This window comes from Eublepharis macularius, chromosome 8, assembly GCF_028583425.1.
Source record: "Eublepharis macularius isolate TG4126 chromosome 8, MPM_Emac_v1.0, whole genome shotgun sequence".
Taxonomy (NCBI): domain Eukaryota; kingdom Metazoa; phylum Chordata; class Lepidosauria; order Squamata; family Eublepharidae; genus Eublepharis; species Eublepharis macularius.
In genome coordinates this window covers 100,593,732-100,882,089 of record NC_072797.1, presented here as the reverse complement: position 1 = coordinate 100,882,089, position 288,358 = coordinate 100,593,732, and the positions used below count along the sequence as shown (strand labels likewise).

The following is a 288,358-nucleotide window of genomic DNA, read 5'->3' as shown; positions in this document are numbered from 1 at the left end:
GCAGGAGCCCGTGTGGTGTGGTGGCTAGTGTCAGACTAGGATGTGGGTGACTCAGGTTCAAATCCCTACTATGCCCTGGAAGTTTGCTGGGTGCCTCTGGGCCAGTCACAAAAGCTCAGCCTAACCTACCTGACAGGGCTGTTATGAGGATAAAATGGAGGAGGGGAGAACAATGTAAGCTACTTTGGTATTACACAAGTAAGTTATAAACCCAGGATCTATAAGGTGGGGTACTCAGAAATGCTGCAAGTGGACATGAGGGGTTTCTAGGAATATTTACTTATTTAAAACAATGATTTGTTTAAAACTTCCTAGTCTGCAAGACTGCACTCCCTAACATCATTGGTTCAGACATGTACCACATCTGCAGTTGGCTCCACCATTGGACCTACCAGCCTATCTACCTACCCACCAGCCTGTGTATCTGACGAAGAGAACTGATTATCGAAAGCTTATGCTACAGTAAAGTTGGTTAGTTTTAAAGGTGCTATTGGACTCTTTTCTATCCAGCCTATCTAGACAGCAAATAATGCCTGCAGCCTTCATCCTGGGCAGGCACATCACTGTGTGGTCAAATGGCTCTTGAGAGACTTTCTGTATATATTTCTCAGGAGAAGCTCTCCCAGTACCAACAGCCCCCTCACCAGAGCCCAAGTGGCTCATGAGAGGATATATCGATTCACCATCTGAGGAACGGGGCCTTTAATTTCCCCACTCATTGTCCTGATGCCTGCCATATAGGGTTGCCAACCTCCAGGTAGTGTCTGGCAATCTCCCAGAATTACAACTGACTCCCAGACTCCTGCGATCAGTTCCCCTAAAGAAAAAAGCTAGTTTGGAGAGTGGACTTTAAGGCATCATATCTCACTGAGATCTCTCGCCCACACTCTCCAGTCCCAGACTCTGCTTCCAAATCTCCAGGAATTTGCCAACCTGAAGTTGGTAACCTTACTCCCATCTCCACCCCCAAGTCCTTCATTCTATCTGATAGTAGATAAGAGCTCATCATGGGAACACAACATCCCTAGCAAGTTCCTGGAAGTCTCATCTATATACTCCCCTACATCTCTCAGTCAGCAACTTTAGCTTCAAGGCTAAAGTTGGCAGGCACAACCTGGCAACCAGTGGGGGCAGGGGGCAGGGTTACCATGTTGCCCCTGGCAATTGGCAGGGGTGGAGTGGGAGGTGACAGCGGGCAGTGAGAGAGACTTACCCCACATAAGCATCAGTGCAAGTGCACTCGCTGGCAACGTAATGAAGTCACTTTCAGTAGTGATGTGATAACCATCACCATGCCATATCTGCTCTGGTATTTGCCCAAACACCAGGGCTTCACCTGGTGACCTGAGGGTGTCACTTATGGGCGCAATCTGGGGATGAGGGAATATCTTGCCCCAGCAGGGGGCTGGTGACTCTAGTGGGAGGACTTACCAGTTTGGGAGGGCTCACTGGCAACATAATGATGTTGCCAGAGACACACTTATGTCACTCCCCAGGTGCCCTGAAGTGATATCAGTGTATTGGATTGCATGTCAGACACCCAGAGTTTCCCATCCACCCCTAGCCCACCCCCAGCTGGCTATCTGAGCAGCAGTAGGAAGCACTGCTGGAGGTGGGGGGTCCCCTGCCCCCCCTTAAGGATGGCACAATACACACCAGGACAAGCGTAAACAAAAGGAGATCTGGGCATTTGTCCTTGGCCTCAGTGTCAACGGGGGCCTCAATTTTAGTCAGTTTCTTATTTTTTGGAATTTGATAAGTTTCATAGATCCAGAGGAGTTAGCCATGTTAGTCTGTAGTCGCAAAATAGTAAAGAGTCCAGTAGCACCTTTAAGACTAACCAACTTTGTTGTAGCATAAGCTTTCGAGAACTACAGTTCTCGTTGTCAGATGCATGGAGGGTATGAAGAAACTGGCCAGAGATACATAGGTGGTGAGGGGAGGGGGGAGTAGATGCAAATCAGTTGCAAAAGTCATGAAAGAGGTGGAGTGCACAATTCAGGTTGGGTGTGACCCCTCCCCTCCATAGCTGAATCTGAATGGAATGCCTGAAAGGCAGCTACTTATTATAATGAGATAACCATCCAGAGTATCTATTCAATCTAAGTCTGATTGAGTCAAATTTACATATGAATTCCTATTCAGCAGCTTCCCCTTGGACTCTGCTTTTGAAAGGTTTCTGTTGAACTACAGTGACCTTTAAGTTCTTGATGGAATGTCCTGATAGATCGACGTGTTCTCCCACTGGTTTCTGGATGTTGCCATTCTTAATGTCAGATTTGTGTCCATTTATTCTTTTATGCAGAGGTTGGCTGGTTTGTCCAATGTACAGAGCAGATGGACATTGTTGGCACATGAGGGCATATATCACATTGGAAGATGAGCAGTTGTAAGAGCCGGAGACAGTGTAGTAGACACCATTGGGTCCCATAACTGTATTTCCTGGGTAGATATAAGGGCAGAGCTGGCATCTGGGTCTGTTGCAGGGACAGGTACCTGTGCTGGTGACTCTGCTAGCCGATTCATAGTTATTAGTGAGAAGTCGTTTGAGGCTGGGGGGCTGTCTGTAGGCAAGGAGAGGTCTTTCACCCAGGGCTTCTGAGAGAGAAGCATCATTTTCCAGGATGGGCTGTAGATCACTGATGATATATTGGATAGGTTTGAGCTGGGAACTATAGGTGACAACCAGTGGTGTTCTGTTGTTGGTTCTTTTTGGTTTGTCCTGGAGCAGGCTGTTTCTGGGTACTGGTCTGGCCCTGTTGATTTGTTTCCTCACCTCATTTGGTGGGTACTATAACCCCCAAAATGCTTGTTGTAAATCTCTTAAGTGAGAGTCCTGATCAAGAGCATGGGAGCAGATATCATTGTTATGTAAGGCTTGGCTATAGACAATCGACTGAGTGATATGTTTTGGGTGGTAGCTGGAGGCATGAAGATACGAATATCAGTCGGTGCATTTCTGGTATAAGGTGGTCTTTATCTGTCCATTATGTAGTTGTACAGTGGTATCCCTGTTGTGTAGAGTGGTCCAGGCTCAGGTTGATGGTGTGATGAAAGTTATTGAAGTCCTGGTGAAATCTCTCAAGGGCTTCCTTCCCATGGGTCCAAATGATGAAGATGTCATCTAAGAGCCTTAAGTACAGGAATGGTCTTACTGGACGGGAGCCAAGTTTCTTGGCTTCTTCAGCATATACATCCTTTTATTTTAGAGGGTCTCAAAAGATGAAAGTAGCCTGGGTCTCTCTGGACCTCTGAGCAAGCCTGCCTCAAGGGTATGAACTCATTCCCTGAAACCTGGAGCTCATCGCATCAAGCACACCTCCCACTTGAACCTGGCAGGAAGGCAGCCATACGCACAACCCGGGATAATGCCAACCTGCCATGCTGCATTTCTGCCTTCATGACTGGTGTTATCTTTTGTATGCTTTTTTACTTCATACTAAGTAATTTATTTGGAATTAAAATATATCCAAAAACTATTCCATTGCATTAATTTACACAAAGAAATGTTGGGAGATTATTTAAACACAATTCTGCGCAGTTTGACATATGCATCAGAAACTCAGAGAGGCAACAAATGCTTATTTTACATGAGAAACCTGCAATGTGACTCTAAGGAGAAGATTTAGTCATTATGCTCAATTACTATCTGAGCACCACAAATGAAACCAAACTAGCAATTAAGTTTTGGCTAAGGTTATGAAACCAAAAGGAAATTAGAAAGCTCCTCAGAACCTGCAAGTATCTTTAACCTGTGCTACTAAAAATATTACTTTGAATCTTATGTTTTTAATAAGAATTGCAGCATGAACAACCTTTATACTAATCCCTTTTCCTTGGAAATTGGTTTAGCCTAATTAGAAAAAGGAGGTATTAAGTTTGCTATGGTAAAAGATAATCACTGGTCTGTACTTTGGTGTTTTTAATCAGCATGAAACTGGAATCCTGGAAGAAGAATACGGTTATACAAGAATCCGGTTATACAAAAGAATAGTACAACACATAAGTGAAATGAGGAGGGAAAAATACATAACACCAGAAAATATTAGTGATGATGATACTGTATGATTAGAAATCATATTCATTTCCTCTTGGACAGGATGGGCCCACAGCCATGTAGCCTAAAGAGGGAACGCAGTACCTCCACTTTCTTCCTTCTACTGTAAAGTTCATTGCAATTACTTCAGTGGAAAGCATCGTGTGTGGCTGCTTAGGTTACTAAGCAACTGTTTCTACATGGATTTCCCAGGTTCCTTCCTTAGAAACAAGTGAAATACTAGTTTAGCCCAAAACATCAGCTAAAATTTGCATGTTTTTTCACCACCACAGGCAGCCATCTTTGTAAGGTACAAAGATTTAATACTGGTGTGGACAGATGGGCCATTCCCTCTTGCATGGGAGAATAATCCTTTATATCCCATTAAAACTTCAAAGGCACTGAGACCCAGACATAGTCCAGTTGCCTGAACCATTCCTAAAATATAAGGCCACCTCAGCTGAGGAAGCTGAGGGTTGAGGGTATTTCTATCCCACATAGATATGCATAACATCTAAGGTAATTACTTTGAGGGTATGTATATGTGAGCAGCCAGGAAAGGTCACAACGAATCTGAGTAAGGGAAACCTAGTGGGAAATGTTATTCTGGTCAAAAATTGTTTGATAATTACCATGAAAGAATGTATGAAGTGGAGTCAAGCCACTGGCTTAGCATAGTTCCTTTAGGTTCTCAAGTAGACATCTTTCAGATCACCTGCTACTTAAACCTTTCAGTTGCAGTTGCTGGGAACTGAACCTGGGCCATAGGCATGCAAAGCCAATGCTCCGCCACTGAGCTAGAGCCCCTCCAAGAATTCTCCCAGCTGCACTTTTTCTTACTGAGGGCATTTATACCCATAAAACCATAGTGAGTTGTGATGGTTCAACACAAACATTTTTTTCAGTGGCAAAAAAAGAAGGCAATACCATTCTCTTCAGGACAATGCATCCACCTGGATTGAATCGAGACCTAGGCCTCTTGTCTCATTACCAATGCTGATTTCTCCACACCCACCACCCCTCTACAAACCCCACCTCATGTAATTACACTGCTTTTGTCATTCGCCACTTTTGTCATTTATCATCTGAAATTGCTCCACTCTCCAAGATATAAGGACAGATAGATTCACATTCTAGCTGTGTTTGAAGAAGTGAGCTGTGTCGCATGAAAGCTCACAATCACAAACGATTCCTATGAGAAAGATGGGAGGAGCCTAAAGAAGCCATCCATAAACAGCTTTCTGAAGAGTTGAAAAACAAAAAAGACTTCTTTCAGAAATGGAAGGAGGGCCTTATAATCAAGGATAAATATAAATAAATAATCAGTACTTGTACAAGAGTGTCTAAAAAGCTAAAGCTCAGTATGGGTTTAGGCTATCAAGAGATGCTAAAAAACAGAGGTGTAGCTTAGGGGGGCCAGGAGGGCAGCACAAAATGTTGAGGGGGCACCACGTCCATGTCCCCTCCCTAGGAGCACTCCCGGCCCGCCTCCCCACTCCTTCACCGGAGCTGCCCACGCCGCCGCTGCCAGCCCAGCACTCAGTGAACCGGGTGCCCTGGCAGCATGGCAGGTGGCACGGCAGGAAGCCTGCCTCCCCGCCCCCCCCAAGAGCGCGCCCATAGTTTGGGCTATTTGCCTCCTCTGCCCCTTACCTCTTCGCTGAAGCCCCCCGTGCCACCGACATCAGCTCAGTGCCCAGCAGTGGCACGGGCAGCTGTAGTAAAGTGGTAACGGGTGGCTTGGCAGGCAGCCTGCCTCCCTGCTCATCTCTCCATCCCTTCCCGCTCCCATGGTTCGGGCCTCTGGCCTCCCCTGCCCCTTACGTCTTTGCCGCAGCCACCCACACCACCGCCATCAGCTCAGCGCCCAGCAGTGGCGCAGGCAGCTGTGGCAAAGAGATAAGGGGCGGTTAGGCCAGTGGCCTGAACCGTGGGAGTGCTCTGGGAGGGCAGGGGCATGCCCCTGCATGATGACATCATCGTGCAGGGAAGTGACATCATTGTGCAGGGCCTGGAGCGCACACACACGCTTTGTGCGCCCGCACACAGGACAGGGGCACCACCTCCTGTCCCAGGTGCCCCTAACCCATGCTACGCCACTGCTAAAAAAAAGGGGGGGCCTTTTGCTTACGTTCAAAGTAAAAAAAAGAGCAAGGACATAGGCCCATTGCAGGGACAGGAAAGTGAAATTGTAACAAGCAATGAAAAGAGGGCAGAACTGCTCAATTCTTACTTTTCCTCAGTCTTCTCCTGCGAGGGAAATGGTGCTCAACATGGCAGTAACAGAACACATGATGAGGGAAGGAAGTTACCGCCTAGGACTGGCATATGGGGAGTACATAAACACCTAGTTTCTTTAAATGGAACAAATTCCTCAGGCCCAGATGAATTGCATCCAAGGGTACTAAAAGGACTCGGGGATGTAATTTCTGAGTCTCTGTCCATTAATATTGAGAATTCTTGGAGAACAGGTGAGGTGCCAGAAGACTGTAGGTTGGCAATTGTTGTCCCCATCTTCAAGAAGGGGAAAAAGGAAGATATCCTGATAACTACTGACCCATCAGCTACTGGCCCTGTTTTGTTCAACATTTTTATAAATGATTTAGATGAAGAAATAGAGGGAATGCTTATTAACTTTGCAGATGATACTAAATTGGGAGGGGTAGTAAATATGGTAGAAGACAGAGTCAGAATACAGAATAATGTTGACAGGCTGGAAAACTACGCTAAAACAAATAAAATGAATTTGAATAGAGATAAATGTAAAGTTTCGCATTTAGGTAGGAAGAATTAAATGCATAATTATTAGGGTTGCCAGGCCCCCTCAACCTCCGAGCGGAGGATAGGGGCCTAGTACTCACCTTGGGGGAGAGGGGGTGTGCACACGCGAAGCGCACATGTGCCCCCTCTCCAGGCGCAATGACATCACTTCAGAAGTGACGTCATTGTGCAGCCCCTGGGAGCATGTCCAAGCTCCGCAGGGGCTCAAAATGGGCCCGATCCACACTGAAACGGGCCCATATTTTAGGAGCGGCAGAGTGCAGGAGTGTTCTTGTACTCCGCAATGCCTGAAAACGGGCCTGTTCTGCCGTGTATAGGGCCCGTTTTGAGGCGCTGCAGAGTGCAGAAGCGTTCCTGCACTCTGCAGCACCTGAAAACGGGCCCAATCTGTGGCAGAATGGGCCTGTTTTCGGGCGCTGCAGAGTGCAGAAGCATTCCTGCGCTCTGCAGCAACTCAAAACGGGCCTGATTTGCACATAACGGGCCCGTTTGAGGGCTCTGCGGCATGCAGGAGCTCTCCTGCACTACACAGCACCCCAAAACAAGCCTGTTTTGCCACGGATCGGAGCCATTTTCAGGCACTGCGGAGCACAGGAGCACTCTTGTGCTCCGCAGCAGCCCCAATCCGGACCAAAACAGGCCCGATCCCAGTGGCTGCTGCGCACAGTAGCATGCAGCGCCACGGGGGAGCCCGCAGGGAAGGTGCGCACTTCCCCTCCGGTTAGGTAAGTGGGGGCAGGGTGGGGGGAGGTTTTTGCTCCCTTGTTGTAACAAATTTGGAGCTCCACACTTGAAAGGAAGACCTGCCTATCAAGCTAAATTGGGATTAGATTGGGGTTTCCAGGGCAACAGCAGGAGTTCAGACAGAGTTCAGACAATCTCTGCCTAAGTTGCTGAGGGAATTGATTGCAGGTGCCAGACTGTCTGGCTTGACGAACAGCAATGAACGAGGCTTGCAATGACCACCTGTACGTTTAGAATGGGGCCTCACAAACAGCTTGTTCGCAAACAGCAGATTGGGCTGTTCGTGGCTTTTTTTGGTTCATATTGCTGTTCGTGCCCATCTCTAGTTCCTGCAGCTCTTTTTCTACGAAATGACACCTGCATTGGAGAGTAAGGATTTGAACCAGGGTCTCCAAGATCCTAACCTAGGAGTCTCCAACTTTTTTGATTCTACTTTTTTGATCCTCCAACTTTTTTTTTTATCCTCCAACTTTTTTGAACCTTTGAAATTCCACCAGAGATGGTGGCTACAACTACAAAATGGCTGCTGCAGGAGGTGGAGCCAACCACAACATGTCATGGAGTGAAGTTATGCATAACTCTAATAGAAACTCTTCAACATTTCATGCAGAAACTTTGCTTCATGTGATGCTTTTTTAGATTAACATACGTTCTTGCATACACACAGTTTGCAAGTACTGTCACGCAGTAAAAAGCCTTGTGCTGTTGTGGCAGTTGCTCCCAAAGCGACATTTTTTAAAATGAGCATAACCAATCAGTTCTTCAGTGGCCAGTCAAAAGTTCTGCTGGGCAAAAGCTCCATCTGGTCCCACCTGCTTTCTAAAAACACTTAGCATGATCCAGAAAAAGTGTTGGGGCCCATTGGAGCCCCCTGTCCCAGCGTAAACTCTAACCATAACGCCACACTAGCTTTAGTCAGGATGTGAAGAAACGATCCATGAAGATAAGCCAGAACGGTTTCAAGAAAGATACATGGGTCTTGTACTCCTCTCTCTCATAAGAAATACCTCCTATACAAAAAAGTTTTCTATATATAATTCTGGAACCATCTCACCTCTGGGCAGGGGCGAAAAGGGGCTCAAGAAATGCTACAATTAGAGGCAAGAATGTGCATGTTGAGAGCTTCTGTTTAAGAGATTTTTTCTTCTTAGAGACTGTTGAATTGAGGGGCTTCCCTTATGCTTAAATACTGCCTACCTGCAATATTTGAAATCGGAAATTATTTGCCCCTTAGCCAGTGGAGCGGAGGCATTTTTGTCCTCCTTTGCAGTGTGTAGCATGGTGTAAATGTCTGGGTTACCAGACACTCCTGGTAGACTGGAGGATTGCCCCCTAGGAAACTGGGTCCTCATTTTACTGACCTCAGAAGGATGGAAGGCTGAGTCAACCTTGAGCCTGCTACCTGAACCTGGCTTCCGCCGGGATCAAACTCAGGTCACGAGCAGAGCTTGGGCTGCAGTACTGCCACTTACCACTCTGCACCACACTAAATATTTTATTCTGTTGGCTGAATGTAAGCATTCAGTTCAATGCTTACATTCTGGCTATCTGCAATATTTGAAATCAGAAATGATTTGCTCCTTAGGCCTGTGGAGCTGGGATATTTTTGTCCTCTCTAGCAGCGTGTAGCTGGTGTCTGAGTTAAGTCGAAACAATTGTTATAAGCAGCACTCACAATGAATTGTAGATATATACATTTTTCTTTTTTATATATTTCTTACATTGTCATTCTAAGGACAGCTGTTTTTGAGTTTCCCGTTTTAAAGCTGGGCCCCCAGACTTTTTCTCCTTTGTTGAAACTTGCAGGCTAGGAACAGACTTGGCTCTTCTAACATTAGTTTGTGAATTTGGTGCAACGGCTATCTGCCCATTTTCCGCAGCCTCCTTTATTCCCATGTTTTCCACAGGTTCACCATTTTCATGTATGTATGTATGTATGTATGTATGTATGTATGTATGTATGTATGTATGTATGTATGTATGTATGTATGTGGACAGCTCTGTCTAAGGTTCATCTCATTTAATAAATGCTATTGTCAACTTATCTTACTATATAATTGAGTAAGTGTATTTCAGATAACTCGCTTTATACCCTGGTTCACCACCAGAGGGCGCTGCCATGGAGGGAAGCCTAGGCAGGGCACCATGTCCCTCCAGAAAACATGCCATGGTGGGAAGCCCAGACCGGGAGCAGGATGGGAGCAGGTGGCAATGCCCGCCTCCTACTTTCACCCAGTTGGTATTAGGAGCGGATCAGGTGGCAATGCCCTCTCCCCACCTTAACCCAGCTGGTATTAGGAGCGGATCAGGTGGCAATGCCCTCTCCCCACCTTAACCCAGCTGGTATTAGGAGCGGAACAGGGAGCAATGCCCACCCTCCGCCTTAACCCAGTTGGTATTAGGAGCGGAGAAGGTGGCAATGCCCTCTCCCTGCCCTAACCTAGCTCGTATTAGGAGTGGAAAAGGTGGCAATGCCTAACCCCCACCAGAACCCAGTTGGTATCAGCAGCGGAGCAGGTGGCAATGAACCACTTGGGATCAGGCGTGGAGCAGTTGGCAATGTCTGCCCCCTGCCTTAACCCAGCTGGTACTAGGAGCGGTATGTACAAAGCAAGAAAGCACCGTAGCCAACTTATTAACTTCAGAAGTGGAAAGAAGCCAGAAGTCAATAAGCAAAATACATCTTTATGTATACTAAATTAGGAGGCAAAAATGTCTACAATAGCCAGTACATAGCGACCACACATCTAAATTCCCAAAGTGCAAAAGTGCTTGTAAATGTCTCTTTAAATAAGTGCAACTGGCTTCAAAAGGACAAAGCCTCCAAGTTACAAATAACAACACAGTATAAAGTACAATGCATAGACATTTATTTAAAGTGCAAAGCAAAGAAGGGATATGTAAAGTGCAATGCAAAGAAGGGATACCAGAAACAGGCATCTAGGTGATGCCTGTTCCTCTCTTCACCCAGTGAGGAGCAGGTGGCAATGCCCACCCCCTTTCACCCAGTTGGGATCAGGCTAGGAGCAGGCAGCAATACCTACCCCCCCTTCTCAGGCACAGAACAGGAGGCAATCCCCCCTTACCCAGCATGTATCAGGCATGGAGCAGGTAGCAAAGCCCACCACCCCTTCACAGGTTCTGGCAGATCAGGCGTGGTGCAGATGACAATGCCCACCCTCCTTCCTTCACCAGCTGGAATCAGTGATGAAGGATAAGGGAATTCCTGCCTGCCTGTCCTCCCCTTTCTAGAGCCTGTTGTATTTTTTCCCTACAACGGGCTTTGTTGCTAGTTGTCAATAAGCACGGCAAGTTCAGTAATGGATCTCAGACAGACACGTGCTGAAGTCTCCTATAAATAATATAGAGTTATGGGTTTTGCAACATATAATCTGGCATGTTTTTTTTATTTATTTATGCCCCGTCCTTCCTACAAGGAACTCAGTGCAGCATAAATTTATCCTCACAACAACCCTGTCAACTTGTCAAGTAAGTTGGTCTGATATTCAGGTTCAAAAGCAGTTTTAAAGGTGCAAGGAATCAGTGCCACAAGATTAGCAGTGGCTCTCCAGGTCTCAGACACACCTTTCACACCACCTACTATCTTATCCTTTTAACTGGAGATGCTGGGGCCAGAACCTGGAACCTACAACATGCTAAGCAGATACTCTACCACTGAACAACAACCCCTCTTCAAGATTTTTGTTAAAGGTATGAAGATATATAACAACAACAACATTCAGTTTATATACCGCACTTCAGGATAACTTAACGCCCACTCAGTGCAGTTTACAAATTATGTTATTATTATCCTCATTACAAAATACCCTTTGAATTGGGTGGGGCTGAGAGAGGTCTGAGAAGCTGTGACTGACCCAAGGTCACCCAGCTGGATTCAAGTGGAGGAGTGGGGAATCAAACCCAGTTCTCCAGGTTTGTACTTATGTGTGCATAAGTACAAGAAAAAAGATCCCTATGTTGAGGCACTTAAAATCTAAAACCTGATACAACAGAGACAACACATGGAGGGGTAGGAGGTGAACAGATAAACAGAAGAAGAATACACATTCATTTCACTGAGGGTTAGATTCACTAGGGCATGGGGACTAAGAGTTTGTTCCAAAGTCTTCACAGTAAATGTGGGTTTTGGAAAAGTGTGATGACGTTGAGCTCATTAACAATTTGTCACAATAAAAATTCTCAGTTGGTGCACTGTGATCTACCAGAAGGAAAGACACAGGTTTAGAACAATGTTTTAATTGTTTAAAATATTCACAACTTTTATTGTTATAAAATTTAGCAAATTTGCATACAAGTTTAGAACCTACTTTGCAAAGGTTCATAATATAACTGGTCACTACACTCCCACCTGTTACACAAAGAGAAGGTACTCTTCACCTCTTGGGAACTTAGAAATTATAACTTCCCAGTAAATATCCCTCAAGGAAAGGACTCTCTTTGGTGCTCTTTCCCCCCGCTGGAATAAACAAGAATGTTAAAAGCAGTATTTGGCAGCAGCCCATAAACCACTCACTCTACAGAAGTCCCACTACAATAAGTGGCATTGCTCCAGAGAAAGCAGTTTATTGATTGAAACTATAGGTCTACTGGCTGCATTTTTCAAATGTCCTTTGTAGTCAACGAACTATAGACACAAATATTTTCAAACCCTAGGGCATTTGTTTCAGCTTTTAAAAGAAGGCTGTTGTTTTCTGAGGACTGATTTTGTTTCTAATGTAACAAAAGACTTGTGTTGATTAGAAAACAGTGTAGAGAACTGGGGCGAGGGGGTGGGGGAGTTATCCTCTACAGTAGCATGCGTTTGTTTAGTTTTGTATTTGCTCCTTATAAAATGGCACAGAAGGGAAGTGGGCCATTGATTTTTACTAAGCAGGGGTCACACTGGGTAAAACAAGGACAAAACTTAAGCCAAAAGGAACAATTTGTATTCCATCTTGAACCTCCAGTGACATTTATCTTTAATTGTTTTGCAGAGGCTCGGTGACAGCAAGTACAAAGTCCAATTATGATAAGAAGCACAGCCCTATTGAGTAAAGCTTATTATGCCTACTAGAGTATGATCACTATTAGTAATTACTGAACAACAAATACTCCTGTGAAACCAGTTTTAGTGCAAGTTTCATGAGCTGTCTCAAAGAGTATATAAAGTATTTAAATCCAAACATGAATACTTATTTAGTATGAGTCTGCTGTTTTTCGCTTGTATTCTCCCAGAAAAGAGGGGATAGCAGGCTTTGTGAATACAATGCGATTTATTTGTGCCAAAACAAATTTGTCCTATCTGTTTCTGTCTTAACTTTTCACTTTAGAGCAAGAGATGATTAAGACCACAACGCACTGGACAGTTTTTCTGGGCAAGCCACACTGAAAATAACACGTGAACACATAAAGTAATGCAGGGGAACACATAAGCACTATGGGGCAAGAGCAAGAAAACATGACAGTACACTTTCCCAGAAAATGGAAATGCATGGTATTTTGAAGAAATCAAATTATTAAATTTTCCATTGGCATCCACAATCAAAGTATTATATGCCAATAAAGTGCTGCAGATTTGGTTCTTTCCTTCATAACTTACAAATCTGTTAAAGGATAAAATAGTACAGACAAAAAAGCTTCAAGCTCTGGCTTGGTCTAAAGCTCAAATTTCCTTTCCTTTATCTTCTAGATCCCGTATCATGGTTAACATTATACATAAGTCTATGGCTGCAATCTTACAAATACTTTCCTGGAAGTAAACCCTACATAATAAAATGGGACTTACTTCTGAGCAATTCTGCTCAGGATTGCTCCCCCGAGTTATAAAGTAACCATCAGAGCAAAGTTACGCCCTTCCAAGCACATTCACTTTAGTATATTTAGAAGGGTGACTGTAAATGTGTTTAGGATTGCACTGTACATCATCTAAACACTGGTTTCTTCAAAAGATTCCTTCTTCCTCTTGAATATGATGTTTACAAGATAGGAAGTTTATAATATAACAAAGCAAGATTCTTGAAATAGTGTAATCTTATGCAGTTATACCCTTCTGTGTTCATTGAAGTAAAATGTACTGTTAAAAATTATACTGTAAATGAACTGCAAGTGTACATTTCAAATCTGTAATAAACAGTTTAGTGCGGTGCAGTACCAGCTTCAGGCTTCTTGATTACCCTGAAGTGCTTGACTATTCATGAATTATCAATAATTTTTAATTACTTTCAGAAAAAAATCATCCTAAACAACTATTTGTGTCCCTGTTCAGATGCTATAAAACAGAACCGCTATTACTTCGCTTTAAAATCACTTTGCCTCGTATTCCGCCCCCCCACCCATCAAGTTTGGAGTTAAATTTATTTACTGTCAGAAACTGTTGAAGTGTACTGATCACAGATTGCTTAAATCAAGATGAGTTCCATATTGGATTGAACTCTGTACTGTACCAACTAGTGTACGTAAGAAAAAGCCATCAGCTCTGTCCTGCCATGAAGCCTAAATGCTGATCAGGGTGAGGGAACAAGCTCAAGTTTTCAATTCCCCCAGTCTTGGCTTCCCTTAGTCTCCGTATCTGTTCCCCTACACATTGATGTCCTACCATCTGCCTTGGTAGATGGTAGGAACTTGCTGCTGTTCTCCATACCTTGTTTCCATTCCTTCTACCACTTATTCCTCAGCTATACTTTCCCCATCCCCTGAAACTGCCCATTACTGATGGTCTTCTTCTTGCTCCTTGCCCTTTCTCTGAAGAGAAATACTTATGGGGAAATGAGTTTTTGCCGCCCCAAAGAGCTACATGCAAGAATGACCACTAATGAGATTTCTCCTGTAAGAACCACTAAAATCCTGTATTCTAATGCAATGTTTTCCTGCCTAGGTTCTTCTTTGAAGGAAGAACACACCAGAAATTATCTTTAAACAACAAATTGAAACTGCATCAGGGAAAAGGGTTATGTTCTGCAGAGTAACATGGTCTATGATTTCCTGAAATAAGAGACATCTGTTATGGTCTATGGAGCGGCCATGCTTTGAAATAAGGTGTGTCCCAACCAGCACTCATCACTCATGTTATTTCCCTACTGATCCTCATTACCTGGGTACCAATCACTATTGTACATGTGCTTCGCATGGTTTGGGGTTTGTCCCCAAAATATCCTTCCTTGTTTATATATACTGGATTTTTATTCCTTACTAGTGCTGTGGGGATTGAACAAAAATTCTGTGGCAAGAAAAACTTTTTTCCCATCTCCATAGCATGTCTTTGCCAAGCTGCTTTCCAGCTGGTTACATGAAACTGCTTTATACTGAGTCAGACCATTGGTCCGCCAGGATCTCTACTGTTTACCCTGACAGGCAACATCTCTCCTGCGTCCCATACAGACGTCTTTCGCACCACCTACTTGATTGATCCCTTTAGGTGGAGATGTTGAAGAGTGAATGTGCGCAAGCAGATGCTCCACCCGAGCCAGGACCACCTCATGATTAAGTCCACCACGTTGCACAATTCTACATCCTAATAATTTGGGTGCAGTTTGCTGAGAAGTCATTCCCCACCCACAGGAGAAGTAGCCATGTTCCAGCCCTGTGAATTTTAACACAGCAAGGCGGCTGTTGGAAATGCATTTGCGGCTTTGGGATGGCATAGTCAGAATTATTTAATATTCCTGTTATGAAAATGGAAAAGTTAAGACAACGGCTGGGGGAATGGTCAGCAGGCAATTTCTGTCCTGATCATCCTCCTGATTCATACAAAAGAAAAAGGGGAAGCAGAAAACATGGTGCACAGGGCATCACCTCCTTCCATAATAAATGCCAGCAGGAGCAGCACAGAGGAACAAAAGTGGACTGAACATTTCCCTCTCTACAAACGCGGGACCAAGAGAAGAACCGAGGGTCCCTAAAAGCGCAGCCTCTCCCTCCACTGCAACTGCACGTGCCATTCATTTTAGTATCTTTGGCAAAAACCGGGTCGCTGTATTCTGGAATGAGAACTACGTGGCACCTTGGAAGAGGCAAGAGGAAAATTTCCCTTTCGAAATGAAGGAAGGAGGCAGCAGAAGTCTAGAGCCCTTTCCTAAAAATCGGGGACCGAGAAGTTGTGGGTGGTGTCAGGCGAATCTCCGGACAACGGGCCCTTTCCCCCAAGGCGGAGCACCATCCCGCCCACAGAGGCCTTGCGAGTCTCGGCGGGGGCTCTCGGGGACCCCGCTGTGCTTTCGCACGCCTGCCTCGCGAGCGGGAGGCGGGAGGCACCGCCGAGGGAGGCGGGTAAGCGAGGCTCCCGGAGAGAACCGAAGCCTGGCTGCACCCTGAGGGAGAGGCGGGCGGGAGCGAAGGAAGGAAGGAAGGAAGGGGCAGAGCCTTGGTACCGCCGGGCGGCGGGAGGGGCCTGAGCCAGCGGCGCAGCGGTGGGGCTCTCCTCCTTCCCCCTCCCCGCGCCGGAGCCGGAGGGAGGGCGCAGGGAGGCCGGCTGACCGGTTTTCGCGCTGAGCTCAGGCTGGCGTAGCCTGCCAGGAAGGGGCTCTTCGCTCTCCAAACAGCGGCAGGGCTGGCCGGGGAAAGCAGCCAGGGAGCCCAGCGCCGGAGTTAGCAGGCAGAGGCGGCGGCGACCCGGCGGGAGCTCCTGCGGCGCGTAGGTGCGAGCGGGCTGGAGCGCGGGCGCCGGCGAGCTGAGCGGGAGCGAGACAAGCGGCCGCCGCAATTCCCTCCTGCTGCGCCTGCCTGCCTGCCTGCCTGCCTGGAGCGGCGTTTGCCTCCTGGAACCGCGGCGCCTGCGGCAAGCTCTGAGTTGCTTGAGGTAGGTAGGGGTGAGGAGGAGCAGGGTCTGCTGGCCCGTTTGGCCGGGCGGGCGGGCGGGCGGGGGGGGGGAGGTTGTTTTGCGACATGAGACCCCCCCTCCCCTTATGCCTTCCACCAGAGCAGCCTGGGAAGGAAATGGGGTGGGGGGGAGAGATTGGCGCCAAGGTGAGTGGGGAGCCTCGCTGGCAGAGGTGGGAGCCGTGTGTGTGGCCGTCGGATCCGGAGTCCAAAGGGCTCGCTTGAGGGGCGCTCCGAAAGGCCCTTTCGCCCCCACCGCCGCCTTGTTTCTTTCCCTTGCTCTGTATCCGGATTGAACAGGTGGAGCGATGTCGCTGCTGGCAGTGCTGGTCTTCTGCACTCCTTTAGTTTTTCTCTCCCCCCCCCCCCGCCCGGTTGGCAGTGACACCAAAGCTTCCCAAAACGAGAGGGCAGTAATGGGGCTGCGAATGATTCAAACCGATGCGGGTTTCTCTTTCTTCTCCCCCGCCCCCCTTCCTGTTCCAAATTGGACAGCCTTGCAGGTGCCCAAACCTGCCATTGCTGCTGTCTGATGGCAAAGGCAGTTGCTGATTACAGAGTTCAGGGAAGTTGTTGAAATGGGTGGTTTCATGTCAGACAAATAGACAGTAAAATCAGTGCTCTGCAACAGTCATTACCACACTTAACACACGCCACAATTTGGACCATAGCAGCAAAATCTCCTTAACAGACCCCAAAGAAACCTCATGCTGAGTCTGTGGGTGTCCTTGCAGTTCTTCCTAGCTGCCCTGTACCCCTCTCAGCATTTAACATGTTCACATCTACTCCCTGTTTAGTTTGGCCTTGTGGTAACTGAAGGATCCTGTTATGGAGAATAGCAACAGTTAGACCTATATTAACATTTTCAAAGCGCTAGGCCATTTACCACCACCCCGCACCCCCATTATTGCTCTCTTCTTTGGAGTTTCTTTGGCTGATTTAAAGGACAGAGATTTTTTTCTCTGAAATAATACAGCAAAATATTGGATTGCTGTGTGCTTTCTGTGTCCTAGTATGATCAGACTAAGGTAACTGAATCTCTCTTGAACTCCAATCATAAACATGTTAACGTGGGAGATGATTTGTAGGTTAGTATGTTGCCAAATGATTTTAATAGATGTACGAAGATACTTTTGGTAAGCAAAAGAGCACCTGCTGTGTATAATTGCTTTGCATATATAGAAAAGAGAGATGGTCCAGTAAAGCCTCTGATACAAAAGAAGGTGTTGAATTTATTCAATTATGTGGGGGAAGATGAGAAGATACTTCCCTGTGGCACTTCATTGAACTTGTTCCTCTAAAACAGAAAATGTTAAGGATGTGAAGGGAGGAAACTAAGACTAATAGGAAAAATAGGCCCAAATGGTGGAAGTCTGCTATAGTATGGGGAGTATGTTCCAGGCTTCCCTGGACAAGAGGACAGGCCACCAGTAAGATACTGCTTAGTTGCGTGACAAAATAATTATATAGTCAAGCTTTTAAAACATTTAATTTTGTTGCGTGATGTTCTTAAAGGAAGCATTCTGCTCAGTATATGTGGTTTGCCTAACATTATCACAAGGTTGTTAGCTCAAAATAGCATTGCTTCCTGGAACCAATAGGTATTGCAGTGCTTTACATAGTCAGTGCAGGAGAGTTTTCTCTTTCACTATATGCAAAACACGCCTTTGTATATTTGCTGTGCTTATCTTTTAAAAGAATTTTTCCATAGAAGTGCTGTTGCAGTAGGTCACCTGAAGAAAATGTCAGGTGGCTCATTTTACCTTTTGAAAAAAAATGGGAATGGGGGCTTGGGAAGTATGAGAAACGTTTTTCTACTGGTGATTCTGAAGAGTGACTTCTTCGTTATAAGTTTATATAGTAGCTAAGCAACATGAAGTCCTCCATGATTTCTATCAGTGGTCTGCAGTTCATCTCTTTCTGTTTCCATTTATGCCAAATGCAGGAAAGTATGTTATTTATTCCTAAGTTTATCCCCAATGCTGAGGATCTGATGAAATCATACAATTTTCAGATATTTTGCTTACTTGTATCAGGGAAGAATGTTTTCTCCCCCCCGCCCCCCCCCGCCCCCGCCAGTTGATTAGGTCAATCTGCCATTTTTCTTATTTGACGAGAGGGCCATTAAAAATCTGTCTGGTAGACAAGGAGAACTTGCCTTCTTGTGCTTTCCATGAGTTCATTGTGTGGCCTTAGTAATTGTCTCTCAGTCTCAATTTCCCATCCCTAAATAGGACTGCCAGTTGGCTGGAAAAAAACAAAAAGCAGTCTGGCATGTCCCTTGCCAGACTTGATCTGAAGGAATCAGCAGCTAAACTTTCATAGCGTGATCCCCATGGCTGGCGAAACTGCTGTTATAGTAAAAACCGTATCCATAAAGTACAAATACATAGCAGTGGCCTAACAGGGATATTATAAAAAATGAATGTGCAAATTACTAAAGCATTTTGCAAATCAAGGTAACTTTTTATAAACAGGCTTAGGGTAAAGTAGTATCTGCTTATTTCTTGAAGAATGTGGGCAAAAAGCAATTTTTCCCTTACATGTAAGAACTACAATGCCTATACTTGTCTAGTAAGCCTAAACTGGGAAACTGCTTCTGTATAGCAAAACTATTTTATCAAATCCATTGGACATATAAGTATTGTCAGAAGTAATTGATTTGCTTCCCATTATGTAACTAAATAGAAACAATCAGTATTGTCTGTTGTAAACCTGTTGTATTTCTATGGGATACACTCATTTTCAGTTACTGGCTTTGCATCTTCCAAAATTAAAAAATTGCCACTTCAGCTACTTGAAGATGCAGTTACTTGCTAAGCAGTAACCTCAACCTTAAAAACAGCCACTGACACTAAGAAAGAACCCTTGAACATGAGACTCTTGTCACTGTGAAGATGTGTCTCTGAGATCCAGCCAATGCCTTCTGGCCAGCGTTTAATACTAGGAGAGAGTTTAAAAACACAGAGTAACTCATTTTTAAAAGATATGATAATATTATTCAGTCACCTAAGACATTTTCATTGAGGTGTTGTTCTTTGTAAATTAAGCTTAATTTAAAAATCACTTTAAAGTAAGAAATCAATTCAAATACCTGCAATCAGCCTTACAGTGCATCCTGTGCAGAGCTGAAAGTCAGTATATTCGGTCCTGAGGAGTTCTGCATAGGATTACACAGCTAGTTAGCTATTGCCCTGATATATCTAATTTATACCTTGGTGTTTAAAGATTTCTTTTAGACATCTTTTTAAGTCTTCCGCAACCAGTCCTTCATATAATTTTTTGCCACTCATTAATTTTAGCCATTAATGTTGTAAATTGGGTATAGCTATGTGAGAAGCTCTGAAATGGTTTAACTATAAATCTTGTTTTATTTTCTTGAAAGGTAGCTGAGTAAAATGAGGAATGTATATACTTGGGTATTGTCTACTGCTGAGTAGATCAAAGAACTGAGCTTGACTTAATGTAGTGGATGGTTTTCTATGACATCCCACAATGCAATTTCTAAGCAATTACAGAGAAAGAAGCCCCGTGGCGCAGAGTGGTAAGCTGCAGTACTGCAGTCCAAGCTCTGCTCGGGACCTGAGTTTGATCCTGGTGGAAGCCGGGTTCAAATAGCCAGCTCAAGGTTGACTCAGCCTTCCATCCTTCCGAGGTCGGTAAAATGAGTACCCAGTTTCCTGGGGGTAAAGTGTAGATGACTGGGGAATGCAATGGTATAATGCTCATCTGAACAGGGTCTCCTGCAGGTGCCAGGCTGCACACAGGTGAAGTCAGCAGCAGCCCTTACATGGGCTTTCTCCATGGTGGCCCCTGTCTTGTGGAATGACCTGCCTGAGGAAGTCAGAAGAGCCCCCACTCTCCTGGCTTTCTGTAAACGATGCAAAACCGAACTATTCAAAAAGGCTTTTTATTCAAATAGGAGGGCTGTATTGTAGGGATGGGGTCTCAGATGCTTCACTAACAAGTTGGGGATCATAGACTTCATCACTATTTTTGCCTTATATATTATCTGATGCTTTAAATATGTACTCGTATGTACAACCAGCGCTCCATGTTGTCTGATGTTAGTCCTAGAATTGATTGTGTTTTGCTCCAGTATTTTTTCTCCTCTGTCTTGGATACTTGCTAATGCTATGTCTTTTAAATTTGAATCTGTTTACCTTATGGTATTGTATTGAAATGTACTTGATACTGACTTATTAACCTCATACTGTGTAATCTGCCTTGAGTCTCAGTGAGAAAGGTGGACTATAAATGATGTATAAATAAATAAATAAAATGGCAAGCCACCCCATAAAAAGTCTGCTAAGAAAACGTCGTGATGCGACATCCCCCCATGGGTCAGTAATGACTCGGTGCTTGCACAGGGGACTACCTTTACCTTTACCTACACAGAAAATAACTAACACTGCAATATGCAGAGTTACTCTAGTCTAAGACCATTGAAATCAGTAGGCACAAATGGGAGTAACTGCCTAGAGTTGCAGCACCAGTTGCCTAGACATGAATAACTAGCAGTAGAACTCCTCATCACAGTTTAACAAATACAGATTAGAATGTTGCTAAGTGAGTAAAGAAAATTCTTTGGTGACTGTGGGAAGTCAATATGTTTCCCGAGAACTGTAGCTAAATATGCAAAAGAAATACTCTTCTTGCATTTGTTGGCTGTGTTCCACACAATTCCCGGCCGTATAGTTTATGTTTTTTAGTTATACATTTACTTCAAAATAATTTTTCCTTTCCTTGACTCATTTTAAAATTTACTTACATGATCAAAGGATAAAACTTGGACAGAATCCATAAGTGAATGGAGCCCCTGGACTATATCAGGAACTTTTTTGAGTCACTCTGTTACCACCTTGCATAGCTAATCATAAAAACATGAAGGCAGAACTTGGTAACCTTCATAGTTCTTAGGGGGAAAAATGGTGACTATAATCCAAGATAGAACTTTTCATTGACAGTTTGAGTTTTGTGCTTTGGAACCCTTGATGTTTTAAACAAGCCCTGAAACTAATTTTGTATAACATAATTTGAGTGAAAATGCTCTATCAGGTTGTTTCAACATGCACTTTCTGTAGCTGCACACGGCATAGTTTTTAACTTTCTCATGGGTCCATTTTGATATAGGTACTAGCATGTGCCAGTGTGCAGCCACATACACAGCTTACCTCATGCCATATGCATAAACATATCCTACACTTTCTATACTCATTATAATTAGATAAGAAAAATGTTGTAGCTTTTGCTTAGCTACAAAATTAGATGCATGATTTGCTTGTCAGTTGAAAATACCCATTAAAAGTTATTTTAGCAGAAGTAGTATGATCTATATGTACAGATTTTAAATGGTCTGAATTTTAAATTTCTACTATTACATCTTTTTATGGTTTTATTATTAATTTATTAAATTTATTATTATATTATTTATTATCATATTTACTATTTGTTATTATATTTTTATTTATTATATTTCAATTCTATCATTCTTTTTCAAACAAAGAACTCAGAAATGAATAGATCCAGAGGAGTTAGCCATGTTAGTCTGTAGCAGCAAAATAGAACCATGGAGGTGCTTCTGGACTCTTTACAGAAATGAATAGCTAACACAAATTGGTTAAGTGATCTGGGAGAGCCAGAGCCTTTCCTGTCATTGTGGCAGAGGGACAGCTTAGAACTAGGAATGGACCAAACATACCAGCTTGGACAGGTGGTGATGTTACCTTTCCTGTTAATGACTTGATGAGGTTACTGGCTGGGTCTTTATTGTAATGGATGCTTTTGAGTGGAATGGAATTTAAGGTTATTGTCCTGCAAACAGCAGTCCTTCATTTTGTCCTGGGTGCAAGGGAATCCCAGAGATACAAGGAATAAAGACTGATTGGGGCATGTGATAGCTTTTTCATGGGAAGCAGATTATCTTATCAGAAGATATGTAGGCCTGCTCATAATTCAGTGGTATAGATGGATGCAAGATGGAGTCTTTCAGTACCTCTGGCTGCTTAGGACACTGGGATCTTAGGGAGCTCCCGGGAGCATGGGTCTCAGGATTGTCGGGTTGTGGATAGCAAGTAATAGGATTAGATCCAGAGCCATGTTAGTCTGTAGTTGCAAAATAGTAAAAAGTCCAGTAGCGCCTTTAAGATTAACCAACTTTATTGAGGCATAAGCTTTCGAGAACGACAGCTCTCTTTAAAATTAATAGGATTGTTCTTATGTAATTGATGCAAAGAGGAGTTTTGCATTTATTTTTAAATGGAAGCAGAATTAGATGGTCCAGCACTCTAGTCTTTAACAAACTTCTTCAGAAGTCGGTCCAATTTAATTTCAGGAATTCACTTTAAGTGAGGATGTCTAGGGCTGCATTCCTATGTATATGTCTAGAAGTAATCCCTTCTGTACACAGTGAGTTTTGTGACTAAGCACAGACAACTACAGTATGCATTGCATCATGTTTAGTGGAATTTACACGTATGGTATCAGACTGTAATTTTGTAACTTTCTGTTATTGCTTCTGAAACGTGATGCGTGCACTACAGGCACCAGTGCCTTTCTGTTGACTTCAGTGGATATTTTTATTGCTTTGCCAGGTTGTGATGCATAATGGCTCAATACTGATACCTAGGAGACATTTTAGCTTTAACTTGTTTTTCAGGTTGGAGTTCGGTGTGTGTCTGTGCACGTGCATACATACAGATTTTCCATGCCAAAGTTATATAGGAAAGATGGTTGTGCAGATCATTGGGCTATCAAAAATGCTAATAGTTTAAGATTTGCAGACCCTCTTTCTATTTGTGGCAATGTTCACAGTCCTTTATATTGTTATTGTCAAATGTCTGATATATGTACTTCGTTTACTGTAGAAGTTTATCGTCTGAAAGAGAATATGGCTAGCAGGAGGAGATGGTAGGCTTTATCTTAGGTGCCGAGTGTCACTTGGCTAAAATAAATTAAAAATAGAACATCTGCAACACTTGCAGATATCCAGAACTGAGATAGTACCTTGCCGTGACATAGATGACAAGGATGCACACAGCTAATTACACATAGGAAATAAACTACATATAGAGGGCTCAGATAGCAGATATGCATCACAAGGTGCTTGTAGGTACTAATTAAGCTTTGTGTTTGTGGATAGGATAGTGATCTGTTTGGTTTTAATGATTAGGTTTTGTACACAGACAGTGGTTTTGGGAAGTTGGTTTCACCTATAGAATGACTGTGCAAAGGTTAAACGAGATGAAGTGAATATTGCGGATGTCCCAACCACTTTAAAAGTGTAATTTTCAGGGGCACATATACCCAATTCAAATAAGAGCTGTACCTGGGGACGAGACGGTGTCATCCTTCTACTGTCACTTATGGAACTACTGTCTCTTTCCTGCTATTAGCTGTAGAAAGGGGAAAACACATCTGCCTGTTACCTCTCTTTACTTTTAAGACTAAAAACAGGTGCATAGATGGAAAGGTCAGTTCTTGAAACTGCACTGGGAGGAAGGGAGTTAAAAATCCGTCTTTGGCCTGTGTGGCCCCACTCTAAATCAGTCCCCTTGTGTCTTCTGTTTGCATTTTGAAAACATTGGGAGAATCCAGTCACTTATCTCCCAGTGTCTTGTTTGTTTTGATTACAACTTCACATCCGTCTCCCATTGCAGGCAATTTTTAAAATAGTAAAAAAGATTATTTCACTTCTTTCCCTACATGTAGAGATTCTTGCAGTGTTGGAAACAGTAACCCTCAGAGTATATGCAGGGTTTTCTATGTATGGATTTGTTTTTACACTCTCAAAAATAACCCAAACAGATCTTGAATGATTGATAATTGTTTCTTTAAAAATAGTCCTGGGAGAGAAAATAAGTCATTGCAACTCTCATTTAATGCTGTTATTAAAAATAGCAATGAAGACATTATTATGAAGGGCTTTTTAACAATTAATCAGGAATTCTTTTTGTGATATGGTAGTTTCTAGCATATTGCCCTTTAAAAATGCAATGCAACATAGTTTTAATAACAGCAATTATGCAATGCATTTGAATGCCATCTTATATCAGAAACATTCTGATCTTTATGCAAACCAACATTCTTCCAACTATGTGACATGCTCCGTTGTGCGCAACCAAATCCTAATGTTGCATTAATTCCAAATCTTCAACCACACACCTTAGGGATTAGAAGAGGAGCTTAAGATGTGTACCTAAATAAAGTAAAAATTATATGCCAAGAATTCAAGATCAGTAGCCAAGAGTGACCTATGCCAGCATCCATTCCGACAAAGATTATAGTATACCTCTTCCTGTTGCATACAATTCTCAGTTAAATCTTTCCTTTGGATTTACAGCCAATCCCAGCAATTCATGCATGTCTTGCTAAACAGGTAGATCTGTTTGTGCTTCCAGATAATCACCAGCTTCAAATAGCTATTTATCAATAGCAGTAATCCCATCAAATAAAGAACAAGTCATAGGAACCTAGGCTTGCAACAAATTCTGGTGCCGACTGTGCTTTTATATCTAGTGGGATCATACTACTACTGCCCTGACCTGGATAGCCCAGGTGAGCCTGATCTCGTCACATCTCAGAAGCTAAGCAGGGTCAGTCTTGGTTAGTAATTAGATGGGAGACCTCCAACGAAGACCAGGATTGCAGAGGCAGGCAATAGCCAACCACCTCTGATAGTCTCTTGCTGTAAAAACCCCATGGGGTGGGGGGTGGGTTGCCCCCACAAGGGGGGGGGGTTGCCATAAGTCAGCTATGACTTGAGGGTTCTCTCCGCTGCCAATACTACTTTTCGACTGAATAATATTAGCCTTTCCAAGACTCATTTACATATCATTTACAACATGATACGTTTTGATGCTAAAAATGATCACATTCAGATATGTCAATATTTAAGCATATAAAGAATTCAAAGCCCCCGTGCAATGTTCCAAGCATATATTTGGGCATTTCTAACCTTTCTTCTCACCCTTTGTGTCTCCTTCAAGGTACTCCTGAATATCAAGTGATCCTCTGAAAAACACTTGATGTAGGACAGGGATGTACTTATTTTGCAAACTTAACACTTACATATCTTGGTTTAAACAGGAACTAAGGATAGCTAGGCAGTCAAATGCGGTGGTTTCAGCCTTTTCTCCAACTTAAGTGGTTGGTTGGATCCCACTGACATTTATCCAGGCAACAGTTGATAGTAGTATTTTTTTCTCTTTTTTTTCTTCACATTCTTGTGGCCTCTTCTGTTCTAATTATTGGTCTACTATTTATGACTCAAGTTGTAAAAACAGTAAAAGTAAAGTAAAGTTTTTAATTATTCCTATGTTTACATATTATATAAGAGCAAATGGTATTTCTAGACATAATAAAGTTTAGAGTGGTCTCCGAGTTAAATCTTAGTTGATTAATTTTGATCTGTTGGTTAAAACTACATAATAATATAACATTCAGTTGATATACTGCCCTTCAGGACAACTTAACGCTCACTCAGAGTGGTTTACAAAGTGTGTTGTTATTATCCTCAAGACAGTCACCCAATGAAGTGGGTGGGGTTTAGAGAGCTCCGAGAAGCTGTGACTGACTCAAGGTCACCCAGCTGGCTTCAAGTGGAGAAGTGGGGAATCAAACCCAGTTCTCCAGATTAGAGTCCAGCTGCTTTTAACTACAACACCAGACTGGCTTGCATATGAATAAAACAGCAATTCAGAAGGAAAAAAACCATTTGTTTTTTATATGTTGGAGCAAACACCATCTTAGAAGAGGCATTTCCTCCTGTGTATGATGGGAGAAATGTGTCTTCTGTGGAGTCACCTATAACCCATGTCTTTTCTAAGTAATTACAGCCAACTTGTATCCTACAACTCTAGTCAGCCAAGTTTGAAGTCATCCTCTGACAGAAGAAGCTCTTCTGCCAGGGGAAGATCCACTTTGGAGTAAATCCTCCTGTTTGGCTGAGAAGAATGGTAAACATAGAGGGGTGTGTGTGTGTGTTTATCACACTGCTACCTTTAAATTGCCCAGCAGCTATTAATAATTATATCTTGATTACAAAAAACTTGTCTGAAACAAAAGGTTTTTAGTTGATCAATTGACTAAACATTGCACCCCTGTTAATGACATTAATAAATACTAAACATCACAGTGGCCTATGGAAAACTTGACTTCAGCTATTTTGTAAACTTCTGTCCTTATAATCAAAGCAGAAAGGATTGTCTCTGATCTGAACAAGTATTTGAAACATTCTTTTTACTATGAAGGCATGTAGGTTACTTTCCTTCCTTCAGGAACTGAAGAATAATAACCAATATAGAAATGGCAAAATTCTGTAACAGCTAAACGATGACCAAGTGTTGTTTAATTCTATGTATGTGTTTTGACACAGATTAGTCCAAAGCACAGTATATTGAATGGAAAATGGCCCATGTATTGATCTCTCTGTGTTATGTTGCTAACTTTAAATTGCCTAGCAACTACACAAATATACACTTGGGTAGAAAGATGCACAAAGATTCCCTGTTCCCTTGTTCAAGTGATCTCACAATATAAAATCTGTTTATGGCAGCTAAAATGCTACTCTTTACTTGTGCTGTACACATTTGGTTAAATATTGATCATTGGTAAGTGTTTTTTTTTCTTTACATAAATGCTATGGATAATAAAGAGAAGACTCTCAGGTATGTTACATATTTAAAATAAGTATGTATAGAACACTTTGCGACGAAAGCAGAATAGAGTAGCACGCTTTAGTTCTCAGACAAGGATGGACTTGACCCTTGACACACAAGGTGCGTTGGGAAAGGAGTGTGATTTGCAGCAGGGGAGGAACAAAGAGCCAGAGCAATCTAATGCTGCCTCTCTGTGATGGAGTTGGGGGTGGGAAGGGAAGGGAAGGCTAGAACGTGCCCACCCTTTGGTGAGGGAGACAGAGGACTGCAACAAGTAGCAGAGCCAGGTGCATGTGGAGGAATAAGTATGGAGGAAGGAATTTTTAATTCATTCAATGGGAAGCCCAATCCATTTATTCCATCCCTAGTCTGGTCTGTGCATTTTTGCACATTCTCTCCAGCTCCAACTGCAGGAGAAGGTGTAGGGGGGCTTGCACCTCACTCAGTGTAGTGGGCGCCAGCCAGGTGCATGTGGAATTTCAGTGGGGACCTACACAATCCATCTGGCCGCCTCCCCAGTCTTTTTCATTTTGAACGGATAATTACAAATTATAATTACAAAAATAGAAAATATCAAAGTGAAAAAACAAACAGCTTAGCTAAACATAGCACACATGCATGCACACACACACGCACACACACGCACACACAGTGTTTCCATGCTAAATACTTCTGGTTTCACCTTACTGCAGAAACAATAAAAGGCCATATGACCTGCATGAATCTGCCTTTACCCATAATTGCTTTTGCACTGCAAGTTTGTCTTTGCATGTTACAGGACACCTATGTAAAACAGCAAAAGAAATACAAGAGACTTCAGACATTGTGAAACTAAATGTGTTGTTTCATACTTATTACTGGTATTTGGAGATAAATTTATCACATGGGTATTGAAAGAAGTTTTGTACCTCTTTAGTAAAATACTGTCTGCAGATAAAATTCAAAGGTTATATTGGGAGATGCCACCCAAGCGCCGATAAAAACCAGCTGGTTTCGCGCTTCCTGTATGGAGGTGTTCTTGGTTTAAAAATGTTTGGGGTCTTCTCCAGGAAAATTCATAGATAGTTGAAATCGTAATTTTTCCTGCAGCTCGTTGCTGTCTTTAGTTTGCTACTTGAAATGGTGCAAGTAAATTTATTTGTGTAAAGACACATAAGCAACAAGTTGGCAGGGAAGTCAATCCCAGGTGATATAGGACCATAAATTACTAGATTGTACTTCACTGTAATTTCTGCCACATGTAACAGATGCTGTTTCTGCTATCTGTATTGCTTGATAGGATTTTTGATAAAGTAGTCCTTATAGTCCATTATGACATATTGTTTATTATAATAATTCCTGTAATTATTTAAAGTTTAAACATTTAATTTTTGAAATTTGGCCCATTCACATAGTATCTTGGATTGACTTCTGTGTATTTTTGTGCTGGTTTGAATACAATGTAAAATTAACAAAATCTTAATGTTGTTATGTCATATAAATACCAATCGCTATTAGCTCAGTCCTAATTAGAATTAAACCCTTCTAAGCCCTTGTTTAGGGTGGCACTGCAAGGCTCTTTATTGAGTCCCAATTCTGCATATTGGTATTGATCTATTATGTTTACTCATGAAATACATACTGTAACTGCTAGAAATTGTTTATGTACTGTACAATACATGATGAAAAAAAATGTTTGGAGTAGATACTACCAAGCATCTGACGAAGAGAACTTGATTCTCGAAAGCTTATGCTACAATAAAATTGGTTAGTCTTAAAGGTGCTACTGGACTCTTTTTGATTTTGCTACCACAGACTAACACGGCTAAGTCCTCTGCATCTAAAGGGGACATAAACAGTGGTTCAGGGTTGAGATGTTTGTTCCAAAGATTCCCTTGCTGCAATTTGTCAGAAGCTTTCTCTGCTGTTTCTTGACTTTGGAAGAGTGTTTATCATGATGAAGATGGCGATGGTGGTGAAGTGTGAGTTCTTTCACTTTGTATGAAGTGCTAGCTACTTCTGCATTGCTCTTTCGAAGTGTGCCTTCTTATGCGTGATTCTTCCAAAGTGTCTCAAAACACTAAAATGAAGATGACATTTTCAATTTTTACAGAAACATTGGAGAGAAGTTTGAATCCACTGGAATTTGTTTGTATGTCTAAGGACAGCCTACTCTGTCACTGGGATAAACAACAAAATAAGTTGTAAATGGTTCTTCATTTCTGTTACTTTTAGAAATGTTTAGTTCTGCATTTCATGTACTGTGTTCTTAAAGTGCAGTCATAGGTTATTTCAAATTTATCTTCTGAGTAAAATTGCTGTTTGCTGGTTTGTTGGAAGTGTATAGCTACTCTGAAGAAAATCTTGATCCCTTATTGTGGTGTTGTATCCTTTTGCCAGTGATTAGAAATTAGATACGTTAGGAATGAAACACTTGAAACAATATTAAGTTGACATTATATTACTTGTTTGGTTCTCTGTATTCTTTACTTCTGATAGGCCAAGGCCTCCTCAGAGGAACAGAAAATAGGATTTACTAAATATACTACAGAGAGGAAAATATATTAAAAATGAACAGGGGAATGTTTAGTTTCAGAATCTTTGACAATACACGTGGCTAAAATTGTTGGTATAATGTACAGCTTAAATTTCAAGATTTTCTTTCTGTCATGATAGTGGAGGCACTCTCTGTCTTGAATATGTACAGCGATAATTTAAAGTAACGAATATCGCACATTTATATATTGGTTGGATCTCCTCTAAATTTATTGTATGTGGCAAAATATTTGTCCATAGAGCACAAATTTCTCACCTTCCACCCACTGCAGCCCCAGATGACCCAGAAATGATGTTTCTGGGGAAATTAGGAGGCTACTGCCGGAGTGAAAAATCAGCAAAAATCGCCTTACTTTGTTAGTGTAGATTTGTTCAATGAGATCTGACCTGTTATCTGTATTTTTTGTTATGCCAATCAACTGTAAAGTAATATATCTTTCATTAGATTGCATTGTTCCTTACATGAACAGTTGCATGCAAGGGTGAGAGGGGGAAAAAACTCAAAACATATTTGCTAGAACATTTACTTCCTCTTTTGTCTGCTGGAAGACAGATTTTAGTCAGGGCAGGTACATTTTGACAGCTTCTAACTCTCACAGCTGTAAGACAGAAACTGGATGATCTCTCAATATTCCCACCATATAGTGAAGAAATTAGTAGTGATTCTCTGACAGTTATGCAAGTGGTGATCCACCCTTCCACCACACCCACCCACGGTTTTGTTTTCAGATGTTATATTTGTAACTGTAAATTCTGTGCACGTTAAATATGTGTTAAGTAAGGATTGTTTTAACTAAGTGTGCCTAGAATTGCAGCCCAAACCTAATTAATGCAGTATTGGGCTGCTTAGGATGATAGGTCAGCCTTATGTGCAGTAAGGAATAGACCTATTCTAGCACACACCAGTTTGAATTAAATGACAGGCAGGGAGCTGATTTTTCAAGCTGTTTGGATATGTCAGAGCAAATTCAGACACATCTAATTTGTACAGTTATGTTGTTTTCTCATATGATGAAACCTTTTCATTGTTGCTGTACTTACCCATACCACCACCCATCTGCTGTCACCTCTGATTTTTTAAAAGAAAAGGCACATAGTAAAATGAGAGAAATTCAATTTGAGATTTTTGAGTTGAGACTTACTACTTAGAGTCTCTCTGTACCTTTAGCGCTTGCCCATGAACCTAATTTTGTGATCATGTTGCAGATAGATACCGCAGGCAAAAACCTGGCAGTACAGTCTTTCCATTTGGCCTTTAACCAACTGTACAGGCACAAAGAAGGAAAACCCTTCCAGAGATTCCCTGATTTACAGAGGTTGGTCAGTGTATCAAATAATCATGATTTGGAGGAACGCTACTTCTTCTTGGTTGGGAAATGAGATAGTTTAGTTTTGAACTGGAAAAAAGCAAGCTCAACAACAATAACAACAACATTTGATTTATATACCGCCTTTCAAGATGACTTATCACCCACTCAGAGCGGTTTACAAGGTATGTCATTATTATCCCCACAACAACAACACCCTGTGAGGTGGGTGGGGCTGAGAGAGCTAGAAGCTGAGACTGACCCAGCTGGTTTCAAGTGGAGGACTGAGGAATCAAACCGGGTTCTCCAGATTAGAGTCCCGTACTCTTAACCACTACACCAAACTGGCTCTCTCAGGCTGTAGTGACCAAATGCTCAGCACAGTATGATGCTTACAGTGAGTTTCACCAGGAACACTGAGGTGACCAGGTCAGGAGCTCATGTATATTCAATGAGTTCAAATTAGTCAAGTAATATTGATGTTCATGTCAAAGATCTCAGCATGTCTAGTAAGGTATGGAGGGTTAGAAGAGCACTTTACATCTCTGGCTACCTGGCGTTCCACTTCCATCCTAATGCCGAAAATGGTATAATGTAGATAGGCTCTGTATATGCAGTTGAAATCCTACATTTGATCTAGGATTTCAACCATGCCTACATATATTGGATTTCTCTAAGCTGAATATTATACTACTGAGTGGACATCCACGAGCATGGGGAACCAGTCTGCCATGCTGGCCAGATGAAAAGTAGGCATATCGCCGTAGACAAGGCTGACCTCTTGTCTGAACAAGCCCTTTTGATAAGTTTGGAGGAGATGAATGATTCTAGAGATTGCATTTACATGACAGCTCCTTTAAATTTTATGAGGTGTAGAAATAAAAATGCTATTCCTGTGTCATTTAATCATGTTTGCTAGAGAATAATAAAACTAGCTAAGGATGATGACAGTTCATCAGCAAAATAGGCATACGGTTAAATGTATGTGCATGCCATTGGGTGTTGATTATTTTATCTGAGTACCTATGCTTTAAAGGAGTGTTTTCTAGAAATGCAAAAACGTTTCTCAATTGATAACAACTTATTTATAAATAGCTCTTGAATGTACCATTGCTCTGTCAAAGATTACTTTAGCAGTAGCTGTTAGATATTTTAGCATCTGCTTCTCAAAGAAGCTTGTCAGTGACCTAATATTAAGAGCCGCTAGTCCCTGCCCATTGGATTCTTTATTATACTTGTTTTCACTTGTAAAGTCTATGGATTTATTAGATTCAAAGTTCTGTGAGAGGAGAGGGTCTCAAGGAAGAGATCTTTGCTGCCTCACCTACCCCTCAGTTCTGAACATCAGTCAACACCTGGGAAGAGGACAGGATGCTGTGGGGAGGGACTACATTCAGGAGGGGAAATAAATGGAAATCTCCCCTACTTTTGCATGAGGTCCCGTTCGTTCGTACAAGAATATGTGTGGGTGCGAATTTACATTGATTCACCCTACATGGCATACCACATTCTCAAAGAACTCTGATGATGAGGAGGGACTTTTAGGGCCTTGGAACAAAAAGGGAAGGCAGCTAAGATCCCTTCCATGAAGTCCAGTCTGCTCGTGGAGGTTTGGATTCAACCCAGTTGGTCTTAAGTTATTAAACATGAGGCTTTTGTTGACTGTTGATGGTTTTTAAATTATTACTTTGTTAAAAGCTATTACCTGGCAAATTTCCTCTTTTAAGGCTATGGGAATAAACTGCCGATGTGATAGAAGTGTCCAAGAAAGCTCAAGATGCTTGTTGCTTTTCTTCCTGTGTTGATCTGTCAGGCGAGAACCTTTTGGATCATGGCCCATGTCTGCATTAGCTGCTTGGCATTGTTTAGCCTGTAGGGTCCATATTGTTAATAAACATTGACTCGCTCTATAATCAGTTCTCAAAGAGGAATTAATACCTGCATAATGTTCTTATGCTTGATTTAAATAGAGGTTTATCTTTTCTATTATGCTTGTTTGATCTAAGCACCGTTAGAAATACATGTTGGGCAAAATTGTACAAATGCAGGAAAACGGTCATGCTTACAATGAAGACATACAGTTTGCAGTTCAGTTTTAAAATAAGCAACAGAAAGTGACGGAAAGACCGTTTATTGTTTAATTGTACCAGCAGCATGAGGTTCTCTCGTCCATATGAAATCTTCCCTCTTTTGAACTTGACAGTTTATACGCAGCATACTAGATCACCTGCAGTGAAGAAACTGCTTAAAAGTTCCTGCTCTGCTTATGTTTTCTAGTGTGCACTGGTATATTCTTTCTGATACTACTTTTACTATCAATCCTGAAACCAGTGTTAATCATGTTACTTGGAAGTATGTCTCAGTGTAACAATTACTTTCATGGAAATTACACAAAAGTTGCAGCTTTATTCTCCTACAATATTTAATTGGTCACCATAAGATATACAAAATACCAGTATGTGTAAAACTGGTAGAATTGGTCAATCCAGCAATATTGGTTTTTCAGAGAAAACTTATAAGAGCTGTTGTAAATTTCATGATTGGATGCACATCAGTCTGTTTAATGATGTGCTCATATATTGCCCTTCTGGACCGATTAGTGTCACACTCAGAACAGTGAACAAAATCAGTGTTTATCCCCACAATACAGCTGGGGAGTTGAGGCTGAGAGGAGTGGCTTACACAAGGCCACCTGCTGAGTTCATGGCAGTAGTGGGATTCGAACTGAGTGCTGGTTTGCAACCCAGACACTTAACCACTATGCTGCAGCAGCTCTCTATTCCAGCTGTTTTCCAGAGCATTTAACAGGAATTTTGCTGTGGGCCTAGAAAAGAATGAACTTTCGTACTAGCTGTTAAAAATCAGAACTGGATTTTCATATTGCTTTGTGCCAGTTTTCTACAGTTAACTAAAAATACTATCACAACTCAAAATGCTATTTAATATGTAGTAATAGGGGTGATGAAGGTACTGCATGTTACTTGTGTTTGCATGAAAATATATATAATCTGGATGAATCTAAATATTGCTTCTGTGAGGATGGCAATTAGTTTTTAAAGCACTGAATAGATATTTCACAGTATTGTGAAAACCAAATAGGTTCAAGCCTCTTGGTTCTGGACAATTTATTTTATTAAATTTATATTCCGCTCTCCTTGCAAGTGGGCTACAGCAGATCACAAAAAACATGGTAGCATTAATTAAAACATCAGTCAGTAAAATAATCCATTAAAACAGGCTCACACTTATTGCACAATCCATCAGGCATTAACAAATCTGTGGGGCAGGGTGGCCAGCTACCATATGAATACAGTCTGGGGGACAATGCACTCCCCCCCCCGCCCCAGCAGAAGACCAGCCTCAACCACCAAATGCCTTGTGGAACATCTTGGAACAGTGGAAAGATAACAAATCTTTCTGTCAACAGGCAGAGAGTTCCACCAGGCTGGTGCCAGGGCCAAAAATGTTTCCTGGCCCTGGTTGAGGCAAGATGAACTTCCTTGGGGCCAGGGACCACCAGTGGATGTTTGTCTGCCAAACTGAGCAGCCTCTGGGGAACATCTGATGAGAGGCAGTCCCACAGGTATGCTGATTTGTAATATATTGCTGCATATAATGGCTTGTTCAATATTACTCATATATTTGTCTTGATAGTCACACTCAGAATAGTTGTGGTGCACTGGCCTGTGTGAACATAGACTGTCTAGGCATCTGTTCCTAAACAGAAAAATATTAGTCTTAAAGACAGGCCCAGGCCATTCAAGCCAGAAGGCCATGGGTCGTGCAGATGGGCTAAGCTATTTTTGTGTAGTTTATTGTGTTGAATTGAGAAGTGCTAGGGTTTGGGGTTTTTCTGGTGTCCAGTAGTAGATTTCTTCTGTATTTAACTCTGGTCAGTATCTTCATTATTGACTTAGAATGTACCAAATTCACTGAATATACAAAGGTATACTGCAAATAATTTACAGAACAGACTACAAAGTGAAAATTCCTCCACCTCCAACCCAACATACATTCCTAATCAAGGAAGATTGACATATAGTAGTAATACATTCAAACTTGACAAAATATTTGGAGGCTTTGACAGACAGCACAAAACTCTAAATATGTGTTACTTACATAAAAGTTAAATAAGACCATCAGCTTGAAATATTGTTTCTAAGATTTTGGCTATAGCACTTCCCCCTTTCCCTCTAAACTTACATGTTTTTGTAAATTTTCCCAATTTAAACAACTATTGATATATATTGAAGATACTGTTAGTCCTCCGTGTTGTTACTGCAGTTTAAGAGTAAACGTTATTCAGTTGAAAATGATTTTTTAAAAAAATTTATTTTTGAATTTTTAAACAATATGCAATAGTAAAAAAACCCAAATAAATAACCATATAACTATATAAACAGTATGAATATAAACATGTGCTCGAGACAGCGTATCAATTGCCTTGGCAGTATTTACAATATATGTGGTAAAGACAACGAAAGAACATAAAATTTAATAAATTGCTATAACTTTGAGATTGTCGGGTATTGACTGCAAGTATTTGTTTTGCTTTTCCATATAGCCCAGAAAAGGCCACCATTTCTCATAGAAATTGGATTGGAAGTTCTGGTTCTCAGTGGTTGAGATGCGGTCTGTGATTTTCTCCATTGTGAGAAATTCCCATAATTTATTAATCCAAGGCTGTATTGTGAGTGGGACTTTGGATTTCCATGATTTTGTGATTATGGCTTTGGCCGCACTGATCATAATTGAAATCAGATCTTTTCGGATTATGAGGATGTCCTCCTTTCCCCACAAATTAAGAAAAACAAGTTCAGGACATGGTTGAATGACATACCCAGTTATTTTCCCAATCATGTTGAAGATCAAGTGAAAATAATTTTAAAGTGATTTAAAAATGATTTACAATAATTATGAGAGATCTGGAAAATAAATCACATAAGGGACAGGCTGAGGGAATTCTGCATGTGTATGTTTTGCCTACAGGAAAGATGTTGTTGGTTGCTTATACGTAGGTATTGGAGTATATTTTGTGCAGGTATATTGTTTGCAAACCTTGTTTGCAAACCTACTTGAGGTTATAATTCTAAGTTATGGTTAGCTCAGATTTAAACATTATGGTTATAACAAATCAAAATTTACACATTATGGTAATAACAAATCAAGGTTTACACATTATGGTTATAACAAATCATGAAGGAATGGTTTGTGATGTCTGATTGTATAATTGTCAGCTATAGAACACAGGGATGATAAAACAGTCTTTTATTACTTTTATTACGTATCTACGTTTAAAAGTTATAAAGCTTCTGTGACAAGTTGCACTTATCAGGTTTCCGCAGAGCAGCAAAATCAGAGAGCTGGAAGGGGAAGAGTTAACTATTCCCTAGAATGGAGAACTTGAGTGACAGGCTACTTCCTCTTCTCTGATTGGTCAGTTAGAACCAGTCTGAAGGCAGTCAGTTGGTTTCTGACAGAATTTGGAGTTGGAAAGTCTGAGAAGAAAAGTCAGGTTCCCCTTTAGAGTGAAGAGAGAAGACTCCTTTGCCTTAACTGTAGTATTACTGTCCTGAGGAAGAATTTCTATCTAAGAATTCAAAGACTAAGTGTTAGTATAAGCTAAAGTATACTTTACACAAACACTAGAGAACTGGGAGTGTGTTTTGATGAGAGAGATTGGGTAGTAGGTTGAGACTCTCCTTCAAGCCAAAAAGAAGAGGGGTTATATCTTCTGAGGAGAAGATTAATTCTAGCCCAGTTTCAAAGGAGATTCGGCTTTGAGGAGGACCCTGGGTCTGTTGTGAAGGGAAAATGGTTTTAGACTGCTCAAGAGATAGAAATACCCTCTAGTTTCAAGAAAAGAGCAAGTTAGGTCCACAAAGAAAGTGACTAACTCCAGAAAACTTGAATTTTCATAGAAGAATTGTCAATGAAGAAACATTTTTACTGTACCTAAATTACAAAGTAAAACACTTCTCACTGTTAAGAACCAAGAATATATGAAAAAGATTCAAGGATACTACTTTGCCTATTACACAAATTGTATTCTTTAATACTAACAAAATTTCATCTCTGCACTTCCATCCCCTGACTGCACTTACTCAATACCTGTCTGTTAAATAAAGTTGTTGCTTCTTTTTGAACGTTAAACAGTCTCTAGTGCTATTTCTGAGAGAGAAAAAAGAAGGCTCCTGCTTTTCCCCATCAAGTTCCTGAGCTGGGCTAAAAGCCAAAATTTTATCTGTGTGTCCGCGTCGGACAAACAGACTTCCTAAACCACAACTATTAACATGCTATTGGGGGCTGCTCAGTCATACCAGAAAGACTGAATTTTGGCAGGAAGATCTGCCTCACAGTGGGGAGAGTGAAGGGGAGATTGTCAGAGCTTCCCATCCAAAAGCTCCTTGGATTTAGGATGCCTTTGCGCTTGGGTGGAGAGGAGAAGTTCCACTCAGTGACAAAATTTAGTTAGGGTGCACCATTTCCCCTTCTATTGTCTTTTAGTTGCTGATACTTTCTTCTGAGTAACCTTAATGTTCTTTGTTTATAACTAAGAGAGATACTAATGAATATTTTCATGGTTTTTAATTCTGTAGCTGGAAGGGTTGTCTAAGTAAACCTTCCTCCCACACCCTTTTATAATAACAAATCTTATTATGCTTAGCTCTTTGTATTAAAACACCATTCAAAAGTTGACTGTATCTTTAAAAAATCTTTGCAAGGCACCATCCCCACCATCCCCATTGTAAAGTATACATATAAAGACAAACATATTTTATTGTTTTAGTCATTGGAATTTGGCTGGAAGTGGATGAGACTTGTAGGTGATATGATAGAAACATTAACGGTCGTTGTTTTGTGTATATGGTTCTTTAATCTCACTGTCGTCTCTGTTCAAACAGTTTTTACAGGTTTTTGAAGTACTACAAAAACCTGAAATGCTTATTTGAGCAGTTGATGGTGCTCAATGCATGTATTTTATTTGTTTGTTTAGTTGGTTTTATTTGTTTAGTTGGTATTTTGTTTGTTTGTTTAGTAGGTTTAGGCTGTTTATCAACTGCCTTTTCACCTGAAGATGCTCCAGGCAATGTATAATCTGATGTAAAAATTTCACTGTTTCAACAGACCCTGGACTAAGAACAAGTAGCCAATAAGCAATGCCATCCCTCCTAATCCAAATGCCGTCCAGGAGAGGCATGTTTTTAATTCAACTAGGAATGCCTGTAGGGACAGCATTAGCCTTGGCTCCTGAAGGAGTTTTCCCAGTGGGTCCCAGCTATCGTAACCTCAACTAATGATAGTTCCCATAGAGATCTATAGATCTCAGAACCTGGGCAGAATGATATGGCTAGAGTATTCTTTAGATACTCTGGATCTAACCCATTTAGTGCTTCAAAGGGTAAAAAGCTTCCATTATACCTGGAAGATAGGGAGCCATTGCAGCTGGAGTAGCATTGTCTTTTATTTTTTTCAAATTGTATTTGATTATTTAATTCATAATCATAATCCAACATACAGAAACATTCATGTAAAGAATTTCATACCTCTACGTTGCTTACATTCCGTATGATGAATCAGACTTCTAACATTCATCTAACATACAAGTTTAAATTTCGTTAAAACCTTACATCTGATTAACTCGTATAGTTCATGTTATCAGTTCATTTTCTCTTATGAAGGATTGACTGTTCTTTCCGATGTCTGGCAAAGATCAGATAAACTACTGTAATGATGTTCAAGGCAAACATTCATAAATGAACTGGAACTACTGACACATAATTGAAGATAAATATTTTTGGAACACAAGGTAAATCTTGACCTAGACTTGGAGACTTTACTTACACCATTATTTTCCAAAGATTTGGGCAGATGAACACTTCTGCCATAAGTAAAAAGGCACTTTTGGGGTGTCACAAAATGAAGAGTTTCCTGCAAATGTTTTTTATATTTTATCACTGAACTAGCCTTATAGGGGACTGAAGCTACTGATTCATCATATCAGACATTCTCATGAAGCAGTAAACTAATCAAGAAACCCGAAGCTTGAGGAAAAAGAAACTTCCAAACATCTAAATTAACTCCGTAGCCAAGATATTTTTTTGCCATGTTGTCCTATAATTCTTAATAGTTTTTACTTTCTGATTCTATTAACATTTAATAATTTGGGGGGAAATACCTTTGTAGTCATGTTTGGCATCAACTGAAATTTCCGAATTGTCTTCAAGAGTTGTCTTACATAAAAAGTGTAATCTGATATACATAGTTCCAGGATATATGTGACTGGATTAACATCAACTTTTCCCAGTGTCTGGGGCTGAGACCTCCATCCCTGCACTCACCTGAGTGGAGGACATGGAGACCAGGCAAGTCAGTTAGAGGCAGGTGGCAAGAGTGCAGCCCCATCCCAGCTGCAATTGGGAGAGGCTGAACTGTGCTCACAAGCAGCAACTCCACTGCTGCTGTGCTAGACAGGAGGACTCAGGCAGCGGCCAATGAATGAGACAGAGCCAGTTTCCCTGCAGCTGGAGGAAGCAGGCTTAGGGAGTTGAGGCCAAGGGTAGGGGAAGCAGTGGTGAAGTGGGATGTGCCACAGCCCTGCCCAGGAGCCTATTGTGTCTGTAAGGAGAGTGGAATGGTGGCCTGGGAATATGAACAAGATGGCCTAATGGCATCCAGACCTGTCTCAGCCCCAAGGGCAAGCCCCGGGAGGAAGTGGTTGGTGGGTCCTGGGAAGGGACCTCTCCCAGGCATCTCTTTAGAAGCAGAGCGTGGAATGGCCAAGGAGGAAGGGCCAGGCTGATTCTTTGGGGACAGAGGGAGGGACAAGGACTGGTGAGGCAGAGGGGGCTGGGTGCAGCAGGAGGCCCCTCCTCTCCCCATTCTGAGGCCCATTTCTCGTGACAAAGCTGGAGTAGGTGACCCAGAAGAGCGCCGCAGTGCCGGACTGTATTCGCAGCTTGGAGGGGTTCAACACCCAGCCATGTTGAACTAAACTTAATTGAGAGAAAACATTCCAGGCAACTTCAGATATCAGTTAGTGAAGAAGAATGTGGAGCTTAGAAGTATCTACAAACTGTGAACTTGTGTATATGCAATAACTAACTTGTAGATCTTTGGGGGTAAAAATATGCTTTCTATCTCAAGCATTTGAATGACAAGTACAATAAAAATGTAATTTTTAATAAAGCTTAGTTCTCTGTTCTGCTTATGTGAGGCTGCTAAGTGACTTATCAGAACCATAAATTTCACTCTTTGCGCCTAAAATACTAGGAACGTCCTGTTCTTAGCAAAGGAGCAGCTCTTATTCAGTTAATCATTTCTTTATTTAGATTTATGGAAAATACACAAGTCAGTTCTTAGCTCATGACTATACTTCTGTATGTTTTTTCTTTTAATTTCATGATGAACAAAAAATTATTAAACAATTTGTAGTTTAATATTTACACATCGCATGGTTTTAATTCAACTGTATACATACAGATTGATTCAATATATGTTATTCATAAATATGCTGACGGATAGTGCAGGTTTCTCAAAGGCTTCCACAGACTGAAGACAGTTCTTATTTAGACATAAGAAACCTCGTTCATTTAGCCAGAATTAATCAGCCCACAGTATCCTTTGGAAGCTAACTCCTTTCTGAGCGCTGCAGTGATCAGCGATGTATCCAGCAAACAGGCCAATTTTGACTTTACAAATTACAGTTGCAATGTTTATACAACTAATTTGTTAGGTTCACAAATTAAGTCTTTTGGTAAGTTTACATGTGTTCTCATGTCAGTCAATCAAGTAGCAGATTTTTTTAATGGTTAAGTATTTACAAAATTTTGGATAGCAGGTTTGATCTTGGAAGAAGCATTTCTTTCTGTGTGAGATAAAGGGGAGGATCTCCTCTAAGATGGTACCTGGCATGACATTATCTAAATACGATGTGTTCTATTTTCCATTGCTGTTATTTGTACATAAATGTAATTAATTAATTGACTGAAAATCTGTAACATTAGAAGACTAACTGTACAATCCTAAGAAATGTTACTCCAATCTAAGCCCACTGAAATCAGTGAGCTTAGACTGGAGTAACTTTCCTTAAGATTGCAGTGTAAGGCTGCATACACACAGAAACTTGTTTCTACCTTGGCTTCCAAACTGCGCAGGATTGGGGGAGCATCCTCTCATTGTCCACTCTGCAGGTTTTTTCTATCCATGGTATGTTTTTTCTTAGAGTTTGATACGATCTTTTTTGAAATAATGCAGTCCGAGCCCATTAGCAACTGATCTCTATGGAAAAGTGTTTTCAGTTGCAGAAATTTGAAAACAAACAGAAAATCTGAAACAGAGCTGAAATAATGCTGAAACAAAGCATAAGCAATTAAACATGGCATCTTAAACAACCCAGAAACTATCCAGTAGGATTGTACTTACAGTAACTGTATATAGTAGTATAGTCTACAGTCCCTATTCCTTTACCAAAGCATCTCTCTGAACCATTTCCTTACAGTACAGTACCTGTAAAAAAGCCCTTCTGAATAATTCAGTTTTCCATAGTTTGCAGAAAGCCAGGAAAGTGCTTTTAACCTCATCAGGCAGGCCATTCTATAAGGTGGGGGCCACTATAAAGCATGCAAATGTATGCAGTTGATTTTGCCCATTTGAAGGGTGGCACCTGTAGAAAGCCCTGTTCAGATGAGCAAAGCTGCTGTGTGGAGCATAGGGAGAGAGGTGGTCCTGCAGATATGGGGGGCCAAAGTCTCAAAGGAATCAGTATAGGATAGCCAAAATCTTGAACTGAGACCGGTAACTAGTGGAATGACCACAGAATATGCCTAATAATAATTGAGTTGTGGTGTTCTGTACCAACTGGAGTTGCTGAGTTGACTTTGAGGGAAGACCTATGTAGAGTGCATTACAGTAGTCTAATTTTAATGTTAACATGGCATGGATCCTGGTGGCCAGATTGGCCATGTCAAGATAGGGGCCATCTTCTGGGCTAGACCGAATTGGAAGAAGGCATTATTTGCAGCTGTATTGATTTGCTTCTTTAAATAGGAATCTCTAAATCCCATGGGTTTTTTCTTTCAAAATTGTTCATTTACACAGTAGCCATGATCTCTTATTTACATATAAGACACTCCGCTTTGGTGGAGTGTACTCAGAAATAAAAATTCTCCTTTAGTCCTCTCATTTGAAGACCTGGATTTGTGAAGATAGCACATAGCTGGCTGGACTGGCTTTGGAAGGTATGCGTCTCATACTAGTAAGTGGTTGTCACTACAGTGTTATCTTATATGCTAAAAGCCAAGTGGCTCTAATCTGTGGATACTTAAATCTAGAGATTGGAGCCATGAACAGAGAAAACAAATCTTGCAACACACCCGAAAAATGCCCCAGGCTTGTAGAAAAATCTGAAATCTAAAAAAAAAAAAAATGCATTGAGGGGTTAAAAAAATGAAAGCACCCTGATCCTACTCTGAAACTCTAACCACTACATTTCACTGGCTTTTGAGATTGGGGTCTTCTGTTGGTCAGAAGCAAGTAGCCAGGCCTTGGTATGTTATGCAAATCATGTGGTATCAAGTCCTCCACCTTCTGGGCCTGGCCTCAATGAGCCTTCCCCCCAAGGCCAAAACAACCCTGAAAAGGGACTTGCCTCTTCCCCCTGCCTTTTACTTACAGAAACCAAGCCTGAAATACTGGCTAAACTTATGTGGTTGACTGGCAACAGCCACTGTAGACATCTGGTTAAAGCTATAGGTGCTCCGTTTATCATTTGGGTTTTTTAAAACCTCCTCCCATTGTATTTTTTAGTTTTAGCTTTCAGCTTTTTTTCAAACCTGGGGTATTTTTGAATAGGTGTGAATAGGGTTACCATTCCTCCGCCTCCTGCCACTGCTTATCTGGCCAGCGGGGCGGTGGGGGGGAGGTGGGGGAGGCAGGGGAACACAGCTCCTGGAGGATCCTCCCAGGCAGCCTGCCACACTCTTGTGCTCTGTAGTGGGCCAATTTGGGCCCTAAATGAGCTGAAATTGGCCTGCTGCAGAGCACAGGAGTGCTCCCAGGGGTGGCACAATGCCCTGCACAGTAACATCACTTCTGGGAAGTGACGTCAGTATGTAGTTCAGGAGTGTGCATGCGCAAACAATAAATGCCAGGTCTCCCACCTCCCACCAGGAGGATTAAGGGACCTGGCAACCCTAGGTGTGTATGAAGATCTGTCTTGTCTGTTTATGGCTCCAGTCTCCCGAATGCTTGCCGAGATGCTTCTGGTTCAGTTTACATGAAAACATTGTAATAAGTTATGCTTGGTGATCTATACACGTCTGTAGGATGCTAGCCTAAAATGAAAAAGGTGTAAGTCTTTAACACTGCCAAACAGCATACTGATCCAAAGGGATGCTAGTGGTAAAAACAGGAGAAAAAGATTATCATCTCCATTTCAACTTCATCCTGTTAAGGGTAGCTTAGCTTAGTCAATGGTGTTTTAAAAGCATATAGTTTACCAGACCCACCTTTTAAAAATGATCATGTCCAATGGGAAGCAATCATAAGAGTTGGACAACTCTTATGGAAGCCTCTGGAAATCTCTAAATCTTTTTAGAAATCGTCAGGAGATAGAAAGATTAGTACAATTATCTGCAAAATAACAGATATTGTATAGCAAAGGAATGAGGGCCATGATGAATGAGGAAACAGTGAGCTTTAGGACCTCAGTGATAAATGGTGTTTGGCAGGACGTGAAAAAGGTGTCACTCTATCTCTCCCCCACCTCGCTAGCTGATAGTTGGGACAGAAATCTGCTTATACTGATGTATGAGCTCACAGTTGTGGCTGAGAACTTGTACAAAATGTTACTTTCCAATACTTGTTATTAAAAACTATTAATTACATGACTTTTCATTCATTGTATAACCAACACAGCTACCTGTAATCTGTGTCCTATTTTAAGCTGTTTAGGGCTGTGGAACTGAAAATGAATGAATTTACTCGTGCGTGAAGTCACAGTAATGTCCAACATAGAGTCATGTCTTGCATGTGTGAAAACAGTAATCACAGACACATCTTTCATAGCCACTGGCAGCACCACAAGCATTTTAACTGAGACAGTTCACATGTTCTTCTGTAAAGTATATGTGAATTATCCCCATATCATGCTGATAGACAATCAAAGATCTAAAAGTTGAAATCTGTTGGGTTTTTTTAGAGGTTGCCTAGCTACATTTCTGTTTGCCTTAGGCTGCAGTTACGATATTTACAGAATGTCTCCATCTGTAATGCCAAGAAGATTGGCAGTGTCTTACAGAACTGTGTTCTCTGGTTTGTATGCATCTAAGTGAGTTCTTTGAAAACAGTAGAGTGTGAAGTTTCCTTGGCCCTCACCATTTAAGAAGGATCTTGTGTAGGATGGCTGACAAGAAATTAATTCTACTTGAGACCTTGAAGAACTGCTGCCAGTTGGCGTTAGACGGTAGGGAAATACAGATGAGCCAATGGTATCTGTTACTACAAGGCAGCTTCATAAATTCAGACTAAGCTGTTTTGCAGCATCAGAGTTGATGTATGTCAGTTCTATGAGCTGAACAGCTACTGCTGATAATTCTTTGCAGAAATTGGAGGATACTCAGCAATACGCTCCCATGAACACAGTAAGCTTGTTTATAGAGATGTAGTCAATATTTGCAAGCAAGCCTATTCTGAATGATGGGGGATAATGGCATTTAAGGGCCCCAAAATGCCTTTCAGAATTTCCCTGTTTATTTTCATATGGGTTTGCTGAAGTTCACTACCTCATAGTGGCTGCTTCAGTGTCTTTAAAAAGCCTGTATTTTCTTCCCCAGTATATTAAAAATGTTCTTCCCGCCAGTCAGAAGTCACATGATGACAACAACTCATTTCAGAGGGGGGTCAGTGGTTCCTACTCTGAACTGGCTATTTAGCTTTGTAAGAAATCCAGTAAGATTTGGCTGTGTAATTAAGCTCTTTTCCGTTGTTCTGTTTGACTATGCGTATGGGACAAGCATGCTACATGCAAAGCTTCCAAGATATACAATTGCTGTTTCTTCTGAAAGGGGCAACGTGCATATATTCAAGTTTAGGTACATGCTACCAGATCTCATATAAATCAGGTAGATGTGTACTGAGATGGAGAAATCCATACATTGCTTGCCCCTTTCAGAAGAAATGGGAATTATGCATATTGAGAGAGTTGTATGGAGTGTTCATTCCATATGCACAGTCAGAGTACCAGAAATGCAATGACTGAAAGGGGCTTTAATGTTATTGGCAAGTCCAAAGTAAAGGCAGATGGAATTGGCCTCACTCTAAGTTGATGAGTGGGAATGTGGTGAGTGCTTAAGCCATGTGGCTAGAAAATGCAGGTACTTATCCATGTTGTTGTAGCCTTCTTTCCACTTTCTGTGCCTTTTCATGATATGGCTTTCAATGCATGATTAACAGGTAAGAGCAAACACTTTTTCCATTCCCCCCAAAATCAAAATGAAAGGTAGTTTTTGCAATTCGCTCCCCAGTTGCTGCTTAGTCCTGCATATTTCCAAAGGGGGAGGGTATGTGTATATGCATGGATATCAAGATCAAAAGGAGGAAAAGAATGCCCCCTCCCATTTGTCTTCAGATGACCTGAACCACTTCATACATTGGTATGCTCTTTATCTGAGGAATTTAGCAACTTGATACTGGAACAGACTTGTTCCTGGTGATTCTCTGTTTCCTATCTTTGACAATGCAACCCTGTTCTTGTAAATCAGATGTGTGTCTTTTTGATGGCAGCCTCCTTTCTCATCACCCTTTTATGCCATGCTCAGAGATATACAATTAGAAAGTTAAAATGGACACTAAGCAAATATGGCCAAAACAAATGCCATTTTATAATTTATACAGGAGCACCTAGTTACGTAGCAGCCAAACGACAAGATTTGGCTCCTTTGTAGCAGCCAAAGTTACTCTTGAATTTGGTCTTGCTTCGTGCTGTTCTGAGATAAAATGGTGTTAATATGTATCTTCCAGGTAAAACATGAAGTTTTAAAGAACCTTGAAAGACAAGTAGACAAAATTTCTCAAAATGTATCATTGTTTTCCTTTTTCTAGTTTTTTTCAGAAGAAAAACTGCCATCTTCGGTTAATGAGTAATTTAGACTCAAGAATCAAACCCTTTGCATTGATTAGAAAGGTACCTCTGATTAGGAACCAGATTTTTGGCAACTCTATTGCCAAGTAATGTCAGCAAGAGAGATTCTGCACCTGCTTAAAAGCTGCTTCATATTTGTAGTATATTTGATGAATGTAGGATTTGAGACCAATATACCATTTCCTGACAAAATAATATTGCTGTGTGCATTCCTTTTGGATTATAAAACTGCAGTTTCCTTGACTTCTGTGTAATTATGATTTACTTGAAAAAAATTTATAATGGGAATTTTTACTAGACAATCACTGCTATTAAATAGGGCAGGTAACATTAAGAAGAAAGATGGGTCTTCCTATTCAACATTCCTGTGATAGCAGTAGCAAGTTCTTTTTTTAAATTCTTTATTTTTGTAACTTTTCCCAAACACTACAGATTAACAAACAATTTACAGTACAAAGAAAATAAACTTGTCATGAAAGAAGTAACTTATTACATAGCTTGGAGGCTAACATTATCTTTACATAATGTGACTTTTTGAATTAAGCCAACAAAACTGTAAACAAAGTGGTCAGAGTTGTGTGGTTGTTTTGTATTGCTTGTATAATTTATGAAGGGTAACCATTGTTCAAAAAAATTGACTGGTACTGTGGGTTTTCTATTGAGTGGAGACAATCAGAGAAATTTTATCCATGATAAAGATATCCCATAATTTCTTCTTCCAATTTGATACGGATAGTGGGTCCTCTTGTCTCCTAGAGGATGCTAACAACATTTTTGCAGCAAAAAGCATAGTAAAGATCAATTTTTTTTTCTAATGGCCTGCATGTGTGAAACAGATGAGGTATGGTGCTCTTGCTTTCTATGCATATATACTAGAAGCAGGTCCAAACAACAACAAAAATATATAGTAGATTTCTAGAAGGAAGCACATGACCCTGAAGATCACGACTAGGGTTGCCAGGCCCCCCTGTCCTCCTGGCGGAAGGTGGGGGACCTGGCGCCTACCTTCTCTGTTGTCTGTCATGAGCATGTAAAGTGCACACGCACACTCCTGGGGCCACGCGATGACATCACTTCCAGGAAGTGGCGTCATTATGTGGGCCACAGCTGCCCCCAGGAGTGCTCCCATGCTCTGCGAGGGGGGGGGGAATCGCGCCACTACAGAGCATGGGAGCACTTCTGCACACCACAGTGGACCATTCCAGGCTGAACTGGGCTAATTCGGGCCTGATCCAGGCTGATTCAGGCCAGGTCAGGCTGCTCGAGAGCACACTGTGCCACCTGGGAGCTTGCCACGCAGCCTGGGAGCGCAACCCTGGGAGGCCTGTGTTTCCCCCGCTGGCTAGGTGAGGATGGGAGGGTGGATGGTGGGAATGGGGGATCCCCCGCCCCTAGCAAAGGACTGACAGCCCTAGTCACAACCCACTGCTTGAAAACCACTGTTCTTTGGAATACACCTAACTGGGAAAAGGTCTCTACTGGAATCTTCGTTAGCAGCCAACCTTTTAGACTGAGCGCAGGACACTGATTCTGGGGTTTGTGTTTACAGGAACACCCTTTTCTAGTGTTTTTTTAATAGTGATCACATTCTGACTACCATAGTTAGTGTCGTGCAGAGATCAAATAGTGTGGCACTCCAGGAGTTTCCCTTTGCTATAATCAAAAGAGGGCGTCATAAAAGTTACAAGAATTAGAGGATGTACTTTCCAGCTAAATAATGGATTTTGTAAATATGCAAGAATGTGACACGTTGTTCAGCAGAAATATATTACAAAACTGGAAATGCAATCTTAAACAGTTACACTCTTAAAAATCCATCAACGTTAATGTTCGGTTCAGGATTGTACTCTTGGAATTCCCACTAAATATAGATGACTGTGACATTGTTTGAGAAACACAACTTGCAAATTCTGTACATTGACGGCGTTTCTAACATGAATAATTAGTATTAATAGTATTCCTTTTGAAGGACTGGGTGGTCTGTGAAGGACTGGGAGTGGTAAAGCTAAGACATAAGAATATTCTGTCAACGTAAGTGTATAATAATACTTTTAAACATATTCTCTTAGAAGCCCATCTTTTAAGTGCTCTCCTTAATTTTCTGGGCGATGGTTGTCCACAACATCATCTCTTGGGGCAGTTTGTTAGATATGGGGAATGTGCAGGAATGCAAAGTCAGTTCAGGAATGGAAGAAACTTTCATAAATAGGCAAGTTCAGTATAACTTGTGTGGCAAATGATTCCTTTAGTCAGGAGATCATTGTCTGTCTCCCTAACCTTGGCAATGTTACAGCACCATGGTTTTTCACATGGACAAAAACATTGCTGAATAATTTATCCAAATATATTACACACAAACAAACCTTTTTTTCTGCATCAAGCATGAATGGTTTCTTGTTGGAAAAAAACGACATGGTTACATTCACACCTGTTCTGATTGTATCTTAGGATAGTGGTGTATTATATTCTGTGCTTTCATCATGCCTTCAGTCAGGTACCCTGACTCCAGATCAGTTTCTTGGCAGTAGATGTGCTGGGAACCACAGTTTTAAGGGCTGGTTCACACAGTCAGCTGCCTGAAATAGCCAAGTGGTTTGGCTCCCTTTCTATGCTGAGTCAGCTAGATGCAGGTACTCCCCTGCTGAGGTTTACACCAATGCTAGTCCACGTTTATACAGGAGTGTGAAAAAGCTGGTAAATGATGACAAATGCACACAGTGGCTCAGTGTAGGTATGGTGCCTGTATTAACTGAAAGTTGGTTCTAACTTACAAATTGTACTAAAAGCCTGATTCTGTGACTTGCTGTGCAGTGCCAACAGAAAACAGGATTTTCTCCTGTTAAAACCCTGACCCTGCACAAGAGTAAAAAATACACATAGTTTGCAAATTCTGTGCAAGAAGCTCTGCAGAAAGTAGAAATTTCATGAAGAGAGATTGCTCATGCACCCTGTTTGTCATTTTGATGGATATCGGAACACCCTTTCTGTGCAGGAAAAAAATACCTCAGCATTGACTTGCAAGTCTTTTGCATGTGCTGTAATACTTAACTGCTTGAATTGCTCTTTCTTGATATTTATATTTGTGTGACAGCTTCCCTTGAGATAGGTTTCTTGAACAATTTTGCTGCGAGGATTCAAAACTGTCTGAGGACATGCATTTTAAATTTAGTGTATGCATTTTTAGTGAGTGTGCAAAATGTAGCAATCAATTTTCTAGCCCCCACTCCATTTTTTGAAATTTCCTATCAAAGACAGCATTAAGTAACACGGTGTTAGATGGAATGATTAGAATGAATACTAAATTACAAGCTTGAAAAGGTTTTTGATATACTGAAATATGCTTTTCTGGCATTGGAAGGGTTTATCATTTTTCATGATTTATTGAAACTCTTAAAACTTGAACGCAGACTTGAATTATTACTATTTTAATGCAGAAGTCATGTATATAATGCTTGTTTGTAACACTGCTTTTTGTAACACTGCTATTAGTTAATATTGACAGAGAGAAAAACACAATCACTTTCCAACTTTCAGAAACAAAACTATAAATGCCAATTTCCAAATATTGATGTAGTAAAAAATATGTTTAGAGGTGAGAATTCTGTTAAATAGCATTAGCAGTGGGTGTGGGGGGTATCTGTCTAGAAAAACTTCATACATACATTTTATTTAGGGCTTTTTTTCTGGGAAAAGAGGTGGTGGAACTCAGTGGGTTGCCCTCGGATAAAAAGGTCACATGGCTGGTGGCCCCGCCCCCTGATCTCCAGACAGAGCGGAGTTTAGATTGCCCTTCGTGCCGCTCGGCAGTGTGTAGGGCAATCTCAACTCCCCTCTGTCTGGCGATCAGGGGGTGGGGCCACCAGCCATGTGACCGTTTTCGAGAGGTTCTGGAACTCCGTTCCCCCGCGTTCCAGCTGAAAAGCCCCTATTTTATGGGGGGGGGAATCCCTACAGTTCCAATTTTGCAAGTCTCAGATTCTAAAGTCAGAAACAAACTATTTGCAAGGTTTAGCATATGCTAGGTAGGTCTTTTATTATGAGTGGGAAAGTGGCATATAAATGTTTTAAATAAATAAATATTTAAGTTGCAATGGGAAGATTTTTCAAAGCAGAATTTACTTTAGTGCAACCTTATTATGTCCCCTTATTATAAAGCTTTCAAGACAGGTGTTAGGTTTTAACTGCTATTTGTACAATGCTGCGTTCATTTACTACATTATATAAATGTTTTATAATAAGGAGGTCATTAACTGTATCTAGGACAAAAGCTATATTAGAACACGCAAAGGAGGACTCTATTGATTGACACAATATATAACTAGAATTATATGTATTCACTGCTTATTAGATTCTAGTCTCAGTTAGAAGAGTGTTTAATTTTGACGTTTTTGGTTTTTTTAACAAGGAACTTGGAAGAACAGACAGCATCAATGAATAGGTTGACTGTCCCTCTCAGCTCCAGATTACTTGCAACATAGCTAAGCAAGGTGAGTTAATTTTAACACTATCATAAAAATCTACCAGTGTTTAAAATGGGCAATTATTTTCATATAGTGGTCGGAAAGGGAAGAAAGAATGTTTGAGAAATGGCAAAGGATAGGTGCAGTATTTAGTCAATACCTTGCTGCTCTGTTTGTGGTGGTTCATTTTAACATAGCTTTTTTAGAGGTCCAAAATGTTGAAGTACATGGTTCTTGGTTAGCAGTAGCACAGAAGTCAAGTTTTTTGTTACAGAATCTATTGAAAAGCCAAATTTTAGCTTTTCTTGAAATTGTTAAAAACAGTGTTTAGGCATGGTCTGAAAGTGTACATTCTTCAAATGATATCAAATCAGAGTTTGTCTTTAAGACAGAAGCAGTGTTTCCATGCATGGATTTGCCTTGCCTCATGCACAAGGTGCTTGTTGTGCATGGAGGGATAAGAGGCTGCCTTACATCTAGCAGTGACAGTTGAGCATGTGGGCTTCTTTCTTGCTGCCCTGCTGATGGAGGCTCTTGCCCATCCTTGCCAAGCAATTGACTGAATGTATTATTTACAAAGCCTGCTACTTTATGTATTCTGTCTTTTCAGATGCAGACTGTAACTGAAAATGGAGATCCCTCTTCTGGAAAACAAAATGAGGAGAAAACGTATAAAAAGGTTAAAAGTTATACATGTATTTTTTGCCAGTACTACTTTCATTTTAAGCCAGTCTGTACAGAATTCTATCTCCGTTCTTTTATTTTTGTGAGGTGCATCAAACTACAAATATTTTCTGTGTTCAGTATAGGAAAATTGATAATCCTGTTGTTTTCACAAATTCTAACAGTTTGCATGTTGTCATCTTAATGAGGTTCTTAATGTTCAGAAGTCTCCCTGTGCCAATCATGGGTGTCAGTTTAAGTCACTGCAGGAAAGAGCAGGCATGGGAGAAAAGCAGCTAGGGATGGAGCTTTCATGACCCTCACTTACAGAAAAAAACTTAAAAGGTATTCACTTTGAGTTGTGTGTTGAATCCAGTCCGTGACATTGGACAGTGAAGCATTTTTTGTTTGTTTCTTGTCCCGACTTCCTTGTGGCTTCACCATGACCCACCTGGGCCGTTTCCAGATGGCTTACCTGAAGCCGCTCCATGCCACAATGTTGTGGATCGTGCCGGGGAAAACGTGAAATAGCACGTTTTCCCCGGCACGATCCACAACATTGCGGCATGGAGCGGCTTCAGGTAAGCCATCTGGAAACGGCCCTGGCTTGATTTAAAGTTTAATTAGATGTTGTTGAGACTTCTTTGTTTAAGATGTCAGTGTTATTTGATATCTTTTTAAAAAACTGTTCATGTTTGGACAAAATGCAAAAGCAAATTTCTGTTGTGGTGTCATTTTTGCCTCAATATGGTAAACATTTAGAGTTCACATGTTGCCAAATTACAACAGAGCAGTTAAGTTGGCTTTGCTCACTTGTATCAGAGGTTCAAAAGCACTGGTACAGTTCTAGTAGTGAATGCTGCTAGCTTACAGAGCAATCCTAAGTAGGTCTATTTGGAATCCTACTGAATTCTACTCGATGGTGCTTACTCCCAGGAGAGTGTACTTAGGATTTCACTATTAGTGTTGAATTAATGACTTAATGAATTAATGGCCATTTCTAACAGGTTGCCCATAATCCCTCAGAATTAATTTTCAGCATTAATCTTGAAAAACTGAAGCGTATTTAGTCCAGTTCCCTTACGTTCAGCATATGTCATGTGCTCGATCTACTCACAGTACTGTGCAAATGTACAGTGTTTGTTGTACAGTCTAATATTTACTGTGTAGCAATTTAATATGGCTACAGTATGCAAAGGCTAAGGTAGTTGCTGAGTAATTTAAAGGGGAACATTAAAACTGGCATATGACTATGTAGACTTTTGGGCTTAGCAGGGTTTTGATTTAAGCAGAATGTGAAACATGTGAACTTGCACTTCAAAGGGGGGGACCTGTTAAATTCTTTTAAAGATTAATTAGTGCTTCAACAAATATCAGCTACGGTGTAGCTTTTCCTGCCTGTTGTTTCCTTGTGTATGGGAAATGGACAAAGTGTGAGCTTCAGGGTTGTCAAGGATGTGGTGTGATGGCAACTGGTAATTTTAACCGAGACATATGCAAATTATGTATTGATGAAGTTTATACTATTCAGATCATTTACAGAGAATCAAGCAGATGAAACTATTGAGTTCCTCTAGACTCCAGCACTTCTAAGCGGAGATGTGCACTAGATGGACTGGATCTTTGTTTTCTTGAGCCCTCTTTTTCTGTTCCAGCAGTTGCTGTTAACTAATAATAATGGAGCTTCATTGCCTTTTTTACGTTTTAAGGGAGGTTTACAGGTTCTGGAAGTCTCAGGCAATAGTTCCCTTTGAGGTCATAATCTTTGTCCTTATCAGCTAATTTAGCCCAATCTGGTATTACAGATAGCAACTCACAATTTTAGTTGCAAAACTCCGAAAAAGCTGTCCCATCATAAGAACAACAACAACAACATTCGATTTATATACCGCCCTCCAGGATGACTTAATACCCACTCAGAGCGGTTTACAAAGTATGTCATTATTATCCCCACAACAACAACACCCTGTGAGGTGGGTGGGGCTGAGAGAGCTAGAAGCTGTGACTGACCCAAGGTCACCCAGCTGGCTTCAAGTGGAGGAGTGGGGAATCAACCCCGGTTCTCCAGATTAGAGTCCTGCGCTCTTAACCACTACACCAAACTGGCTCTTTCTTTAATGAGATGGCTCCGGCATGGACTACATTTCTGTAAGCAGACTGAAAATAGGGTAGTGCCAATGTGTCTTGTACTACAAATGGAAGGAGATCTACTTCCAAACTGTATTTTGTGGAGTACAGCATTAGGGATGTGCACCTGACACACACACAAAAAAACCCAGTATTTTTCAGATTTGGATTTCAGGAAGGACATAGATAATGGTATTTGATGTCATTCAGATCCCTGGTACTGTTTCAGAATTTGGATTTTTCTGGGATTCTGGAATAATTTGCATTCTTTTATTCCTTATAGGGGACCTGGGGGGGAGGGGCGTGTGGCTGTTTTTCAACCAAATAACACTAAAATTGCAGGGGACCTAGCATTGCCTATCCACTAAAGACACCTGTCCCCCTAAGTTTCAGGCAAATTGGACAGAAGGACCCAGTTCTATGGGCCCCTGAGCAAGATCTCCAGCCATCCTACTCGCAAAAGTGTGGACTTGGAGGAAAAAATGGTCTTGGGAAAGGGCCCCACCCCCACAAAGAAGGGAGGGAGGGGCCACCCAGATCCGCAGCTTTGCATGGGCCCTTTGTGTTGCTCACACCAGCTAGGAGTTGCTTTCCCTTGACCAGGCAAGACTTGCACCGTTTGGGAGCTGTCTTCCTCATGCCAGGAAAGATGCATCCCTCCCCCCACCTCCTGTTTCCTGGAAAACCTGTTGAAGGGAAAAACAGGTCTGGGATCCTTAAAACACCAGCCCCTCATATTCCGAAATATTTCCTGAAATATATGGGACCTGGACACCAGGATGGCCAAGAATCCCAAATACTACTCTGGATACCTAAATATACAAAAGCCTCATCCTAATAATATATATTTTTCAGGTATATATTGAGACTAGATGTATCCAAGCGCGCACATCCCTATAAACCATGCTACAGAATGATAACCATTGACAGCAGTGACATGTCTTCTAACTGCATGATGACGCACTCTGTTGATGTAGAGAGTTGGCTGACTATTGTTGCACCTGGTAGGGATATATTTTACCCCAAATACCATTTGCTGAAGCATGAACATCCTTGAGTACTTTACAGGAGAAAATTTTCTTTCACATGGCTTTCTTGGGGATATTTTATTTAGTTTAACTTTCTCAATTCCTTCTTTCTCTAAGTCCAGGGCTCTTATTTAGTGGTTACTCCCGTTATACTCAGTATTTGAACTGTGTAGGGTTCTATTGCTCATGTTTAAAAATTCTTATGCATTAATAATCAGGGTTTTTTTTGTTTATATTCATTTCACAGTAACACATCTAAGCAGCCACACCATTTATAGAGGTTTAGTTCTGTTTCTCCCTGACCCGGATAGCCAAGGCTATCCTGATCTTGGAAGCTAAATAGGATCAATCCTGCTTAGTACTTGGATGAGAGACCACCAAGGTAATATAGGGTTGCCTGCAGAGGCAGGCAATGGCAATTCACCTCTGTTGGTGTCTTGCATTGAAAATCCTACGATATCGCCATGTTGGCTGCAACTTGATGGGGGGGGGGAGTTAAATTTTGAGAGTGTACATAAAAAGGAAAAAAACAATACAACGAAAGTTTTCATTTGTGATTAGACACCTCCTCATCCACTCAGTCATATAATACAATCATACAAGTATTCCTGAGACATACTGCTATTTTCCACGTGCTTGCTGCAAGAGCTAATTCTAATAACCGTAATTCTCTTTTCATTGGGTCATGCCGTTTATCTTCAGGCTAATAATAAAATTGGCCACTGTACACGAGTCACATAAGAAACAGAAATGGATATACCTAAAAACGCATCACAAGATAGTAAAATGTTTTTATGCTATTAGATGTTTTTATTTACCTTTGTTAAAAGTGACTACCTGGTTTCGATGCATTTGGGGGCGTAAACCTACTAAGGTACAACAGCAGTAGTTAAAAGGATTACAAGGATAATTCTTAGACAGGAGTATTTAATAGGTCCTAAAACCTTCTTCTGTGAATTAAAAAAGTGTACTGTACTATTAGCATTCAAATAATTTCTAAGATGAACACATAGATGAGAAATTCTTACTATCTTAGTATGAAGTGGTTACTGATTAAATACCAGATGACACCCATAAAGTTACTGCACATATCATCTTTATTTCCAGTTCTTCTAGTCAGTGGTTTGAATGGTGAGCATTCAGTTGTTGCTATGTATAAAGTACATATAGATTAAACACAATATTCAAAGTAAATATTGCTCAAAGGAGGAAAAACCTCATTGAGGTTTTGTTTTGCAACGTTGGAAACAGGCCCTGTAGTTTGGAATGGGAAATGAAGTTGTTAGTAAAATGTTGTTTGCAATCAAATATGACCGGGAGAACAGAGTGTTTCTCTTTAATCAGAAGAATGTGATTGAAACCTGCCTTGTTCTGTGTTATTGGAATTGCAAAGTTTAAAGCAATTCGGTTGATCTGGGAATTCAGTATCACTGTATGGCTCGTGATATTCAATATCTAAATCAGATTATGTGATTCTTTTAACTCAGGTATTTAATTCCTTTGATCCTTTTCACAAGATATAGGAATAATGTGCAAGCAGAAAATAAAACCATTAGATTGCAAAAAAGAAGATACCTTCAGTTTGAAACTGCAATAGGGAAGTAATCTTACAGTGCGTGAGACCTGGGGAGGGACGGCAAGATGATCACCCTGAAATATTGTCCTTTACTAGTCCTGGACAGATGGTTAGACATTAGCTGTGAGGCTTTGGGAAGCTTTTTTGCAGATAAAATCTTGTACCTCTGTCATGACCTGCCAGCCGCAGTTGATAGAGTAAGGACCACACTGACCTGTCCAGTTACTTCCCAGTTTCAAACCTCCTGTTTCTGGGTAAGATGATCGAGCAGGTGGTGGTGGAGCGGCTGTAGGTTTTCCGGGAGGATTCTTTTGTCCAGGACCCATTCCAGTACAGCTTCTGTCCGGGCCATGGGACAGAGACAGTGCTGGTTTCCATCACAGATGATCTTTGTAGATACCTGCATTGAGGCAGATCGGCGTTGCTTGTTTTGTTAGATCTCTCAGCAGCGTTTAACATGGTTGATTATGAACTGTTGACCCACCGGCTCACCGATGTGGGGATCCAAGGGACTGCCTTACAATGGCTTGTCTCCTTTCTTCATGGTTGGGGACAGAGGGTGGCGCTTAGGGAGAGGTTATCAGGACGCCAGCGGTTGGTGAGCGGCATCCTGCAGGAGGCGATGCTCTCCCCTTTGTTGTTCAGTCTTTATATGCGCCCCCTCACCCAGCTGGTGTGAAGTTTCGGACTGGGTTGTCACCAGTATCCAGATGACACCCAGTTGTATCTGTTGATGGATGGATAGCCTGACTCTGCCCCAGATGTCCTAGTTACAGCTTTATGGATGGGTGAAGCAGAGTCGACTGAAGCTGAATCTGGTGAAGATGGATGTCCTGTATTTGAGCCATGGGTCGTTGGATTTGGGGATCCAGCTCCCAACCTGTTCCGGTTACAGACTCACACAGGCAGCAGGCAGGGGAAAGTTCCCAAGTTGTTAGAGCATGACAAATCACGGTTCCAAGGTTCAGGCACAGGTTAGACAACACACAGCTTTGAGTCCAAATGGGGTATTCCAGAATCAAGCCCACAATAACAGGCCAAGGTCAGAGATGAGGGAATCAGTTCCAAACACAAGCAGCAAAGCCAGTAGTAAGCAGACACGTTCCTTCCACACAGCCACTCCTTTCTCTGCTGCTTTTAAGCCTCACGCTGCTCAGCCACTTGTGCTGCCTCATGCACCTGCCAGCTGTCTCAGTCCTGCTCCTGCAAGCACTCATCATCACTGTTGATGCAGGGCCGGTGCTGTGCTGCTAGCTGGGCACTGCACCTTCTGGCTTGGAGGGCTCCCTTTGCCCTCCTCTGACAGCGCTCCCGAGGCTCTGGTGATGAAGGGGGAGAGCTGGCCTGCACCTGGCTTTCTGTTGCCAGCCCAGGGCTGGGAAGCTGACGGGGAGAGCTGGCTGGTGCCTGGCTCTCTGCTGCTGGCCCAGGGCTGGGAAGCTGAGGAACTAATGTGCTGGGACCTGGCTATGGATCCATGTCTGGTCCTTCAGAGACTGCCTCCTCCTGCAATGCCTCTGCCACTGGCTGTGGATCTGGGTCAGGTTCGCTGGCTGCCTCTTCCTCAGAAGAGTCCTCTGTATCTCTCTGCTCTGCTGGGCTGGTCTGGTCCATGACACGACCTTTGATGGGGTACCACTTGTGCCCGTTCCATCGCTCAAGAATCTTGGAGTGACGCTGGACTCCTCTTTATCAATGGAGGCTCAGGTCATGGCAGTTGCCCAGTCTTCTTTCTTTCATCTTTGGCAAGCCAGGCAACTTGCCCCTTACCATTCAACCCATGATCTAATGACAGTGATCCATGCAACAGTCACCTCCAGATTGGACTGTAACTCACTTGTGTTCCACAATGGAAGAAATATGGGATATAAATATAATATATGAATCATGGAATGTTGCTGAAGGAATCATTCATGAATAGGGCCCTCTTATATGATACAGAATCTTTTAATTGCATTTTACCTTTAACTGCTTAACCTGAAAGTGCAGATAAAATGGATACCCAATATTGTTATACAAAAGTAATAGGTTTATTATTCTATCATATTCTAGCAGTCATAGTAATGCTTATATTCCCAGTGAAAAGACCTATTCTGTGTTTCAAACTATCATCATTCTTCAAATATTACTGAGAAAGAAAGACATGGTTGCTATTTCCCCATACATTTAACCACCTTTAAAGAAAGCAATCAAAGGAATATTTTTGTTGATATTGTGAGTCTGCAGATTATATTTAAATGGTATAGTAGTTATTTGGGGAAGGGAGAAGGAAATTGTATACATTTAGATAATGAGGGAGGGAAATAAGAAGACTGAAGTCCATTTGTTAGCAGTCATTGTGCATGAAGGTAGACAGGAGCATTAAGAAGTACCTCTGATATTAAGCATATTTTAAAGGTCTTGTTATGCAGCCACTATGTCATGATCATATGCAGGACTGAAAGCATATTACATTGAGATATGTCCATAGTTTTTGTGCAAACAACTTAAAACATATGATTAAATAGATGATCAATGACTTATGTACAAATGCAAATTACTTAAAATTCTCTAGTTTATATTGTCAACAGTATCCTGTTTCAAGAATAGCAGACCTCTTTCTTTTGTGCTAGCTTAACTTAGTCTGTGTGATAGCACTTATTTGTATAGCATGTAGGTGTAGCATCCATGAAGCATGCATCTTTTTGTGCATAATAGTAAACTTTATGATGATTATAAAGCTGTGTTTTTTTCACAGCTAAGGCTTTATGATCATCATCTTAACTAGTCAAATTAATAATAATAACAGTATGCTTATATGCTGCCCTTCTGGGCAGTTTAGTGCCCACTCAGAGCAGTGAACAAAGACAGTTTTATTATTATCCCCACAATACAGCTGGGGAACTGGGCTGAGAGAAGTGGCTTACCCAAGGCCATCTGCAGAGTTCATGGTAGTAGCGGGAGTCAAACCAACAGAGTGCTGATTTGCAACTGAACCTTCAACCACTACGCTACATCAGCTGTCCACCCACATTGGAATACTATTTACCTAGAGACAGACTGGAACCTACATTTCATATATTTGTTCAGTGAAACTGAACTAGACAATGTACCTTTTGGAGGGCGGGGGGAATGAAAGGAAAATACCACTATACTGCTTCAAAAGAGTTCACCAAGGAGAAGCTCTGGTGGTGGGAACTAATGGTTTTCTACTGTTCTGCAAGCCCTGTTTGAATGAGCATCTGGTTGCACAGAAGTAGTCATGTCATGTGTAGACTGTGCCCTGTGCATTCTTCTTGGTGCAAGAGCTCAGTGAAATGCAGGTAGTAGAGAAACTTCCTAGTCATTATATTTTGTCTTTTAATGTGTTTCTAGGGCTTCCAACCATGTGTCTGGCAAGGACCTAGCAGTGTGTAATCTAATTAGTTAAATGGTCTGTTCTCAGTTCCTTGGTTCTAAGAGCAGCATGCCTAGCCAGCTCCTACAAAATCATGGTTAAATAGCAGTCAGTTTCACTTCATTTTGTTCTGCATAGTAACAGTTGATAAAGAATATGCAACTTCGAAAGTTTGTACTGGTTTTATAAACAAGTTTGCTCAGTAAAATTATTGTTTTAGTTCTCTCTGTGTTAGTTATCTAAGATGCAATTGGCAGAAAGAAAAATTCCTAAGGAGATTTGTAGGAATGTTTAACTTCCACTTTCTTTAAAAAAAATGAATAATCTGTACTTAATGTAATAGCATAGGAATTTAAAAAAAATTGACTGGAGACCTATGAAAAGGTCTCAGCATTTCAAGCAGAATTCAGTAAGTGTGAAGGTGAATCTTTTAAAAGTAACCTTGCTTCCCAGTCTTCATACACAACAGCACACTAATTCTGGCTGTTGCTAGCTTTTCCTTGACCTTCGGTGTCTCATTCAACTCATTAATGTATTATTCAGTAAGATGCCAACATGGCATCATCTGGAGCTCCTCTTGGTCCAGACCGCAGCTGCTTTCCCTGCAAGGAATATGTCCACCATCTCTGCTGTAACCATCAGGCTCAGAGTTGTTGTTAACCACATCCTCTTTTCCAATCAGAGGTGTCTACTGACTGTCACTCATCAGCTGCCTTCTCCACTCTCCTGGGGTCCATATAGCCTAATTGGCAATGGGTAACTCCATAGTGTAGAGGATCCAAGACTCCTTATATTACAAGTGAACAAATGGATGCCGCTCTAAGAGAAAAGGAGTGAACCTTGGAGGGGTGTTTGCAAACAAAAGGAGGAAAGGCAAGCTGCACATTTCTCTCCTCTCCTGCGAGGACAATATAATACTGACCAGAAGCTATTATGGTTCCTCCATAGCTTGAAGAGTGGCAGAGTCCTCTTCCTTTCTCTTACAGATTCCTTCCTGTAGGTCAACCCCATTCCAGATTCAGAAATGTGGTAAATGTTATCAGCTGTCTGGCAAACCCAGGTTCATTATGCAAGTATTTTGCCTGGGTTTTGGATTAATTATTTGGGGGTGAGGTTAGAACCATGCACCCATCTTCTCCCAACTATTTTTCTACGTATCTGTTGGATGCCAGCTTTCAAGTAGTGATTCACATAGCTGAATACTATCTATGTAAGTGTCCTAACAACTCTTTTGAATGATGGACTTTCCATTCACAATTGTGATGTGGGATTTTTGAGGCCTAATAGTTTCTGAAGCGAATCCAGCTAATGTTTGATTTTTCAAAACAGACTCTTCCGGACTGCAGCTAGAGGGAAGCCAAGGCTTCCAGTTTGTCAGGAATTTTATAAGGAGTTCATGTGCCCTTGAAAACCCATTTACAGCAAGCTAATACTTGAAAATGTTTTGTTGTTTCTTTGCAGACTGCATCGTCAGCTATTAAAGGTGCCATACAACTGGGAATAGGATACACAGTAGGTAACCTCACCTCTAAACCAGACAGAGATGTACTTATGCAAGACTTCTATGTAGTAGAAAGTGTATTTCTTCCCAGGTAAGAACATCAGATTCCTCCTCCTCCCCAGTAAAGTACCCATGCCTTATTTATTAATGTATTACAGTTTTCTTCCACTGCTCCTTCAAATTGTTAACTCTCCCATTTCATTATATTACATTTTCTAGTACATTTGTCCATGTTGAAGAACAATAATATATTTCCCTGCTGCAAGCAAAGAGGCATTGTTTTGTGAGTAGAGCTGGGCACGAACCAAAATACAACCCAAAATTCAGCACGAACCAGGCCAGTTTGTCAGAGGCCATTTCTGATTAACCGCCATGAACTTTAGGCCGGTTCATTTTTTGGTTTGTCACTGCAGACAGCCTGGCGCCGATCAATCAGTTTCCTAGGCAATGGGGGATGGGCTTTCTGCAGACCTGCTGCTGACACAGAAGTGACCTTCTACTGACCCAAAAGAGATGATTTGCAGATCCGGAAGTGACCTTTTCACGAACCAAACGAACAGGTTCACGAACCGGGGCAGGTTCGTGAAAGTTCATGGTTCTTGGTTCCTGAAATGCGATGAACCGTGAACCGCATGGTTTGTTTTTTTCCTGGTTTGTGCCTATCTCTGTTTGTGAGCATTATATCAGAAATAAATGAAAGGACATAATTTCATGTACAATGAAGATTTAATGGGAGAGTCAAATAATAAGCTTGTTTTGTGGAATGTTGCAATAACAAATGCAAATTTAAAATACAGGTTCAGTTTATGGTTAGAGTTGAATCCTGCCAGTTTTTTCAGTTACTCACTGAATTCCGCTTCTTGCCCCCATCCCACTTGGCTGTTGTTCATGCAGAGCCCATGCGTCCCAGGATAGTTCTTTTTGGGGGTCAAATGGCACCCCCTCTTCTTTCACGATTTGCAAACCTGGCTTTATATATCTTTTGAGGAAGAAAGTTGTGTGGGTGGGTTTGAAAATTGTGATGAGAGGTGTTAAAGTGGAGAGTCAACTGGATTACTCCATTTTCCTAACTGAATTTAATAATAGCATTATCTTTAACAGTTCTATCATTTAGCATATACAGCACCTAGAAACTTCTTTCTATATTCCTTTCATATCCGCAATTTTGAAAATTCATCTAGTTATTTATATTTATTTATATGCTGTCTTAACATAAAAAGTGTTCTGCTTAGCAATATATTATCCAATATAGCAAGTTTCATGACTTATAGAATTTTGCTTTCATAATCTAAAGGATCAGTTTAAAACACCACAAGATATGCAAGATGATTGAAATAACATGTGCTAGGATTGTGTTACTACTCCTGTCAAAAGGCCACCACCTGCTGGCTGCAAATAGGTGTACCAAACACATATGGCAGCATTTTAAAAGGGAAAACAGGATGGAAATTGATAGTGGGGAAGGTGCTTGATCTTTGCCCCATATTTTTTTTTCTGATCCAGATTGCCCTTTTGGAAGCTGCCTTTCCTTGTTGATAAAGGGGGGGGGGCGCAAGCTTTTGGTGTTATTACATGCTTTTTGTGTGCATCATGTGTCAGGTCTACACGTACAGCCGAATGAAGGTTACAGGTGAGCGCCACGATTTTTAATGCAGACTTTTGTAAAAAGTAACCTGCAGGAAGCAACCTAAAATACAGCATGGAACAGGCAAAACAAGAACTTTTCTCCTTGTTGTGATAATTTTTTACTTACTGTAGGCTGAAGAGTTCTCATTCTTCTGTATATGTAGACCAGGACATTTATCGCGGCAGTTAAAAGGCTGGGAATCATTGGCTGTGATCTTGCTGTGTATCACGAATGCAATCTGGTAATATTTGTCAGAGTTGTGAGAGCTTGCTGAAGGCAATGCAAAGTTACTTAGACTCGGGATTTTATACTCTCCTCAGCACTCTATTATGACAATGAAGAAGCATTGTTATAATAGATTCTGCGTACTTGAAATTCAGTAAAGGAGTCCTGTTTTCATTGCAGTACAATGACACTGATTCACCAATGTAATAGAGCTGCTTGACAAGATAGCCAACAGATGCATTTCTTGATTAAGTAATTGCACTAAAGCAAAACTTGTACATGGTTCACTGCCTATAAAATTGCCCCATTTCTGTGTATCTAGGTTTAATAGTCAGACCCCACAGCACTAGAATGTCTGTAAGTAATTGGTGCACTTTTGAGATAAGATAAAAAGACTAGTCATTCTGTTTGTGCTGCTTAGTTATTCAGGAATTTCCAGTCAGGTGCTGATTTCTGGAATATTCATGTTTGGAAGAATGGAGTTCTGGAGACAATTGTTAGGAAACAGTATTATCCTAACGGAGTTAAAGCAGAGTAAAATCCTTTGAAGTCAATTTAGGTCAATGGATGTAGAAGGGTGTAACTGATTCATGTCGGCCTCCCACCTTTGGGGTGGGGTGGGGGTTCTCCCCACCATTGCACTTGCTTAATTTATTTCATTATTTTTTGTATGTTGATTTTAGTATTGTTGTTTTCTTGTTTTTATTGATTTTAACTTGTTCACAGCCCAGAGCCCCTGAGGATGGGCAGCATATAAATTGAAATATAAATAAATAAATAAATAAATAAATAAATAAATAAATAAATAAATAAAAGATAGTGTGGTGATCCAGCTGTGCTCTGCAACAGTGGTATTGAAAAATACTGTACCTCTGTGGACTTCTGCATCTTTGCACTAGATTATTAGTGTAACAAAGCAGAATCTACAGGTTTGTAAATTCTAGCAGATAATTACTTTGGTTCAGTTGGTTACTATGAGGACAGACAATATAAACAATTTTAAGGGTAAGGGACATTTCTTAAAATACTACTTTCCCCTTCCTTTGGCAAGCTCTTTATTCCTAACAAGTTGCCCATGAAGAAGGTTGTAGCTTATTAGATTTAAAGGCTACTTTAAATGTAGCTGTAGAAACCCACAGTATAGATTTGAATTAAATAAATTTGAAGGTAAAATTTAAATTATATAAACAACCTTGGATATAAACTATGTGTGCTGGCTGAAAGTTGACATTGCCTAAATGTATACTTTGCATTTAGGTAATACCATGAAGTTGCATTGGCATGGCATGCAAATGAATACTCATATTTCTTGCAGAAATTTCCTAGACAAATTCAATGTTTTTACTTTCATAATTCCACAGCACTAGAATGGCTGTAGCTAATTGCTGCACTTTGGAGATAAGAGATGAAGAGAAGACATTCTGTTTCTGGTGCTTACCTGTTCAGGAATTTCCAAACAGATGCTGATTTCTGGAATAGTTTTCATGGATTTTCATGGTATACCTCTGAACACTGGAGCACTTATTGGAGTTAAAGGAAAGAGGAGACCTCTCCCCTTTCCCTTGAACTCTAAATCAGACACCTAGGTGCTGCAATAGCAGATATTGACTATTATTTACATATTCATTTTTATTGTAACAGTAAAAATTGCAATTTTGTTGAGCTTTCCTGTTAGTTAATAAATGAATGCACTCCTCTATTTGATAATTTTTTAGACTTGTGATCTTATGATTCATAGTGCAAGTGTCTGACTTGCTATGTATCAGAGAGGATTTGAAAACCAGAGAGAGAACTTAAATTTTCCTATAGATCTTACTGTATTTTACTCAAATGCAAGATTAGGGTTGGGGGCGGGGCAGGCATGCAGGCATGCTATCAAGAGGGTGTTGTCATAAATTCACATATAATTTACAGTTATGTCCAATAATTAAAATCTTTTTCTGCTTAACATTGTGGGGAGAGTCGTCTTAGAGTAGTCCTTTTTTTGAGGAAATATATTGGATATTGCAGTGACATACTATAAGCTGTGTGGAGGAAGTAATAAACTTTCATAGCTATTCTGTTTATAGGCTGGTGCTGCCGTCAATATTGTATAAGTGTGCTGGAAAGTTGTGGCTACATACAGGTGTTTTGTAGCTTTCTACAAGCCTACAACTCTTTAGAGATCAGCTGGGCAGTTTTTCGCTAAGAATTAAGAAATATGTTACGGGTGTAGTTAGGCATTTAAAAAAAAACAAATCCGGTGACCAACTCAGAGCATTAATCCCTCCTTCTGAATGTTAAACAAGAATATTTCAGAGAAAAATAGCAAAAAAGGGAGCTGGTATCTGCACACTGTTCATCTATAGCTTCTTTTGATGCTGTAAACAGAGACAAGACAGAATGTCACACTCTGGTAATCCTTCCTGTTGCTCCAGTTTTCCTTTGTTAGCATGAGTAAAGATTAAACAGGGAGTAGGAAGAACAATCAGGAAAATGAACTATTTGCGGGGCAGAAAAACACTATGAGAATGTTGGCAAACTCAGTTTCAGAGCACAGATATTGTTCTGTTGTTTGCTTTCTTCAACTTTTCTCTTTTTCTTTTCACTTTCTCTTGAAGAGTGTGTCATTCCCAGAATATTATCAGTAGCTGCAAGGGCTTTGGAAGGACTTTCTTTATCAAGTGCTGTTGGCAGTGTGTATAAGATAGTTATAGCTCATTTCACTCTATATTGCAGGTTTTGGCAAAGAAAATCTCAAATTCATGTCCTGCTTAGCTCTCCTGCATTGCAGAAGGTTCTTTCTGCTCTCTGAGGTGCAGTGTCTTAAGCAGCAAAGCAGATCAATGAAGTTGGCAAACAGTTTTTGAATATGCAAACATGCTTTAAAATTAAGTTAGGATTATTTAACTGCTTGTTATGTGCAATTTTCATTCTCTTCCATGGGATTTGCCCTGGATCTGCTTTCAGAAAATTGCACTGTTTTAGAGAAAAGGTTTACCTATTATCTGTGACATATTCTAGGTGTGTGTGCGTGCATGTGTATGTGTGTGCACATGCACGCGCGCAGAGGCTGTACCTATTATGCACAGAATCCCAATGGATTTTTTTCTTTGGAAAGTTTGAAACCATGAGGTTTGAATAATGAGCTGACTTTGAGTTGCTCTTTGTAGAGATTCTCTGACAGTACATTGATTTTTTTTCAGAGTTTTTATCGATTTCTGTATATGGATACTGTAAAAGGGATGATTGGTCCCTTTAAGTAATTTGAAGTGAATTGACGGGGTGCTCATGGCCAGAGATTTTCTTGCGCCACATCTCGGGATGATGGCTTGGCTGCACTGCCGATGCAACCAGGCCAACCATGCACTCATGCATTTGGCCAGCTGAAGATGCAGTTCCAGTGCCTGTGCTGTACGGAGTGCTGAGGGGCTGGCCCGGGGGAAGAGGGGAACTACTTTCAGTCGCAGGAGAACGAACAGGTGGGGAGGATGTGGTTGCTTCACGTAGACTTTATTGAACTGCCAAGAGTGAAGAGGATGTCTGGCTGCATGTTGAGAACTCCTCTTGGCCAGGACAGGAGCTGCACCCGTTTGCACAGAGGCCAGAGCTGTGGGTGCTCAGTGCTCACTTGCAATCTCCCCTCTCCTGCCACCACTGCTACCACTCTGAGAAATTTGCACCCCCTCAATGAAAAGTGAGACCAGAAAGGCAGTGGGACATGGCAAGGGTTGCTCCTGCAGTTCCTGGCATTTCGGGTCAGCCACCCAAGCCTCAGAAAGGCATCTCCTTAGAGTTGAGTGGGGGTGGGTTCTGGAACAAATGAAACCCATTAGAAACCCCACTGGAGGTGATGGGAGCCACAGGTGCCCATTGACTTGGAGCAGCTCCATTGAAACATATCACTACATCAAAAAGATGCAAGGGAAATGTGGTCCTCGAAAGCTGTGTGGCCAGGGACCTGGCCTCGCACAGGCCACAGTTGGGTCTGCCATATCCTGGGAGGGCATCCACAGCCTGGGGGAGCGGCAGCAGCTCTGTCATCACAGGTGCTGCCTGCAAACAGATGAGGGATGTCCCTCTGACGGGTAAGTGCTCCTCATCTGCACCTGGCTGTTCCGTTCCCATGGCAGTTTGGAGTTCTTATCCTGTGAGGGAGACAATCATAGGGTTGTGTGACCAGCGCTACAGGGGAGTTACAAGAGCAAGCGCCCAGTCAGCCCAACCAGCAGCCATGCCCTTTTCTCTTGCCAAGGGTGGAGCTCAGCTGAGGGAGTCTGAACAGAGCCCTGACATGGGCTGCTGGAAGCCCTTCACCCACAGCTATGTTGAGCATGGCTCCCTGATGTACTGCCTCTGTGGCAGGCATTGGCTGCACCAGCTCATGTTCGTGGGTTGCACCCCTCCCCCAGTGAGCCTCAGCCTCAGAGGCCAGCTTTGGGTGTGTGTGCAGGTGAGTGTGGAGGCCGGTGTGAACGAGCAAGCCAGCTAGCCGCCTCCTTAGCTCCTTCTTATCTTTTGGTGTGCCCTTTCCTCCCTTTGAGCCAGGATTCAGGAGATGGGAAACCTGCAAGGGAACTTGAGTGGTGGTAGTTAGTCAGACATTCTCCTCCTGTATGTGAGTGCAAAGCACTCCCTGAATTTCACAAAGTTTCCCCTCTGTACTCTTGCTCTGCCATCCTGAGCATCCTCTCTCATCCCACACTCCCTGACAGAGCCTCCGTCCTCCTCCCTACTTACCTGGGTCATGGGCACCCTGGCCAGAAGTTATGTAGGGTGCCTGAGAAGATGATTGGGCATGGGGAGGTAGGCTCATCCACCAGGGGGGCATGAGCTGATTGGTCCCCACAATAGTCAGCATCCTGTGGTCTGCTGGGCCACTTGGGGAGGGCTGGCATGGTGGGGAGGAATGACTTTCCCCATACAATGGGCACATATTTTTTGCAGCGTAATTTTCTGCTGCAGTGAGTGTGTTCCTGCACCCATAGCAGCTTAGGGAGCTGACTAACTCATGCCCAGCCCTCAGGCCCACCCCGCACCACCCTGGGCCAACAGCGCAGGGTTTTATGTCGCTGTTATGCTGGCACCCAGCTACCATGACCGGGCACTGGCGAGAGGCTGTGGTGGAGCAGTTCTGGGCCTCTGCGCCAGCATTGGGGGGTGGGGTTATGCTGGCATAACTCCTAGTTGGCTCCCTGTGCACTTTTGCCCCCCCCCCTCAGAATTGCACTGCCCAGGTATCTTGTATCCCTTATTCACCACCAGAGATAAAATGCTAATTGTTTAGGTTTTAAATTTGCACTTTAAGACATTAATGTTTCGTTCCTACTATAGCATGTTACTGAGAAAGGACTGCTCTGTTGTGGGGATTTTCTGTCAGTTCAGCTAATGGTCCAAATTTAATAGACCATATATTTTGTTCCACTTTGGAGCTGCAATGTAGCTCAATAAATAGTGTTCTTCAGTGGTTCATACTGCTGACAAGGGACTAATTCATGCATTTTGTATGGCTGGCTTCCTGCCTTGATTACAGTGGGGTGTCTTAAAGGAAGAGATACTTGCCTTTCTGTTGGACATTTCCTATGTTCTGTATTGTGAATTATAAGAAGGAAAAAATGAAGACTGTCAAAAAAGGATCAATGTGGGAGTTAGGAAAAGATATTGGATATTCAGTCTATAGTCAAAGAAAATTAGTTGGTGAATGAATTGCATTTCATAATACATGCTTTAACATAAATGATAAATAAGTGATAAATTGCACATTCAGTGGATACTATAAAGGAAAGCAAAAATGCTGTGGGAAAACCAAATGAGGTGAAAAAGAGTGGACAGGTTAAGATGTGTCACTGCCTTTTTAACCATTTATGCACAATGCCTTTTCTCTTTCTCCTTTAGTGAAGGGAGTAATCTGACCCCTGCTCACCATTATCCAGACTTCAGATTTAAGACATATGCTCCTCTAGCCTTCCGCTACTTCAGAGAACTTTTTGGTATTAAGCCTGATGACTACTTGGTAAGGATTCTCATTTTTTTCTCCTAGAAAAAGATATAAAAATTTGTGTTTGAACGAAGAGGTGCAAGTGCTTTGCTCTAGAATAGGAAAAGCGGTATTTTTCTGAGGTGCCATTTCTCAGTGCTTGTACCTGACATCCATCAGATAAAGAATTCTGTTTACTAAGTGTGTATGAATCATATCCAGGGAGTTAGTACAATCTGTTCTCTAGTGGAGGCTTAGAAGATTTCCCTGGTAAGTGTGGCAGTTGAAAATACAGCATTCTTGAGTGCTAGCTTGAGGTATGGAGATACTGGATTCTTGCTAATACTATGTCTTTTAAACTTGTATCTATTTACCCTATGGTATTGTTTATGAAATGTCCTTGATACTGTATTGAAATGTACTTGATACTGATTGTACTAATCTCATACTGTGTAATCCGCCTTGAGTCTTAGTGAGAAAGGCAGACTATAAATGACATCATCATCATCATTATTGATAATAATGATGATGATTCTATGTGCTGCCTGCAAGCCCTTCTAAAGACTCTGAAAGGCTCGAGGGCTGAACAGTCATCTGAGCCTCTCCCCTCCCCCCTCTCCCTGCAGCCCATGTCAGTGGGCTTCTTTCTTCAGCTAAAAGAAAATATATATGCATGTAATCTTTTCAAAAACCATATGTGTTTGACATCAGAATTTAATAACGCGGTATTGTCTCAAACTAAAAGACCAAAAAAAAATCACACTAGCAAAGTGCTCCACAGCTTCTGCAGACAAGATCCTCCCATCATTCTCCTAAAGTTAGTGGGTCTCTGAAACAAATGTTGACAACAGTGTCCATCAGGAGCTTGAACTTTACCAGTAACTATTCATTCCTGCTCTTGGCTCCATTGCCCTAGCCAAGCTATTGGTCTGACTGGGGCTGTGGTGAAGAAGAGGACAAAAAAGAATACTAATTAGCTGTATGTTGATTACATCTGCAGGTCAAACAGGATAATAAATTACATCCCTCTATTGAAGTCAGTGGTCAAGTAAATGGAGGATGGGGTGGGGGCATCCAACGTACCAACACTACTTCTGCTCCTGAGATAACATTTAACTGAAAAGTATTGCTGCTTACAAAGAAAAGAATCTAATCATTGCAACCCCAGCCGGAAGGAAGAGACAGACACAGGCTTGGAATTAAAGGGCTGTTTATTAAATGACCATAAAGATAAAGCACGGCAGGAGCTAACTAAGTGGTACAGGTCAAGCCCTGGGGTCAACTCCGGACCTACCGCCTTGACCTGTCTGGGCGAGCCCCACGCCCCGGATGTAGGCCATCCTTTGAATGGCTGCAACCCGGCCAGCCAGGCAATGGATCCCCCCATCAAGCACCTAACGCCCCAGCCGTATGGCATGAGGGAAGGCCTTGTGCTTGGGGATCCCCGCAGGCTTCTGCCAGTGTGCAGTAGCCGTAAGCAGACATACCACCCTTAATGGCAGACCCTGTCCCCATCCATGGGGAAGCGCCACAGGGTGCTCACCAACCCGCACCCTGGCTAAGACCCGGGTGCCTGAGAAGGGAGCCTGTCTCCTTTCCTCCAGGGCGGGCCGGCAAACGACGGCTCCCAGCTTGAGCGGCTTTATGCCGCTGCTGGGAGAGCCGGATTAGAAACATTAAAACGTAGTCTTATTTGTCAAAAGCGATGAGGTCCCCTCCATTTGTGAAGCATAGGGCAGTTGTTTTCTTTCTGTTCTTGTCTGGTACAATATGTATTTAGAAAGTCTGGCTCAGCTATACTTCTAGTTCTTGGCTAAGTATTTAATCTTCAGCTTTTTGTTTGCCCTAAAAACTAACGTGCTAATTGAAAACTCGGAAACCAATGGGTAGTTTCTGGTTCATGTCATTATTTCTACTAAAAAAAATTATAATTGAAGTTAAATACTCCTGTGGATTTTGATGATTGAATTCTAGTTGAGAGACCTCCATCTGTGAATTGCCTTATAATTGTCTAATTTAGTACATAAATATTTGCTTCAATATATTGTAACCTTGACCTGTAAAAATATTATCTCTAGAATATCACCACTGTACTATAAAAACTTCATTTTGCAGACATGCATATTGATATTCATTGAAATGTAAAAAGCAGGTTTCTGCATGCAAATAGACTCTAATGGGTGCAATAGCTTGGACCCAACAGAGTTTGAACAGAATTCCACTTGAGGAACAGGGCCTCCTTATTTCTACACCTCCTTCCACTTGGAAAACAGCTGATCCTACCATTCAAAGGGATGGGATGTCACTGTGGGGGCTGCATCGGGAAGGGGGAAATTTAGGGTCTATCTCTTGTGCAGACAGACATGCCTTTTGCTAATGTAAGGCCATCTTGGGCTCAAATCCATATCAATATGTTGTGCAGAGAATGGATACCTGCTAGTACAACTCTGCATTGCCATGTTTAGATCCTGTTCTTCAATAGCTGTAAGTACAATAGCACGCAGACAGTGTTGCATTGTGCTTGTGATTCGCTATAGTGGGTCAACCTTTTCTTCATGTCTCAAATATGACATGTTCATCAAACATGAGGTCAGTATTTTTAAAATTGCAAATTGTCAAAAGAGGGGAGGAAAGATGAGGAAATAGTACATTCATCCTGTTTAGCTACTGCTGGCAGAGTCTGGCTTTTTGTTTTCCCTAATGTTAATTTTTTGTTTAATGATGGTGGTAGTGGAGAGTGCCCTCAAGTCATAACTGACTTATGGCAGGCAACCCATGGCAGGGTTTTCAAGGCAAGAGACTAACAGAGGTGATTTGCCATTGTCTGCTTCTGCAACCCTAGTCTTCATTGGAGGTCTCCCATCCAATTACTAACCAAGGCTGACCCTGCTTAGTTTCTGAGATCTGACAAGATCAGGCATTTAATGATGATTTAGGTGCTTTGAACATATAGGATAGGCAAGCTGGCAATTAAATGAGACAATATCTCGTTGTGAAATAAAAGCACAAAAAACGAAAGTATAAAGTCTAGTTAAAATCAAAGCCAGAGATTTCCTCTTCAAATGCCTATTTTAAGAAGTATGTTTTGTGCACTCTTCTACAACTGTACACTCTGATGGGCCTCCCTGGTCAGAGCATTCCAAAACAAAGTTTGTTTGCGTGGAGTCCCCACAGGAAAAGGCCTTACAGCTGATATTCTCATGTAAAGGGACCATTAGCAGAGTTATTCAAGTCGGTCTGCCTCCTCATATGCAGAGAGGTGCTCTCTGATTTATTATGTGACAGGAAAAACGGGCAAAGCATCAAGTTGCCTTAAAAAATCCACATTTTTAAAAAACAATTGGCATAATTCCTCTTTGCCCTAAAATTGGGTAGTATTACATTTTTCTGTAACAAATAAGAGTTTTGTTTTTTCAGGTTAAATTTTTTAAATCATGAACTTTATGTGAAATATACTCAAATCAAATCATAGTACAGTTTTGCCCTTTTGGTTGTATTTGGTGAGTAATAATGGAATAGCAAAGAATTCCTCCACCATATTCTGTCTATATATTAATAAAACAATTTAATTTCAATTTAATTAATAAAACAATTTAATTTGATGTTAAGCACAGCCAAAAGCATTTTAATTTGAAAGCAGGTATTCTGTTACAGTGTTGGTAATATTTACCTACAGGCAGCTTCTGCATACAGTCTCTCTTCATTCATCATGTAAGATATGAAACCTATCATATATTTAAATTGAGAGTTTCACAGCAGCAGGCCAACTAGAGGCACTGGAATTGTTCTTTTATACATGAGGAGCATTGGAGGATGAAAGATGGGGAATGTTAGGTTTACATTGGTAGGGTACAACTTTGCTTCTGCTTCCATCCTTCAGTTGTCTATCAAAAGAATACAGCAGGAGGCACAGTGGGGCTTGGGAAACAAGAAATACACACACTGGAACAGTTTGCACAAATCAGTTGTGGCTGGAAAGTATATATATTGTTGGCGTTCAATAATTAAATTCATTGAATGAATATAAATATATATGTTCTATACAAAAATTAGGCATGGCCTTTTGGTTCAGGGTTATTGGAGGCAAACCTTCTTAAAAAGGCATAACTGAGGGGGTTCAAGTGCCTTTGTATAGTTAACCATTGTTGCACCCAAAGCAATGATAATGTTGGTACTTATTCACAAGAGCCAGTTCACAATCATGTTTCATGCTGTACTGTGCTGACATTCTAGAATCTTACTGCTCTAGAATTGCTATTTATACCTGAGGCATTAAGCCTTCGTGAGTCTCTCCCTTCTTTTAACACAGTTATAGCTGGAAGAAAGGGATTGTAAACTGTCTTTGCACTTAAATATCAGTTGCATTTTAATTTTAGTTTTAATTTACTTCATGTTTTATTATGCTTCTATTATGGTTATGGGCAGGGGAGAATACTATAATTTCAATTACAGATTTTCTTTCCAATGAATAACAACAACATTCGATTTATATACTACACTTCAGGGCAAGTTAACACCCACTCAGAGCGGTTTACAAAGTATGTCATTATTATCCCCACAACAATAATCACCCTGTAAGGTGGATGGGGCTGAGAGAGCTCCTAGAAGCTGTGGCTGACCCAAGGTCACTCAGCTGGCTTCAAGTGGAGGAGTGGGGAATCAAACCCGATTCTCCAGCTTAGAGTCCCGCGCTCTTCACCACTACACCAAACCACTACACCAAAATGACATAGTCTGTTTTCATTGAGCTCTCTCCTTGTTATCTTCTGTTTCAAGAGCACCTGCACTCTTAATTTTAATTTAATTTATTAGATTTATACTCCGCCCTCCTCACATCAGCGGGCTCAGGGAGGATAACAACACAATTTAAAACATATTCAGCTATCATTAAAAATTAAAAATTACTACATATTATCATTAAAATTACATCTATACACACACACACAGAGAGAGAGAGAGCATAATATTGATAAATTAGTGTATGTTAAGAATGTATACAATTTCCTACCAGAAAATAATAGCCATGTTGCAAACTTGCATGAAAAATCCTTTAAATACAGTTCTGTCATGAAAAAAAAATCTAGGTTAAAATTATTGTAATATCAATTCTAAAATTACCACAGTACTTAAGAACTACTTCAGAAATGATATAGTATGTTACAAATTAGGAATGTTGTCATTTAATGTCAAATAATAGTAGTTTTCTAATGTTTTAGGGAACTTAGCAAGATTATTTCTTACTGTTAATGAAGAAAAAAAGTCCCTTACAAGGGAATCTAAGCTAGCATTTTTTAACCTAGTTAAACACGCTCAGTAGCCTGGGTTGTCAAAAAGCTATCATTTCCTCTAGTAGAGCTAGGTACACAAACAATACTATATTAAATATTTACTCTTGAGTTGCCATACCTCAAAAGTTTCCATTGGATAAATTTCTTCTGCATTATGTCTTGTTTTCCTTCATAAAGCTTGTAATAAGAAAAATTAAGTAGTTTTCTAAGGTGTTTATGGTTCCTATTTTTGTCACCTTTCACAGCATGGAGCGTGTTGTACATGAGGAATCAATCTCTGTTCTTACCAAGCATAAATAAAAATTCACATAAATATTTTGGAGGCAGTTAATAAGATCCAGTTATATGAATTATGTATTACAAAAGCCAGTATGGTGAGAACGTTGGACTAGAACGTGGGAGACCCAGGTTCAAATTCCCAGTATAGTATGGAAGCTCGCTGAATGACCTTGGGCCAGACACACACTCAGCCTAATCTACCTCACAGGTCTGTTGGAAGGATAAAATGGAGCAGAGGAGAATGATGAAAGCTGCTTTGGGTCTCCATTGGGTAGAAAGGTGGGGTATAAATGATTACTTAAATTCCAATCCTTTAGATTCATGAAGGCAAAACGACTAAACCCAACCCTGTATGGCGAATGAGGCTCCTCCCAATGGATTCTATCTGCCTGGAATGTCTCCTTTCACATGTCCTATAGCAAAAACTAAGAATTATGCAAGAAAGAAAGAAAAGTTGTGCCTTTGCAGGCTCTGTAGGTTTTAATTAGTCTTGCACAAGAGGCATTGCCGAAGAAATACACTTAATAAGGAAAGGTTTTAAGTAGTACCTGAAAAGTCTTCTGGGGTTCTCGTATGCCAGTTCTCTCCAAACACAGTGGAAAAGAAAGTTTGTCAGATCTGGGTGAGCCTGTTTGTGCTTCATCAGTTCTAAATGGGCTTGCCATTCTAAAGTAACTGAGTATTGTAGAATGTTTAAACACCGGGGCCTTTCATGCTTAACCTACTTTTTAAAAAAATAACTTTTATATTGCTGTCACCCATAGCGTCATTAACATTTTCCCCTCTATGTTCAGTATTCAATTTGCAGTGAACCTCTAATAGAACTATCCAATCCTGGAGCCAGCGGATCCTTGTTCTTTGTCACTAGTGATGATGAGTTCATAATCAAAACAGTCCAACACAAAGAAGCCGAGTTCCTTCAGAAGCTGTTGCCTGGCTACTATATGGTAAATATGTTCAAGTGCCAGGCTTTTTCCTATTTGGTTTTTCTTTCTTTCTTTTAGTTAATTTTTACTGATCCGTTTAACAAAGTGCTCAACCACTGCCCATTTTTCTTGTGGATTTTAATACTGATTTTGTGCTTCATAACATGTGAAATGAATTATGTTTTAAAATTTAAGCTTAATAAACTGACATCCTGATCTTAAAAGCTGGTATATGTATTCATGGCATTACCTGTGTGAGCTACCATTACAATTTGTAAGATCGTTCTTGCATTTCTGTCTTATGTATATGAGTGCTAGCAGCATAAATCATAGGTTTGACCTGTTACTTACTCACTCAGTGGCTCAGGGGCCACATATGCAGGGCTTTTTTTTTTGGAAAAGAGGTGGTGGAACTCAGTGGGTTACCAGCACAGGACCACACAATCTCTTTGGGTCGGCTGGAACAAGCGGGGAGTTTTTTAAAGTTTAAATCGCCCTCGGTGAAAATGGTCACATGTCTGGTGGTCCCGCCCCCTTATCTCCAGACAGAGGGGAGTTTAGATTGCCCTCCGCGCTGCTCCAGTGGCGCAGAGAGCAATCTAAACTCCCCTCTGTCTGGAGATCAGGGGGCGGGACCACCAGACATGTGACCATTTTCAAGAGGTGCTGGAACTCCGTTCCACCACATTCCAGCTGAAAAAAAGTCCTGCACATATGGCTCTTTGACATGCCAGCTGTGGCTCTTCTGAGGACTCTTCTCCATTGTGACATCCAACCCATGTTTTAGGAAAGTAGGAACGGCCATAGCCCTGTGCAGCTTATGGTTGGCAGGGAGTTTGCACCTTGAAACAGCCACTAGTGGAGGTACTGGAGGACAGGTAAGCTGCAGACTTTTCTCAACTGCAGGTTTTGTGTCGTGGATGAAAATAAAGGGTCCATCCTCTCCAGCGATCTCCCGCCCTTCTCCCATTGTCATCTCAGCATTTGGGCACCTGCCAGTAAGAGAGCAAGCTGGCATAGGGAAGCGAGAGTAAAACCACCACCATAAAAGCCACCCAGAAAAAGAACAAGTTGCCCACGGGGGGGGGGGTAGTGGTTTTACTCCCCTTTCTCCATGGCCAGCTTGCTCTGTTCTAGGAATCTTGGTAGTCTCACCGTCTCACCGGAGCGGCTGTTCCTCATGCTAAGGAAACAGCAAGAAGATGAAGAGGAAAGCCTTCCTCTCATTCTGAATACACAAGGGTATCAGAAATGGTGGGGAGAGACAGCTGTACATGTTCAGAGATACTCAGGGATTTTTTTAAAAAACCTCTTGGTTATAGTTACATGCTTAATATTTGTATCTTGCATTATTGTATGGATTTGTTTGGTTGGGTGGCATATGGCTCTTTTGATGGATGATAATTGTGAATATAATGCTCCATGAGCCATGGACTGAGTACCACTAACCCATTATGTCTAATTTGGAATGACCCCATTGCAGTAGTTGTCTGTTCTAGCCTTTTTCGACCATCCAGTATTTAACTATGTAGGGTCTTGTTTTTGTAAAAATATACTGCTCTGAATTGGATAGATAAGCTACTCCTGATCTTTCATTATGGTTGAGAGGTTTGGAGCTGACATAGGATTAAATATACTCACCTCAGCGAGAATTCCTCCCTGGTTGTAATCTTGAACCATTAAGGGTTACATTAATACCAACATTAACCTCCATTATCACTTAACCTGGTTTTTCTTTTAACCGGGATCTGAGAGATGATCATGGAAACTGGTTGAGGGGGGGAACTCTGGTTAGTTTTTGCACTGCTTAATGTCAGTGCCAATAAAATATTTAACTATGATTAAGGCGAGTGCAATTCAAGCTGTGTGGGGAGGAGTTTGCAATCTGGTAACTGTCTTCCATTCTCTGTATTTTGGAGTATGATGCGTTCACCGACCCAAACTATCAGGCAAACCATTCACTAAAGTTTAAAATGTTTTTAACTTTAGTAACAAAGTAACTGGTAGTCCTGAAAATTACTACTAAATTTCTGACAATTGTGTGTGTGTTAATCAGTTTGATGTAGCTGATGTTAGTATGGTTCACTTGTAATGCTGCCATCTTTGGTGTTTTTTTTTTTTAAAGAATCTCAACCAGAATCCAAGGACACTCTTACCAAAATTTTATGGACTCTATTGTGTTCAGTCAGGAGGTATTAATATCAGGATAGTTGTGATGAACAATATTCTGCCTCGGGCACTGAAAATGCATTTCAACTATGACTTGAAAGGCTCCACGTACAAAAGGAGAGCATCCAGGAAAGAGAGAGAGAAGTCTAATCCCACCTTTAAAGACTTGGACTTCTTGCAAGACATGCATGAAGGATTATATTTTGACTCAGAAACCTATACTGCACTGATGAAAACATTACAGAGGGATTGTCGAGTAAGTGAACTCTTTCTATAGTTGTTTAGACCATGATCCTGCTTTTGTATATCTAGGTAAACACTGCAGAAAGATAATTGCTGCTTTTAAACAGTATAAAGGGGAAAGTCACAACATAAAAGAAAGGACAACAGACATGTAGCAGAAGTGGTAGTCTTTGGCCGTGCTGTGTTTTCATAGTTTTGTCTTGGTTTTCTCTTACCTGTCAAAGTATACATGTCGTGTTTATTTTTCATCATCTTTTCCCCACTCTGTCTAATTAATTACGCCTTACTTTGTCTTGTTCTGAACAGATTATAATAAATCTTCCATTAACCACTTTTAAACCTCTTGTTCTGTTCATCGTTCTACCACCCATCTTATTTTTTCTGCATGCAAATATTGTTCCACTTTTGATTTCTGTACACTGGTTATCTTTTATTTCAGCGTTCAGTATACAGTCTCGTTACTTACTTTCAAAGACACTTATCCTCTAGTTTCTAGTTATCTTTGGTGGTGAAGAGTGCCCTCAAGTCTTAGATGACTTTCGGCGGCCCCTGGCAGGGTTTTCATGGCAAGTGACTAACAGCGGTGGTTTGCCATTGCCTGCCTCTGCAACCCTGGTCTTTGTTGGAGGACTCTCATCCAATTGCTAACCAAGACCAACCATACTTAGCTTTTGAGATCTGACAAGATCAAGTTCACCTGGGCTATCTATTTACTTATGTTATCTATAGTCCACCTTTGTCTATAAGACTCAAGGTGGATTTGCCGGGCCATTCAAATAGGGAAGGGATTATAGAAATTTGAAAAAAGAAGAAATCCAATACAGAGCTGAAGGGAAAATAACGCTGAAACAAAACATAAAACAGCACAGAACTATTCAGTAAGAGCATACTTACGGAAACAGACAGTACACAGTAGTAGTACAGTAGTCTGCAGTCACCAGCACCTCTCTCTGAATTGTTACCTTACAGTACAGCTCTATCACATGTATAAGAAAACTTTCCTGAATAATTTGGTTTTGCATAATTTGTGGAAAGCCAGGACAGTGGAAGTTTTTCTGACCAATTCAGGCAGGCCGTTCTATAAGGCCATCACAGAGAATGCACATGTGTACAGACAGCTGTTGATTTTGCCCATTTGCAGGGTGGCATCTGCAGAAGGCCATGTTTAGATGAGTGAATCTGCCATGGTGGAGCATAGGAAGAGAGGTGGCCCTACAGGTATGAGGGACCAAGGTCATGAAGGGCTTTGCCTGTGATAATCCAAACCTTGAACTGAGCCTAGTAACTGATGGGTAGCCAATGAAGGGCCTGCAGAATGGGAGTGATATGCATGCTCCACTTAGCTCCTGATAATAATCAAGCTGTGGTGTTCTGCACCCACTAAAGTTGCACCCACTACTTTGAGGAGAGAAATATGTCTCCCTTAATGTTATTGTGGCATGGATCCAGGTGGCCAGATTGGCCATGTCAAGGTAGGGGACCATCTTCCAGGCTAATCTCTGCATTCTCTGTATTCTCATGTGTGGAGCATCATGGTGTCCTTATCTGTCTGTTTTTTTTTGGGGGGGGGAGGGATACTATGCATACATATACTGAGTTTGAGGCCAGTTGCCACTGTAGGAGCATGCTACTGCTTTTTAAAAAGTGCTCTTTGTAACAATTGGGATGATTTTACAAAGATGTGTAGGAACATAAAGCGCTGTTGCTGAACTTGAAGGTTACCTTCTGTTTCCATTTTGAGTAAGAAGTTGGAGATCTAATGATCAGCTGTATGTTCATCCAGATGTTTTCCTAACAAAGGATGATGTGTTCCTCCCAGACTCTTAACGCTGAATATTATGTGAGCTCAAGCAGTTAGTGATTATACAGAATGCATCAGAATATCTGCTCTGGAAACGCATCTGCTCCTTCAACTCTTATTATGTCCTAAGTTTAATTGTTAAGTAATCTGTATATAGAAAAATGAAAATAAATGTATTTTGTTATATTTATCATCCCCTCTCCCTGCAAGCGGGCTCAGAGCAGAGTCACAAGATATGAATACATATAATAAAAATGTAATAAAACATTGGTAGTGATCATATAATACTGTATTTAAAAACTGCACTAAAAACATCCCAGGCGGCTTACATGGCACCCCACATCTCAAAAACATCCCCAAAGTTATGTAAGTGAGAAGATCAGATTTTAAAAGCATAAGAGAAAGTAATTTTTGACATAATGTGTGAAGAGCTTCTTGTATATCTCTTCTAGGTTTGTCCACTAAGCATCTAAAATAGGTTACAGGATTAAATGTTTAAAGAGCCTTCTAATCTGTATTTGGATGCGCACACACACACACGCACAGAGTGCTTTTTTTCTTTTAAAAAAAAAGTGTGGGTTCTCATAATAACATTCTTCCCCTCTTCTTCCCTCTCATGACAAGTCCCAAATGCCCAGGAAGTGTCGGAACTCCATTCTGGTGCATTCCCCCTGAAAAAAAGGCCTCTGTGTTTCTGTGTGTGTGTTGTATGTATGTGAATTTCTTGGAAGCTGCTTGGGGTATGCATTTGTATGATGCAAACAGAACTGTTTTGGTCCCCCCCCCTTGTGCACAGCACATGCAGAGCTTTACATATGTCGAAGACATGAATTCTATATAGTTAGTAGCTAGAGAGACAGAAAAGGATAAAATCCCCTCTCTTCCATGGAAGCTTGTGGAGTGCCCTTGGGCTAGTCTCTCTCACTGCAGGGTGGTGGTTGTAAGGCTAAAATGGAGGAGGGGAGAATGATGATATAAGTTGATTTGGGCCCCCATTGTGGAAAAAAGTGGGGTATAAATATCTGGAAAAATAGAGTATCCCTGCTATACTTGGAAAAAAAACCTCAAGAAATTCTTAACTTTATAAAACTTGGGGATAAAGTATTGCTACCGTCAGTATAGTTGACCTGATATGCTAATAGGAAACTATGTGGGACTGTGCAACCAAAGACTTGTCCGCCCAAAATATTGCCTGCTCACCCACATCCTCAGTCCCAAAAGAACAGAGGAGCCACCTTTTGTAAAATCTTTCCTGCCTAGTCTCCTGAATGCACTCTTATAGGCCACAGGAGTCCTGGTGACTGGTTGCATTGAAGTTCTGTGTTGTTCTTCCATGAACTGCAGACAGTAAAGATTACAAGGTCTTTGCAGCTCTTCAGAACTATGAGCTGTCATTAGTCCAGGTTTCTTTTCCAACAGAATACTCAATTTAATGACAATCATAATATAGAAATGGAGTAGTTCAAACATGGCGCCATCTCTTTCTATATTAATCTTCTCTCAAACGAATAAATCGAATACTCGTGTGTTATTTTTGTCCCTCACCGCACACCTCTCTGGTTGCTACCGTTGCTTCTGTTGAAAGCCCAAAACACATAGCTTAAGATGGTAGAGGCAGTGCCAGATCTGAGACACCCAAACGTGAAGGGCTTAGGAAGCAACAATAAGGATGGGAAAGAAGGACATTTTAGCATTCACTGCACTAATGTGCTAGAGACAAACATGAAGTGAGAGCTGGCAGCACATGAGCTGTGAGCTCCTTTTCTGTTGCTTGTCTGGCTTCAGCCTCTGTTCCCTTGAACCGGGAGCAGCAACTCCTTTTCTTTGTGCAAACTCCACACTTACTATGTATCCGCATAACATTTAGGAAATGTTTTTTATCACAATAGGATATCAAATGTCACTGCATTTTCTCTCTCTTATTCCACATATAAGTCTTTTTAATCCCTGGCTTTGGAAGAATGTTTTGCTTGGTGTGTTTAAATATTTGGGCAAAAAGTTCTGATTAGTGTAAGCCCTAAAGCAGTATATGTACCAGCAGGATACAGTCTCAGTTTGTACAGATGTTAGTTTTGTATCAGAGATAGTAGATGACTTCTTTCCCAAACAAAACACATTGCTGCAAAGAATTAGGACCTTTTCCCCCCAGAGAACCTCAGCTAACATCTGAAACCAAATATTACCGTACCTTGTTAAACCAAATTCCTCAAACTTTTCAACTCGAGACTCTCCTTTTAAATAGACACACTTTTTATACTCTCTCCCTCTGAGTGTCTCTCTCTCTTTCTGTCCCTCTCCTTCATTTACTTCATCCCACTAGTGCGATTTGCTAGTTGTGCACTGCATTGTTCTGGAAAGCAGTATTGAAAGCTTCATATCCTTTCCCCTTATTGCCTGTGCAGTAATGAAGTACGATAAGAAAGGAGTCTGAATATTTATGTGGTAATATAGTTTGATTTTTAAGTACATTTAATAAATAGGCAATTTACCCTAATAAATATATATTTGTTTCCTCCATATGAAATATTCCAGCTGGTTCAAGTGCAAAATCTAAACAAAAATTGATAAAATAACTAAAAATAAAATAACCAGAAGAGTTACCGTTCATGTTCCTAATTAGGAAGTGCTTCCTCCATTGGAAGTCTAGATGTAGGAGAACCTCCCAGAAGCACCTCTTCAGACCAAACAAATTATGAGATTGCTTGGGATCCCAAAGTTAACTTTAGATATTGGTATTGGGATCTGCTGTAGCATAGTGGTTAAGTGGCTGGGCTTTGAATCGGCACTCTGATGATTTGATTTCCTCAACTGCCATGAGCTCAGTAGGTGGCCTTGGGTAAGCCATTCCTCTCAGCCCAGCTCCCCAGCTGAATTATGGGGATAAGAGTAACACTGTCTTTGCTCACCACTCTTTAAGTGGGGCACTAATCTGTCTAGAAAAGTGGTATATGAGCACACTGTTATTAATTCTTCGTGTAGTATTGAGGAACATGTCTTAATGATGCTGATAACCTTGGCTGTTTTAGGACAGCTTTTGACTTTTGTCAGGAGCTGTTCCAAACTCTGAGTTCCTGATTTAGTTTAAAAACTAAGGGGGGAAATATTCTGTTGGTTTACTTTATGTATTTCACTCAAAAGCTGAACCCATCATTCTTGGGATTATGGCATCGTATAATTAGATATATTTTCATTCAAAATTGAGAAGCTAATATAGTAAAAGCTTTTAATAATCAATTTTGATTATCTTTTATTGGGAGTTAAGGATGTTACAGTGGAATAGAGAACCATGTACACCACTGAGCTCTTTGGAAGAAGCTGAGATAAAAATACAGTAGGCCAAACTAAACTACATAGTGTTCAAGGGTCCTTTAACTACTAAGCTCATGATAGGTGTTTCAGCAGCATAATATAGACTGGAGTTCTAGTGCTGGGGAAGGTTACCTTAAACTCTTTTTCAGTTTTCCTAATTGAAGTTTCCTTAGCTGCTTTAAGCCCAGGCAGGGCAAAAGGTAATAATAATAATAATAACATTTGATTTATATACCACCCTTCAGGACAACGTAATGCCCACTCAGAACAGTTTACAAAGTATGTTATCATTATTATCCTCACAACAAACACCCTGTGAGGTGGGTGGGGCTGAGAGAGCTCCAGTAAGCTGCGACGAGCCCAAGGTCACCCAGCTGGCTTCAAGTGAAGGAGTAGAGAATCAAACGTGGCTCTTCAGATTAGAGTCCCACGCTCTTAACCCCTACACCAAACTGGCTCTCAAGACATATTATGCTTAATCCTACTTCCACAGCCCCAGCACATATCAGGTCTCATGTGGCTCTTTTTATCAGCTGAAATCCACAGTGGAATCCTAGTCATGGATCCCCAGTGTCAAGTGTAATTTGGTCCTTAGAATACTGTGACTGCTAAAATTAGACTGATGCTGCCTCAGAGGCACAATGGATTATCTTCAGCAAAGATCTGTGTAAAAATGGTTCTTAAAACCTTCTCAGTTTAATCATAAAACCCTGAAATGTTTGCATTCCTTTCAGCGGTATTTTTTCTTGGTAGTATTTGTGTGTTATATTGTGGTCATCCCCTCTAATAGCAAGTGCCTGTCAGTAGGCAGTAGAACAAACCAGGGAATTCCCCAGGTATGTAGGAAAATATTACTGTGTAAAAATTTTTAAAAGACACCCCCCTCCCCAAAAAAGAAAATGACCTGAAGAGCAAGAAATGCTCTTATTGCCCACCGGGAAGTATAAAATATTTCCTTTCCTATCCAGCTCCTTTGATCCAATTATCTTTATTTCTTTAAGGAAAATATGGAGGAAAGATACTTGGCCAAAGCCAGTGTGATCCTTGGGTCTCTGTCCTCCAGCAAATAAGGGATTATATTGTCTTTTTGTACAATAGGAGGTAGTTTATTTAAAATAGGAGTAATCCATAGTTCACAATAAGAATTATAGACCTTTTCCATGTTGCATTTGCAAAGTCTATCCAAAGAGGTTATATTACAGGATCTCCCATGTAAAACCGATGAAGGGGCAGCATTCACACATGTGAGCATAAATGCTCTGCAATAGTGAGGAGCTGTTAAGAGTTTAATGTAGGCTGGGATTGTTGGAGGTAGAAGAATGCCAAAGAACTGGGTTGAGCATACTCTCTGAGCACATGTAACTGAGCCAGATCTTTTACTCATTTCTTGATGGCTGATAAAGATTCACTCTTCCCAAGTTTCAATATATCATCCTTTACTAAACCAAGGCTAGATAGTTTCTTATCTATTTCTTGCATCCAGTGCGAGTAGTATTGGTCTTGATTTAGCTCGCAAAGCAGACCATCCTTCTTTGTGGAGAAGAAACCCTTTAGCCTGTGTTTGAATGCATGCAGCCATGCCTTGGCTTCAATAGAGCCCTGACCCAGTTCTAATCTTAAGGCTATCCCAGCTATATATTTTGGGGCTCCTGTGATGTGTCGCAGAAAATAGCAAAGTGGATAATCTAAATTCTCGGAGAATCCATACTAAAACTCCATAAAGGAGTTGTGGAATTATTTTCATATTAAATACATGGAGATCTTCTGGGATGTATTTGCCTCCCTTGGAAAAAATAATTGTTCAGTCATAGATATCAAAGGTTTAATTTTGTTGGTTACAAATTTAAAATGAGATTTCCAGTTAAGGTGGGAGTCAACGACCATCCCCAGGTATAGAAATTTGGGGACTTGTTCTAATTGGACACTATCAATTCTCCAGACTGAGGGAGCAATTTTCTTGGCTTTGGAGAAGGCCATAACCTTTCTTTTTGAATAGCTGATCTTGAGTTCTTCATCTTTACAGTATTTTGAGCTTTAAAAATCTTCTCAGTCTAACCTGAGTGTGGGACATAAGAATTGCATCATCTGCATAGAGAAGTAAATGTAATGCCTTTGAAGATAGATACATAGGATTCTTCTGAGGAAAGGACTGTTGCAAGGTCATTCAAAGGACTGTTGCAAGGTCATTCAAATACAAATTAAAAAATAAAGAAGCTAAAAGACAACCTTGCTTCACTCCTCTGTCAAGGCACATACATTCCGTAAGTTCTTCCTTTTCTCCACAGTGGACTTGAGCCACACATGAGAAGTAGAGATTTTTTATTAGCCGGAGCAATCTTTTATCAATTGAAGTGCGTTCCAGTTTTCCCCATATTCTGCTCCCAGATATGGTGTCAAAAGCTCTCTTAAGATCTGTGAATGCAACAAACAGTTTACTAGACATGGGCATGAACCGAAAAACGAGTCAAATTTCATGATGAACTGGGCCGATTCGTGTTTCGTGAAACATATTATGTGGGGCCACAGTTTTCACAAACTCTATGTGAGCATTTGTTATATAAGGCAGAGCTCTCTGCCTCGTGTTTTTCAGTCCCAGTAGACGGAGGGAGATGGTGGACCTGTTACTGGGATTGGAGTGAGAGAGTGGAATTGAGCTTTTGGCTGCTGCTGCTTTAAAAGAGACTGAAAAGCCTCTTGTTTTCAGCTCTTGGCCTTGCTGGGAAGGTCTTTAGGTGAGGGTGCCTTTTTTCCTCCACTGCACCCCACCCTAGTCTCAGGCCTTTGCCTGGCTCTAGGGCCTAGCTTGACTGAGGCCTTCCTTATTTTTTCTTTGCTTTTCTTTGTTACTTTTAATTCTTAATAAGGGACTATAAATTAAATTTTAAATTCACAATGTTTTCGATGAATTCTCTAAGAATTTGCATTCACTGTCAAACCACTAGATTGAAATGATCTGCTGTGATAACAAAATAGTCAATCAAACTGGGCCCTTATGACCAAAGAAAGTGAAATCACCTCCATCAATTTCTCTTTGTCCATTTAAGATAACCAACTGTTTGCATGGAAAAATCAAACAATTTGAGGCCTGCAGCATTAACTACCTTATCTTTGGAGAACCTATTATACAGATAAGGGGAGATGGTTTCTTCTAGCCCACAACATAGCCGTTTTTTTGAACCAGACACATTGCTTGACTGATTCTAGCGTTGAGGTTCCCAGCAATAAGAATTGGGTAATTCTTAAACTGATGGGACAGATTATCATACATTTCCAAAAAGGAGGTCCAGTAATTGGTAAGAATATGTTGATTTTGAGTTGGAGGAATATAGGGTTGACATTATTATAAAAGAAAAATCAACCAATCGTTATCAAGATAGCCAAAGTTGGGTCAAAAGAGGCCACCACTTCCAATTCGGAAATATTAAGGGTAGATGAAATGAGGCAGGCCAACCCACCTCTCAGCCTCCCTCCATTCTCCTCCCTTTGGGCCTCCTTAGAGAAGGTAATATGTCCTGTTACTTAGTCAAGTCTCTTGTATTGAAATAATGTCAAAAGTAGATAGGAAAAAGTTAACTTTGGAAAAAAGACATTTGGTATTCCAGCTGGCCACATACCAACTTAGTATTTTAATATTACTACAAGCGTATTGTTTTTGACTATCAGGAGTAGCATTTTCAATTTGATTGACTCAAAAAGGGACATTCAGATTCACAGAGCGGATTTGAATTTTTGGTTCAAGAGGGCTTGGAACTGAAGAGTCAGATGTCGAAGGGTCATAAGAAAGTTTCTTTACAAGGAAGGGAATAATCCCTCCCATGGCTTTATGAAGCTTTATGGTTTCTTCATAAGTTGCTTGCTTGTCTCTCTAGAATGGGATTTATTGTATGATTGTGATGTTCTCACATCCCTATGGAACACCGCAGCTGCATTTGTGGATTATCTACAGCGGAGAACCTTTCCCACTACCTACTTTATCGTCCATTATATAGTGTACCCAGAGCTAAATTCTTGGCCAGAATCCTATCAGTCACAAACACATATTCTGAAATTGAGAAGATTGTGTTTTTGTTATCTGGCACTGATAACCATGTGTTCTACAGAGTCTCTCAGTTTGCACTTGCAGCCAAACAGATAAGGTCTAAGGTGGTATTGAATGAGGCTGTTTCGTGATTCCTTGGATAGTGTGATATACTGTACTGTTTTAATTAATTTTAATTAACCTTTTCAAACTGTGATACTGGATTTAACTGTTTATTAGTTGATGTTTGGAAAATTTGTGATGGCCTATAGCTATAGACAGTAAACTCTTTGGTATGATTGTGATGCAAGTTCTATACTCTTATAATTATTGTTGTTGCTGTTGTTATTGTTGTTGTCATTGTTAGCTGGTTTAGTTGTGTTCCTCTGTCCAGGGTGGAACTCAGTAGCATAGCATGGGTTGCCAGCACCTGGGGTAACTCCTGGCAGGAGGTAGCACCCCTGGTAACTGGACTGGACAATGATGTCACTTCCAGGAAGCGACGTCATCATGCAGGATGTGACAGCCCCCCAGGAGCACTCCTGCAGTTCAGACTCACTTGCCTCCCCACCCCTTATCTGGCAGCAATGTTTCTTCTAAGCGGTGTAGTGAGCCAGAAATCTACTTTGTGAGCAACAACTTGCAAGTTTTGAGCATGCCTTTTTCAAAACTAGAATCTATTTGATTAAAATACTTTTGAATTAGATTGTCTGAGGCATTGGTATTGGGTGCCATCAATATGTTGATGACACCCACTTAGGCATGTGGTTCTCAAAAGCTTATGCCTCAATAAAGTTGGTTAGTCTTAAAGGTGCTATTGGACTTTTTACTATTTTGCAACTACAGACTAACATGGTTAACTCCTCTGGATCTAAAATATATCTAGCACTGGTTTCAACCTTTGGGTCAGTGTTGTGGCATGGTTATCTTGGGGGCTCATGTAGTCCAAGAAGTAATGGGACTAGAGTTGCGAAGGTTATTAGACAAATTGTCATATTTTAGACTGATTGAAGTAGGATGTAAATTCAGAAGAAACACTAAATGCTCCTTTATGAGCTGTTTATCACTCCGATTAATAACTTCCCCTCTAAAACTATGGATATCCAACAGAATTCTACAGAGATCAGGAGTGGGGCGGGGTGGTCTTTTGTAAGACTATGTGCTTTCTCCCAATTTTTCTCTGAATTGCTGTTTAGAATTTGAGTGGAGAGATGATCTATTTTTCCATAGATTTTATTTAAAGTATCTGCAGTAAGTTTGAGATGCTAGCACATTCAAGATTGAGTACCCATACTTGGGTGTCTCAGATTGATGAAACCTGTTTTGCAGATCATCTGAATTTGTGTCTGCCTCTTTAGTTGTGAAATCATTCAGAAGACTGTGGGCATTATCAACATCTTTGTTATCTAATGAGGGAAGGTGATCCATGGTCAGTTGCAAGGCCTCAAAACTATTTTCAAAATTATAGTGGGATCTTAGTGGATCTTCTGCCCTACTTTGTTTAGGAGAGGGAGGCATAAGGTCCTCAAAGGGGCAGTTACGCTTATGGTTCATAATAAACTCTTCTGTAATTATTCTGTATTCCAATCTATATTAAGGTTAGTGCTTTTAATATTACTACCTCCCGACTCAGGAAAAAATAAATAAATAAATAGATAAATATCCATTCCTGTCCCAACCTTGAAACAAATTGAAGCAAATTTAGAACAAATTTAAAAACAAATTTAAAATCAAGTTAAAATGAGTAAAAACCAAATTGTGAATAGATTAAGAACAGAGCAGGGTGTGAGTAAAATAGAGTAGGGTGTAACAAAACGAGAGTAAGGGAGAGCGGCAACAACCTCAATGTAGCAGATGACCTTACTTATCGCAAAACAGACAATTTACTTTTTTTCTTCCTTTTGTTGATGATGAAAAGGGAACGAAACTCAAAATAAAAGAAGAGAAGAGATGGAAGACCTGAAAAGTGATAAACTGCTACCAATAATGAACTAAGCTCAACCCCCCCCCCCAAAAAAGCTCTCTAAATTGCACTTCACCTAATTGGGAGGGGGGTGGAGAGGATGAAGGGAGACTTCAGCAATAAGTCTCAGGAGTGGAGGGAAAGGGAAAAAAAGAAGGGAATCAAGGGGAGAGGTTTTTAAAAGAGAGTGTACTCAGAATAAATTCATATAAGGCTAATATCAAAGACAGAAATTAGTGTATGATATATAATGTGTAGAGCATATGGAAGCTTGAAAAAAAGGGTAAAAAGTTAAGAGACTAATAGAGGTAGAGAAAACTAACCAGGGTCTATATATACAGCCCTCCCCTCCTGATTAACAGGAGAGGGGAGCAAAGAAGAAAAGTTGTTGCTGCTGGCTGACTGCGAAGTCCAACCAGATGTAGACCTCAGTATATAAAACTAATTAAAACTATATAAAACAACAACAACACTCGATTTATATACCGCCCTTCAGAACAACTTAATGCCCTTTCAGGGCAGTTTACAAAGTATGTCGTTATTATCCCCAAAACAAAGCACCCTGTGAGGTGGGTGAGGCTGACAGAGCTCCTAGAAGCTGTGACTGACCCAAGGTCACTGAACTGGCTTCAAGCGGAGGAGTAGGGACTGGGGAATGAAACCCGGCTCTCCAGATTAGAGTCCCACGCTCTTAACCACTACTCCAAACTGACTCCCAGCTAAGCTAAGCTACGACTAGGAAAAGAAATTAAAACAAAGCAGGGCTTTTTTTCAGCAGGAATGCCATGGAACGGAGTTCCTGCACCTCTTGAAAATGGTCACATGGCTGGTGGCCCCACCCCTTGATCTCCAGACAGAGGGGAGTTTAGATTGCGCTTCGCGCCATGTGGTGCAGAGGGCAATCTAAACTTCCCTCTGTCTGGAGATCAGGGGGCGGGGCCACCGGCCATGTGACCATTTTTGCTAAGGGCGATTTAAACTTTTAAAAACTCCCCCCTTGTTCCAGCTGACCCAAAGTGATGTCATTGGGCGGTCCTGAGTTGCACCACTGAGTTCCACCACCTCTTTTCCCAGAAAAAAAAGCCCTGAAACAAAGTAAAACCAAGCTCCTACGGATGGAGCACTGCCTTTGGTGTCTGTAATCTCACTTCGGAAACCGGAAGTCTCATCAGTATGAAATATTGAAAGCACCCGAGTGTCAGTTAAAGGGAGAAGGGAGCACAATGTGAGGGTTGGAGGATTAGGCTGCACAAGCTTCTAAGAACATCCTGGAAGGAGACAGGTGGGGATATCCGAATTCCACCTTCTCCTTGTGGTACCACAACTTGCATATTGAATATCCTGCATTGGTGCATTTTGGGTACATTTATATTATATTTTAGAGTTTGTGCCATTTTATACTTATTGCCCTGGCCTTTGGCTAGTTATACGCAACAACTGAGGACCACAGACTAGCATCACATTGTACAACTTCCTAGATAAATGTTTCTTTTATGAAAATGTAAGACAAGTTTATCTTCTGATTTGGCTGAAGTTAGATTTTTTTTTTCAATTGCTTGTATTTTCAAATGTTTATCCTGGAGCTGTGTAAATATATATATATATACACAGTAGCTTAGTTTTATATACAGCATGTGTCCTTTACCCACTTGGGTGATTTGTAATTATGCATTGTTTAATTCATTGGAGCTACAGTGTTGAAATAAGCTATTCATTCTCTAATGTTAAAATAATGTTTTGTTTCTACAGAGGAAGAAAAAACAAACCATCTGTCAGTAACAAAGTGTAACTGTCACTGAGAATATAACGTGTTAATGGAACTAGAGAGAAGCATAATGCTTGGGTTTCATATTCATGTTTTGCAGATGAAACTTTATCTCTCTTTTTTAAAAAAAGTTTCATTTATCTGAACATGGGGTCAAACATTTTGCATCAATGTGGTCAGTGCCCACAGTGTTTATCTCATTTATCGCTACTGCAAATCATTAGCAAATATTACAGCATTGTAGCATTGTCTGAAATGGAAAATCAGCAGCTCTACAGGTCAGTTGATGAATGTTTGTTTCTCTGGAGTGAAGCTGACACAACCGGGAAAAAAGTCAAGTAATGGCTTTTTAAGATACAAGCGGCACAATCTTATGCAGGATTACTCCAGTCTAAACCCATTCAAATAATGGAATTAGACTGAAGGAACTATGCATAGGATTGCACTGGAAGTTGACTACTGCCCAAATTATATATAGAAGAATGTAATTTAACATTAGGTAAATTAGTTTAATCATTGATACATGATTTGATCTAAGTAAAGGCACATGTAAATAATAGCATCCTTACCTTAATATTTGTACCATTGAGAGTCAATGTGGTTGGCACCGCATTTATTGCCTTTTATTTAATTAGAAAAGGATACTATGAGCTTTCTTCCAGAAATTAAATTTTAAGAACTGCTCTAGCTCTTCACATTCTGACTTACTAGCAACTCTGACCATTCAGGCTATATTTACAGGGCTTGGTGAAGCATGCTTTGTATGCAGAGGATCCCAGGTTCACTCCATGGCGTCTCCAGTTAAACCAGAGAACTTGCATAGTAAAACTGGGAAAGACATTTTCCTGTTAGCTTGGAGTCAAAGTTTCTCCCAGTTACACAGTACTGGGCTGGCTTTTCAGGTCTACGTTTTGGTAACCTCCTCCAGAGTCCTCCATTGGGAACCAGAGGGCTGTATTGTAGGGAAGATGCTTCACTAATGAGTTAGGGACCATAGACTTCATCACTATATTGCCTTACATATTATCTGCTGCTTTAAATATGTACTCCTATGTACCACCAGTGCTCCATGTTATCTAATGTTAGTCTTAGAACTGGTTATGTTCTGCTTCAGTATTTTTTCTACTCTGTATTGGATTCTTGCTAATACTATGTCTTTTAAACTTCTATCTATTTACCCAATGGTATTGTTTATGAAATGTCCTTGATACTGTATTGAAATGTACTTGATACCGATGGTACTAATCTCATACTGTGTAATCTGCCTTGAGTCTCAGTGACAAAGGTAGAACTATAAATGACATAAATAAAATAAATAAAAGGAAATGCATTCTGTTTATCAGCACATGAAGTAGAAGAATTCACACTGGTGATGGAAAGTTGCTGCCTGGTGATTCCGCTGTTATGCTTAACAAATGACGTTAGGACATATCTCATCATAACTACACATGCCAATTGCTTATGTTAATTTGACTTTATTGAGGTTTTATGGAATACATAGTCAAGGTGCAGCCATCTTTGCATTCCATAGTGCAAATATTACCTTTATTTCAAATTTTTGGTCTCATTTATTTTGCCTATCATCTGTCTCTTCTAAGTTTTCACTCAGTTCTGTAGATGGAGGAATTACTGTACTTTTTACTTGGATTTTATGTCAGATATTTTAACATAGGACTTCCTATGATGCAGATCATTAATTGCTTATCTGTTGAGTGTGTGCAAGTATGTTTTACTTGCTTTTTAAAATACATCTGTATCTATGAACTTTGCCTGTTGCAGCATGACTAGTTTCAATCTAAAAATGTTTATTAATAGGTGCTGGAAAGCTTTAAAATAATGGATTATAGCTTGCTGCTTGGAATCCACATATTAGACAGTGCTGCAAAAGAGAGAGAAGGCGAGAATTCTCAGAATGCATCTGATTCTAAACGTCCGGGAGGTCAGAGAGTTCTTTATTCTACAGCAATGGAATCCATACAGGGTCCAGGGAAAACTGGAGACTGTGTCATCACAGAAAACACAAACACGTAAGTTTCCAAAGATCTATTTTAAAATGGCTAAGTATTTCTAAACAGTTTTTCCACCTGACTGTTGCATCCAAAATAGGCCCAGCTGTCTTTCAATTTATGAACAATGCAAGGATATATGAAATCACAATGCCTTTTGAGAGAACATTTAGAGTATTTCTCTGTAGACTAGAAAATTTTAAAGAAGATTGATAATGCAGGTACACCCTTAAATTCTTAGTATTAGCAATAATACTAGGCAACTATGATGAGTAACAAATAAGATTAATTGTGTTAGGGGGTGTGTGTGGATACATTGAATCTGTTTCAGCTATGAAAACACAGTGAAATATCTAAACTGGAAAAAGGAATATGCTTAGTCTCTTTTGTTGTCCGGTTGTGTTGTTCTTGGCATGTGGTGGTGTACTGTTAAATCTAGGCTGCGTAGGTTTTTCTTTTTAATTGAGTTTAGTATGGTTCAGTGGTGATTTTTAACATACGTCTCAAAATTATTTTGTTACTGCCATCAGAATGGGAGGCATACCTGCTAAAAGCCACAAAGGAGAAAAACTGCTGCTATTTATGGGCATTATTGATATCCTGCAGTCTTACAGGTAATGTAGAACAGTGATGTTTTAATACCTGTTCAGACACCAAATTAAAATACAATGTTTGTAAGCTGGAACATACTTCACCAAGCTAATTTTTGTTGTCATATCATCAGGTTAATAAAGAAATTGGAACATTCCTGGAAGGCGCTTGTTTATGATGGGGTAAGCATGTTTTAGGTTATATGCATTTTTGATTTTTGTTAGTCCTTGCTTGCTTCCTGTGAAAACCTAATTGTATATTTATAATGTGTGTATTATTATAGCACTTGTGCTGTTGGAGGTCGTTCTCATTATGCATTTAATTATTTATACAGCACTGCTCTGAATAATACAATGTTTTTTAAACCCTAGGTCTCTACCCCTATGGAATTTACAGTATATATTTTGGAAAGTGGAAGGGACAACTTGGGAGGGAGGGAAAGAAAAAGGCAAGGGAAGGAAAGAGAAAATGTAAGCAAAAGCTGTTTGAGTTGGGCATGAGTGACTATAAATGCATCTTAAATTAACTAGCAAAATGCAGCTGTAATACATGCCAGGTAAAATCCTGTTTCCTGTCAAATTGGGGAGAGTTGGTAATTCAGCCCAATAGAGACACATTTTGCCTCCTTCGTTACCCTTAGACCTCAGCAGAATAGCATACGCAGAAGAGCTGGCCAGTCATTCAGGCAAATTATCTTTGGAATTTTCTGTATGTTATGGCTCTGTCAGAGAAAACAGGAGGAAACATCTCAGTAAACATTAAGACAATATCTTGGTGTTTAAACAGAGGGAGGAATCCAGCTTTTCTTGATATTTAGATTATAAATATTAGGAAGCTTAATGGTTTTCAGACAAGTAGTGCATTTTGCCAATGAAAATTCAACCATAGATGGATGTGGACAGTGAGGTGCAATAATTCAAGTTTATGTCCATGATTTATTGAAGATTCACAACTTAATTTAAAATTGCATTTGTCATAAATAGTGTATGTAGTCTGTTGTTGTTGAGTTCTTTCCCTTTTCTTTCTGTCTTAATATTAAGTTCTTGTTTTGTCTTGTAGGACACAGTTTCAGTCCACAGACCAAGCTTTTATGCTGACAGGTTTTTAAAGTTTATGAGTTCAAGAGTATTCAAAAAAAATCAGGGTAGGTACCACCTCATCCTTACTTAACTTAGGGCTGGGCAGGGCTTTTTTTCAGGTGGAACGTGGTGGAACGGAGTTCCGGAACCTCCTGAAAATGGTCACATGGCTGGTGGCCCTGCCCCCTGATCTCCAGACAGAGGGGAGTTTAGATTGCCCTCAGCACAGAGGGCAATCTAAACTCCCCTCTGTCTGGAGATCAGGGGGCGGGGCCACCAGCCATGTGACCATCTTCTCTGAGGGCAACCCACTGAGTTCCACTACCTCTTTTCCCAGAAAAAAAGCCCTAGGGCTGGGCAACATATTGCCACTTTCCCAGGAAGACCACTTGAAAATATTTTCAGTGTAATGACTGAATTTGTGAGCATTGTCAGTGGATGGTCATTGTGATGAGGAGTTAGGAGGAATATACTGATGTCAGGAAAGAGCCCCCAAACAGCCGCTTCTTGTTCAGGCACCATTTTGCGGCGATCAGACAATTAAGTGGTAGCTGTGCCCATAGCTGAAGTAACTGTCATCACATTAATGGCAGAAGGTATGAAAGCTAAAGGGGACAGCGAATCTCTCGGAGTAAACAGTGCCAGAGTGTACCTTTCTTCCTGCACAGAGGCCAACAAGAGCCAAAGGAGGAATGTGAAGAAGAACGGAGAGGCATCACTCTACTCTGTTTGAAATCTAGTTGAGGGACTGAAGCCAGCTTTTGGCAGGAAAAGACCCCAGTGTGGGCGTAATATCCACCTCTCAATCAGCCGAGCATAGTCAGCATCCCAAGCTGAAGTGAACATCACAGAGACACTGATGACCAATTACAACATAGAATTCAGGTAGCCTCTAATGAATTTAGCTTCTTTATAGTCCCCTCATGGGATGAAGGAGGTTTATATTAAGGGCTGGGGCTGTATCCTTTGAGGCCATGTCCTAACAAATCAGGATTAAATGAGGTAGGTCATCTTGTAAAAGCAATTTTGAAGCAGTCTCTGTGTGTGTGTGCATGTGTGTGTGCATGCATATGTGCATGCGCACACACGCACATCCATGCATGTTCAAAGCAATGTGAAGACAAGCACATCTAGACTCTAATGTTTGAACTGATATTTCTAGCTGTGTAGTATCCATACCACCACCACCATCCTGGAGGAATTCTTCTGTAACATGCTGTTTCTGAGATTCTGCCAGTGCAGCAGTTAGTAATTTCCTATCCTAAGTGATGAATTGAAAGCATAGCATATCTTAGTATCTGGCTGCTTTTAACCTATTAAATGTTACAGATGTCACAAGGATTGTGAATACACCTGTGCAGATTGGTACACTACATACTGTAGACATGATCTTTCCAAAGTGGGCAGAGCACCCACATGCAAACTGTTCCCTTTAAGACATCTCCAATCTTCTCTCCTGGTACAAATGCTAGTCAGCATGCATGGATGTTACAGGAAGTAGAAAATCTGTGCACGCTTCCCGCATCCTTATTTGAAATTCCCCCTCTGCTTGGAAAAACACACAAGTTCAGAACTTGCACTGCTTAACCCAATTGTGGAACTCACAGAGGCTTCACATTTTCCATAGTGCCCAGATATGATTGCAGGGGTATGTACAATAAGGGTGGAGGAGGTGAGGGGCAGTGTTCTGCTATGCTCATTGTGGTTTACTCCTGTGCACAGGAGTTACACCCAAAGTCCGTGCATGTATTTGCATAGCAGCATGCAGTCTTGTTCTGCTCCGGGAGTAGTTCATATCAGGGTGAGGGTTTTTTTTAAAATTTATACAGGCACAGATATTAATTTCTCTCTTTAATATAAATTATGCAGATTCTGTGTTGTTTCATTAAAACAAAATGCTGTGGAAGCTTTTAACAATAACCTTAAGGAAAGGCATCAAAAATAACCATCCATACTTTATGTTTTTTTGAGATTATGTTTTGAATCCAATAGTTTTCCTTTGTAATTTTATTATGTAACAGGATTTATTCTTATATAACCCTAAAATAGGTGGTTGTAAAATGTTCCAGAGTTAAAAAAAAAAAAAGTGGGCAAAGATCATATACTGAAGTTGAGATATTTAGGTTCTTAATAGTTCCTTGCCATTAAAAAGTTGGGTTCAAATTTTATTATACTATTGATAAAAGTCAATAGTCCTCAAATTTATATTGACCTATACTCTAAAGACTTCAGAAATCAATAACATTCTTGCATAATATTGGGGAGAAACAGCACTATTAGTTTGCTCTAAAATTGAAAGGTTTTAATTGAAAGAGAGCCAAAAGAATTGTGAAAGTGAATAAAAACGGATTGTAAATGAGTTTGTAGAAAAATATATAGGTCTACAGACCGGGCTTATGAAGAGTCCATATTTAAACCATATTTTTTTAACTTTCTGTTTTCAAAACAGTGTTAAAATCCTCTCCCTCCAAGAAACGATGCAATTCCATTGCTGCTCTGAAAGCAACATCGCAAGAATTTGTGTCTGCAGTGAGCCAGGATTGGAAAGATGAAAAGCATGACTTGCTTACAGAAGGACAGAGCTATTCTAGTCTTGACGAAGAAGGTAATGCTTCAGCAGTAGCTCAGCAGCTGTGAATAAATCCAAAGGTTCCCCAAAACTAGCTGTAATCCTCCTAAATGCAAAGTAGTAGAGTTTAAAAAGAAAAGAAAAGAACAGGCAGCTTAAAGCTGTTCTTTGAGAACAACGGCAAGTGATTCTAGGTTGCCTGGCCAAATACAGGAATTCTTCATATGAATTGGTTATGCCTTGATGAGTCTCTTTTTGTTTCTGGAATCATTTATGATACATACTTACCCAGTAATATTTTCCTAATAAATGTCAGGATAGTACCCAGTTTCCTGGGGGTAAAGTGTAGATGACTGGGGAAGGCAATGGCAAACCACCCTGTAAAAAGTCTGCCAAGAAAACGTCGTGATGCGATGTCTCCCATGGGTCAGTAATGACTTGGTGCTTGCACAGGGGACTGACTACCTACTACTATATGCCCTGGTAAATAGATGAACAGTCACTGGGCTATGAGACCAGGCGCTTGCCTGCCTCTCTGGTCACTGCTTTTGGTTGCAACTGACCTGAAATAGTGAACTGGCCTTTCCCACTGTTCAGTTGTCTCTCCTCATTATTGGTTTTTGCGCTCACAATCTTTACTTTCCTGAGCAATCTAGATTACTGTTTGATTTATCTTTTACTAGCCCACCCAAAGGCTCTTGCCCTGTTCTTGGCTCTTACATTGTTTTCTGCAATGTAGCTCATGCTTTTCTCTGAGTGTTTACCTGGAAAAACACCTTGGAAAAGGTAATTTTGGATAGTGTTACAGCATTTTGGTACAAGGAGAGCACCGTGGTTGGTTGATTGGCACAGCACAACATTGATCTGTATGTGCTTTTTGGGCAAGAGAACGTTGCTAGGCTGGGCCCAGGTATAGAATGGGAAACCAGTAAGGACTTGTGTGTGTGTGGGGCAGGTGCTCAATTTCCCCTGTATCACCTGCCCACACTATTTCCTATTTCTGTCCTCTTGTCCTCCTATCCTCAACATCTAGACTGACCCTCTAAGAAGGTGCCCTTCTCACTCAGTACGAGACCAGTAAAGAAGTAAAAAAGTAGAAACCCTGGACACTATCTTACAGCAAGCTATGTATCATTCATGTAGTCTAGCCTGCAGGGAAGAGAATAGAAATATCTCAGAGAAATATACTGTATGTCTGAAGCCAAAAATGTCTCTATAAGAAGATTTATTATAGAAAAATGGGGAGGTCGGATTCAAAAGGGTAGGAAAGAGGCAAAACCACAATTATGAGGAAGAGCACATAACACAGACTTTCAGATAAAAGCAATAAAGTTGATGTAACTCCCCTAAGTACACTTAACCTAGGCTTTAGTAGGTTTTGTGGAGCATGTACAGAGTTCCTTGTAGTAACAAGATACTGGAGGAGTCCTTAACTGCTGCTCACTGGTCTTGGGGTCTCCGTATGTCACACTGTTCCAAAGTTAGGAACAAGAAAAGCCCAGAGCCCCCAGTATTTATGGGCAATGGAGTCTGACCTAAGTCAGCCTCCTTTGTAAGATTGACCAGCAGATTTAACCAATCCAGTGCAATGCTCCATCTCTGCCAATTATTGGTTTGTTTGTTTATGTCATTTATAGTCCACCTTTCTCACTGAGACTCAGGGTAGATTACATAGTGTGAGATTAGTACAATCAGTATCAAGGATATTTCCATAAACAATACCATAGGGTAAATAAATATAAGTTTACAAATAGATAGCATTAGCAAGAATCCAATACAGAGTTGAAGAAATGCTGAAACACAGAATAAGCAATTCTAGGACTGACATTAGACAACATATAACTACCCAGTGGGATCATACTTGATGCGAATAGTTCTCCTAAAGGCTTTACATAGAGGTTGAATAACATGGGAGATAAAATTGCTCCCTGCAGAACCCTGCAAGATAATTCCCATTCTGGAAATAGCTGATTTCTGACAGTGACCCTTTGCGTCTGTTCCATGAGAAACAATTTAAACCAGTCCAAGGAACATCCTTCGATGTCCACTTCTGTCTCTAAATGCCTCAACAGGATAGCATAGTCTACTGTGTCAAATGCTGCAAATAGATCCAGGAGGAGCAATAAGGAGACATTGCTTTTTCTATATTCAGACAGAGTTCATCCACTAGAGCTATTAAGGCCGTCTCTGTCCCATGAACTGGTCTGAATGCAGACAGGAAAGGATCCAGAGTGCTAGAGTTATCAAGATCTGGAGTTGGTCTGCTACTGTTCTCTCAATCACTTTACTCAGAAAGGCTTTCATAGATGTCACGATATTAAAGGTTACTGTTACCAATCAGCAAGTTCCCATAATGATAGTTCCATCCTATTACTGTCTCTGTACTTCCATGACGAATTGGGGATCAGGCTCAAACCAATTGCCCTTTGTAAAAAGAAAAAAAAGATTAAGTTTGGCAAAAGTGGCCCAATATGAACTGGGTAAGACTTGTGGGGAGCATCTTATTTCCCTTCCCCCACCATTCCCTCTTTCTCTTCTCCGAAAGCCCCTATAGCCTCTCCTTCTTTCCTATCCCTTCCCATCCACCAGCCAACCCACTTTTCTATGTCCCCATCTTCAGCTTCTCCTTCCCATCTCCTGGCATTCTCTACCCAGGAAAACGATGGCTGTGCTGCACAGTGCTGGCCACCAGGTCCAGTTGCATGGTGGGGAACCCACAAGGACTATCCCCTCTATCCCCTTCCCCACACTATTTCCTCTTTCCCTCCTCCTTGCAGCCCCCATATCCTCACTTGCTTCGTTCTCACACACCCACCTGTCTTATCTGCCCCCCCATCTTCAGCTGTATTTGTATTTACTTAATTTATACTCCATCTTTCTCCACAATCAGACCCATAGCAGCTTATATCATTCTCCTCTCTTCCATTTATCCTCAAAACAGCCCTGTGAGAAAGATTAAGTTGAAAGTGTGTGATTGGCTCAAGGTCACCCAGTGAGCTTCCATGGCAGAGGGGGGGGGATTCAGACCTGGGCCTCCCCGATCCTAGTATGAAATTCTTAACTACTGTACCACAGTGGCTTTCATGGTGTGGTTGCTGTTCAACAGTAGCAAAACAGCCAGTCCTGGGTGAGTCATGTGAGGAATTTCACACAGATAAAGTATTCCTGGAAATAGCAGTTATTGGTACTTGCCTTTGTTGAATGATTTTCATGTGTTTTCACATGAATTGCTATACAACTTTTCTCATGAATATGGGTTATATTTGAGTCATTCATTTCACATTTTTAAAATGAAACATGCAAAAATGATCTAAAGAGGTCTTTTTCTTTTCTTTTTTTTCTGTACAGTATTAGCCTCACGACATCGGCCAGACTTAGTGCCAAGTACCCCATCTCTGTTTGAAGCGGCTTCTTTAGCAACCACAATTTCTTCTTCTTCCCTGTTTGTAGATGACAGTTATCAACATGATGGAACTAGGCTTTATTCTAACAGGTATTCAAAATACTTCATTTGTATACACTAGAGATGAGAGGACACCCTCCTCTTGCCTGTTCTGTTCTTCTTCTTCTTCTTCTTCTTCTTCTTCTTCTTCTTCTTCTTCTTCTTCTTCTTATTATTATTATTATTATTATTATTATTATTATTATTATTATTTAAAAAGTTACAGATCAGATCCCCAGTGCTCCATGGCTCAGGAGATTTGCAATATCCCATCTGGAATTGATAAGGACCTTCCATTTGCCCCTTCCAGTTGGCCCGTTGGACTTAGGAGATAGAATAGGAACAGCATAAAGGGGCCTCACTGGATCTTTGAGACCTCAGGATCCAGAGAGGACCTGGCCTATTGCTCTGTGTATATTTTGCATTCAGAGTTTTTTGTCATGTGGTCCATTTTATAATGTACATTTAATTATACAATATTTCTTTTTAGGACAAAATACTAAATTGATGTGTACTGGAGTAACAAGTACAGTTTCTAGATTAGAATTCTCTCTCCCATTGCTCAACAATGCTGCATTATCTAATAGAGCTGTATTTATAGAGTAGAAAAAAAATGAGGTGGAAGGAGGAGGGATATTCTTGTATACTGTACTTCATAAGGAGAAGTGCAGCCTGCTCAAGATTTTCTGTTTTTGAAAACTGCTTTGGTCAAGTATTTTGTTTGAACAACCTCAGTAATTTCTCCTGAAGTAATTGGTTTTCCAAGCCATTCTTTGTCTGTTCCAGCTAGGGGGAAGTAATTGAAATGTGTTTAAGTTATATGTCAGCCTCCTCTTGAGTAACTTAGAAGCCATTCATAAGCACTAGGCTGAATTAAGTGGTAACTTCTAGTAGTATACATGAAAACTTTTGCTCATAAATGCAACCTGATATTCTGGAAAGATGTTTTTAAAAGATATGATCCTGTAATTTTTTTTTTCATGAAGATGAAGTAGAAAATAGTTTCTGCATGTCTTATGTCAAAAAACATAAGTACTGACAGGCTTACATTTGTGTGGTGAATTATTTATTTTTCCTTTTATACAATGTGAAATCTGATAATTTAAGCAAAATCTCACTGCCCAAAAATAAACATGCTATATTGTTATTTTAGTAGTAAATATTCATGCCTTTTCCTATCTTACTATATAATTGAGTAAGTGTATTTCAGATAACTCGCTTTATACCCTGGTTCACCACCAGAGGGCGCTGCCATAGAGGGAAACCTAGGCAAGGCACCATGTCCCTCCAGAAAACATGCCATGGTGGGAAGCCCAGGCCGGGAGCAGGATGGGAGCAGGTGGCAATGCCCGCCTCCCACCTTCACCCAGCTGGTATTAGGAGCGGATCAGGTGGCAATGCCCTCTCCCCACCTTAACCCAGCTGGTATTAGGAACGGAGCAGGGGGCAATACCCACTCCCTACCTTAACCCAGTTGGTATTAGGAGCAAAGCAGGTGGCAATGCCCTCTCCCCCCCATAACCAAGCTGGTATCAGCAGCAGAGCAGGTGGCAATGCCTGCCCCCCTTTGAACCAGTTGGGATCAGGAGCGGAGCAGTTGACAATGCCCGCCCCTTGCCTTAATGCAGCTGGTATTAGGAGCGGAGCAGGTGGCAATGCCCACCCACCCCCTTCAACCAGCTGGGATCAGCAGCGGAGCAAGTGGCAATGCCTGCCCCCTGCCTTAACACAGCTGGTATTAGGAGCGGAGCAGGTGGCAATGCCCACCCCCCCTTCAGCCAGCTGGTATTAGGAGTGGAGCAGGGGGCAATGCCTGCCCCCTGCCTTATCCCAGCTGGTATTAGGAGCAGAGCAGGTGGAATTTCCCCTTCCACCTTAACACAGCTGGGATCAGAAGCAGAGCAGGTGGCAATGCCTGCCCGCCCTTTGAACCAGTTGGGATCAGGAGCGGAGCAGTTGACAATGCCTGCCTCTTGCCTTAACGCAGCTGGTATTAGGAGCGGAGCAGGTGGCAATGCCCACCCCCCCTTCAGCCAGCTGGGATCAGCAGTGGAGCAAGTGGCAATGCCTGCCCCCTGCCTTAACCCAGCTGATGTTAGGAGTGGAGCAGGTGGCAATGCCCACCCCCCCTTCAGCCAGCTAGTATTAGGAGCAGAGCAGTTGACAGTGCCCGCCCCTTGCCTTAATGCAGCTGGTATTAGGAGCGGAGCAGGTGGCAATGCCCACCCCCACCCCCTTCAGCCAGCTGGGATCAGCAGTGGAGCAAGTGGCAATGCCTGCCCCCTGCCTTAACCCAGCTGGTGTTAGGAGTGGAGCAGATGTCAATGCCCATCCCCCACCTTAACCCAGCTAATATTAGGAGTGGAGAAGGTGGCAATGCCTGCCCCCTGCCTTAACCCAGCTGGTATTAGGAGTGGAGCAGATGTCAATGCCCATCCCCCACCTTAACCCAGCTAGTATTAGGAGTGGAGCAGGTGGCAATGCCCTCCCGTGCCTTAACCCAGCTGGTGTTAGTGGCAGAACAGGTGGCAATGTCCACCTCCACCTTAACCCAACTGGTATTAGGAGCGGAGAAGCCTGACTACGGCTGGGTGAAGGGGGGCAGGCATTGCCACCTGCTCCAAGCCTGATCCCAACTGGGTGAAAGGGGCTGGGCACTGCCACCTTCTCCCCGCTGAGTGAAGAGAGAAACATGCATTGCCTCCTGTTCCGTGCCTGATCCTGACAGGTGAAGGTGGGCAGCGGGCTTTACTACCTGCTCTGCTCCTGATCACAGCTGGGTGAAGAGGGTGCGGGCATTGCCCCCTGTTCTGCTCCTGATTCCAGCAGGTTGAAAGGGGGGGCAGGCATTGCTACATGCTTGGCTCCTGACTCCGGCAGGGTGAAGACAGGGTGGGCGTTGCTGCCTGCTCAGTGGCTTATTCCGGTAGGCATTGCCACCTGCTCTGCTCCTTATCCCCGCTAAGTGAAAAGAAGAAGGGCATTGCCTCCTGCTCTGCGCCTGATCCCAGCCAGGTGAAGGTGCGAGGTGGGCATTGCCATTTGCTCCACTTCTGATCCCAAATGGGTGATGGCGGGCGGTTGGCATTGTCACCTGCTCCCCCACTAATATAAGACAGGTTACGGTAGGGGAGGGCATTGCCACCTGCTCCACTTCTAATACCAGCTGGTTAAGGTGGAGGATTGGCAATTGCCACCTGCTCCGCTCCTAATACCAGCGGGGTTAAGGCGAGGGGGGCATTATCACCTGCTCCAGTCCTGATCCCAGTTGGGTGAAGGAGGATGGGCACTGCCATCTGATCTGCTCCTGATCCCAGCTGGTTGAAGGGGGGGTAGGTATTGTCACCTGCTCTGCTCCTAATACCAGCTGGGTTAAGGCAGGGGGTGGGCGGGCACTGCCACCTGCTCCGCTCCTAATACCGGCTGGGTTAAGGCAATGGGTGGGCAAAGCCACCTGCTCTGCTTCTGATCCCAGCTGTGTTAAGGTGGAAGGGGAAATTCCACCTGCTCTGCTCCTAATACCAGCTGGGTTAAGGTGGGGGGTGGGCATTGCCATCTGTTCTGCTCCTAATACCAGCTGGGTTAAGGCACAGGGAGGGTATTGCCGGAGGCAATGCCCCCCCCCTTTACCCAGCATGTATCAAGCATGGAGCAGGTAGCAAAGCCCACCACCCCTTCACGTGGCCGAGATCTGGCAGATCAGGCGTGGAGCAGATGACAATGCCCACCCTCTCTCAAAGCCTCCTTTCCCCTCCAACTCTGATTGGCCCAGCACTCCCCCTGCTCCCATTGCCTGTCTCTCAGGAGAGGCGAAGCTGGAACCAGTCCTGTCTGTAACACCATGGTAAACTGTGTTGGGATAGTCTTTTGTCTTCTATGCTTTACTTTCACCTGAGCTTCTAGAATTAAATAAATTTTCATATTTATGGAGACAGTTTTGAGTACATGTTGCAACTGCAAAATTCTCCTTGAATTTCTCCAACTTCTAAGACAGTAATGCCATCCCCAGATTGCCTCTTGCGTCTCCTACTGACTCTGGAAGCTTTATTACTTTGGTGAAGAAGTCTGTGAAATAGGATCTAATGACTCCTTTTCACAAAATGAGGACCCTTCCTCTAGTGTAGGAAGACTTCTCACTTAATAGATTGACGTTGGATCGATTTGACAAATGCTGTGATCAAACTTACACCCTCCTACTTTTTCCGTCCTACCTTCTCTTTTTGGACATACGCTACACATAACCTCAGGCTTGCATTTATTTCCAACTATTTATTATATCTTGTCTAAAACACTCTGTAATTCCCCCCCCCCCCTTTAAGCACTGCTTTCTAAGCCAGAGGCCTAGCTGCGAAAATGATGAAATACAGTGAACATTAAACAAGCCATTCTGGTGTTCTTCTGACAATCAGACAGTGTTTGTTTGTTTGCTCGCTTGCTTGCATTTAGGTCAGCACTGGAGAAAGTACCAGCAGGAGTAAAATGCTGCTGTGTGGGATATGAATACCAGCCCATACTGCTGTGTGTGTGTGAAACCATGGCGACTATACATGCAGACGGCCAGTCTCCTGGATATGTAGCTGCAGTCCTCGTATTTTCTCTCTCTCATTCAGACTTGTATATGCATACTTTTCGTTAGGGAAGCACTTAACATCCATAGAATCTCTTACAGAGAAGCCAGTCTTCAATTTTAGCATCAACATTCAATTTTAGCATCAATATCCTGCTCTATTTAATTTCTTTATGTTACATATTGGCATGTAATGTAAGTCACATGAAAAAATCCACAGCATTAATAATATCTTTGTTTATAGCTTAGGATGAGTGAAACAGGAAGAGCCATGATGACACATCATCTCTGTGAAACCTGACCTATTCTGTGGGTGTGTCCAGTTTAGCTTTTCCTGTTTCACTCAATAACTGTAATCACAAATTGTCTTTTAAAATAATGTGTGTATGTAAACAAACTGAAAAACTGCAGAACTAGCATGCTGCCTCAAGCTTTTGATGAGGTAAATATTAAATATTCTTTGAAAATGACACACAAGTTACACCCGTTTCGTTTATTTTCCTGTAACCTTTGTTCTGATTCTATTGGAATCTCGGCAGATTTATAAAAATACAATTTATAGTGGATCAGATGAGTAGTGCATAAACATGACACTCCCCCTCCCTCTATTTTTACAAGAGGGTGGCCTGTGAGAACTTGTAGGAAAAGGGAAATTCCATCTCCCACCACCACCACTGGTCACTGCTTCCTCCCCTCTTGTTCTGCCTAATTGCCTTTTTCTTTCCCTTCCTCCCACTTCCTGTTTACGTGGTTTCCTCCACAATCCACCAGTTGCATGTTCCCCAGCTCCCTTTTATTGATCACTATTACATAGACTGGGTTTGGGGGGGGGGGGTTGTCTGTATTTATTTTTCAACTTTTAATATTTTTCTGTAAGCCTTGCAGTTACTCCAGGTTTGCAGAAACATATACTCTAGTCCTGGGTGTCCCCTTCTTGCAGTTGTTTTTTTCAACCATATGTAAGGGTCAAACGTTGCTGTTAGATACATTATGCAAAATGGAATTTTACATTGAAAGTAGAATCCTGCAGTCATACAGTTTAGAGCACACAGTAACTCCCATAAGGCTCTACTATAACCCTCCCCAAATAGTTAATGTGTATGACAGCTCATCCAAACTCACTGAGATCCACTTGAACCATTCAGTACCACCTAAACGTCTTGCCCGTAACACCTTGCATTGAACACTTTGTACCCAGCTGTTCTCCAGACCTTTGGGCACTCTGCTTTTTCTGCTGAAAGTAGCCAGTATTTTGGGGTATTGGGCAGGGTCCCTGATGGATGTTCTTAGTAAAAAGGAGGACTTCAGCTGCAAAAGAATGGATCCAACTAGTCATAATTATATTGTATGGTATGCCATGGCACAGAGTAGTAAGCTGCAAAAGTGCAGTCCAAGCTCTGTTCAGAACCTGAGAGCGGGACCACAAGTGACGCCTGACACAGGTTGGACACTAGTCAGCTTCCCTCAAGTTTTGATGGGAAATGTAGGCATCCTGGTCTTGCAGCTTGACTCTCTGACTGCTGTCCAATGGACTTTTCAACTGTCACTTGTCCAACATTCCGCCAAGCTGCCTACATTTCCCATCAAAACTTGAGGGAAGCTGGCAAGTGTCCAACCTGTGTCAGGCGTCACTTGTGGTCCCGCTCTCAGAGTTTGATCCTGGCAAAAGCTGGGTTCAGGTAGCCGACTCAAGGTTGACTCAGCCTTCCATTCTTCCGAGGTCAGTAAAATGAGTACTCAGTTTCCTGGGGGTAAAGTGTAGATGACTGGGGAAGGCAATGGCAAACCATCCCGTAACAAAAGTCTGCTAAGAAAACATCATGATGTGACATCCTCCCATGGGTCAGTAATAACTCGGTGATTGTACAGGGGACTTTACCTTTTTAGCTACATAGTTAATGAATACTTCTGCATAAAATTAGATGAGAATTATTTACTACTTGGGAAAAACCCTATATATATATGTATCTTAACACAGTACGTGATTTTCTTTTCATGCTCATTGTGTGTTCCTTTTATATCCAGTAAAGGATTGCCTTCAAGTTCAACATTCACCTTAGAAGACAGTGCTATCTACTTGACTTCGGAACAGAGCACAGTAGAGACAGAGAATGATAATGCTTCTGTGCTGGATGTATACTTAGTAAGTTGCCTAACAGCATTGCTTTTTTAAATATAAATGTTTACATAAATATAATTTTTTAAAAAAGTTAAAGGGCCATTCATTGTGGGTTGTATTCTGTATATATGAGCACTTATTCCTAATCATTCCTCCTGCCCATCTTGTTGCAAATATAAAATATTTTCCCTGGAGTTTCTTTTAAAGCTGAAGGACAAGGCTATCTAGTGGAGAGCTGTTGCTTGGGAGAAGACAGACATGACGCAACTGCTCTTAAACTATAATCCATTCATGGTTTTGTAGCTGAACAAGTACATCAGTGTTGAAGATTCTTATTGTTGCTTTGGTTACCAAAGGGCCATCCATTTCATTGGAATAGGAAATTCTTTGCCTCCAGCAACATCATGCTGCCATGAATTTGGTATGTGCTGACTGGAAATTTCCAAGAGGATTAACTATATAGATTCTTAAGGTTTGAGCAGCAGATTTTACAGTCTTTTGAAGAGGACTATGTAAATATACCATTGTTGAAAAAAAAACCTCTGCTCTTAATAGATACATCTGTTTTAAAATATTGTTTGTCTCATTTAGTTTGTGTATTAGATGTAAAGGCAAAGAAAGTGCCTGTGACCTTCTTAAGATGCCCTTGGGAAATCCCAAAGATGTGGTAATTTTCCATAACTTTGAATGGGCTAGCATTCACATAGTTCTTTTATTCTAGGTTCCCAGTACTGTCCAGATTACTCATCTAGGAAATCTAGTAGCTGTGATGTCTCTGATTTGTACTGAGATCAGGATGCCATTATTGCACTTTTGTACAACTCCTGCAATTTCCATCTCCTTTGGTAGTACAAATATATTTAATAGAATTATATATATAAAATATCCCCTATTCTATTGTTTTACATAAGTAATGGTGGCAGTCATATCCAGAATTAAGAGAATTTCTCAATAATTAGTGAAGTTTGAAAAATAATGCCCTCCACAGCAGCTGTAAATGGCTTCATCATAATACTAGTTCAGCCAGTTTTTGTTTACTGAAGGCACTGAAGGGAACAAAAGTCACAGCATGTTGTTGATCCAGGCTGAATGCTTCAATAGGGTTTGTGCGGGTATAGCTAGTCTGTCTTTGTGATATATGAAAAATATTCAGAGAAATTGATTAGGAACAAAATGAAAGCAAAAACCATATATCATCTTTTATTAAGACTAACCAAAAATAACAGAACACATCGTGAGAACTTTCAAGATCTCTTTTGCAAGCCGCTGAACTTTTTTTTGCACAGCTAATAGTAATCTGCTGATTAACACCTATTAGAAGCTTCTAAATATCAACATCAGAACATCCTGAAAAGCTTTTAAGCAAGGGGCCAATTGTATTTGCTGGTGGAAGACATCAGAGGCAGACAGGCAAATCTCCCTGGAGAGGGAGTTCCAAAGTTTTGGTCTTGAGAAGTTCCTTTCCTGAGTTACCACTGCCTCAGATGGCAGGGGCACCTGAACCAAGGCCTCAGGTGGATGGGTAACTTCATATTGGAGAAGGCAGTCCTTAAGGTATACTGGTCCCAAGCCATATAGGGATTTAAAGATCAATGCCAGCACCTTGAATTGTGCCTGGAAGCAAACTGGGAGCCAGGGTAGATGGAACAAAAGTGGAGTGATATGGTCTGTATGACCTCCTTCAGTCATCACTCTGGCCACGGCATTCTGTACCAATGGCAGATTCTGGACAGATTTCAGATGAAAATATAACATTCAGCTGATGAGCTTAACTCTTAAAACATATTTATAGGTCCCTTGAGGATTATGGATGGCTTCGTTAAGCCACAGTTTGTTTGGAAAGCTTGTGATGACCAGTTATGTGAATACTTTATCACATCTGAGGAAGTGGTGCTCAGCGCATCCAAAAATATTTCAAACTGTGAATTCAGATAGAAGGTGTCTACGATCTTGGCATGTGTCTGAGAATAAAAGTGTTCACACAATTGGTCATTGCCCACCCACCAGCAATAAGGACTTTATTTTATGGGATTCCATCCTTTTGCCATTGTCCTAAAACAAAAGCTATAATAGATTGGATATACCTGTGTATAACTGTGCCAAACACAAGGAACAATGGGTTCAGTAGAGATTGTGTCGTCTTAGAACAGTGTGCAATACCTGCAGGTCCGTGCTGCAAATAACTCTTTGTACTAAATGTGTATGGCTTAAGAAGCAATATGTCTGATGTTGCTTTGTGCAGCTGAATGTTTATCTAGCTACTAAACTGCACCACTGTTTCAGCAGGCATCATAATATCCTGTTCCTCCTCCTGGTTTTTCAAACGATGCCAATGTGCCATCATTAGAAACTATTAAGGTGTATCAATATGGCATATTGCATGGTCCACTGGGTTTCAGAGGATGGACTAATGCAGCTGATGTAAGAAAATACACATAGACCCATACACTGGATCAGGTTGATATAATGGTAAGATGAATAGTATCCCCTTATATGGTAAAAACATTTAGTTCACAGGAAAATCATGTAGGCACATTATGCAATAACTATAGAACCAGTGTTTAAATAGTACTTTTAAAAACATCTTTCATCAAATATAACATTCAGTCCTTCCGCTCAGTGCCATTTTCATATTTTGGGTTGATTTATTTACAGACTTAGATTGAGTGACTACAGTTTTATTTGTCATCTTTTAGCCCTGAGATCAGCTTAGGATAAAAGCTGCTGAAATTAGTTCTGGGCCTTTGTGGGGGGGCGGGTCTTACTTAATGTTTGCATTGAAGTAATATAAACTGCAAAAATGAAAAAAAGCTTTTGGGCATTCCTATGCTTTCATCATGTGGGTACTTTTTCATTTTCACAGCAGGTACACTGATATTTGGAACTTTATCATTGTACTTCAGTGGCTAATTACCCCAAATTTGTGTAGGTGGTAGCAGCAGCAGTATGTCTGCAAGTCATTTATTCTCAAAATAAACATAGCAGCACCAAGCTTTTAAATGTTTGCAGCAGAGCAACTAAAAGTGAAAATCAACTGTTTGGTGTTTTGTTGTAACATTAGTATTCATTTACATACCACCTAGTTACCTAGAGTGGAATGTTTATATAAGAAACAAAGATTCTATTTCAATAATGAGTTTAGTTAGTTTAGTTTAGGCTCAGGGCGGCTCACAACATTTAGATATAAATTTAAAATATACACTTAAAACCATAAACATATAACTGTCAATGCATAAGGCATCAGTGCTCAAAATAAGAGGCTGTACTAACTATAAGGTGCAAATAATCAGGGAGGGACATCGTCAGGCCTCAGTCATAGGCCCAGCGGAACATCTCCATTTTATAGGCCCTGCGGAACTGGGTCCGGTTCTCCATTGGAGGAGATTTCCACCAGGCTGGTGCCAGGGCTGAAACAGCCCTGGACCTGGTTGAGACCAGACAAATGAGAAATATCTGTTTTGGATAGAAAATGCTATTCAAACAGTCATCATTTAAATTCTGAATTCTGTAGGGAAGGGAATTATTTTGTCGACTTGGGCAGTGTTGTATGCAGGTCTCTACACCTAATGCCCCTTGCTCAGAAATGACTGACAGTTTCCTTGTCACTAGATAGAGAAACGGTGACCATACATATTGTGATGGGCATTCTTAACTTGGGCAAAATATTCCCCCTCTTACCCTCACTACAATCCTGTGAGATAGATCAGGTTGAGAGATCTTAACTAGCTCGTGGTTACTCAACAAGGTTCATTGCTGAACTGGAATTTGAACTTGTGTCTCTTGGCTTAAGTCCAGCTGCTATACTATACTTGGCTGATCAAACACACATACGCATACTTTGTGCCCACTATTATACATGTATAGTAGGAGATGAGAATGTATGGTGTTACTAGCTGTGGAGCCCTAAAATGTGTTCCTTACAAAAAATTTGTGCCATTTAATTAGGTCCTGTGGTCAATGCTTCTCAGAGGCTGTGCTAAGTACTGAGATAAGTTTTTTTTCATGAAACCATTGAAGAGGAATTACACTTTGAACTGAGGCCTAGTTGTAGGGATTCTTACTAAGGGCATGGGCTTTTCAAGATTGCAACTTAATGGGACTGTCCTGTTTTCATCTCTGTTCTTCTGTGACACACAGAATGAGCCAGCTAGTAATGTTAGCTCCAATAGCAGTAAGTTATTTAGCAAGCCAGAATTAAAATCGGTCAACATGAGTATTTTGTTTTATAAATGTATTGCATAAAACATTTTGTTTACAGCTTTAAATGGCTCTTGGAACTGTCTTGATTTTATTTATCCAAACTCAACACTGCCACCTACTGCTGATTTAAAATAGAGCAAACAAGACTGTGTCTTTTTTCAGAGGAGTTAGCCGTGTTAGTCTGTAGTAGCAACATCAAAAAGTGTCCAGTAGCACCTTTAAGACTAACCAATTTTATTGTAGCATAAGCTTTCGAGAATCAAGTTCTCTTCTTCAGATGCATGATCCGAACTGGTCAAATACAGAAGAGGAGGGGAGAGGGGGGAGAAAGAAGGGGACATATATCACAAGGAGACAGAATGCAATTAGCGCGGAGGCAGTCAAAACATTCCTTTGCTTGGAAATGTAAACATCTCCTCCTGGTGTGCAGTCAGCCCGCCCTATTAGTTTGTAGCAGTGAAGGTATCCAATTCCTATGTAGTACAAGCCTTCGATGACCACAGCTCTCCCTGCCAGCTGCATCTGACAAAGAGAACTGTGGTCACTGAAAGCCCACACCAGGCGTCACTGGGCTCCCCCAGACCACGCCTCTGTAAAGGGAATCTGTTACCTGTGATAATGTGATAATCATTCATAGTCTCTATTCAGTCCCAGCTTGACAGAGTCAAATTTGCATATGAATTCCAATTCAGCAGCCTCCCGTTGGATTTTGTTTTTGAAAGGTTTCTGTTGAACCACAGTGACCTTTAAGTCTTTGGTGGAATGTCCTGGTAGATTGAAGTGTTGCTCCCACTGAATCGGTAGATTGAAGTGTTGCTCCCACTGAATCGGCCAGCAGAGTCACCAGCACAGGTACCAGGCCCTGCAACAGACCCAGATGCCAGCTCTGCCCCTATATCTACCCAGGGAATACAATTACAGGACCCAATGGCATCAACTACACTGTCTCTGGCTCTTACAGCTGCTCATCCTCCAATCTGATATATGCCCTCATGTGCCAACAATGTCCTTCTGCTCTGTACATTGGACAAACCAGCCAAACTCTACGCAAAAGAATAAATGGACACAAATCTGACATTAGAAATGGAAACGTCCAAAAACCAGTGGGAGAACACTTCAATCTACCAGGACATTCCACCAAAGACTTAAAGGTCGCTGTGGTTCAACAGAAACCTTTCAAAAACAAAATCCAACGGGAGGCTGCTGAATTGGAATTCATATGCAAATTTGACTCTGTCAAGCTGGGACTGAATAGAGACTATGAATGGTTATCACATTATCACAGGTAACAGATTCCCTTTACAGAGGCGTGGTCTGGGGGAGCCCAGTGACACCTGGTGTGGGCTTTCAGTGACCACAGTTCTCTTTGTCAGATGCAGCTGGCAGGGAGAGCTGTGGTCATCGAAGGCTTGTACTACATAGGAATTGGATACCTTCACTGCTACAAACTAATAGGGCGGGCTGACTGCACACCAGGAGGAGATGTTTACATTTCCAAGCAAAGGAATGTTTTGACTGCCTCCGCGCTAATTGCATTCTGTCTCCTTGTGATATATGTCCCCTTCTTTCTCCCCCCTCTCCCCTCCTCTTCTGTATTTGACCAGTTCGGATCATGCATCTGAAGAAGAGAACTTGATTCTCGAAAGCTTATGCTACAATAAAATTGGTTAGTCTTAAAGGTGCTACTGGACTCTTTTTGATTTTGTGTCTTTTTTATTACCCTGGCTGCTCATTAAAATATTGTTTGAAGGCTTTGATGTGTACCTTTGACCTAGGCCAGAACAATACAGTAGGGGTTGTCAGATACTGTTTCTTACCCAATGTTTGTTTACTTTTCAAAGTTACCAGCTCCATAGTTTGGTGCTGAGAAACCTTTTTGTTTTGTCACCATACTACAAATCCCTTGTGCCCTAAATGTTTGTAATGCACCATGCTAAGAAATGTAATTAACCTGGAAAAGAAGTGTATCAAAAATAATCATTGCAGCCACGAAGTATGATGTCTAACGTATGGCATTATAATGGATACAAATTAGATTATTATTTTAAGTTACCAGTTTGGATTGTGTTACCTTGACACTCGACAGATACCAATAAAATGTGTATTGGATTTTTTACATGTCGTTTACAATTCCAGTGGCCTTACCTATGGCCAAGTAGGTATTTCAAACTGTTACAGAGGTTGTTTATACCACCTGACAGCGGCTGCATTTAGATACCTCAATAAGGCATGTTTTATAAAACTTAGTTTCGCTATCTGAATGCAGACGATCCAGCAAAACTGGACTTGTTGATTAGCACCAAACCAGGATTTCAGACTAGCTCATTTTTTTAACCACTTATTGTTGTACTAATTGTTGTGATGTCTGAATTTACACATCATAATTGATTGAGTAGCATTGACTCCCTGAGCTTCCTTGTCGCAGACATTAGAGTACCGGGAGCATGTACTCCCCAATGAGGTAAGAAGCAGAGGAAACGATTTATGGTGCACAACCCAGGATAGAATCTGGTAGACTAAGCAGACTTTGTTAGAGAAATCACAGTTTATCATGCCATCTGAATGCAGCTATTGTTAATTCGCTGGTCTGAGGACTTAACTGAAGGGAAAGGTTTTCCTTCGGCAAAGTCTGAAGGATTGCCCAGTAGTGAGACTTGCCTGCTGCTGGCTCCTGATATAGCTCAGAATACCATAATCTTCTCCCACCCCCGTTTCTTCTCACATACATGTTTTCTCAGTTGCACCCTGCAGAAGTCATAGCTGTTATCTCTAAATGTATAGGAATAGTTTGCCTGTACAGACAAGAGGATACTATTAAAAAGGGAGGAAATGTCACTGTTAAATCCAACAAAAGGCTATCTCAAGCTACTTTCAGTTTAGGTCAATCCAGGACTTTTGCTGCATCTGCATAAATTGCATGAACTGAAGATGTGCCTCAGAGGATGCTGGGATGAAAGCCTCAGGTCACGTGCACATGATTTTAGATTTTCACTATGGCATCTTCTGTTACATTGAGAGGCTCCTCAGATTGCACTTGGTCCCTAAAATTGTTGCTGTCCAGAGTGACCTTTGCTAAATTTTTATCCTGTCCTTTGTCCAGTGAACTGAGGGTGAAGTACATGGTCATTCCCACCTCCATTTTATCCTCTCAAGGAGCAGTTATGCATACACCTGATAGTAACTCTTTCACATTTCAGACACGAAGTCTGGTTAAAATGATGCCTTTCAAAATGAACATATTGTTTACAAATAATTTCTTGCATATACACAGCTTAGCTTCAATAATGTTGTGCTGTGGTAGCATGTTACAACCCCCTTTCTGTCGTGTAGTTAGATCTTGCCTTAAACCCTCTTTTTACACCCTCTGAGTAGATTGCTGCCACCAGGAATTATATTCCAAAATAGTTAACTTAAATGTCCCTTTTAATAATGTGCCCAAGCGTTAGGCTCCTTCATGGGTCTGTGTGATTCTGAGGATAGGAATGGGACATAGGAAAAATATATATTCTGGGATAAAAAAGTAATAAACTTTTTATTTTTATAAGAAGTGTATTGGTTTCACACTACTACTTAAGCTTGATGGTTTCAAAATTAGTTCTCAGTTCTTAAACTTTCTTTACATAGGCTCAGTCACACAGATCTTCATAAACTTTCTCTCTCAGGCACACACAGTTTGCCTGCTTCAGATAGATCAATCACTCACTCAAATACACATAGACTTTCTCTCAGGCGCACACACAGTTTGCCTGTCAAAACCAGAAAGTAGGATGAATGTGCTCTAACAGATTCTTCCACACAGGTTGCCTTAGTGAACTAGAATGCGAATCCCCTCAGGCTTCCACACAGGTTGCCTGCTTTGCCCAGACTGACACTCTCTCAGAAATATATAGACACTCTCAGGTTGCACACAGCTTGCCTGTCTAAACCAGAATGCCACTTTCTCTCTCTGCTCAGTAACTAAAAACAGCAGTTCGCTCCGCCCACTCTCAGTCATCAACCAGTCATCTCACTTACTTATCCCTCTCTTTCACCCCCATTCTTCATCTGTATCACACCAAGCATTTAAATACACACACACACACACACTTAAAATCATTGCATGGCCGTTCTTGCCAAAGCAATTTTTTAAAATGTGCACAGCCTATCAGATCTTAAATGGCAAATGAGAAGCTCTGCTGGGCAAAAGCCCCACTGGCCCCGCCTACTTTCTAAAAATACTTGACGGATGCCAGAAAGTTGTTAGCAGGAGCTGTGGCTCCCATAGGGGCTATGTTGGGGACCCCTGATTTACATTATTTAAATCAGTAGCATTCCTATTTTAGTCCATTAAGCATCAACTACCAATGAGTTTGACAGAATTTGATGTTAACAGTAAAGAATGCTGTATTTTAATGGTATTTATTAATGTTATGTGAGATCCTTCCAGACAGTGACCTAATGCTGCTATTCATATGTAATCTGTAAATAACATCTGTTTTGCAATATCACTTACAGCTCTCATAAGTGTATAATTATACAGCACAGTATATCTCTTTGCCTCGTACCACTATGTTAGATGGCTATCAGCATTTTCAGTATAGTTTGAGTGGGCTTATCCATAAGCAAGATAAGCTTATTAGTATGCCCCTCAATATTTGCTTTCTTTTTAAGGATGACAGATTTGTTTACCTTTTTTAAAAAATTAAAAAACATAGAAACCTTACATTCGAGCTGCATTGTTAAAAAAACTTTTCTGTTTTATAGGATGTTGTAGTTTCAAGAAGCCCTCAGATACTTGAAGGATATTAGAAGCTTAGTCTGCAGACTAATCCAATTAAAATATTTGGCTTGAAACAATTGAGTGTTCTTTCAGTTTAATGCAACAAAACTGATGTGTCAATACAGTAAAATAGTTTAGAACTTGATGAGTTTTTAACTTTGGTATAATTTATCAGAGGTGTTGTTAGATTGTTCTTGCAAATATATTAATTTATTGTGAGGCTTCAATAAGATAAATGTTTTGCACTATAACTATTCTGAATATCTATAACAAAACCCTTTCGAAGCCCCAGTTCATAAAGCATTGTGTTGAAAGAAACCTCGTAGTGTTTACTGGTCTTCAAAGCTGGTGGAGAAATTTATGCTTCAAAATCTCTCTCCAGCCCCTCTCTATTTGGGAGAAGAAAATGGGCAAAAAATATCTCTGACCTGACTTGCAGTGGAATTCCTAAGGAGAGTTACTCCAGTCTAAGCCAATTGTTTCCAGTGGGCCTGGACTGGAGTAACTCTGCTTAGGATTTCACTGTTGGTGATTTTTGTTCATTCTAAGCAGAAAACTGCAAGTGGTACATTACCATAAAGTGGTGGCAGTTCTCCTTGCCCTCAGAGATGGAAAAGATAGTTACTTTAATCTGTTTTTGAAGAAATGAGGAGGCTGAACTGTTTCTTTCCTCTCTTGCTAGTAACATACATTTCAGGGAAAAGTTTCAGTGATGATTCCAGTAACAGAATGGTACTGAACTTTTCTCTCTCCTTGAAATGCGTTTTTGGAGGGACAGAGAACCATGGCGTGGGCAGGGTGGGGGTGTCATTGGGTTGCCGGGAGGCAGAAAAGTTACTTTCTGCTGATGGAAGTGGCTTCTGTAGAAAATGAACTTTGATTCCAACACTGTCTCTTACAGTGTGTTCTTTTAAAATCAGTGGCTTGGCTTTACAAGTAATTTCTGCAGACAGAAAGGGTTTCTCTCCATGGAGTGCATCTTTCTCTCCTCCCCTTCCTGTTGCAGCTCAAAATGCCCCCTGAAATGCTGCTCCTGGGGGAGTTGGAAGTCTGCAGGATGAGGGAATCAGCAAAAATCACACCTACTCTTTCCATCCACGGAAGTCCTGTGTTGGACCCATGCATCATTCAAAATATGATCACTGTGTGGAAAGTCTGTCTCCTGCTCAAAAGATGCAGCAGGAGTATAAAGACCATGTCTATGCATAATAGTGGTGATCTTCGTGGTAACGGATACCAGGATCAGAGCCAGGACCACTCACTGAGAGACTCCTCTTTTCAGCTTCCCACGAGTGCACTGGTCATAAAGGACTGGCCTCAATTGGCTGTTAACATCTTTATGGAGGCAAAATAAAATAGCTTCCAATGCCTTGGGACATTTTAATTTTTACATTCTTTATTTAAATATTTATACTCCACTTTTCTTGATGGGGATCCATAGCACTTTCAAACAACATTTTCCCCTCCTCCATTTTATCCTCACAACACAACTGTGAGGTAGCTTAGGCTGAGTGTGTGTGTGTGCACACACTCATGCGCATCTGGCCCAATATCTCTGCTTTCATGGCAGAGTGGGGATTGGAACATCCCAGACCAGAGTTTGCACTCTAACCACTAGGCTATAATTACTCTGTTAGTTACACTGTAATTTAAAGGTTAAACTTTTTAAAGGTTGTGTAAACAAAGCAAATGTTTAACTTCTACGCTGAGAACCAAACATTTTCGAAGTGGGAAGAAAGGGAGATGTTAAAAAGGGAGTATACATAGCTGAATGTGAAAGATGCCTAAAAAGCTAATATTACCAAGAGTTCTAGGTTACGTTGAACCGACTTCTGTTGACTTCAGTAGAGCCTAGTTCCATGTACAGATGCTCAAAAAATGATAAATATTAGTACTGTATCAGATACCATTGTAAACACTTCTGAAAAGCACCAGCGCTTTCATCAGTGACTGTTGTATGATAATACAGTATTAGACTTGGCTGCAATGTCTTCTTTTATAGGCTGAGATGTTGTTATGCATATAAAATTCTGCATGTGAAGGAATGAACAGTGATTGCTTTTCAGCCATACTGCTAATTTGGATGAGGGTGGGTAACAGAGCTGCCTTGATACGCTTGTAAAACATATTCATAAACTTTTTTCCCCACTTTCAGTAACAGTGCATTAATAAATGAGCATCTTTGAAGAAAACGCACTTTCTGCACTCCTGATTTACGTGGAAAAATGGCTGAGCCTAGTAAACAAAGAGTTCGTAATCAACAGAACCTCTGTGGAAAGTCTCAAAGGGTTCTTGGACCGTAGAAAAGAACACCTTAGACTCGGCAGATGAGACGTGAAACATTCCACATTTTACGACGATGTGCTGTTGCCTGCTGAACTGTGAAGAACTGCTATGCCATAGTTAAGCTGCTTTCTCTATTATTGCCAATCATCTTTTCAGGACTTGAAAGTGATATTTTCCTATTGACTCTCAAGTAATTTTTCATTTGCATGTATCCATTGATTATGCACAAACAAATTATATAATCTGCTTTGCCTATTTAAAGAGCCATCATCACAGTGGTGAATATAATGTAAATCAATTCTGCTTTCCTCAGAATTATAATTGCTCACATTAATTTCATACAAGGGTTAGTGTAATACGTCTGCACATACTTTATGGAAACTCTTCTGTAAAGAAATTTTCACTGTTTATTAGTGAAATGAAGAAATGCTATTTATAACAAGGCCTTATGTTGTGTACATATATTGTCTTTGAAATATTTGTGATTAGATATATTGCTTGTAAAGGAGAAAAATTACATAATTTATTTAGTATATTCTACCGTAAACTATAGTTTTATTGACAGAAATAAAGTATTTTGTTCTCAAAAGAAGTGTTGCAAGCTATTCTGAAGGTTAAGCTGCTGCACAGTTCCTGAACAATCTTGTAACTTTCCAAAAACGTCTTCTTAATGTAGTACTGTTGATTTATATATAATGGGAAAAGGTGTCCTGTACGCATGGAGAAGATTGTGAGAAAGACAGAGAATGGTAAACCTTGATAACAGAAAATATAGCAGATGCCATATACAAGGCATGATGATATTGCAGCTCTCTTGCCATGGATCATCCATAAGAAGCAAAGAAGATGTGCAAGTAATCTTGTTTTTGCCATGGGGATCTGGTTGCAGAAGGAATGCTAAACTTAGTCTAAAGCTGTTTTCCCAAGAGAGACAAATGCGCCTTTGTGCCAAATGTGAACACTGTTAATCCTACAGAATGCAAAAGTTAAATTTACATTGAGCTAATGTAGGTTTTATATCAGCATTAAAGACCAAGTTAAGCACATGCCTCTCAGGTGAAAATGCCTTTAGAATCATGCTTTATGTTGACAGGTAAACATGGGAGCTAGAGAAATGCCTCTTCACAGTATGTGCCAAATTCTACAGGTGACATATTCTGTTAGGCAATCAGACTCTATGTTGTGTACAAATATTACCAGGAAGAACAACATCCTCGCTGAGGCATCTGTTGAGCAAAATTATGGACACCTAATAGGAGTGACTATCTTGTATGGGAAACTGGCTGAGACTCAACTGTCTACATGTCACTGCTGAACTTGATTTGCTAGTCTTTATATGCTCAAAAGTTGGTGCCTTATTAATCATGATTGAATGAAACAACCTGAGATTATTGCTACAGTTCTGCTTGTGCTCAGGTATATTGCTGATGCTTTTATCCTTTTGATATCTTGACAGTACCCTAAAAAATGCTACTAAGGTTTAAACAACTTCTACCCTGTTAGAACCTATGCATTACCCATTTGTCTTGTGTATCATCAGTCTTGGTAACAGAATTGTATTATACAGAACCCTTGACAACCACCTTGTATGGGAAGACTAGTGACCCACTATACTTTCCTCCATGCTACCATAAACCAACCATAGTATACAACAGTGCTGCAACAATTTATTTGAAAGTTGGCTAGGCAATGTCTCGCCGAAATCTCAGAAGCTGAAGGAGAGCGTGAATAGGGTGTTCCAGTCTGCAGAATGGGAAGAACAGCGCCCTGCATAGCACTTTGCTTTTCCTATTACTTGGCAAAAATGTAGTCACATTTCATAATACAGCTTTCCATGGGAATATGCCTATGAAAGTACATGGTAACATGGATCCAGCTGTGGGTTGTTGTTGACCTGGCCTGGTTCTCATGGAGATAGTAAACAATTTCAAATTCCAGGTGACTTAATGCTCCTCTTTATCACCCTCCAAAAAAGACCCTGAAAAGCCCCTCTACCATTCTGCTGCTGAAACAGCTGCTTTTCATTTATTTAAAAAAAAATCCCCAGGAAACCACAAAATACTAATCTAGCCCTGAGAACTAGATCTTGTTGTGTGGGACTGGGAATAGGAAACTACATAGCAGTGTATTACTTTGTTCACAAGGTTAGAGCAAAGGATTGCCAACCTCCAGGTGCAGCCTGGAGATCTAAAATTACAACTGATTTCCAAACTGCAGTGGTCAGTTTCCCTGGAGAAAATGGCTGCTTTGGAGGGTGTGTTCAATGGCTATGGTCCCTCCCCGCTCAGGTCTCTCCCCTTCCCAAATCCTGCTTTCCCCAGGATCCACCTCCAAATCTCCAGGAATTTCCCAGTCAAGAGTTGGCAATCTTACCTGCCTTATAAGTCAAGGCTAAAGCATCGTGGGATTTTAATTTAAAACAAAGGTGATTGAGGGGTGACATGATGGAGGACTACAAAATGATCCATTGTGTAGAGAAAGCAGGTAAAAACTTTTTTCCCTCCCTCTTCCATAAAAACAGAACTTCGGATCAACGACTGAAACTAACTGGCAGTGGAGTCAGGGCCGGCAAAAGGAAATATTGCTTAACAAAAAGGGATAATTGACTTGGAAAACTCACTGCCATGATCATTGCTTTAGATGTATTGAAAAGGAGGTTGGACAGATTTATGGAGACTAAGCCTAACGCTGGCTATTATTAGCTGTAATAGTTAAACGGCACTTTCAGGTTAAAAGAAAATGCCTCTGATTTCTGGGTGAGGAGGACTGCTACCTGCAACTCCTGTTTATGGACTTTCCTGTGGTATTTGCCCGGCTATAAGTTGCTGCACCAGATGGATCATTGATCTAGTCCAGAATAGCTACTCTTACCTACTTTCTCTGTATTGCTTTACTTCATCCTTGCTCATTGAATTAAAAAACCAAACAAATGTGGGTTGTCTTGTATTTAACAGGTTCTTGTGGCTTTTTCCTCTGATTCAAAAGTTGCCTCCAATGAAGAGCCCTTGGCTTGATTTAATAAAGGAAGCCATGTCACATCTCCAGTTTTCAAGATCTGAGCGTTTCTGTTAATTATAGGACATTTTGGAGGTCTTTCATTCCTAGGGACACCATAAGTTGGAAGCAACTTGACAATACATAATATGCACATAACACTCAATATTAGGGAAAACATTTTTTTACCTTTTTCAGTCAGCACTGGCTATCACTACTTGCCGTAACTGAAGTTTAGAAAGTATGATAGGGCAGCTGGCCACTCCTTTTCTAGTTGCTGAGTCACTTTTGTGCATTTTCTTAAATGTACAGGAGGGGAGTTGACAGCAACTGAACCAGCAAGTTATAGAATATAACTGAATCCCTGAACGTAGCAAGCTGCGTTTCCAGTCAAGAGCATAGCCAGCACCAAGAACCTTCTGGATGCTTCTTCGTCCTACCATTGCTACAAAGACAATGGATGATGCTAGGGAAGCAGACATTCTGTGCTCTCGTTTAAATAAGAGATAAAACGTGGCAGGTTTCTTTAGCGAGCTTTTTAAAATGTTCATCTTTGAAAAATGCTACAAAGTACATCTTCATTTTGTCATTTAATGTTACCTGGCAAATATTAATATAAGAGTGGTTAATGGCAAAATATTTGTATGGAGGATTTTATGTACATTTCGTAATTGTAATACATGCCACACTGTTAGCAGATGCAATTCCAAGTCTGTTTTCTAAGTGATATTTAAATTAACTTTTGCATTTCCCGTGACTGCAATTGAATGTCACTCTATTCTGACTACTATGTTCAGTTTATAATCTTCTAAATAGCATGCTGAGGTGTTTTCTACACTGTCTAGCCAGTGCAAATAAGTTTGCAGATACTGTTTTATATGTATGTATATATCACTACCGCAAAATGTGTATGTAAGAGAAAGAGAACTTATTTAAATCTAGAAAATATTACCCAAGCATCAGTCCTGAGATGGCTACTTTAATTCCTCATGGCATGAAAGGGCACAAGCAAGACAAGGCATAAGAAGAAAGAGAAGTAGCTTCAGATGTAACTTGTGCTATAAAATGTAGCTGCAGAACCCTTTTGTTAATGTTAGTGGCTGAGTTATAGGATGTGCCAAGTACAAAAAAATACTACTGTGAATACTGTAGGTAGAACTGCTGCTTTCCCCGTAGGATTCCTGTGCCTTGAAGAGATGCACGACAGGCAGAAGTTGAACTACTTTCCCTGTTATTGAAGTCCATGTGGAAGGAAGCTTCACCTGTTGAACTTGTTTCATAGCTGCTAAAGATTCTTTTAAAAGTGGAATTCCTTTGTAGGGGGCTTCTTTGTAACTGCCTAGAATCAGAGGGCAGGTGGGCTTGAGCTCAGATAGGCTACGGCTTCTCATTTTGCAATTAAGCACAAGCGCGTATCTGGCGTCGCTGCATGTGCTCGGTGGCACCATGAGAGGGCAGCCGCTTGCCGCCGCCGGGCCTTCTCCCTTTCTTGGCTGTTACCAAGGAGGCGTTGCCACAGGAGGCTGGGCCTTCCTGCGGGCCTTGGTGTGTAGCATGTGGAGGCCCGGCACGGCCTGCGTTTTCTCCGCTGCTGCGCAAGCTGTAGCCCGCAGGGTGAACCAGGGCCCCGAGTGGCGGAAGGAGGCAGTGCGGCCCCTGAGGAGGGCGGCGGCGGCGGCTTCCTCGTTCCTTCACAGGCAGCCGGTGAGAGATCAGGTTGAGCATGGAAGAGAGTGGCCGGCTGAAGGGCGTTCATTGGGAGGGGGAGGGGGAGGGGGAGGGGGGCCCGCGCTGCCTAGGAACGTGCCTCGGGACGCGGCAGGGAGTTGCATCTCTGGAAGGGCAGAGTAAGCGGAGCGGTGAAGAGTTTTTTCGGCCTCTCTGCGCCAGGCTAGAGGGGTCTGAAGCGCGCTCCCGCCCCTCTGTCGGCGAGGTTATCTCTGGGGCTGCCTGTGGAAAGGGGACTCTTCTCGTCGTTGGCGGTGGGGGGGGGGGGGCTCCTTCTCTCTTTGCAAAGGCTTGCGCTTCCCTTAGGCGAGGGCGGCGCGGGAGTCGCCCGCCTTCTATCGCGTTCGCTCTGCGCCGCGGCGGCCTTCCTTGTGCGCTTATGGCCTCCCCCTGCTGGGACGTTGCCGGCTGGCCAACAGAATCCCTACAGTGTTAAGTATGTGCCATAGCTCGGGAGAGTTGTGCGGTTCTGTGGAATGAAGAGCGCATGGAAGTGTTAGTTAACGCACCTGCATCCATCCGTGCAGTGTCTGAACTGGGAAAGGGGAGGGCAGAGAGAATGGTCCGCCAAATACTAGGTCCCCGGGCGGGAGGGCGGGCTGGAGTTCGCCGCGCTCCCCGCGGCTTCTATGAGCGTTCCTGCTTGGGTGCGAGGCGGGCTGTGAGAGAACTGCACGTTATTCTTAGGTGTGTGCTACTTGCATAATGACATTTCGTGCAGCACTCATTCATCCCTAGGTTGGGGGGAGAATGACATACCTGGTGGCTTAAACAGAATAAACAGAATCGCAGCCTTCTAGGAACATTTCTGGAATGTAACGATAGTAATTATCTCTGTAGTTAATTAAAATCCAATCAAATACATTTCAGTAAAAATTATGCACTAAGATACTTATGTAAGCACATAATTTAGTCTTCTTCCAATATGCAAGCCAGCCAGTTCCCTTTCTCTGCACTGTGGTCCTGAACCAAATGGGAGAAGGGGTGAGTGCACCTGTTATTTAAAAGGTAAAAACACTTGGGAGCTCTAGAATTCCCAGTTTTATGACTTATTTTATAACTTATCCCCCCTTGCGGGCACGCGCGCGCACACATCTCCATGGACCTTTCCCTACATATCAAGTTATACTGAGAGTGTGATTGGCTGGGTCAAGATTTTTCAGTAAGCTTCACAGTTCAATGCATATTTGAACCCAGGTCACTTTACCACATCTCCATATGGATGAGTGCTTCAAATCAATGTAACAGTTTATGTAACTAGAAAGGGTGGGCTTAGAAGGATACTGAAGTAGCTCAGGAAGGTAGTTTTTACATTAACAAAGCTAGAGGTAGATTTGGAAACACTTTCAATGAGAAGTCAGTTCCAAGTCAAATTTAGGGTTTTTTCTGGGAGTAGAGAAGAGAGAGTTTTTTAAAATAATAATTTTTAAAATATTAAAATAATAATAATAGCAACCAAAGGGCTTACTGCAATTTGTGAAGGACTTAGGTATTTATTCAGTGTAGCTATTTATACGCTGTTTGGCTGCTTCCACACACGTTGGATAATCCACTTTCAATGCACTTTCACAATCCTTTAGAAGTGGATTTTTTGTTCCACACATGGAAAATCAGTTTCAAATGTTCACTAAAGAGTATTGAAAGTGGATTATCCAACGTGTGTGGAAGCAGCCATCGTTTCCCCAATGTAGTCCAAAGCAGCTTATACCACCCTTCCCCTCCTCTGTTTTCTTCTCACAGGAACTAACATCCCAGGGCCCCGTGATGGGCCCCAGAACACCAGCACTCGTCCACTGCAGAGTGGGGGTTCAAAGCTAGGCCTTTCGGATCCTGATCTGGCACCAGCAGACCAGTCTGGCTTTCTCGATAGCCCTTTAATCTGGCCTTCTGTTGGACATAACCTTTCCTTTAAGCCAAATGTTGTGTGACCAGCAAATGTATTGTGCCATAAGCTTTCACAAGCCAGAAGCTGTTTCATCATTTCATTTTTTTACCTGTTTGTAGGATTCTCATCATCATTCTGTAGACCATGTTTTGATGATCAAAACCAAGAGCCTTCAGCTGATATGTTTAAGAAATGTAGGGACACTCAATGACAAGAGGTAAGTTGTATATAAAATCAGCCATTTATATATCCGTTAACTTGGAGGAAACATAAATCTTTATAGAAGACAAAAAGTTAGCGCCTGGCGTTTTCATTGAGCACTGCATTTTGCCATCCAAAACCTGATAGTGGCTGTTGGATAGGATCCTAGTTATTAGGATCAAAACCAAGAGTCTTCAGCTGATATGTTTAAGAAATGTAGGGACACTGAATGACAAGAGGTAAGTTGTATATAAAATCAGCCATTTATATATCCGTTAACTTGGAGGAAACATAAATCTTTATAGAAGACAAAAAGTTAGCGCCTGGCGTTTTCATTGAGCACTGCATTTTGCCATCCAAAACCTGATAGTGGCTGTTGGATAGGATCCTAGTTATTAAATTGCTAAGTGATTTAAATGAATAATAGAACAATTGAGTGTTTTAATGTGCCTGACATTTATATTAAAATTATACAGCATGCAGTGAGCTTACCCAAAATTATTGTAAAAGCTCTTTCTATTGCCTCTTGGAATGTGGTGAGATTTTCTTCAATGCTAAGTCTCAGACAATGGGGATTTCACATCCTCTTAGCTCCCCATGTAGGTAAGGTAGCAAGCTTGCCTAGGAAAATTGTTTCTGGAAATAACATAATTTGTTGCTTGGGGGCATTTTATCCTTGTGTTTAAATCTGTTTCATTTCATTTTTGTAAATTGATTGGTTACATTGATCAATTAGAAAAATGATTTGATTGGTTAAAACATACCCTTGATTCACTGGGAAATAGATGACTTTAAAAAAAACCTGTTAATTACTTTTAATTCAAGTACTTATGACAGCATGACATTGTAGAAAAAGAATGCTCTTACACAGCATAAGATGTGTCTTATATGACATGTTCATACATTATTTTTAAAAAGTGTTTTTCTTCTAAAGTATTTTATTCATATGCAGATTAAATCTACATAAATAATAAATTTAAGCTATTAATAACCAAAATTTACCAGATTAAGATTTTTGTAATCAGGTAACCAGCTAACATTGATGAATTAAAGTTGCTTAACTGAGTGTGGTGGGATGACTGAGCTGTGTGGCTTAGTTACTGAAACATCTGAAATATTTCCCACATTTGACTGCAACAAACATCTTTTGTTTGGCTGGTTTATCTCTGCACTTACAATTTATAATTACTGTCTTGCGCTGGTCTTACAGCTTTGTTATAGAAGGACACTCTCTGAATGGATCTTAATTTATTACCTTTGCATGTTACTTATAGTTCATTAGATGAAACTACCTATGAAAAACTTGCTGAAGAAACACTGGAGTCATTAATGGATTTCTTTGATGATCTGGCTGACAAGCATTTTATTCCTGAAGATTATGATGTCTCCTTTGGGGTAAATTTTGCTTAATCTTTACAGATGCTGCTACTTGTTATTGTTAAGTCACAGGCACTGTTCAGTACATGCCATAGTGTATAGATTTTTATCTTCCCTTTCGTCAGAGTGAAATTAGGATGATCAAATTGACTCCTAAGTGTCTTCAACACAAATTCCTTTTTGCGTCAGGATTTTTTAGTCTTAGAGGGTCTGCCCCCTTCACAGATTAAACCTGTTCATTAAGATCAGAGGGAGTGCTTTTCATCCTTGCAAAGGAAAGTTTAGGGGCAGATCCCCATACTGTGTGAAGAAGAATCCTAGAGAGGGGTCACACTTGGGGTTGAGGAATGCACTCTTGGTAGTACATATTTGCTTTCTCTAACTCCTCTCCCCCACTTCAAATTGTTTAAAGGCTCACAAGAAATAAGCAATTTCCCTTCGGCCTAATGATTGCTGGGCAAAGTGAGGGCTTCTGTCTTATGCTTTGCCCTTGTATTGCCGAATGGAGCGAAGTGGAAACAATTGCCTTTCTGCATACCTGAGGGTTCCCTTAGCCTTGAAAACCCTAGCAGTGGTTGGCATAAGTTGGCTATGACTTGATGCTACTTTCCACCACCTTCACAGTCATGCAGGAAGTTCCCTTTTGTCTGTACGTGGCCTGGTGTTTAGCATTAGTAAATAACTATAACAAAATATCTTCTTCTAGGATCCTGTAGGCTCCCATTCCCCCCCTTAGCTACTCTCAACATTTGTTAAAGCAAGAGGTCTTAAAAATTAGCTGTACTTAGATTTCTAATACTAAAACGTCATAGATAATATAGTAGACATAGATACCCAAGCTAATTGAGATGGTCATAAGAAATTCCTGTTGATTAGAGAAGCACTGATTTTTCCATTAATGTTTTGAAGCTTCATCTAGCTCTAGACCTGCTTTCAGCCTTCATTCCTTAATCCTGCCATGAATAACACATACTACTCTCAGTGTGATAATACTGCTCTGAGCAAAAGGTTAGTTGCATAGCAAGGCCACAAGGTGGTAAAAATCAAAGAAGAGCAGAGAGTGTGACTGCTACAAAAACACAAGTGTGGTGCAGCTGATGAGAGGCACACGCTGCTGTGTTGCCTTTCCTGTGATATAATGCAGAAGCAGCGAAAGTAGTTTACTGTTTTGTAGTTTAACCACATAATATTCTATAAGGATAATATGCGTGTTCCTCAATTGCATTTAGATGCCCTCCTAAGTTCAAATATGAGGGGCATGAGCACGGCTTGTTTGTCAACACCCCACCCCCTTTCTTCTTGCATCAAAACAAATTCTAGTTAAGCCATTTGGAGCAGTTTCTGTGGAGAGGGCACATAGGAATCTCTAAACAAATACGTTTCAGTTGCTTATGATGATACCCAGTTGCATGTAACTGGGCAAATTGGAGTTTGCCTCACCACAATCCAGGATTCTAAAACAGGGTTGAGAAACACCTGTATTCAAATGTCTTGGGCAACTAGAATTCGTTTTTGTGTGATAAGGAACAGAGGATGAGCAAAGAAATGTATTAACTTGCTGAAAAAGCCGCGTTTGTGTGATGTTTAATTCCCACCTAGCATGCAGCCCGTGTCTGGAGTATCTCTGATTGTTACAAGCTGCGTTTCCCCCCATCAGAGCTGCACTCAGTCAAAATATTTCTAAGAGAAGGGCCAGCTGTCTATAGGGCACATAGTATATTTTGGGGACATATTAATCGGGCGGGGGGGGGGCCAGAGGCTCCACCCACTAGCCTCAAGCTATGTCACACACTCTCTTTGCCAAGATTTCAGTTCAGGGTATGTAGCATTCTTCATAAATTGGAACTGAGACATATCTGCATCAATATTGATGGGTACAGTCTGACTGGAGCACAGCAGAAAAGAGAGAGACCTGGAAGGCCCAGACCAGCTACAAACTGTCCTGTGACACATATTTTACAAGAAATAAACTTACATAAGCAAATTCAGACAGCTCTTAACTAAAGATAAAATTTAATAACTGGGCACTTCATCAGAGAACTAAAGAACTAAATTTAAGACACATCTTTGGAAATCATCTGCATTTTTCTTTGAAGTATAGATTGCACAAGTAAGGGTCATTAAAATATACCTCTTATCTGACAAAGAGAGCTGTGGTTCTCAAAAGCTATGCTTCAATAAAGTTGGTTAGTCTTAAAGGTGCTACTGGACTTTTTACTATTTTGCAACTACTAACACGGTTAACTCCTCTGGATCTAAAATATATCTAGCACTGGTTTCCACCTTTGGATCAGTGTTGTGGCATGGTTATCTTGGGGGCTCATGTAGTCCAAGAAGTAATGGGACTAGGGTTGCCAAGTCCAGGTTGGGAAATTTCTGGAGATTTGGGGGGTGGAGCCTGGAAATAGTGGAGTTTGGGGAGGGGAGGAGCCTCAATAGAGTATAATACCATAGAGTCCACCCTCCAAGGCAGCCATTTTCTCCAGGGGAATGAATCTCTGTGGCCTGGAGATCAGTTGTAATTCCAGAAGATCTCCAGCCACCACCTGGAAGCTGGCAACCCTAAATGGGACTTAGTTTCATATGATGTTTGAGTTGGGTCTGGGTGGTGTGAGGAGGTTCTCTGAAGCCCTTCTGTGGATTACCTGTAAAGTATAGTAATCAACTATTGAGCTCTTCGTGACATAATGGAATTAGACAGCCCTCCTAGATGATTCCTGACTCTGAGTCATGGCTGGAAGCAAATAGTACACATCAAATTTATGTTCAAATAATCTACTTTATTTATTTATTATATTTTTAACCCGCCATCCCCACAAGTGGGCTCAGGGCAAGGTACAACATTAACATGGGAAATTATGAATATGCTGCCATTCAGATGTGCACATGGTTTCTTTACTGTAATTGTGACTCTTCAGCATTGTTTTCTAATTTTTGTAATCCAGATTTTGCATTGTTTATGGCATGGCATGTCTTACTTAAATTAAAATTACTTAAATTAAAATTATGTAATCCTCCTTGAGTCTCAGTGAGAAAAGCAGACGGTTGAGTTAAATAAATAGGCTGTGTATAAATAGTCAGAATTCAGTATGAAAACAAAAGGTTAATCTATTTTTATTTTATGATATTTTTTTACAATAAGCAGTGTCATGTGCATAAAAGAAAATGTACAAGTTGTGCCTACAGTCCTATTCTTGAAACCTCATTTTGGCTGCAGATATACTTTAATACACTGGGCTCCAGCAGTATGACTTCAAAGGAACTTTTTACTTGATAATTTGCTTATACCACTAGAAAACCCAGCTTTATATTTAAGTTCTTTCCTACATAATAGAATTGTGCTTCAAACTAGGAAAGTTGTGTTTGTTTTTTGTTTCTAGACTGGAGTGCTAACAGTTAAATTGGGTGGAAACATGGGAACTTATGTGATCAACAAACAGACCCCGAACAAACAGATATGGCTGTCCTCTCCAACCAGGTACGTAGAGATTTGTTGGCGAGGGCAGTCTGCAAATTCAGACTTGAATTGAATGGCATTCTAGCTCCATTTTACATATTTTTTTCCCTTATGATGACCATTGGGGAAGCTTAGGGTGGGGCTTGCAGGTCGTCTCCCATCCACACAGTGGCCAAGCTGACATTTACTTAGCTTTAACTGTGTAACAACATCATGAAATGAATTATGCTGGTAAAATCTTTTAAGCCCTCCTATCACTCTGTGTGCTCCTCTGAACTATCGGTATGACTTTCCTGTTATGATAATATTCCTAGATCAGCTTTGAGTTTGTTGAAAATAGAAGCATTTTAATCTCAAAGGTTACAGGAACAGACAGCCCAGTGCTCAGAATATTCTATTCCCATTCAATAGTACGAGAGAACATTAGAGGCTAATTCAGGCTGAGTACCTTGAAGGACAAAGCAAAGGCAAGGGTCAAATTTCTCCTGCCACAGTGCTATCCTGCCTGCAGAGTGCAAAGATTTTATAATTGATTTTAAGATGTATTTTAATCCATGTTGTACCCCGCCCTGAGCCCGCTTGCGGGGAGGGCAGGTTAAAAGTAAAATTAATTAATCAATTAAATAAATAAATAAGTGAATATAGTCTTGTATAACTTGGTGGTTGAACACCAAACACAGATGGGACCTTCCTGTTGATGAAAATGAGATGGATGATTAAATGCTATTTTAAAAAAATAAACCTATGCTCACATGATTCTTGTTTTAGAATCTTAAGGTATGAGAGAGAACTCACTTCAATTTATTTCTTTGTATGCTAGTAAGAATTATAATTGCTGATAAAATGTGCATCCTTTGTCTGCCTGATATTTGACAGAGGAAAGTCTTGGTTGAGAGGTACAAACTCTTTTCTTTAATAAGAGCTGCTTCTGAGTATTGAAAAACACCCTGCCATTCCTTCTTGGCATATTGTCAAGTTTTACACTGTCCTAGAAACAGAACATAGACTAGGAAGGGCACTAGAAAGGAAGCTATTGGTGTGGCAGAACAGAGAAAATCCTATGAAATAAAAGCTTTTTTCAAAAAGGAAAGGGCTAGAGCAGATTTCTTCACGGTCTTTCCCTGGGCCTTCTAGGGGCTGCATGAGCTACTTTGCAGCAGCCAGTAAGCTCCCTGTTGGAGACCTCTGGTTTAAAACATTTTTAGCCTTAATTTCTCTGGTAAATGTAATCAAGGCATGTTAAAACAGTAGTGAAAACTATACAATCATTAAATCACCTAGAATTGCAGAAAATGCCAGTCATCTACTGTAAACGACCTCCAGAACAATTCCACTGTACATGATTTCTGAATGTCAACAAAGTGAGTGCCTTCCTGATACTCTTGGATGGCTGTTCCAGAAGATCTAGCATTGCTAGTACATATGTTCAAGTGGGCATGCTGACAAGAGGCATTAGTCTGAGGAACAAATTTGTCACATACAAATATTTGGGGAGTGGCAAGTGAGTTGAAGCAAAAAAAAAAATTAGAAATGTGCTTCCCATAAAAAGCAATAGAAATGAACAAATAGAAATGAACAAAAAATCCAGATGGGTATAATAAAGGAACATGTAACACTACTGAAGAATAAAACAAAATGAAAGCAACCCAATTAACATTTCTGTGCTCACCCCTATTTTCTAACTAGTTTTAAAACAGTCTCAGCCAGCGGGTCTGCTCAGGCTTTCCAGAACTGAAAAATGAAAAGGAAATGGTAAAGAAATTTAATGTTACATCTCATATTCCCACTGAAATCACTGGATTTATTTTTATGGTTAGCAGTACATATATTCCAAGTGTTCTGCAACAATCCCGAACAAGAAGAATCTCTGTGCCCATAAACAATAATTCAGAGAAACATTTGGGGGGGGATATCTTTGTTTTTTCCCTTTGTGGAGATAGGATTTAAATTAGCTTTTTATAATAGAGTGATTAAAATTGTTCACTGAAAGTGATTCACAGAACAGTTTTTACTTCTGAGGAACGGTCAAACATGGGGTGTTCTGTAAACTAGGTACATGTTAGGTAAATTATACAAGCTAACTGTAAATGGCTCTTGCCCTAGAATGGCTGAAAGAAAATTGCATTGTTCAGACATAATGAAAAGCCATGGTTCATTGGCACGTGAATGAGCAGCAAGCTTCTTGGGTTCACACAATCCCCTGAAAGTCTTGTCAGACTTTCACAGTCCAGATTTGCTACCTTTCTTACAAACTTGGATTCTGGTAATTCTGGTTTTGAATACCAGTTTATAGATAAGGGAGTAAACTGTGCTTTGTGGTTTAGTTGTAATAAAAACTACATGTGTGGAGCAGACAAAGAGGCAGCATGTGAACTAAAAATCCCCTCAGCCCGCTGACCATGGTTGGTTAAATCTGAACCATACTATGTAGGGGCAAAACCTACATGTGAAATAAGTTTAAATCTTGATTTATTCAGGCTAAGGCACCATCCTCCAATCTCTTTTCATGTTTTCCTGAGATCAATGCTTCCCAACTTTTTTTTGTAGGCACCCAATTTAGAGTTACTGTAGATATTACAAAAAGCAAAACGAAGTGTGAGTGAGTCACATGTCCACGTTGGGTACTTCTGCTGTAACATGCAGTGAGGGAGGGGTGCGTGTGTCATGCCTCTCTTACATGAGGAGACTCGTGTTGTCATCTCTGCAAGTGGAGCTTGTCATCTCCCCGTAGGAAAGATGCAAAAGTCAGTCCTTTTCATAAATTACTGCAGAAACATTCACTTACCTTCTCTTTCTGCTAAATAATGTACAAATAATGAGCCTGCGAAAGCGGGGAGGGCGGAATATAAATACAATAAATTAAATTAAAGAATACAGTCATGATGATGTGAGGGATCTGTTTTGTTCATGAGGGTTAAGGAATTAAGAAGTCTGACCACAGAATTGAGATTTTTCCAGGCTTCTTGTCTTCTACTCTATGCTCTGGTTGCCTAGCATAACTGCCTTTCAGCAGTTTCAGGAGGTCCAGTATCAGTTTTCAGCTTAGACATTTTGTCATCACATTTTGAATTTTAATCTTATTCTCATTCTCTTCTTGTTTGTGATTTCACAGTGGCCCCAAGCGTTACGACTGGACTGGGGAAAACTGGGTATATTCCCATGATGGAGTGTCCCTTCATGAACTACTGGCAAAGGAACTTTCAGCTGCATTAAAAACTAAATTGGACTTATCAACTTTAGCATTTGCTGGAAGAAAACATACTTGATGACTCAAAGACTTTGATCCATGGGATCTTTCCCTTTCTTCCTCTTTTTTCCCTCAACTTTCGACATGTTCATTTGAGTTGGAATTCCAAATACTATTTGCTTTTAAAAGTCACTTTTGTTGTACAAGAACTGAAAATAATATTTCTTCTGTAGCTTAACATTGGTGTGGTTATTTATTCATCCCTTTTGTCTTGTTCCCTCCAAATCCCTTAAGATAGATATTGGAGGTTGCTATCTTATTATGCTATATTTTTTATTGCATGGCTAGAGAGCTTTTCTCTAATAGAACCCAACAGAATTCCCATTTATGGTTGACTGTAGAAACTTAACCAAGAATGCTTTAAGTCAAGGATATTCAGATGCCACTTAGCCCAGTTGGAGCTCATTAAAAAGCATTTCCACAAGATGGCAGCCTTTGCTGCATCTGATGTTTCCGTTGGGTTTGTCATGAGAGTCAGCCCAGTGAGCCTGATGTCAGCTCTGCAACCGCCTGGTGGCAGTAGCAGCAGCTATGTGAATAGAAGAATTTCATATTATTGGTAAGCCCAGGTGGTAAGACTACTATATCACGTTCCCACCCCTGTGGGGCACTACTATGTGCAACCCACCTCCGTGGGTTGTACTCCACCCACTCCTGTAGAGCACTACCCCAACCAAGATTTTTTCAGTGTCTGTCACAGTCATTTGGGGTCCTTGGCTTTTGAACTGAGTTTGGCCAGTATATGTATTAATGAGTCCTCATTATGTTAAGAAGAACATAGACTTGCTGGATAAACGCTGAACTGCTTATAAGATTGGTTCGATTAGCAACCAATTAATAATTAAAATGTTACTTTCTCAAGTGCAGGTAATCTTTTAGGATGTTGAAAGAGCTCTTGATAGCAAAACAATTATTGCTGGAAATGGAAGATGTGGTTTCACTTACCGTGAAGCTTCCTTTCTTTGTAGGGCAGCCCTTACTTCTGGGATATATCTCCTCCTCTCCAAAGGCAGGGTCAGTCACCTAATTTTGGTCTTGGAGAGAAGGGGCTTGTCCCAGGGATCGCCAGTCTGTTCCCAAGCCTTGACTCCTCATAATGATACCGAGAGAGAAAACAACTCCCCTCGACTTTTTTTTAATAGTAAGATCCCTCCCCTGACACCAGTAGGAGGAAAGCTACTGTCCTAACACTCCAGCCAATCCTAGAAGCCACCCCCAAGAAACTCGGGGCGACTTCTAGGATTATCTGCCTTACTCCTGGACCACCAAGAAAGGAAGCTTTCACAGTAAGTGAAAACATCTTCCATTCTCTGGTGGTCCTAGGAGTGGGGCAGTCCTTCCAGGACATAAAAAAGCAGTGTGCCCTGGGTGGGTCATCCAGGTTCTAGGCCTAGAGGGTGTGTTGTAGTACCCTCATGCCGAAAACTGCCTCTGTAGAGGCCAATTTATGTAATGCCTGGTGAGCGAATGCACTTTCATGTAGCTATCTTGCAGATCGTCTCCAATGACTGAAAGGATCTATGGTCTGCCGATGTCGCTGCCCCCCCCCCTTAGGGCACCCTGATACCTTGAGGTGTTTCCAGACCTTTGGCTTTGTATGCCAGAATTACGTACCCCCTGATTCACCTACTTAGCATGGAAATGGGCACTCTCTGTTCCAAGGAGGATCTTTTGAAAGACATAGTGTCTCAGACTTGCAGAACTGTTTAGTCCTGTCCAAGCGGAAGCTCATGGCTCTACGCACATTAAGGCAGTGTCACTCCCTTCTCATGCTTCGGATTAGGACAGAAGGAGGGGAGCACTATCTCTTCCATCCTATGAAAGGTTGAGTTCCCCTTTGTAATGAAGGCTGGTTCAGTTCATAATAATACTCTTGTCATTTTGAAAAAATGCATAGATCCCTATCTACTGATAATGTCTGCAGCTCTGACGTTCATCCAGCTGATGTAATTCCCATCAGAAAAGATGGTCTTAAAGGTCAATTCCTTTAGAGGATATGAGGATATAGGCTCAAAGGGGTCTTTGGATAATGCTCTCCCCACCCAATTAAGATTCCATGTGGGAAACCGGTGAACCCGTGGAGGAGTCGAGATCCCCCTTAAGAATCTATTGTTATGAGGGTGATGTACTAGGGAATTTCCCTTCCTAGAATCCCTAATTGTCAGAGTGGCCACCACCTGCCATCTAAGAGTGCTGGTGTTAAGACTTTTATCCAACTCTTCTTGAAGGAAGGATAGTACCTTGCTAACTGGCACCAATAAGGATTTCATGCCTCTTATCTATGCACCACATCTGGAAAACTTGCCAGTTATTGTTAGAGATTCTGTGGAACTCTTCCCGGGGGCTGATATGGTACTAATTACACCCTCTACATAACCTAACTCTTAGTTGTTCACTCTCATCTTCCAGAGTGTGAGTTACAGCAATGCTGGTTGAGGGTAAGGTGGTGTTCCCTGCATTAACAGGTCCTCCTTCAGTGGGAGGCACCAGGGATTCATGCTCGATACCCTTTCAGGTCATGAAACCATGTCCTTCCTGGCCAGAAGGATGCTATGAGAACCACTTCTGTATGTTGCTGTATGATCTTCTGAATGACTCTATGCAGTACAGAAAGAGTACAGGAGTTGTGGAGACTACTCACAGCTCAAGGTGTCTATCCCTATCGTTTGAGGGTTTCTAATTAAAATGAATCTTGGGACCCGAGAGTTTTGATCATTTGTGAATAGGATCACCTCCGCCTTGCCGAGTCTCTGGCAGACTGGTTGGAAAATCTCTCTGGATAGCATCCATTCCGATAGGTCCATCGCTCCAGCTTAGTCCATTGAGTTGTCCTGGCTTGCTTCATATACTGCTTTTAGAGATTCAGGGTGATTTTCTGCCCACTTCAGCATGATGCATGCTTCTTTGTGTAGTGACTTGAATCTGGTGCCTCCTTGCCTGTTCACATATTTTTGGGGTATAATATGATCCATTTGTACTACCATGCGGTGATCTGGAAGAAGATCCTGGAATTCCACCAGACTCAGTCTGATGGCTCTGAGCTCCAAAAGATTTATACTGTTGATCCTGTCTCCTTCAACCAGGTGCTCTATGTCATTCTTGCCTGGATGTGGGTTCCCCAACCCCATAGACTTGCATCCATGGTCATCACCATTCTCTTTCGTTCCCTGAGTGGGATGCCATCATGGAACCAGACAAGGTCCAGCCACCCGTTGATCTGTTTGAGGATTTCTGGCAACTTAAACTATCTTGGACCTCTTGTGTGCTATCACTACTTGGTATGGTAACAGGAATCTCTGTAGTGCATGGGCCTAGAACCTTGTCCACTGGATGACATCCTGACAGGATACCCTCATCCCCAGCAGCTGAGCCAGAAGCATCACTTCTACCTCCTGGTTGCTTAAGACCTCTATTGCCATCATCCAAATCTTTATTGCCTCTCTGGTGACAGAAAGACTGTCTCGAGCTGTGTCTATCACTACCTCAAGGTGCAATATTTACTGCTCTTTTCCTCACTGACCACGAATCCATGATCCTGCAGGCAGGCTACAGCAGGGATGGAGCCATGATCAAGATGTCTTTCAGTTATGAAAAAAAGAGCCACTCTTTACAGTCTCAGATGTGCTATCAGGGCTACTAGGATTCTGGAGAACACTCTGGGTGGCGCTTTCAGGTCAAAAGGCAAAGCCCAATATTGGAAGTGCCTCTGAGAGCCAGAAATTTCCCTTCTGAATGGAAGTCATGACAGATTTGAGCATTTCCATTCTGAACTTTCTTATTCTGATGAGTATTTTATTTGATCAAATCTTTTGGATCTGGAGGAAAAGCCAAGGTGGCACAGAGTTGAATTCCAATCACTGTATCCAGCTCCCACCTCTCGTTTACTGTCTGTTGCCAAAAGTTTGTATCCCAGTCCCAGTCATAGTCATGCTGAGGTTCCCTTCTTTGGCCCCTTGGTATTTTGACCGGATTTGTTGAGGGAGAAGGGACTACCCTCCTCTCGATGTCTGATCTGTTATCTTCCCTTGAAAGATCTGGTGTATCCCATGTGGAAAGGATTCTTGGACTCTCAAAAAGACTGAAACCTTTTTCTCGAATTATCTTTTTTTTTTGAGGGAAGGACTTTCTTCTTTTCTTTGTCCTCCATCAGGCATTTGTCCTGAGCTTCTCCAAATAGGTTGATGCCTTTGAAGGGGACCATAGTTACTTTGGCTTGGGCCGAAGGGTCCACATCCCAGTTCCTATGCCCAGTATGGCACCTGGCTGCCATGCTGAAAACCATGGGTCTTGCTGACAATAGCAGAGCATTTAAGAGCGCATTTGTTGCAAAGGCTGTTGCGAGGGCTATTTTCTTGGTTCCGTCTTTCAGCTCTTTTTGGACATTGCTGCTCACTGCGGTCAGGTCTGAAAACCCAAAAGCATGCATCTCTAGCAAAGAGCAAAGTGCTTAAGGAGCAGTCTAGTATACAGTACTTAAGGGGGAAAGCCTTGTTTGCATCGGGGTGACTATGTTGTACCAGGAAATTTCTCCTCTTCTAATATTTCCCTTCCTCCTTCGCTAAGGAAGAATAAGATAGCTAAAAGTCCTCAGGTTGGAGGTGTAACAGAGGGCTGCACTCTCTATGGCACTTGCTTCTTCTTTGATCTAGATGGGGAAGATCCCACCCCTTTTTTTCTTTTCTTGGAGTCAGACCCCCTACTAGGTTGCCCTCCCCCTCCTCTCTGGGATCAAAGTCAGCTGACTGACCCTGCTTTTGGAGAGGAGGAGCTATATCCCAGAGTTAAGGACTGCCCTGCTCCCAGGACCACCAGAGAAAATCATTTTAAATGCATTGCCTAATACACAGATTCTGTGTTAGGGAATTAAACTGAACCGAGGACTAACTGAAATCATTATGGTTGACATGCTCAATAACCTCCTTTGTATGGTGATTTGTGCCCTTGACAACATCTGGCTTTTCCTAATTAGTCTCTCAGCCTTGGGATGCTTCTGTATCAATCTCTTTCCTGAGGCTATCCCAAGCTGTGGCAGAAGCATCTGTGACCGCTCTGAAATTCCAGTGGGGCAATTCTTGTTCTCTTTCTTTGTAATCAAAATGCTAAAGTACCTGGGGCTATAGCAACAGCAGGGCATAGCAGCTGAGTGGGTTGCTCAAAAAGCGTTTTGCTGTGTATTTCTATAAGCCAAGTTAATTCTCATTTAAAATTTTATTTAAAATTATTGTTACTTTCAAAATACAATTTAAAGTGTTTACTGTCAAATAATATCCTCCTTCTCATAACCTACCTTCTTCCCTTGCCCTAAACAAGAAATAGAAAAGGATGAAGAAAGGATGTTATAAAAAAGAAAGAGGGGAAAAAGAAAGATGAAAGAGGAGCAGGGAAAGGAAAACCAAAATGAAAAAAGGTTGGGGGGGGGGTGAAGGTGAATATTGAGAGAGTTATTGCCAAACAGAAAACTACAAATCTACTGCATGTAGAAACCTGGACAGAATAATATCTAGGTTAGCAATATCTAGGAATAGCATTCTATAGATGAGATGCAGAAATGAAATTTAATGGCACTTGGGCTACATTTTTAGAGTTTCATGAAAATACAGAGTTTCTGGCCTGATGATGTTTCCCCTCTAGAGGGCACATGACCTAATAGAAAAAAGTTTTGATTGCACCCCAAATGATAGTGTGTAAGGCTTGGTCATAGCAGCAGCTTCTCAGGTTTAGAACTTTTCACCCATTATGAGGGAGTTGGATGGGGACGAAAATGAGAAGTATGTTCATATAAGTTGACTACCTGGATTGGTCGAGCTAGCACAGGGCTGGTGTCTTTGATGTCTTCCTGAGCCATAATATCTGCAATATATTTTAACAAGATACAAGCATATAAATCACTGATCTCACACAGGCAGAGTATATGCTCCACCACTGAACAATGGGCCTTTCCCCTTCTACCACATCCCAATCCATCCTAAATGCAGGGGAGCAGGGAGATAATTATTAAATATACACTGCAAAACTCCCAGTTGTGTGATACAAAATGAGATAAGGAGTAATATTAGCACGAATAACTGCAAGGGAGATGGAAGGATTGTTATTAGATCTGTGCTACAATACAAAATCCTCTCGTGAGTTATCATGGGTCAAATCTTACCCATAATGAAGAAAATCATGAACACAGGCTCTTTCTATTTTGATAAATTAGTATTTTAATTAAATTTATGTTTTGAATTGCTCTTTCCAACTGCTGTTTACATTCCAAAGTCCAGAAGATCATTTAAAATGTTTCTTCTTTTGCAAAACACTGGATCTGGTATCTGCAAGGACTAACAGTGCACGTCCCTGCTTGTTTGACATTCACACCTTTCTTCCCGCAGGGCGAAGTTCAGCAATACTTGGGTGAGGATCTCTTCCCCCCACGCCCACTGTTACTGTAAAGTACTTAAGGAGATGTGGATTGTAAATATTATACACTGGTTGTTGTTTCTTCGTTATTATGCCAGTTTAGTGTAGCGGTTAAGAGTAGCAGCACTGTAATCTGGAGAACTGAGTTTGATTCCCCACTCCTCCACTTGAAGCCGGCTGGGTGACGTTGGGTCAACCACAGCTTCTTGGAGCTCTCTCAGCCCCACTCACCTTGCAAGGCTGATTGTCGTGAGGATAATAATAACACACTTTATAAACTGCTCTGAGTGGGCGTTAAGTTGTCCCAAAGGGTGGTATATATTATGTTGTTGTTATTTTTATGTGGAATTCTATCTCAGTAGAAGCATCAGATTTTGACTTCCCCCATGAACGTTTTACAATATTTAAAATTTAGAAAAGCCAAAATAGTAGCTTTAATAATTACCTACTTTAGGGCTGCTTGAAGGTCAGGATGACCTTTGGCAGCTCCTGGGTGCTGAAACAGCTTTCAGTATAAATTGAGCTGTGCATTTATTTAATAAAATTGTTCAATCTTTATTATCAAAAGGAGAATTTGAAGCAGTTTGTGCAGCTAGTAAACCATTATAAAATCAATAACCATTGTAATAACAAGCACTAAAACAAAATGAAGTCAGCAGTTAAACAATAACACTAGACAAAAACCTCTTGGTAATAATGTTACTAAAACAGCTTTTAAAAGCCATGGGAAAACCTGGAATTTTCCCCACCCCAACAAGTACCATAACTACACAGTGCATAAACAATAACAAAAGATGTCACCAGGTAAACATCTCTGAGGAGAGATGGCAGACAACCCTAGAAAAGGCTGCTCCTGTCTTAATTTGCAAAGACCTTCAATGAAGACCTGAACTGATGAGTGGGATTGTCAAGGTCCTTTAGCTTTACAAATAAAAACAATATATGTATGTTAGTTTATTTACAAAATGTAGACGCCACTTCAAACTGAAGTGCCATGAAAATGTTAATAAAATAGCAGTAAAACCATTTAGCCATCATACATTTTGTAAAAAAGTTTTCAGTGGGTAGCCATATTGATCTGCAGTAGAACAGCAGGATTTGAGTCTTCAGACAACCGGGAGAAGGGAGCTCTGATTCTCAAAAGCATACTCTCCGAAAATCTTTTTGGTCTGTAAGGTGCCACTGGACTCAGATATAAAAGCAGCATTGGAAATAGCTGAGCATAAAAAACAGCTGAGCAAGAACAAAAGTGGGGGTTGCTTCTGGAAAATCTGCAATTATAGAGTCTGGAGAAAAAAATGTCAAAACTCTAGGGCAACCATAAAAAAGAATCTGCTGTACACAGAAGCTAGTTTGCTCCCCTGTAAGACAGAATTTGAAACAGGTCCTCGTTTGATTTTTTTTTTAAATCTGAGGGAGATTCATATAAAAAGTATGTATTCCTTACGTTACTAGGACTCAGATTGTTCAGCGCTTTAAAGGCCAAAGCTAAGTGCTGGAATGTCTAGGAGAATCTAGGTTAACAAAAGCCATTTCTGTCACAAAACAGCCTTCAACCAGCCTGAAAGTAATTGTGAATGCTGTGATTTGTAAGTCCCTTTCTTGAACAGCATGTTAACCATCACTAAGAGTCCAGTAGCACCTTTAAGACTAACCAATTTTATTTTAGCATAAGCTTTCGAGAATCAAGTTCTCTTCGTCAGATGCCTGATACAGAGACTGGTCAAACACAGAAGAGCAGAGGGAAGAGGCAATTAGGGGGGGGGGGAGGGAGCAATCAAAACATTCCTTTGCTAGTATATGTAAACATCTCCTTTTGGTGTGTGTATCAGTTGGCTTCAAAGGAGTTTGCCCTGTTAGTTTGTAGAAGCCAAACAGCTAGACCATCCAATTCCAATGCAGTATGGGCCTTCGATAACCACAGCTCTCCCTGCCAGATGCATCTGACAAAGAGATCTGTGGTTCCCGAAAGCCACAGACTAACACGGCTAACTTCTCTGCATCCTTAACCATCACTGTAATTCCTCATTGTAGCAAGGTCAAAAGGATTCACAAATATCATTAAAGGCTGCACTTTGACTAGAAGTAGAATTATAGCTGCTTGAAAGAATGGGGGGAGACTTGCATTGAAACGAGTGTTTGTGCTGTTAACCTGCTTTATCCCATTAAACATAACACCCTGCTCTCAGATCAGAAGACTTTTAAAAGATTATTGACACATACTTGTGTTATAAGCATCCTTTGTACTTACTGTTGTGCGAAACTCTGAGCAAAGACAATATGAGGAAGTCTCTCTCTCTGGTGGAGATTGCAACCATTTCAGAACAGACGGGCAGCAGAAAGGAATCATAAGGCACAAAGATTAAACGATTTCACCCAGCTCACCAAGAAGTATGTGGCAAAGGCAGAACCTCCTTTTTTTACTACCACCAAGCAGTTTCTCATGAATAACAAACCTCTAAATGAAGTGATAAAAAGGAACATCAAAGGCTGCCATTCTAACCCATCTCAAAAAGGGGCATGAAAGTTGCTAAAGTTAAAAAGAGAAGCAAAGTTGGTGTCACAACAACAGATGTCCCAGTTCACTCCACTGAGGCAGCCAATATGGAGCAAATCAGGGTTTGTTCTTTGTCGCATCTCTGTAGTGGCTGGTTAGTTCAAACCCCATTTGTGAAAGGTGTGTCCCTTAAACATTCTCTGTGGGCCCTCTGTTCCCTTCAAGGTAGTATGAAGGAGGGCAGAATGATGTAAGTTGCTTTTCCACATTGCGGAGAAAGTGTTTAAATATCTACATTTAAAAAAAAACATTACTAGTGGTATTTGATTAGGCTTAATTAAACAGCCCAAATTTCTATTCTCCAAATTTAAAGTGTCTGTGGACCAGTAACCAGGTCCAATTGGCAGTCTCAGGGCCTGTTTTTGCAACATATATTTGAACTTGCTTATATTCCTCACATGGATTGCTTATGCACAGGGCAAACTTACAGTCCACTGCCAGGAACTATCAGCATACAGAACAAAGTATATTTTTCTCTGACACCTCTTGACCCACAAGCTGGTGATTGACGCTTACAATAGCAGATCTCAGCCCATAAAATCAACATCAGTTATTTAAACTTCAGTAAGGGAGGGAGCTGTCCTTTTTGCACTTACATCTAAAGTGTATTTAACTTTAAAACTGATTTGGAAGTGAGTATCTGTTTACACACTTTAAAATAAAGGCACTTTCTTTCTGAGACTTGGCTAAAGCCCTTCCCAGCATAAGGAATTTCAGCTCACAACAGTGACTTGCTGAAAAGCTCCACAATAGATACTGTGCAGTGACGAAGCAATGAGTGTAGCGCCTGGTCTGCCTCTTCGCACCTATTGTACCAAAGCTTTGAACCGGTATTTCCTGTTGCACTCGCCAATCACTCATGAGGGAGCACAAACAGGGAAAAGGGCGGAAAAGTGCCTGCCTGCTGCTTGCTGGTGGCTAATCTAGAAGCTGCGCCTTGGGGGTAAAAGGCCAGGTTGTGTTTGAACACGATTCAAAGCGGCGAATTAAAATCTCTGCAGTGAGATAAGAACCTGACAGACTGGCGCCCCCTGCCCCAACCTCTCCCTCCCCAGCAGATCGGACTGCTACCCCCCCCCCCCCCCCGCAATCCTCCTTTCGCAGGTTCCTCGATCCAGTTCTTGAAAGTCCTTTGGAAAAAGATTCGCTACTGCGAATCTGCGCGCCCGGAGCTGTTTCTTTAAGCAGGTGCCGACTGTTTTTCCGTGCCTATGTCTCCGGCTAAAGCACTTGATCCTTAAAGCACTTGATCCTTGCGCTTTCTGCTGGGGCCTCCAAAGGGGCGCAACTGACCGCGCTCACCTGCCTGCTGCAACTTGAGAGCCTTGCCCTGAATAGAAATTCCAACTTTTTTTCCTTTTCCCCTTCTGAGACAGGAAACAGCCTGAGTCAGAAAAAAAGTACACAACAGCAACAACACACCCTTCCCCAAGATAGCCTAGGCTACTTCCTGATCTGGCTGCCAGGGGAGCGCACAGAGGTAGGAACAGAAAAGAGGCGCGGCTGCCGCCAAAGAGCCCTCCAGGTCCGATCTGTAGGAGCAACTGCGCGTCTGGAGCTTCACCCTCAGGCCACCAGGCGAGTTTCCAATCCGATTTTCAACTCCGGATAAGTATACCTGTGGGGAGTGTGGGTGTGTGCTCGTTTTGAGTTGCTGCCCTTTCCCTGGGGTTCTGTCAGGCATGACACCCTTTATGGAAAACGGGTGAATGGGACGCGTACGAGACAGGCCCCTGGGAGATTCTGCTCTCCGTTCTTGTATTCTGGTAATCTGTATTCTATTCACTCGCTCCAAGAGGAAGGGCGTGATCTAAATAGTTACGCTTTATAAATGCGGGAATGAGTGAGGTGGTGGTGTTACAACTCTGTTTCAAGAAAAGATCGAGTTCAGTTCCCATCTCTCGAGTTCCAGCTCAGGCCCCCAAACTTCGGAAGATGGAAGTGTTTCTGGAAAAATCCTCATCTGGACCCAAACTTCTGGTCCCCTAACTCCATAATGAGCCTGCCCAGAGCTAATCTGAGAAGGGAGTTAAAATCTGGATACAATTTGTGCGGGGTTACACCCATCTGGGACTTCCTGCCACCTCACCCCACCCCTGTGCTTGATTTGTATTAGCCATCGTTTGGCTAATACTTTGCTTTCTTGCAGGTGACAAGCTTGAGTGTGTTGGCTGGTGCTGATAGAGGGAAAGGAGGCAGTGTTACCTTCTTCCAGTAATGCTTCTTACCTGAGTAGGGAGAGAGCAGTTTGATTGACAGAGGAGGGTTTCTTTAACAGGATTAAGAGTGTATGTGTTGCTGCTTCCGCTCTAAGTACTTTCAGAAAGGATGATGATACTCTCTAGGGGGGTACGTGATGATGGGTTGATCTGTTTGGGGCGAATGGAAAAGGTAAGGCTGAAGCAAAAAAAAAAAAAAAAGGCCCTGGGAGCTTAGCATATGATTTGTCAGAAAACCTTGTACACACCCCATGCTTTAGATAATTAATAAGGAGAGAGACCACTACAGATTATAGTTTTAAAAGATGGAGTTCAAACAGTTTTAAAAATACTTTTGCTTTTTTTTTATGGACTGTTGCATATTCTCGGTGTACCTTAAAAATTGTTATTTGTTGAAAGTTGGTACCTTGACAAAATGTTCTGTTTTCCCTCACTGCTGCCATATTCAAAATATAAATACTTAAGGGCTGGATTGGCATTTTGTAAAATGCTTGTGCATTATAATGCTGCAGCTGGAAGGGAAAGGTATACAAAGGGGTAATTGAAAGTTCCTTATTTTGGTTCAGTAGATGTTGCCGTGTCCTTTGTGCTCCAAAAAAGTTTAGCGTGAATAGAAACACAAACAAATAAAATCCACTTGGTCTAACCAGGCAGCATCATTATGGTTACTGGTGCCTTTTTTGTAAAAAAGGTACTACCCCATATATAAAGTTTTGCCAATTTTCACCAATTCCCCCTTCAGGACTTGGGGGAACCCTCAAAAAAGGTGCTGGTACCTGTGAGTTTTGTTCAGCGCTTTGTTTTCCTAAAAAAAAAAAAGAGGTGCTAGTACTCATAATGTTTTATCCTCTCAGCCCAAGTCCACAATGCCCAAGAGGTACCAGTACTCCATATCAGCATGTGTCTCTGAGGAAAAGCCCTGATTCTATCACAAAAAATGTTATGTTGGCCACGAAGCCCTATAAACCAAACTACAGTATGGGTAATTGCTCTTCAGTAGACAGTTGAACTGGGAGGCTTTATCCACAGCAAAGTTGCACCTGTGCCAAGTTAAAGAAGACACCTTAATTTTCGCACACTATAACTTGCACTGCCTACTTTGGGAGAATAGGCTTCAGTTCAAGGAGATGAGCTTCTGAGAGATGATAGTGGCTTTGGGCCATGTGACTGGCTTAAACTAGGCTAGAAAAGATCTGCTGTAAACTTCTATTTCACCATTTGTAGTTCTGTCTCTGTTTCCTGCTCCCCTCTAAAATATTACTAATTTATTTTTGGGCGCAGAGTGGTAAGCTGCAGTACTGCAGTCCAAGCTCTGCTCACGACCTGAGTTCGATCCCGGCGGAAGCTGGGTTCAGGTAGCCAGCTCATGGTTGACTCAGCCTTCCATCCTTCCAAGGTCGGTAAAATGAGTATCCAGTTTCCTGGGGGTAAAGTGTAGATGACTGGGGAAGGCAATGGCAAACCACCCCATAAAAAGTCTGCGAAGAAAACGTCATGATGCGACGTCCTGCCATGGGTCAGTAATGACTCGGTGCTTGCACAGGGGACTACCTTTACCTTTACCTATTTTATAGAATGTCTGTGATACAACTAGCAGGTGTCATGTCTGTGATGGTGTCAGAAGTAGCATCCATATTCTTCTTTTCTGGGTTACATCTTAGCTGTGTCCTAAGCAAGAGCTCATATCTATTCGGCCTAAGTAGGCTTCTGCTTTGAGCAAGATGTGTCTCTCTGTGTGTAATTTATGTATCAAAAATAGTACTTAAACGCTAGGGTTTCTGCTAGCAAAGTGATGAAATCTGTGAGCTTTAGATGGAAAAACTGCATAGGACTGCACTGTAAGTATGTCAAGGGGACTTCTTGTAACGCAAGGGAAGGGAAAATAAATTGTGAAACAGATTTTAAACACAAAATTCCCATATGTAATAGATTTAAATCTTTGAGTTTTACCAATCTGTGTATTTAGTTTTAAAATACTCTGGGAAAGTAATGTAGGCAACTATAGTTTGCTAATCTAGTTTTCTGGTGCTACAAAAAATAAGATAAGAGGGCAGCCAGGGCTTTAAACAGTAATTGGCGAGAATGATAACATTCAAAAAAGCAGTTACAATGTATGCTCAGAAATAATGGCTAAGCTCCTATTCAAGGTCTCTTCTCCCTTCTTTCCTTACTCTGAATCTTTAATCTTGTTCTTTTCTAATAGGAAACTTCATGATTACTTCAGGCAGGGTAAATGTAGCAACTCTGACATTCCTATCCTACATATTAGATAATTGCACACAGCCTGTGCTTTTTAATCCCCAGAAGTGTTGAACTTTGCTGAACTTTTGGCTTTTTAAAAGAGAGGTTGAATAAGTAAAGTGGGGCAAAAGTATTCTGATGAAAGTCTTCTTTTCTGCAATCCAACAGGGAGTTTAAAAAAACTTTTAAAAAGAGAATTGAGAGTTTAATACTTCATAAAACTGCATTATTTAACTTATTTTACTACGGACAAGATAGTTAGCTAAAGGAAAACCATACAAAACTGCTACACAATAATGCTGTTGCTACAGGCCATCTGTTTTACCTTTATTTTTCTAATGTTTATTCCTTGTATTTAAAATATTTTTAAAAGAAAAATTTAGTATATATTGGTAGCAATTTTAAAGAGATTATAAAAATAGGTTGTAGTTAGAAGGATAGAATAAGACCATATGATGGAGAGGAGGCAGCAGCCAGGCACCTTTACAATTATGTCTGGCCCTGCCTGTACCTGAGAGCCCTGCCCTCTACTGTCATTGCCTCAGCAGCAGAGGAAGAAGAGATCGCAGCCATGTCGCATCCCCTCATTGTGTGTACACTTGGATCTCACTTAAAAAAGGAATGCCCTTCCTCAACTCTGTTATTACATTTACTTGCCTTTTGTTTTTGTTTTAAAAGCTGTAAGCAGTTTTAAAGGATAGTTTTTAGCTGATGTGGTATATAATTGATGTGGTATAAACATGTGGTATAAACATATAGAACAATTTTTTTGTTCTAAGCCAATTGTAGTTCCTTTCCAGAAGGTATGGCAACACTCTTGGAAAGACATCCACGTGCTTATATTCCAGTGTACTTTAACCTATGTACATATCAAAATCATCATCAGCCTCTTCTCAGCTCCCTTTGTGCAACTGAAAGTATTTTTGCCTGAAGCTAAAGACAGCAGTTGAATTCAAAGCCAGTCTTACTGCCCAAGTGCTCAAACTCTTGGACTGAATTAATATAGTCTTACCACACATGTTTTTTATTTATATTATTTATTGTCCACCTTCCTCATTGACAGTGTAAGTCAATACGATCCATGGCGGGGGGCATTCAATAAACAACACAACAGGGTATTGAAATCAGAAATGTGAAAACAATGAGAAATCCATATAAGGAGCTGAAACAATGCTGAAGCAAAGTATAAGCAATTTGACATGGGGGTCCCATATATGCACCCAACCACAGTCTCACCAGCAATCGTCTCCTGACATGTTCATTTATTTGGGATACAGGATTTTTTTGTGGTACCTCCCCAGCCCCCAAGACCATCAAGGCAATAAAGCCAAAAATATTATTTTGGGATATATGAGTTCCACAAAAAGGCAAGATCATTTCCTTTTAATACATGGCAGTAAATGTTGTGCTGGTTCCCAAATAGAGTTCCATAACATTGCAGAATTGGCAATATTAATATTCAACAAAATAAGGGAGGGAAGAAAAAAAGAACCTCTTGGAAGTAAATGGGATACCATTTATTAAAAGTGGTACATTTGAGATTTAAACAAGTAGAAGCATTTGGAACAGCCTCATGTTTCATATTCTTGCAGGATTTAACTTCTAATTAAGCATTTTTTTACACAGCTTCCTTTTTTAAACACATAATTGAGTTTTTTTCATCTTCTGTGTACGTTTTATATTGCATAAATTAATGGTAACAGTGCTAAAATGGGAACTCTAAAAACACAAATGGAGTATGGAACTTAAAAAAACCCAAATGGAATATGGAACCTAACCCTGCAATTATGTAAAAAACCACACAGCAACATACGCTGGGTGAGTTCTCAAGCCAGTTTATTGTTTAAAAGCCACACTCTGCAGAGGCCTGATTTAATAGTTTTTACCAGAGCTAGCATGATAGGCTCTTTGGAGGAAGATGGTACATGCTTAAGGGCCTTAGAGCTAGTAGCTTAGGTGACAACACCCTGGGGTGAGGAAGGGACATTCATATGGTTAGAAATCAGAATTCAGTATATACTAAACCCTCCCTACTGATCACATTCCAACAGATTTGACCATAGTAGCATCTGCTTCTTCAACAACAGCCATGATCCTGAACCCATGTAAGTAAATCTGGGGAGCCAGATTGGTGTAGTGGTTAAGAGTGGCAGGACTCTAATCTGGAGAACCGAGTTGGATTCCCCACTCCTCTGCTTGAAGCCAGTTGGGTGACCTTGGGTCAGTCACAGCTCTTTCAGAGCTCTCTCAGTCCCACCCACCTCACAGAGGATAATAACACACTTTGTAAACTGCTCTGAGTAGGTGTTAAATTGTCCTGAAGGGCGGTATATAAATCAAATGCTGCTGCTGTTGTTGTTATTATTCTGCTCTTACCTGGGGCTTCCAGTGGTTTTCCATCTTGACATAACACCTGCATAGCACCTTTTGTAATCCACCTTTCTCACTGAGACTAAAGGCAGACTACACAATATAAATCAATATAATCAACTGGGTGGGATATCCGATAAGAAATGTAATAGATTAGGATTGCAGGATTTTGAAATCAAGTAAAAATCTGAAACCAAGATGAAATAAAGCATAAGTATTAACATGACATGTTAAATGATGCAGAAATTACATAGTTGGATAATACATATAGCAAGAGATAATACATGCAATAACATATATACTATGCACAGGAGTATAGTCCACAGTCGCTTTCCCTTCAATAAAGCACCTTTCATTCTGTTATAGTATAGCCCAGTTACCTGTGTACAAAATATGCTCCTGAACAATTTTGTTTCACATAGTTTGCAGAATGCCAGAGAGTGGGAGCCTTCCTGACTTCACAAGGCAGGTTATTTTGTACGGTGGTGAGGACCACAACAGAGAATGCAGGTGTATGGGCAATTGTTGATCTAACCAATTTTCAGGGGGGCACTTGCAGAAGATCCTGCACAGGTGAGTGAAGCTGTCATGATGGAGCATAGGAAAAGAGGTGGTCCTGTAAATATGAGGGTCCAAGACCATGAAGGGCTTTGTATGTGATGGCCAAAACCTTGAATTGAACCTAGTAATTGATGGGTGGCCAACAGAGTGACTGCAGAATGGGAGTAATATGAATGTGCCGCCTAGCTCCTGATAATTACAGAGTCACAGTATTCTACTCTAACTGGAGTCTCTAAGTTGACTTTGAGGGGAGACCTACATAGAGAGCATTACAGTAGACTATTCTTGATGTTAAATTGGTGTGTTTCCAGGTGGCAAGAGCAACTGTGTTGAGGTAGGGGGCATCTTCCAGGTTAAACTGAGTTGGAAGGAAGTGGTTTTTTGCAGCTCCTTTAACATGTCTCTTGAGCAGTAATATTGGATCAGGTGTTCCCAGATCTTTCATCAAGCCCATTGCTGGATTTGGGGGATTAAAAGCCCTTAGGATACCACTTCAGGAAGGAGAGAGAAACCACAGTTCTGTGGTAGATTATATTTTGCATGCAGGGATTTGAATCCCATCACAGACATCACTTGTGTCATTTGCCCCCTGTGTGTAACATATAGGGTTGCCAGGCCCCCTCAATCTCCCAGTGGGGGATCGGGGCAGACAACCTTCAGGAGCTTGCCCCTCCTGCTGATCTCTGGGAAATTGGTGGATGAGGGGGCAAATCCCCAAGAGTTTGCCCGCCACCGGCAAGCCCCTTACATGTGGGGGTAGTTGTGAGGAGAAAAAGTGATCTTCTGTTCCAAATGAAACAGGTGTTTTGCTTAACCAGAAATAGAATTTATAAGTATGTATGTGTGATGGTTGCAGCATTGATAAGCATTATTGGTTTTAGAATAAATTGATAAGATTGGTAGTTTTAAAATAGTTATGTATTCTTAAAGGTATATTCACAGACCCAGTCATGAAGACTACTTTTCCACACAGTTGCCTCTTAGGCTAAAATTAATGAAATCAATGGGCTTAGACTAGAGTAACTGTTTAGGATTTCACTCTTAGTCGCAAAGACTTTTCCTCACCGTTCTTCACTCAGTGAATAGTTTTGGTGTACCTGCCTTGGATCTCAGCAGTTGATGCTTCAGGGTGATCTCGCTAGTGATGGACTACTGAAGATCAGGGCTAGATGGCTCAAACAGTATTTGTTCATTTAGCCTGGCAGTACTATAGGGAGTGTTCCTTTCTTGTCCCCTAACCGCCAAGATTCCTTACAGGCCTCAACTTGACTTTGAAATTGTCCAGTACTGAGACTGCTTAGTTATTGTTTTCCTTTTTTTGAGTCATAACTGTAAGAATAATAATAATAATAATAATAATAACATTCGATTTATATACCGCCCTTCAGGACAACTTAATGCCCACTCAGAGCGGTTTACAAAGTGTTATTATTACCCCACAACAATCACCCTGTGAGGTGGGTGGGGCTAAGAGAGCTCAAGAGAACTGTGACTCGCCCAAGGTCACCCAGCTGGCTTTGTGGAGGAGTGGGGAATCAAACCCGGCTCTCCAGATTAGAGTCCCGTGCTCTTAACCACTACACCAAACTGGCTCTCGATGGCCAACAACATCTGCTATTTGTGGTGTTGGAAAAGTCTTTGGGTAGTTTGGAAAGAATGTAAATGATCAGCCGAAGAAAGAAGATTCCTTGAGTGTTTGAAAAGATTTCCTTTCAACTAAGAAAATGAGCAGCAGAGCTTCAGTTTGGATTGCAACAGTTCGTAGCTGGTATTGCTCCGATGCTGTAGAATGAAAAGCATTATAATTGGAGCGGGAAAAGGACCAGACATAGGAATATGTATGAGAGATTTTAGATTTGAGAACTCTTTGTGATGTTGGCTGTAATGTTTAAAAGACCATTAGAGGTTCTTCAGTGACTTCAGATTATGCTTATCTAGCAAGAGAAAATATTACAATGTGGATTTTCTCCCTTTCATTTCTTTAGTATTGCTAGTAATGGGGTATATAGTTCTTGCAGGCAGGAACCTTGGATCTGCATACCCTTCCTGCTGCACAGACTATATTGTGAAATAATATTGGTATCTTTAAAAAAAAGTAGACCTTTTGTTGTGATGGATGGATTGTATGAACAGGGCTTATTCCATACAGCTGCATATGCATAAGCCTCCGTTCATATAAAATATTCTGTGCAGAAGGAAAAGTATACATCCAAAGCTTATTTCCACACCCAAATGTATATATAGAAATTTCATGTTAGCCCCCTGTACAAACTAGCTTGTTTTTAAGAAAATTTCTTGGAGCCATTTTAGAGATTTTCAGGTATGTACCTCCCTCCCCTTTTTATCTTATTCAACTTGGTGTCTCACTCTTAGTGTCTCACTGTCCGCATAGCTTCCACCAAGTAAAAGACAGGAAGGGGCTGTGGGTCAGTGGTTGAGCATTTGTTTGGCATTCAGCAGGTCAAAGGTTCAATCCCTGGCATCCCCAGGTAAAAGGATCACATAGTAAGTGATTAAGATAGGTAGCCATGTTAGTCTGCCTGTAGCAATAGAAAAGGGCAAGAGTCCAGTAGCACTTAACAAAATTTGTGGTAGGATAAGAGCTTTTGTGAGTCACAGCTCACTTCTTCAGGTAGCAGGTGAAGTGAAAGATCTCTGAGATTCTGGAAAGCAGCTGCCAATCAGAATAGACCATACTGACCTTGAGAGTCCAATGGTTTTGACTCTATATAAGGCAATTACATGTGATCAAAGTTTTCGTGTTTGAAGATGCAGAGGAGTTAGCCGTGTTAGTCTGTAGTAGCAAAATCAAAGAGAGTCCAGTAGCACCTTTAAGACTAACCAACTTTATTGTAGCCAGTTTCTTCTTACCCTCCATGTATCTGATGAAGAGAACTGTGATTCTCGAAAGCTTATGCTACAATAAAGTTGGTTAGTCTTAAGGGTGCTACTGGACTCTTTTTGATTTGTGTTTGAAGTATCCCATTTTCCTAGAGTGCTATACTCTCTACCTAGGAAGATTAAAGCGTTGCCTATTTTGATAGCCTTTGGATGTGGATTTTGGTTGGGCAAGGGTCACAGGATCCTGTAGTTTGCACTTCTATATTGCTTACCTTTGCTTGGAATGATTTCCCGTTGATTTGTGTGTGTGGGATTGCTATTACACACTGTTTTTAGACAATAAATATCTGCTCCAGAAGGTTCACCAACCTACTCTATGCCATTGAATTAGTGTTATGCATTCTTTGCAGTTCTAGAAGCACTCCTGGACACACTGCTGTAGAAAACAATGAGGCAGTTTCTTGCCTGTGACCGTGAAATGGGGATGCTGCGTATACATGTTCCAGTTGGGTGTTACCCCTACTCATTCAGGCATCTGCTTCAACAGCACTTTCTGTCTAATAGCCAACAGATTTGACTTGTGGTATCGTAGTGTAACTTTGTATAAGCTGATTTTGAGAATCTCTGGGAACATATGGGCTGCTCTGGCTAGGGAGGTTTGCTATGTAACAGTTGAAAGGCTTTCTATAAATGAAGCAGTTGGGAAAGAGAACACCAGTCTTCATTTCCTCTTTGGGAAAATAATTCCTTCTAATCCTAAGTGAATTTCTTGCAGAATATTCCTACAGTGATATTTTTTGAGATATATCCAACTCTCTGATCTACTTTCACTGGAAAAGGGTTTTGTAATATAGAGGAAATGGGCATTTCTGTGGTGTACTGAGGGTTGCAAGCCAATAAAACTAAGGTCTTACAGGTAACCAATATTAGGACCTTCTTTTTAGGAGCTTGGAACAATGAGCCTCTGTTGTGGCCCGCCATAACATTCTCGGTTCTGATCCTCCTAAGTTCTACCCTAGCTTAGCATATTGGCATTGCTTCCTTTCATTTCCTGGTTCTGCTAAAAGGTCAAGTCACCATTTCTTTCCAGCTCGATAAGAGAAAAGTAAGATCCAAGACATTTTTTTAAGCTTGACCATTTTAGAGATAGAAAGCTTTTGTGCTGGACTGTGCCCCTCTCTCTCCCTCTCTCTCTCTCTCTCTCTCTCCCTCTCTCTCTCTCTCTCTCTCTCTCTCTCTCTCTCTCTCTCACACACACACACACACACACACACACACGCACACACACGCACGCACAAATATGTTGGTAGTCATAAGAAGATGTAAGTACCCAGAGAAGTTGGGACAGTGTTGTACTCTGATAATGCTCATTAACTAGTGTTTAATTTGGCAAAAGAGTGTGTTTCTAGAGGTTTTAAGGAAGCAATGCAGCACACAGTTCAGTATAAATCGCATCAAAACCAATGGGATTTAAGCATGCTTAGCTGTATGCTGGATTGTGCCCCAGGATTAAAGTGAGTTAAGTAACTGTTTGGGAGAAATGGCCTCAGGTTTCATCTTTAGGTAATCTGGCCAAAAATAGGATTACATGGTATGTTGGAAAGAAAGGGATCCACAGTGAATACTATGTCTGGATTGACCATGTTATCAGGCCTCCTATATCAATTGCCAAGTAAGGGGAAATGGCAACACATTTCCCAGCTGATGCATTTTCCAGGTTCAGACCATGTTCAACTAACTCTTTTACAATCTTTAAGAAAAAGCTTACGTAGGATAGTTCAGAGTCAGATAACACTTTCATTTCCATTAGTCCTAAATTCTGTAACAGTTTATGTTTAATTTTATTCTCCCCTTCCAAAAGGCCAAGGCAGACCAGAGATCAAAGCAAAATAAGATGCCTTCATGGGATTGTTTTAAATGAACTTTGTTTCCCCTCTGTTCTTATTCATTTTACTTTCATGCCCCCCCCCCCTATAAGTGTTTAGGTGGCTCTTTCTTACTGCAGAAAGAATTTTCTCCCTATATGTTCAAGGTTTACACTAACTTTCTGTAAACCAGCTTTTTAATGGCAAAGTAATTACCTTCCTTTTGTGCCAAAGTAAGCCTGAACACGATACCAATATTTGTGAAACCAGAAAATAATAGTTGGTAAATGTGAACACTATGATTATTAGAGTGGCCAGGTCCCCTCACCCTCCAGGTGGAAGGCAGAAGACCTGGCACTTACATTTATTGAGGCCTCTGAGCCTGGGATTTGAGTGCATGTGCTCCTAGGCTGCACAATGACATCACTTCCAGGAAGTGACATCATTGTGCAGGGCCTCGTGCTGCCCCAGAAGCACTCCTGCACTCTGAAATGGGCTGAATTGGGCCTGTTTGGGGCCAAAACCAGCTCTCTGCAGAGTGCAGGAATGCTGCCAGGGTGGCTTGATAGGCCCTGAAATGCTCCTGTGCTTCGCAGCGGGCCAATTTCAGCCCCAAATGGGCTCGTTTCGGCCCACTGCGGAGTACTGCCAGGAGGGTTCCTGGAGAGCTCCTGTGCTTCACAGCAGGCCAAATTGGTCCAATACAGCACGTGGGGGAATGCTGTGCCACCTGGGAGCATGCCTCAGAAGGCCTCTTCCCGCGCCTTTCTCCCTATCAACCAGGTAAGCAGGGGGGGGAGGGGGGGAACAGGGAATCTCCTGTCCCCACTGGGGGACTGGCAACCCTAATGATTATTGATAGAGTGTGAAAGTTTAACCCAGCAGAACCCTGGCAAGCTCTAATGAAGGGTGCCTGATGACACATAGAGAACAGCAAGTTGAAAATGTTCACTTAAAGAATGTTTACTTTGCAGGGCTGCTTCTTTCCCCATGTGCTCTTCAATGACCCCTGCTGCTCTTCAGGGTTTCTGTCTCTGGCTTGGGCCTGCAAAGAAATCAGCAGTTCTCTCAGTCAAGTTCTAGGTCTTCTCTCACCTGCTGTGGGCTAGATTGACTCATGGAAAAGAATTTTAAACAAGATCTAACAGTTGGATAAGCCCCTCATTTATAATATCGCTTAAAAATGAAATTCTAAAATTTAATTTATCCCTGGTTGAACTCATCACATATCTGCAAAGAAATCAGCAGTTCCCTCAGTCAATCTAGGCCTTCTTCCGCCTGCTGCAGACTAGACTAGAATTGCCAGGTCCCCCCACTCCCGGGTGGGAGATGGGAGGCCTGGCTCCTACCTGGTCTTCTCTGGGTCATGTGCATGCTCCCAGCCATGCAATGACATCACTTCCAGGAAATGATGTCATTGTGCGGGCTGAGGGCTACTCTGGGAGCGCTCCTGCGCTCCACTGAAGGCTGAATTGGCCGGATCCGGGCTGAATCTGGACTGGATTGAGCTGCTGCAGAGCACTGGAGCGCTTTCCTGTTCTGTAGCGGACCGATCCAGCCCTGATTTGGGCCAATTTAGCCTGTATCGGGCCGCTGTGGCACATTGGAACACTGCCGAGCTCTGCAGCGGCCCAATCTGGGCCTGATCCGGGCCAATTCAGATGCTGTCAGGCCACTGCAGATCGTGGGAGTGCTCCCATGCTCCACAGCAGCCTGATCTGTGGTGATTTGGCCCCAATCCAGGTCTCTGTAGTTCGCAGGAGTGCGCCGCATGGCCCAGGAGTGCACCCTGGGAAGCGTGTTCCCTTCCACTAGCCAGGTAAGCGGGGGCAGGGGAGGGTGTGAGCGGGAGATCCCCCACCCACAGCGGGGACTGGCAACTCTGGACCAGACTGAATGATGTGGTGGGGCTCTTACAGCTAGTAATATAGGAGCAACTTTACTAACTGGCCATGCTCTGTGACCTTTTTCTCCCTAGGCTTTAAAATCTAACCTTCTAATAAAAATAAAATATTAAAGAGAAAATGGCATGGGTTACAGAAGTATTTTATATTTTAATTGTGAAGTAGAAATTCCAGAGCAAGAATTTTAGTTAAATGGGATTAAATAATCAATTATGACTTGGTTTCCTCTATATGTTCTATACATTTATAGTTAACTTCATATCGAAATGCACAGATCAATCTTGGAGAGATTTCCATTGTTTAACACTAAGGAGGAATCTGCTCGTGGTCTGTAACCGAAGACTGTTATCTCCTACCATGTAGAGAGAGAGAGAGAGCAAGAAGGACAGAGCAGCTCTAGTGCCAGAGGTGCCAGTAGGACAAGGAGTAAATTTAGTAAGATAAATGGGATTACTTGCTAGTTCGTGGGATTATATTCAAGTAAGCCATAATTGATCAAACAGTTCAGGTGTTTTCACAGGCAGGGGACTGAAAAATAAAACGGCAGTTTCAAACCTCATTTCTCAGAGTAAAGATCAAATTATTCTCCTGTGTGAAAGAGGCTTTCTTCAATTTTATAACAAAATCTTCATAGGCTACATAGGATTCATGTCCAGTTTAATTTTCACATTTTGAAATGCCATCTCTTATTTTCATGTGTGTAATAACATTGTGATAAATTAAGACCTGTTCATTGTAAAAGAAAGAACTTAACCTTAATCCTAGGGTTCCCAGGGGTCATAGCAGGGGTACAGAGGGGTGGGTGGGCAGTGGGGTATGCTCTCCCTTTGTGCTGAAAATTATGTCATTTTCCAGTGCAATGGGGAAGCCACGGGTCGCGCTGAAGCCCAGATCCATAAAATAGCCCATTTGGAGGCAATTTTTACTCAACTAGCCTTCAGCACACCCAGCAGCTCCTCTCTGGGGCAACAGATGCATGGGAGTGCATGCACATGTTTCTTCCACCTCCCTGTGTCCCCCCTGCACCGGCCAGGTGAGCAGGGGCAGGGTGGCAGGTGGGGGTAGGGGGATAGCAAGCCTATTCTATCCTCCCACACACTCCCCCTTTATATGATGAGACCCAGCGTGGTGTAGTATTTAGAGTGTTGGACTAGGATCTGAAAGACCCAGGTTTGAATCCTCGCTTTGTCATGGAAGCTGAGAGTAACACTCTCTACCTCACAGGGTTGTTGTGAGGATAAAATGGAGAAGAGGACAATGATATAAGCTGCTTTGGGTCCCCATTGGGGAGAAAAGGCGGGGTATAAATAAGTTAATAAATGTAGTTATACAATATAACAGCTGCATCGCATACAGTCTAGGCATATGCAGTCTTGAATCTGTGCACCCCCTACCTGTAAAATGGAACTTTCAGCTGAACCAGAGACTGCATGCAGCAGGTGATGATTTGTTTCATACGAATGGGTGGCCAGATCACGAGTGGTGTTTTAAAGAATAAAAAAAGATACTTAGATCATCATAAAATTCAGCATTAAAAGCACTGGAGCTGTAAAAGACCAAATATTATTAAAATAGACAGAAATAAATTAAAATTGCACGTCCCTAAAACCAAAACCCAAAGAGAAAGAACTGAGTCATGTAAAGCACACAGACCCTTATTTCACACAAAGATCCCTGTCCTTTGCACAGACATACCTTTGCTTGTGGCTAATGCTACGGTGGCTTCCAAGTCGGTCACTTCTAGCCATGCAGTTCACTCTTTTGTTGTGTTTACACATCACACAAGCAGCACCTGGTCTCTTGTTCAATGTATTATGGGAAGGGCATGTGATGCTGAGGCTCACTTCAGTGCCCTGGAGACACAGACAGGCTGAAGTAATTGTTCTTAGGAGAGGGGGAAAGAAGTTCTAGTGATCGTTGGTTTGGGAAAAGAAATGTGATCAATGCCTTTTCTTTCCTCAGGGTGTTAGGCAAAATTTCTCTTTAAAAACCATTTGAAAGCAGTCTGAACAAGAGTCAAGTTTGTATTGTAATTACTTAAAAATACTTTGTGGAAACGTTTGATGGGAGTAGACTGTTTTCCTTTTGTTGGCAGATGGTGGTATAGATTTTATTGCGTGCTGTTTGTAGATGGAAGCTTGAAGTTCAAAATTAAACAAAAGGATTCAGTAGGCTGATGAAGCGTGTGGTGTTAGGTGTATGTGACTATTCTGTCCTCCGGAAGCGAAGTCACTTGCTGTTGCTGACGGTTAGGGAGAAGACTGGAATTATGTGCTAGTACCTTGATTACTTTTAATACCACTCTTGCCTCTTTTAACTTCATAAAATATTTTATGTAAGTATTTAATGCTGCGTGTGTGGTGGTGTAGTTTGCACTTTTGAAATGATTCCCCCTATTCAATGTGTAGCTGCTTGCATGTAATTGTTAGGCCCAGAATAGAGAATGTTTATACGTGATCTAGGTATTTCATTTTGGTTCTACAGTGGTATAATGGCTTCTCCTTCAGTATAAAGGGAACTGTCTATTTTTGTTTCGCCTGAAAATGGTCAGTTTATCCTTTTTAAAAATTAGCAATTTACCTCAGTGCTGATTTTAAAAATTGTCAATGTGCTGTCATATATATTTTTTTGTCTGTTTGATAGTGCTCTGAATAAAGTTATACAAAAAAGTAATACAGGATCTCAAGACATTACAGCTGTTATGACAGGCCTTTCAGATGTCTGTTGAGGCATTTCAGTTGAGGTCCAAAATGAATATTGTCCTGGCCGTTGTAGTTTTATCCTGAACTAGCCTAACTTCAGCTGCCCTGTCTCTCCATTGCGGCCTTAGCAGTGAAGGTGGCTGAGAGCAAGGCATGTTTCAGAAACAGACATTTTTTGGAGTGTAAAAGGCTACATCTTTATTGGTTACAGCTGTAGAGGTTTGGCTTGGCATAGGGCAGTGGATCCAGGCATTGGATAATATGCCTACCATCTGCTGTATAACCCCATCCTTCATCCCACCTATTATGAGAAACTGGGAATGGCAGTAAATGGGGTCCCACCTGGGCACATACCACTGTGTGTTCCCCTTGCCTTGGTGGGGTGAGGCATGCCTGATAGCCCTCTAAATGGGGCACATCACCGGAAGCCTCCAGCTCAAGGTCACTTAAGGGAACCCTCAGATGGGGATAATGGGCACACAGACCCTATCTTCTCCCAAATAGATACAGCCCAATGCCAAATTTGCAATAAAGTTGCAACAAAAACAAGATAAACCAAGAAGGGAAAAAACAAGCATGTTACTGTAACAAAAACGAAAACAACGTTAGCCTAGAAACAAGGGTGGGAAGACAGCCAAAATAGAATATCTGGTACAGTGGGTGGATGCCATTTATGCTGGGCAAGCAGACTTGAGAAGGAACTTGCCGTCTGTGGTCCACCTGCCCCTCAAAGGAGCTAGGGCTAGCCCAATTTGCCGGCCACCGCCCTCACCACACAACCTGCCTGCCACACAGACTCCTGGGAGGGCCAGGTGCTGGCAGAAGAGGGTGACCAGCCCCATATTCCATGCAACTACACAGAGTGAAAAGTGGGCCTCAGTTAAATCAGGTGCCCACACTTGCTATTCTAACCCTACCCCTTCATTCTATGTCTTAAACTACCATATTCTTCAGATAATTGGGGCACTTAATATTTAAGAAGCACAGTATTCATAAGAACACATCCTTTAAAATAATTGTTATAAATTGGGTGGAGAAGGGCTGTGTTAATCTAGTCGTTTGTGAAAGTAGGGGATGGGAGGGACAGAACTGCACATACCGCTTTATCTGCATTTTCCTTCTAGGCCAACTGGAGGTAATCCTTTGCTACATCCAACTGGGAGAGTATTTACAAACAGCTATTTGTTTAACTCTGTGCGGATTTCCCCCCCCAGCATCTGCTAATGTCATATTTTTGCTTTAATGTAAATAAAAGTCCCACGTACCACTTCTTTCCTCCTCATCAGTCCTTTTTGGATGCTTTGACCTTAAAGGGAAGGAGGCAGAATGGTTTGTATTCGGCAGTACTTAATGCCCTATAAAGATGAGTGAACAAATCTTTAGCAGCCGTTGGCTCGATTTGAGAGACGCGTCACCTGCTACTCCATTAGTACTTGGAAGATTATAAGCCTTGGAGATTTAGTTGAGGATTAGTAAATTGGAGAGTGTACATTATCGGGCGAGGCTTAGACCCATGATTGTCTCCTGCTTCATTTTCATTAGTGCTTTATTCAAAGATAGCTGGAATTATGTAACTATGACGTTTCTGGGGAATCTGTCAGGAATTTTTTTTGTTTTTCTCCAAAAGTTATTTTTATAACTCTAGTTTGCGATGTGCACAAGCCATTCTGAAAAACAGCAGTTATTCACATTTCTGGGGCAAGATGATCTCAGATGCTGTAGCCGAGCACAGGTCGTCATTTTGTTCAGCAGTGTATTGAAAGAGGCAGGATGAAGTACAAGAAATATATAACCATTCTTGAGGCTGCAATTGGGATCACTCCCCTTAATAAGAGGGAGCTCTTGCCTGTGGTCCGACATGCAAACCTTTGGCAACATCCAGGGTAAGTTACATGTTGGATAAATGAGTAACTACAAAAGACAAATATTTACTCAGTGAGAATGCATGCTAGAGTGCAAGCAGTTATCTGTAAATGTAAGAAAACTTAATGCAGGAAGTTACAGAGACAGAACCTAGTTTTCTTAGTGAAATGTACATGTTATTCTTGGCTGGCATATGGGTTGTTGGGATAATTTGACAACAGTGTTGGTAATAGCATTTAAGCCTCTGTATAAACTGTTGATACAAAAACTTAGCAGACAAGCCCATGCAGACTTGAAGCAAATCATATGGGAATTTTATGGATTAATCTTTGATTACAATTCCTGCCTCCGCATATTTGTAATGTAGTTTTGACTGTTATTTGTTTATATTTACTGAAAACGTTTGTATTCTCCCTTTTTACATTAACATATCACAGGCTGATGTTAAATTTGAAGACCATTTGAATGGAAAAAATCTTGTTCTTACTGAAAGAGATAAAAATGCAGAATGTTAGAACCTTTCAAACAGAAACATGTTTTGAACTCTGGCGTGATCTTACTGCATTGCATGTGAAATGTATACACGTTTTCCAGTAATTGCCTCTTTATAACGCAGTAAACCAGAGTACCACTCCTTTGCCATTTGCTACTATTATGCATTTTAAAAGGATACAAACTGAAAAATAGATAGGATCACTTCACATCTAATATACACCCATGCATTTTGTGTTCAGTGATTTGAAATTACATCATGGCAATGAGCTGGGAGCGTGCCAGATGCCAGAATAATTAGGCAAGTGTATGCATGTGTCTGTGAGAGAGATCCATCAGACAGAATATTAATTTTGCACTTGAACAATGCGTTTGATATCTTATAGTCTCATTCTGCTATATCTGCTGTGGCCAGGCATTCAAGACGATCACCTGCTCACTTCCTTATATTCCTTTTTTGGGGTGTCCCCCATCCCTGGATAGCAACTGAGAATGAAATGCATGTGTTTGTCACTTAAGCTGCCCTTTATCATAGCATAAACCAAGCTTCAATAATTGAATTCAATCATTAAAGATAATTTTAATTAAGGTGCTTAATCAAAACAAGAACTTGACAAATTATGTCCTGTGTAAGTGATATTGGTGTCTGGAATCTAGAGACGTTCCTTGTATTTGCAAAAAGAGCTTATGTGCACACCCACAATGATGGCAGGAGCTTATTTTTGCCTTTGAAAAGCAGCTCTCTTACATCAGGAGAAAACTGCTTTTGATGGAACCAGACCCTTTGGAGGGGGTACAGTGGAGGACCCCTTCAAGGGAGCCCCAAAACCCAGCTATTGTTGTTAGTGTGCTGTGCTCTACGCAAATTTAAAAGTCCCTTCTATTGCTTACACTTTACAAGATTACAATGTAGTCCTGTTTTTTCCATAGCTGAGAAGACAGCTGCAGGTTTACTGTAAACGCACTTACAATTGAAATATGTGACTAGGAAACATCATCTTGTTAAATCATTTTTCAAAATAGCTTGCAAAATAAGATTTATGGGTAGCTGTGGCTACAGTGACAGCCTGTGAAAGGCAAATCTGTGGATAGCACATCTGTATGGGTTCATAGGGCAAAGCACACCTGTTCTTCACTGAACTTATATGAACAGATGTCTAATCTGCCTCTTAATAAATTAGATCCCTTTTTATGTCTGGAAGTACTGGAGTTGAACCAGAGAGTTGGGTTTTGGCCCACTTCTCTGATGAAATGGAAGGGATGCTCTTATGTTGAAAAGGTGATAATCAGAGGTGTTTTTTAAAAAAGCCATCTTGATATATTTATAGATTCTGATGTTTAAATTCACAGATGTATTCACACATACTTTTTATAATGTATACTATGGGATCCGTCGGCTGTTCTACACCCATTGTGATCCATCGGCTGTCTATACGCATTGTGGTGTTTTTTTGTTTACCTATATACCACTCATGTTGTATTTACATTTAGCTGCGCGTCCGGGATGTAAACATACCACATGAGAAATATCACAGGAGTAACTGAGGGCAACAATCTCTCCATCTTCTGTGAGGATGTGAGTGATGACTGTTGTATTTCTCTAATTAATGCTCTTGGCTGTATATTGTTCTCTGCAATTTCTTCAGCGCTATTCGGTGTATGAAGTTCTTTGGAGTTTGTCCTATTTACCTAACAGCTTCCCTGGGGTAAGTGAGGCTAAGAATTATGTTGCTCAGAGTGTTAACCTGCAGAGTGTTGAACTTGCATCCTTAGTTGTCAAATCTAAAGCTCTATTTGCTGCTCACAAACGACTGTTTTAATTATGATAAACCAGTCCTCCCCCCCACCCCCACCGGTGATTATGCAGAATTTGGATGGAAAGAAAAGCTGGAGTTTGCTGCCTTGACTTCTTGCAGCTCTGCCCCATTTGCATAGCCTTCTTATTTTGTGTAAGGCTGCAATTATACCAGTCTTATTTAGCTAGTCATATAGAAGGGCTATAATACTGAACCCTCACCACCAACTACTGGAAGTCTGTTTTAGCCGGATGTCCAGCTTCCAAGATTTCAGCAGGTATTATACACACTAGAAAGGGCTAGAAATATTTTTACATGACAGCTTTAATTGCAGCTGAATTCTACACTATCACAGAGTTGTGGTATATACATAGCCTCTGTCACATTATTGCTATGGGCCTTTCAGCTGTACAGCTGTGAGTTCTGTGTGGGAACTCATTTTAGAAGAACTGCAGGGGGATTGATTCTGGTCAGGAAATAGCATGGGGGCAAAGACACTTCTAAACTGAGTTCTCACAGGGAACTTGCAGCTGTCATATGGTTACCTGACCCTGTGATGTGGCAGGTGTAATACATAATTTGGTTGCAAGTGCTGCACTGTTACATCCTGGGATTATCTGCACCTCTTCAGGGGTGAAGAGAAAGATCCTCCTTTAAACAGGAGTCTGTGTACTTGTTCATTTCACTCTCAGCCATGTTACAACAGTTAAGGCATATTAAAACTGCATTTGTACATTTGTATGCACATCTATTTGGAGTATGGGAGTAAGCACCATTGAACACTGCAGTTCTACTTTTGAGTAAACATGTGTAGGCCTCACATCTTTAACTGAACGGTTAAAGTGAACATGGTTTCCATTTGTGGTCACAAGCATACATAAATTCTATCCAAACCCGTTTTAATTTTTTTTCCAACCCTACCTCTTGAAACTGTGAAGAGTAGGATGTGAAGCTCAATCTCATATGAAGGGAACTGTAGGACTTTGAAAGCAATGAACGAGACTGAAGATGCAGTATTTTAACAACTAATTTCTGCCCTTTAATTTTGTTTGTTTGGGAGAAACAACAGAAAAATGAGGGCACAAATCACCATAGAATTTTTGTCTGACTCATCCTGAAAAGTTTTGTTACTGCTTATGATGAAGAAAAAGACAGTTCTGTATATGTTAAATCAAGCACCTGGCGCATGGCTTGGTTTTCTGATCTCACTTTATTCACAGCAAGGTTTTTTAGCAGGCTCTCATGAGAAGGCCGTTTGCACAAACATTAACTACCGAGGATATGGGGGCCCACAGGATGGAGAAATTATGTGTTCCTTTAATGGCTTTTGAACATGTTGCTTGAAGATATTCCCTGCCACAGCCTCTGTACCTTTAACAACTGCGCAGCAAATTCCAGGAACTTGATCAGAAATGTAAGAGGTGCAGCTTTCCCACAGTATGGAGATGCAAGGATGAGGAAATCAGGTTGAGTTCTGCCTGGCACTGCAACAATTACAGGCTCAGAACTTCTCTTGTTTGGGCAGGGCCAGCCCAAGCCATTTAGTTACCTCTCATGCCACCCTGGTGAGGTGCAGGGCAGTAGCAACATGCCTGGAGAGAGGAGCTTTCTTTTGTCTTTTCCACCACACCGTTCCTTGGTCCAATACTGGCTCCAGAGGCAGCTTGGGCCAGGAGCCAGCCCTGCGCTGGGGTGGGGAAAACAATGGCAATCCCATCTTCTTCCCCCTCATTGTATCTTTCTCCAGCCTCCTCCTTTTCAAACCGTTCTAAAACTTCAAATTTCCAAATTGGAATTGAAAGTAAGTAGATCAGGAAGATTCAGATGGTGCTGATTTTATACAGTGCTGATGCACAATGTGACGTTTCTTTGGTGCCAGATGTTTGGGGTGGAGTATGAATGCAATGAGTCAGTTCTTTTGAAATGCAGTTCCACAGGGCTAGTGGGTAGAGAGGCTAATTTTGCAAATGAATTATATATGGTATAGAGATTGCTTTGGGAAAATAATATTGAACAGCCTTACTACTCATTTAATCTTTTCTTTTCTATGACTATCCTGTGAACTAGAGGCAAGAACCAATCTATAGCTACAGAGATGTATGAATGTTAAGTTTAAGCAATGGCTGATGAAATTTCCATGTAAGTAATGGAAAGTGCAAGAAGTACCTACTGTAGAGGACTGGATTTACAAATTGCTGTACATGGCAGAGATGGATAAAATGACAAGAAAACTTAAAGACCTAGATCCGGGACAGTATTTGGCGGACTGGGCGAAACTGAAACAATTTTTGGGAAAAAAATGGGATGTGAAAGGAGAACTGTGGCAGTTTGAGAACTTTTGAAATAAGACATTTTAAACAGAAGAGAGAAGTGACTTTACCATTAAGAATTTATATCTATTTTAATCTAAGATTGGATTATAATATAGCAGAAGAGGGATGAAATTTAGAACTGATTTTTTAAAGAATAAGATAGGGAGGTTATGATAAGTAATAACTTTATCAGAGTATATGAATAAGGGAATAGTTAAACAAATATACTGATGGGGCATACTATATATACTATTATGTTGGTAGATTAGATTGTATATTATATAATGAATGTGCAGTATGGTGCTGTGTGCGGTGCCACATTGGTGGCAGGGTGCACAGTAGGGGTGTTAATACATATTATAATGACAATAGTATATTTGATAGAATATATGTTTAAAAGAAATAGAATATGTTTAAACTAAGACTTTTGTTATATATTATATTATATTATATTATATTATATTATATTATATTATATTATATTATATTATATTATATTATATTATATTATATTATATTATATTATATCATACTGGTCTATATTGAGGGGTATAAGATTTATACTATATTGATAGTATAATTGATAGATGTATATTATACTGATAGAATATTTGATAGTATAATTGATAGAAGCATGCTATATTGATAGGATATTTGATATATATGATAGAATACCTGGAAAAAAAATTAGAATGTGCTTAGACTAAGGGAATTATCATGTAATAAGAGGGGGTAAGGGTTGGAAAGCTGTTGGAAGTCGATAGAGAGGGGGGAGGAAAAGGGTGGGGGATAGGGTTAATTAGATATTGAGGGAATGTATGTATTGAATTTGAAAAGTATACTCACCAATAAAAAATTTCTAATAAAAAAAAGAAATTTCCATGTAAGTAAGGTGTAGCCCACGGCTGTTAATCTGTACCGAAGATAGATTAGAGGCTTGAGTAAGTTAGAACCTGCCATCTCAGCTTGCTGTGTTGCGGATCAGTGCATCAGGAAGTTAATTAGCCATTGTGGTTAGGATTGCCAACTCCAGGGCCGTTTCCACATGGCTTACCTTCCCTCGGAACGACCCGGAACATTGTGCAAAAAACGCGGAAGATCGCGTTTTCTCGTGTGAGATTTGCGCAAATCTTGCGTGAGAAAACGCCATCTTCCGTGTTTTTTGCACAATGTTCTGGGTCGTTCCGAGGGAAGATAAGCTATGTGGAAACGGCCCAGGTGGAGATGGAGCATGGGCGGGAGAGATTTGGGAAGGGGAGGGACCTCAGCAGCATACAATGCCATACAGTCCATCCTTCAAAGTAGCCATTTTCTCCAGTGGAACTGATCTCTGTAGTCTGGAGATCAGTTGTAGTTCCAGGAGATCTTCAGGCACCATTGAAGGTAAGAGTTGCCAGCCTGCAGGTGGTGTGGCCGGAGATCTCCCAGAATTGCAACTGATCTCCAGACTACAGAAATCAGTTCCCCTGGAGAAAACAGCTGCTTTTGAGGGTGGACTGTATGGTAGTATACACTTCTGAAGCTGGCAATCCAACTTGTGGCACTACATACAGTGAATGGATGGAAGAAAATACTGACGCCCAAGGAAGATGGTGAAGCCTAGCTCGCAGGCTTGGAGTCAATTAAGGAACTGAATTAAACAACATCTGTCTAGAGGAAGCACCTATTAAGCTTGGGTAGTGAAGCAGCTAGATCGTTGGAATTGCCTGGGAGGTAATATAAATATGACCTATTATTCAATTAGTTCAAGAAAGCCCAACTGAACACCATGTCCATGGTAAGTTTGCAGGGCTTTGTATGGGATAAAGGTTTACTTCTGGATTCTGTTTTTAGGCCAGAATTTGGTGCCAGAGCATCTAAAGGAGTAGTACTTTCTCTGAAAGTGTGCGGCGTGCCTTTTCTTCACCACAGTATATGGATTCAGCCAGTACAAGCACTTATTCGACCCTTTGCCACCCCCTTGTACTTCTGATCAGAAGAGGTCCACTGCTGTCATCCATCATCCCCAACTTGGCACATAGAGGCCTTTGCTGGCAGCACCTAACCTTTGAAAGACATGAGCTGCCTTTTTTGATGAAAAGAAAAGGGAATACAATACTTACAGGCATATGTTGCCATGACAACATTGTACCTGTAGCTCTAAAAATGGCTGTATAAAACCAATTGTGCCAGTGGAAGGAGATGATATATATAGATTTTCCACATGTTCCCCTTTATCTAGCACTCTCAGAAGGGCGATTACATGTGGGAGTGGAAACTGCATAGCCTTGTACCTTTGTAATCCCACATTCTGCATCGCTTTATCAGCCCAGCAGTGGAAGGGGGTTGGAGGGAGAGGGCTGTCATCCTTCCTGAGTCTGCTTCCCTAATCAAGTTGATTACATTTTGCATTGCATATTTGCATCCTCTCTGCCTTCTTTACAAGATGCCTCCCACCCACCTTCTGACTGGGATATAAGGGACGGGTTCAGGAATCTCCGTTCCTACTTTTATCTGCAGGTGGAATCTCCGTTCCTACTTTTATCATTAGAAGTGATGAAGGGATCTTGACTCTTGAAAGGTAATACCCTGGAAATCTTGTTAGTCTTGAAGGTGCTATTGGACTTGAATCTTGTTCACTTTTTGCAAACTCCCAATGCAAATTATTACTGACATCTATTCTGTTCATTTTAACTGGCCACCCAGTTCCTTGCTAGACCCCTCTCAGAGTGAGCAGAATTGCTAAGAGGTTTAATGCTTAGAGGCACCTACTTTGATTGTCCTGGGAGATTTCAACAGCCATGCTAAGAGTTCCTTGCCATGGCCAGCCAAGGATTTTGTAGCCTCTTTGGCTGCCATGAACTTTTCATAAGTTGTGACCGGCTCAATACATGAAAAAGGTAATACCTTGGATCTAATCTGTTGCACTGAGCCTTGGAGAGGTGGTCTGATTTCAGAGTTGGAGGCTTAGCCTGTACCATGGTCTGACCACTGTCTGCTCAAGACAAGACTGAATATGGCTCCAGACCTCCACAGGGAAAGAGACTGGTTAAAATGGTCCATCCATGGAGACTCATGGATCCTTCTGGATTCCAAAATGTTGTGGTGGACTTTTGGATTCCAAATGAATGCTCTGTAGTGGGAGTTTGGAACGTGAAGCTCCTAGAAGCCATCAACAAGGTTGCTCCTCCTGCCTTTAGGGCAGAACACAGACCCACAGTTTACCATGGAGTTGGGTGACATAAAGAGCACTGAGAGATGTTAGGGGCAAGGCTCACAGGAAACCTGTACTGAATCCACCAAAGCGTGCTATAGAGATCATTAGAAGACCCATAAAGCAGCAGTGACAGCATCAAAGAAATCTTATTTCTCTGCTATCATTGCATCAACTAATGCACAACCATCCCAGTTGTTTAAGGTATCTTAGCATCTGTTGAATCATAAATCTGTCTTTATTGTCTCTGAAACAGGAAATTAGCTCTGATGCTAGTTTTTTACTGAAAAATTTTCTCAAATACATTGTTGGTTGTAACAGGCGCAAACTAAGAACTTATCTCGGACAGTGCCTAATACTCCATCTGGCCTAATTATGGATCATTTTGATCCAGCGATCATATTAATGAGTCATTGATATCCATCATAAATCGATCACTGACTCAAGGCAGCTTCCATAAGCCACACAAAGAGATAGTTATCTGTTCGCTAGTTAAGAAACCATCCCTACAGAAAAGTGATGTGGCCAATTATCACCCTGTCTCTATTCTGTCTTTTCTGGGCAAAGTGATTGAGAAAGCAGAGGTGGAACAGCTCCAGGCCTTTTTGGATGTCATCTGCTCTCGAACCTTTTTAGGCAGGGCAGAGATGTCACTGGAGACTCGCTCATGATCTCCATCTGAATATGGACAAAGGCTCATCATGCCTCTTTGTTACTCCTTCTGGATTTATCTGCAGCCTTTGATACAGTGAGCAGCCCAGCTTAGCCTGTGCTCATCAAAGCATGGGTTAGTACTTGGATGGGAAACCACCCAGGAAGACTGGGGATTGCCACATGGAGGAAGGCCATGGTAAGCCACCTCTGCTCCTCTCTTGCCTTGAATGCTCCATGGTTGGGGTTGTGATGAATCAGTAGCAACTTGACAATGTTCTTCTTCTTTGATACAGTGGACCATGTTATCTTACTGAGACATCTGAAAGCAGAAGTAGATATCCAGGGATGTGCTCTGAATTGGTTCAAATTTACAGACAGGACTCAAAGTATTGCCATTGGAGACAAGTTATCATCAGACAGGATTTGTCCTGTGGGATTCTACAGGGTGGAGTCTTACCCCTCATCCTTTTCAATGTCTATCTAAAGCTGATAGGAGAAATCATTAGAAGTGTAGGAACTGGATGCCATCAATATTCTGATGACACCCAGCACTATATCTCTCTATCCAAATCTCCTTGTGATGTGGTAGAGGTCTTGACCCACTGCCTGTTTGTGGTGATCTTTGAGCTTCCCATTTTTGATGGCATTCAGCAGACTTTTACTACTGAGTCTGTTAAGAGCCTAGGAGTTATCTTAAACCCAGCATTATCCCTTGAGAAGCAAGTTAATGCAGCTGCAAAAAACACTTTCTTCCAACTCCATTTGACCTGAAAGATGGCCCCCTTCCTAGACTCAGCTGATCTGGCCACCCAAATCCATGCCAAAGTGCCATTGAGATTAGACGACTATAGTGCACTCTGCATAAGTCTGCCCTTTTCATAGCGAGGTTTTTCAGTGGTTTGGGTGCTACGGTGTTTTTTCTCTCTCCAAGCTCCGTCATGCCCTTGTTTTTTATTTGTTGCTTTTGATGCATTTTCTAACCACCTTTGATCTGATTTGAAAAAGTACAGAAAAGCCATGGAAGATGACAAATGGAAAAACGAGGAAATGAGGAAGCTTGGAGAAAAATCACTGCAGTTCAGCTCTGTGGGGAAAAAACTGTGTGAAAAGACCCAAATGTTAGGATTGCTTTAAAAAAGTACTGCTTGCTAACTCCTTTGGTAGCAGAATATTTTCTTATTTTGTTTATAATTTACAAGTAGCTGAAATTTTTTCTAATTTCTGTCTTCTATTTATCTGCTTCTTCTTATTAGGGAACAGGCAACTATACCACCATCTCCTTGTGAGTGGGACTGGGAAGACGGCTGTACTTCAAGCTCAGGACGAATCTCGGGAAATAGACTGAGAGTACTGAAACGACGCCTTCCTCACCAGGTAGTTAACAGATCCATAAAATCAGTTTTGGTGACATGTCCTACAACCCTTTAAATGCTGTGATAATCCTTGTACAATTATCGGTTAATTTTTATCCCACCTCACAGAAAAAACATACTCTGGGGCAGCTCACAATTGTATACGTTTTGTCTTTAGAATCCAAAAAGATACAAAAAATCATAGCATGAGAACATACTATAAAGTAGACAGCAAGTCATACCACTGCTTAATACTTTTTAAACAATATGGCCTCAGGCAGGTTCAAAGGCCTTACAAAACAGAATGGTCACTTCCTTAAAGACAGAGTCCATCTGGAGTGCATACCCTTAAAAGTACATTCCAAAGAGTTATTACCCCAAAAGACTGTATTAAACAGGATCAGCTGTTCTAGTTGAAGGAATTCAAACCAGGGCTATTTATTCATAAGGAACAAGTTGCTTCTGGTAAGGAATGGTGCTCCCTGGGTCTCAGATGTGCAGGCCATGAGTTACACCCTTCTAAACCAATAACTTAAAATGGTGTAACTGCTCAGGATGGCACTGTACGTCATTCCCAAATGGACTTCGTGAACTCTAACAAACGATGCAACGTTCTTTTGTTGAGTAATGTGGGCCATTCTATACATGTACTTCTTTCCTTACACTTCTCTCATTAAATGTAATATTTGTGTATCCAAAACATGAATAATTTGTCGGCAACATGTTTAACTTTGTCTCAAAGCAAGATGTGTTGTGCTGGAATCTGTACTACTGCCTTCTAAGAAATTAATAGAACAATTTGGTTTTGAAGCATGCTCTGAATATTTTTAATTAAAGTTGTATTATAATGAAGAAGTTGGCCTTGGATTATTATCAAGTTGATTTAAATACAATTTTTAGACTAGATTAGTGGTACGCAAGATTCTCTGGAAAAGTCAATAATGCTAAGAAAAGAGGAAGGCAGTAGGAAAAGAGGAAGACCTAAAACGAGATAAAAGAAGCCACGTTCTCCAGTTTGCAGGATGTGAGAAAGCTGTTAATGACAGGACATTTTGTTTTGTTTTGTTTTTTTTTTTAGAAAATTTTTATTGGTGAGTATACTTTTCAAATTCAATACATACATTCCCTCAATATCTAATTAACCCTATCCCCCACCCTTTTCCTCCCCCCTCTCTATCGACTTCCAACAGCTTTCCAACCCTTACCCCCTCTTATTACTTGATAATTCCCTTAGTCTAAGCACATTCTAATTTTTTTTCCAGGTATTCTATCATATATATCAAATATCCTATCAATATAGCATGCTTCTATCAATTATACTATCAAATATTCTATCAGTATAATATACATCTATCAATTATACTATCAATATAGTATAAATCTTATACCCCTCAATATAGACCAGTATGATATAATATAATATAATATAATATAATATAATATAATATAATATAATATAATATAATATAATATAATATAATATAATATAATATAATATAATATAATATAATATAATATAATATAATATAATATATAACAAAAGTCTTAGTTTAAACATATTCTATTTCTTTTAAACATATATTCTATCAAATATACTATTGTCATTATAATATGTATTAACACCCCTACTGTGCACCCTGCCACCAATGTGGCACCGCACACAGCACCATACTGCACATTCATTATATAATATACAATCTAATCTACCAACATAATAGTATATATAGTATGCCCCATCAGTATATTTGTTTAACTATTCCCTTATTCATATACTCTGATAAAGGTATTACTTATCATAACCTCCCTATCTTATTCTTTAAAAAATCAGTTCTAAATTTCATCCCTCTTCTGCTATATTATAATCCAATCTTAGATTAAAATACATATAAATTCTTAATGGTAAAGTCACTTCTCTCTTCTGTTTAAAATGTCTTGTTTCAAAAGTTCTCAAACTGCCACAGTTCTCCTTTCACATCCCATTTTTTTTCCAAAAATTGTTTCAGTTTCGCCCAGTCCGCCAAATACTGTCCCGGATCTAGGTCTTTAAGTTTTCTTGTCATTTTATCCATCTCTGCCATGTACAGCAATTTGTAAATCCAGTCCTCTACAGTAGGTACTTCTTGCACTTTCCATTTCTGCGCATACAGTAATCTTGCTGCAGCTGTCATATAAAATAACAATGTTCTATTTTGCACTGGAACATTCTCCATTCCCAAATTTAGTAGCAGCAGTTCTGGGTTCTTATTTATTTGGGTTTGTAACACCTCATTAATTACTTCTATTATATCTCCCCAGTACTGCTTCGCTACTTCACAAGTCCACCACATATGGTATAATGATCCTTCGTGCTTTTTGCATTTCCAGCACTTATCTGACATTTTAGCGTTCCCCAGCGCAATTTTCTTCGGTGTTAGGTACCATCTGTATATCATCTTGTATACATTTTCTTTAATATTCGTACACGTTGTAATCTTAATTGTATTCTTCCACAAGTGCTCCCATGCCTCCATTGCTATTTCTTTATGAAAATTTATTGCCCACTTCACCATCTGTACTTTCACTGTTTCATCCTCAGTGTACCATTTTAGAAGTATCTTATAGATCTTTGAGATTTGTTTCTTGCCTTCTTGTAGCATTACTTCTTCCAATTCTGTATTTTCCATTCTTATTCCTCCCCTTGAACAGTCCGATTTATAAAGATCCCTTATCTGTCTGTATTGAAACCAACTATAGCAAGGAGACAATTCTTCTTGTGACTTTATTCTTAATGTTGAATATTGTATTTGTGTTATCTCCTTATAAGTTAAACGTTGCTGTTCATTCTCGACAGTTCTCGGGTCTATTACTTCATATGGGACCACCCAAGAGGTCTTTCATTCATAGGGTCAGCATAGGTCAGAGGTGACTTGACAGCACATAACACACACAGTGGTACACAATCCGCTAGTCTGCCCTAAAACTAGTCTGGGAACTTTGGCTAAAGCAGAATCTTGCCACTTGGCTTTCCATTGGTGCATCCTAACATGCTTCTATTTCATTTCTATTTCATTTGTTTGGAGATGAGACAAATGTACCAAATGCCAAAAGAAACCTCTGCAATGCCTATCAATGAAGTTGTTGATATGCCAGCAAACCAAAGAGAAATGGGGAAAGAGATGTAAGATAGCAGTTGGCCAGACAAAATACCTGTGTTGTGTGTATAGATCTTTCTCCTTCTCCCCACAGGAGTAACAGGCTAAAATAAGGCTGCCTTTGAGATGTCGCTATGAAACAGAGATTTTTGCTTTCGGTGTAGCCACTTAAGAATAGTATCATAATAGATGAAAATATTATGTCCTAGCCTAAAAGATGCTTTTTGAACACTGACCTAGTGAGACTTAGGAACGCCTGTATGAAAGATTGCACTCAAACATTCACTCTTGGAATCGCCACATTCTAATTTTAAACAACTGCTACTCTACAGGAGGGTTCCTGCTAGCTTGCAGCCTGCCCTTCTGCCTCCCAGCATTGACCTGAGCTTGGCTTTGGCTCTCTTTCCCACTAGCTTTCCTTTGACGGGAAAAGAGGGCAGGGATGCATAAAACACGGGTTCCTCTGCATCCTCTTTCCTTTTCGGAGGGTTGGGGGAAATCAGGGTTATCTTTTCTCTAGCACTCTAGTTGAATTGCACAAGATAGTTGAAGGCAGCAGCAAGTGGCCAGACAGGCTTCCGTGTGGTAGGGTGTGCTGGGTGATCTCCTGGCGCAAGGTTGGATACAACCAGTGTTCTGCTCCACCACCAATTCAGGTAGGCCCAACCTCTGCCAGCCACAAAGGTGGTTCACTTGAATAGGATGCAGGTGTGGCAATGGCTTCTGTTCCTTAAGGGCATCGATACCAGACGTGCAGTCATCAACCTACCACATCTGCTCACAGCTAGAGTGAGCACTGGGCAGCAACATTGTGAGTCTGTGCAGTACAGAAGCATCTGTTGGCTGTTGTGCAGTACAGCAACAACTAGGGGCTGCTGGACACTGACTGGGGGGTGGGTACAGAGGGAGCTCCAATTTATGTCACTGCTGCAGGCCCAGAAAAAGGCTGTTCTGGATCTGCTATGCCCTTGCTTTTGGGTGAAGCAACGGAGCAGCTGTGTCAAGCAAAATTGTCGGTTATGCCTCCATTCAGCATTCATGCTGGTGATTGCTTACCCCTTCCATCAACTCTGTGGCCTGGGTCCTGATTATTTCAAAGAAGCCTCTCCCTGTATTAATCTCCCTCCCCTCTCCCATATTTAATATCTACCGATGCAGCTTTGCTAAAGTGCCTGTCTTACGTGAAGAACATGTTGGCGGGACCATTTCTGTTGAAAACCCTACATTCTAACCAATGGCATCCTGTTTGAAATCCAAATGGTACCCTCCTTGTTACCCTTTCAGAGCAAGCAACCTTTTAAAGTCTGCCCTTTGCATCTGAACGGAGAAAATTGTCTCCTGCTGTTCTTCTGCTTTCATTTGGCTTGCCTTTTACTGCTTCATTTTCAATTGCATTATGATTTTTGTGATCTGGCTGTGCTTTGCTGGTTGGAAATGCTGTTTTGGAAAAGTTTCATTTTTTTTAAAATGCAAGTTCCTTTTGTCTGGTGAATTCCATTCTATCCTTTGTAATCGAGTTTGAGGAATTATGCTGCTTAGCATTATATAACACCATCAAGTTTTCCAGGGACTCTACATAAACAGTGTGCTTTGCTTTTTTTGTCTTGCTTCTGCTGATCCTCTCCTGGTCACTTTGTGTATTGCAGAGAGTGTAAAATAGCTCTGTTCATGCCTGCTGTTTGTCTCAACAATATGACAAGCAGGCATGTGTGGGAGAAGAGAAGTGGCAGCTGAGCTTAGTGTTGTCTGAACCTGGGTTCTAATACAGAATTAGTCTTTTTCTTTCTTTCTCCTCCCTTCTACTCTCTTTAATAAGGAAGCTGGCTCTGCCTGGTTTTGGTCAACTTATTGGTTAGTTGTAGCTACAGAACAGCCCTGGCAGACTCCAATTTCCTGGCCCTGTTCCCAAGGCAAGGAAAACAATGGGAGGCTGGTCTCTGCTGGGATATTCCTTGGTCTGCGGGATTCTTATTCGTCCTAGTAAATGGCCACATCCCGTGAAATTATACTTGCTGACTAAAATCTAAGCCAACCTGATAGTGTGCTTGAGCACAGAGGGAAATACTGGCCCTGCACCAATGATTTAACAGTGCCTAAACAGGACTTTTGTGTTCCTTGTTTATGATTCATACAGGTCAGGTAATTGAAGTAACAGCAGAGCAGACTTTGAAACTTTGCATATTTGACACCCTCCCCGCTCCACTCTGAGTCACCGCACCAATTCTGAAGGGGGTGTTATTTTAGAGTACTCTTGAGTGTCAATTCAAACCCCCCTTCAGTAATAACCTCACACAGAATCAAGACACCAAAGCAGTGATCTATAAAGAAATATGGGTTTATTATTTATAGAATAAGCCCATGACACATATCACCTCTTTCAAGGCTGAAATGTGTAAAGACCAGTTACATTAGAGAGCTTTATATACCTTAGCACTAATTGTTTACAGAATAATTACTGTTTGCTTACAGAAGATCAAAAGGTTAATATAAACACCCTGTCAGAATGACGCAAAATGACGCTTTTCCCAGAATGCACCACACCTGACAAGCTTAAGTGACAAATGAATTATACAAACATCGGATACATATATCTGATATACTCCTAGGACGAAGCTCATTCAAGGCTAAATCTCAGTCATAATAACCAAAAGAAGAAAATATTTATACTTTGCCCAGTGACCCTTCTCACCTACTCGAGACCTAGCTGACCTGCAAGATGTCTCAGTAGGAAGAATTGTAACACTAGAGCAAGGCTACTGTAATATTCGTATGTTTTGTGTGTTTTCAGGTTGGAAACAAGATTTTATGGAAAGGGATCTAAAAATCCTTTAACATTACTCAAAAAATTTTAAGTTTTAAGTTTGAAATTTAGGCCCAATGGGCTGTCACCTTTTTGTTCCAAGTTTGGTTTTATCTGTATGCCGTAGATGGTTGAAACAGCGGCTAGTGCCTCTGCAACCCCAGAAATCAAGGCTGTGCCTGGTTACCCGGGGCCTTGTGCCCTTACCTCCTATAATGATAGGTCTGTAGTTGGAATACTAGAACCAATCCTTATTAAAAGTGTTCTTTTCTCACTGAGAAAAGCGGCATGTCAACAAAGTGAGGTCATGTAGTGGCAGAGAGCATTCCTTCTTAGGCAGGTTCGGAGATACCACCCCCACCTCCCATACAAAGCCTCTGCTGAATACAGTCTGGTCCCAGGTAATTCAATACTTAGCATACACTTAGACCCTTCTTCCCCAATGGTGAGGGCATAATGCTGGCTCCTCCTCTTCCTGTCACATGCTCACAGATCAGTGGCTTTTGTGCTGTCACTTGTAGTTAGATCCATGATCTAAGGCTGAATGGGAATGTTTCTTGTTTTCAGTAACTTTTGTAACATTTTTTTTGCATGGCTGTACAAGGTAGTGAAGCAGTACTGGTGACCTATTGTTGCATCAGTACTGTGTAAAAGTATCTCTTTTGTGAGCTGACATTGGAACTTTACTACTACTAAGAGTCACTGTGCCCACACACAGTTGTGGAATTTAGCTCTTAAGTTTGTAATTAATAGAATGACTTGTTGAAACATGATAGTGGTTTGAATGCCAGCATTATTATATCTCCAAAAAAAGCCTAACAACTTATCCTCGAGCTGCATATTTATAGTTCAAGCTCCTGAAGACTGTGTGATTTGTTGATGGTGGTTTGGTGGAAAGAACATGATAGTGACATCTGTACAGCACAACCATTTATTTTTTCAAATTTGTATTTATTTGTGCATGGCATAAAAAAGCAAAGAGAAAACAGCAACAACAAAAACCCCAGTGAAACACTGTTGGTGAATCTATACACGAGCTTTTATAAAAGGTCTCCAAATATCTAAAAATAGGTTCATGTGCAGTTGTCGTCTATATGTGATATGTTCATAAGTTTATAAAGGCCTCAATCCAATGAATTACAGGAAATGGAAATTTGTCTTTCCAATGCTGTAATATAAATATAATCTTTTATCAATTGTAGCTTCCGCAGATCTCCAGTACAAGCTGTAACTGGTATTGACTGCTTGTACCTGTCTCTGGGAATAAAAGATAGATTGGGTATCCTTCTTGTGTATAGACCTCCTAGCTCCCCCATAAGCACCCTTTCTGAGTTGGCGGAGTTGCTAGTAGACATGGTGTTGGAGACACCTAGACTTACTGTTCTGGGAGACTTCAACATCCATGCTGAGTGTTCAAAGTCAGGCCTGGCTCAGGAATTTATAGCTTCCCTGGCAACCCTGGGCCTCTCACAAATTGTGACAGGCCCTACACATGAAAGAGGCCACACCTTAGACTTAGTATTTTGCACTGAGCCTTTAAGAGGAAACGTTTCAACATTGGAGGTTCAGCCTGAACCATGGTCAGACCATCATTTGTGGAAGGCAAAAGTTAATCTAGCCCCAACTCCCCACAAAATTGGGGATCCAGTTAAAATGATTCGCCCACAAAGGCTCATGGATCCATCTAGATTCCAAAATGCCTTGGGGGATTTTAGAATCCCAGACACATGCCCTATGGTAGCTGCTGTAGGAGTGTGGAATGCAAAGCTCCTTGAAGCTATTGATTCCATTGCTCCTTGTCGATCGCTCCGGCCCTTGGGATGGACACCGGCCCCATGGTTTACCACTGGCTGACTTAAAGAGGGTTGGAAGATGTCTAGAAAGACACTGGCGAAAAACTCGCGCAGAAGCAGACAGAACATGCTACAGAACCCACTGGAGGACCTATGAAGTGGAAATGAAAGCAGCAAAGAAACTTTATTTTTCGGCAACTATTGCATCGGCTTGTTCATGACCATCCCAATTGTTTAAGATATCCAGACGCCTCCGAGTCCTAACCCCTAAATCTGAACCTTTACAGTCCCAAGAACAGACAATTAGCTGCGAGGCCTTTGCTAAGTTTTTCGCCGATAAAATAGCATGAATACGCTGTGATCTAGCTGCTAGCTGCAATGCAAGCAAGATAGAAGAAATGATAAATGCACCATCCAGCTTACATTTAGATTGCTTTGAACCAATCACAATGACAGATCTTAACAGGATCTTGATATCTATGAAAGCCACTACGTGTGCTCTCAATCCTTGCCCATCCTGGCTGTTAAAATCAAGTAAGGACCACATAAGTGAACCACTGAGGTCTATTGTAAAGCAATCACTAACTCAGGGCAGCTTTCCCTGGCAGCTCAAACAGGTGGTTATCCGTCCCCCTCCCTCCCTATGATCCTCCACGACAGCTTTGCTTATCTGAACAGGGTCTCCTGCAGGTGCCAGGCTGCACACAGGTGAAGTCAGCAGCAGCCCATACACGAGCTTTCTCTGTGGTGGCCCCTGTCTTGTGGAATGACCTGCCTGAGGAAGTCAGAAGAGCATCCACTCTCCTGGCTTTTCATAAACGATGCAAAACCGAACTATTCAAAAAGGCTTTTTACTCAGATGGGAGGGCTATATTGTAGGGAAGACGCTTTGCTAATGCATTAGGGACCATAGACTTCACTATATTGCCTTACATATTATCTGCTGCTTTAAATATGTACTCCTATGTACCACCACTGCGCCATATTGTCTAATGTTAGTCCTAAAACTGATTAAGTTCTGCTTCAGTATTTTTTCTACGCTGTATTGGATTCTTGCTAATACTATGTCTTTTAAACTTATTTACCCTATGGTATTGTTTATGAAATATCCTTGATACTATATTGAAATGTATTTCATACTGATTGTGCTAATCTCATACTGTGTAATCCACCTTGAATCTCAGTGAGAAAGGCGGACTATAAATGATATTAACAACAACAACGATAATAATAAGTAAGGGCATGGAAGAGCCATTGGTTGACTGTTGGTTACGTTTCATGAGACAGGCAAATAATTTAAAAGTACATAAAAATTATCAAAAATAAATTAGTATTCTAATACAAAATTAATAAATAATGACTTCCAACCAATATGCTTAAGAGACACATCTTATAAGTTACAATGCCAACAATTGGACACTGTATTTAATCTTTTACTAGAACGGCACTGTGGTGTCCAATATACTGTAAAAATAATTTTTTGTTGAATAAGTCCTATCTTAAGATCCACAGAAGCAACCAATATATTATTTTATAAGCATTGGTCTACATGTACCAATGCTCTAATAACCTTTTGAAGTTTGTTAGCAAGAATGGCAGTTAATATCTTAGCATCCACATTAATCAAAGAAATAGGTCTAGAATTAGTTCAGGCCCCTGAAAACTGTGTTATTTGTTAATGGTGGTTTGAGGGAAAGTACTTAACAATAACTTCATTAAAGGGGGAAATGACCGAGTCAAAAAGTTGTGGAAGAAAAGAAAACTTCTGGTTTTAAGACAAAATTAATACATTTGGAAGGGTATCTTAAACAAGGCTGAATTCTCTGATGTTTCAGTTGTGGCCCAGCAGTCCTATTCTACAGGGTCTGGATCGGATGACCTGTTGTGCTTTTCAACTACCATTCTTTGAAAATAATAGCCTCTCTTTATCAACTGGAGTCAAGAGTAATGTATTAATAATGAGCACTGAGGAGGTAACTTCATTGGCATGAATTAGGAGAGTGATCAGAGAGGCCCAGCCCACTTGTAGCTTCTGAAGCCCCTACCCAGAATAAAAATGACAACATATTATGTGCATAAAAACAAATTGTGAAACTGATTAAATGCCAAAATACTAACTATTGACCAAATTGGAGGTCCTCTTTTATCTTAAGGGCCAGTGGCCCTCTACCTACCTCTGATTGGCCCTGGTCCTTCAAATGGGCTTATTTTTTATTCACTTTAGAATATTTCTATGCCAACTCTTCAGAATCATGCTGAAAGTGACTTACAATTAAGATACTCTTACTATATAATTGAGTAAGCGTATTTCAGACAACTCACTTTATATCCTGGTTCACCACCAGAGGTCGCTGTCATGGAGGGAAGCCTAGGCAAGGCACCGTGTCCCTCCAGAAAACATGCCATGGTGGGAAGCCCAGGCCGGAAGCAGGATGGGAGCAGGTGGCAATGCCCGCCTCCCACCTTCACCCAGCTGGTATTAGGAGCGGATCAGGTGGCAATGCCCCCCTGCACACCTTAACCCAGTTGGTATTAGGAACGGAGCAGGTGGCAATGCCCTCTCCCCGCCTTAACCCAGTTGGTATTAGGACCGGAACAGGGGGCAATGCCTAACCCCTGCCATAACCCAGCTGGTATCAGCAGTGGAGCAGGCCTGCCTCCCTTTGAACCAGTTGGGATCAAGAGCGGAGAAGTTGGCAATGCCTGCCCCCTGCCTTAACGCAGCTGGTATTAGGAGCGAAGCAGGTGGCAATGCCCACCCCCACCTTAACCCAGCTGGTAATAGGAGCGGAGCAGATGGCGATGCCCATCCCCTGCCTTAAGCCAGCTGGGAACAGAAGCGGAGCAAGTGGCAATGCCCACTCCCTTCAGCCAGCTGGGATCAGGACCAGAGCAAGTAGCAATGCCTGCCCCCTGCCTTAACCCAGCTGGTATTAGGAGCGGAGAAGGTGGCAATGCCCTTTCCTGTCTTTACCCAGCTAGTATTAGAAGCAGAGCAGGTGGCAATGCCATCCTCCTGACTTAACCCAACTGGTAATAGGAGCAGAGCAGGTGGCAATGCCCATCCCTGACCTTAACCCAGCTGGTATCAGAAGCAGAGCAGGTGGCTTTGCCCACCCACTGCCTTAGCCCAGCAGGTATTAAGAGCGGAGCAGGTGGCAATGCCCACCCGCCCACACACCTTAACCAAGCTGTGATCAGGAGCAGAGCAGGTGACAATACCTACCCCCCTTCAACCAGCTGGGATCAGGAGCAGATCAGATGGCAATGCCCATCCTCCTTCACCCGACGAATCAGGACTGGAGCAGGTGACAATGCCCCCTCACCTTAACCCAACTGGTATTAGGAGTGGAGCAGGTGGCAATGCCAACCCTCACCATCACCCATTTGGGATCAGAAGTGGAGCAGGTGGCAATGCTTCACCTGGCTGGGATCAGAAGTGGAGCAGGTGGCAATGCTTCACCTGGCTGGGATCAGGTGAAGTGCAGGAGGCAATGCCCTTCTTCCCTTCACCCAGCTGGAATAAGGAGCAGAGAAGGTGGCAATGCCTGCCCTCTTCAACCTACCGGAATAAGCCACTGAGCAAGCAGCAATGCCCACCCTGTCTTCACCCTGCCAGAGGCAGGAGCCAGTATGCAGCAATGCCTGCCCCCCCTTCAACCTGCTAGAATCAGGAGCAGAGCAGGGGGCAATGCCTGCACCCTCTTCACCCAGCTGGGATCAGGAGCAGAGCAGGTTGTAAAGCCCACTGCCCACTTTCACCTTTCAGGATCTGGCATGGAGCAGGAGGCAATGCCTGTTCCTCTCTTCACCCAGCGGGGAGCAGGTGGCAGTGCCCACCCACTTTCACCCAGTTGGGTTCAGGCTTGGAGCAGGTGGCAATGCCTGCCCCCCTTCACCCAGCCGTAGTCAGGCACAGAACAGGAGGCAATGCCCCCCCTTTACCTGGCATGGAGCAGGCATGGAGCAGGTAGCAATGCCCACCATGCCTTCACATGGCTGAGATCTGGCAGATCAGGTGTGGAGCAGATGACAATGCCCACCCTCCTTCCTTCACCAGCTGGAATCAGTGATGGAGGATAAGGGAATGCCTGCCTACCTGCCTGCCCTCCCCTTTCTACAGCCTGTTGTATTTTTTCCCCACAACGGGCTTTGTTGCTAGTAGCATAATAAAACAACAAACCATTAAATGCAAGTCATTAAAAACAAGTCATTGGACAGAAACAGCATAAAAGCTATCCTTAAAACAGAACTCAGGCCAAAAGCATACCATTTTTAAAAGCGGCTGGTAAAATAAAACCTCTTATTAAAAGCTTGGGTTTTGGCTTGGCACCGAAAAAACATGTAGGAGCCAGGTGAGCCTAAAGGAATATGGCATTCCAAGGTAAAATGCCACCACAGAAAATGCCCTGTCTGTAGTCATCACCTGCCTCACTTCTGAAGGCAACGGCAGAGGGCAGAGCTTGAGAGGCAGATCTTAACTGACAGGGTTGACAGTACAGGAGGTAATGCTCCTTCAGGTAAACTTAAAGGCAAGAACCACCACTTTGAATTGTGCCTGAATGGGTAACCAATCTGCACTTTCAGTACTGGGATGATACAATTCCTGTCATCAATCCCTGCCCATCACTTTGGACCAATTGAGTTTTTGAAACCATTTTCAAAGGCAGCACCCGCCCCCCTTGCATTACAGTCAATTAACTTGGCTGTAATCAGATCATATCACTGTAGCTGGGTCACGTTTTGTAAGGGATGGTCATACCTGGCATACTAACAAAGGCTAAAATATGCTGTGCCATGGTGCCTCCAACAGAAGAGTAGGCTCCAGCAGCACCCCTAAGCTACAAACTTTTCACATGTGTTACAAATGTACAAACATCTTTCACATGTGTGTTACAAATTGTCTATTCATCCCTCCCCAGTATCCATTGCTTCTCCTCCTAGCGTCTGCCAGTTTGGACTGTGCTGAGTGATGGATAAAATGGCTTGCTTTCACAAGTGAAACAATATAATTTGTATTTATTTATTAGTTACACGTGTTTTTGCTGGCAGACGTTCATTCCGAATAGCTTCCTAAGCATGCCCAGGAATGCAATTTACCCCCCCTTAAAAAAATTCCTCCCCTGGCATTCGTAAATCTAATGGAAAAGCTACATTTGTTAGCATGTCCGTTTGTTCCCTAATGATTTTCTTTGCCTCTGACCCAGTTATTCTTCCTGCTTTGAAATTCCACACAATACTTTTCTTGAGGCTAGAACAAATGGGATGTGCTTCGCGCTGCAGGCTTAGTTACTTTCCCAAACTTCCTTGCTTCTTCCCTGGCTCTCCCTACGTGCAGAGGAGGAGGAAGCGTTGCCCGAGCTGAGGCCTTGAGTGGCTAAGGCGATTCCTCCCTCGCATCATGTGAGGCGTAAAGCGAACAATTAAGGCCCTGCCGGCTGCCGCCTCTCAACTTCCAAGAGGGGAAGAAGCAATGTTGCAATGGGAGCCGCACAAGGTTCCACCGGGAACGAACCAAGTGGACCTGACGGGGGGAGGGAACAGGTCTGTGCTAACGAGCTTTCTCCCTTTTCACACTTTTCCCCTTCTATATTTTCCTGCTTTGATTAATTCTATCATCCTTTTGATTCACTCTTCTGAGTACCGAAGCTGTTGAAATGCGTAAGCATGAGATGCATGCGGTGACTTAAGCATCCCCCTCCCGTCAAATGGTAGCGTCGGATCGGAACGTTCCCAAGAATAGGTAGTTGCGCTTGGTTAAGGAAACGGCTGGATACTTGCATGGTGGCTGTGGGGTGAGCAGGCTTGGGCAAGGGATTTAAGAAGGTGAAGGAGAGGAGAGGGAGACTGCGAGGAACTTAAAACAATTGTTGAGCTTCTTCCCGAGTTTAAGGCAGTAATGAGCTCTTCAAGACTAGTGAGTGGCCACCCTCTTTCCAAGTATCTATAAAGAAGTGTGCGCGCGTGCGGAGGGGGGACTTTTTTGGAGTTCTTCAACCCTTCCTCTCAAGGAGCAGCTCCAGAGATGCCGGTAAGAGGAGGCGATCGCTTGCTGCACTCCGGCCCATTGCTTTCATCTTGGGTTGTGGTAAGTACTTTCTTTTCAAACATACCCTCTTTCTTGGGTTCCCTGTCTCACCCTGGGCTGGGGTGGGGGAGGCGTGTTCGAGGCTGTCGTAAGCTAAGATTTCAGTACTGGAAACCATGGAGATAGAAACAGTTTGAAACTGAGGTGGAGACGGGCTCTGCCACAGCTGGGATTTCAGGGAATATGTTTCTCTGTCTTTGAGTGACTGAAAGTTAGGTGCTTTGTTACTTCGACGACCTACATGTCTCAAAGCCTTTCCAGATCTGATGAGGTATGCCTGTCCTCTAATTGCCTACCGTCGAAAGTGTGATGTTTTGAAATTGGTTTTATGACGCTCTGTGCATGGCATGCTAGAATATGAGAGAGTAATCAGAGAGAGGGGGAGAAAACAAAGTAATGCAAGTACCTATATGGCTTTCTTCGAGCCATTGTGTGTGTCACAATCGTGCCTAGCCTTCTCGAAGTAGATCAGGGTGGCACATATGAGAGCTCTCTTTTTTTCCCTCTCAATGAGGTAAATTTGAAAAAGTGAGAAATTGTGACCTGGTGAGATTTCCACTTGAGCAAGTGCTTGAATTCAAGTCTTTCTTTCACTCGTGTTGTCTCCAGTGTCCCACTCAGTGGATTATATTGAAGTGCTGTGTTTTAAAATGTATTTGTTATTCATGGATGCTTGTTGTGCATAATGACAGCCAGCGTATTATAGTGGTTAGAATGTTGGGCCAGGGGTTGGGAGACCTACGTGTGAAACCTCACACTTGCCGCAGAAACTTGCTGGGTAACCTTGGGCCGGTCACATGCTTTTAGCCTAACCTACTTAATGGAGTTGTTGTGAAGTAAAAATGGAGGCATGTGATGTAAGCCACTTTGGATCTCAATTGGGGAGAAAGGTGGGGTATAAATGAAGTAATTAATAGTACATATAACAATACCAAACTATCCTTGCATACTGTGAAGCTGTTGGGGTGTTCAGAGTCTGACCAAATGGAGGAGGTGGTATGGTGTCTTTTTACTGTAGGGGCTCAGGTTTGCTGAACTTTCTACACTTTCTGTATTAATCATCACACTACCATGCTTGACAATTTCTCTCGAATTCAGAATGAAGGCTTGTTTTGCAGGTACACAGTGTTTTACAATTCTGCCTATACATACTATACACTTGTTGGGAAGTTACAATTATTCTGATTGAAACTGGAAAGTCAAGGAGAGTTAGTAACATTCATAAAGTCATTCCACCAGTCTCATGATTCAAAGCCAGATTTATGGCCCTTCATTAACATCTTCATTTTATAAGTGATAATTCTTGTATTAGGGTATTCTCCAAAGTTAACTCTCAGTTGATGGGGAAAGTGCTGTAATCACTTGTTGAACCATCTTTATGGAAAGTGATCTTTGACTACAAAATCACCTTATTAAGTACAGGAGCCTTGCTTTTTGCTTGGTGATAGGGATAGAGAGAGAGCTAGTCATCTACTCTTCCCTTCTTCCCAACCCTTGAGTTTTAACAAGCATCTAAATTTGACACAGTCACTTCTCTTACAGCTTGAAGAAAACAGGAGTACGAGCAACACGCCAGTTTGTTAAGCAATAAGTTTAATTAAATTCTATTTATTTAATGATTCTGCCCATCAAGTAGACCTGAAGCTACTTCTAGTAATTTTAGGTGTAAAGTTTTTGGAAATATTATTTTACATATTCTGATTCTTGAGTTGGCATTTGTTTAATATTTTGAGCATGCAAGCCGTAATGACTAGTTCAATAGCAACATGTAATATGAACAGTATGGTAGAAAAAGAGTGGCACTGTGCCATTGTGAGATGCCAGCACCAGACAGACACAAGTACAAACCTGTGTACTATTTTAATTCTTCTGTGGGCATGGCTGATGGTGTGCTGCTTCTTGCAGTATTTGCTTCCTTTTGCCCCTAAACACATAGACAGATAGACGTTCTGTATTATTTAAATCCCCTCAGCTTTCACACTGTAGCTTTTGTTAGTATTTTAAGTAGCCTAGAAGTGTGTTGCAGGTTGAAGTTCTTGCTGCTTGTTGCATTCTAAATAATAGCAAAGAGGCTAGACATGTATCATTCATTTTTACTTTTAAGTAATGCAATTTACTGCTCTGTTCTGCTTGCTTTTCACTATTCATTCACTTTCCCCCAGTAAAAATATTAGCTGTCAGAAGTTGTGAAAATTTGGAATCAAACATTTTGCACTTCCCATGTGACTGTTGGATGCAACACAGGTCATCTGCTGATGTTTTTCTGGGAGTCACAAAGAAAGCTGTGAGAGACTCATTATTTTGGTGACCTCTTGTAAGAGGCCTTAGCCTTGTGCTCAAGTTACACACTCTTTTGTGTGTGTTCTTGTTTTGATGCTGACATCACACCTATCTTCTAGTTTATGTGAAATCATTTGCTTGCTGGGTGCTCAAGAGTATTTTGTTGTTGAATAGATTGTTCAGAATATGTCAAGAGATGTTATTTTGTGGCAATACTTCAAGTGTGGGAGGTTCAGCAGGAATAACATGTGTGGGTAATTTAGTAGGTTGGTGGCTTGTATAGCCCCTACTGCCTTGATTTCATGTACCATGGAAATAGTGAAACAAATTATTTAAGAACTTCTTAAGTAGCTGGTGTGATCCATACCTCAGTCTGAGGCTTGTCCCTAATTCCACTCTTGGGTTTCTTTTCTTACTCACAGAAGACTAATGTTTCCAGGGTTCATCTAATCAGATAGCACAGAATATTAATTATTGCAGACACTTTAAAAAAAAACTTTCTAATGCTTGTTTTGGCATATAGCAAGGGCTTGTACTTTTTGTGTATAAGTACTATGCATTGAACAATTACCCAACCCGTTGCAGAGATCCAGACTTTCCCACAATCCCTAGCAATATTGGCCATGGCTACTTTTTTGCCTCATCTATGATCGTTTGAATACTTGGCAAGTAGTAAGAAGCTGTAGAGTCTGACGCCACATATATTGTCTTGGGGTAAACCACTTCTGATGGACTTGAATGTGATCAAGGGACTCTTCCGGTGAGGTTTCTTAGACTTTCAACATTTGAAGGTTTATGTATGGTTATGACCCCATTGTTTCTCAGCGTTGTCTAGTAAAGATGTGGAATAAGCCTTGTTTTGTATAGTTTGTAGGGAAGCTTTCTTACAGAGGCAAAATAATAAATGAGCACTTCATCTCTGTTCTGACCCACTAGAGACCTAAGGGGTAGTTCATTTGGACTTACATGTGGGTTTGGGGAGAGGACATCCTTGTAGACTGGGCCACTTTTCTTTTTCTGTGATGGCCTCTCGGTCCGTAAGAGCAGACTAGAACCAGGTCTGAACATCATCTAGTTATCTCAGACTTTTGTTTTTGAGGTGATGGATTTTACATACAGGTGCCTGGTTCAAGACAAGCTCCTTCACTCCACTCCCGCGCCCCCCAGTTCTGTGAAACCTCCGTTCCTGAGACATCACAACCCACAGCATTAGGCTCTCCACAAAGTATAGATCCTGGTGCAGTCAACATGGTGGTACGCACAAGCTATAGCTCTAAATGTATATCAAAAGCATGTTGTGGCATAGTGTTGTCTCTGGGCGCATTCAACACTGATTTATTTATATTTATTAAAATATTTAACTCCACCTTTCCTCTTGGCTCATTTATTATGTAGGGAGAAACATCAAAGTACTGGCATAATAGTCCATAGGTTCTGTCACTAATTGTTACAATGGCTCTGGATTTATTTTGTAACTCCACATTGATAGATGCTTCAGTTGAAAATAATCATCTGTTTTTCAGTAGCATTGCTGTGAGACTTCTGTGTTGAAATACAAGTATATGGAGTTTGTATCATGTTATGTTTGCATGTTGCCTTAAGCAGGCTTCCTGGAGAGGTGGCACAGAAATGTTCTAAATAAGTAGGGAAGTGTTTATGACTATATATGGAGAACTGATGAGAAATTTAAATGTACACTTCCTGAGAAAAGGCTGAGTTCAACTGATATGTCGAATTAATTGGTTTGGTGTCTGCAGAGGTGGTATAACTACATTCTTTAGTTTAATAAAAGATTGACAAATACTCTTATGGTGCAATCCCTCCTTCTACTCCTTTTTCCCTTTTTTCATATAGTTCAAAATGAAAAGCTGGTTTGTAGGATTCTTTCCTTTATTAACCCATATTGAACAGTGGCTCCTCTGGTTTCAAGCAACAGCCGCAAATCCCCACTGTGAATTACTGAACTGAGTTTTGGCTCTGAGCCTTTTGGGAAAGAGGCATGAGAGTCTGGAAAATGTTTAATGTATGTCAGAAGAGTGTACTAATCTCACACTGCGTAATCCGCCTTGAGTCTCAGTGAGAAAGGCAGATTATAAATGACATAAATAAAATAAATATATTAATTTGACAGCAGAAGTAAATGTTTAGCTACCCTAAATCTCTCTCCCTCTCCCTCTCCCCCATGAGGTGTAGTGATTAAGTGTTAGACTAGGATCTGGGAGATCCAAGTCTGAATTCCCTTTTTGCTCACTTGGTGACTTTGGGACAGTCACGTAGTCTCAGCCTAGCCTACCTCACAGGGTTGTTATGAAGATAAACTAGAGGAAAGGAGAATATAAGCCTCTTTGGGTCCCCATTGGAGACAAAGATGAAATATAAATGAAGTAAATAAATAAATACATTATTAGTTATCATGAACAACTTAAGCAATAACCAGAATTTCAGTTACTGAACCTCCCTGTGTACATTTGAGAAGAGATTGTGCATTAAGGAGCTCATGTACAATGTTTTCTACAATAAATTAAGAAAAGAGATTTAACCAAATAATGTATTTGAGATCAAAAGAGTCCAGTAGCACCTTTAAGACTGACCAACTTTATTGTAGCATAAGCTTTCGTGATTCTCGAAAGCTTATGCTACAATAAAGTTGGTCAGTCTTAAAGGTGCTACTGGACTCTTTTTGATTTTGCTACTACAGACTAATACGGCTAACTCTTCTGCATCTATGTATTTGACATGAATGCAACAAAAAAATGAACACGCACTCTATAAAAAGCATTAGAAGCATAATACAAAGAAATGAATAAGTCAGATGCTGTATTTTTTAATTCATAGTTTAAATAGGTGTCCATGAAGTAGCTTGGTAAAAACTGGTAAAGCATCTCCTTATCAAAGTTAGTGGCAGCTTATGAGAACTTGTGTATTTGAGCAGTGCCAGTTTCTGCATGAGGCAGGAAGTTGTGTTGTGCAGTTTCGAACAGAGAGTTTATGCAGAGATTATTGGAGTGCGTTGTCAAAGGATTGACATTTCATGCAGGTAAAAAGGTTCTTCTTTAGAAATTGCAGGAAAAAGTAGGACAAGGACTGATTCATTTTGACACTTTGCTTTTCCCCAGACTGTTACCCGAATAAGGCCAAGGAAGAGATAAGTATTTCTGAAGAAAGAAAACAGTCAGGCGGGGCCTTGGAGCTGATCAATAGCGGCTTTGTTTACTGACTAATGAAATTTAGCAGTTCCAAGTAAAAGGCTTTTGCAAATGTATCAAACAAATTACGCTTATGTCGATTGGCATCTCCCCTCCTCTACCCAGATCTCACATTCACATGCCCAGACCTAACAATTGCAGAGCAAACAGTTTACAGTAGATTATACAATAGACAAAGAGGTCAGTGTCTGAAAAATCTTCACAATTAGGAAAAGGTTTCTTGTAGCAGTTGTCCCAATACATGTCCCCAGTTATATTGTTTCAATATTGTTTCAACCATAATTTGAATTATGTTGGAGTACATGCGTACACCATGGGATTATACTGCTTAAATCTTTTCTTCACATAAATTCATGTTAAAGTTTTATATTAGCAATACATTTAATGTTTTTACTTGATTTGCTGTGCTTACCATCTGCCTTCCTTGCAAATTTTCTTTAAATGATCTCTTTAGTAATGTGCGTAATGGTGGTTTGGAATAAAGTTTTTGTGTGTGTGAATATTAAAAAAATACTTCTTAAACAGAATGGAACTATGAATTATTACATCAGCTAAAGGGGGGGATCTCTAAACCAATAAAGTATAATTGGTTTCTTATTACTCCAGGAAAATATTTATAACTGTAATGTAACATTTGGAGCAGTCTGAATAATTCTTCTATTAATAGAGCTAGAACAAAGGATAGCAGAAATGTGAATGGGTGGGGGAATTAATATGGATTGCACTGAGACTCCATTTAAAGCTCACAATTGTCCCATTGTCTTGAACTTTGTTGCATTGTGACTGGATGATTAAATATAAATGTTGACCTGATTGGATTATATCCCAGTAATGAGTTGTCCTAAAAAAGAAAGTACACCTCCTATCAAAGTTAATTTATTGTACTAGAAAGAAAGAAAGGCAGGGAGTCTTCAGAAAAGATTGGTTTTTTTACATCTAGATAACAGAATATATTTGGAGACTGAGAATATATATGGAGAGCTAAGCATATACAAAATAGAACCTGGGATTTACCATATGAAGTTTTCTTCATATGGTAAAGGAAGTGAGGACATCTTACTGGCAGTTCCTACCAGTCAGAGAGTCAGGTCATAATTTCAAACTTCTCTCCAGTTTTGGGGGTCATCCTACTCCTAGTTCAGGTATTCCCCTAGCTGTATAATCTCTCTGTTTGAAACTTGGAGAGAAGACTATAAAAAGGCCAACTTGCCAGGTGGATGCTGCACAATTCTAAACAAAACAGGTAGCAAACAAGAAGACTGGAAGGTAATTAACAACGTGATGAAAGATGTCTGTTATCAGCCCAAATTGCTTTGCCCCTTCATTAGTGTGTGATAAGATTCTCTCCCTTTCTCAGAGAAGAAGCAACATTCATGGAGTAAGTCCAGAGTTCCATTCTTGTTCTGAGGGGGAGGGCCTCTTAACATGGGGTGTCCAACAACAGTTATTCCCATTTTGGGTAGGGAGAGCTGACCTCCTTTTCCTGAATAACCAGTGAAATGCCTGTCCATCCCGGGCTGTAATTAACCAATGTCAAGGTATCTAATGGTATATGGAGGACGCCCAAGTGGTGATTCTATCAATTTCCTAACTGACATGTTGGCTACAAAAAAACTGCAATATTTGCTACTCTGTAGCTTGATAGGATGTGTTCCTTGTCAAACTGGAGGTGATTTGAATGAATAAAGGTGGCATGTGCCTGGGCTGATCTGATGACCTTCTACTCATTTGGGTAGGTGGGAGGAGCTGAAGGGAAACCAGCTTTCCTAATGAAACCTGTTCTTTCCTAAGATGAAGCTACTGGGTCCTTCTTAGCACTGCCTGAGACACTCCTCTGTTGATGTGGTAGATAATGCATGGCAAGTAGAAGATGAAACTCTGAAATTCTGCCTGTTGAAGTCACAGGTGAAAGGAAGGAAACTTAAAGAATAGTTCATAGCAGGAACCCCATTATAGAATTGAATGGTAGGGACAATATTTTTTAATTTTTTAAAACTTGATTTATACCCTGTCTTTCCATTAAATGTGACCCAAAGCAGCTTACATCATTCTCCTCTCCTCCATTTATCCTCAAAACAACCCTGTGGGGCAGATTAGGCTGAGGCCCAAGGTCTCCCAGCAAGCTTCCATAGTAGAATGGGGATTCAAACCTAGGTCTCCCAGATCCTAATCTGACACTCTAACCACTACACTACACTAGCTCTTACTAGAGCCAACAGGATCATACACACCCAAAGTAACGTGTGAAATGTCACATAATTGATTGTGCTCCTTAACAAAAAAAAACGCTGGTTATTTGGACAAAGGAATCTTACCTATTCAGTACAAATAAGGCAACTGATTCGCCACCTGTCTGCATAAGACTCCCAATGTTAACATAATTAGATTCCTCCAGCAGGAAGGGGGAAACTGGGAGCACAAAAGCTAAAGAACATAATTATTTCTCCCTACACTATTATCATAGATATGTCTTAGGACATCAGAATCCTAGTAGTGGAAGCTTCCTAGAGAATCTCCAAGAAGAATGTAGATGTAATAGCTGAGATTAAGGAGATGATACCACACAATTTCCAGTAACCCAGTATAGCTTGGCTGGCATGGAAGACGTGGATGTACCAGCATGGTAAAAGGTACTGGTCCTAACACTATCTCACTATTGACATCTCAGCCAAACTAAGGCATGATGGTCTGAACAGCCAAGGCAGACTGCACAGATCAGGATTTGACCTGTGTCTGAAGAAGGAAGCTCTGACTCTTGAAAGCTTACACTCTGAACAGCTTGTTTGTCTCTAAGGTGCCACTGGACTCAAATCCTGCTGTTCTACTACAGACCAACACAGCTACCCACCTAAACTACCCACAGATCAGAGTAGCTTCCTTAGACTTGGACTTCCTCCTCATTTACAGAATGAGGGAGGCAGGTGAGGAAATACACAATATAATTGTTTAGGTCACCAAAAGAAAACACATTAGTCTATATTACCTTGAAGTTTGTGGACAGCATGCTTAGTCAGTTGGTTTACAACAGTGTGGGCCTGTGAGAATGCTTTAAGCTAGAACAGACTATTGGTGTGTCGTATCATCTAATCCTTTAACTGGAGATATCTGGGACTGCGCCCAGGGCCCTTTGCATACCCGGAGTAAGGTATAGGATCAGGTAAGGCCTGATCTCCCATGCTCTGATATTCTACCATGTCAGGGATCCAGAATCTTCTGGGTTTGGGTGGATCCTGAGCATATAGTTCCTAGCCCAGCTTAAGAGGTTGGAAACTATAACAAACTGATTCCCTTGGGGAGGATGTCTCATAGGATTACCTCTTCCTTTTCTGTGACAAGTGAAATAATTATCTTTCTGACTAGAGAATTTCCATGGCACCTTACAAAGGAATCTTTTAAGATGAGTTCCTGTAATCTAGATAAGAAAAGGGAGGAATGGGGCTTTAGGCCCTTTAGGGATGTGTCTACCATTATGAGAAAAGGACGGCTACCTGGTTTGAGCATGTTCTGCCAAAAGAGAGAGGACCAGGGGTTATGGCCCAGCAGGGTATTAGTAGTTGCCTGTAAAGTTAAACCTCCAGTAGCCAAAGAGGTTTTGATGGGTAGAATATCTTGTGTGAAAGACAGAAATATTTCCAGCTCTGCTTCTCATGGGAGACAGCCCAAAAGAGCTGCAGAATGCTGGGTTAGTGACAGTTGAAATCTGTTAAGGCAGTTACTGAGGAGAGAAGGATTTGAAGCTGCTGGAGATTAGTGGGACAGATATTGCTGGCTGTTTGCACCTGTTCTGATTCATAGTAGCCATTCTGTTTAACCTCAATATATCTTAAGTTCTTTAAAATCAATCACTCCAATGTTCTGTCTTATAAATAAAAGTTATTCTTGTTTTTGATTTAATCCTGGTTGGCTTGAAGTTTTTGGCTGAGGGGAAATACACACACCTCAAGCATTCTCATCATGACCAATGGCCAAGTTTAATTAAATAGCTGCAGCATATATGTTTTCCCTCTGAGGCGGAGGACATCTTGGGTGATTCCCTTTGCCCAATCAGGAAGGCAGGAAGTTAAATTTCTTCCTCTTTCCTGTTGGTGCCTGGAACACCCTCTCAGTTCTTTCCTGCTTCCAGGGAGAGCAGCTGCAGAGACAATTTGCTCTGCCACCTTAGTGTTTCACTTTCATTTTCTATTCCTTAATACTGTCATCTCCTCTTTCCTTCCCTCCATCCCAGACCTTCTTCATCAGGGCCCGATTTGGCATCCACACCCCAAGTGGATGTGTCTGACCATGTGGAAATTGAAAGGATGTCCCTGACCAATCAAGGCTACCTTCCGCAGGTAATCCACACCATCTTGGCCTCTAGGAAAAAGTTGACTATGAGGATTTACAACACTTCGTGGAAAGCCTTCATCTGGTGGTCAAAGTGGAAGAAGGTGGATTACCTAAATCCTCCTCTTCCGGCAGTCCTTAATTTTCTCCAAGATGGGTTGGACTCTGGTCTCAAACCTGCCACCCTGCGGAAGCAGATCGCTGCTCTAGCGTCCACCCTTCCACCATACGAGGGCCTCTCTCTACCTAATCATCTGCACGTGCAACGCTTCCTGAAAGGTGCCACGTTATTGAGTCCACCTGTGATACACCAGTTCCCTACCTGGAGACTACACATGGTCCTATCAGCCTTGACTAGACCCCCCCTTTGAACCAGTAAGGGCTATTTCCCTGAAGTGGCTTAGTTGGAAGACCATTTTCCTAGAGGCCATTACTTGGCTAGAAGGATCTCAGAACTCAGAGCCTTGTCCATCAAACTGAACCTATGCGTTTTTCATAGGGATAAAGTGGTCCTCTGGATGGACCCAACCTTCCTTCCTAAGGTGAGCTCTAGATTTCATAGAGAGCAGGAGATATACCTACCGTCCTTCTGTCCCAATCCGACACATCTGAGGGAGAAGGATTGGCACAATCTCAATGTGAGGATAATGCTCAGGGCATACCTAACTAAAACTGAGTCCATCAGGAAATTGAACCCCCATTTCATTAACATTTCTCCACCTAACATTGGGAAGAAGATGTCGGTGATGTCTGTAGGGAGGAACATTAAATCCTGCATCACGGAAGCCTGCAGAGCTAGCAATAGAGAGGTTCCTAAAGGTATCACAGCTCAGTCTACCAGGAGCGCAGCCACCAATGCGGCTCTCTACAATAATGCGTCTGTAGAAGAGGTTTGCAAAGCAGCCACATGGTCATCTGTATCTTTGTTTGTGAGACACTACAAGCTGAATTTATATGCCTCAGCGGATCCTGCCTTTGGAAGGAGAGTGCTGCAACATGTGATACAAGATGAGGAGCTCAAGCCACCCTGTAAAGATTAACTGCTTTGGGAGCACCCAAGATGTCCTCCACCTCAGAGGGAGAATGGACCTTTGGATACTAACCGAGAAGGGTCCTTCTCCTCTGAGTAATGGAGGACATCTTGCCCCTCCCAGATTCCTCGTCACCTTTTCTTTTCTTCTGTAGCTATAGTTCGTACAGAATTCTTTCAGTGTCATCTAATCTCATGGCTCTCCGGCTATCCCTTTCCAGTGTTCTTTCATTCTCAGGTTACTCCACCAAAGGAAAGCTGTCTTCAAGTAGCTCCAGTTTTCAGAAGAGTAAAATCCACTGCTATTTGGAGTCACCTGAACTGAGGGAGAGGGTGTTCCAGGCACCAACAGGAAAGAGGAAGAAACTTAACTTCCTGCCTCCCTGATTGGGCAAAGGGAATCACCCAAGATGTCCTCCACTACTCAGAGGAGAAGGACCCTTCTCAGTAAGTATCCAAAGGTCGGGAAAGTAAAGACTAAGTTCCAGGGCTTTTTTTCTGGGAAAAAAGGTTGTGGAACTCTCTATTATCACATATGCACATGCAAAACGCGTGTGCGCTCCCAGAAATGCATGGTAACATCACTTCCGTAAATAACCATAGCTGATATTTTAACGAATACAAATAACCATAACTGATATATATTTAACTAACAAAGAACCAGTCTGCATTCAAAAGCTGTGGGAACCATAACAATGTCAACTTCAGTCAACAAAAGAATGAAAGCAACATACACACACATGCACAGCCTCACCCACCCCCATGAAAAGAAAGCAGAATGAACTCAAAGCAACACACACACACACATCCAAACACAGCTCCCATCCACCCCCCCATGAAAAGAAAGCAGAATGAACTCAAAGCAACACACACACACACACACACACACAGAGCACCAAATGAAAATAAAACAGAATGAATTCAAAGCAACACAGATACACAGAAACCCCTGAATGAAATGAAAGCAGAATGAATTCAAAGCAGCACACATACACACACAGCCCCACCCACCTACTCCCCCAATGAAAATAAAACGGAATGAACTCAAAACACACAGAAACCCCTGAATGAAGTGAAAGCAGAAGGCCTCAAAGCAGCTAAGCCTCCTCTGCAGAGCTCGTGCCGGGCCCCAGCGGCTGGTTCTCTCTCTCTCTCTCTCTCTCTCTCTCTCTCTCTCTCTCTCTCTCTCTCTCTCTCTCTCTCCCCCCCCCCCAAGCAAGCAAGCAAGCAAGCAAGCAAGCAAGCAAGCAGAATGAACTCAAAACAGTTGAACCTCCTCTGCAGAGCCTGCACCAGGCCCATGCAGCATCTGCTCGCTCGCTTTGACTCACTCAAGAAAGCAGAATGAACTCAAACCAGCTTAGCCTCCTTTGCAGAGCCCACAGGGCCAAAGGAGGAAGGAATCACGTGGGCAGATTCTAGAGCTTCCAGAACAGCGTTCTGGAGCGTTCCCCCTCAAAAAAAGCCCTGCTAAGTTCCCTTTCTTCACTAGCCCTGGGCATAGCTGGGTGAGAAATAAATAGGGAATGGATTGCTTGTCTAGTGGAGCCTCTGGGAAGAAGAGAGATAAGACCCTGTGTGGATTTGAGTCAGGGCTTTCTGCCAGAAAAATAGACATTTTGTGACAGCTCTTAACTTTCTGTGAGATTTGCTTGTTTGAACCTCCATTCAGAAAAATAATTCAGACACAGGGGCCTGTTCTGCAGATCTGATGTCTGAATAGCAATTGGAGTGCATTGGTATCTTCCTGGAAACTAGGATATGGCGATTCCCTGATGTGTGGAATGGAGGACCAATGAGACATAATGTGTAGCTGAACTTGGCAGGCTCCACGCTGTCTGTCTGTAAGGATTGTCTCAAACATGAGGGTTCAGAAGTAGACCAGACATCAGTTAAATGCAGCAAAAGCGTGTGGCTTGGCATAGGTGTTGCAGTAGCTTTGATACATAGGTTTCAACCTGGTCCGTCTGATATCCTGTCTAAACCAGTAGTAGTGTTAGTCCTAATTTTGTTGGGGTGCATAATGAGAAGAAGGGAAGAGAGCAGGGCTCTGCAGGAACAAAGCTGCCTTGAGCATATGAAACTGCCTTATATCAAGTCACAACATTAGTTGATCTAGCTCAGTGTTGTCCTCACCAATCAGCTGGGCTAGCCTGTGTGGCCCATAACCAACCACCTGAAGAAAAATGCTCTAAGTGTTGCATATGGCTATACATTGTTTTGGTTTTTAAATGGAATTCTAGGCCTATTTATGTGTTCTGTAAAACACTTCCAGGTTTAATGGTAGGGGTATTAATAAATTTAGTATTTGGTCATAAATATTTTTACTTCAACTGCAAAAGTAGTTCTTTATTCAACCCTACATAGCCTTGCCTGTGTTTGGTTTTCCAAGGGTGCATTCCTTGTTTTGTCACTATGAAGAATATAATATTGCCTGACTTGAGATAAAGTGCTGCAAACTGTTCAGCTTCAGAGTTCAGGTGTAGAATAACATTTCAGAATGCTCACCTGTATAAGGTTCTCAAGGTCTTTCGTACATAGGGAAGCATTAAAAAATAGTGCCCCCTTTGCAGCCTTTTATCATAGTCTATCATCTCACCTTTGCTGTGTATATAAACTGCTAGGTGGTGCATACAGATATTTTTGTTTGCAATTGTTCTGGCACAGAATTATCTTTGTCTCAGTTGATGCAAGAGCTGTAGACAGACCTGAGAACAGAAAATGTATCAGTGCCTTAGATCTCTCTTGCTATTTAGGGCTATGTATTTAATTACCACAGTTAGCAGAGTTTCAGACTGTGTGCTCCAGAAAAAACTGTGATGTTGTGTAAGATCCATATATTTTAAAAGAGCAAGCTGTTCATATTGTCAGGCTTTTAAATCATGAATGTACTACTTCTGGTAAATGAAAGAAACTGGGATTCTGGTACATTTTATAGAGCTCCCAACACTGACTTGTCAAATGTTGGGAGGTTTGGGAGGAGGGGTTCTTGGAGTGGGAGAGCTTTGGGGAGTACATGATGTCACTTCTGGGTGATGCTGTAGGCTGCCTCTCCTAGTTACTATGATCTTTACCACAGAGACTGGGGGAAATTCCTAGAGTTCTACTCCTCAATTCCTTGGTGGACAGGGCAGATAAGAGGAAGGCGTATACATTTAGACCAGTAATGCTTATACTTCAGGAAATCTGCTTCTCTCTCTCTTTGACCCTCCTCCTCGGTAAGGGAGGATGGACTCTTTTTAATTTCCAAAGTGTAACTCAAGTAAAGCAAATGCAAAGTTAAAGCCTTTATCAAGTCCTGTTAACTTTAAAAGACAGAAGAGGCCTGAAGGCATTGGCTGGGTTTTTTTCTCCTAAATGCAGAAATATTCTGTATGTGAAATACATCCTTGTTTAATCATATTCTATTGCCTTCAGAAAAAGGTTGTCGATCAGCTCTCATGTATACACAGCTCTCATGTATGCAGCTGAGTCTGGTGTGGTGACTGGCAGTGTGCTACTGAGGCATAGTCTTCCCAGGATCAAGCTACCAAGACTAGGGAAGGAGGGAAGACTGAGGACTTGGGTGGGGGGAGATAAAGGTAGGTTGGCTGGTGGGTGGGAAGGAGAAAGCAGGAAAGGGAGAGAGGATATGAGGGCTTTTAGGGAAGGGAAAGCAAATAGTGGAGGATCTATATCTATCTGTGTCTATAGCTATAGCTATACTAGTTTGATACTCGTGCTTCGCTATAGTATTTAACTACTTTAAATCCAGTTATAATATTTATGGGTATGGGACATTTTTTGGTTTGGGGGTGGGTGGGTTTGAGTTGATTTTGTAGTATAATAGCATAGTATCTGAGCTTCACAAAGGTGATTGAATAAAGCGAAGCATGTTGATGCCGAAAACTGATCAAGTGAATTTTGAAATGTAACATTTATTGAAGAGATTTTAAAAGGAAAAGATTGTAGTGCGATAAATAAAGTGAAAAATACGTACAACTGCGGTTTTTTCTACTGAAGGACCTCTTTGTGGACCACATTTGTGGTTTTCTCCTCAGGTGCTAGGATCACCAGGCTGCTGGGTGAGCTCACTCTGCAGCAGGCCATGTAGAACTGCCTGTGTGAGGAGCAGTTCTCCCTCATGTCAATTCCTGCCACCTTCAGTGTCTGCCCCTGGGACTTGTTGATCGTCATTGCAAAGCAGACCTTGAAGGGGAACTACAGTCTCTTGAACTCAAAGAGGTTATCTGATGGTATGCGTGGTATGAACACCGACTCCACCCCCCCCCCCCCCGAGCACTACTGGTGAACAGTATTGCCTTGATGACGTTCCTGTGGAGGGCTTTCACTCACAGTCTGGTTCCATTGCAGAATTTGGGTAGGTTGAGGTTCCAGAGCAGCATCACTGGAGCCCCCACTTTGAGGAGGAGCTTGTGGGCTGGGAAACCAGGACGGTTGAGTGTGTTGAAGAACTCCACGGGGTAATGGACTGCGGCCATCCATTTACGTCACTGAGTTCACAGATCTGTACTCCATTTCTGCCCCTTTGAGGGAGTTAAGTTGTGCTTCATTAATGATGGCGGTGTTGTCATTCTTGAGGGTCAGACTGGCACGCTTGCATAGCCAGTCCATGGACTTCTCCGTGATAGTGGCGATATCAGGTTATATCGTGGCTGTTAGGTCTGCTAGGGTCATCACTACTGTGCCCAGGCCTGCAGGGATGGTCACCTTTCCCTTGGACTCAGGATACTCTCTGCCACCCATTTTTAATAGGAATTCAGAGAATTCCCCAGCGGTCACTTCGCCTCTCAAGTGGACCCTCATGTTCTTTCTTAGTGAGTTTCCTGATGAGAGGCCACAGATATGATGCCTTGACACACACACAGTGACCTCGTCAGCTCGAGTTCCCCTTGGGACTACTGGCAGAGTCTTCTGGAAGTCTCCAACTAGCAGCACAGTGACTCCCCCCATCACTTTCTCGTTTCCCCTGACATCTTTGAGGGTTAAGCTCAGTGCCTCAAAACACCCCTTGTGCACCATGGTGCTCTCGTCCCAAACAATGAGCTTACAGTTCTGCGACACTTTAGCCATGTTGCTTTGTTTTGAGGTTCTGAACAGGGATGTTTCTGCATGGATGAGGTTAAGAGGCAGCTTGAAGATAGCGAAGGATCATGGGCCATGCCTGAGTGAGCCTTGACCTTCCATGGAAGTGAGCGCCTCGCTACTCGTCTTCCAGGATTGTTTTGCTCATAGAGAGACTCTGCCACTCTATGCACCTCGGGGTGATCTTGCTGGTACTTGGCCATTGCTGCTCGGTGCACCACAGGAGTAGGATGTGCATATTTCTTTGCTGCATCTCTAAGTTGCTTCCTCCTTTTAGCATTGGTGTATCTTGCACGACATCTGCCAGAAGGCTTCTTGGTGGCAGTAAGAGGTGATGGCTGCGAGAGGTGTGAGGTGGAGTTTGACTGAGGGAGGGGTGGTGTGGTGGGCACTTTGGCAGGTTTATGTGAGAGGTTCACATCGAAATGGCCCCTAGAAAGATCATGCACCATCTTCCCATGAACATTTAAAAACTCAGTTGCTATACTGACTTTTATATAAAATCCCTATTCAGGAGTCTTGTATTGTCTTTCTTCAATTGTCTGCGGTTTCCTTGACCTGATTTTTACCTCAGAACACAGAGTTCCACAGCTGACCAGTCGGGGGGGGGGGTACAAGCTGGGAGGCTTCAGAGATTGGCAATCCTAGTGAACTTTTAGGGGAAGACTGGGAGGTGCATTTTATCTCTGGACACATTCAATTACTCCCTTAGCAACTGTTTAGAATGTTGGGCTGATCCCCAATCAGGCCACATAAGCAAATAACCTTGAAAGCTACCCCAATCAGGAAGAGTGGCGGAGTTGGCAGGAGAGGAGCAGCATGCCAGCCACACAGGGAAGTTGTATCCCTATGGAAAAACACTTTTTACCCCTTAGGGGGCAAATTTCTTAAAATCCCTTCTTAGTGAGCCTCTATATCCCAAAAGGAACGTTCTCCCCAAATTTCATGATTCTAGGTCCAGGGGTTTGGGCTGGGCGTTGATGAGTCAGTCAGGACACTTGTCTTTATATGTATAGATAGAAGATATATATGAATGAGATGGCCCTTGCCCTGTCCTTGTGGGTTTTATGCATACATGTGCGCACACACATGAATCTCATCTGACAAAGTCAAGCCAGAGATCTTCCTGGTTGCAACTGACTGGGGTTGCAACTGCCTAGAGAATTTGGTGTTTGGTAGAAAGGAATTCTACTGTAGCTCTGTTAACTCAGTGAATTTATACCAATTCATGCAAAGGTGCTAAAAAAGAGCCTTCTGAACAATATCCTTAAGGCCCCCATATCTTCACCGGGTGAGACTTTTGATTTTCTGAGCCTGTCCATTCAGTCCATTTGTATTCTGGCCTCTCTGCACTACTGGTTGTGTTCTACCAGAATTCTAGTGTTACCAAGAGAAGGAAATTCTAATTGAGTTTAGTGAATGAGAACACTTTCTTGTGAGGCCCTCAGTACTTAAATTCATTTTTTTTTTTTGTAGGACAGCCAGTCAACTCCTTGCCAGCTGCTGTAGTTAATCTTATTTTAAGCCATGCTATGGATCTTTTTATATGTGTCTGATGTTCTCTTTACCGTAGTAAACAATGCTGCTGTGGACAGTTGGCATCTGTACCAACTCAGTAAGCAAGGTCACAACATTTCTACTGTTATTGTCAGAAAGAAAGATGGATGGATGACTTCTTTACATCATACATCACACAAAAAAAAATTATCTTAGAGGGGGAAGCTGTTGCTGAGTAGCTTCATGGATGCAGCTATATTATTTTTGATGCAGCTATATTATTTTAGAAACCCCAGACTACAGTGAATCATATTGATAAGTATGCATTACAGAGTGACACATCATTCACATTCTATATAAAGAATTGGCATTTTGTATGAGTCTATTATTTTAATACACATTAAATCCTTTCCCATGTACTGCTTTCCCATGAACTATCAAATCCTTTCCCATGTACTGCTTTCCCATGAACTATCTGCCTGGCTACAGAGGAAGGGAAAGAACTGTACATATGAAACAGGGCAGCAACACAGATCTAACCTTGTGGGGTTTTTTTGACAAACCTGCCCTACAGGCGAGTCTGGAAAGCAAAATTAAAAATGTTCTACCTATGAGTGAGAGTACTGGTGAATATTTGTAGAGTATACATGGAAAATAGTAATCAAAGTTACCTTGTATTTAAATTCAGTGTTAATGCCTCCTTCCTGGGTGTGTTTGTCTGTGTGTGCCTTTTAATACACACATACATATGATGAGTGTATGCTCTCAATAATCACACCCAACTGCAATCACCAGTTTTTCTATTCTTATGGAACAGCATCAAACAGTTGCTTAATTCCGCCCTCTAGTGGAAAACCAGTTTATAGGTCTGCTGTATAACAATAGGCAGCTCAGTAGCAGTGAAGCTGGTACAGAAGGACAGGATGAGTAATCCGCTGTGACAATCCTATGACATTGTTTATGGAAATGTCCTTGATACTGTATGGAAATGTCCAATCTCACACTGTGTAATCCACCTTGAGTCTCAGTGAGAAAGGCAGACTATAAATGACATAAATAAATACAATTAATTAAATAACAGCAAATGATTCGGAACCAGATTACAAGATTTTTCTCTCCTGTCTCTTAAATTAACAATTCACTTCTTTGGCCATTCTGTAACCACAGAAGCTATTTCAATTAAGGAGGCAGTCATTCAGATGCAATTACAAAAAATGAGCTGGCAATAAATCTGAAACTTGAGGGCAGCAAGAAAATGAGCCTTGTCCTGTTGTCATAAAAACACGGCTAGGAATGTGTAGGTTTCTTAAACTGACCCAGTAGAACAGTCAGCACATACTGGAAGACAGATAACATTGGGGGAAGCAAACAAAAACCAGTATTGTGTATTAGTTAGAGAGCCAGATTATGGCCGTTTTCACACATCCTTATTTTAGCGCCACAGTACCGCAATTGTTCCGCTATACAGAAGGACAGGATCCTCGTAATCCACCCGTGAAAAACCCGTCATCCTCCGTCATCGTAGTGCTTTCTCAGAGAATGCAGGTTTCCTGTTTGTTCTGCTATGTAACACGTTTTTAGCACTTTTTTGCGTGCATGAGAACAGTTGGAAACGTTTCTCCAGAGACCGCCTACTCAACCCCTCCTCCTTTCTCAGTTTCTGCTCCCTAGGAAGAGATTTTCCTACCCACGACCAGGAATCCTGCAGGCCTCTGTGGACTCCTGGTGACAGTTACGCCTACATTGTTTTTTTTTTAAAGGACACGTTTATTGCACTATTTCAATGTCTTGTTTAAAAGGAACCAACTGCACTAACAGCTGACTTTTAAAAACCAAGGACATTAAATGTTTAATGTTAAAGTTACCCTTTACAAATAACGGAACACTCCTAGACTGCTGGATTTTTTTTTTTAAAAAAAATTTATAGTGACAGTGCGATCGCGCAGATTCATTGAAAAAATGCAGACTGGGTTTTGAGTGGGAACATAATGGTTGGCAGTGGTTTGCTGAGCGTGTGAACGCCATTTTGAGATCACTGACTCCCAAGTTTCTCCCCACCAGTGACCCTTGATCCACCAATGTCCTTTAAAGTAAATTCACGGGCAAAAAATACAGCCTATCACAGGCTAGCGTTGGGGAGGGAAGGTTCAATCTTGCATAGAGAAACAGCGATCTAGCACAAATCTGGGTTCCTGTTTTTTAAAAAAGGCAAAATGAGCAGGAAGGTGCTTATGCCAGCTGTGACAGGAGCTCATCCACCGCTCAGAATCGCGCTTTTTCTGTGGCATGCAAACCTTTGGAAGTGCGACGCAGCCACACAAGTCAAGGCAGTATGAACAGTGCGTCATGATAGCAGGATCGCAACTAACGGCCTAATAGTGCAAAAAAAAGCACTAAAATGAGGACGTGTGAAAATGGCCTATGGTGGCGGAAGGCTCAGGTTCAAATCCCTGCTCAACCATGGAAGCTTGCTGGGTGACTTTAGGCTGGCCACCACTGCTCTGCCTAACCTACCTCACAGGCTTGGCGTGAGGACAAAATGGTGAAAATTAAAAGGTACTGATGAGAGAAACAACTATGCACTAAATAAAAAATAGTAAATATGTTTGCTGCCCTGGGCTTGTTGGAGGAAGCATGGGATAAAAATGTGACAGAAAAACCAAAGGAAGTAGTATTGGTCTTTTAGGGGGGAAAGCAGCAGTAGGGTAATACTTTTGCTAAGACCTTTTCATTTGTGGTCTTTTATTTGGTCCTAATAAGTATTACTGTACAGACACTTTGGGGTGAAAGAGGGAAGGGATGTCGGGTATCTCCTGTCTCCATGTGACATATGAATGGAGTTGAATGATTTCAGAAGCCTGACATCTATTCAACTAACTTAGCTTATCTTATTAAGCTTTATTGGAAAGAGGGTGCATAAATGTAATATAATGCACCAAGGCAGATACATTTTCTGATGTCTAAATTAACTAGTGTATAATCCAGACTGTTGTTCATAGCCAGAAGATATCAGCATGCAAGACTTATGAGCTGAATTTTGGTTTCTGATGAATCTCCAACCAACATTAGCTGCCTTGCAACATTTTGACCCTCTTCACGTGTGCATGTTCTCAAGTGTTGACTGGCTATATGAAAGACATTATGGGTGAAGCAGCAAAGACAGATTTCATATTGCCTTGTATTTTTATTTCTAAAGAACATAAAATTGTCAGGTGCTACGCAAAAATGTAGTTAATGGAAACAGCTCACCTATTTAGTGGTAAATTGCCACGTTTTGAATAACCAAGAGATTGCATGTATATTTTATCCAGCCCAGCTTTGTGTTAACCTCTGGAAAGTCTTCTTTCTTCCCTGCCCCAATAAAGTCTCTTCTGGCAGTACTGTTTCTAGCCTATTTTACACTCAGTTTTCATACCTTTGTGTAAATGTGTCTTTTTATTATTGCTCCAAGAACAGTTTGTAATCCAATCCTGCTTTCTATCTTTGTGGTGGTTTTGTCTGTCAGACTAGCCTTGAGCATGAAAGGTTGGTGAGAATGTAACCTGTGCACTTAAAATGCACGGTTTGCAAACAGAATAAATGATAAAGCCTTGCATGAACATTATTAAATTTCACAATATAGTTTGACTTCAGCGTTATATAGAATGATAGTGGTTCTAAGAGAGAGCAACATTTTGCCTGCATTTATAAAAGAATAAGCAAGCTAGATTACTTCTCTCCAGTGCCCTGTCTTGTATGAGAGAAGTGCCTTCTGTGCTGGTAGCTCCCTGTCACTTGCTTATTATGTTACTCTGAGCCAACTCGTCCGTTTTCTTAGCCAGCTCCCTTGAGCATTGAACTGCTTATGCAGTGATTATTTTCTTATGTTAGCAGTGGGGAAGGTGGTCAAAAAAGAACATAGACCAGTTTCTATGTCAGAGGGACATTCAGAAGGTAGAAATTGCATCTTTCGTAGAGGTTTATGTGCCGTCTTCCACGTGCCCCTCTCCTCCAGCTTACACAAATAAGCCACAAGCAAATATACAAGAGAACCAGATCAGATGATTGAGTTGGCTCTCTGACTATTCTGTAGTAATTTTTCTGCCTCTGCTTCCCTTAGGAGTTCCTCATGCAAGCCTTGTAAGAGTGCTGTAAAAGGCATCATTTTTATTGACCATTGCCTTGAAAGTCAGGGCATGGCATACTTTGAGAGCAAGGTTTGTCTTCTGTCATGAGTGGACAGGGCACAGCCAGAGGGAAATGCTTGACTAATTTGGTGTTGTACCAGTTTTGCGTAGTGGCTAGTGTGTCAGACCCTGATGTGGATAGCCCAGGTGAGTCTGATCTCATCAGATCTCAGAAGCTAAACAGGGTTGACCTTAGTAATTGGATAGGACACTTCCAACAAGGATCAGGGTTGCAGAGGCAGGCAATGGTAAACCACCTCTCTTAGTCTGTTGCCGTGAAAACCCCAACAGGGGTTGGCATAAGTCAACTCTGACTTGAGGGCACTCTCCTCCTCCTAGAGAACTAGGATCTGGGGAGAACTCGGCTGTTGAAGCTCCCTAGGTAACCTTTGGCCAGTAACACACTCTCAGCCTAGCCTACCTCACAGGTTTGTTGTGAGGATAAAATAGAGGAGAGTTGCATTATATAAGCCATCCTGTGTCCCCATTGGGGAGAAAAGTGGGGCATAAATGAAGCAAAATAAATAAAATTGCTAGGTAAAAGAAGTGATTGCAGTCAGCAGCATCAGTAAGGGGAAGTCAGGAGAGGGTGAGCTAAGCAGAAAGGGAATGGGGACTCAGTTGGGTTGGTTAGAAGTACTGTGGGATGCAGTGGTTCACAAATGCAAGGGCTCTTCCTCTCCTCCTCTCTCCCCCAGAAGATCTTGGGGGGCGGTATTCTGGTAGATGCCAACCAAAGGACAATGATTCATTTACAGAGCGGTCCTATGGAGACTTACTCCAGTCTAAGCCCATTGACCTCAATTGACTTAGGCTGGAGTAACTCTGCATAGGATTGCACTGTTAGTGTACCAACATGAACCGCTTGTGACCCAAACACTTGCATTTCTTGGAATTGTTTCTACCATAAGTACATATTTTCCATCATCGTTCTCGCCTTCTGTGGGTAGAGGGGGTGTGGAGGGAGCCTGTAGGTTTGTATTTGCATGGTGATAAATATTAAAAGTTCTTTAAATAGGCATTTTAAATTCCTGCATTTGATTATTTTCTGTTTGAGAAAGTGGTGCTTATTTAAGAACTAGGTGTCTTCTCATTTGTGGATTTAAAAAAAATACTACTTTGTGAAGTGATAGTAGGATTTGCTGTTATGTAGGCCAGTATTGTATTAGAATTACATAACAATGTTGGAGTGGTGGAAACTGATGAAAAGACGGGGACATTCAGAATCCCTTAACAGATTACAGCCTGCCACAATGAAGACAGCTCAGGCTTTTCAGCGCATGTGGTTGCATGCAGTGAAAAAGTTGAGGATTTTAAAATGGCACGTGAGTTATTTTTAAAATATATATACAATTCCATTAGACTTCCCCCGCCTTCCTCCATGCCCAGATGCTGTATTTAAAACTAGCGGTTCTGATGCTTGTATAGTTAATATGAATATACAATCATTTATTTTAGTCTAGAACAACTTGACGTCAAGCTGTTCGGGGGGAAAGTGTTAAGTGTGTTCAAAGTGTCCATAGCACTTGAATTCTGAAATTGCTGTTCTAATTAGAATTAATTAGCAGAAAGATCTGTGCAAAATTCTGTTTGGAAACATTGCTTAACAAGATATTATTTTTATTTATTTGCTCCATTTATATCCTGCTTTTCTCACTGAAACTCAAAGCAGATTGCAAAATATTTTTAAAAATCAGACACTGTAAAAAATCCAGTAGATAATGCAGTAGGACCAAGATTGCAGTACTGAAAACATTGCAAAGAAAGAAAGAAAGAAAGAAAGAAAGAAAGAAAGAAAGAAAGAAAGAAAGAAAACTATCTAAGGCATGACATAATGCTGAAAGACGGTTAGAAAGATAGAAGACAATTACGTAAAAGCAGTAGTCATTTAATATAGGGATGGTAAAATTGTAAAACAAGTTATTAATAATTTTTTCACCACTTGTTTATTTTTTGTAGCATTGTAATAATTGTTCCTATTACATATGGATATATTTTTCATATAATGATGCATTAACTACTTCTTGGCAGTCAGTGGTATTTGACTAATCTATTTCTTAAAGTATTCGAAGTAACAATGTATAAAAGCATTTGTTTTACTTGCTTCTAATATAATTGGAATGGTGTACTGCGATGGAGGATGTCTTCTCCACAGTTACAGTCAGAAGTCTTCAGACACTGACTTAACATCTGTGGTCTTGCCCTTCCCCCCACACTCATCCCGGTCCTTTCTGTTAATCTGTCAGCATTGGTTAGTATCTCTGCAACAGAAACAGCTGTAAATTTTATAATGTTAAAGAGATTATGAGTTAGAGATTTAGGACAGCACAGATGGCTTTTGCGCCCAGTGAACTTCCAAGGTGAAACTTCAGAATTTTGTCTGTGCTGCATTTGCTAGCCTGTAACCTCAAGAGCTAGTCCCTCTTAGTTTGATGACTGTGCTATGTAAAATTCATACAAACAGAAAGCTTACTTAACAGTTTGATTTATTTCATTACAGGAAACTCTTTCTGCTTTCTGTGTGAGCATAACGATGTTGTGCCCTAATACAAACTTTCTTCAATTGGGGAAAAAATTATAGTTCTGAACACCGTTAAAGTAGTTTAAACGTTGACTTTTTAAGCTTAGCAAGTAGTTCAGTGTTAGCAGAAAATGACCATATTTCTGCTAACACTGAACTACTTAGGGTCATTATTCTTGGCACTTTGATTCTTGGTCAATAAAATAAGTACAGTGAAATAAATATTGAAACTCAAGCTTATCTTTGTGCCTCCTACCCAGAAGAATCCACAATGACCAACCCTCGCCGTATTGGGAATGCTGTGGTGACAGCCGCCATGCCAGGTGGAACCCTCCTTTTGCTTCTAAGCCATGCTATACAGCAGGCAGGCGAGGAGGCCAGCTGCCCAGGGCTCCCAACTTCCCAAGAAAAGCATCTTGGGAAACATCTTGAGAGAGGCTGAAGGGGAAGGAGACACCCGCTGATGATGCCAGTTGTCAGAACGTCCAGCAATGTTTATGGCATGAAGCTGGCCAGCTGGAGAGGAGGGAGCGGCGAGTACACGCCGCTGAAGATGCAGGGCTGTGATGGTTGCGGAGAAGGCAGTTGCCCTTTGGGTGATGCCAGTTAATTGCACAATCTGGTTAATAAAATGCCAGATAAAAAACTTTTATTCTATGAACAGAATTAGAAGGGATAAGAGTAGTTTGATAATAGTTAGAAGAATGATTTTGCCAGCCAACAGATTATTGTTCTCAGCACAGGATACAAACACTTTGGTACTAATGTTACAGTTGCCACTCATTCTTTTGGCTCAATCTGGAGATGTTTTTAAAAAATATTAACATCTCTAGGTATTTGTTTGCTGAACTGCTGAAGTGGATTGTAGCCAAACAGTTCCTCGTAATGTTGAATGGAATTAATGTATCTGGAACTACTTGAGTTTGGTGTCAGGCCTGATTTTGGGACTGCAGTGCCTTGGCTGTTGCCTTGGTGAATGACTAACGCTGGGAGGCAGGAGAGGGCGGAGAGTGATCATGTGGCTTCTTTTGGACCTCTCTGAGCCAAGCTACAAGTGACGCCTGACACAGGTTGGACACTTATCAGCTTCCCTCAAGTTTTGATGGGAAATGTAGGCATCCTCGTCTTGTAGCTTACCTAAGTTTACAGAGCAGCAGTCTATGGGAGGGAGAACATGTGGTCGGGAGGGGAGTGCAGGTGTCGGGCTCTTACCGGGCGCCCCCCTTCCCCTTTGCTGTGTGTGTGGGGGGGTGGGGTTCTGTAAACTTTAATTAAATGGAGAGCCAAGCTGTAAGACCAGGACGCATACATTTCCCATCAAAACGAGGTAAGCTGACAAGTGTCCAACCTGTGTCAGGCGTCAGTTGTAGCTTGGCTCTCCATGTTTTTCATTGCATATGACCGCAGTATCCATTTGGACTATTTTCCGTTCCTAGAGGATAGGATCTGGGCAGTTGTGCTGGGATAACATTGTTTCTCCATGTGGAATGGTTCTGGTTCAGATTTGTGTGTTATACTGCTTCACATGTGCATGAAATCTCTTGGGAAGGTCATCAGGGGATTCATTGTCAATATTGTGATGATATGGAGCTCTTTTTCCTTTTCATCAAAATCATCTGAAGCAGTGACATCCTGGTATGTACGTCTGGGATATGTGCTGGACTAGGTAAGAGTGTATTTAAGATCAGCCAAGAAAAAACAATAGAAAAGGTGCGGGGGTATAAGTGCCCCTTAAGTTTTGGTTGGGGTCTTCACATCTCTAATATGGCAGCATTTTCGCAAAGAGCTCTGCAGTAGGTCTTCCCCAGCTTGGCAGCCTAAGATACTTTAGTTTGAGGTACTAGTTATTGAACCTTGTATGTCATACTTGCAAAGCAGAGATTGCATATTGCTGCTGCTGAGGTCTGGTTCCTAGACTTGCAGTTTGTACTGTAGGCACAAATGTTTAAGGAGGTTGGTGAACCTACTTTGTGCTGTGTTTACTTTTATGGCTGTGTCAGTCAAACATACAAACTCCTCCTTGAGTTTGCCTGTTAAATTTTGTACTTTTAACTTTTTTTTTTAAATTCCTTGCTTGCTGATGGTTAAAGCAGTTCTATGTTTGCAGGTTTTCAAATAGTTCTGGGTTTTGGTGTTGTTTTAATTGGATGAGATCTTGCTCTTGTTGTGATGTTTTATTGATGGCTGGTATGGTTTTTTTTATCATATAATAGGCCCCAGGCATGGAAGAGCTGATATGGGAGCAGTACACAGTGACCTTACAAAAGGTAAGAAGAAGTTATCTGGGTCCTCTTTTATGTTGCAACTATTCTTGTCTCAGGGGTGGGCCTGTTTAATTCACATTCCTGTTTCTTACCTGGTAGTTTTAAATAGCTGTTTGATTGCTATACTTATATATACACAAGTTTTTTGAAAAAAAATGCTTTGTTTGCAGCTACAGGTGTTGACTCCACAGGGAAGGGTAACTCTATACATCTTTTTTTTTTCAAAATCACCAACAATACAAATAACTTTTAAGAGTAACCTTATACATCTTAATTAGTTAAGGACTGATCCTTGAAATGACTGAAGAATGGCTTTTATCTTGGTAGTTGACCAATTTTAAATTGTTTTAGTGGTTAGCTAAAAAGTGTTGTGTTTTTTCTTACTTCAAGGACTCAAAACGTGGATTTGGAATTGCAGTTTCCGGTGGCAGAGATAACCCTCATTTTGAAAATGGTGAAACATCCATAGTCGTTTCAGATGTCCTTGCAGGTGGTCCAGCTGATGGATTACTTCAGTAAGTATGTTTGATCACATCAGTAATGCTTACCTTTCTTTGCCCTGATCTTTTGTGCGCAAAGGGCAAATGCTTGTAAATGTTGCCTTTCATGAGAGCACAGATGTAACCCAAATGAATGCAGTTATTTGATCTGGCCATCTCTGTTGGAAAACCTTGTACAATCTAGTTGTTGTTTTATTTTGGCGCCTGGTCTAATAGCTAGACCACTGAACAGTAGAATGCATCTGAATAGCAATGTTTTGTGCTCCTGTTCCTGAAGGAGAAAAGTGCAGACATGGTTTAACTGCTCATGTGGGCATATATCCAGTCCCTGCAAACCACATGTGCCATGAACAGGCCACAATCATGATAGTTAAATTGGTTTCATAATGTAGGTTAAGCCATTGACAGTGACATCCCCTATTGGAGTAACTCTCAACTTGACTTTTTGGGATTAATCAGTTGGAGCTTCTGTTCCATTTTGTCCTTTGTCATTGGTGGTAATGCTGCATGTGTCAAGACTGTTAACTGAGTCACACTAAGTGAAACCTGCAAATTATTGCACATTAGGTAAGAAAGATAAACTAATGAAAAAGCATTTTAGTCGTATAGCTAACATATTGAATGTGATGAGGTTCTGGAAAGGTGCTGTGATGAGCAAAAGTGTAACAAAGCAATGGGAGAATATCCATGGTTTTGGAGTGGCATCTCTCCCTGTTACAGAACTTGTTTTTTGCTCAAATAATTATGCTGTTGTTTTTGTATTTAACAGAGTTTTATGGGGAAAGTTTCTGGTTATCTCCAGTTTTTATATAAGACACTCCTTTTATTGTTTTTTAAAGAAATCATTTTAAAAGCTTGACTGCTTGCTTTGTTGCATGTTGAGCCAAGAGGAAATGTGGGATATAAATGTCTCTGGATCCAGTCTTCCTTTTACTGTCTGGCACTTGTGCACTGTGCCCAACTCCCAGTCCATTACAGGGAGCGTGTTAATTTCCTCTGTTGTTTCCCAAATGAAGAAGTAGTCATGGTGGACAGGAGTATGGGAAACATGCACAGATCTTCCATTCCACATAATGTTCCACTTGTGCACAGTGTGTGTTTAAGTGGACCCGATCTCCCTTGAGCCCTGCAAGCATCTTTCTTTGCATAGGTTCTGCATTCATGGTAGATTTGGATTGAGACAAACTCTTGTACCCAAAGTTAGATGTCAGTGTTAAATATAGTCTTGGTTAATCTTTTTTTCAGAGAAAATGACAGAGTGGTTATGGTTAATGGGACACCGATGGAAAATGTACCCCATTCTTTTGCTGTTCAACAGTTACGGAAAAGTGGGAAAATGGCTGTCATTGTAAGTGAATTATTACTTGTATTTGAGAAATTTGGAGGCTTGGGGGTGGGGGTGGCAGCTTTTTTAAACTTATGGAGGCACTTAAGCTTTTGCCAGAGAAGGGAATTTCTAAATGTATTCATGGAGGATCTGGATTCATCATATGCTATTCAGAGGACAAAGGTACAGCTAACTCAAAACTTTTATTGCATCTAATCATGAGGCTTGTTGGGACAGTAATGACATATTATAGATTATTTTATGTATTTTGTTGTTATTTGTCCATAAGGATCAATACAGGAACTACTAGTGTCTGTTGAATTGCCAAATAAAGGGATTTCTTCACTTAAGCAAAGCGCACTGACCTGGATATTACTTTAGAATAGGAGAGAGATACGGTGCAACCAGCTGCCACAGAAAGAAGCCCTGCAAAAAGTCACCCACAGAAGTTTTTAAGTTCCTTACAAAAGAGCAGAGTTCCTTATGAAATAGTGTGATGTTTTTCTCCGAACTAGTAATGTTTTCTTTGGGGAAGTACATTGTGCACAGCCTTTAAAAGGTTTTTATGTCTATAGTTAAAGCAATGAAAAAATCAAGTTACATAGCACATAGTAAAAGTCCAGTCCTAGAAGAACAGATAAACTCCTTAGTACACAGATTATATTACTTGAAATGAAACGGGGCGAGGTTCTCCAACCTGTTTTAAATGTGATGCTGCTGTGCAAAAAGTGTATGTGGCTGGTGCGATGTTTACATGATGCTTACTACATTTTAATATGTGCCCCTATATCTGCAATGTTAGCATGCCACAGCCCGAGTCTCAGGTGCCACCTATATGTCCATGCCTACTTGAATAAATGCTATGCAACTTTGCATCTAAATTGGGCCTCACTAATATGGTGATGAATATAAACTATTTTTTAAAATACAGAATTGTTCTTAAATCCTGCAAATAGGTAGTGAAAAGACCTCGTAAAATTCAGCTCCCAGCTGTTAGAAGAAGCCCTTCTCTTGACTATGACTGCAGAGGCTTTGAGGTCATGGATGACCATGCAGAATTTGATGGCAGAAGTGTTCGAAGTGGCTATACAGAAAGGAGCTGGCATAGTGGAAATGGAGGCCGCAGCCAGAGCTGGGGGAACAGCCTCGATAAAGGCTACAGAATTGACCCTGATAGAGGACGTAACCACAGCCGGGAGCGCAGCTATAGCCGGGACCGAAGTCGGGGCAGGAGCATGGACAGAGAGAGAAGCTTGGACCGTGAATATCGAAGACCTCGAAGCAGGGGCAGAAGCGTTGACAGAGATGACATGTATGAACAAGGTTATGGTGACAGTAGGAGTCCACCAAGAGATTATGGTTGGAGATCTCGTCCTGATCCTCAGTACAAGAAGGAAGCAAAGAGTGGTAGTAGAGACCGACTTAATTCCCGCAGCCCTTCACTTGAGTTGCAGCATCAGTATGATTATGATGGGCAGCAGGATCCAAGTGGACCAGTTAATGTTCTCCTTAGCAAAAATAGATCAAATGAAGGTAAGTGTAACCAACTGATCTAAGTTGCAGAATTTATTCCACTTCTGTTGAGTTGGGGGTGGAGGTGGGGGAATGACTTAATTTCTATAAAATTTAAAATATGTTACACAGGACTCCAAAGTCACATTCATACTGCTAGTACAATTTGAAGCTTATTTTTACAGTTATAAAGGCTAGAAACTTGAAATTCTGGATGCTTGATTCTTGGTGGCTTTCTTTAAATAGTTCAGGGCATCCATATGGGTTACAGGACTGTTACTAGCCTACATGGAAACAATGCAGCGTAAGATGCTCACAAATAGACTTTGCCCTAGTTTTACAGTCCCAGGCAGGCACCAGCACTGGAAGTGTGAGTATCTACTTCAGCCACCATACACGGCTACTGTTTGCCTTGATGGGTTACATGTTGTTTACTCCTGTACTGGAGTGCCAGTGCATTGGAAGGACAACAGGGTACAAACAAGGGAAAATGTCATTAATGAGTCCCTTCAATAAAATGTTGGAAATCTCTGATATGTATATTTAATGTGTCAGAAACTATTGAGATCTCTCTTTCTCCTTGTTCTACTTAATAGAATATGGTCTTCGACTTGGGAGTCAGATTTTCATCAAAGAAATGACCAGTACTGGACTAGCAACGAAAGATGGCAATTTGCACGAAGGGGACATCATTCTAAAAGTATGTAGTTGTGTGGGCCTTTTATTCTTTACTAGCAACAGAGCCTGTTCTGAAAAAAAGGGCCCTAGAAAACCCAGGAATGCTGGGCTTCCCACTGCCGCAGCTCCCTTCAGAGGCGCAGACAGGCTCACCTGGCTATCCTGCAGCAACAGCTCCCTCTGGAGGGGTGGGTGGGCTCTCCTGGCCGTCCCACCGCTGCGGCTCTCTCTGGAGGGGCGGGCCAGCTCGCCTGGCCGTCCCACCACAGTGGCACCCTCTGGAGGCTGCATTGGCCATGACACGCATTTTATCCTGATGCTCCTGCACAGGCACTCCAGGATAAAAAGTGCATTGTCGCCAATACGGCTTGCCTTTCATAGAGAAAGATAAGTGAGGTAAATTGTATTATATAAGATCAGTTTGCAAGTTTTCCTGTCTGTTTGCAAATATTGAATGGAGACTGAATGTTTAAGTTTGTTGGGGCTGTTGCTTTTACCAATCTAGATCAACGGTACAGTGACAGAAAATATGTCCTTATCTGATGCAAGAAAACTGATTGAGAAATCAAGAGGAAAACTCCAGTTGGTTGTCATGCGAGACAGAAAACAAACCCTGATCAACATTCCTTCAATGCATGACAGTGAATCAGAAATGGAAGGTGAGAGGTTGAAAGCAGAAATTAAAATTTTCTAATTAAGTTTGCCAAATAGCAATGAGCAACCTAAAGCATGTAACAAAAGTTCTCAAAACTGAAAATTTAGGTGCAAAATTAATGCATTGTTAGTCTTCTAATGTTTATCTGATCTGACTGACAGCCAGAGTTTTGTAGGCAGGGCAAGTACGTGAGCTAAGGCTGAGCAGCAGAATGTGTTCATTGTACCAGGTCTGTTCTCCTCCTCCTCATTCATTAGCTTACATTTTTTAATCTTCTTCATTCTGTTTTCCATGTGTAGGGTGCCTCTCCCTCTCTCTCTCTCTCTCCCTCCCTCCCCCTCTCCCTCTAAGTGCCATCATCACAATCGACTTTCGGAGACCCCGGTAAGGGGCTTTACTGTGCCACCTTCCCGCCCATATTGAGTGCTACATAGTATAATAAATGCAGTGTAGAGAGCTGGTATCCTTTAATCCAGCTTTGGCCTTGAAGTGTACAAGGAGCTCACAGACACAAATACCTCCTGTACCAAGCTAGGGTAATGTATGTTACTGGTAGTGGCATGCGAGCAGTTTCAGTGGGATTGATGTCACACTGCTCTGGTGATGATTTAAGGAAGCTGATTATATGGCCAAGGAATAGCAACATGATTATTTCCCATGCCACTTTCTCCCTGCTCCAGGGCTTCCTTGCTTCTGCTGGTGTCTGAATTAGTCAAGAGCAGGGGTCTCCAAGAGGTAACTTTTGAACTAGTGGTTGCCAGTAATTCTCTAGTTTAGCTCATGCATTTCCTGCAAGGCCTAGGAATACACTGCAAAAAGATCTGACTCTTAAAAAATATAAACTTTTATTTCATAGGATTTTTCTCTGTGCTGCTTAGCTGAGAGCTAGCTCTTCCTTGTCAGTGTTCTGTTTCATAGATAGATCAAAACTTGGCAACATGCTGGGGTGATGGGAAATATTTCAGAACTCAGAAGTAGCTCTCAGTAAAGAAAAGGTTGGTGACTGTGAGCCAGAGTATTGCTTTCTGTCGCATGATGGTTTTTTCCCTCTGGGAAAGGCTTGATCTTCTCTGTGTAAAGTCTGGGGAATCCTTGCCATTGAGTAAACAACTCTCATATGAAAGTTTGTATATACTTTTGCGGCTACGCAGCATAGGGGCTAAAACGATCTAATTAGTTTTTCTTGTGGGAATTCTTCCTAGTTTCAACTTGGGAGGTTCTTTGTTCTGATAAGGAAATGAATGTTAAAATTATAGGCAGATGGCTTACCCAGATTTTATATGGCATTCTTTCAACAGATATTTCAGAAATAGAGTCAAACCGGTCTTGCTCCCCTCAGGATGATAGAAGACTGCATCACTCAGATGTAGACTCTCATTCTTCCAATGAAAAGCTAAAGGAAAAACCAAGGTAGGATGTATAGCCTTTTTCAAATAGTTCTTTTGTTATTCCATCTTCAGCTTCCTATTAACTTCTTTAATTTCTGTTTTAAGTGCAAAAGAAGACCCAACCAATAGACTCTCCAAAATGGGAGCAATGCCTACACCGTTTAAGTCAACTAGCGATCTCACTGCAACTTTAACCTCAGACACAAATCATGAACCAAAGTTCCATGAGGAGCCACCAGGTCCGTGCCAGATTTCTCATTTTAAGATATGTTGATTGCAGTAGGTGAAACAGCCCTTCTTGAACTTATATGTAATCAGTGCTTTTTGTTTTTTAAAATAAGTGCTGGTACTTGGTACCAATGAATACCGCCACCCAAAAAAAAACCCTGTATGTAATTACGAACCTTTTAGTTGATCAGTGGTTAATGGGGATAAGTTTCAGGAAGTAAATTTCACCATCATTTCTTCACATTGCCATTTTAATTCTCTAGTTTAGTGTTAAACTTCTTCCCCCAAGCTAGTTCCATAGATTAGAGACAAAGCTGTATGTCTTTGCTACAGCAACTGCTGTAGGATGGGAGTCTAATAGTGCCGATGTACATCGTTCTGCAGACAAAAATGTTTTCATTTTAATACTTGTTTTCTTTTTCTTAATTCTCTTGTGTCTTCTTTGCTTTATTTAAAAAATAAAGTGGAGTCCAATTCTTTGATTTGTTTTTAATTTATACAGTTGCTCAACCAAAACCAGCCCCAAGAACATTTCTTCAGCCCAGTCCTGAAGATATAGCAATATTTGGGTATGAATTTTTAACTGCCTTCACTTATTACTCTTTCACAGCTTGAAACAGTAGTAAGCAGCAGAATGTTTATATTAAATGAGGTAGGATATATTGTTTGTTTCTTAAGTGGAATTTGATTCCAGTCTGTGGTGATAGTTTCAGGTGGGTTGCCGTGTTGGTCTGTAGTAGAAGAGCAAGATTTGGGTCCAGTAACACTTTAAAGACCCAAATCTGTGGTGAGTATTTGTAGGCTTAGAGTACCGTGCTTATTGCCCAACCATTGTTAGGAAATTACAGTGTCTGTGTCCTGTGTGCTTTTAAGTGAATCTCCCTTTACTTCCAATCTGAAGATCACTCTGATTAACTCTACATCTGAACCAACATTAATGCTAATCCAGAGTTAGCCTAAACTACAATTCACAAACTGACTTACTAACCAAAGTTACACATTTCAGTTTGATACATACCTTGGTTGATGGAAATGTTGGTGCAGAAGTAACACTAAATGTAGCTGTGGAAGGGGGAAGTGCAAATAAGCTGTAGAGTTTTCCAGATCTCCTAAGCATTCATAAAATATAAGGCAGGCTCACATCGTCACCAAGAGATAGTTAACTTTCTTCAAAAGTGTATTACTAATTAGAGTTGTGAAGGCACGGAAGTGCTGATCCAGTTGGCTAATTCACAGTGTCGAATTCCACCACAGGATCATGTTTATGTGGAGAGAGCTAGCATGAAAAGGCCTGTTCACAGGAAGCTGGCATCCATTTCCATGATAGAGGCTGTCTGCTGGATAAAATGTAGCTGCAGAAATGGCCCATTTCACTGTAGTCTTTTCTGTACCTGCGTACATGGTAGGATTTGATAACGTGAACTGGCCTTTGGGATACAGCAACTACCCAACATGAATAAATGAAATGGAAAGTCTTGTAATTTTAACAGGTGCTTTATTAATTGGTTTCCCCATGGTTAGTAATCTTAGTGCTGATTGAGATGATACTGCCCTCAGGTGGTGACTGTGCCACTTCCACACATGGAATCATTATGTTGAAAACTTTTAGATGAGTAGCCTTGTTGGTCTGCAGTTGAACGTCAGGACTTTAGTCCAGCGGCTCCTTAGAAACCAATAAGATTTTCATAGTGTAAGCTTTTGAGAGTCAGAGCTGAAGTAGAGAGCTATTCTAAGGTGCCACTAGACTCAGATTATGTTGAAAGCATTTCTGCATGCAAGTCACTTCTGTCCATTAATAGAAAGTAGAAATGGTTTCTAGTCTTACAACATCTGAATCTACCCTAATACCCCTCTTTAGCCCTGGTACAAAGATGGTGAAATTCAAGAAAGGAGACAGTGTGGGTATCCGATTGGCTGGTGGAAATGATGTTGGAATATTTGTTGCTGGGATTCAGGAAGGTACCTCAGCAGAACAGGAAGGCCTACAGGAAGGAGATCAGATTCTTAAGGTAAATGAACAGAAGTCCATTTCTGTGACTGCAGAAGTATTTTTAATACGATTTGAAAGAGAAATTGCTTTATTTTAATATATATGTCTAGGATAGTTCTTTTAAGAATCTGCATTAGGAAATGTGATTGGAGAGGAGCCAAGGCTTCTCTCAGCAGCACTTACTTGCCATGCCTTCCCATTAGGACATTAAGATCCCTATCACTTTGGTTGTGAGCTTTTTCAGTGATTATCACCCCCGTCTTCCTTCGGAAAAGCTTTATAATGCTGTGTACTTAAGAAGGCTTTTTATGGCTGAGACTGAATATAGTAGATGGAATGTTGTTGGCTGTTGGTGCTTGTATCTGGTTGGTATTATTTCATTCTTGCATTTGTTCTATTTGTATGATCCCATGCATTTCTGTCTTTTACCAATGTGTCTTATGGTATACTTTGCTGCAAGGAAAAATGTGTGTGCATGGTAGCGGGGAACGGGCATTTTAACAAATAAATGGCTTCTACGAACAGGAAGAGTTCATGGAACCTGTAGTGTTTTTTTTTTTAATCTACTTTCCCCATCAGCCTCTGCTGTTGCAGGGAGGGGGGAGGGCACTTTCCAGAACCCTCTACTATGTACCATGTAGGGCTGCAGTACGAAGGGGGAAGCAGCCAAGATCTTTCTTACTGTTGTGAGAGTGGAACTTTTGTGTGTGTGGAGCGGGGGGGGGGGGGGGTCGGTCGGTCTGCAAACATGTTCCATTCATGGGAGCCTTGCATACAACCTGTTTTTAGAGCCTTGAGATTTGTCATGCAGATCAAATATTAATTATCAGCTGGGATAATTTAACAGTCCAGTGGAATTGAGAAACCAGGGAAAAAATGAGTCTTGCCAGCTGTTCGTTGTGATTACCACCAATGTTTATGAAGCCTTAAAGTATAGGAGAGTCCTCCCAAATTAGGATATCCTTCCTAGAAATTAGGAAGGTTTCTGGAGAGCTGATTAATTTCTAGTCTAATTCTGTGTTACATATAATTAGCTTTAAAAGCCATTTACTAGAGCTTTTTTATTCTTAAATATTTTTAAAATCTGTTCCTAAGCATTTTTTTCCATTGTGATATCCTCTAGGTTAGCTGGCCTCATGTTGGATTTTTCATAAATTCTAGTGAGTTTTAACCCCATTCCTGTTTTCTGCTCTCCAGAGTTAAGGAGGTTAGCATTGCTCAGAACTGAAACAAACAAGGAAATTAGATCACTGGCACTTGAATGCGAGACCTTGCTTTTAGGAAAAGTGTTGCAGCCAAACTTGATGTTTCTCAGCCTTCAATAATTTGTAAAGTGCTATCTTAAAATCGGTATTCTGTATAAAGGCTCCCTTTACTTTTTCTTTTTGACATCTTTATTAGAGGAATTCTCTCTAAAAGTTGTGTTGATTTTTTTTGCATCAGGTAAACAGTCAAGATTTCAGAGGCATTGTTCGAGAGGATGCTGTTTTGTACCTGTTGGAAATTCCCAAAGGCGACACAGTGACCATTCTGGCTCAAAGCAAATATGATGGTAGGCACTTGGCATACAGCAAATTGTGCACATGAGACAAAAGTAAAATTGATTGCATGTGTCCTCTGAATTTAAGCAGAACTCAGGTTGGCTTTCGACTATAGTTAACTATAAGGAAAAGGATGAAATGGGTTGTTGGCTCGCTTATCTGCATACTGCCAGCTTTAGTGATTCCTCCTTCTCTTCCCTGCTGTTCTCAGTATGTGGCTTTTATGAAAGATTAGGATTTAGGAAGGGGTGTGCACCCCAAAAATATTCGAGTTTCCTGCTTCGGGTTTACGCAAAGCAGGAAAAAAAATTCAGGAATACCCAAAACCCGAAGCGGCAAGCTGTTTCAGATTCGGGTATTTGAATCATTTCGGTATGCTTTGTAAAGCTTCGGAGCACACCAAAGTGATTTGGGGGTGAGGCTTTCTCCCAACACTTCCACCCACTCCCACCCCCTCACCCCCACCTCACTTACCTGACCGGGCGGGGAAGGCCAGAGCCGCTGCTGCGCCACTGCCTCCTTGGCCTTCACGGCCAGCTGGGTGGGAGGGAAGGCCGGAGCTGTCCAAGCCACAGCCGCACTGCCGCCTCAGCAGCTAGCTGGGAAGGCCAGAGCCGCCTCCTCCACTGCTGCGTGGCCCCACAGGACGGTGGGGAGGGCCGGAGCCGCCACCACGCCGCCTTCTCTGGGCCTGCAGCGGCTCGCCAGAGCTGCCTTCTCCGGCCCTTCCTGCCTCAAATGGCAACAGCGGCCATTTTGAGGGGCAGGAAGGGCCTTCTCCATTTCCTCCGACACCGTGGCGGGGGGGATCCCCCGGCTGACAGCTAAAGTTTAAAGGGACCTGCTGCTTGCAAGAGGCAGGGAAAGGGCTCTTTAAACTCGTGACCTGAAGCTTCCCGAAGGAACCCGAATGCTTTGGAAAACTTTGATTCGGGATTTCCAAATCGGGGCCAGCATGCTGGCTCTAATTCAGGAATCCCGAATCTTTATAGATTGGGTCCAATTCGGGTATTTTACTCGAATTAGAAACCCGAAGCACACACCCCTAAAAAAAGTTGTTTTTATTCCTTACTCTAGAAATGAATGCCTGTGGGCAAGTTCCATTAGGTCCAGTTTTGTATCATCTATGCAGTTTTCTAGTTACCCATGGCATTTTGTACCACCAGTTCCCCACCCCTTTCTTTTCAGCAGCCCTAGGAGTGAGTGAGATAATTGTGAGCCCCTCTGACTGTCTTAAACCTTGTTGGTAGATCTACTCATGTAGACAGATTTAAATAGGTGTGGTCTCTTTTCCGTCCTTTCAGTTTATAGAGACATAATGGCCTGTGGCAGAGGGGATTCTTTCTTCATAAGGACTCATTTTGAATGTGAGAAGGAAACTCCACAGAGTTTAGCATTCACCAGAGGGGAAGTCTTCAGAGTAGTTGATACTCTATATGATGGAAAACTGGGTCACTGGCTGGCTGTGAGAATTGAAAGTGAATTGGAAAAAGGCCTGATTCCAAATAAAAGCAGGTATGTTAATCTCCTGTACATTTAAAATGTCTTCAATTGCTCTCCCTATCCAGTTTCCAGCATTCCATCCAGCTCTTCATATGATCAAGAAAAGAACCCAGGATGTGGGCAGGCAGGAAGAAGGCATTCTTCTTCTTCAGTAGGGCCAAGAAATAGAGTTCTCACCAATCTGTGGCAACACTGAGCTGTATCTCTTTGGTGCCATATGAATGAGTGGTGTTGTTTATTCCTGTAGGAAAAAGGGAAAGCCTGTCTTTTGTATTCTTTTAGAACAAAAAAAGAGCCTGTCTTACCTGTGATAGTGGATGGCTTGGCCTCCCCCAGTAGGTATTCATGATAAGGGTGTAATAGGTCGCTGTTCACCACACTACAATTGTTTAAGATTCTTTCTGTTCTACACACAAATGGGTATTTTACTAGTCACTTATAAAGTCCTTTTTAACAGGGATAACACTTTTCAGTCTTCAGTTTCAACCACCCTTAAGATTTTTGACTTGGCCCAAACATATCTGCAATTGCCTAGCCTAGAAAAGAATTAAATAAACGTGAGATTTACTCTCTTTTTATTGTTTAAATGAACAATCTTCTACATCTGAAGCTCATCTGTATTGTGATTATTCATACTTGTTTTCTTTTCTGAATCCCCAAAAATACTTCTCCCAGGATATATTAGGATGGGGAACAAAAATAGAAAGGTTGACTCTCATCAAGGATTGTAGATTAGTATTTCTGACATGTTACATTTCTTTTTTGACCTCTAAATTTATACACTGTTTTGATTTTTGCAAATGGATAAAATGCTGCCTCTCTCAGGGCTGAACAGATGGCCAGTGTTCAAAATGCACAGAGAGATGGCTCCAGTGATAGGGCAGACTTCTGGCGAATGCGTGGTCAACGGTCTGGAATGAAAAAGAATCTGAAGAAGAGCCGGGAAGATTTGACAGCAATTGCATCAGTTAGCACTAAATTTCCAGCTTATGAACGAGTTATGCTCCGGGAAGGTAAGTGGGTGGCAGCATTTAAGAATTGTTAACTGATTTTCTTCATTCGTAAAAGATGGCAACTGCTGTTTTTTCTGGCAATATGTTTAAGACTAGCCAGTCAGCTTTAGCTCAAGGCTAAAAGCAAGACCATAACTGTCTTCAGTTAAGACCATATTTTGACCTGTCTAAAAATATGTCAGTTGTGCATCTGAATCTGTTCAGAAGTCTAAAAAGAATTGTTAACCAGTGTCACTGCAAATACATATGATATACATACAGCAACCCCAGTTATGTCATGGTCTGCTAAATGGTCTGTGGAATACTGAGTAGCATTCATTTGCTCACTGTGGAAACACACATCAGAATCTTATTCTTTGTATATATTTCCACAGTTGATAAGAAGAGCCAAAAAAGTTATTTATGTGCTTGAGACATTGCAATTGTAGTAAATGGTAAGTAGTAATATAGGCTTGGTTTGTGTGTGAAGCTGCCCTCAGTGGGGCTGATTAACTCATCTCTATATTTTAATAGTAGAGAAGACAGTCACCAAGCCAGTAATGAAACCAGATCTCCTAGAGACAAGGGAAGAGTTCCTAGTTGGGGACTCCTCAGGAAAAATATGAAAAGAAGTCCTCCCCTGCCTCAAATTGACCTAATGACAACTTACTGGATCCAGGAGATACGGTCCATAAAGACCAGTTAATTCAAATGTATTTTCGGGGAAACAACCTTTTAACTTGTTAAAACTAAATTATGATAATGCTCAGTTTATGTGAATAGAGAGCCAGTGTGATGTAGTGATTAGAGTGATGGACTAGGATCTGGGAGACTCACGTTTGAATCCCCACTCTGCCATGGAAGCTTGCTGGGTGACTCAACTAAACCTACCTCACAGGGTTGCTGTGAAGATAAAGTGGAGGAGAAGAGAATGATGTAAGACTCTTTGGGTCCCCATTGATGGGAGATGAGGGGTATAAATAAATTAATAAAAATTTAAAAATTGTGAATTTGCCTGCAGTCACAAGTAAGCAACATGAGCTGGCAGTCTTGTTTTAACTTTTACATCTTTTTATATAAACTTTAGCCAGGGTATGATTTTAGAAATATTGCATTTCAACTGATGAATAGGCATGCTGTTCAGTAACTTTGCAGAAAACCTATGTACACTGCCATAATGAAAGAAAAAGAGCAGGCTATAAAAAAGAAAGCATAAGATAAAACAGATTAGCATAGTCCACACTGCAGTTCGTTTTTCTTAAGCGTAAGACTTTCCTTAAGGGAGTACTTCAGATATATTTTTTTCAAGATCTGAGAGATGCTTCACAGTTGGACTGCAATCAGAAACAGGAATTTATTTATTTTATTACATTTATATTCTGTTTTCCCTGCAGAGCAGACTCAGAGTAGATCACATCAAGAGTATAAAAACAATTGCAGCTAATAAGACCCAGTGACATTCACATTACACAATCCCTCTACAACCAAGAACCTGTGGGGTAGATGGCGAACTGTTAGATGTTATACAGATGGGGAGGAGAATGCCCCCATCCTGGCAGGAGGCCAGTTGAAGAGGGGGGGTCCTCTTCAGATGGCGGAACAACTGTGTCTTACAGGCCTGGTGAAAAGATAGTAGATCTTGCTGGGGCCATTTTTCCACAAAAAGGGAGTTCCACCAGGTCGGTAGATCTTTTAAACTGAAAAAGCCCTGGTCCCGGTCGAGGCAAGATGAACCTAGTTGGGGCCAGGATCTGCCAGCCCAGACAGCAGTTGAACTACTGAAATGTAAACCTAATAATTTTATAGTACTTATAACACTTTGGTAAAGTTTTGCTTTATTTGGAGTGATAATTTTATACAGCAGTTCCTATTTTAAATAATGTTATCAACTACTGCTACTGGCAAGTCCCATTGGGAACTTTTAAATATAATTTTGAAAAGTTTTTTTTCTTTGAGACAAAACTGTGTGCATGTAGGTCATTTATATTTCAGAAATACTCAATCTTGAATATAGAACCTAATGCTTTTTAATAATTTTGCATGTGTTATATGTAATTTCTACTTGCAGCTGGTTTTAAGAGGCCTGTGGTGGTGTTTGGTCCCATTGCAGATGTAGCAATGGAGAAGTTGTGCAACGACTTACCTGAACTATATCAAATTGCCAGTAAGTCTATTTGTTGCTCTTTTCTTAACAGAATTCCTCCATATTTGATGGTCCATTTTAAAAAGTCATTAAACAGATTACAAAATGTATTACTTTTGCAGAAACAGAACCTAAAGATGCAGGCTCAGAGAAGTCCACTGGTGTAGTGCGCTTGAACACTGTGAGGCAAATTATTGAGCTGGTAAATATCTTTTGGTCTGTTTGCTTTCCATCATAATAAAAGCAAAGAAGTAGATATTGACAGTGCTGATCAGGGCTCCCCCCTTTTCCTCCTTAATGTGCATATTTCCTTCCTTCTAACAGGAAAAACACGCTTTGTTGGATGTGACTCCTAAAGCTGTGGATCTGTTAAACTACACCCAGTGGTTCCCCATTGTCATTTTCTTCAACCCAGACAGCAGACAAGGTGTGAAAATCATGAGGCAAAGGCTAATTCCCACATCCAATAAAAGCTCACGGAAGCTTTATGACCAGGCAAATAAACTAAAGAAGACTTGTTCGTATCTTTTTACAGGTAGGTGCAAATAGATAGCATGTCTTCTTTTCTGTGACAGTGTTTGTTTATTTGTAAGTTTGAATTGGCACTGAGAAAGTGATGGCCTCTGGCTAATAAAGACTACCTTCTGTGTTGTGACAGTGCTTAGCTATAAAGCAGCATTTAAAAGGAAGCCCTTAAAGTAATTATGATACCATTTTACTGAACAATTGACATAATTTGTTGTCCTGCAAATCCTATTGAAGTCGCTGAGGTCGAGGTAAGGGCGCAGTGTTCTGAATCTGTGTTTCAACCATAAATGTGACATGAGCTAGCCCCTTTGTCTCCTAAGAGACCATTCTCTGAAGTTTAGTACAATTGGGTTTCGCCCACCACATTCAATTACCAAAAAGGCAATATAATAACTACTGTGAGAAAAAAATTATTCCATCTTTCCAGCAGGTAACATACAGCCAAGTTTTTCAAATATGTTGAAAGAATGCAATAAAGATCCAGTCTCATTGTAGGATGGACAACCTTGGATGGTAAATTAGATAACTAAGAATATACATTCTGAATATGAATACATTTAGTAACAGAATATGCTGCCTTGTGAAGGCTACATATTTCTCACCCTTTCCTAGAAAATCTGGGTCAGCCATTCTGAATGCAAGATTATAGTGCCATATGCACAACACTGTTCTGAACTATATAAGTGCATCTTGGAAATCCTCGTTGAAACAAAAGAATTTAATACAAATACCTCTAGCTTAGCATGATTTTTGTCATGTTTAAGCACAATCCAATCAGTGGAAATTATACTTCTAATTTAATTTTAATTAGGTATCTTATCCTATGATGACTAGTGCAACTATATGACCTGTGGGAGGGCTCTAACGTTATGAACGAAACTATGTAACTTCCTTGACTAGTTGAAAAAGCCTTTTAAAATTATGTAGTGAGCCTCTGGCTGTATGGAACTATTATTTGGCACAGGTCCCTAATTACATATTTTTAAAATCTCGGCAGCAACCATCAGTCTAAATTCAGCCAATGACAGCTGGTATGGCAGCCTTAAAGATACTATTCAGCATCAACAGGGTGAAGCAGTGTGGGTTTCAGAAGGAAAGGTAAGTTGTCTGACATTTTTGTTTTATGCATGCCATAATATATATGCTATTGAAAACCTAACATGTGCCCAGACTTCCTGTAAGGAGGCGTTACATGCATACAAAGCAATTTGCTCTATATGAACAAAAAATGCCCCCCCCCCCCCCGAACATTATAAGCTCCTTAGTGGTGTTCAACAATTGTTTTAGATAATTGGTTGAAAAACTTGGCTGAAATATTTGTAGCATGTATGAAAAGACAAAGATCTCTTTATAGTGTGTGCATGTTGTTATTGGTAATGAAGTTGAGAGACATATAAATGCTTTTTATGTGCTTGCCATTACTTACACTGGAACCTTTTTGCATGATCTGATTTTTATAATGCTTAGTTGTTTTTTTTCTTGTTGCAATGCATAGTAATTTGACACTACCTTTTTGCAGCTGGAAGGAATGGATGATGACATTGAAGATCGCATGTCATACTTAACTGCTATGGGTGCTGATTATCTGAGTTGTGACAGCAGACTGATCAGTGACATGGAAGACACAGATGGTGAAGGTGGCGCATACACCGACAATGAGCTTGATGAGCCACTCAATGAACCAAGAGTCTCTTCCATTAGTAGGTCTTCAGAACCTGTGCAGCATGAGGAGGTGAGAGGGCTGGAATTAAAATTGGGTTCCTTTCTTCTAAGCACATTGTTCAACATTGACATAAATGGTAATGGCTCGGGGGGGTGGGGGTGGAACCTAATGTAGTGCCACTTTACATTGCAGTATACTTGTACGCCAGGTAACATCTGAAAAGTTATGGTTTAGCATGGTGGTATTGCTTTAAAGAGTAGCAGATTGCTTTCAAATTAATTTGTTATAAAATGATCCTTGTGGATAGACGTTGCACAAGTCAAATGCTGCAACTGTTGTCTATGGGGAGAACCAGTTATGGCTTCTACTTGTAGTCTTTTGGACTATTGTTTTAGAATTGTGTGTAGCATAGATTTACAGTTAGGAACAGCTCTTCAAAAAGTTGTTTCAGAAACATGGCAGATGTGTGAACCTTACACACACAGTTGCCTCAAAATAATCCTAGTCCCAGGCAGTTGTTGAGATTCAGAAGTCATGAAGGAGCAGCCTACCAGAGATAAATGAATTGCAGACCAGTCCTGTCTGTCAATCATTGTCTAAATTGCAATAAATAAATAAAATCATTCTTGATAGTGATTCTTTTGCTAGAAGCAGCAAAATTTTGTTATGTCTCATGTATATGGGTGTATGTTTAATGGGCTACTATGTATTGTAGACTTTAAGAAAAACCAGTCCTGAACCAAGAGCTCAAATGAGAAAAGCTGGTAGCAGGGAAGTTCTAAGAGATCCCAGCCCTCCTCCAACATTCAAGCCCGAACCACCTAAGGTAATTTTGAGAGAAAATACATAAAAGAATTCTCATTCTGTCTTTATCTGATGTCTTTCAGTATTCACTGCTTTGATCTCAGTTCTAAAGTTTCCTACTGCAGCAAGGAAGAAATTCAGCTGTGCTTTATTCTTCTATTTTTCCTTTGCACAAAATATAATTGATCAGTTTAGAAAATTCTTATTTATGTCACTTTCTATGATAAGACAAAATCTTGCATGATTTTAATAGTCTCCTGTGGGTTACCTCACATTATAGTGTAGGCATTGTAGGTGCCAGCAGCTGTATAACGACTTTTTGATTGGTTGTTTCAGTATCAAAACTGCTACTAGTATATTAACACACAACTCCATTTCCTTGACATTCACAGGGTAAATTGCAAAACAAAGATGATCCATATGATATCCCTAAGAATCATGAAGCCAGAACAAACAGCCCTAATACTGCAAGCAGTGACACTTCAGCTAAAGCAGCTCCTCCCCCTATAGCCTTCAAGCCTGCCTTTGGGCGTCCTATATTGAAACCCTCTCAGCCTGCAGTTCCACCAACTGAAGTGGAGGAGAGAGCAGAGGATGATGAAGTGCAACAAGAGAATACACCAAAGTCTGTGCTGGGGAAGGTTAAAATATTTGAGAAAATGGATCACAAGGCAAGGCTTCAAAGAATGCAGGAGCTGCAAGAAGCACAAAATGCCAGGGTATGAAGAGAAACTGCTGTATATTCATTTAGACAGAATAAGAAAATTGGTTGTTGTGGGTTTTCTGGGCTGTATTGCCGTGGTCTTGGCATTGTAGTTCCTGACGTTTTGCCAGCAGCTGTGGCTGGCATCTTCACAGTGTCACAGTGTGGAAAAGATGTTGGTAGGTCATTTATATCTACTCAGGAGGGGTGGGGTTGAGCTGAGTCATCCTGTAAGAGTTTCCCAGGGTGTGGAATGCTAATGGCGGGAGGCTTCACTGTATCCTGAGGAGGTTCTTTTGCATATGGATTGGTGCTTGATGTGCTAATCTTCTCTGCAGGGCTATTGTCGGGTATAGAGTGTTTTGTTAGCCTGGTGTTTTTCAGAACTGGAAACCATGCTCTGTTCATTCTTAAGGTTTCTTCTTTCCTGTTGAAGTTTTGCTTATGCTTGTGAATTTCAATGGCTTCCCTGTGCAGTCTGACAAAGTAGTTGGAAGTGTTGTCCAGGATTTTGGTGTCCTGGAATAAGATACTGTGCCCTGTGCCCCTCCTGAGTAGATATAAATGACCTGCCAACATCTTTTCCACACTGTGACACTGAGAGATCTCTGTCTTTTGGTGCCACACCTCTGAAGATGCCAGCCACAGCTGCTGGCGAAACATCAGGAACTACAATGCCAAGACCATGTCAATACAGCCCGGAAAACCCACAACAACCATCGTTCTCTGGCCGTGAAAGCCTTCGACAATACATCAATAAGAAAATTGTTTCCATAATTAAAATTGAACAAAATCCAGTAAAAACAACTCTTGGGTTATTCAGGCAGAATCCAAACATTCCATTCTTTTTATCATTTCCCTCCAAAAGGTCTAACTTTGAAGAGTTCTCCATTGCTATTAACAGCACAGAATAGCTTTGTTCTCTGCTACTTTATATAATTTTTAAAACAATGTGACTTTCTGTAAAATACAGAAACAGAGCATGTTAGTAGAGGTGGAATCGATTGCACTGAACAGTGTTAAGTTAATCTTCTACTTATAAGTTAAGGAGAAACTTTTAAAGGATCTGGTAATGTATTGTCTTTTTCCAGGTGGAAATAGCCCAAAGACACCCAGACATTTATGCTGTCCCGATCAAAACACAGAAGCCAGAGCAGAACAGAGTACAGACTTCAAGGTAAGGAACTAGCTTGGAGATGTTCTTGTCAATTTTTTTAAAAAGGTGTTATGCTTGTAGTGTCTTCAGCTTGTTTACAAAATTAAGAGTATGGTAGGATCTGTCATGCTTTCCAGAAATTACTTCTTGAATAAGAGAGCAAATAAGATTCTAGTAAACTGCAGCATCCTATGAAATCTCACTTCTTTTCTTTGTAAAGTTCGTGAACTGGTTCATTTGGTTCATGAGAACGTCACTTCTGGGTCAGCAGAGGGTCCCTTCTGGGCCAGCAGAAGGCCTGCAGGAAGTCCATCCCCATTTGCCTAGGAAGCTGATTGATCGGTGCCAGGCTGTCTACAGTGACGAACCAAATGAACCAGCCTAAAGTTCGTGGCGGTTCGTCAGAAATGGGCTCTGACAAACTGCTGGTTCACGAGCCACGAACCAGTTCAGTTCGTCATGAACTTTGGTTTGTATTTTGGTCCATGCCCATCTCTAATTATAACTAATTTTAATGAACATATTGGATGGCAGCACCACTAAAGAAAAGAGAGTATGAATTAGAAGAAGAAAAAGGAAATTAATTGTTGTTCAACATAAACCTACATGAAAGCTATAAAGGAAGGTTATAATAATAATAATAAATGTTTATTGCTTTTCCGGCCGAAGCCATAAGCCATACAAACACCAACAAAATATGAACTGTACACTTGAACATACCCAATTCACATAGACATAACTCGTCATTATCACTTTAAACTATCTAAACTCATGAAAATCTTGTTTCTTTATCACCGTGGCTAAAAAGGAAGCCACTATAGCAGAAGGAAGGTTATATTCATGGCCACAAACAATTCAGAGAACATTTTCAGTGATCTATAGCTTTGGAATGCTGAAGAAAGTCTAGCTCTAAGTGAAAGCTGATCTGAAATGTTACTGCTGCCATTTTGTAAGTTCTACCCAAAGGGTATTCCCTGTGGCATTATTCCATACAGAAGTAGTATTGCTGGAAACTATTTGCCATGAGTGCCAACAGTGTCCTGCAAGCAGCTTGTCTCAGCAGATTTTGAAGTGTTGTTAAATGGTAACAAGTTTGTCAATTATAATACTTAATTTCAGGTTTTATTGTTGATGTGGTTGTACCTACAATACAACAAAAGTAAAAAAAAAATGTATAAACTATTCGGGGGGCAGGAGTGTGTAAAACTTTGTTGGATGTTCTGCCTCAGGCAGCAAAATGCCATCAGCTCTCTCAGCGAAATAAGATGTTGGTAAAATGAGTACCCAGTTTCCTGGGGGTAAAGTGTAGATGACCGGGGAAGGCAGTGGCAAACCACACTGTAAAAAGTCTGCCAAGAAAACGTTGTGATGTGATGTCCCCCCATGGGTCAGTAATGACTTGGTGCTTGCACAGGGGACTACCTTTACCTTTTACATGGATGCTGAACATGGTGGGGGGGGCTAGACTTCTACAGAAGAAGTTTTCATTCTCACGGGGAAACGTTTCTTGGCAGCACTTGCGTTCATGTAAATATTGCCCCCCCCCCAGTACTGTGTCAAAACTAACTTGGTTTATTTTGTTGTATTAATTCCAGACCTCCAGAGCCTCAGAAACCACCTGCTAGATCTTACCTAGATAAACAAGGAAGTTATGGCAGTGATGCAGAGGAGGAGGACTATCGAAAGCAGCTATCAGACCAGTCTAAACGTGGTTATTATGGACAGCCGGCTAGATACAGGGATACAGAATTATAGGCTTGTGACCATTGTTTTGTGAGACAATTGCCCAGCCAAAACAGAGCTCTGGATGGTTTCAAAAGGTGTGTCCTTGGGGTTGCTAATAAACAAACTGTACCTACACACTGGAATGGCAGAACTGAAGTTCATGTAAGTATGGGAGGGAAGGAATCATTGTTGCCTGAACACTGTTGCCTATTTTACAAAAGGACCAAAAAAATCTATTTTAAGAGTTTGTATTAATTTCTGGCATCTTGTATTTTTAACATTCTCTCTTCCTGATTAAAATTGCCTTTTTAACTATTGTGACACAGTGGAAACTTGATAAAATACCAGGCTTTAGTACGAGAAAAAGTGCCTTTTTTACGGTGTCTTCAGTTGTTCTGTGACATCTGATGCTTGTGCAAAGTCATGATGTTTCTGTTGCCTAACTTTTGTATATTTCATGACTACAATTTTCTCCATGGATGCTATTTTTCTACATTAAAAAAGATCTGTATATGATTTTCCATAAAGAACAACTTTAAATATGAAATGATTACTCTGTAGACTGGCCATTGCAAGGCTGGAAAGCACCAAGATTAAAAATGTTATGTAGAAATGCTATTTGTGTCTTAACTTTACATGTCATGACATAATAAAGGGATATATTCTACAAAATGTTGGCATTCTTCCTTTTATTTTAAAAACTAAATTTAATTGTGCTCTGATTATTAACAAGTTCTGTTATTTCTAAATCATCCATTTCAATGGAATGGAAATAATTAGGACTTTTTACCTACACTTCTGCTTTTGGTCAACTAGTATGTGTTTTCCCCCCTCCCCTTTTCCCCTTGCAACTCATAATCTCTCGAGAAGAATTGATTTGGAAGAGCTGCAGAAGAATGTCAAGATATTTAATATATCCCCGTCTCATTTAAGACCATATTGTAGTCTACATGAGGTTTTAATGCAGGAGAGATCAAAGTGGTGTAATAGACATTTGTCGCATGGTAATCTCGTGCTTTACTGGCAATTTATGTCCTCGTAGACCTGGATGTGAACTCTGTAGTGCCAAAGCTCCTGTATGAGAAAATGCTACCTTTTAAAAGACCTTCTGTTACAAATTTGGATGTTTCTTTGCCTAGTGTTGTGCCCTAAACGTTATCCTACAGGTTTCTTTTTTAAAACTCTAACCTTATTGGTGAAACTTTTGGTTGATACAAACAATAGTCATTACCTCATTAGACAGATTGTTACCAGGTTTGTTCACTGTATATGTATTACAGCATGAAGGACATGTTTTCCCAGGTAATAGATACACTAATTGTTGTTCATCCTCTTCCATTCTTGTGTATCCTTATCCTGGTACTTCTTGAAATCTACAGGCCAAGGACACCATTTTGTAAATGTACACTTTTTCTTTAGCAGAGGGTGGGGTAACGTGGCAAAACATAGGGGGATTAACTTTTTCACAGTAGCCTTGCTGGAACTGGGCCTAATAGTCTTGAGGATATCTGTTGTACGCTCATTTCTGAAATTAAATGGGTTTGGGTTTCGGATATCAACTGGAAAAAACATATGATACTTCTGAACTCATGAGTGGGAAGGCATCATAAAAATGTAACAAAATTACATCTATTTTCAGTATTTATAAACTATAGCAAACTACAGAAACTAAAAGTAGAGGCTATTTTGCTTCAGTTAACATTCTTTGGAGTCCAGACTTGCATTACAGCTACTGCATAGTTTATGCTGCTGACATGACATAGCACATGAGCCCCTGTCCCTAAGTTGTAGCATTATTCACCACATGAATCTAATTGATTTCAATGGGCTTAGCCTTGAGTAATTCTCCTTAGGATTTCACTGTAAGTTATCTCAATGCTTTATGTTTTTGTGGCTTCTGCTGACAGGGTCATCATGAGTCTTGCAGCATGACAGCAGAGAGTCTCACAGTCTTGTGTTATGTGCAGGATGGCTGTCTTTAGCTTAATCCTCATGGGTAACTTATGGCTGCTCTGGAACTTAGTCCCCCTTCCTTTTAACCAGCAGAAAAGCTGGTTGGATCCAGGTTTAAAGAAGTTTGTGCAGGAAGAGAAATTTTACAATAAAACCAGAGTGAAAAGCACAGTTGATATATGCATCCTTTTCTACTGCTGCTTAGAACAGCTCAAATCACTGAGGTATTTCAGAAGACATGGTCTTGGTGTCCACAATGTGGCCTGACTTCAACCACTAATAAAAGAACGTGTATTATGTGTTGTTTGTTTTTAATAGGCAAAACTAGAATTAACTCAATCTGAGGTGTCAGCGTAATGTCATATAACATGTTATAGAAAACTTGGTCAACATTTATATTGAGCTTTGTCCTTGGATCTCACACCATTCCTCTAGTCCCATGTTGTGCTCTAGTATGCGTCTTGTGCCATCGTCTAATGCACATTTGTTAGTGTATTGAGGAGATGCTGTGCCTTGTACAGATGTATCGGTATAAATTCATCAGTACCTATGTAGCAAGTACTTGGGGGAAAACTGCATTATAAGATTTCTGCCTGCCCAAGACCAAGGCAATGTGTGACAATGGGGAGTTAAATTTGTAAGTGATCATGATACGTGAAGCTGAACAACATGTTTACTATTCATAAATGAAAGGTAAATAAAGATACATGTTAACTTACACTATATTATTTGAATAGCTGTGAATTTGTAAGTGCCTTAGCTCCTTTCTTAAAATGAAGGCTTAGGGATCCCAGAACACAAGCTAAAATAATAACATTTGATTTATATACCTCCCTTCAGGACAACTTAACACCTACTCAGAGCAGTTTACAAAGTATGTTGTTATCCCCACAACAAGCACACTATGAGGTGAATGAGAGAGCTATAGAAGAGCTGTGACTGACCCAAGGTCACCCAGCTGACTTCAAGCAGAAGAGTGGGGAATCAAACCTGATTCTCCGGATTAGATTCCTGCCACTCTTACCCACTACACCAAACTGGTGTAGGGAATTGGTAATGACAAGTTAAGATGTTCTCAGATTCCGCTGTTAATGATGCAGGTAAGTGATCGGCTGCATAGGTAAAAAGCCACACTTATTTCTGTCTATTTACACAGTAGCAGAGTGCTTCATAGAATTCTTCTCAGCTCACATTCTACTCTCTCGTAGAGAGTACAATATACTCTCTTGTACAATATATTTCTCTGGGATATTTCTCTGCATCTCTTCCCTATTTGCCAGACAACTTGGGTGATACATAGTTTGCTATAAGGTATTTTCCGGGGTTTCCACCCTGTTACTTTGTTATTTGCTAGGATTGAGCTGAAACATCAGTCTAGATGTTCTCAAGAGGTACCAGAGTGGTGGCAGCCAATTACCAGGTGCTCTCCAGGGAAACCTTGGCTTAAGGGAATTCCCAGCAAGGAAAGTTGCCTTTCCCCTTCCTAACCATAATTATTTGTGATTTAGTGGAGCACATATAAGCACTAACCAAAATATCATGCTCAGAGTATTGTAAAGCTGTGGTCACAAGGAATGTCTTCATTAATCACAGTGGTCATGAATGTCTTTTTAACTTTCTTCTATTGATAGCAGAACCATGGTTTTTCTAAGTGAGATGCAGGGAAGTCTCTTTAACAATGCTACGCAGCTTGTTTGGATCAGAAGTCTGGGTAGGCATAGGCAGCCATTCACTCTATGGTAGTTTACTAAGGGAGCACATGTAACCACATTATTCATTTAGTCTCTATACCACCCAGATAACAGCTCACAAGAAACTTTTTTTTTGCCATCAAGTCACAGACGACATGCTGGCCCCATCGTTTTCAAGACAGGAGCCACTCAGAGGAGGATTGCCATTGCTTTCCTCTGCGTAATGACCCTGGACTTTCCTTGGTGGTCTCCCATCCAAGGGCTGAGCCTGCTTAGCATTCAAGATCTAACAAGATTGGGCTATTCTGGGATATCCAGCATACCCTTTGAAATCGAGTGGCTCAGAGGATGTATGCCACTTGCCCAACTCCTTGAATACTCCAAAGCTGCCTTTTGTAAAAGATACTGAAAGAAATATGTTGAGGGCCCATGTAGTTCATTTACCAGGATACACAGTCTAAACTCCACAACATACACTAGCATGTGGATCAATGAATCAGGTCTGATGCCATTGAATAGTGGGAACCAACATGGCTACCTACCTGAAATGTTGTAGAAGAGTTACTAGTGTGGGACGTATCCTGTGGGGTTTCACAGAGCATAGTCATATCCTCATTCTATTCAACCTCTATGGTAAAGCCATTAGGACAAATCATTTATAGTTTGGGGACTGGCTGTCATCAATATGCTGATGACACACAGCTCTATATCTTTATCCAAATCACCTGGTGATGCAGCAGAGGTCCTGAATCTCTGCCAGTCTGCTGTGGTTAAATAGCTAAGAATGAACAAATTGAAAGTAAATCCTGGCAAGACAGAGATTAATGCTGGTTGAGAAGGCAAATATCTTGAAGGACATTGTGGCTCCCACTTTTGAGGGGATTCAGCTGACTCTTGAAGACTGTTAATAGCCTAGGGGTTAAAGAGGAGCCAACATTACTGCTTCAGAAGCAAGTTTATGCAGTGGCAAAAAGCACTTCAAGATAGCTTCTACCTTGACAGGACTGATATAGCCACTTGGATTCAGGCCACCGTAACATCAAGACTAGACTACTATAAAGCACTTTACATAGGTATCCCCTTGAATCAACTTCGAGACTCCAGCTGCTGCAAAATGCTGCAGCTTAGTTATTACCAGGAGCTAAGAGGTACATGCATATTACTCTCTCCATCGGCTACCCATCATTTACCCAGGCACAATTCAAGATATTCAACAAAGCCCTTCATGGTCGTGGTCCTTCATATCTCCACAACCACTTCTCCCCTATGCTCCTCCAAGCCAATTTTGCTCATCTGACCATGCAAATGGACGAAATCAACAATCCATACCCATGCATTCTCTGGTTTCATTCATTCATCTCAATTGAAGGCCTGGAAAGGAACATAGAATGAACCATGATGCATATTTCCAGCTTTCTCAGTTCTACATGAAAATGTTATGTTACTTGTTATGGTAAAATGTTGTTATTGCATATTATAGTATAAGAACAATTTGTTTTAGTAATATAAGTTTAAGATTTTATGCGTGCATATTTAGAGATAGTAGCCAAGAAGCATTGTACAATTTATTTTCAGGATTGGAGATTCTATGGAAAAGACTGAACCAGACAGATGAGAGACAATGTGCATGAGATGTTGTTGCTGTTTGTTCTTTTTTGTTTTGCTGTTTGCCCTGTTCTTCTTTTGGATCGTACCACCTCCAGAAGTTCCAGCGGCAACGCACACGTCGCACCTGATCAGCAAACTGATTCGAATAATGGATCCAGAGTGACGGATACACTTATTTCTTAACTTTGAAATGGTCTCAATTACCCGATACATGGAGTTGTGTTTGGAATCCGGAAAGTGTGAGACGAGTTACCCCAGATACTCGAGTGAGTAGGATAAATTGTGGAGAATCACCACAGGAGTTATGAAAAGACCTCGAGGGACAGGTGAGTATAAGATTTCATTATCACAGGGGCATATGTTCCATTCAAATTCAACAAAAGGCCAGAAATTGTCAGATATCTCTCCCAGTGGGAGAAATGGAACATGTGTTTATAGGAACAAAAGATCAAGACCCAGTCTTGATGGGGACAGTTCTGTGGGAAGAAAGAGCATGTGAGTGGGACATTTCCCTACTGACATGTGACCCAGAGGGGGAAGAGGAAGATGAAGCACCCCTTGCTTCGAGTCCAGACATTCTCCAAAAGACCAGTTCAACAAAGGAATCCATAGTAGCACTTGAAGGGTCACCCACCTCTGAGAGGACAGGTTGGGGAGTGACGTCACCCCAGACTGAACTTCCAAGGGGATGGTACTGCTTGTGGAACGCAACCACAGTCAGTAGAGTGACAGAAAGAATATCAATTCACGGATTCCAGTGCCCACAACCATCCACATCAATTCTGGACATGAGCATCCTTCTTCTACACGACAGTACATGCACACTCTCAAAGCAATATGGGAATACAAAATGTCACGTTCGCATACCCACAACCAAAACATCCCATGTTTTTCTAGATGGAGGTCTAGAAGGACCCTATCTATTTGGACTACAGACAGAAGGGGAAATATGTGTTTGGGAGACCAATCTGGTGAGTTGTGAAGGGGAAGCTTCCAGAGTGGAAGTGTTCAAATGGTTACTGGGAGAAACACGTGCAGGAAACTCAGAACCTAGGGACAATCCACAAGCTCAACCAGTGCTCCAAACGTTACAAAATGCTCATGATTTGGTAACTAAGGTTTCAGATATAATGCAGAAGGGACAACCAGAAAGATGCCCTTCCAGCATGGACGATGTCTGTGGAACAGGTCTGTTCACAGGTACTTGCAAAAGATATCGGATTTCCTGGATACCCACCAGACCTCGAGTGATACTGGTGAGTGAGACTGGAAAGCGATGTCCATATGAGGGAAAACCATTCATTCATTCAGAAACTGTTGGATTGCTGTTCATAAACATCATTCTTGAAGCACACAATTTAAATGATTCATACGTTTGCATTTGGTCTAGACGGGAATCAAGAGCCCAATGCTCTGATGGAGGGGGATGCATGATAAAGTTAATAGGAGATGGGGAACCCATAGAAGAGTGTATAGGCAGAGCAATTCTTCAACCACCAGTACCAAATGTACCAACACCCCCAAGAAAACCAGCCGCAACTCCAACATCACATTTGGCAATCCATCCTCCACGAGAGGGAGATGTTGTTGAGGAATCAGAGGATTTGGGAGAAGATTTAGATACCCACACCCAGCCAGAGGGGGAACCTGCATCAGGAGAAAGACATTTGGTGGGACCACCAATGATTTCCCCAGCAGCAGGAAATGATAGAGGAGAGGAAGGATTTTCTCTTCCAAGACCAGAAGTTGGGTTATGCACCCTGACAGGAACAGCAGCAATGTGTCCTGACAGATTGGCTTGGTGTGATAGGAGTTTAGTACAATGGGATCCCATGGAAGGGAATATTGTTTGGATGATGGCTCAAGGGGAAGATGATGCCATGGATTGTGAAATTTCAGGGGAGGAACTAATTGGAACACGGGTGACAATTTCTGGAAGAATTTGGCATATACTGCACATGCTCATATACTGCACTCTCAGCACATGCTGAGAGACATACCAGGGTATGCTCACAACATCTGTATATGGAATGGAGATGAGCCAGAAGACACCAATGCAATAGCAGATTGTTCCATGGAATACCATTACAAAGGGAGACTTATAAAGGAAAGGTTTGGGAAATTCACGGTTTCCAACAATGAAACAAATTGCGCTGTTTTGAAAGTTAACGCTTTTGCATTCACGGCTACAGGATACATTCCTATTTTTACACTTACGGGGTTTAATGGAACTCAGATGGCTGAGAGATGGCAAAATCTCAACAGTACGCTATTGACTCTGTCCGGTAGAGAATTTGTTATAAACGGAACTTGTCAACAGACGATATGGAAGTTAGATACTACTGAGATTGGCGAATGGGGTCCACCGCAATGGGATGTACAACTAGATGGCAGCGAATGTAACCGTCAACAGCCATTCATAACATTTCGATATCAGTGCCATCGACAATTTTCATCCGTTCCTGCAGAAGCTGGTATTTATCGATTACAACAACCAGGGAAAGTTCTTCAATTTGAAGTAGTAGCAGGGGAAAATGATCTGCTGAAACCACGAAAACATCCTTTAATTGGTCCCCATGTCGTGAAAAAGGACCATAAGATGAGAGCAATGCTAACTCCGGTTCGCTCTTTGAAGGAAATCAGATTGGATTTGACAGGATTAAACATATCTCAAGCAGTTCCGGAATGTGCTCCATATGTTACAACAAGTCATGAAGGATGGAAGAATTGGATAGATTTGTGGTACACAGTTCAGCTGGCTAAGACTCGTTTTGCCAGAGGATTGGACACTATATTGGGAGCATCAGGATTAGCAGCTGGAGCATTGGACGCAATGGACATAGAAGTGCTAGCTAACAAGATTAGTTATACTACCGCAGATATAAAGAAAATGGGAACTCCAATTGCTTCATCATTGGTTAAGCTAGGTGCAGGACAGAAGATGATAGCTAGTATTTTACCCTTTTGGCAACAGGTAGAACAGAAAGATGAGGAAGCTGTGGTGCAAGGACTTGCATCATTACAGATAAGTAGTGCGCTGGCTTTGGCCTGCACTCAAGCGCAAGATCTCACTCAAATGGTAGTTATGCAAATCATTCGAGAAGGGTTATTGGGGAATTTGCCCATAGAAATCAGATCTTTGCTTTGGAATAACGTAACCCAAGGAGAACGGGATTTGGTTGATTGGTGGAAGTTAGTAAATTTTACATATGATCCTCTTCAATCTAAAGTCACAGCATTTGTACTCACTGTATATCAAACTGATTACTATGATGTATACCCTATTGTACCTTTAGGAATCCAAGTGTCAGAAGGTTTAGTCATGTATGCTACAGACCATCACTCTTGGGCCTATATGAAACAAGGTAAATGGGAGACTCTTAACATGGAAGGATGTGTGTATTATGATAACTTAGGCTTCATTTGTGAGGATTATAATTTTCAGCAAAGAGATGAATGTTTTCACGAGAACCTGAATGGAACACAACGTTGTACTTTTGAAATTATGTCTGAATGGGGATCTTCTGTAGTATATGTTGGTTCTGGATGCATTTGTGTGAGAACACACTGTCCTCTAATCCATGTGGATGAATTTCAGTTATTTTATGTATCACCACAGATAAGCCGCTGCTATTGTTACGTAACGCAAATCAGAGGATGTAATTTTCATTATCATATTCCTCAATGGACAGCTCAACTAATGTAGCAGCATCCACATTTGTACAAACATACAACCTGTAACTTTAGGAATGGATTTGGACGTTTTAAGAAAGCTAGTCCAACATCCTGAGCTGCAGAAACACCTACAGACAGTTAAGCAGACAGGAGATTCAATAGCAATGGAAGTTCAACATGATGGGTCTTGAATCTTAAAAGTGGCAGAAAGGATAGCCACCATAGGAGGAGAATCTTTGTGGTCCTCCATTTTCTTTGATGTTCTCAGCCCAACCGCAGCAAGCTTTTTAAGGTTTGTGACACACCCTATTACTGTTTTGCTTCTTTGTCAAATATTCTTGTTACTTTTCCTGGTGGTGATAGTCTTTTGGATCAGGCATAAGCTGAAATCGCTGCAAGGATTTTGTCATGGGCTAGAGTTTTCATTGTCGGGGAGCAGCATTCAAAAACCCTGTGCCTAGATAACGCAGCCTGACGGCTCAGGTTGGTCTGTTTGTGGCGTGATTGTGAATTTGGAAACCTACGTCTTCCTTATCATTCCCAATCAAGAGGGGAAGATGTTGTATTCCTGTATAGTGAAGCCAGCCTATTTTCTATAATCCTGAACTCCATTTTTAAGTATGGAAAGCACCAGAATATTTTACTTGACATTAAGCTATGCTCATTTGGGACAGATTCCAAAACGACATATTCTGAACAGGAGAGGACAAGTAGTGTTTGCTTTTGCTGTTTGCATTAGCCAGTGTACAGAAGCAAAAATCGATAGCAGGTCAGTATCTTGTCAGGCGGCCAGAATCTGACCATGCTCAGTGTCACAGAAACCTAGCAGAAAAGGGGGGGGGGCTGACGAATAGCAAACTCAGAGGCTTATTTCAAACAGACAATCTTTCTGACTTTTTAAGATTCAAAGACGTTAAAACACAGTAACTTTCACATCTACTCTTATGTCTAAAGAAAGAAAACACTGTGCACACACTAGCAATCATGAGAACACAATTAAAGAGAGGAAAAAGAGGAAAATCCACAGCAAGAGAGATTCTTTTAAGAGCTTTTGGTCTTAAAGAGGAAACTCTAACAGTCCAATACTAGTTCAAGTCACTTAGAAACACTGCCTTGACTATAACATCACGCTGACACTAACCACATGATTGTTTTGCTGGAAACACATATACATGCATGCATATATCCATATATTCACAGCTCAATCAATCTCATTATATCTCTACATGAAATAACTCAGCAATCACTATACATATATCAATCACATAGGCCTTAATCATAAGGAACTAAGGATATACTGAACCAAACAAAATGGAGTCTAAATGAACCTTTGAATGGAAACGTGGCAATAAGCTAAGATCTAGGGGATTTTTGCTGATACATGATATTCATATGAGTAATGATAACAAATATTAAGGGATCAGAATGACCTGACCGTTTTACAGATGTCACGATCTCAGCGCAAATTCTGCAAATGTTACAATTTTTAGGTGATTTCCAGTGCCAGGAATGACTCTGAAGAATCTCATTGGTGAATTTGAATGGGATGATGTAGGCCAAAACTGTATAAAAATAAGCAAGAAAACCATGGAGTCTAAGAAGCTAGGAGGAGAGAAAGGAAGGAATACCTCCTTGCTATCTCTCTCCTTTTCCTTTCAGATTGGCAAAGCGCTCTCCCATTCTTTCCATCAACGAGAATCTCTGGGACATCTCCAGGATTGGTAAGATGATTTACTATGCCTTGTTGCAGCCTAGGCTGATGGCGCGGAGGATGGGAAGCGCTGGCGACAAACTGAGACCACACACTGGCTGGGTGAAAATAGGCCACAACTTTATTGCGAACAGCAGGTAAGGAGCGAAGGCAGTCATATGGATCGGATCCCCAAGCATCGGCTGGCCCGCCTGCCAGCCGATGAACCCTCCCCCCTCAGGCCCCAGCTGAGGGGGGGCACCCAAGGAGCGGCATTAAGGGGGAGATCATCTGGGTGTACACCCCTGCATGATTCCCCTGTCGCCTGGTGGTGAGTCCGCCTGGCAGCCCCCGAGCTGGGCATGCACCTCCGTGACTCACCCCCAAGATTCCTTATGGGAATCCCCTTACAGGAACCAGGGCGGAGGCCCTGATTCCCCCAAAAGAGATCCGATCCAATGACCAACCGCCAAAAGTTGTGACAAAGAAGAACACCATACAAGCAATGAAAGAAAGGGAGCGGTGGGTGGGATTCGCCGCCCGAGCCGAGTGATCTGAGGCCGGGCCGGGCCCTAAATAAATACCCAGCCGGCGGACCAGAGGGAAGACTGCCTCCCCGAGGTCCGCCGGCTGGCCCGGCCCCGCCCCCCCGGCCGGCTGATTGGCCGGCCGGAATTCAAATTCTATTGGATGCTGGCTGCCCGGCAGAGACCGAGTCAGCCAGCATACCGGCCGCCGCGCCTGCCCTGCCCCCGCGCCTCCCGGCAGCAAACCAGGCTCCCGGTAAGTCGGGCGCCCGCGCTTGCAGCCTAGGCTGATGGCGCGGAGGATGGGAAGCGCTGGCGACAAACTGAGACCACACACTGGCTGGGTGAAAATAGGCCACAACTTTATTGCGAACAGCAGGTAAGGAGCGAAGGCAGTCATATGGATCGGATCCCCAAGCATCGGCTGGCCCGCCTGCCAGCCGATGAACCCTCCCCCCTCAGGCCCCAGCTGAGGGGGGGCACCCAAGGAGCGGCATTAAGGGGGAGATCATCTGGGTGTACACCCCTGCATGATTCCCCTGTCGCCTGGTGGTGAGTCCGCCTGGCAGCCCCCGAGCTGGGCATGCACCTCCGTGACTCACCCCCAAGATTCCTTATGGGAATCCCCTTACAGGAACCAGGGCGGAGGCCCTGATTCCCCCAAAAGAGATCCGATCCAATGACCAACCGCCACCAGAGCCCCCCCGGGGGCTCCCGCCAAAGCTCCTACCGCCGCAACCACTCCAGCAGACCATCCCTGAGGTCCTGCAGCCAAATGTCATGCCCCCAGCTGGACAGGTGCACCCCGTCTGGGCGGAACAATGCCTCCATGCGGAATGATATGTCTGAGTGCCGGATGAGCAGGCCCCCGGCAGCGGAGATGTAATGTCCCATGGCGCGGGCCACCCTTTGCCGGATTCCGTCCACCTTCTCGGGGTGGCGCGCAAAACGCCAGCAGCGCCTCTGGAGCAAGTCCGACCACAGGAAGGAAGTCCGAGGGAACAGCCCCCTTAGATAGTCCAGGTCACTGCACATCGCCCGTTTCAGCTCTGGAGCCTCCCGCCTGCCCAGGTCGTTTTCTCCCAGCTGGATGATCAAGGCGTCGGGTGGGCTCTCCCGGCGGGCCTGCCGCAACAAGGTGGGAACCAGCGCCTCCCACCGCATGCCCCGGGAGCCAATCCAGCGAATCTCGATGCGATCGCCCAACCCAAGGTGTCTTCCCCATCCTGAAGACGCCGCGTACTTTCCGGCCCAATGCACGATACTGTGGCCACAAATCCAAACAATCCTCCGGCACCCTGAAACATGAAGCATAAACAGAATCAATGAGCCAGAGCCCGGGCAGGGCGGATGTAAGTGCGGAAGGCCCGGGACCGCCAGCGGCCGAGCCGCTGGATGGCAGACGCGGGGAGCCCGAGGCCTGCCGCCACTGTGGCTGCGCCAATGCGAAAGGAATGGGATGCGAAGCTCGCTGACGGGAACCCAGCTGCCTGTAGGCATGCCCGCAGCAGGGCCGCGAACTGGTAGCTTGTAAACGGGGCGCCGCCCCTGTGCACCAGGAAGGGGCCGGGGAGGGGAGGCCGGACTGCTAGGTAAGACTGGACGGCCCTGACTGGACAGATGGCCTGCTCCCGAGAGGCCCGCAGGCTGACAGAGATCCCCCGGCCCCGTTGGTCGGTTTTTGATTGCCGGACCGAGATGGTGACCCTGCGCCTGGAAAGAACCTCGTCCCCCGCTCCCAGGGCCCTGCCAGAGGCATCCTGGCGGGACCCTGCCACCAGTTCGCTGACCCTGAAGGCCCCGAAAAAGGCCAGGGTGAAGGCCACGTGTACAAGCCGTTCCTCGTACGAAGACCAGCAGATGTCTGGGAGCGCCTGCAAGATCGCCCGCAGGATGGGCAGGGTGATGGGCCTGCGCTGGTCAGGTGCCCGCGGGGAGACCCTGCCCCACCCCTCTATGGCCCTGCGAGCCTGGAAACCGTCACATGGATCGGGGAATCCTTCTGCCTTGCAGACGAAAGAGATTCCCGACAACTCGCGCCGCATAGTTCCTGGAGCGAAGCCAGATCCTCGCAGGTGGGCCAGGTAACGCAGCACCGTGGTCTTGGATGGCGGCCAGGGGTCCCGGTCTCCTTCCTTTCCGATGAAGGTGAGGAAGCGCGCCACTGCCTTGGCATAAGCCCGCAGAGTAGAGGGAGCCACTGAGCTGAGAATTCCCTGCGTCACTGTGTCTCGCCAATCCGCCACAGGTTCACCGGGAATGGGTCGGGAGTGCGTGCCGCTTGAGGGGCCAGCGAGAAGAACTTCTCCATCTGGAAGCGAGACAGCGCATCTGCCATGCTGTTATCCAAACCTGCTACGTGCCGGGCTGAAAATGAGATGTTAGCGGAAAGACAGCATAGAACAAAATGCCGGATGAGCCGCATGACCCGCTCAGAGCGAGAGGACTGCTTGTTAATCACCCGGACAGACGCCTGGTTGTCGCACCAGAAGAGGACCCGTTTGTCCCTGAACTCCTCCCGCCAGATTGTAACAGCGACCAAGATGGGAAACAGCTCCAGGAAGGTGAGGTCCCTGAGGATCCCGGAGCTGGCCCAGGATGAGGGCCATCGCTGGGCGCACCACCTCCCTTTGAAGAAGACCCCAAACCCCAGGCTGCCCGCTGCATCCGACTGCACCTGCAAGTCGGAGCCTGGGGAGAGGGCACATTGCCACAGCGAGACCCCATTGTAATTGGAGAGGAACTCCCCCCAGACTCTGAGATCCTCCTTTATCCCCTTAGTGAGCCGAATGTGATGGTGCGGTGCCGATGCCCCTCTGCACGCCCTGGCCAGGCGAGCGCAGAAGGCCCGGCCCGGGGAAACCACTCGGCAGGCAAAGTTGAGATGCCCCATGATGGACTGGAGGTCCCTTAAGGTGCACTTCTCCCGAGGGAGAGTGGACTCAATGATGGCCCGCAGCCGAGCTAACTTGTCCTGGGGGAGGCGGGAAAGGCCTGCCTCGGAGTCGAGTTCAATCCCCAGGTAAGTGAGACGGGAGGAGGGGCCCTCCGTCTTTTCCGGCGCGAGTGGGACCCCCAGCTCCTCAGCCAAGTCCTGGAAGATCCTGAGCCGAATAGCACAAGTGTGACCACCAGGGGGCGCCATGATCAGGAAATCATCGAGGTAATGAGTAATGTGGGGGGAACCCATGCGATCCTTGGCGGCCCACTCCAGGAAGGTGCTGAATGCCTCAAAGGCGGCACAGGCAACGGAGCACCCCATGGGCATGGCCCTGTCCACGTACCATTGATCCCTGAACTTGAAACCCAGGAGGCAAAAGTCCTGGGGGTGAACTGGAAGTAGCCTGAAGGCGGATTGAACATCACACTTGGCCAGGAGGGCCCCCCGCCCGCAGGACTGGACGAGGCGGACCGCTTGGTCAAAGGAGGCATATCTAACTGAGCACAGCTCCTGGGGGATGCAATCATTGACTGAAGAACCACGCGGGTATGACAGGTGATGTATGAGTCTGAACTCTCCAGGGGCCTTCTTGGGGACGACCCCCAGAGGAGAAACGCTGAGGTTAGGTAACGGGGGGGAAGAGAAGGGGCCAGACACCCGACCAGCCCCCACCTCCTTGGCAATTTTGGCAGCGACCACCTTGGGCAACTCCTTTGCAGACTTAAGGTTGCCCGAGGAAGTGGCCACACGGGGGCCCGTGAAAGGAATACGGAAGCCTTTGGAGAAGCCTTCCATCAGGAAGGCAGCCGCCAGCCTGTTAGGGTATTGTTCCAGGAGGGGGCGGAGGGCCTGCAGGCGGATAGGTGTGTGAGCCAACCCTAACTCCGCGCAGCCAGGGCTACTTGCTGCTGCTGCTGGGCTGGTGACCGGCGGTGGAACTCGACCCCCCATCCCTATGGGCACCGCCATTGGAGGACCGGCCCCCCCGAAAGGGCGCCGTGGCCTGGGAACCTCGAGGGCATGCCTGCCGGGAGTGTGGGGCCCCACAAGACTCGCAACTGTGCTCATAGCGGCACTTGTGCCGCTGGCACTTGCCCTGGTTGAATTCCCAGCAAAGGCCGCGAGGCCTGTCCCGCCGGCTGAACCAGCGTCCCCCCCAGGCAGTCTCTGCCCGCCCTTTCATTTGTGGGCCCACCAGCCAGAGCCAGAGCTTCTGGCTGATGAGATCCCACCTGGCCCTGGGGTTCTGAGAAGCCCTCTTCCGGAAGGCCTCATCGTAGTCCATAGCTGCCGCGTCCCCGGCCAGGGCCCGGGCCCGTAGGACGTTGCTCAAATGGTTGGACAAATGCCACCCCCGTTGCGGATACGCTATCTGCACCACCCCCATGTAGACAGTGAACCCCTCCATCCAGTTACTAAAGGTTCGTTCAGCTGTCTCCTTTTTTGGCACCTTTTTTTCCCGTTTGTTGGACGGGGGGCACCTCCCGTCCTCAGCCTCCGGCCTGAGGAGGGAGAAAACGTCTACGTAGAACCCGTTAAGGATTCTCCCCCGGGCCTTGCGAGATAGGTGAATCCCCGGGGGATCCTCTTCGTCCGTGAAGGACCTAGAGGAAGGGGGAGGTGTTTTGTCGTCCTCTGCTCCCCAAACCTCCCGGGAGTCCCCAGCGCCAGCTGCCCCCCTGCGCCGCAACGCCCAGCCTGGGAGCCCGGGGATGGCGGCCCCTGCATCCCAGTAGCCTGGCCCGCCACACTCATCTTCCGATGAGGACTCACCTGTGGATCCCTCGCTGTCTGAATCCTCCTGGCGCCGGCGGCTTCGGCTCGTCTTCCTGGGGGCCTTCCTTCTTTTGGTGGAGGGGCGCCGCCTGCGGCTGGAGCTCCTGGAACTGGAGCTTGATGACCTCTCACCTTGACGCCCTCTGGCAGGGCTGCTTCTCCTTCTCTTGCTGCGCCCGCTTGAGGGGACCTCGACAGGCCCTGGGGGATGTGCGGCTCCCCCAGGCCTGGAGTTCCCCAGGCTCTCCACCCTGGCTGAGAGCAACTCCAATGTGCGGCTGATACTCTGGAGGGAGGAGGCTGTGCTATCCTCAGCTGCCCTCCCTCCGTGCTCTGTGCCTTTCCTCTTGGGGGGAAGCCTGGGGCGGGCCTCCCTCGCCTGCCCCCTACCCCCTCTGGATACCGCGGTGTGGGGGAGCTCCGTGGAGGGGGAGGAACCCTTTGGGGGTGCCCGCTGCCGGCCTCTCCCGGTGTCGGGCTTCCTCCCCTGGCCCCCGGCCGTCTTCTTGGGTTTCCCGCCCCCGGGGCCCTTCTTGCCCTTGCTACCGGCGCCCCCCCTGGGGCTGGCCCTGGGGGGCAGTGGTGGGGACTTCCCCCCTCCCCGGGACTTCTTCCCCGGCCCTCCAGCCTGTCTGGATGGAGCCATGCCCCGGCCTGCAGTGCCTTCCGTTGGGGGAGGTTCCGCCGCTCCTTTGCCCTGGCTAACAGAGGGGCAGGGAGCAACAGGAGGCTGTCGAATGGCTGTGCGAGTCGCAGCCCACGGCCTTCCCTTCCTCGTCGGTTGACTTCACCGCGGTGGGGCCTGGGCTCAGCTCTGCCCCGAGCCCCAACCACGGCGCTCCCACCTGCCCTGTGCTAACAGGAGGGGCAGGGAGCCTGGCCTGCGAGGCTGCAGGCCAGATGCTGACGAAGAGGAGAGCCAAGGGGCCCGAGAGCCGGGCGGCAGTTGAGCCGGGCGTCGAAAGGGGAGGCTCAGCTAAACCTCCCCAACCCCAGCCTCCGTGCTGCCGGTCCCACGCTGCTCGCTTCCTCTCTCCGCCGTCTCGCTGCCGCTCGTCTCTCCTCGCTGCTCCTCTCTCTGTCGCCGCCCGAGCCGAGTGATCTGAGGCCGGGCCGGGCCCTAAATAAATACCCAGCCGGCGGACCAGAGGGAAGACTGCCTTCCCGAGGTCCGCCGGCTGGCCCGGCCCCGCCCCCCCGGCCGGCTGATTGGCCAGCCGGAATTCAAATTCTATTGGATGCTGGCTGCCCGGCAGAGACCGAGTCAGCCAGCATACCGGCCGCCGCGCCTGCCCTGCCCCCGCGCCTTCCGGCAGCAAACCAGGCTCCCGGTAAGTCGGGCGCCCGCGCTTCTTGTTGTATTGTTAATCAAGCTATTGCAATGCTAAGACCATGTTGTACCACGATAATTAAAGTCTATGTAACCTATGCAAAATGATTTGAATAAAACTTACTGAAATTCATGTCCAGGCCTGTGTTGTATCCTTGCTCTCTCTTCATTTGGGAAAATCTGACTCAGCTGAAGATCCCCCCCCTTTTGCATAGTAAACTGTTGGCAAAAGCAAAGCTAACAAGTGGCTCCCACTGTATTAAATGACCTACCTGAGGAGGTCAGGAAGGATTCCACTCTCCTGACATTCTTTAAATTATGCAAAACTGATTTATTCAGGACAGCGTTTTTACACAGCTGATATTGCTTTCGGAATGGTTTTTAAAGACTTGGGTAAAGAGATAGACAGGGGTCATTTTGTAGAAAAAGAGCTGGAGGAACTCATTAGCATAACTCATTAGCATATGCCACCCCCTTGACAACACCAGAAGTGTGTCATTAGCATAACTGATTTGCATATGCCACACCCCCTAACATCACCTATCCTGGCTGTTTTGGACCCAATCCTGGCCATTCAGGGCCGAAATTGGGCCCAAAATGGCAAAAAGGGGCTGAAAATGGCCAGGATCGGGCCACTGCTGAGTGGGAGAGTGATTCATCACCCGTCAGAGGCCTGATCCGGGCTGTTTCGACCCCAATCCAGGCTGAAATGGGCCCAAAATGGCCAAGTCAGGTGGGCGGGGTCACCTGACATGTGACCTCTTTGGGGAACTGCCGGAACTGCATTCCTGCGCGTTCCCCCTCGAAATTATTATACTGCATATAATATAGACTGTTGTGGTAAGTATGATCCTACTGTGTAATTTCATCATTTAATATGTTATCTTAATGCTTATACTTTGTTTCAAATCTGTTTCAGATTTCTACAACCCAAATTTGTTTTGAAACAACACCTTCCCCTCACCCCTCCTCTAAAAAGATCTGGAAGGATAATTGTAAAATGGAAAGCAGATATCCAGCTGCTTTCTCTGCCCTGCCTCTCAGAAGGAGTTATTTTAAAACTTCAAGCTCACTCCCTCATAATAACAGTACGGTATGCCTGAATGACAAGGAGCCAAAAGCAAGAGAAAATATGCAAGCCTGTATGGTTTATAGACTTAACTCCAGAGTGTATGTAACACACTTGTTAGAAGAGGCTTATCAGTCACAGCAGGGGGTTACCTAAGGAGGAGCTATGCAAAAAGGGGTGATTGGCAGTATTAGGCTACGTTGAAAGTTATTCCTTGCAGCTGCGTCCCTATAGTAGAAACTAGCATTGGATTAGTGTTAGGACTGGCTAAGAAGTGTAGCTTGCTGGAAGAATTGGCATTGAGAGGAGGAAGGAAACCAAACTAATGGGCAGCTTGGTTCTATTGGTTTATTTAAAGGGCTTATGTTCAAGTAATAATAATTGCACTTATTGGTTATACAAAGCTCTTCACGGCCTTGGCCCAGCATACCTACAGGACCGCCTCTCTCCCTATGTTCTTCCATAGCAGCTTCCATCATCTGAACAGGGTCTCCTGCAGGTGCCACCTTGCACATGGGCGAAATCAACAGCAGTCCGTACATGGGCTTTCTCTCTGGTGGCCCCTACCCTGAGGAACGACCTGCCTGAGGTCAGGAGAGCCCCCATTCTCCTCGCTTTCCACAAATGATGCAAAACCTAATTCTTCAAAACACCTTTTGTATAGTAGGAAGGGGCTCTCAGATGCTTCATTAATGAGTTAAGGACCTTAGACTTCACCACTATGTTGCCTTACATACTACCTGTTGTCTTAAATATGTACTCCTATGAACTACTTGTGCTTCATGTGGTCTAATGTCAGCCCTAGAATTGCTTATGTTGTTTCAGCATTTCTTCAACTCTGTATTGTATTCTTATTAATGCTATGTCTTTGTCAAATTGTGTTTATTTACCCTGTGGCATTGTTTATGGAAATGGCCTTGAAATTGACTGTACTAATCTCATATTGTATAATCCGCCTTGAGTCTCAGTGAGAAAGGCAGACTATAAATGACATTAATAAATAAAATAAATATATATTGCTCTTTTAGACAGATTAGTGCCCCACTCAGCGAGGTAAATGAAGTCAGTTTTATTATTATCTCCACAATATAGCTGGGGAGCTGGGACTGAGAGAAGTGGCTTACAAAAGGCCACCTACTGAGCTCAAGGCAGTAGTGGGATTCGAACCAGCATGCGGCTAGAGGCCTATTGCCACAGGCCATTGAACATAACACGAGTTACACAGTCTAATTGAAACATGCACAGGCACTTTCACAGGGTATGCTTCAGCACGAAATATATACTCGACCTGTTAATGTAGCAGGTGTTTTGGTGCTGCCCTGGAGTAGAACGAGCAGTCGCTCGGTGTCTGAAGTGATGCGTCCATTCAGGAATATGGCTTTAGCGCCAAGAAGTTAGGTGAAGAGTTCAGCGAAGACCACGTTTAGTTTGGAAGAGTTCGTACCGTAGCTGCAAGGAATAGGTTGTTTGGCAGGGGAGGAAGGGTCTCTTGGGGAGGGGGAGCAGCTAACGGTGTGGTCGATGAGGACATTTAGACTGCGCGAAGGGTGATTTTAAGGGGTTTTGTGGAGAGTCGGGGAGGGGGGCATCGGCAGCGCAGGAAGGAGGATTGTGGAAGGGCTTCCAGCAGGGACGGGCCGAGTAGCTGGCAGCGGAGTTGCTGAGGGAGTTTTCAAACGGGGGTTGCGTCAAAGGAGGCCTACTGAGCGCGGGCGAGGCGGCGGGGGCAGGAACTGTGGCGAGGGGCCGAAAGAGGGTGGCGGGCAACAGCAGCCCCGGAGCGCAGCGGGGAGACTGAGGAGAAGAAGCGGGCTCGGCAAGGCGCCTGCAGAGGCGGCGGGGTGTGTGTGTGGGGGGGGGGGGAGGTTTTCTCCTCTTTCCTGCCCCCTCCCCGCGGAGCTTCGCAGCCCGCCGTTGACCAGACTGAGTTTCGCCCGCTCCTCTCTCCCGGCGGTGCCTGCCGCCACCGCCGCCGCCCTGCCTCCCCATGTCTCTGCCTGTGGTGCTGCCGGGCTCTTGCTGCCCTATGGCCGGGCTGTCGGCGGTGCCCGAGGCGGCCAGATCTGGCGCTGTGGCAGCCGCTGCCGCTGCCCGGGACCCGTCGTTGCCGCCGCCTCTGCGGCCCCGCTGGTCCCACTCCGGCTTGCAGCCGCCGCGGCCTCGCCCAGCCGCGCTCTCCCCTGTGGCCTCCCGCCGAGCCGGGTCGTCTGTCACTGCGGGGCCGGGGCTGCTGCTGGCCAGACCGCTGCTGTCCCTGGGGCTGCTGCAGCTGATTTTGGGTTGCTGCATGGTGGCCCTGAGTTTCGGGGCGCTGTCCCTCAGCGGCTCCCCGGAGGTGAAGAACGCCTGCCCCTTCTGGGCTGGCTCCTCGGTAAGTGGCCCGGGAGGGCTGGGCCCCGCTCGGTCCTTCTCTGCTGTCGCCTTTTAGCATGTCGGCTGCCTTCGGGACACCTGCTGGAGCGTCTCCCTACGAACTCGCGCTAGTGATAAGATAAACCTCTGGGTTATCATCGGTTGCTTACCCATTGCTGTTGATCTTTGACTCTAGCGCTTCTTCTTTCGCAAACTGCGCTGTAGGTGTTGTCTTCACAGCAGCTTTGTGCGGGTGCACACTTTTTTGTTTTTTTCTGAAGGAGAAACGCCTTGCCCAGGGTTGAAGATGAATCCTTAAAATACATCAAGGGAGGTCTAGAAAGGAGTAGGAGTGGGGGAAAGGGGGTATCTTGTGGATTGACCAGCTCAACATCACTAGTGTTTGTTCCTTGGAGTGAAACTCTTTAAGATGCCCACGGGTGTTTCCTGTTGACACTTTAATCACTTTAAAAGTAGAGGAGCAACAGGGAAACACAAGTAAGTATTAGATCATGATGACTTCGCATTTGCCTTGACTGTAATACTCCTAAAATGAAAGTGTTTGGTATTTCAAGTTCACATGGTTCCTGTTCCATGCACTGTGATCAATGGGCCTAACCTGGAGTAACTCTGTTTAGGATTGCACTGTTAGTATCCCTGTGTAGGCTTGATACGGGAAAGCAGACACAGCCACTTGTTTGATGTTTGTTTCTGGATTTCAGTTAGTTCAGCCATATTAAAGAGTCTCTCTACACAAGACATATGAGTAGGATTAAGTGAAAGATCTTACACTTATTCTCCCTTTGTGGATTCACATGCAGCACTAGGGAGACAGAGTACACTTGAATATAAGGTCACACAGAAAGTAAATAACTTGAACGTCCCCTTGTAAGATGTCTTGTGTACAGAGATTCAAACAAGCAACAATAATGGGGCATGTGGCTCTGCATGGTATTTTGCATTTTTTTTCATTCTGTAAACCTGTCTTAGTTATATATAATTGGTTCATTGTGCCATAGGCTTCTTGTTGACATATAATCTTTGGCAAATAACATTTTGATCCCAAACACAAAACATAAAAGTCTTTTGATTTCAGTGCTTCATATTGCATTGCTTCATATTGCATTGCTAGGCTTCTGGCTGTGTTCCTTGTATCTTTTTCTCTCTGCATCATTTAGTGTTTAGAAGGTTAACTCTCAAAACTGCAGGTTTTCACTAATGGAACACTGAACTTCCAGTATTGCAGAAAATAAACTTCACTGTAAAAACTGTTAATATTTACCATTTTATACCAGTTAATTGTGGAAGGCTTGGTTAAGAGTTGGAGGATGTGCCCTTTTCTAAAGTGTTACCAGTGTACTATATTTTCTTCATTATTATGAAACTTATTATAGAAACCTGGGGAACATAAATGGCTTGTATTCCAGTTCTAAGTATATTGGCTGAAGCAATTCCTCTTGATTTCAACTGAATTTAACTTCAAGCTATGTTCCCTTTGGATCACTTAAGAATTGTAATCTGTTATTTGTATAGTTCCCTCATCAGGATGGCCCAGACTAGCTTGATCTTGTTGGCCCAGGTTAGTACGTGGATGGAAGACCATCCAGGAAGTCCAGGATTGCTATAATAATACTTGATTTATATACCACCCTTCAGGACAACTTAACACCCACTTGGAGCGGTTTACAAAGTATTATCCTCACAACAATCACCCTGTGAGGTGGGTGGGCCAAGAGAGCTCTGAAAAAGCTCTGACTGCCCCAAGGTCACTCAAGTGGCTTCAAGTGGAGGAGTGGGGAATCAAACCTGGCACACCAGATTAGACTCCTGCCACTCTTAACCACAACACTAAACTGTTGCTCTATGCAGAGGCAGGTGGTGGCAAACCTGTTTGCCTTGAAAACCCTTTGGGGTCATACCATTCAACTTTCAAAAATAATACAAATACTAAAAAACAAAGAAGACCCAGCTTGGACCGAGATACTAGAACCTCTCTATACTCCCATGTCTCTCCAAGACATTTTAGGGAGTAAAAATTATCTTTGTCCAATTCAAATCAATGACAATATATTTTTGACAAATCTACTTAAAACCTGGGATAAATTCAGACCCAAAGTAACCCCTAACATATCAAGATTCACTACTATTTTGTCACAAGAATGGTTCCCTCCAGGAAATAAAAAATCAACCTGTAACCAATGGAAACTGTTTGACAACAAGAGACCAATTGATATAGCATCACACAAAGGTTTATTAACTAAAACTAAACTAGAAAAAAAATGGAGAACACCATACCTTGGTTCACCTACTTGCAATTATCACACATGGTGTACCAAATCAAATTAACAGAGAAAATATGTAAGCCAAAAACTGCATTCGAAGAAATCCTAGATTGTAATGAAAAAAAGAAAGGAACCATCTCAAAAATTTACAAAATTCTTACTGATATAAACAAACCAAAAATGTTTAAATATCAAAGTAAATGGCATCATATTGTAATATAACTATAACTCAAGATCAATGGACAGAAATATGGACCTCTGGACTATTTAACTCCCAAGAAATGAATACAAAGCTTCAAACTTTCAAAATTATGACACGGTGGTACACCAAAAAAATGATCAGTAATTTACTCATCTAGTTCACCCTTTTGTTGGAAGAAGTGTGGTAACATTGGATCTTATGCACACTGCTGGTGGGAATGCCCAATTCTTAACAAATTTGGGGAAGAAATCATACAACAAATTGAACAAATAACAAAGTATAAAATCCCATTACAGCCTCAATATTTTTAAACCTATGGCAACTATACAAATCCTAATTTCAAGTCCAAAGGTTAAATGGGGTTAATATAGGAAACACTTGGCTTTTATTTTTGTGGCTTTGTGAATGTTTATGCAGTGTTAATAGAGATAAGGAAAAAGGAAACTGGCTTCAGAATTCTGTATTCAGCATTGCCTTGTAATCATTAAATAGAGGAATTAACAACTCTGTATTTCAGTTCCTGTAAAACAGAGGTTAAATTTGAAATCAGTGGACTTAGATGGGAGTAACTCTGCTTGGGATTGCACAGAAAGTGTATGATTGCAGGGACTTTCCTATATATACATCTATGAAGTCGAATGCTTTTAATTAGAACTTTGAGAGAATCAGAGACAAGGAAACCAATAGTTTTCCATAATTATTACTGAAGTTCATGACAAGTTTGAATACTTTCATATGTATATCATTTTAACCTTGGAGTTTCATTAATTTCTTAATTGCTTCATGTTCATGTGAACAAATACATGTAGAAGTTGATTTCCGTGCATGTATATCTGACTGGATGAGTCACCATGTGTGCATACAGGTTCTGTACTGGTGGGGTGGTGTTCCATTCTGACATTTTTAATATTCCATCTAGCTAGCAGATTGTTGCACATGCATTAGTGGTGGTTATATGATAAACAATGGTATCCATCATTTGTTGGGGAAAAGGTTTAAAGGGGATATTCAGACTCCTCTCTCTGATTGATGCAATTACTAAAAATGTGACTCTGATGATGTGTGTGCTGCAATCCATTACCCAAATTTATAGAGTTAATTATTTCTAGTTGAGGAGAAAGGCAAATTATAAATGAAGTAAATAAATAAACTGAAGAACAAAAGAAACAATTGAAAATATTTTGGTTGCATTAGCAAAACAAGACAGCATCATGGAGAGTATTTTCTACAATTTTAAATTGGTGTGTTCCCCTTGAAGACAAAGGGGCCTTTTCAGTCCTCTGCTGCATGGTTCCCTGTACATACAGAATTCCCCTGCCATTGACCTAACAACAACAATAACAATAACAACATTTGATTTATGTACTGTCCTTCAGGACAACTTAATACCCACTCAGTTTACAAAGTGTGTTATTATTATCCTCACAACAATCACCCTGTGAGGTGGGTGGTGCTGAGAGAGCTCTGAGAAGCTGTGACTGACCCAACGTCACCCAGCTGGCTTCAAGTGAAGGAGTGGGGAATCTACACTACACTTGATCTTAGCCAAAAGTCCGAGTGAGGAATCAAACCTGGTTCTCCAGATTAGTCCTGCTGCTCTTAACCACTACACCAAACTTGCTCTCCTTTTTATTCAGTAGCTCTCCTTGTGAAGAACTGTACACGAGGGAAGTGCTCCTATATTGCTGCACACATGGAACTGAATGGGTCATGCCTGGAGCATGTATTTGTTGTACTAGTGACTAGAAAGAGTAGAGGTCATTGGGATCCTTCTTTACCAGCTGCGCATAGAGAAAGAAAGAGAACTTGGGCGCACATGCTGAAGTTAATGGTAGGTAATGAGCTGGTAGGGCTAAATAAATAAATAAATGTTTGTTTTGTTGTTGCAGGTGATTTTATCAGGGATTATAGGATTAACAACATGGAAGAGACCAATGATACTTTTGGTATGTGTTGGTTAATGTGATGATAGTTATTAAAATAATAATGGAAAGCATGTTGCAAGATTTTGTTAATAAATAGCACTGTTTGAACTGATTTGCATGTTTCTTTTTTATAGGTTTCTTTTATAAACCCATATAAAGAGAGAGAGTATATTTTTCATGCTACTATTTAATGTTAGGAATAAAGAGATTTATGACTTTAGAAGTGATAATGTACAATGTTAACTAGATGGATAGCCATGTTAATCTGTGGCTTCAAAATAAAATAGGAGTCTGGTGGCACTTTAGAGACTAACATAATTTATTCCAGCATAAGCTCCCATGAACAAGAGTTCACTTCATCAGATGTATAGTTCAGTGTGTTTATATTAAAGGTGCAAACAGAAGGCAGAAGGAAGGGTAAAATTACAAAGACAAACCAGTTTAAAACTAGTCAAAAGAGTAATTAGTCCACTCATGGATGAGGACCACTCCTCCATAGATCCAAATACAATCTCCTAAATATACCTGAGGATGAAGAATCCATTATAGTCCACTTGCCATATGGACTACAGTGAGAGTTTGCGCTGTGTACTCTCCAGGAAACTTCTGGACCGTTTGGTCAGTATCTTGTACTCTAAACAGAAGAGGATCAAGGAAAACTTACCTGAAGTAGTGTCTTCTACAACCAGCCAACCAGCAGAGTTCCCAAAATGTTGAGGTCACAGAATTTTTCTGTTTTGTTTTGAAAATGGAGATTTATCGAAAACTTGGAATATATGCAGCACTTATCTTCCTATCAAACCTAAACTTATTTTACTGGCCTAACAACATAAAATTCATCTTTATAATTTAAGCATATAAAATGATATATTTTGACATAATTAGAGAATTTAAAATTATAATTTTTTGTAGGTTTTTGTAGAAAAATTTACCCAGTTCTTGAGAGTTGCAAACTGCTGCAGCCTATGTTGTTTTAATGTGTGTATCTTAATTTCTAACATCTGAGAGGCAGGAAAAAATAAACATTGAAGGTAGAAAGCAAATTTTGCAGTAAACAAATGAAATTGTATATTTTGAACAGAAAAACGCACTCTCCTGTGCTTCAACCAAGCATAATGTCCAGCTTGGTGTTTACAAGTGTCTTGCTAGGTTTACTATATGTTTAGCTGGGAATTCCTGATGATGCGATGATGAGGCATATATGCCAGCTTGCCAGTCATAATCTATGTGACTAAATCCAGTCCCTCGAATTCCAGCAATGTAGAGAATTCCTTTGTCGATCAATGATGCAAGGTGTATATGTAACAAGCAATAAATAAAATTAAACGTAACCTCTAATCAAATATAAAATACCACCTGTTTCTAACAGTTTCTGCCCTGCAAGAAATCTGCATATTTAATGTAATAATGACTTCTGTGTGTCTCTATTATATCATTCTCTTCCACTGCACTCTTTTCTCTGGTGTACTGTATATTTGATATGTAAGTATTCATAGACATCTGATTTTTTGCTTTAAAGAAAATAAAATTTGCCTCATCGTGTTGTGTAAAGTGACTTTCAAGATTCAGGGCAAAAGTAATTTTAATTTTAAAATGAGAATAATATTTATTTTAGTATGTATTTATAAATCTGAAAAGCTAAAGTATATACTGATACAGGAATAATAAAGTTCATCCTGTCCCTGGGAACAGAACACGTGTGAAGTTCATATACTTTTCATCATCATCATTATTATTTCCTGTTTGCTGCTATTCTGCTTGGACTTCTATTATTCTTAGTTCAGCAAGATTTGCCTTCTTTTTTGCCCCTAGATGTGCCCTTCCCCCTAGTAATTTGGCAAGTGAACTTTTGTCACATGTGAGTTGGAATTAGGTAACTGTAATTGTACAACAGAATAGTGAGAAAATGTGAAAATTTACTTAGTCATAGTAACCTGTTTCTGTTGGATCTAAATATTCTGTAAACACATTGGTAGAGAAGTTAGTGTGCTGTGCTAAGATGGCAGCCATTTCAAAATTGCAGTACTGTAAGAAATAAAAATAGGACTGATGGAGAGTATTTAGACAGATTGCGACATGGAAATATGTATAACAGAGTATGTGTTCTATTCATTCCTCACATTGTCCTTAAGTTTCTGATAGTAATCTTCTTCTACTGACAAGATTTAATTTCTAAAATAGGTAACCTTGCCGTATGTTATGATAGTCATGTGTAGCAGAAAATTGAGACCATTTACGTTTGATGGCTTTTTACATCTTTAATTATTTCCATACTTTAGGCAGAGTTTTATCTTGTATGTGAGTCCCTGGATTGTCTCCAAGAGATCACACTTTTCATTGGATCAGCTTGTTTCAGAGATAGACATTATTTAGTATCTGGAGAGGAGTACGTTAGTAGCCAGTTACTGGTGGTAACCACTGCTGCTCCTTGCTGTTTGCTACTGCTTACTTGTCCTATTCCTCTAGCCTTTTGTAATCAGAAATGCAGCTGTCACTATTTGCTTGCTCACTTTCCCTCTGAATTTTGGTGGGGAGAGTCTCAGCTTGAATTCAGTCTTCCTTGCTAACTGGAAGTAGAAGGCGAGATGGGTCAGCTATGGCTGCATCTCCTCCTCCTCCTCTTCCTCCTCCACTGTCCCTGCTCATTTGCCTACCTGCTCTTTCTTGGGAAGGCAAAGAGTGAGGAGGAGAAGCAGTTTGTTTTCTTGCCACCTGACCCTTCCTCTTTGGGTAGTGGGGTAACCTGGGACCAAGCCCCATCACTGCTTAGAAGGAGGGATTTTTTTCCCCTCACAACTAATTAACACCCCCCCCCACACACACACACACTTTCTTGGGATAATGCAAATGAGAGAGCAACAGTGACAAGCAGCACTGCTGTCTTCTGGTTTCTTGTCTCTTGGATCAGACGGAGATTTTTAATGAGACAGTAAGTAGTTGCTGCTACTTCTCATTGGTCTATGAAAGAACAATTGTGATGAGAAGCAGTTGCTACCTCTTTCTCATCCCTCCCACGGGACCCAATCTCCACTGCTGCCCAGAAAGAGAACAGGTAACAGCAGGGATGTGGTGGGCCAGTAAGAGGTGCCTTCCCTGATGGTCCAGAAGATGACATGATTGGTTCCCTGCCAGATCCTGAATTGCAATGCTCTGCAAATAGCTCTCTAATTAATTTAACTTGCCTGGATACAATAATGCAAGTTAGTTAATCAAATGAGATATTTGCAACTGCTATACATGTGAACAACTTGTGATGGTAATCCCATGCTTTGGAATTGGATAGAAACAAATTTCATTGAAAAAGTTCCATTGAAGGACTTGCTGCATCATTGTGTTAGATTTTAAACTCCTGTAGGCAGGAGACGGTTGAGGGCATGGAGGATCTATTTGTTCCGTTGCACTATGCAAGTCCCCACCAGAAGCAGAAGGCTCAGCAAAATAAAAGTATGTTAGGTCAACAGTGTGTCCTGTTTATGGTAGCAATGAGGAAATAAAAGTTAATCTGCATCCTTCAGACGTGCCTATGTCCTTGCTGGAGTATAGGATATTTTTAGCATCTTTCTCTTGTTGCAATGTAAATTTAGAAACTCATGTATTGATTTCTTAATATTGAATGCACTGAAAAATAATATAAGAAGTTTCCATCATAACCAACTTGTCAATAATATGTTACAGTAGTAATATCTCAAAATGGACATAGCCATTTCCAGAGAGGGCTGTAACAGAAGGAAATAGCTATAATGAACTGAGTACACTATATAAAACTTTAGAGAAGGAAAATAAGTGTAATTGCATACTCTGAACAAGGTGGCATGTTTTTACAGAATGCTTACAATGTCTTGCCTTTTGTTTTTACTTTTGTTTCAGGTTAATTTATTTGTTTTGCTTTCTGTTATCTGTGTTCTCTTGAACCTGGCGGGATTTATCCTTGGATGTCAAGGCGCTCAGTTTGTATCCAGTGTACCTAGATGCATTCTGGTGAGAAGACATTTTACCCGGTTAGCTCTGAAATATCACAGGTGACATTGGTTGTCATACATAACTTTACTAACTTTAGATGCCTCTGAAATGTAAATATTGCTTATCAAAAACTATAAAGCAAAATCCTATCTCCCATGGTGATTAATGATCTATATTCTCTCTTCCTTCATATCCATTCTTATCTTTTCCGTAAGTCTGATTTATTTGTTTAGTTCTCATCCTCAACTGAATCAAAATCTTAGGGTGGAGTAATGCATGATGCCATTTCTGAAAATAACTTGTCTGTCAATTTCTTCTCTTCTTCCTGGTAACATGTAATATTAGTTACTTTATGTGTAATGTCATAATTTGCTCCACTCTCAATTCCATGTCGATCCACTGCTAATATGGGTTCAGTGGACACCATCATAATGCTATAACAAGGGCCAAGTGATGCTACATGTTGCAGGAAGAGTAGTAGTCATGAGGATAATGTTTTGATGGCTGTTACATCTCTGCTTTAAGTAAATGCAACTTAATTTTCTCATGTTCATCTCTTGTTACCCTTTCCTTCCTCTGTTGTTTGCCTCTTCCTCCCATCCCTACGTTATCTCACCTACTGGGCATTTATATTATAAGTGCTATTTTCAAACACACAAACTTAGTATGTGTTTAGTAGGCAGACTGCATAAATTTAAGACAAATGTAGCTCACCTACATAAAGAATGTATTTCCTTATGTGTGACAGCCATATAGACACTTACACAATTGCATTCCATTATAGCTGTGTTTTTGGAAAACACAGGAAAGCTTAATTTTTTTGCTACATTTAAGCATATTGTATAGCAGTAAAATGATACATTTTGTAGATGTGCTGTAAATATCTCAACTTTCATACTGACAATTTGAAATTTTCATTATTTTCTTCAATACTAAAGGCTGATTTGGGTGAAAGTAAATTTTGTTTCTGCTGTGAAGAATTTCTGCCAGTAAAATGCACAGAGAAAGAAAATGCATTGAAGCTGTATCCTGTCCAGTCATGCAGTGCTGTTCACCTTCTACTCAAGGTAAGATAATACTTAATACTTATTGCACTACACTAAATAAAATGGAACATTAAAATTAGGTGTAGTTTTTTGAAATTCCTTACTGTATAGTAATGTCTACTGCTTTCAGATGTAGTGCAGTATTTTTTCTTTTCTCCTTTGTATGTTTGTTCAGTGGATTAGAGAAGGACATAAAAGAACAAACAGCACATAAACTTTTAGCATATAAAACTCTGCAAAGATTTCTTACATTTTGGTCAAAGCAGGTGACAGTTTACTGATCTGTCCTTATTTTTAACTGTCTTGAGCTTCACTGAATATGAGTCCATATACAGACCACACCCATGTTTGGAAATAGATGACAATGTAATGTGAGAACGAGAATGCATGAATCTGTCTCTGAAAGAAGGACTGTGAATTCTGCAGTCACTTGTGGAGCCTCAGGTTTACTTTCAGAAATAAACATGAGCCATCTGCCATGGGTCATGACTCAGCTGGGGCTTGTGTCATAAAAGAGCAGCATGAGAAGCAATCATAATATGGTGAACTAGCAGACGTTTTGAAATAATCATAACCTTAATCATTTTAAGATGAAAGAAACCATTTTAGTTGCTGTTTGTTGTTTGCATTTCAGTAACAACCAGAATCATGCACATTGACTAAGTTCTCTATAATGGACAAAAATGTGTTTGAAGTGTTTACAAATGAAAAAAATGCATAAATTATGCATGAATAGTATAGAATATGAGCAGAACAATATTTGCTAAAACAGTCGCTTAATCTGATATAATCTTGCATTTTCAGGTAGACCACAGAAATAAGAACATCACCCATTGTGATTCCTGTTGCTCAGTATTTTAAATAGCATAATACAAAGTAGTTAAAAATGTAAATGCAAATAGCCGACTAACCACTTCTATTCTATTCTGGAGAATCAAAGGCTTTAACATCTTATGTAGATGCTTGTGTGCTTCCTGTAAAATGTTCACAATTCAAAAATTGTGTTCATTCTGGAGGGGCTTTGTCGTAGTTGCACAGCATCTGCTTGGCATGTAGAAGGTCCCAGCTTCAGTTTCTACCACATCCAGATAAAAGGATCAGGTAGATCTCTTGCCAGTCAGAGGAGACAATACTAATACATAGATCAGTAACCTGACTCAGTATAAGACAGCTTTGCAGGTTCATTTTTGTTTTTATCTGTGTTTATGACTCACATCTTATACTTGCCCTACAGAAAGTTCTCTTTGCTCTCTGTGCTCTGAATGCCTTGACCACAACGGTGTGTTTAGTTGCAGCTGCCCTACGTTACCTGCAGATATTTGCAACGAGAAGAACCAGCTCAGTAAGTGAGTGCAAGGCACGGTTTACTTTTTTAAACAGCAGAGGTGCAGAAGATATAATGAAATCTGTTTAGGATTCAAGCATTCAAAAATGAAAAAACCTACATTTATTTTTTTAGGAAGAACCCCAAGTTTCTGTTGAGGAAGTTGAAGAACAAAGCCACATTTCTGATCCTGAGGATTTTGTGCCACCTGTACCACCTCCATCATATTTTGCTACATTTTACTCTTGTACTCCTAGGATGAATGGCAGGTAAAATACTGAAATTCTCTATTTTGAATGTCTGATAATTCTTTGAGCAGAAGAACTTTATGCTATTAATGTCTCCACTTCCCTCAAAGTGATCATTTAGGAGTGGCTTAAGTAAGTCTTAATAGGATTGTATTTTGGAACTGCTTTCCAAAGCAGTTCTTTTATTTTATATTATTTGTAGTCCACCATTCTCACTGAGACTGAAGATGGATTACACAGTGTAAAACAGTAGGACAGGACGTCCAGTAAGCAAGGCCGGCACCACCATTGAGGCCGTGAGGCGGGGGCTGCTGCGCCCGCCTGGGGGCGTGTGGCGGTGGTGGCAGTGTGGGGCTGGCCAGCGGCAGTGCTGCACACTCCTCCACCCCCAGCACCCCCTCCGACGCCCCCTCCTGCCCCGTGGCGCCCGCAGCCCCTGCCTCACGTGATGTCACGTGATGACATCATTGCGCAGCCCGGGGGCACACATGCACAGGGCACGCACACGAGGATTGCCTCAGGCGCCAGTAACCCTGGCGCCGGGGCTGCCAGTAAGCAATGTAATAAATTAGGATACGGAAATTAAAACCAAGCAAAAATCTAGAAACAAAGCTGAAACAAAGCAAAATATTAACACGGCATATTAAACAATGCAAAAATTACATATGATATAGCAACAGCTAGTATGTGTTATACTCAGTAGTATAGTCCACACTCTCTTTTCCTTTATTAAAGCATCCTTCCTGAATCAGTTCCATTATAATGAAGCCCTATTGTCTTTGTAAAATTGACCTGAATAATTCCGTTTTGCATTGTTTACAAAATGCCAAGAAAGTGAGAACCTTCCTGATCTCATCAGGCAGGCAAGTCAATAAGGTGGGAGCTGCAACAGAAAATGCAGGTGTATGGGCAGTTGTTGATCTTGCTCATTTGCTGGGTGTCACTTGTAGAATGCCCTGCTCAAATGAGCAAAGTTTAGGGGGAGCCGTGGTCTTGCGGATATGAGGGTCCAAGGCCATGATAGGCTTTGTATGTGGTAGCCAATACCTTGAATTGTACCTAGCAACTGATAGGGAGTCAGTAGAGTGAGTAAAGAATGGGGCTGATATGCATGCTCCGCCTAGCTCCTGAAAATAACTGAGTTGTGACATTCTGCACCAACTCAGGTCTCCTAGTTGACTTCAAGGGGAGACCTGCATATAATGCATTACAGTAGTCTAGTCTCAATGTTATTGTGCTATGGGTCCAGATCAGGGATGGATCAAGGGAGGAGGGGGGGTAGTCTGCCCCTGGCACCGCCAAAGAGGGGGCGCCGGGCACAGCTGCCAGCTGCCGGGAGCACACCGGCGGCAGTGCAGGTGGCTGAACGGGCACCTGCACCATTCGCCTGCCTAGCAGGACAGGGAGCACGCGGCAAGCTGGCCGCCCCCTCAGCTGGGCAGGCGAATGGCACAGAGGGCTGGGAGGCCGCCCGCACCACTCACCTACCCCGCTGAGGGGGCGACTGGCTTGCCACGCACTCCCTGTCATGCGGGGCAGGCGAGTGGCGCAGGCGACCTCCCAGCCCTCCATGCCATTCGCCTGCCCAGCTGAAGGGGCAGCCAGCTTGCTGCGTGCTCCCTGTCCTGCAGGGCAAGCAAGTGGCACGGAAGGCTGGAAGGCCGCCTGTGCCATTCGCCTGCCCCGCAGGACAGGGAGTGCGCGGCAAGCTGGCTGCCCCCTCAGCGGGGCAGGTGAGTGGTGCGGGCATCCTCCCGCGCCACTTGGGTTGTCCCTGGTGCTGGGAACCCTAGATCCGGCCCTGTCCAGGTAGCTGGATCAGCGGAGTCAAGGTAGGGGGCATCTTTCAGGCTAAACTAAGTTGGTTGAAAGCATTTTTGCAGCTGCCTTAACTTGCATCTCCAGCAGTAATGTTGGATCCAGTATAACCTCCAAGCTGTTGACTAAGGCAGTGAGAGCTGAACCCGATCTAAAGAAGGAAGCACAGTGGCCTTCAAAATCTCCACCTTTCCAATCAGCATTGTATCTGTCTTGTCAGGATTTAGTTTCAATTTGTTCAGTCTGTTCAATTTCAATTTCAGTTTCAATTGTTCAAATTTAACTACAGCAGACAGGTAATGATTCAGACCTTTACCACATTACCAGGAGATTTGGGTAAGGATATATAGAGATGGGTATTGTTAGCATATTGATGACAGCCAACCCCTCAGGTTCAATCCCTGGCATCTCCAGTTGAAAAGATGATGATGATATTCATTTATATCCTGCTTTTTTCACTGAGACTCAAAGCTGATTACAAAAAATTAAAAACAATTCAGTCAAGCAGCCAGGACCTCCAGTAGACAGTACGGTAGAACTAGGCTTAGAGAGCTAGAAAACTGAGCAAACAAAAAAACTCTTGTAAGCAACAACAATTGTCTAAATTATAACATACTATAATGAAGAAAACGGGTTACAAAGACAGAAGGTGAAAGACCTCAACCTAGAGAACTGCTGCCAGTCAGAGTAGACAATACTGACCTTGATGGACCAATTGTCAGATATAGTATAAAACATCTTCATGTGTTCAGCCTGATTCTATGCATGTTATACTCAGAAGTCCTACAATGTTCAGTGGTATAAGTATGAATAGGATTTCACTCCTTGTAAATTTATCTCATCCTGACCAGTGTAGCCCAGGCAAGCCTGATCTCATCAGATCTCAGAAGCTAAGCAGGGTCAGCCTTGATTAATAATTGGATGGGAGACCTCCAAAGACAACCAGGGTCACTGTGCAGAACAATGGTAAACCACCTCTGTTAGTTTCCTGTCTTGAAAACGCCAGCAGGTGTCACCATAAGTCAACTATATCTTGATGGTACTTTCCACCACCAAATTTACTAGTGTTAAAGAGAATTTGGTACTGAACTCTTTGCAAAGTAATAAATGCTGGGCATTTAATATCCACCCCAGCTGAAATATTTTTGTAACAAACAGGTAGGGCTTTAGTAGTATCTCACTCACCATAAAATTTGATTACAAAACCCAAAAATAATTTACTACCCTCATATACTGAAGAACCTGTAGAGCTAATAAAGCATAAAACTTGTTTTTAAATTTGCTTATAAAACACTGCAAAGAATAGATGAGTCAGTGGTGTGTTGTAGCTCGTATTGATTAATCTGTAGAAAACACAGAAGTTTCTCCACAGCAGTAGAAGAGATTTAATTTTCTGTCTTGCTAGATTAAGAGAGGATTCACAGTGCCACCCTAAACAATGAAGTCAGTGGGATTTGCAGGGTGTAATTGCACTTAGGAACACACTGTCACTCTCAGGTCAGTTCTGTACCAATTCACAGTAAGAGATTTCAATATGATGTGTGACCTTTTTCTCCTGAGTTTCTCTTCTGCCCATTTCTGCACCACCCTTTCCAGATCTCTCTCCCTCTGTCTCATGTTTATGCATCTTAAAATGGAGTATGTTGGTAAAACTGTTGCTTGTATAGTGGCATGGTGTACTTTTTCAGAAAAAAAACACAGCTCAACCAGTTTCCTTGAAATACCTGTGGGATGGAAATGCCATTTAGGCAACGTATACCTCTGGTAGTTTGAAACCCAGCAAAATGCATACCAGTAGCATGAATCCCTCAACTTTTGACATTGCAGGGTCCAAATCTAATCCCTATGAAGTGTATTATTTTGCTTAAGCATTTAGTTTCCTAGCTTGTTTGCTTCACTGCTTGGTAAACACAAATGCTTGCTTTATACATGCTGAGCATTGCAGTTGCTACTTGCAATCTTTCTGTCTTACCAGAAGTGAAAATACTAATTAAGTAATTGCTCATTAAAATAACTGTGTTAACTCTTAAGGCTTGCAGAAAAGCTTCCATAGGAAGAATACGGAATAAGGAACAAGAGAAATTAAATCTTGCACTAGTTTTGCTGCTAAAATAGAATTTCAAATCTTCTATGTTTGGTAGTTTTATTTAACATTTTGTTTAGGCTTGAAGACTTCTGCATCGACAGCTCAGAATGCAAACATTATTTTAGGTTATTTTTCTTATGACTTCTCGTAACTCCATTACTGATCTAACGTACATTTATCAGGGAACATCAGTGTTTTGGTAAAGCCTTCCCTAATAAGCAGCAAGTATTGTCTTGTTCTTGGGAAAGGCTCCAGAGCTGCTTAGCATATCTGCACCCGCAGATTTGTCATTTGAAAGCCCATCATGTAAATGTGGTTCAACATTTAATGGAAATTGTAGTTGTCTGTGCAATTGTTGCATCCTAGTCTTCTGAGAGTAGTCATTACTTTTGTCTTCTTGATGTTCAGCTGTAATCCTGCTTTGGTGCTTTCTCCTTCAACCTTCATCAGTAGTTGTTTCAAGTCTTCATTATTTTATGCCGCTAATGTAGTGTTACCTACATATCTCAAATTATTACTGTTCCTTCCACCAATTTTCACTCCACCTTCTTCTAAATCTAATTCACCTTTCCTTATCATATGCTCCGCGTAGAGGTTGAACAGGTAAGGAGATAATATGCATCCTTGTGTGACATATTTGCCAACTGGAAACCATTCTGTTTCCCCTTATTCTGTCCTAAGAGTAGCCTCTTTCCAGACAGGTAGCGTATGAAAACAATCAGATGTTGTAGCACCCCCATTTCTTTCAACACCATCCATAGCTTTTCATGATCCACACAGTCAGAAGTTAGTTGAAATCTATAAAGCACAGGCTGATTTTCTTCTGAAATTCCCTGGTATGTTCCATTAGCCATCATAAATTTACAATGTAATCTCTAGTGCCTCTTTGTTTTCTGAATCCAGCTTGAACATCTGGCATTTCTTGTTCCATATATGGTAAGAGTCTTTACTGTAGAATTTTGAGCATCACTTTGCTTACATGGAAATTAACGTGATGGCCCAATAGTTACTGCACTTTTTGGCACCCACTTTTTTGGATTTGGAATGTAGATGGTTTGCAGTCTGGGAGCCTTTGTTTTGTTTTTCTTGTTTGTTTGCAGATCCTTGTTAAGAGTTTGATGGACTCAGTTTCTGAAGCTTGAAATAGCTCTGTTGGTATCGCATCTACTCCAGGTGCTTTGTTTCTCCCAATTGCTTTGGGGGCAGCTTTCACGTCACTTTCTAAGATTTCTGGTTCTTTGTCAAATTATTCTTCTTTGAAGGTATCTGTCATCCATCCATCTCTTTTGTATAGTTCTTCAGTGTATTGTCTCTTTTATTTTGTACTAATCAGATACTGTATTTCCGTCCTGATCTTTCAGAATCCCAAGCTGTGGATTTCCCTTTGATTTCCTGAATCTTCTGGAACAGATCTCTTGTTATTCTTCTTTTTTTTTGTTCTTTTCTATTTGTTTGTAGTGGTTATTATAATATATTTCTTTGACTCTGTGCAGGTCGTTGAAAAACTGCACTTAGAATTCTGACTCTATTTCTGTCACCTTTTTGCTTCTCGTCTGTCTTTAGCAATGTTAAGAGATTCCTTTGTCATCCATTTAGGTGCAAAGAGATTTATAAAATAATGAGCCAATTGAGAAATGCAGCGTATACCAAAATGAAGGTGAGTTGTCCTACCAAACATAACTGCAGGAACTCTACCTTTGCAAGTGCAATGCTGTGTAAGGGCTCAGCCACCCAAACTACCAGAAATTATGGCAAGAACATGGTTTTGGATTATAGTACTACTCTAACTATCCCACGCAGCTACTTCAAACCTTTGTGTCACATTTATTTGATCCAAGAAATGTCAAAATCAGATTGATACTTCTGAAGTTATGACAGTCTGTAGGAGACACTCTTACACATCATAAATCCAAATACAAAGACAAAAAGCATGTACTATAAATAGCATGTTGATAATTATTTTCCAGATCCATATCATCTAAGCTGTAATGTTAATAGTTATATTAATAAGAGCAAGAGCTGGGTCCAATAGCATCTTAAACACCAACTAGATTTCCTAGGTATGAGCTTTCAAAAGTCAAATCTCTTATACTTTGGAAATCTAGTTGGTTTTTAAGGTGTTATTGGACCTGGATTTTGTTCTTTGATTGCAGACCAACATGGCTACCCACCTGATGTTATATTAACAATTTATGATCATTTGCCAAATTGATATTATGGTGTTTCATTACAATTCACAATCATTAAAGCCAGTTATCCATTGTATAGCAGGAGTAAGGAGCTGTTGGTATGGACAAAAGCAGAGATTGTCATCTTGGAGGACTTTATATGGGTTTGTACTTTTGGTTACCACAACGACATTGTCCAGCACTTTAAAAATGCTGATTTGGATGACTTATGGACACAGTTGGATAGGTGTTCATTTTATGGCACACATGCTATGATGGAAGGCAAGACACATTACTATGCTGTTTGTGCACATATGTGCACATTATACATGAAGTATAATGACACATATTCTGATCTGTGGAGTCAAGGCTGACAATATCATGAGTCCTACTTGAAAGCAGATGCTTCTGGTGTAGAGGTCAAGTCAATGGGGATATCCTTTGCAATGTTGATAACCTGGTATAGGTGTTAGATGAAAAGTTCAAAGGTATTACAGTTTCATTGCCTAATATAATGACAACCCAGATTTTGAGATCTAGACAACTTATGTCAGAATGGTGGAGTTCTTGGCAGACTTCATAAATGCTGCAAAGGATAATAACTGGACATCACAACTGGAAGGATTTGCTGCCTTGCTCACTATCATGGCTCACAATCTACTATCAGAGTTTTGATAGTTGAGCTTTTAAAGCAATGCACCTGGCAAATATAGAGTTCCACTGTAATTATATGTTTGGTAGCATACCTCCTCACCTTGTTGATATATAGTATATCCCAATTCATTAATTACTTTCAGACCTGGGACAAATCCCTCTAAAGTAGCTGGATCCATGCTACACAGTGATATGATTCTGAAGGTAATTTTTGAGGGGGGCATCCATCCTCATCTTCTTTGTCACCCTGTGTACGTTTTAAAACACTCATGCCAGAATAAGTAAAAAAATAGTTAGCCTACTATACTGTGCAGCATAGCTAGGTTACTCTGCAGCCACCTTTATTTTTATATGTGCTTTCACCCTCCCCCTTTCTGCCTGAGACAATAAATTACTGGATAATATCTGATCACAGTCCTTTATGGTGTTAGGCAGAGGCAGCAGCAGATACTGTCTCACAAAGGGAAACTGGAAATTGCATGATCTAATGGAAAGTAAATTGTTTGTCTAGAGTGAAAGTTTAATGAAGTGCTGGCCACTCCTGCCTCCACACTTAGTCAGACTGATATTCCATGAGTCATTGCTGCAGGAACTTCCATTATCAAAACAGAAATCAAGGCGTACAGAACAAAACCAAATGAATATTAATTGAAAGACGAAGCAGGAAATGTTTTCTTGTTCTTTTTCCTAGCTTCACATTTAACTTTGTCAGTCAGTAGTACATCCCAGTTATAATAATGTTGAGAGAAACATTTTTTAGTGTTATCAAAAAGAGTCCAGTAGCACCTTTAAGACTAACCAATTTTATTGTAGCATAAGCTTTCGAGAATCAAGTTCTCTTCGTCAGATGCCTGATACAGAGACTGGTCAAATATAGAAGAGGGGGGAGTCTTTGTACACTCGGATGGTTCCTGTTTGTTTTAAATTCCAAAATTACAAAAAAGTTACAGTAAAATCCCATGTGCTCACTAATAGGTGGCTATTAGTATGCTGCAGATGGAGGCACTGTTTTTTAAGAATTTCATTTTTCAGCACGATAAAATGAAATGTCATTGTTGGGAAAATAACATTTTCTTGCTATTTATAGGCTTGCTGATGGGTGAATCATTGGAAGTTAAAATCATTGTAAGTTAAATACAATTCTTATAGTGCAATTCTAAGAAGAGTTACTGCAGTCTAAGCCCATTGAAGTCAATGAGCTTAGATTGGAGTAACTCTGCTTATTGCACTGTCTTTCTCATTTGTGAATCCAATTTAAGACCTAAAAATTGTTTCCTTGTTAAAGAACCACTTGTTTCCATATGGAAAATAATTTCTATTGTGGGTTGGATCCAGAGGTGCCATTTGGTTGATTTATACCTTACTTTGGAGTATTATGTGAAAAAGTAAAATTGAATCTAAAGATGATGTTATGTTTGCACAAGTGAAAGTACGGGGCTGCATAGCACAGCTCCATGTGAGTTCTTGCACAAGTATTTGCACAAGAATTGTAGTAGCTGTTTTCATTATGTTACTTTGGAGCCAACCCAATATATATTTATTTAGTTAGTTCTGCCAGCCTTGTAATAACTAGATGTGATGTAGAGTGCTATGAACCTCAGACTTGCTGTTTTTTTTTTCTGTGTCTACCTTCCTTGGCTATATTTTCATAGAATCATAGAGTTGGAAGGGGCCATACAGACCATCTAGTCCAACTCCCTGCCCAGTGCAGGATCAGCCTAAAGCATCTCTGACAAGTATTCATCCAGACTCTTCTTGAAAACTGCCAGTGAGGGGGAGCTCACCACCTCCCTAGGCAGCTGATTCCACTTTTGAACTACACTAGTTTTGGACTAGATCACAGCCTGTCCAGAGTTTGTCCAGAGTTTGGTCTGAAATGAAACAGGCTTCCAGTTAATAGTGGTATTGCTCGTAGACTTGTAGACTATATTGTGTAATAGTAATGCCATTTTCATGCCTTAGGTCTGGGGGCACTTTCAGCTGTAAACTTGCTTCCTACTACCACTCCATATTATGCCTCTTATTGAAGGAAGGAAGGAAGTTGGCAGGAGGGTTTATGTCTCAAAGGCTGTAACAGGAACTTCCTGAATACTGCTAAGTATGTGTGGTATGTCATGGGAAGGTACTGCCCGGGGGACTCAATCTCTTTAATCATTTTAGTTTTTAAAAAAAAGATAGTTGAGGAGCAGAATACCATTTCTTTTTCTTTGTGTACTCTATACTGTCACGCTGTTAGGATCTACCTTCAGAACATTTTAGAGCTACAAACCTTGCTTTAACATCTTCTGCTTATTCTCTCACATTAGAATGCATTTAATTAGGCATCATATTAGAGGTGTTAATCTATGATTTAACTGTATTTTTATAAGGTGTTGGTTTCTAGTTTCCCACAGGCTGGGTATGTATGTAATCCATTAAATATCCACTTGAAAATCATTGTTACAAACTTAAAAGATACTAGACACAGTTTTTCCACAGTGCATCATAGAAAACACTGACCATCATTTACCTTAGTGTTTGTTGCATTCCATGGTAAAGAGGGAAGAGAATATTAAATATTGTAGAAAATGTGAAATGCTAGGATAATTACATACAATCAAAACTGACTATTATGAGACACAGACACAAGTTTGCAGTTTCATTGAAGAAAGCTTAGAAGGCATTCACAGATAACCAGCACATCAGAGAAGTATTTCATGAATATATACTGGATTTCTGTACTGGATTTTGCCACTACATGCTCTAGAATTAGTTATGAAGCAAGAGAGACAGCTTTAGGTATCTGCAACCTAAGCGTGAACAAACAAATTGAAAATTGTAATATAACATTAGTGTCACAAAAACTGTATGGGAAAGGATACCTCAAACATTAGACTTCTTCTGAGCCAGTGATGCCAGGTGCTTAAAATTTCAAGATACCTTTGGCTGTGTACAGTTTTCCCCCCTGACCATGCTATTATTCACTACTTTTGAGGATCTCATTTTCAGCATTCACTTGATTGAGAGCCACCTATACTTTAATTGGATGCAGTATTAAAATACCTGGCATGTTTCCTTCTTCTCAGAGAACTGTCTCTTCTTTGGTTGCTTTAAAACAACAGTAAAAGCCTTTTTTTAAAAAAAAAATTGCATTTGCATTCTACAAACTACTCTTTGTTAGTTTGTGGAAGCATCTGTTATGATAATTGAATTCTTTGTGACTACCTTCTGTTGAAAGTTTAAGAGGTCTTTATAACTCATGCAAATCTTTCTTATAGGATGTTGGGTTCAGACATCATTCCACTACCACATATTTATGGAGCCAGAATTAAAGGGGTTGAGATTTTCTGCCCCTTTGATCCCCCGCCTCCTTATGAAGCTGTGGTGAGCCAGATCAGTCATGAGCAGGTACTGCCTACCGGGATCCAAACGTCTAACGTGCTGTCACAATAATAATAATAATAATAACGTGCTGGATAAGTTGTTAGTGCTCTTCAGGCAAATTTGTACTCCTAGTGTATTTTTCTTCTTACAAATAAGATCAGTATCTTCAGGAGAACTGAAAGTATTAACTTAATTCAGACTAGGCATATCTTGAGTGTGTATATCTATGCATATCTTGAGTATTGTCTCTTAGAGCCCCTAAATATGAAATTTGGAGTTAATAAGTCGTAAGTCCTCTTATATTTGCTGACCACCGGAACTTCTAAAAAATGAAGGGAATGTTTTGCTGTTCTTATCAGCACACCTTTAGAAAATGATTTAAAATTCTGCAGGGGTGAGATAGTTTCTATTTTTTTAAAAAAAGAAACAATAAAAAGAGTTTTTTACAAAAATCATAGAACTGAGGCTTTTTACCTAGTTCCAGTTAGACCGTCTGTCAGCAGGGCCTAACATGATGTGCTTGCTGCTGCCTCATGAAATGTCTTGGGCTTAGGGTGAAGTGCTTGTTTTATTTTTGTTTATTGGTGGTTTTTATTTTTGATGCTGAAAAGCTGCTCAAGCATTATGTCTGCTCATTGGAGCATTGGTTATTGTTCTAATGAATATATTTTATTCATCTGGAATTTCCCAACCATCTCTTACTGTCTTATTAATATGTGTTCAATATTGTTAATATTATATTTAGGAAGGCAGATTTCAAATTACAGAAATGGTTAGTGGCCCATCAGGACAAAATGATGTACAAGTACCCCAAGGTAAGTTTTAACAGTTTTAAAGTTTTCGAAAATAACGATTTTGAACCTGTTGGGTTAGTGTTAATAATGAACTGCAAAGGAGCCTGTTAAGTATATTTTTATACTCATCCCCATAATAGAGGTTTCTAGCAACAGAATGCTGGTTTGGTTGTGTGTTGTACTAAGGTTTAAACAACGCCACACCCATTTTTCCTTAATACATTTGTTCTGTCTCTGAGAACTGATTTCTTAGAATATTTGCTTCCAGTTTAGAAAGAGGTTCATATAATTTAGCAATCTAAACCCAGTACGATGGAGTGGTCAGAGCATCAGACTAGAACAGGGGAGATTCAAAATGAAATCCCCGCTCATCCATGAAGCGCCCTTGATGATATTGAAATAGACCATTTGTAATTGTAACAATATCGACAAACAGTATCCCCACAGCTGTCTTACAGCTTCCCCTCCCCATTCCTTGGGGCAACTGCTGTGTGGATGCTCTGTTGCCAGTGTGAGTGCCTCTGCATTTGCAGCAGCAACAAGAGCAATATGAAGTATTGTATCCATGTGGAAGCAGCCTTGTCACCTTTTTAAAAACACATTCAGACTCTGTTTTCAAGTAATTAAAGCGAAGAAATCCGTTCCTTCAAAGAGCGACCATGAAAGCAGGGACAATAATAATCCTAATTAAATTAGGTACATTTTAATCCCATTGATTTTAATGAAAGAGATTTAAGCATATTGTTAACAGACAGAAAAAAAACTAGTCTCCTAAAAGCTAGTCGTCTATCTATGAAGCATTTCTGTACATTTTACTAGATGGTGTCTGTGAATGAACAATATGGTTTTCTAAAAAATAGTGTATTGTTGCATGGAAATAATCTTAGCAAGAAATATGTTGGTGAAATGATTATTGATCTGTACTACGTATATGGACATGGCCATATGTCATAGATTGAAGCTAATTTATAGTAGCTTTCTGTCAATATAAACCAACACATTTGGAAAGTTAGGTGGCAAAGAGGGTATATTTAGAACAGCAGAACGAAGTGCAAATTTTTTGGCAGTGCTTGGCAGTATTATTGGTTTTCTGTAGAGTCACTGGATGATGCTAAATCTGGCAGAGTCTATGAGTCTCTCTGCACCAGACATCTTACATGGGGACACTCAAGTCAAAGATCTTACACTTGTTCTCCTGTTGTGGATACACATGCACTGCTAGGAAGGCAGAGTACACTTGAACATAAGACCATATAGAAAGTAAGTCACTTGAGCGTCCCTGTGTAAGATGTTTTGTGTAGAGAGACTCTATAAAACCTAGCTTTCTCAAGAGAGGAAAATGCACCATGTTCCCTATGACAGCCAAGTTCTTTTTTTGACTCCTACATCAGACTTTTTTACTCTCCGGTAGAAATGTTTTTTCTCTTACTGATTATCCTTTGCAGGCAATGCTGCAGATTTTAACAGCTGTTCTTTATTAGTTCAAACTGTTACATATCTGAGTAAATAATAGTATAGCTGAAACACCGGAAAATATAATTAATGTTAATGTCAAAAGGATGTGGGACAAGATTATGATAAATATTTGCTAAATACAACTTGTTTCCAAAAGCCCAGTTTAGAGTTGCCTTTGAGGGTATTGAGAAGACTGAACTTTGATTTTTATGCCCACCATGTTTTCTACTTCATTTTTGGCAGAACAATTGCCTTTTGATTACCCCCTTCCAATTGTCTTTCTGGCTGACCCTTTGTTTGTGGCTCCCACTGCTGATTTTTGCTCTTTTTACCTTGCCACATATTGGTAGGGTTGCCAGTCCCCCTCTGGGGGCAGGGGATCCCCTGCTCCTACCCTCTACCCCTGCCCCTGCTTACCTGGCCGGTGAGGGGATGTGATGATGTCACTGATGGAAAGTGATGTCATTGCGTGAGTCATGCCATCCTTGGGAGTGCTCCCATGCTCCCCGGGGGGCCCAATTCAGCCCCCTGTGGAGCATGGGAGCGTTCCCAGGGATGGCATGTGACTTGCACGATGGCATTACTTCCCATCAGTGACATCATATGGGCTGGCATCAAAAAAGTATGTGCCAGGCTGCCAACCTCCCGCCGGGGCGGGGAGCAATCAAGGGACCTGGCAACCCTACATACTGGAGGTAGAGCAAAAACAAAAGTAGCAGTAATTTTACTGTCACAAAATTTAGATCTGGCTAGACCTAGTATGGAGCTTGGATTAGTAGAATTTCCAGACATGGGGCTTTTCGGCATGCTCAACTTATTCTTGATTTTCATAGCAGTTGGTCCACAAGCATTGGAATCGGTTTGGGCACAGTTCTTCTGCACATCTTCCCTCATTCTGCATTTTCCCAGTTATGGAGTTGGTTTATTTTTTTCCTCACATGGCTTAAATAATGAGGATTTTCAAGCAAGGAAGCTGCCATGGTCAGTCGCATCACAGCTCACACATACTTTTTCCTTTTGTGCTCATGATTAAAAAATGAACACACAGCCTGTCTTTGCTTGGGAATGCCTATAAGGGAACCATCTCTACCACCCATCCCTAAGTCTCCTCTTCTGCTAATGTAAATATATTTACATTATATATAGTCCGCCTTTCTAAGACTCAAGGTGTAAGTCAATACATCAATAGCAGGGACATTCAATATATACAATGCAATAGGGTATGCAAGTGCAAATTTGCAGAGGCTTCAAAACAAGCAGAGATCCAATACAGAACTGAAACTGTGCTGAAAACAGACACAAGGAATTCTAAATTTGACAAACAATGTAGAAACTACTCAGTAGGCTCATACTTAGCAGCAACGGACAGTCTATCCCTTTACCAATGCATCTTTTTGAAACTACTTCCTTATAGTACAGCCCTCCTATTTGAGTAAAATAGGTTTTGTATAGTTTGTGGAAAGATAGGAGAGTTGGTACTTTCCTGACCTCTTCAGACAAGTCATTCCATAAGTTATGAGTCACAATAGAGAACGCGTGGTGTTTGGGCAGCTGCTGATTTGCCCATATACTGGGTGGCGCTGCAGAAGGCCTTGCAAAGATGAGCAAAGCTGTCGTGAGAGGAGAGAAGGGAGAGAAGTAGTCCCGTTGATGTGATAGCCGTAACTTTGAATTGAGCCCAGTAACTGATGGGTACCCCAAGGAGTGACTGCAGAATGGGAGTAATATTCATATGCCACCTAGCTCCTGATAATAGCCAAGCTGCAGCATTCTGCACCAACTGGAGTCTCCAAGTTGACTCCGAGGGGAGACCTATGTAGAGCGCATTACAGTTGAGCAGTCTTGTCAGTGGGTTAAAGGAGCTTCACGTTCCAAACTCCCACTGCAGTCTCAACAGAGAAAGTGTTTGGGATTCTAAAATGCCCTAGAGCATTTTGGAATCCAGAGGGATCCACGAGTGTCTGTGGGCAGGAGATTGGGATATTTTGCAGGATGTTGGGCCATATTCACCCTTCCTTTTAGAAGACAATGGTCGGACCATGAGTCAGGCCTAATACCCAATCCAAAAAAAATACCATTCCTCAAAGGCGCAATGCAAAAAATTAAGTCCAAGGTGAACCTTCTGAGCAAGCGTACATCTGTGGAGCTACTCTGTGCAAGTCCTCACTGTGTCATGTGTTTAAAAATATACATTATTTAACCTTTGGTTTCTTGGCAGATGTGACTCAGTAAATGCATTTTTAGAAATGTTTCTTGAGTGCTGATATTTTTGACATTGAATAGTTTTACTTTTATAACAAATATATGAATTATTAAAACTGAATAATTTTATTTTTAGTGCATTTTGAAGGGGAAGATTTTTTTAAAAAGTTTAGAAAACTGTATTTGGCTTAAAAAGAAGTGAAAATTTGACTGATTTAATAAAGTACCTCATGAAGATATTTTGTCATATGGATTATATACAAGTTTGTTTTTTATTTATCTGTCTCTTTCGGATTTTTAAATAGATGAAGATGTTCTCCGTTCTAGGGAGACCAACATACATCCAAATCTGAGTTCAGCATCTGCAGAAACCTGTAAGAGACCCCTCAAGCTTCTTCGAAAACGATCCAACAGCGATCCTGTGCTGCGTGGCTTGCCAGCCAGAGGTGACTGTGTTTTTCAGAAAGCTTGATAGGATTCTTTTGATAGGATTTTTTTTGCTTTCTCAGATCATTTACTGTGTTACTCTCTTTGGCTGTTACTTGTGTATTTTAGTGGTTTCCAGCAAGGCTGCTGATGTCAAAAGGCAAAATTCCAAAAGAACTGGCAAGGGAGAAGCCTCACTGCTAGGGTAGAAACCCACCACCAGCCCCTCTTAACTAAATCTTCAGCTGTGGAACCAAGAGGCAAGTTCCCAGCCTTACCAGGTTTTAAACAGGAAGTCAGCCCTGCAAGGTAGGCAGGTTGAGTCTAACAAGGTAGCATGTGGCAAAATGGCCAGAGAAGTGGATTTTAATAGAAGCCACAACTCTCAAAAACTCCACACCAAATTAAGAACAGGAATTTATTAAAGAAAACTGCAAAAGCAAACAAAAAATAACATAGAAGTATGCGGAGAAGTACAAACCAACAATAGACTCTTTAAGCTAGGCTGTATTGACTAGAATTCCCTGAACTTGTTCCAGATGTTACTTTCAGCAAGTTTCAGAGTCCAAAAGGGAGCTTAAGCTCTTAAGTCCAGAGACACAGGAATCCACTAATGCTGCAGCATTCAGGAACAGGAGCAAAACCAGGAACAGGTCCCCTTCTCTTCCCTGACTCTCCTGATCCTCTGATCCTTCCTGATCCTCTGATCCTTCCTGATCTAAGAGTCTGAAGAAACAACTCTTTTTTTCAAGACCAGCTGCCTGCAGACTCTTAGCCAAGCAGAAGAGCCAAAAAACCCTCTGACGACATACATGGCTGTGGCCTGTCCTCACAGGTAAAGGGGCGGGGTGGGGGGGAGAACTCCTCACCCCACCCCCACAAGGCTACGTGGTAGCAAGCTAGGAGGCAGGTACCACTCTCTGAAGCTTTGTCCTTCAGAGCCGTTTCAGGTTTTCACCTGTGGCTCAAGTCATCTTATCTGGCTGGTATAGATAGTGCCAACCAGCCCCAATCTCCTAAAAGGAAAAAAAAAGTCTCAAAAGCCTAACCCAAGATGTTTTATCTCAAAAATAAATTAATTGGATAAGTGAATTTCACTACATCTCCCCCTTTTGAAGATCTCAGAAGTTAAGCAGGGTCAGCCTTCGTTATAATTGGATGGGAGACCTCCAGTGAAGATCAGGGTTGCAGAGGCAAAAAATGGCAAATCACCTCTGTTAGTCTCTTGCCATGAAACCCCCCCACCGGGGGTCGCCAAGTCAGCTATGACTTGAGGGCACTCTCTACCACCATCCCCTTTTGAAAAGATAAAATGGGGGGCTTTTCCAAATTTTATGTTATCTTAAAAAAGCAGTGCACAGCATAAAACAAAAATAAAATGGGTACCCAGCACTGCAATACACACAAAAATATACACATACTCTAACATCTACAGATACATAAGGGAATAGAACAGAGTAAGAACGGCATTACAAAAAGAAACCCCTGCAAAGCAATACATCAGTTCAACATATAGCAGATGACTCAGCAATTTACTCAATATTAGCATTAGCAACCTCTAGCTCTAAGCAAAGGAGAGGCAGGAGGTGGAGGATCTCTAGGAAGGCTAAGATTTTCAAAGGAGCTAGAAATATCTCCAAGCCCTTCCAACACAGCACAAGGTCAAAAGTCTTGATCAAAAGAGAATTCAGGTACAAAAATTGTCTCTCTAAGGGCTTCTTGCTGGCTCACAACATAACAGGCTTTGGACTTGGCAGGCATTCTAAGAGAGTTATCTTCAAGTAGACTATCAGTGTTTTTGATTTCACTCTCTTTCTGCTGGGTCTCCAGTATGCTGCTGGGCTTAAAAGGAGGGAATTTAACACTTTCAGTACTGGTACAATAGTTAGTAACAGCTCTAGGCCAGGGCATAGCTTGTACCGCAGGTCATTACCGATAATCACTGGAGTTGAACCCCTGTGATGTACCAAAACAAACAAGTCCCCACCAAAGCCTTTATAGATGTGTGCAAGGTCAATCTCTGAGATCACAAGAATAAACAGTGACCCATATTTTTTTACCTCGTTCAGGGAGAAGCAAACTTCTTGCCACAGACAAAATGTCACAAGCAGTGTCTCTGAACCCAGCAGTAAGCACTTCATTCACACAGATTTCATTCTGGAATTCCCTATTAGCCCATTCAAGTTGCCTTGGACCTATGTAAGAGTCTCTTACGAGAATGGATACACTTTTCACAATCAGAGGTGGGGCATCCTGTCCCAAAACATCCTGCTGTGCCTCTTCTAACCCCGAAGAGATGGCCAAGAGCTTCCCTGCAGAAATACTTGTCCTTTCTTCCTCTTCCTCAATCTCCCAGTTTTCAGATGGTTGAAGTAGAGTGTTGGTAACACACTTCACCATACTCACATTAGGAGTAACAGAAACTCTCGTCAGCAACTTCTCTGGGCGTCTTCCTCTGCAGAATGGGACATTCAGCTTAAGCAGAGATCAGATTTTGATGCCTTTTTAAGTCTGCTTTCAGCAGAAGCAACAAGAACAGAAAACTCAGCTGTCTCCTTAACAGCTGAAGTAGTAAATCTGGAGCTGTTCCTAACTGAAGCACCTCTTGTCCAAGTTTTGGAGCAATTCAACTGCATCCCAATTTTGTAGCATGATCCAAAGTATGGGCAGACTCGATCTTTAATCAAGGAGGAAAGCTCTTCAGGCAAGACTTTGTAAAATAGTACAAACAAAATTAACCCTTTCAGTTCTGAAAAAGTACATACATTCTCCCCATTAAGCCAGTGGCCAAAGTTTTGAACAAGGTGAGCCTTTAGGACATGCAGTTCCTTCAGATTCATGCTCTTATCCATATAGACATTTTTTCTGTAGTCCTCAGCAAATAGTCCAAATCTGTCTTTGACCATGGCCTTTTATTTGTCATAATTATTTGCATCTTCAGGGGCCAATAAGCTGCACAGATTGACTAACTCGCCACAAATCTGAGTTCTCATTATGCTTAGCCAAAATTTTCTGAGTATCATTTGATCTTTGCATTCAAATAATGAAAAGAACCCCATGAATTCTTGATTTTTATCCCATCTTGGGAAGAGCTCATGATTAACTGCCTAGGAGGCACAAACGGTGTACTTGCCAGCCTGGTTGATAAACCTCTCCATCCCAGTTCTCATAAGCATGACTATGATGAGGTCAAGGTAAACTTCCATAAGCACCAGAATATCTGATCTTCTGAGGCAAAGGTGCTCTTCCAGCAGGGCATCCAGGGTGCTCAAGGCAAGTTGGAGATAACTTTCTCCCAACAGCAGGCCATCCAAAACACACAGCAGAGATGGCCTTATCACAGCACAGCTGCAGTGTCTCTTTGCCCCTTTCTGCTTGAAAAGATATGCAAGCTACTCTAAGAGCTGCTTGATCTATCTGTTTTTCCAAGTCCTGAATTTCAGGGCAAACCGTGGCCTGAGCTCTTACATCTTCATACTGCAATAAATCATAGTCCCACCCCTCCACTTTACTAATATCCTCCCAAGCAAGTGAATTGGGTGGTAAAACTCAATATGTGTAAAATTAGTACATCCAAAAGCTTGCCTCAGAGAGAGAAATTTCTCCTCCTCTGGGTCTTGGAATGAGCTCTACAAAATTCCATCCTAGATTACTAACAAAAATAAAAAAATTCTTCCACATATTTCTATCAAAGAGCACAACCAGCTCAAACAGAGCAGAGCATCAAGTGTTAGAGCTTCAATTCTTATCCCTCACTGCCAACATGTAGTGGTTTCCAGCAATCCAGCCTGTGTCCCTAGGGGGGCTGCTGGTCACCTGCTAATCCAAACCAACTGGGGCCCCTCCAGAAATCGAATACTAAACCCACAGAAAACTCGGGCAGAATACTACAATACTCTACTACTATTATACATTTTTAAGAATTTTTTATGAATTTTATCAAAGTGCAATGTGCTAATGGTGTGCAATCTCAAATATTTACAAAAATAGTTACAAAAATAGTAAGTCACTTTAAATTCCAATACATCAATAAACCAGCAAGGTCAGTAAATACAACTGGTGAAGAGTCTCATATATTCCTTCAATTCTATTCCTTCAATGAATTATTGATTGTATTTACTGACCTTGCTGGTTTATTGATGTATTGGAATTTGAGAGGCAGGAGGGGCTTTCTCCGCCTCCTCCGGCCCTTCCTGCCCCTCAAATGGCTGCTGTGGTGCCAGCGCACCACGACTATTTGAGGGGCAGGAAGGGCCGGAGGAGGCAGCTCCAGCCTTCCCCAATGCCCCGCAGGCTCAGGTGGCGGCGGCTGCCGCCAACAAGGTAGGTGGGGGTGGGGGGGATGATGATGTTTAAAGGGGGATGATAATGATGATGATGATGATGTTTAAAGGGCCTCGCCGCTGCTTGCAAGCAGTGGTGGGGCCCTTTAAACTCAGCCCCGAAGCTTTCCAAAAGCTTCAGAAAGCTTTGATTCTGGATTTCCGAATCGGGGCCAGCATGCCGTCCCCAATTCGGATATCCAGAATGTTTCCAAGTCGGCTCTGCTTCAGATATTTTTACCCGAAGTGAATACGTGAAGCGCACAGCCCTAGTAGGCACTCAGCAGGTTGAGTCCAGAAACAAACTAACAAGGTAGCGTGTGGCAAAATGGCCAAAGGACTGGATTTGGATTGAAGCCACAACTCTCAATAGTCTCTATAGGGTTACAAAAATAAGCAGTGACTCACAGTATCATTTGAACTTTGCATGCCAGTTCAAATAGTGAAAAAATCCCCATGACTTCTGGATTATTAGCTCATTTTGGGAATCCAGCTTGAAATCGGTGTGACAAACATTTTTTACTTTTCTGCTGAAAATTCTGTGTTTTGCCAGCCTTACTTGTTGTGGTCTATTATATGTTTGTTTCACAAAGTATGAAAAGGTTCCTTTGCCGGTCCCCCTGCCCCATAGGTCTGTCATGATTCCCTATGTGAAACTTTTTTGGAGGGGACTTGAGTAGCTGTTTTTCAACCAAATGATATCAGCATTCCAGCAAAGTTACTGCTGTCTGTCCCCTAAAGATCCCCAAATTTCAAGCGAGTTGCACCAAGGGATCTAATTCTATAGGCTCCTGTACAAGGTGCCCCCAGCCAAAGTACTTGCAAAGAACTGAACTAGGAGGCTTTTTTCTAGAGGGATAGAATAGCTGTTTTTCAACAAATTGACACCAAAATTACAGTAAAGTTACTGAGATCTATGCACTAAAGAACACCCAAGTTTCAAGAGAATTGGATGAAGGGTTCCAACTGTATGGGCCACTGAACAAGGTGCCCCTAGCTGGTACTTGCAGAGGGGAGCAAAGGTCTCTGTTCCCACAACGGAGAAAGCAAAGGAGAATGGCAGTTCCCTGCAGATGATTTATTGGGTGCTCTGGCACTCTTTCCTTGCAAGGATTCAGTTGGAAGGGGGATATGACATTGCCCAGGAAACCAACAGAATCAAAGAAAAACACAAGGTCATGCTACATCACTGTTAAGTACCTGAACTTGTGGGAAGAAATGGATTATTCTGCAGAGTGGGTTTCATAATTCCCAAGCATCTTTGTCACCATTCCAGCAAATCGTGGTCATGAAAATGATTTCTATGTATATATTCAGCTCAGGAATTTCTTAATGCACACCCCTAATAAGTAGTCAGTGGATTAGAACGGTGAAGTCAATGGGATTAGAAGGATGTAACTCTGTTTAGGATGGCACTGTTATTTCATAACGTATAGAGTGGTTTCACAAACCAAATAACTTGGTGGCTAAGTCTGTAATTTTAGAAGTGATATTATGCAATCTCCTATGTGATAACTTTGTAGCAGTAACCAGTGACATTTATTTACATTGAGCAGCTAGGATTATAGTGCTTCCCCTCCACTCTAACACCTCTTTTGAAAGATATAATAGCTTGCTTTCATTGTTAATGAGATATCCTTCTGTAATGCTGATTTCTTGATGAATGAGAAACGCACCATTCCCTATCAATTGCATAAAAAGAATCATGCTCCAATGTAAGTCATAAAAGTTAATCAGGTCATGTTGATCAATTAAAAACCCTGTGGAAATAAAGATTACTTAAGATATTGCCAACAAGATAGTACCAAAAACAGTTACTAATTGAGCTGGACTAATTTCTAAAAACATGGAAAACAAAAAAATGGTATTCAAACACTTATTCTGGGTGGGGAGAACAGCCTAAATAGAGAACAACATGCTAGGAATCCACAAGGACTTGTGGGGGTTACTTCCTTTCCCCTTGTATCCCTGTCCCCACACTATTTCCTCTTTCCCCTCTCCTGGTATCCCTGATATCCTCTCCCCTTTCTCTGTGTTCTTCTCTCCTTCCCACTCACCAACCAACCTACCTTTTATCTCCCTCCCACTCGTCTTTAATTTATTTATTTACTTCATTTATACCACAACTTTTTCTCCAATGCTGCTTACATCATTCTTCTTTCCTTGACTTTATCCTCACAACCACCCATGGTTACCCTTTGCAACTGGACTCCCATAACAGGAGGAAATCATCTCATTTTTAGCTTGACCTGACAAGAGCAGAGATATCAAACATCTTACTGAAATTCCTATGATTGATGGTATAGTTCTTACATTGCAGTGCTGACTCAGTAACAGCAGTGTATTTTTCTCTTTGTTTGGCCCTTTGATTTTTGAGAATCATTACTAAATTGCTTAGTTCAGAAATTATGCACATTTCACCTTGGCCAGGGCTTTTTTTCAGCTGGAACGTGGGGGAACAGAGTTCCGGAACCTCTTGAAAATGGTCACATGGCAGGTGGCCCTGCCCCCTGATCTTCAGACAGAGGGGAGTTTAGATTGCACGTGCAGTGCAATCTAAACTCCCCTCTGTCTGGAGATCAGGGGCGTGGCCACCCACCATGTGACCATTTTCTCTGAGGGCAACCCACTGAGTTCCACCACCTCTTTTCTCAGAAAAAAAGCCCTGACCTTGGCAATAACATCTTCTTTCTTGTATTTGATTTGTCTCTTCTAATGATAAGCAATTTTTACTATCCATATTTTTCTGTTAAATTACCCAAATACACTCAATAGGATTTTGTTTTGTTTTGTTTATAGGTCCTGTGCTAAGCTGTGAAGCTGCCACTCAAACAGAATTAAAGTCAGACCTGGCTACTGTTGTTTTGCGGAAGAGTCTGAGAGCAAAGGCTGTGCGCTCGAGGCCTCGATCTTTGATAGACTACAAATCTTACATAGACACTAAACTGCTTGTGGCAAAGTTCCTTGAACAGTCTTCCTGCAGCATGACCCCAGATGTACATGAACTAGTGGAAGATATAAAGTCAGTTTTAAAGTCAGATGAAGAGCACATGGAGGAAGCCATCACCAGTGCCAGCTTTCTTGAACAGGTTAGTTGTTGTCAGAGCTGGCCTGCTAAATGTTTCCTCAATTAACCTGACATATGTGGCTTACAGGATGCAAGTTCAGTTAGCAGTTGTACTTGGAACATAAACATGGCCTGTCAGCTTTGTTTGTGGAAAGGCAAAACAGCTGTTCCCTCATGATAATCTGTGGTTCTTTCATCATGGAGAAAGCTTGTGAAGTTACAAACAGACCATTTTCTGGTCAAGCTCAGAGTTCAGTATTTTCTGCACACAAAACACACAGCTAGGAGCAAAAGGTGGTGGGTATGACAAAATACTTCTTTGTACTAAGTCCAAGCCTTACTTTTCTATAATAAAGAGACATGGCAAATGGGACAAGCATCTACTAAGTACATGTAGAAGTAGTGGTAACACAGTAAAAGGTCTCCCTTAGGAAAGAACTTAAGAGGGATGGTATTCATATGAAGCTGACAAATCCATACACAGAATATGGGAGCGGGATTTGTTGTGGAAGAATCCCTTCATGGATCATGCTGTGACCTGGGAGGTGAAGTACAGATTCCTCAGATAAACCAGCCAGTTTATCTTACGCATCGACACAAAAATGTCCTGTGAAAGATAGAGCGCCTTGGCCTGGATTATTGATTTTAGGGGTAAATACTCAGCATTGTGAAAATGCATATATTTTGTAGGCTTGCTGTTGGTAGCCTAGAAAATATGAACCTGCTATTTAGTATGCCGTATTCAGTTCCTGGATGAACATATGGTTTGACTATTTTGTTTTAATGTAGTGTATGATTCCCAGTTATACTTTACAGGGTGAAACTTTAGAAAAAGTACTTTCTCCATATTAAAGAGCAGATGTGGAAAGAGGTCTCAGAAGATAATTAAAAAAAAAAAATTTCCTCTTCTTTCTTTGTAAAGGTAATGACACCTGCTTATCCATCTACATCAAGAGCACATACTTTGCCTTCCAGAAGGCACCCAGGACTCCTGCACTTGCAGAGCTGTGGAGATGTGAGTACCTTCACTGCAGCAGAATTTCCGCTGCTAGAGAGGAGAACTCCAAGGACCGAGCATGAACGGCCTCATAGTCTCATCGGAGTTGTACGGGAAACAGTGCTCTGAGCATGTATATTTGAAATGAACAGACCAGGAATATTGTTTGTGAAAATGCAAGTTGATGGGAGAGCAATGTGTGCTTTCTACTTAGTGCTGCTTTTGGAAACAGTACTTGAAACTGTGGGAGGAACTCTAGAGAAAACCACTATATTTGGCTTTGAAGCTGTTGTCTTAAAACAGCGATATGCAAGTGCAATTTGTATATTTGATGTGCATTTCTTACTGTGGGAAAGAAATAAGGTTGTATGCACAATAATCTGTGTGGAAGCAATTCATTCTACTTTTTGTATATTATACAGCAAGTGCTATACACCTCAAGCGTCTGTGGTTTCACTTTTAGTGAATATTTACAAATCTATTTTGGTCTCTTTGAGGGAATAAAGGATAGACTGAGCTTATATTTCTAACTTAATACCATGAAAATGGAGACACTCCTCCCACCCCCAACAGTGGAATGACCTTTCATTTCTCAGTGGAAACTACCCTTTAATGCACTGTGAACAGCATTGCTGCAAATGCATGGAATATGGTATAGCCTTGCAAGTACCTACATAAGAATGGAAACAGCATAACATAACATGTTCACTGTGTTCTTCAGCTGTGACACAAGCCTGTCCTGGCTCTGCAACTGAAATGATAGACATATATGACAGAGTACCAAATGCTGGCTTAGTTAAGAGTTGCTTCCATACCCACCTGTGCACCAGAAGGGGTGTTTTTTATAAATACCATTTTTAAGTATTGCATGAGAATCAACCACTTTAATAGAGAATTTTTAAAGAAAAAAATTAAGTGCAAACTGTGGTTGGAATTGGAGGGTTTCTTAGTGAGAGGCTAGCCAATCACTGTGATACATAGCTGCTTCATACCTGTTTTTTTTCAGAGCTGAAACTTGAAGATGAAAGGTAGATTTGGACTGAATGCAAGGAGAATGCTTTCAGAGCAGTCACGTTACTCTAAAAATGTTTGTCTTGTCACCCTCTGAAAAATGTAATGGCCAATATGAAAGTTTTGTGAGTTGGAACTAAATTTTAGAAAAATAACTCAAAATGGTGTTAAGAGTATCTTCCTATGTGTATGAGAGTGTAAATTCTCATAATCATTTCAAGGGAATGGTTTATTGGGATGCCTGTTTGCAAATATGAAACTGTTCCTCTAGTATTAAAAACCCTCTAAAACTGGCAGGGAAAATGGTAAATATGTGTTTTAAAAAGTTTTTTTAAAGCACTGCTTCGATTGTGGCAGTAGTTTGGTCTCATTTGTTAGTCTTTTGCTGCCTTTACTCTGTTACAAATTTGTAATTGATTACATTATTTTAGAACTACAGCGTGACTCATTATTATGAATATTTCTTCGGTTCCTGAAAATAAAGGTACTTTGTCTAAGAAAAACATTCCTCATGAGAAGCAGCGCAGTGGAAAGTTTGCCAGGGAACATGTTAAGTTACCCAGGAGACCTGTATCTTCCCTCTCCCCATTACACATATGCAAACATGCAAAAATAAAATCAATATGCCTCAGGCTTGTGTACCTCATTAGTGGCAGCTATCATTGCAATAACACTCAGTAGTCACAACCAAGGGCGTGTGATTCAGGTTTCCGATTTGGGATAAATACCCGAATCGGACCCGATTCGTAAATATTTGGGATTTCTGAATCGGGCCCAGCATGCTGACTCCAATTTGGAAATGCTGAATCATAGCTTCCTGAAGTGATTCAGGTCACTTTGGAAAGCTTCGGGGTGCTTTCAAAGTCCGCAGTTGGCTTCAGCTGCCCAGCAGGGAGCTTCTACCTCCACCGGTCAGCTGGAGCCAGCCTCGGGGTTTGAATTTAAAGCCAACTTGCTTTCTTGGTATAATTGCAAGCTATCTGTACCTTCTGACTGTGGTTGACATCCAGCAACCAATCTTTGTATCACCA

At 41.7% G+C, this 288,358-nt stretch overlaps 4 protein-coding genes across 9 annotated transcripts; all 4 read left to right on the top strand.

Moving 5' to 3' along the window:
• The first annotated feature begins 16,024 nt into the window (after positions 1 to 16,024).
• PIP5K1B (phosphatidylinositol-4-phosphate 5-kinase type 1 beta) lies at positions 16,025 to 118,516 on the top strand. 2 transcript variants are annotated; one of them, XM_054986632.1, is made up of 15 exons: positions 16,025 to 16,355; positions 50,423 to 50,504; positions 51,088 to 51,156; positions 60,709 to 60,839; positions 68,475 to 68,592; positions 74,918 to 75,070; positions 77,175 to 77,474; positions 92,133 to 92,344; positions 92,854 to 92,937; positions 93,048 to 93,096; positions 93,974 to 94,058; positions 96,443 to 96,598; positions 99,911 to 100,055; positions 106,597 to 106,714; positions 117,805 to 118,516. In XM_054986632.1, the coding sequence occupies exons 3-15, from the start codon at positions 51,088 to 51,090 to the stop codon at positions 117,805 to 117,807; spliced, it is 1,623 nt and encodes a 540-aa protein (XP_054842607.1). In that variant the 5' UTR covers positions 16,025 to 16,355; positions 50,423 to 50,504; the 3' UTR covers positions 117,808 to 118,516. The 2 variants fall into 2 exon arrangements, with proteins under 2 accessions (XP_054842607.1, XP_054842608.1); XM_054986633.1 differs by lacking the exon at positions 77,175 to 77,474.
• A 3,939-nt stretch (positions 118,517 to 122,455) lies between these two features.
• FXN (frataxin) lies at positions 122,456 to 133,002 on the top strand. The gene is made up of 5 exons (XM_054986985.1): positions 122,456 to 122,633; positions 124,662 to 124,759; positions 126,018 to 126,138; positions 129,501 to 129,598; positions 132,690 to 133,002. The coding sequence occupies exons 1-5, from the start codon at positions 122,484 to 122,486 to the stop codon at positions 132,841 to 132,843; spliced, it is 621 nt and encodes a 206-aa protein (XP_054842960.1). The 5' UTR covers positions 122,456 to 122,483; the 3' UTR covers positions 132,844 to 133,002.
• Positions 133,003 to 143,210: 10,208 nt separating this feature from the next.
• Positions 143,211 to 232,031, top strand: TJP2 (tight junction protein 2). Of its 3 annotated transcripts, XM_054986441.1 has the most exons (24): positions 143,211 to 143,358; positions 170,047 to 170,167; positions 210,279 to 210,332; positions 210,720 to 210,844; positions 212,075 to 212,177; positions 213,113 to 213,689; positions 214,265 to 214,368; positions 214,852 to 215,005; positions 216,300 to 216,411; positions 216,495 to 216,628; positions 217,120 to 217,186; positions 218,476 to 218,626; positions 220,051 to 220,159; positions 221,453 to 221,663; positions 222,477 to 222,664; positions 224,712 to 224,807; positions 224,909 to 224,988; positions 225,111 to 225,321; positions 226,312 to 226,412; positions 226,834 to 227,046; positions 227,693 to 227,803; positions 228,174 to 228,500; positions 229,576 to 229,661; positions 231,236 to 232,031. In XM_054986441.1, exons 3-24 carry the CDS (start codon positions 210,288 to 210,290, stop codon positions 231,393 to 231,395), a joined length of 3,465 nt encoding a protein of 1,154 aa, XP_054842416.1. In that variant the 5' UTR covers positions 143,211 to 143,358; positions 170,047 to 170,167; positions 210,279 to 210,287; the 3' UTR covers positions 231,396 to 232,031. The 3 variants fall into 3 exon arrangements, with proteins under 3 accessions (XP_054842416.1, XP_054842415.1, XP_054842417.1); XM_054986440.1 differs by lacking the exons at positions 143,211 to 143,358; positions 170,047 to 170,167 and adding an exon at positions 183,642 to 183,957; XM_054986442.1 differs by lacking the exons at positions 143,211 to 143,358; positions 170,047 to 170,167 and adding an exon at positions 206,605 to 206,869.
• A 9,869-nt stretch (positions 232,032 to 241,900) lies between these two features.
• Positions 241,901 to 287,763, top strand: ENTREP1 (endosomal transmembrane epsin interactor 1). Of its 3 annotated transcripts, none has more exons than XM_054987506.1 (11): positions 241,901 to 242,013; positions 256,351 to 256,407; positions 260,254 to 260,364; positions 261,285 to 261,413; positions 262,627 to 262,734; positions 262,852 to 262,985; positions 272,948 to 273,077; positions 273,799 to 273,868; positions 277,810 to 277,950; positions 285,052 to 285,341; positions 286,242 to 287,763. In XM_054987506.1, exons 2-11 carry the CDS (start codon positions 256,396 to 256,398, stop codon positions 286,443 to 286,445), a joined length of 1,329 nt encoding a protein of 442 aa, XP_054843481.1. In that variant the 5' UTR covers positions 241,901 to 242,013; positions 256,351 to 256,395; the 3' UTR covers positions 286,446 to 287,763. The 3 variants fall into 3 exon arrangements, with proteins under 3 accessions (XP_054843481.1, XP_054843478.1, XP_054843479.1); XM_054987503.1 differs by lacking the exon at positions 241,901 to 242,013 and adding an exon at positions 251,179 to 251,996; XM_054987504.1 differs by lacking the exons at positions 241,901 to 242,013; positions 256,351 to 256,407 and adding an exon at positions 251,179 to 251,996.
• The last annotated feature ends 595 nt before the right edge of the window (positions 287,764 to 288,358 follow it).

What these genes read in the sequence shown, in the direction of transcription:
- PIP5K1B (XM_054986632.1), top strand. Translation starts at nt 51,088, where the DNA reads ATGCAGACTGTAACTGAAAATGGAGATCCCTCTTCTGGAAAACAAAAT. An exon ending in AGGAGAAAACGTATAAAAAG is followed by an intron (nt 51,157 to 60,708) that starts GTTAAAAGTTAT and finishes GTTTCTTTGCAG; the next exon opens with ACTGCATCGTCAGCTATTAA. An exon ending in AGTATTCAAAAAAAATCAGG is followed by an intron (nt 94,059 to 96,442) that starts GTAGGTACCACC and finishes TTTTCAAAACAG; the next exon opens with TGTTAAAATCCTCTCCCTCC.
- FXN (XM_054986985.1), top strand. Translation starts at nt 122,484, where the DNA reads ATGTGGAGGCCCGGCACGGCCTGCGTTTTCTCCGCTGCTGCGCAAGCT. An exon ending in CGTTCCTTCACAGGCAGCCG is followed by an intron (nt 122,634 to 124,661) that starts GTGAGAGATCAG and finishes ACCTGTTTGTAG; the next exon opens with GATTCTCATCATCATTCTGT. An exon ending in TGGCTGTCCTCTCCAACCAG is followed by an intron (nt 129,599 to 132,689) that starts GTACGTAGAGAT and finishes GTGATTTCACAG; the next exon opens with TGGCCCCAAGCGTTACGACT.
- ENTREP1 (XM_054987503.1), top strand. Translation starts at nt 251,613, where the DNA reads ATGTCTCTGCCTGTGGTGCTGCCGGGCTCTTGCTGCCCTATGGCCGGG. An exon ending in CAACGAGAAGAACCAGCTCA is followed by an intron (nt 262,735 to 262,851) that starts GTAAGTGAGTGC and finishes TTATTTTTTTAG; the next exon opens with GAAGAACCCCAAGTTTCTGT. An exon ending in ACTCCTAGGATGAATGGCAG is followed by an intron (nt 262,986 to 272,947) that starts GTAAAATACTGA and finishes TCTTTCTTATAG; the next exon opens with GATGTTGGGTTCAGACATCA.
- TJP2 (XM_054986442.1), top strand. Translation starts at nt 206,726, where the DNA reads ATGTTGGAGTGGTGGAAACTGATGAAAAGACGGGGACATTCAGAATCC. An exon ending in ACACAGTGACCTTACAAAAG is followed by an intron (nt 210,333 to 210,719) that starts GTAAGAAGAAGT and finishes TCTTACTTCAAG; the next exon opens with GACTCAAAACGTGGATTTGG. An exon ending in AAGAAGCACAAAATGCCAGG is followed by an intron (nt 228,501 to 229,575) that starts GTATGAAGAGAA and finishes GTCTTTTTCCAG; the next exon opens with GTGGAAATAGCCCAAAGACA.